General features: G+C 46.0%; 7 protein-coding genes, 1 long non-coding RNA gene and 1 other non-coding gene across 15 annotated transcripts; 3 read left to right on the forward strand and 6 right to left on the reverse strand.

The window, feature by feature from the left end:
- Window positions 1-1,564: 1,564 nt before the first annotated feature.
- On the reverse strand, window positions 1,565-26,347 carry MORF4L1 (mortality factor 4 like 1). Of its 3 annotated transcripts, XM_068410034.1 has the most exons (13): window positions 26,211-26,347; window positions 21,848-21,894; window positions 18,671-18,738; window positions 16,286-16,372; window positions 15,502-15,582; window positions 12,843-12,905; window positions 7,704-7,729; window positions 6,964-7,052; window positions 6,563-6,664; window positions 5,230-5,318; window positions 3,822-3,994; window positions 3,393-3,477; window positions 1,565-1,794 (listed from the first exon to the last, which is right to left on the reverse strand). In XM_068410034.1, the coding sequence occupies exons 1-13, from the start codon at window positions 26,248-26,250 to the stop codon at window positions 1,710-1,712; spliced, it is 1,035 nt and encodes a 344-aa protein (XP_068266135.1). In that variant the 5' UTR covers window positions 26,251-26,347; the 3' UTR covers window positions 1,565-1,709. The 3 variants fall into 3 exon arrangements, with proteins under 3 accessions (XP_068266135.1, XP_068266136.1, XP_068266137.1); XM_068410035.1 differs by lacking the exon at window positions 12,843-12,905; XM_068410036.1 differs by lacking the exons at window positions 21,848-21,894; window positions 26,211-26,347 and adding an exon at window positions 19,095-19,169.
- Window positions 26,348-26,553: 206 nt separating this feature from the next.
- Window positions 26,554-26,626, reverse strand: TRNAK-CUU (transfer RNA lysine (anticodon CUU)). The gene has a single exon. It is a non-coding gene; the product is annotated as a tRNA-Lys (tRNA).
- A 578-nt stretch (window positions 26,627-27,204) lies between these two features.
- Window positions 27,205-64,039, forward strand: ADAMTS7 (ADAM metallopeptidase with thrombospondin type 1 motif 7). The gene is made up of 24 exons (XM_068410039.1): window positions 27,205-27,292; window positions 27,944-28,296; window positions 31,082-31,253; window positions 33,417-33,613; window positions 34,170-34,253; window positions 35,516-35,640; window positions 36,664-36,813; window positions 37,167-37,310; window positions 41,667-41,811; window positions 41,934-42,026; window positions 42,439-42,584; window positions 43,354-43,523; window positions 43,753-43,886; window positions 44,727-44,847; window positions 45,312-45,556; window positions 47,116-47,257; window positions 48,133-48,259; window positions 48,807-49,020; window positions 51,832-53,604; window positions 53,738-53,890; window positions 54,519-54,692; window positions 55,766-55,912; window positions 56,128-56,287; window positions 63,604-64,039. The coding sequence occupies exons 1-24, from the start codon at window positions 27,205-27,207 to the stop codon at window positions 63,768-63,770; spliced, it is 5,424 nt and encodes a 1,807-aa protein (XP_068266140.1). The 3' UTR covers window positions 63,771-64,039.
- Window positions 64,040-74,975: 10,936 nt separating this feature from the next.
- Window positions 74,976-82,241, reverse strand: CIAO2A (cytosolic iron-sulfur assembly component 2A). Of its 2 annotated transcripts, none has more exons than XM_068410529.1 (5): window positions 82,036-82,241; window positions 78,421-78,585; window positions 76,885-76,934; window positions 76,143-76,188; window positions 74,976-75,457 (listed from the first exon to the last, which is right to left on the reverse strand). In XM_068410529.1, exons 1-5 carry the CDS (start codon window positions 82,160-82,162, stop codon window positions 75,360-75,362), a joined length of 486 nt encoding a protein of 161 aa, XP_068266630.1. In that variant the 5' UTR covers window positions 82,163-82,241; the 3' UTR covers window positions 74,976-75,359. The 2 variants fall into 2 exon arrangements, 1 of the variants encoding a protein (XP_068266630.1); XR_011048986.1 differs by lacking the exon at window positions 74,976-75,457 and adding an exon at window positions 77,828-77,885 and having other exon boundaries at window positions 76,169-76,188.
- A 743-nt stretch (window positions 82,242-82,984) lies between these two features.
- SPG11 (SPG11 vesicle trafficking associated, spatacsin) lies at window positions 82,985-118,256 on the forward strand. Its single transcript, XM_068410284.1, has 40 exons — window positions 82,985-83,196; window positions 84,215-84,399; window positions 85,179-85,406; window positions 86,045-86,243; window positions 86,811-86,948; window positions 87,686-88,149; window positions 88,381-88,526; window positions 89,572-89,704; window positions 90,045-90,200; window positions 91,513-91,691; window positions 91,877-92,053; window positions 92,513-92,584; window positions 92,997-93,124; window positions 93,801-93,979; window positions 94,456-94,663; window positions 95,194-95,397; window positions 96,478-96,584; window positions 97,350-97,495; window positions 97,926-98,087; window positions 98,863-98,929; window positions 99,386-99,551; window positions 100,672-100,877; window positions 101,464-101,572; window positions 102,084-102,243; window positions 103,405-103,662; window positions 103,887-104,087; window positions 104,398-104,505; window positions 105,412-105,574; window positions 105,989-106,203; window positions 106,563-107,304; window positions 108,045-108,187; window positions 109,647-109,845; window positions 110,902-111,039; window positions 112,045-112,178; window positions 112,859-112,966; window positions 113,567-113,735; window positions 114,527-114,615; window positions 115,145-115,300; window positions 115,835-115,986; window positions 116,381-118,256. The coding sequence occupies exons 1-40, from the start codon at window positions 82,985-82,987 to the stop codon at window positions 116,559-116,561; spliced, it is 7,287 nt and encodes a 2,428-aa protein (XP_068266385.1). The 3' UTR covers window positions 116,562-118,256.
- On the reverse strand, window positions 118,116-128,714 carry EIF3J (eukaryotic translation initiation factor 3 subunit J). 2 transcript variants are annotated; one of them, XM_068410289.1, is made up of 8 exons: window positions 128,611-128,714; window positions 128,425-128,525; window positions 123,720-123,777; window positions 123,367-123,458; window positions 122,790-122,904; window positions 121,587-121,745; window positions 120,544-120,617; window positions 118,116-119,132 (listed from the first exon to the last, which is right to left on the reverse strand). In XM_068410289.1, exons 1-8 carry the CDS (start codon window positions 128,636-128,638, stop codon window positions 119,004-119,006), a joined length of 756 nt encoding a protein of 251 aa, XP_068266390.1. In that variant the 5' UTR covers window positions 128,639-128,714; the 3' UTR covers window positions 118,116-119,003. The 2 variants fall into 2 exon arrangements, with proteins under 2 accessions (XP_068266390.1, XP_068266389.1); XM_068410288.1 differs by having other exon boundaries at window positions 118,116-119,135.
- Window positions 128,715-128,803: 89 nt separating this feature from the next.
- LOC137668623 (uncharacterized) lies at window positions 128,804-132,638 on the forward strand. Its single transcript, XR_011048964.1, has 3 exons — window positions 128,804-129,066; window positions 131,215-131,348; window positions 132,253-132,638. It is a non-coding gene; the product is annotated as an uncharacterized lncRNA (long non-coding RNA).
- Window positions 132,639-134,225: 1,587 nt separating this feature from the next.
- On the reverse strand, window positions 134,226-177,100 carry CTDSPL2 (CTD small phosphatase like 2). Of its 2 annotated transcripts, none has more exons than XM_068410286.1 (13): window positions 176,959-177,100; window positions 156,712-156,920; window positions 152,152-152,290; window positions 149,902-150,048; window positions 149,230-149,445; window positions 148,274-148,352; window positions 147,894-148,005; window positions 146,962-147,048; window positions 139,885-139,947; window positions 139,712-139,791; window positions 137,302-137,428; window positions 136,877-136,972; window positions 134,226-136,356 (listed from the first exon to the last, which is right to left on the reverse strand). In XM_068410286.1, the coding sequence occupies exons 2-13, from the start codon at window positions 156,901-156,903 to the stop codon at window positions 136,291-136,293; spliced, it is 1,404 nt and encodes a 467-aa protein (XP_068266387.1). In that variant the 5' UTR covers window positions 156,904-156,920; window positions 176,959-177,100; the 3' UTR covers window positions 134,226-136,290. The 2 variants fall into 2 exon arrangements, with proteins under 2 accessions (XP_068266387.1, XP_068266386.1); XM_068410285.1 differs by having other exon boundaries at window positions 149,902-150,051.
- A 10,270-nt stretch (window positions 177,101-187,370) lies between these two features.
- On the reverse strand, window positions 187,371-211,309 carry GOLM2 (golgi membrane protein 2). 2 transcript variants are annotated; one of them, XM_068410271.1, is made up of 10 exons: window positions 210,619-211,309; window positions 204,339-204,393; window positions 203,242-203,344; window positions 202,106-202,196; window positions 201,050-201,194; window positions 200,102-200,179; window positions 199,654-199,752; window positions 198,108-198,272; window positions 192,693-192,860; window positions 187,371-189,087 (listed from the first exon to the last, which is right to left on the reverse strand). In XM_068410271.1, the coding sequence occupies exons 1-10, from the start codon at window positions 210,943-210,945 to the stop codon at window positions 189,023-189,025; spliced, it is 1,296 nt and encodes a 431-aa protein (XP_068266372.1). In that variant the 5' UTR covers window positions 210,946-211,309; the 3' UTR covers window positions 187,371-189,022. The 2 variants fall into 2 exon arrangements, with proteins under 2 accessions (XP_068266372.1, XP_068266373.1); XM_068410272.1 differs by lacking the exon at window positions 192,693-192,860.
- Window positions 211,310-241,764: the final 30,455 nt, after the last annotated feature.

Consider the following 241,764-nt stretch of genomic DNA (forward strand, 5'->3'; position numbering starts at 1 on the left):
AAGCAAACCTGGTGTATGAATTCCATCTCACCGACTTCCCTTTACCGCGTTGGGGAATCAGCTCCTAAGTGGCAGAGTGCGTAGGTAGGCACAGGGTTTACAAGCAGAAAGGAGTTACTATAAAATGAGCCGTTACAGAAGAATTTCTAACAGGCCTAAGGGCAGGAGGAGACAGACAAGAGGCCTGAACAGGAGATGGCTCCCAGATTTTAGCCGCAGGCTGGAACAGTGAGTTCATAACTTCACAATTCCTGAGCGCAGACAAGCTGCCTTGGGAAGCACGCAGGGAAGGAAGGAAAGGAACAAAGGCTAGACAGGACAGACAGACACAACGGTGTAAGCCACGTATTGTGCAACGCAGAGTTAATTCTGTTAGCAATCTCCCCAGAAAAGCACCTAAGCTTGGAGGGAACTTGCAACATTGAGAGAGAAGCTTTACGTGCCTGAGACTGAGAGCTCAAAGCCAAATGCAACACAAATCTGCCCATGAAAATAACATACACAAGGCACCTTGCAGAGTCAGACCCTCTTTCCTGTCAGCCCCAGTCCACATTTCTCTTCCAGTCATTTCTTTACCACCTATTTCAGCGTCTGCCACAGCTCTTTTTGCCATGGTACAGAGACAGGAATCTGGAGCCCGGGGAACTGTACCAGCTTCCAGAAGACATTAAACCCAGCAGCCTGCGCGGTGCAATGCACAGCACACCTCACCTGCCCTCCCAGTTACCATTTAAGATGCTCCTACGCGTATAAATTTGAATTAGAATAGGAAAGTGGGTGACAGAAGCCAGGCAGAGTGTGCTCTCAGGGTGCAGGCCTTTAAGAACAAGCCTTTAGGAATTCTGTAACCAAGGTACTAAACTGCATTATCACCACTTACGGACTATGTCGTGATCCTAGAGAAAATCCACTTCCCCCCTGGAACTGGATGCATGGGCTTTAACTGCTAGTCCTTCGAATCAAAAAGAAACACAACATCTCCAAGTTAATATTGCAGAACTTTATACCACACTTCATACACTTGGATCATACTTGACACTGTCGTAAGGTAGTGACTGATGCAAATACAAGTATTAGAAACATTTGAAATTAAAAAAAGTTTATTTGAAGATTTGTAAAACAGCTCTGTGAAAGACCAACATTTCCAAGACACTATGATGTGATAATGATTTTCTTATTGTTAGGATATAAAAAGTCACAGTCCTTCACTATCTAAATAAAAGCACACATTTATGGACCAAACGTTTTACTTCCAACACCAAGAAGGGAAATGGATTTGCAAGTCAGACTAATCAATAGCACCAACGTGAGGTGATCACAGCCCTGCTGGGTCCAAGTCTGGCTGTGTCACCACCACGCAATAAAGCGGTTAGCGAGGCAAAGCTTAACGGCACACAGACCCACGAGCACTGGAGAGGCCACACAACGACACACCATAACGCATTCCTGTTACATTCCATCGATGCAAACAACAGCAGCAAGCCAGAAACACCAAAGAGCTCCCATTAAACTTCAAGCTTCCATTCTGGGAGGAGAAAAATCTTCAGGACTTACAAATGCCAGCTCCACGTTAAACACACAACTTTATTCACTTTATGTTTACATAATCTGTGCAATAGAGACATGTGCAATAGAAAGGTGAAGAACAAGACGTAGAAGTGGACAGTATCACAAGGACCCCGTTATCACGTCACTGTGAAGCAGCAGCATTATACTGCCTTCCGATGGTACTCAGGAGGGGCTACTTCATAGTCACTGGCGCTAAACAAGGCGGAGGAATTCTTTGCTAAATACCTACAAAAAATAATAAAAGGATTAAATTACCTTCTTGCCTAAAGTCTCCATTGCTTAGCACCACGTAAGTGAGGTGTTAGGTGTTTGCCGAGACCATAAAACCATTTCAAGAGTACAAATCTAACACGTATCTACAAAAAGTCATCTGTGTAAAGAAATTAAAGATTTGACAGCTCATGCCAAAAAAAAAAAATCAATTCCAAACGAGTTGTCAAGCAGCTCTGGCTCCAGGTGAGCACAGGGAGGTGAAGATTAACAGGATGAAACATTTGGGGCTGAGTCAGCCGCTGTTCCAAGAATCAATTTACTACTGGTTGCACTGAAAGTGGTAGGGGCAAGGAGCAGGACACGGTGAAGTTCTGTCTGTGCAAACATGGGCCTTAACTGGCTACGTGAGTGACACCTAGAGCAAAACGAGCCATGGTCAACTAAGTGCACCAGCAGAAGAGAAGCATTATGTGCATTACTCCTCATCCCATGGATTCAGGGATTTCTGGTCAATGCACCAGCTTCCTGTTTCTGTCTTTACAGCTGAAAGCTCTTTAGCACTTGCATTTACTCCAGACCGACCCAAAAGGCTACAATCCACTCAAGACTTGAGGACTATTCCAAGGCAAGTTCACCCTGGAGATCAGGCTGATCCATTTCTAGCTCTACTGCAGAGCTGGCTTGGATTTGCTGAGGGTTTTCTCTCAACTTCCAATAGCTTACCCAGTCACACAGAGGGAAAAGTTGGTATTTACTGGCAAAATATCAGTAGACCACTAAAGCCTTGTATGAAAATACAAAATAAATTACAATAAATTACAATAAATAAATTACAAAAGCATAATACTGAGCTCCTCCAGTACAAGACAGATGCATGGAAGCTGCTGAAGTCATGCTCACACGTACATCTGGGGGAAACACAGCTACGACACCTCAGACACGAAACAAGTTTAGTGCTATTTTAGAGTCTCACATTCAGCCAACATTTACAGGTGAATAAGCAGCAACTGACTCCACCGTTCCTTACAGCAGGAAATCAAAGGGCTGAAATCAAATGTCTGTGTTTTTTTGAACCACATTTTGCATTTAAGTCTTGTATTATCTAGGATGAGGTTTTCATCCTAATTGTAACACGTCTACATTACCACAGTGCAGTGCACTGAAGCTACAATGACAGTTCACCCCAGAAATAACATCAGTAAGGTTCATTTTTTAACATTTGCTCAGTTGTGGTTGAGTAACTGTTGTGTAATTTAATAGTTTGCTGTCATTGTCATCTGCTTTTTATAGCAACTACAAATAAACGCTTCAACATTTATTTTGAAACAAGGAGCAGACTTGGACAGTTTGAAAGTGCAGACTAACAGATACGTGAACACACAATAACCTCAGTGTAATTGGGGAGAAGTTAAACCCAGTCTAACCCAGATTACTGCACAGCAGAGTTTGAGAAAGCTTCACTGCAATCTTTGGTGACCATCCTGGGCTTGTGCATGGTATAATACATATATGTGTTAGGTAAAAACTGTTCACTGAAAATAGGCCACATTACAATAGCCTGCACTTACTGAAGTTTTTCTTTCTTGCTGAAAGACTTACAAAGTACTTACTTTAAGAAGTCATGCAAATAGTTTAACAGCAAAGCCAGACTCTTCTCATCCAGAGGAGTGTAAGCAAGCATAGCTCCAATCCGTACTGTTTCAAAAGAAGGAGCACTTGTCAGTTACAAACAACAGCCTCAACAAGTATTTCAGTACAGTCTAAAACCTTCCAGCAGCATGTAAGAGCAGCCCAGGAATCTGTTCCAATACATACAAGCTCACCTAAAATAACTAGACTGTTGAAAATCCATTTCCATTCCAAACCCCTGAATGGTTCTGAACATTTTAGGTACATGGAGTCAGGAAAGAACGAAACCACACGTTTCATAGTGGCTTGTCCAGTTTCTGCAGTTCACACCCACTGAGACTTGATACAGTCAAAGGAAGCATCTGAATTCTTCTAACTGCTCTTCTTCCATCCCCAGAGGTCATACTCACCAAACAGCCTCAGGAGGTGTGGGGCACCATAGACTTGAGACATTGGAGCATCTGGGTGATCTGCTAAAATTTCAGCATATTGGGGCCTCTCAAACTTGTAGAGTAGTTGAGTTCCCAGCATGACATTGAAGTATTCTTTAATTCCTGCCACGACTTCATTGACTGCGTACTCCCTGGTAAACAGAGAAAACACTGCAACTCTTGTTGTAGTGACTGGATGGACACAAGGTGAGAGCTGGCTTGGGGAGTCCATCAAAATCATACAGATCTTTCACGAGCCTTCACATTTTTCAAGGAAGTTTGTCTGCAGTGATGCATTCCAAGCTCTCCTTTAAAAATGGACTGTTCTGAACTCAGTAAGAATTTAGGCAAACCAAGAGCAGCCTTGCTGTTAGTCACCTACTCGCTTAGAGAAATTAACTCTTAGGGCATTCCTTTTGAAGCAACAGCCAGTATTTACAAGGACACGTACCAGCTCTTCTGTTTCCAACCAAAGTTAATCCCAACTCACATCAGTTTAACAGTACAATACTACTTTAAGTCATCAGACTGAACTGCTGCTTCGCAGAAGGGGACAGCCACCCACTAGGTGAGGGAACTGATCCTTTCTCCCTAGGCCTCTCAACCCCATACCCCTGCAGGCCTCCAACTTCACAGCTAATTGCAGAGTAACCCTATAGGAATTAGCAGTGACACTGCACATCTGAGAAGTACAACCCTCACTCCACCCTGCAAACAAGTTTAGAACAGACATTAGGACAATTACCTAAAAGAATGTTAAAGCACCCTGACAAGTCAGTAATGTGCTTCCTCTTGAACGGAAGAAAATAACTTCACATTTCTAGTTTCTCTCCCTTTAAAACAGGAAAGCTTCATTCAAGGATAAACACACCTTGTTTGCTGTCAGGGCTGGACTGCTGGGGTAATTACAACTAAGCACCTTCAAAGCTATCACCTCAAGGTAATCAGCTCTGCCCGTCTGATTCTTTTAGAAGTCATCACCCACCTCCCCGTCCCCCACCCCTCTGAACACTTTGCTCATCTGCTAGGCAGCTTTTTGACAGTGTGTTCAGCTCGTGCAGAGCAAGTGCCAATGACTGTGTTCACCCAACGTAGGAGCCTGAGCTGGAATGAAGGGGTGGAGAACTGTTCACTTGGCTTCTATCAGTTTCCTTTAGGAAAAGGCTTCGGGAAGGTGGGGGAAGCAGAAATAATATCCAGAAAGCAAAACTGCATTCTTGAATTGCCTCCCCAAAGATTTCTACACTCCTCCATCACCTTGGTCTTGAACTCGAAGCAGAACATAGGGCTGGGACACATTTAACAACCTTACTAAATTTTCCATGAAATACAAGTCCAACAACAACAGCAAAAGTCGTATTTAAGGTTTGAAATGACCATTACTTACTTGTTATCAGTATTTCCCCTTGATTTTTTGTAGTTTGCATAATCCTCTAAAATGGAGTCAACATTCTTCTTGGCAGGAAGATAGAAGAGCTGCAAAAGAAATAAGACTGAACAAATACAAGTTGTGTAATTTATGCAGACATTTATATCTGCACGCTAACTTTAAACCAACATACATAAGGATATTTCTAGAATAAAATTAACAGGTTAAGAGTTATTAAAGGAACACCCAACTGTTTCAGTTGTGCATACAAAAAAAACCCCACCTGTAACAGCAACTATATCCATGTTTCCATTTAACACTTGTGCTGCTCAACAGCAACCTGATGATGAAGTGCTGAGGTCACCTCAAGAGTCAAAGGTGCACAGCGAAGCACACACGTGTCCCCACAAACCTGCCAGCACCAGCCATGCAGCAGTTACAGGAGCAATGGGGACCATTTTGCCTATTCTTCTGTCTGCTCCTCTTCTTGCACCCACAGGTCAGCTGGGAAGCAAACAAGCCTGCCAAGCACCCGCTGGGAGGCTTCACTGCCTGCACAGCCTGAGGTGTACGAGAGCTACATCAGAGCTTACAGAATTGAACACAAATATCCCCAGCCATGATTCACCAAGGACTGGCTTCCATCTTTAACACAGTACACAGATCATCTGTACCCACAGACACTAGTTCAGCTGGATATGGCAAAGCTCAGGAGTACAGTGAATTCATGTACTTCAGTGTTGTTTTTCTCTGCTTCTTGCCAATTTTAGTAAGTGGTTTCACACAGAAACAAGCCATGATCCATTAATGTTTTAAGTTCATAAAATTTTTTTAAACTTTTAAAATGGAAAGCAAAGTTTAATTTACTATATCAGGAAGGTTTACAGGGATCCAGCCTGGCAGAAGTTAAAAATTGCTATTCTAAGCAACAGCTTTCTGTCAGAGCTGTAGAACAACTTAAGAGTGACACATAAACAAGGCAGGAAGGAGGTAAAATATGCATCACATGTGATCTTCCTACAGACCAGTTCTCTACCAATTAAGTAAACTCTTCAAAACATACCAGCAGGCCAAGTATGCAGAGAGTTCACACCACACTGAAAGCTTAAGTAACTTTTTTTTTTTTTAATTATTTGCCTTTCTAGCTTATGCTTGATTAGACCAAGTCTATTCTACAAATTTACATGCAACTCTGCTCAACCACAGTCCTACTCACAGGTGACCTGGGGTTAAAATCCAACCAGAATGAGAACTGCCAGAGATTTCACTACACTGCACTTGAACAGGCTACGAAATTCTAGTTTTAGTGTCCTCACCTATGCATGGCCAGACTGTTCTTTTGTCAAGTTACCTGCTTTTGCCTGGTGATCAAGTCCCAGTCATCTACCAGCCATGGTTTCAGCTCTTCTGGGATTTTCACCTTTACTTCAACTCTGTTCATAAATGTTTCTTCCTAAAAAAAGTGAAGCCAGACCATTTACTTTCAGATAACTGTCCAAGCTAAGAGTCACCCATATTCCTTGTGTTCAAAACTGAAATACACCACTGGTCTGAGGAATTACTACAGTAGTTCCTGGAGGCTCCACAGGGAACAAGGAGATAGCTTAGATTTTTCAAGGCCACTTGGGAACCTTAGTTTTGCAAGTTGTAGCATTTCACACTGCCATACCACAGGACAAAGTATTGCCCTATTCCTGAGCAAAGCAAGAAATTTTCTATCAAAAATCCTGTGAGAGAATCAGAAATACATACACTTTCAACCGTTGGATCTACTCGAGCCCTCTTCTTCCTAGGAGGTTGAGGAGTCTCACTGGTACTGCTCCCCTCTCCAATTCCTGGAGCTGTACAGAAAAAAAAACACATTATGCTGCTTAAGAAATTTGGTAAGCCAGTAAGAAATACCAGTAAAAAAAGGTTTAGAAGAAGGATTTAAAGCTAAGACTCAGATTTCTCTCAGGTCACCCTTTCACTTTTTTTTTGTGTTTTTGTTTTTGTTTTTTTTGTTTGTTTGTTTTAAATATTACTTGTATTCTGGAAGTCACACGTATTTGTGACAGTTTATACTGCTGTATTTATGCTTATCTGAAAATAGAGGTTTCTGCACTAAAACCAAACCAGTATGTCAGTATCTGTACCATTCTTCAGAAGAACTTTTGGAACCAGCCACTCCACTCTGCAGTTATGTCACATGTCCATCTCAATAAGAAAACATAAGTTTGACTTATGAAATTATTTCAACAGCTCCATGGAGATATCACTCTGCTTCTAATTTGCCAGAAGTCAAAATCTTGGCAGTCTGAAACAAGTAGTTTGTGTACAAACCAGAAGAGTATGCATTCCTCCTGACCAAGAGGGAGAGACATCTGAAGTCCAAGAGGAACAATGCAAGGTGACAGTAAGTAAATGTAGTTGAGGCATATTTAAGGTGTTATTCCAGCTAAGAATCCTTCACTAAGGACATCCACTTATATACAACATAAAGACATACTTACTTTTCTGTTTGTTCTTTTTTGTTTTCCTGCAAGAAGAACACAAATTATTGCAAATATAAAGACAGCAATACTTAAAGAATTGAAAAGTAGAAAGCCAGAAAAATTGGCCACCAAGTTCAGAACAATGATCAAATACTCGGTGGCCTATGGAGTATTCAGATAAAAGCACATGAAGGACATGTCAGATATGATTTAGCTTCACAGTTATAATACAAGATTTTTCATGTGACAGGTTAGAAATCAGCATTTTTGGGGGAATCACTAAACTTAAATCTACAAAACCCCAGAGGCATGCCAAGAATATGAGTATTTAAAACTGGTACTGACTGACCCTTACACAAGTAACACCTACAGATGTTTCATACTTTCCAAGTGCTCTTGGAAAACTACACTAGATTTGTAGCTGGTTTATTTCTGTATTTCAGGGATCACTTAGATTATGGGACAAGGAAACAGAAGTGCTGGGTATTATCAGGTAAATCTCAGTCAACTGAATTAACTTCCAGTAAAGTATGGAAAAAACACAGTTTTACCACTACAGCAGTGGAGGGGAGTTTAAGTAGCACTATCAGAATTAGATGTACGAAGCTGCATGGACTGCCTACAATTCCATCATCAACTTTTAGGGGAGAGCGCAATTACACTTGCTACTTATTAGAAACATTTGAAACAGTGCTAATTAGCCTTGTCCCTAATATTTATCCTCTTCCAAATGCTTCTCGCAACACTTCAGTGTTTCTGATCTATACACTTCACATTTTTCTAAAGTCTCTATCGTTAGCTCTTATTTTTATTCCAAATGAAGAGCTGTACTTCCAAAAATTTTAAAGACACCTGAAATACAATGCACACGACATGTAAATATTCAGATAGGTCAGAGTATCACTGACAAAGTTAAACTGTCCTAACAGGTATTTTTGTTATTATCTGAACTTGGTACATTTGCTAACCATTTTCAGAAAGCTTTGATTCAGAGCACTACTAATCATGTTTCAATTTGCTTACTATTAATAGGAGTCGAGTTAAACCTCTCAAAAAACTGCAGATTGTGTGGAGAGAACTCTTTACCAGCACAAGATTATTTCCTTGGAAATTCACCACTATCTCAAGTGACTCTTGTATTCAGGTTTTGAACTGGGTTTATCTGGGTCAGGAAGTAGGCAGAGTTTCTAAGAAGGTCTGAAGATAGGAAGATTAAGGCTTTTTTCAAGCTTCAAGTCACAAACAAGCATTAGGCTTAAACTGTGGGTAGAATAAAGATCATCTCTCTCCAGGAAGAAGAAACAATTGCCAAGTTAAGTCACTGATAATGGACTTGTGTATTGAAGAGAAAGTATTTTCTTCCAAACCTAGAGTAAACAAGGAGGAACAGGGAGTTCTTTCCAGAATTAAAATCACAGGATAAAAATAAAGTTGAGCATTAGTCTAGACGCAGAGTCTTAAAAAACTGGGACAGGCAATATAAAATACTTAAAGAAGTACTACAATTAAGACAGTAAACCACATCGTTACTGAAGCACAAAGTCTAGCATAAACCATTCCTGGCAGTTGCTTGTGCTCTCCCACCTCATTCCTTATATTTCAAGTCATATGCCTCTGCTTCAAGTCAAAGCAGCCATCTGTAAGTCTAAAAGGCAAATCTGAGTTAGGAACAAACAGAAAGAGCTAAGGTTAGAGACAAAACATCAGCAGTTGGCAGGTTTTTGATAGCCTGTACAGCAGACTGGAATAGTATTTTTCATTAGGTGAAGGCAGCTGTGCAAGGGGCAGTGCTGCTGCTGTGTGCAGAAGCACGCAGTGCACCCGGCATCCAGGAGAAAATTGCAGCATCTCTATCACAGAGACAGCCCTACTGATAGGAGCTGTAGTCCAAGGAGTTGAAAGGTATCTAGGATAGGTTAAAACACATCTGTGTGCCACTTCACAACTACATTATGAACAGCGAGCCCTATACTGCTGCATGGAAGCAGCAGCAAAGCTTTCATTGCCTTCTCCTTATACACCAAGCACAGCCCAGCTGCTCTTCTTCATTCACATATTCCTCTATTGACTGGCATTTTTCACTGACAACAACACTAAAAAGCAGCGTGGAAGTTCCAAAGAAGCTCCAGTGAAAGGAGTTTTTTAATTAAAGACTGAACAGAGGTATGAGGTGCTGAAGATCTCGCTGTTCAAACTCAAAGGATGCATCCCACTGTAGTCAGACGTTACCTCCTCAAAGAAGAGGGGTCAGCAATCATTCTGGTTAGAAGCTAACCCAGAGAACCTCACTGCAGGGTTACTTTAGCAGAACAAGAACATTCAGCTATAACAAGAATCTTCAAGTATTTGGCATTAAAACGCAAGATTGAATTAGAAAGCCAAAAGTAAATAAACTACTGACATAACCGTCTGAAATTGTGTAGAAACTAGATAATCAGTAGAAAACAAATCATATTACAGCTTACAGAACAGCTCACAATGAAATGCTGTATGTCAAAGGTGACAGACTCAGAAGGAAGGCAAGCCGTCCATGCCACAAGAGCATAATACTGAACTTCCAACCGCAGTATCCAAACTAGGACTGTGTTCATGACCAAATGGTGAGACTGAAGAGAAGACAATATCCTGAAAGACTGCACTTCATCTTTCCACAGACATTCATCAGAAGAAAGGTAATCAAGCATCCGTCACAGAACCTTGGGTACCACCTCAAGAAGCCAGCAATCTTTGCACAAGAGAGTTGGTGTCAATGCTCAGAGCTCTAAACTGGAGTGTCTTCTGGGACATGTCTAGAGAACAGCCAGTAGAAAATTAAAACAGCTTAGAAAATAAGAATTCAACACAGACAAATGATATCAGGAAAAAAACAAGACTTTGGAAGGTTTACTACCTCCACAACTGTTAGAAGTCCATGACCAGGCAGATAAAGTTGTGGACAATAACAAGTATTTTACTTTCTCAAAATCTACGTGCCTTTTAAAGAGACTTAGAGGTCTGTTAGAACCTCCCTACAATAGTTGGTCAAGATATGAGCAGCAGAGAATGAAGGTAGCTACTACTTGGTCTCAGGCATTTGAGTTCAAAACATCTGTAAATGCCAGAAAAAGGAGATCAGGTGCCAGTTTATTGATAAAACAACAGTTGTAACTAAGCTATATGAAGTCATAAAGTCTCTCCTAATACAAGGTGACTTGTAATAAAAAAGTAAATTAAAATATTCAAGTGTGGAAAAAGTATGTTGGAAAAAAGTATGAGATCAGGCACTATTGCTCAAGCAGCTTGGTCACTAACTCAGCTGTAAGAAGCAGCATTCCTACAAAGATTCAGTTAAACCACTGAACATTGTTAGCAAAAGGATAAAAAACAAAGTCAGGATTATATACACGTGTCTCCTGTGCCTGGTCAGGCAACCTGACCTTAGAAGTCACACAATAAAACTAGAAGAGGTAAAGAAAACAAAGAGTAGTTGGTAGTGTACAACAGCTTCTACACCAGGAGTAACCAGGCAGACAAGGGCTTTCTCAAGCTGATAACTGGGCAAGAGGGGAAGTGTGGTAGAGGTATCACTAGTGATATAAGGTGAAGCTCAAAGAACTAGTCAATCTTTCCTCAAGACAGGTGAAAGACCAAAAAACCAAAGCAGCAGACATTAAAAAGACAGGAGGAGTCATCCTCTTTCCTCCCCTCTTCAATACAGTACTGAATTGAGACGAGAACACGCTGCCACAAGATGGAGATGCCAAAAGTCCAAAGGGTTCAGAAGTCATTAGATAAATATAACAGTCCTACAAAGGGTTATTAAACCCATCACATGGATACAGCCTCCAGCACTGAAGTCCCTTAATTCCAGACTGCTAGAAGCAAAAAGGGTGTTTTGGGGAAAGCATCGTTCTAGACTTGACTCACTGGATTATCCCTAAGCACACGTTACTGGTGACCATTAGAGAGCAGAAGAGGTTGGGACAATCTCCAGCTTGAGCCGGTGTAGCCATTCCAGTGGTGTTCCAGCCCTAGACAACTGGCATGTAGAGGACATGGAGTAGCTTGTGAGAGCTACTAGCTGTGCCAAAGATAGCAGAGGCTGCCACCAGAGCCATGCAGCAGGAGCATATGCTTTTGAGTAATACGTTCAGATTAAGAACAATTCTATTAGAAGAAAAAACAGTAACTCCCATGTTGAAGTTGAGATACTGTTTTGAGAGCATCTCTGATGAGGCTGCTTGCATATATCTCATTTAAAAACAGATACTAGGCTCAGATTTGTTATTCAGTGCCATATCTTCCCTCTAGAACACTCCCAGCTGCCCTTCTTTTCCACTTGTTAACTCTGATTTTTTTGCAAGTTAATCATATTAGGCCCATCAAAGGCAGCATCAACTCTCAGAAGCTGGAGTTCAGCAGAGCTACATATAAAACAGCCTGGAGAAGCCAGTATCTGTGTGTTGTGTTTCATTTTTGGCAACCTGCTATAACCAGACAAATTTTTTGTTTCTATTTTGTTATCCTGAGATTAGTAAGTACTTTAAAAACAAGCGTATACACCCTGCATTTCATGCATATTTCTATTTGATCAAATATTGCTTACAAATAGTCTCAAAAGCTTTTGGAACCGGTTGCTGCAGTTTACAGAAACATTCTGAACGGACTCAAGCCAACAATAAAAATATAGCACATTAAGGAGCAAGTTCAAACCTCATATTTCTACCACCATCGAGTGCAGCAGCCTCGCTCCCAAGACTCGCAGAAGACAGTGCAGTTACCCGTTTCCATGGCAGAACTCCAGGCTACAGGATGCATGCAGACCAACTGTAACCTTCTAGAACTATCCAGTTTCAAAATTCAATTCAAAAAGCAGTTGTCCTCCACTTCTTTTTAAACAGTGGACACACTGAATGCATTTGACCACTCACACTGTACCCTATCCCAACTGAAAAGGTGTACATTTCAGAGCAACTAAAATCTGATAGTCCATATTGGCTTTAAAAAAAAAAAACCACCAAAATGATATACTGCAGTACTTAAAATTAACTGAATTGCTACCAAAGCTTACATTATTACAACTGAGGACTTTAAGAGTCTCTAAAAGAAATCTATGAAAGCAAGGAAATTTGGATTTCAGGATGAAAATCCTGGTTTGACAATCCATCCTTAACTCACCGCGTCGATATTGTAGGGGTCTCCAAACAGCAAACAGTATGCGCTCCATCTCGTCTGAAAAATCTAGGCACAATGGGGGTTGAGTTAAGGAAAGAATGTCAGACCTTAAAGAGAATCTATTTAAGATTCAAAAATTTACCTTTTTAGCAGCATATTATAGTTTTACTGAACATTCCTGGAGGATAAGTTGTGCTTAGATTATTTCCTTTCTGTTATTGTTTGGCTATCTGAAGAATAAGTTTCAAAATCTAAGTTACTTTTCCCTTTGTTCAATCCTCCAAGAATGCTTCAAAAGGTAAATTTTGAGGCCCAAATAGGTCGACAGCGTAACCCTTGTAGAACAGTTGCGTGATCACTTTCTCCCCCTCCCCACCATCAGTACTTTACACATCTGCAATGACCTTATAGATTTACAAGAGAACAATCCAGAAGTTTTCTTTTGGACCTGTATTTTGAGATTTTTCAGAAGCCATCTTGCCTTTAGCTGTAAGCAGGATGTGAGACGCAGTAGTTTGATCAATAATGCATGAGTATCACACCCCTGCATCACTGCTAGGATAAGACAAAGTATTTCCTCTCCCTCAGCCTCCAAACAGGGAAGAAAAATAGGGAGGCTTCGTTGAAAGAAGCACAGGTCTAATTTAGAAGGATGCATTGGATGCTGGTAATGGCTCGAGACTAGGAGCAAGATCAGTGCAACAAGCATATGGGACCCTGTTAAAAATAACTTTCATGATGCAAGACTGCTGTTCTAATGGCAATAGTTTCCTTTCTTCCCCTTTACAACTCTGAAAATTCACCATCAAGGAATGAATTTTTCCAGTCAACATGAAACAGAAATTTTAGAGAATTAGCTTATTGTCTTGTTTTGCTATGCTGGAAACAACTACCCATGCTCACCACAGTGATGACAGCAAAAAGCAAAGCCACTCCCTCTCCCCAACTGGTTTCAACCAGAGAGTAAAGACAGACCTGGCAACATGCTTTCAAGCTTTAGAGTGACACAGAGGCTTAAGATGAAGTCATTTTTGCTGTGTGGGTCTCCCTTGGATGCAACATGATCAGGTGTGGTTCAGAGGATGAAGCCAACTTTGATTTTGAGCACAGGTTAACATTTAGCAGTTACTCAGCCAGAGAGAACAACTTAGCCCCCTGCAATCAGACTGAACTACCATGATGACTAAAGCTGACAGCATGGGGAACCTAATCCTGAGGTTACTACTGGGATGTTCTCTATAATGCAAATTGTGGACATTTACAACTGAGTCATCACTACCTGTGTCAAAGTTACACAGGAAATTAATTCTACTCCCACTGACTAAAATGCAACACAACTCAGGTACAACAACCCCTTAAGCAGCCAAATCAGTAATGGTCATAATTTAGATCTGTTTTAATTAGATTTTAATGACATTCATTAGGAACTGTCCATTTGGTTTGGGGTTTTTTCCACTCCCAAATGAAGACAAACAGGTGAGTAGGTCCCTGTCAGAGGCCCATCCTGAGCTGACAGAGCACACCAAACCCGTGGTGTTAAAGCACCTCAGGATCTACAGCAACAGACCAGAAGGGAGCATGCACGAGGCATCATGGCCAGATCCACAGGGCTCCCCATTCCAGAGACCAAGAGTCAGTTTACAGCCTTGCCTAGGGTTTGACTCATCCCAAAGTGAAATCTGCATTCAGGATCTAGAGCAAAAAAAAAAATAACTGTACCCACTACCGCTGCACTTCTCCAATCAATGATACCTATTTCATAACATAAAGTTGCCCATAAATGAGACATGACATCTGAGGCTGCTGCCAAATGCTCTTCTTAGGAATTGATGTCATTTCAGCAGCTTCCTCATGAAGACTAGAATCATGAATGAAGTTAGGAGTTCAGAACATCACATTAGTAATGGCCACCTTCATAATTAAGCAAATACTACCTCCAACAGAAGAGTTTCATGGCACATGAGCAAAGCAGTAGAGCTGTACTGACTGTATGAGAATCTAAACATACCACCATGCAAGCCTAGTCTGAAAAACAAAAAGGATGGAATGAAAGAAATCTGACAGTTACACCCTGTAATTATTTTTTCTAATAAATGTCTGAGCTTGCTTCTGGTCTCTCAAGATGCAAAACCATTTTTAATAGCATATGGGTTTAGTTTTGTCAAAAACAGCAAAACAAAGACTCCTTAAAGGCAGTTGTTCAGGATTGTACAGTAAGAAGGCAAGGCATTTCAAGGATTTTATTCAAAAGTGCTTGAACAGCTTGGAAGAACTGTAAAATTCTATATAGAAACTGATTTCACCAAGATACACAAGTCTTATGAGGACTCACCACTTTTTGAGTGTCAGTTCACTGACTTAAGAGGAACAGAGTGCAAAAAAAGTAGAGTGTTACTGTCTACCCAGTACCTCGATTCAGTATTAAACACTGCACAATCGAAGAAGGCAGTTTTAATAAAATATTTCAACAATTTTTGGTATCACAAAAGTGAAACACAGCTTTTGTATGGGTTGTGTCAGAAGTAATATAGTTTAGCCTGCAGAACCATCCTAAGAAAAATACTATTTAGAGATCAATAGTAAAACTGACAAGCAAAAGGTTGGGAGGGGGTTTTTTGGGAGGGTGGTGGTGTTTGTTTGTTTTAAATAAAAAGCTTCTTACACTTCAACATTTTTCTGCTGCAGACCAGAAGTCTTCTTGCCCGGAGCAGCACCTCTCATCTTCCCCTCTGCATATTGTTCCCTTTAAAAAAAAGAGTAAATTTGAAAATAAGACTTTAATGGAAAAATAAGCTTGTTTTCCCTCAACAGGTAACACGTTATGCAAAACATTTAGACAATGTCTAGTAAATGGCTTTGCAAATCAGTATGTGTCATGAGCAGGAACAAATTCAACTCAATATCAAGAAGATTTAGGCTTCTTCATACCACGCTTAGCAGTTTGGACACCCATTTCCCCCCCCCCCCACCATCCTTGTTATTCTGAATCACATGGAACTAGCACACTGCTGCTGAAAAATATAAAACTTCTCAATAAAAGCATTTCTATTAAAGAAATACAAGATTAACATTCATAAAAATCAAGGTATTTGTAGGCATCCTGAAGCTGTCATGAGAAGATCCTTACCACTTAACAATATATTTTAAGGATACTGCACAAGGGTTATTTTTAGCCACCAATTTCCACATCACAGGATGTACCTGCAAGTCAGGCTGCCTCACAAGTCACCATTTTAAAACTACATAGCAGCTTGCTCTAAGATGCTAGAGGACAAAGATCAGAACACCTCTGTAGGCCAAACCATCTCAAGCATAAATGAACATATGAACACCTATAAAAGGCTTTTTTTTTTTAAGCTTACTAACTTCCCTTGATATATAGTTGTTGGATCAAAACTCTATAAAAAAATTATTTACTGACAAGGACTTCTAACAAAAATACTTACTGATTGGCCTTTTGAAGTTCTTTTTGTTTCTGCAAATTGGTATCCACGTATTTGAGCACTCTGCTTTCTGGAACCCATTCATCCCAGCTGAAAAAAAATGTTAAAAAAATCAAACGATCATTCAAAAACATTACATAATTGCATTCTACAGACAACAGTCAACCAAAAGCTTCACAGAATTTGAGACTGGACTCTGCTTTTGTGTCGAGTCATGGACTGGCACAACTGAAAGTGTAAATTTCCAAATGCATTCCCCACTGACTGAAGCTGTAATGATTTTTCTAGGGAAGTGTAACCCTCAGTCATTTCCAAAGAGTTTCCCAAACCTGAAGGATGGGCAATTTAGGAGGGAGGGGACTGTCTTTAACTTATTAGCAGCAGCTCAGGAAAAAAAAAAATCTCCACTTACTAAATTATGGGACACCTGTAGCCATAACTATATTATGAAGCAAGTTTCCTTTATCTATTCCAACATTTTATAGGTTAACAAATTCAGCAATAAGATCTTACTGTAAGAAGAAGAGCTCTGATTTCTGTCTGTGAAGGAAACCAAGATGGCATGAATATTTGAAGAATCTGAAGTGAACGATTTAAGAGAACAGGTGTTGGGGAAATTGCCATTAGGAGCAAGAATTCCACTTTGACAGAGAGTGGATAATCTCAGCAATCTGACAATTTATTTCAAATAAAACACATTAAAAGTGGCTGAGTTATTCTAAAGTACACAAGTTAAAGCTCTTTATATACAGTTCTGTGTCATTTTCATTTCATGGCAACAGCTGCCAGTGTTGGAACATCAAGGTGGCAAAACCAATACTACTACAGGAGCACAAGGTCTTCAAGAGTGTTAAGACAAGGCAAGCTCAGCATCCAAAAGCTACAGAGAAACACATGTCCAGCTGTACACATTCCAAGAGTATTTTTTTAGGATAGTGCTTTGGTCAGATATTTCAGCCACTTATCTTAATCCTGCCTGTACAGCTGCAAGAGACCTTCAAAAGACGTGGTATATAACTGTGCAGCACATTATACTGTACAATGAAGAAGCTTTTTTGACATCCTAACTGTTGACAGTTGCAAAAAAAATTAAGAAGTTGAGCAATTAACAAGTAACAAAGGACCATAATTATAGAAACAAGGAGTCATATTGCCCCGGTTGTCTAGATCTTGCAGCAATGCCACTTTTAATGTAGTTAATTGGAAGCTTGAAGGCAAAAAAACTCAAGCAGCACAAGCAAGAAAAGCAGGAGTCATGACAGCACTTAAGGCACCTTTCAGAGATAAACAAGGAGAGGAAATATCAAATTTATGCTGCCTCATTAATATAGAGCAGCCTCCACAAGAACCAATTACACTCCCTGTAACTGTCAGTGTTTACAATAAAACATTTCTCTGTCCATTCGGCAGGGAGGGTGGATGCATTTTAAAAAGTTACATAATAAAACATGATGTTCAGGTTTTAGTCACACCAGTGAAATCAAGATACTAGTAAATAAGTCTTCACTCTAGAGCCTGCAGCATTGAAATTAAACAAAAAACAACAAAAGAGGAGGAAGTGCTCTCTGAAAGACTTCTGGAGTCTGAAGAGCTGAAGCTTTTGATCGCTAAGAAAAAACCTCCAGTTTTCCTAAATTCAAAACTCAGTCGCAGAACAGAATTCACATGAAAGGAAAAAGACAAGTACATAAACACAATAGTCTCATGACAGTATTCACCTTTAATGGGCTGAACATTTATTTCATGGAGATGTCTTTATTCTTCAGAAACGTCTCACCCAGAATCCTACCCTTTTTGCAGAAGGGAAAAGCATCTCTAATTCACCTCAGCATGAGAGGGAAGAACTGAAATACAGGCTAAACCTGCTCCTGTGAAGGACTAAACCAGCCAGCCTGTCCCATTCTGAACACAGCCGTCACCAAGGCATGCTTCTCCCAATCTTTGCTGCCAAAAGTGGTATAAAAGTAAAGCACACTGTGTGTTTGAGCAGAGTTTTGCTCCACCTCAGTAGGGGTTGCCTCTCCTACCAACACATAACAAGGAATTTTTTCTAATAGATATTTCTGCCAGGGAGGAATTACAGTAACTATTTTCAAACTTAAACAAACAGAATGCTATAAAGCATTCCCATTAACCTACTGACACCCTAAGCTAGCCTGTCTATACAGCCAAAGCTCTGAAGGAAATGGTTAGTTAGGCAATGTTTTCTTTGTGTTACTGTAAATCATTGGTTTATGTATAAAAATCACTGAGCTCAATTTCAGAAACAGTCTCCCAATGACACGGACATGGTAGTGCTAGTCCATCAAGCTCGCATTCAAACTGGCAAAGCCTGCATTTTCCCATACAGGAAAATGAAATACTGCTTTCATTTCATGCAATACTTACTTTTTATTCCAACCACTGTAATGGATAAAGTACTTCACTTGCTTGTCCTTTATGGCAACCTTTACGCACTGGAACAGAGAAGAAAGTTCAGTCAGTACCAAAGGAGAACAAAGACCCAAATGAGTTTTGCTTTTTTTAGCTTTCAGAGTTTAAACATGCAGAGATTTCCATGCAAGCGACTGAAATACAGGCAGCTATTTCACAGCAGAAAGGAAGTTCTCTAACACAAGTCACTGCCTATTCACAGATCTGGAAGGGCTGGGCAAACAAGCGACTGTTCAGCTACCCAAAGGGACACCGTCATTCACCAGAAGGACCAGAAACCCCTGCAGATGACCAGAAGAGTAAACAAGCAGTCACCTCACTACCCCCAGGTTAGCCAAAAGCCATTCACTGGAGAGCTTGTTCACATGCAGGTCCCTACCTCGCAGACAGGGAAGCTGGCTGAAGTAGAGGAGTCTTCAAAAGTAAAATAAATAATATGGATCTCTACAGCCACAGAGAGAGCATTATATTCAGCAGAAAGAGTTGCAGTAAGGGCTTTTTCTAGGTTAAGAATGTACACGAGGTAAATAAACACAGTTGTTTCCATCAAAAGACTGGCCTATGAATACAGTAGCTTCCTTATATACAGAGGTTAAGATGAGACTATTAAAAAGGGAACAAATACACATCAAGGTTACTCCAACCATTCCACAGTACCACTCAGATTCAGAAGCGTCCCTCACAAACTTTTCTGCCTTGCAGTTTGGCACAGCCCTATGGTCACCCTGCAAGACCCCGCTCAGCTCATCCAGGGGAGGCATTCAGGTGAGCTGGAACAACCCTGCACACTGCCCGATATAAGACAACATCCCCCCACTCCTGCAGTCTGGTACGTAAGAGCTCAAGCTACCACACCTATATAAAAGAAAAAAATAGCCAGAGACGTGTCTCTTCCTGCAAAAGCATAGCCCAGAACACAAACTGAACAGCCCACCTCATGTCAACTTCACTATACCAAATTAAATCCACCAGCTTCAGCTTAGATAAGGCACTTCATCCAGAAAGGCATCAAGTCTTGTTGTGGATGCACTGAGACACAGATGCCACTGTATCACTTGAACAGTGAAATAATGAGGGTGCTGTAGAACATGAAGAATCACCCTCTTTGGCTCTAGCTTTTAGTCCCTTTTTAAAGATTTTTTTCCACTGAAGTAAAAAATAACTCATAAAAGTCATAACTGCTATTTTCTTTCCACGCTAATTGAGTTACCTCCAAGTATTTGAGAGGGCAGAGCATTCTTCTGTACAGCATTTTCTCAAGACCTTTGTGGTGGTGACTCGTTCCTGCACCCTCTCCAATTAAAAAAGATATAATTGCCAACAGAGAGGAACATCATAACTCAGCACTAATCTCCAAAATGCCACAAATGGAACTTAAACTCAGTCTCACCTAGACTTGCAACGAGAAGTAAGGATATTCTAACCTTGTTTGATACCCTGCTGCGCCAGTGGCTCATTTTGACAGTCCTGGAGTTCCAGCCAGCCAAATACAGACTGTGTGCTTAAGGAGCATCTACTTGTATTGAAAAATGTGAGCATGAAGTAAAACAAGATTCAAATGTATCTCTGTACTAAAATATTTTCTTTCCTGCTGGAGGTTGGAAGAGTCTTAAGTGGATCTCATTTAACTCTGCATGGTACAAAGGTGTAAAACAATTAGCGTTTGCCACAATTTTTCATACTCCTCTAACACCAACAAGTGCTTCTCTCATCATCTTGCTATGGGAAGCCAAGGATATGGTCATCAGGAACAAAATAACTTGTGCACTGAGAATCACAAAAGAAAAATAGATCAGAAGAACAGGAGGAAAGCTAAGATTATTACTCATCACTACCTACAAAGTATCTTTGTAAAGTTAAACCCAGTTCCTTCTCCCATTTCTGGAGCCCAGAAGGATCCAGACCCTCAACACAAACAGCCAGCCAAAAGCTACCTTGCCAACTGGGAAATCCTTTCTAGCACCGAGCTGGCAGAGCCTGTTCCTGCAACACTCATTCCACCCTTGCGTAAAAGGGCACAGAAGCACACTGCTGCAGCAGCTCTGGGCTGTTTAATTGACTGAAGAGTTAAGACTGCTGCTAACAGAAGTTTGTTTTCACAAGAACGGAAGCCTTGATTACTCTCCTCTCTGTACTAGCCCCTGGGCAGGCACTGGCAGAAGACAACACTCTGAACATACACTCACAACGAACTTGTCCTCCAGCTCTACAGCAAGAGAGAGAAGAGAGCAGGATCACTCAAGTGCAAACGTTTCATACAAGCACATCCCCTGTCAATGCTCTGGATGTTATTTTAACACTAGAATGACCATTTCCTGATAGCGTGAAAAGAGACGTCAAGTATGTCTAGCTGCCTCCCTACTACCACCTCTCTGAAGTTGTCCCATCAGGTAACACTTACTGACACTAAAACCTAATGGATTTAAATCTGTTTAAGGTGCCCCAGGAATTTCTGCAAGTCTTCTAAACCACACAGCTACAAGAGTCCTTTGGTTCAACTTCAGAGGAAGGAGAAACCTGCAGTCAGATTAGGAGCTACACCTTCAGTGACATCTGCTTAAGGCCCACAAGCAAAGCCCATCATGGGAAGGGCTGAAGCTGAAGCAGCAGGGATGCTCCTCCAAGTCCCAAGTGTGCAATGCATGGCTTCTGCGGTTAAAAAGTCAGAACTGAGAATGCTACTTCCTTTGTCACTTCAATCCAGCATTATCTTCTGCAGCAGTGTCCCATTTGAAGACCACTGATTGTACCCAGCCACCTACACCTCTGAGGAAGCTCAAACTGCAGCTAACTCACTAGCTCATGCATTAGCACCAGCATCAAGTCCGATGGGCACAAACACCTTCCAGTGTTCTGGGAACAGAGGTGTATCAGATGCTCAACACAAAGACCACCCGGCCTGTATCAGTTTACCAGAATAGCTGCATAGTACCATTGGGTTTTCTGAAATTTTTCTATAATATAGAGCTCCAGGATGTAAAGCTAATTAGTTTCATACATTATCAGGTTTTCCTTCATTTTAGTTTCAGTCCTTAATCCTATCTAGTGAGGCACAGCAGGTAAACTAATACAATTCCTTATTTTCTTGGGGAGCAGTCAGAACCGTCTGCAGCAATAAGCAACAACACGTACCTTTGCTTCATAAAGGAGAGGTCCATGAAAACAAAGCACTCGTTCACCTGAAAGAAAGTTGCAGATAAACATTTTAGAACACCACCAACGTGCCATTTCTGTAAAATATACGTCATCAAGCACAACATAGAATGAATCCAGTGTCAACGCAGAAAGAAATTCAAAGGCAGATACTGATTTGACAAGCAGGCTGGTGGCTGAGAAGCAAATTCACTCTTGTACAAAAGAGGATCAGATTATTTAGGCCATGAAGCAAAGATTCCTGAGGACCTCCCTGAAGAGCACTCGCGCAAGGCCAGCTGCACGCAAACCATGTCCAAGCCTGCCCAGAGTTTTGCAGAACAGCTGGTGACTTGAGCAAACAATTGGCACCAAAACTTACATTCCTGCCCAAACATCCAGACGCTGCCAACTCAACCCTCCCGTCCTGTTGCGAGCCTGGCAGAGAACTCCTTCAAAGCCCTGAACTGCAGATGCAGACACCAGAACACACTGGCTCGATACAAATGGACTATTTCAGCCTAAGTGCTCAAGCAGTAAGCAGGTAAAACTGTCTTCCTGAAAGGGATTCTTTAGTCTCCACAACATGGCATTTTGATTCAGAGCAGGAAACTGGCTCTTGTACGAGACGTCACCTCTGCATCTTAAGCTGCTGACACAAATCAAAGCAAGTGTTTTTAGAGCTCCTTTTCCTGCAGGAAGCACAACACCTGGTATTCCTAGTGAAGGCAGGAAGAGAGAGACCCCAACATTGTTCCCCCATCCGACTTGTGGGACAGAAGAATGCCAGGTTTGTGCAACAGCAAAAAAAAAAATTGTTCGCTTTGTGGTTTTTAAGTAGGAATAGATTGTTCTTCAGTCTGGTTTTCTTTCCTCAATGGCAAGGTCTTATTGTGCGGTTACGTTGTGGGAATTTGAGCGTACTTAACACAGGATATCTGAGCACAGATGTTTCCTTCTTGAAAGCTGCAGTACCTCACATTTTCAGGGAGACAAGCTGCATAATACACTCCAGGGTGTAGCACACATCCAGCTCTTGCCACTATTTCTGGGACATACAGGACAAGAGAGCTGTCACAGTCCCACGTGCATGCTGTGCAGTACACGGCTGCAGGTATGTATTCAGTGCCCAGGCTGGGCTGGGAAGGAGGGGGGCAGAAGCGGGCTGTCTCACCAGTAATACAGCTCTGGTTGCCTTCTGAGCAGCTCAGGAATGACTAGGGTGGGGAAGGAACAGTTCATGGGCCATAGGTTTAAAAGTACCCTCTGCTGCAAATTTTACTCTGCTCTTCAAAACTGCTTTCTGCATATTCAAGTGATAAATGAGTCAGTGGCACATCGTACCATCGACTTTGACTCTCCTGAATCCTGTTCAATTCTGGCTTTATTTTCCTCTTTACCCCACAGATGTAACAGGGCGTTAATGAACCTTTTAACCAGATGGGCTCTGAACAGACACTTGCTCTGCAAACACAAACTGAACGTCCTCACACATTTGTTTTTTTTTTGGTGAGGGGGCAAAGCAGCTCTTGCACTCATTCCCAGAACACACTTCTGGCAGAGTCAGGGCAGTTACACAGTTTGTCAGGAGGCTGATGCCAAACCACCTGATTTTGCCTGAAGCAGATGAGGGAGGATTCCAATACACCATTTCACCCCCAAGACTAGGAGACAAGCAGATACAGCAACAGCCTCTTTCACCAGCATGGCTACTATCACATTTCACCAAACACATCCAGACTCTTAACAAGATGCAATTATAAATTTACTACTTCATTCCTACACAGCTACACGGACCACAGAGATGTTTTAAGATTTCATTATCCAATCTGTAGGATCCCATGCTGAATTAAAACAAGTGTTCATAGTAAAGTCTGAGAACACAAAACTGTCAGAAATGTTTTTCAACTGGTAAAATGCTTCCATGTATCGAAAAAGAAAAAGGTTTAGAAAGAACACGCTCTGTTAAGCCCCCTGAATGCCAAGCTACAGAGTGTTTCTGTCGCACACGCATGGTTCCACACGGGCACCTGGCTGGCACGTGCTGCTCAAACTCCAGCGAGGCTCCAAACCAGCATGTCTTCAGAGGAAAAGCTCAGGGAATTCAGAATTCAACCACCCACTCCTTCAACTGCTTCACATGCAGAGGATTTATAGAAACAAGAGGTTCTCAATCTGTGGATCAAGGACACAACAACCAACAAAGCCTTCCCACTGATGTCAGAGCGGCAGGCTAACAACGAGCGTCTTCAGAACAGACCAGAAAACACAGAAGTCTCGTTGGCAGAAGAAAAATCTGCCTTAAGCAACTGGGAAGTTGAATCTGACATCTGAGAGTCTCTTGTATTTGCTTTAAAAAGTCAGCGTCGAGATGCAGAACACCTGAAGTACCTACAACTCTTAACTCGTATTTGTCCAAATGCTGATCTCATTTCTCATGCCTACATAAAAGACATCAGCCCCTTTGTTTTAAGGGTATATTCATACTTCTGGCTTGACATTTAGGTTTTCCTCGCTCTTACAGGTTTTCCCAATAAATTCAGTCTCCTCCTTACCCTTTGCTTTGTGAAAAAACACCAATATAGATAACTTCTAAGTCTACTTCCCACTATTTGATGTACATTTAGCTTCAAAATCTCCAATTAAAATAGTTTTCTTTGGTCACGCTGTGAAGCGCCACAATAAAGCATTTAAGTTTTATGCCTGCAGGAAGCTTTATTCTCCACACTTTTCTCCCATTTAATGTTACAGTTGAGATCACAAATACATTTACATTTGTGGAAAAAAGCCTAAATTTTAACTTCTCTACTAAATTTAGGTTGCTTATATTCCTACAGTTGTGAACATAACTTCAGCCTGGAATTCCACTTATGTTTTAGTTCCTGCAGTTCACTCGATTTCACATTCATTATTATAATGTGAATCATACATTAAAATCTTGATTATTTCTGCAGGTTAATAATACCATTGGTATTAGCACATGGCATGGAATGCTGGTGTGGGGCTGAACACACTCCAACAAACGTGGCCATGAAGCACACACAATTAGTGTTGCTTAAGCTGCCCAGAGTGGCCACCTTCCAGCCATGCTTCTGCAAAATGCACTTTTAAAGATAAATCACAATTGTGTGGGAAGTCCTGCTGAGGAGCCAAAGTGATGGACAGGTGGAGAGGAAAGGGTGAAGTAAGTTTTCATTTACTATTGTGTAGCATTTTCATTTACCTATATTAGTATCAACCACAATCATTATCAAAAAATCAAAATGTATGCAAAGACTCAGAAGAAGCATAATCCTAATCCTTATTCACCTCAAAAAAATCTGGTGCTTCGTTGTAAATATGGATTCCACCACAACTGCCAGCTGTAGTCCAAATACTGCCCCCATGACTCCTCCTGCATGAGGATCCCTAACGGAGCTCCCTTTCAGGGAAGAGTAAATAATAACCACGTTTCAAACTCAAGAAAATAACAATCCTGACAGAGTTAGGATTTCAGTTCAACAGTTTTACAGCCAATGAATGTCCATGCCTGCAAGAAAATGAAGCATATTTAGAATAACAGCAGACAGGAAAGCCTCACGTCTTGTTGGTAGGAAAGATGAGGAACAGGAAGAGAGACAAAGACTATGGGCATTCATTTTTTCCACATATTCTCACATTGTTAGGGCTGAAAACCAAATCATCCCCTCCGCTGTGGGATCATAAACACTGCAGGCCAAACCTGGCCTAGCTGAAGGCTTTAGTGAAAGCCTGCCTCAGGGCCACAAGCACTGTGAGGTGGAGCACTGGAATTACCCTCTGCTTCATTACAAAGGAGAGACCTGGGCGAAGGTAGAGCCTGTCCCCAGCCAGGGCTGCCCGCTCCGAGCCCCGATGCGGGGGGGCAGCTGTGGCCCTGGCAGGGGGCCCCGCCGCCCCGGGCCCCTTGGCGGTGCGGGGGTCCCACCGCAGGCCCACCTCCTCGCAGCCCCACACACGCCGGGCTACGGCTCTGCACAAACAGCAGCGGGTTTGTTGGTTTTTTTTTTTTTCCCCTCCTTTAAATCGTTTCCTTTGTTTCTTCTTGGCCCACCCACCCCCGCAAAGCCAGGCAAACGAACGGCAGCAGCGGGTTTAAGCCCGGCTTTCCAGCGAGCGCTGGGAGATGCGGCAGCGGGAACCCACCACCCGGGCCCCCCGTGCTGCCTCTACCTCCACCCCCCTCCCCACAGCCCCTCCGCCCGCTCCGACCAGGCCTCTGCCCCCCGCTCCCTCCCCTCAGGCCTCGCCTCCCCACCTCAGCTTTCACCCGCCCGAGGCCCCCCTTCCCCACACCGCCCGGCTCCCCACACCCAACCCAGCCGCCCCCCCCACCCACACTCACCCTCCTGGAATTTGGGCTTGGGGTCCTGCTTGGGCGCCATTTATAAGCGCCTCTGCCTCCTCCCGCCCCCTCCCCGCGGGGGCCTCACCACCTCCGCCGCATTCTGCGCGGCCGGCCCCAGCCCGCTCCGCGCCGCGCAGGCGCGCTGCGCCTCGCCTCAGCCCCCGCGGCATGCCGGGACGTGTAGGCTGCGGGGGGAGCGCCCCGCATCTCGGCTCCCCGCTCCGGGGAGGGGGATAAAGTATCGCTTGGGTTGTCAATTGCTGGCTGCAAGGGCCGTGAGGAGCGCGGGGAAAAAAGGAAGAAAAAAAAAGGAAAAAGACAGGCAGAAGAAAAATCCATGCGCCCAACGTGGGGCTCGAACCCACGACCCTGGGATTAAGAGTCCCATGCTCTACCGACTGAGCTAGCCGGGCGCCACGTTTACCGGGTTCCCTCCGCAATACTCGGCAGCGCCGCGCCCCGCCCGTTCCTCAGCGCGGCCGCCGGGAGTCGCTCATTTGCATATTTAACATTATCACTTAATTTTAAAAATATTCCCCCCGGGGGCCGCAGCAGACGCGGCCATCTGGGAAAGCTGCGAGGCGGGCAGTGTCGTCCAGGCGCAGCCCCCAACGCTGCCGCAGGCACGAGAAAACATTTATTTTTTTAAATTAATGTTTAAACGCTGTTTGGGGCTGTTTAAGCGGCACCAGATGTATTGTGTATTTCCCACTCACCGCGTCCCGCACAGGGAGTTTGCAAAGGCGCAGCCAGGGCAGGCGCAGCCCCGCCGAGGCGCCGGTTTGCGTTTTCACACCGAAATCCGCGCGGCCTCGCGGCGCGGAGGGCGCAGGCGCTCACGGCGGCCGCCAGGGGGCGCCCTGCGGCCGCGCCGGGGGCAGGAGGCGCGCGCTGCCGGCCCGGCCCCGCCCGCGCCCCCCTCAGCGCGGAGCCCCGCCCGCCGCGGCCGCCCCCCGCCGCCGCCCGCACCGAGCCGCCGCTGCCCGCACCCATGCCGGCCCCCGCCGGCCTCCTGCGCCTCGCCGCCGCGCTGGCGCTGGCCGCGGGCGCGCAGGCGGGCGGAGGCACCGCGCGGGCAGGTCCGCGGAGGGGTGCGGGGTGCGGGGATGCCGGCGGGGCGCTCCGCGGGGGAGCGTGGCAGCCGCCGGAGCCGCAGCCGGGCAGCCGGTGCCCCCCGCGCTGGGCTCGCCCCGCGGCACCGGCGGGCGGGGCAGGGCCGGACCCCCGGCTCCCCCCGGCCGCAGGGCTGCGCACCCGGCGGGGGAAGCTCCGGGGCGCGGGGTGCCCGGGGGTGCTTTGCCCGCGGAGGCAGCTCCCAAGCAGCGTTTCAAAACGGGGATTTGGGGTTTGGGGTTTTTTTTTTTCCCGGCAGCTTTAATTAAACAGCGGGAACGTGTGCGTGGAAACCGGGACCGGCCGGGCCACGGCAGAGCCCCGGAGCTGCACGGCCCCCCCTTCCCTACCTCCATCCCTCCCCACCCTACCTCTACCCCTGACCTTAACCCTTTCCCAGGGAAAATCGCAGCCCCTGACCCCGCCGAGGGCAGGAGGGGCAGCGTGGGGCCCCACGGCCGTGGGGTTCCTGCCCGTCCCTGCTGTGCCCGCAGCAGTGGACACCAGTTACCAGATCCAACTGGTATTTGGGTAGCTGACCCCAGCATCCAGCTCAAGGGGTGGGAGAGGAGAGGTGATGGACCCTACAGCTGACCACTGAACCCCTTTCTTCCCAGAGCCTGCTCTGCCGCACTCCAGCAGCGACATCGTTCATCCCGTCAAGGTTGACGAGAGCGGATCATTCCTCTCCTACGATTTGTCCCACCGAGCGCTTCACCGAAGGTCTCCTTCCTCCAGGAGCAAGTTTCTCGCCTTCTATGAACTGCATTACAAAGGACAACCCCTCAAGTTCAACCTGAGCCTCAACAGCAACCTCCTGGCGCCCGGGTTCGTCAGCGAGAGGCGATACGGGGGCATCGCGAACGCCAAGATCCAGCCTCACGCCTACAACTCCTGCCATATGATCGGGGAGGTCCGGAGCCGGGCGCTGGAGGGGGGCCTGGCCGCGCTCAGCACCTGTGATGGCCTGGTAAGTAAGGGGGTCTTTAATCCATAAGGAAATAGCAGCAGCTGTGTGAAGTCTTTTTTTTCTGCTGAAAGCGATAGCAAAACTCCTCCTGACAGCAGCAGAGCCGGGGTCTCATTGTGTAGGTTTGATGTAGCCGTGGATGAGCTGACTGTAAATTTCCCACGGTTTCCAGTGGTTTGGGAACTCTCCGGGACTGTGTTTCCTTGTTTGTGTCCAAATTCCCCATGAGAGCAATTCTCACGTCGCCTCTGCCTTCTAGTACATAAGCCCAGGATTATGAGAAACGCATCTGAAAACAAGGTGTTTGGAACGTGGAGGTATTTGTGATAACAGCCCATGTACAGTGAAACTTCTGTATGTTTTGTGACCGCCCCCACTGCCTTATTCCACTGCAAATATTTCCGAAGGCGATAGCGACCTGTGAGAGTGTAAAATTTTGCTGAAAGACAAAGCCGCTTTCACAAATCAGACTCTTGGCAAGGCAAATTCATGACACGAGCATAAATGTCCATATTGGCATCAGCTGGTGTCCAGAGCAGCTGTGGCTGCCCCCTCCCTGGCAGTGTTCAAGGGCAGGTTGGATGGGGCTGGGAGCAACCTGGTCTGGTGGAAGGTGTCCCTGCCCGTGGCAGGGGGTTGGGACTGGGTGAGCTTTAAGGTCCCTTCCAACCCAAACCAGTCTGTGACTCTATGATTCTTCAAGAAAGATGTTGAGGTGTTGGAGCGAGTGCAGAGGAGGGCGACCAAGCTGGTGAAGGGTCTGGAGGGTCTGACCTCCGAGGAACGGCTGAGGGAGCTGGGGGTGTTTAGCCTGGAGAAGAGGAGGCTCAGAGGTGACCTTAGTGCAGTCTACAACTACCTGAAGGGAGGTTGTAGTGGGGTGGGAGTCGACCTCTTCTCCCAGGCAAGCAGCGCTAGGACAAGAGGACACAGCCTCAAGCTTGGCCAGGGGAGGGTCAGGTTGGACATTAGGAAGCATTTCTTCTCAGCAAGGGTCATTAGCCATTGGAAGGGGCTGCCCAGGGAGGTGGTGGAGTCACCATCTCTGGAGGGGTTTAAGAAAAGCCTGGACATGGCACTTAGTGCCATGGTCTAGTTGACACAGTGGTGTTAGGTCAAAGGTTGGACTCGATGAGCCCAGAGGGCTCTTCCAACCTAGCTGAATCTGTGAACACTCCTGTGAATGTCTGTTGACACAAGGACACCCCCAGTGATGAGTCTGGGACTGTTTGCGTGGCCTCGTCCTGCCGGTGAGCTTAGAAATCCAGCCTTGCAGTGTGAGTCAGGCAAAACTGAGCTGCTGATAGCAAATGGGCTGCAAGACGTTCACCCAGGTCCTTTGAAATATATTCTAGTTAAGAGAATTAAACTTCTGCTTGTGAATTAACCACAGACAGGAGAGGAAAAAAAGAAGTTACTTGCTTAATAATTTGTCATCCACACAACGTGTCACCTGCAAACACCCGTTTCATAGTGGTGTTTGGTGAGCCCCACCATTAAGGTCTGTGAAGTGTGTTGAAAATGAACAGTATCATGCAAATGCTACGATTGGTATTATTTTTTAAGACACAGGGAAGTATTGTTAGCTCACAAAAAACATCAGTGCAACGTTGCAGGAGTGTCTGCAGCCCCTAAACTGTGAGGGGTGAGGAAAACTCAGCTGTAAGTTGCTTCAGATGCATTTTGAACAGAGCAAACTGGACCTTCCCACGGGCAGCAAATACCCCTCAGTGCCACCGCAGAACCAGCTGGTGCTGAACCCTGGTCCCTGGGCAGGGCACCTGGGCGGACTTCAGTCTTGTGGCACGGGGTGGGTTTGCAGACCCTCCTCACCGAGGGCAGAGGGAGTTGTCTTGTGGCACGGGGTGGGTTTGCAGACCCTCATCACCCACAGCAGCACCCAGTCGTCAGCGTGAAGCTGCCGTCCGAAGAGCTTCCTGTGCAGCGAAGGTGTCTGTTTGTTCATGAGGTGCAGCGGGGAGGCTGGGGAGCCCTGGGTGAGCCCCTAATGACGTGTCACAGCTGGGCCAGGGGCGGGGGGGTCATAATTAACTAAAGAAGGTTTTAGGGTGTCATTTCCTGCTAAAGCAGAGACGCCGATCACATCCTCCCGTTGTTGCGTCCTCGTCCCGGGGCTGACGTGCCTTGATTGGAGTTCCTGCCGTGACCAAGTCCTGCTGCAGGCTCCTCTTCCCCGGAGGTTTTCTGGGCTTTGACCGCAGGAAGTCTGTAACCCGATGGTTCACGGTGGTGGTGCTTGGGCAGCACTGGCTGTGTCTGACGAGGATATCCTCGGGAAAACACCTCCGTTTGTGCAACGCTTGGTCAAAACGCTGGTGCTGCGCTATGGTCCGAGCTGTCCTTTGGGCTGCCTGCCTGGGCTGCCCAGAGCATCTCCAGAAAGGTCAGAGAGAGGTGGTGTGAGCACAGTCCGAGGCCATATGTGCACCTATTCCTGGTGTTCTCTGGAGAAGGCGTCTCTGGCTCAGCACCCCTGCAGTCCCTGAGCTCCTCCGGGTCACACACCCGTTGGGCTCACCACCCAGCTGCACTTTGTGGTGGGATCTCTTTAGCTTTTTGCTTCCTTAGTGATCACTCCATGCTGGCTTCTTCTCTTTTGTCTGAGAGTTTAGAGCTCAAAATATCCATAAAAACAGTTTCTTTAGAGAAAACCTGTTTCTTCCCGGAAAATTTTGCAAACCCTCTCCCATTCCCAGGTTCTCCAGTGTGAGCCTGTGCTAGATGCAGACGGCTCCATGGTGACACCTTTGTCTCTCCTTGCCAGAAAGGTGTGTTTCAGCTCATGAACGAGGACTACTTCATCGAACCCGTGTCCACCAGCTTTCAGGAGGACGGAGCGGCGCAGCCCCACCGGATCTACAAGCGCCAGGCGCCCGAGCGTGGGGCAGAGCAAGGCAGGAGGCCACCAGCTCCACGGGAAACCTGTGGTGTGCGAGGTATGGTCCCTTTTCTCTTGCATTAGGTGATGAGCCAGTAGGCTGGCAAGAAACAAAACCCTCGGACCAAGAAACTGAACCAGCAGCATTTGAAGTTTCATTCAAATCACTCGTCAGGAGAGCTGTGCCTGGGTGCCGGGAGGGTTTGTGGCATTAATGACCAAACCCACGAGTCACAGGAATCACTGCAGAGCCCAGGGCTGTTTTTTTTCTGCTGCCAATTTTTCTGTATTTGCTGATGCTCCTCACATGCACGACTCAATGCGTGCCAAACCTCAGGCCTCTCGCTCTCATCTTTCCCTCCCCGCCCTGTTGCAAGCATCCCATGCTGTGGAGACAGGATTTGTTTTCATTTCCTTGCAAACAGGGGTTTCTGACCTGCCAGGGCATTGGACTCTCGGAGCGAAACCCGGTCGCTGCCCCGGGGGTCTCTGTGCTGCGAGGCAGAGAGTGCATGCTGGTTCCTTCTCCTCTGGCTAGAGCAGATGGTTTGGATAAACTTCCAACCCAAGTAATGAGGAATTCAGCACATCCCCGGCAGCTCACGGACACTTTACTCCTCATCTGCATCAGTGAAGCTCCAACTTCCAGGCAGTGCATCTTGGTTTGCCTATAGAGCTCTCTGCTTTTGGAAACTGGTTTGTTTGGGTTTTTTTTTCTACAATCAGGTTTTCTTCAGGCATTTTTCTGTTAATCTAAATTAATTATTTAGTATATAGTAATAATCATAACAGCTCCTTCTAGACTTCGAAGTCTATTCGTTGTAAATGAATTTCCCTGGGTGCGATGTGGCCTGTGTGTAACGTATGTGGATCTCTGCTGCAGCCTGGGCTAGCAGAGGGGATGTGCTGTGTCTGCCCTGGAAAGGAAACCAGACGTCTGTAGGATTTTAATTACTGCAAGCCCTCCCTGTGCTGGTGTATTGCCGGTTTTCTTCGCAAAGCACGCACGGCCAGATGGTGTGAGGCTGCTGGGTGTTATTTAGCTTCTGTCAGTACCTGGTGCAGCCTGTGTGTACAGCTGGGCGAGTGTTTGAGAGGGGTCTCTGAGGGCAAATGCCACGCCAGCCCTCGCTGGGCTCCCGGGAGCCCTCCGCACCCATCCTCTCTGCAGGACCTTCACGTCCCAGCTGGAAGCTTAGCAGCAAAGGACACGATGGAAACGAGCTCCAAGGAAGCTGTTGCGATTAAACTGTCACAGTGGTATTAGCAATTCATCAAATTATCCAGATACTTGGGATTTTTCAGGCCGGGGGATAAAGCACTCTTTCACAGCTCACGTACAGTAGAGTCCATAAAATGTAAAGGTCCATTGTTAGGAAAGTACGGCTGAGCCCTTAGAAACTGGGCATAAAAGCAGTTCCCACTGTGTGGGCTGTGGTTTGTAAAGCCTTCACCCAGCTTGGGGCTGACCCTGACCTTGATCTTGGAGCAGCGTCACAGGAAAAGTCTCTGCGTGAGAATTCCCCGTTGCTGGTGTGCGTGAGGAGCGTCCGAGCTCTCCTCCATCTCTGGTCTCTTCTCAGCCCAGTGAATGTTCCCGTTGTTTCTCCCTGGGAAGGAGCTGAGGTTGGTCTCCACGTGGCCGAGGAGATCTCTGTGCGGTCCTGCAGTGTCTCAGTCTTGCCCAGGACACTGATGGTCTTCAGGATTTGGCTCAAGACATCAGTCCAGCTTTGGGGGCGCAGAGTTTGTCATGTTGGGGAACTGTCTCTCCCTGCAAAATACAGATTTGTGATGATAATCAGAAATGTTGAGCCACGGGGGTTGTTTCTCGGTGGTACATGCTCAAGCATCTCTGCAGGGTTGCCTATAAATCCATATGTCAGTACAAACCCTAAGCCCCCTGCTCTGGGAGGCTCCATGTTCCTAACCCTGTTCCAGGCAAAGGAATTCCTTCAAATGCTTTATTTTTTTTTTTTTCTGTCATGCTAATGCTGCTGTGCAACAAACCAAGGTCAGGCTCTTCACCCCCCAGTGATTTTTTTGGAACATGCAGCACAGCAAAGCACACGTAGGTTATGGGTCTAAGGGTGGAGCCCCCTTCTCAACACCAAAAGGTTATTTCTTTGAATTAAAAAAAAAAAAAGGCCTTGGTGCTATTTTTGAAAGTTGCAGACATTTTACCAAAAAATAAGCCTTTTTTCCCCCTTTAATCCCTCAGAATCTCAGGGAAGCCTGGAGAGGTCTGAGAAGCGGAGGGAGAGGTGGGAACAGAAGCAGCACAGGAAGAGGAGAATAAAGCAGCGCTCCATCAGCAAGGAGAAGTGGGTGGAAACGCTGGTGGTGGCAGACACCAAGATGGTAGAATACCACGGGAGCGAGAACATCGAGAAGTACGTGCTGACTGTGATGAACATGGTGAGTCCTGGTCCCCTCGATGGCAGAGCCGGCAGGTCCCTGGGGACGCGGCTGTGAGGCTTTGCCAGGGCTTGTTGCTGGTGGGATGTTCAGCTCTTCTGCTGCTGTGGTAGCACCTATTTGCATTGCAGAAGAGGGCTTTGGCTGATGGCCAGAAGAGAGGGTGGGGTTGGGCAGAGGACCTCACGGTAGCATCCCTGGGTGTCTGGGGGTTGGTGAAGGCACCCAGAGAGCACAGACTCCCTTTGAGATGTTAAACACATCTACAAGGAGTGAAAGCAGAGGTGTTGCCCCAGGCATTTCTGGTTGGGTTTCAATTTGCTGCACAGATTGTACCAATTTTAGATGGATATCATCACACTGGGAATGCTTCAGTCCAAGTCTGCATCTGGTCTTGTCTTTAATTTTGGGGAATTCCCTGAGATGTTGTCAACAACCTTCAGGATCTTCCCCTCGAGCTCCTCTTCCCCTGCAGCTGCACGTACTGGCAGCAATGTCACAGACCAAGGTCTTTCTTTCTTCGGGGCTTGATTTCTTTGCCTTGTGCGTGTTGCAGGTGGCGGGGCTGTTCCACCACGCCAGCATTGGGAACCCCATCAACATCGCGATAGTGCGGCTCATCCTGCTGGAGAGCGAAGAGGTGAGAAGGAAACTCGGTGCCTCGCCGCCGTGCTGGCAGCCAGGAGGGGATGCATGGAGAGCTGGCCTTGAGAGCCCGTGAGCGCTCTTGCGCTGTTCTCATGGCCTGGACACCAAGTTCCCCATGAGCCAACAATGTGCCCTTGGGGCCAGGAAGGGCAGTGGTGTCCTGGGGTGCGTGAGGAAGAGTGTAGGCAGCAGGTCGAGGGAGGTTCTCCTGCCCCTCTACACGGCCCTGGTGAGGCCACAGCTGGAGTAACTGTGTGCAGTTCTGGGCCCCCCAGTTCAAGACAGACCAGGAGCTACTGGAGAGAGTCCAGCAGAGGGGTACGGAGATGGTCAGAGGGCTGGAGCATCTCTGCTCCGAGGAGAGGCTGAGGGAGCTGGGGCTGTTCAGCTGGAGAAGAGCAGACTGAGGGGGGATCTTATCAATGCCCACAGATACCTCAGGGGCAGGTGTCAAGGGGATGGGGCCAGACTCTTCTCAGTGGTGCCCAGTGACAGGACAAGGGGCAACGGGCACAAGCTGAACCATGGGAAGTTCCATCTGAACATGAGGAGGAACTTCTTTGCTGTGAGGGTGCCAGAGCCCTGGCACAGGCTGCCCAGGGAGGGGGGAGTCTCCTTCTCTGGAGATATTCAAACCCGCCTGGATGCGACCCTGTGCAACGTGCTCTGGGTGACCCTGCTTGGGCAGGGGCTGGGGTGGGTGATCTCCAGAGGTGCCTTCCAGCCCTGAACCATTCTGTGATTCTGTGAATTTGTGTAAGATAAACGCAGACGCCCGCGCCGTGCTGCCTTGTCCTCTGCGGGGGCCGCAGCCCTGGTAAAGCCAGGTGGGCGACAAGGCCAGAGGAGCTGTGTAGTCTGATTCTTGTGCTAATTTATGATAACTCAGCATGGTTGCCAGTTGTTTGTGCTCCCAGCTGCAGCAGTGGCTCTCGGGGAGCCTGACGCCGCTCAGACGGGCTCCCCAGCTGCATCCTTCGCCATCAGCCAGGACGGGATATTTTCCCGCAGTGTTTCTTAACCCCCGGTACCAGATGGTTTAATGTTTTGGTTGAATCACAGACGAAAAGTAAGCAGAAAAGGCCTGTATTCCCACCCAGCCCACAGCCCATAAACACGGAGCAATTCCATCTGGATGGCAGTTACTCCTGCTTTTACTCTGATGTGTCTGAGATCAGACCCCTCCCCACTGCATCCTAAAAACCCAACAGAGCCGTAAGCGATGTGACAGCAGATTTCTAATTATGTTGGCAGGAGGATCTGAAAATCTCCCACCACGCAGACAACACCTTGAAAAGCTTTTGCAAATGGCAGAAGAGCATCAACGTTAAAGGTGATTCCCACCCCCTGCATCACGACGTCGCAGTCCTGCTCACCAGGTATTGTCCCCACGTGCTGATTTTATGCTGTAGGTGCTACGCCGGCAGCTAGAAACTGCTCTGGTGGCTCCAGGCAACTGGAAAAACATCTCCGTGGGAGCTGTTGAAATCATGCTCTCCTTGCCTGAGCCCTGCCTGGACACCTGAACATGAGATATGTCCCATGAAATCTGAAGATAACCTGGTCCTAATGGCTGGAACTGGTCTCCAACCTCAGGTTTAAACCTGGAGACAGCTCCCCTTTGACGAGCAGTTGAGGTTTCCAAGCCAGGTTTTCACCGTGGCCCTATTGCCAAGCCCCAGAGTGGCTGGATCCTCCCGGGAGATGTACCCAGGGCTTAACTCTCCTTTTTCCCTCGGAGGCTAACGCTGGGGTTGGCAGCAGGGCCTCCGAGCAGGCCCCTGCCCTCCCACGGAGCTCGCAGGAATCCCTGCCTCTGGCCAAGTTTGTGTACCTTGCAGTGAAAACGTAGTTTGATGGTTTCAGGCTGCGGCAGCTGGGCTGTTGGCAGCGTCGTGGTGGTTTGTGAGATGATTCACAACCCGCAGCAGTTTTATCTCCTTTAGGAAGTTTGCTTTGCTGCAGAAACAAGGCACTTCAGGCCATGTACTTCAACAGAGTTGTTCTTCCTGGGTGGCTGGAGCTCCTCTGCCCTGGACCACAGCACCCCGGGGATGTGCTTCCCCAAGCAATGCAGTAATTGCTTAATTATTCCCAGCATCAGCTTTATTTATACAGTGGAATAACCGTAGCCAGGCTGGCTAGCAGATCCCATTAATCAGGCTTAATAATAAGCCGGGGATACCGGGAGAGTAAAGGGGAAAGGAAAGGTCGTAAATCTTTCCATTGCGGAAAGACGTTGGATGTCTCCATTCTCGCTTCTGTTTGGCCAGTGTCCGTGTGTCTTCCCCCATGGGCTGGGACGCGTCCCGTGCTCCTTCCCGCGCCTCGCGTTGGGTCCTGCCGCTTCCAACCCTCCTCTCTGCTCTGTGTCTGTGTGTTCTTTGTCTCCATCGCCCAAGGAAGGACATCTGCGCGGCGATGAACAGGCCCTGCGAGACCCTGGGGCTGTCCCACGTGGCAGGGATGTGCCAGCCCCACAGGAGCTGCAACATCAACGAGGACACGGGACTGCCCCTGGCCTTCACCGTGGCCCACGAGCTCGGACACAGGTACCACCACCTTCCTCCTCCTCTCCTCTGTCCTCTGCGCTGCTCAGTCAGGGCTTGAGAAGGCACGGGTGGAAGTTGGGAGAAGGTGGGTGAGCGGTTCCTCGCTGGTGCAAACCTTCCTCTGCACCTGCAAGAACTTACCCTGGGGGTTTCATTTCAGAGTTAGGTTTTTGGTTGCCCCAGGTTTAATGACAATCATGTAATCCAAGGCAACCTGGGCAAATTGCATTTGTGTATTATGCCGTGTTGCCGATGCTGAAGGTTTTGGAGAAGAGGGTTGGAGAGCAGAGGGGCTGCGCGGTGGTGGCGGCGTGCGGCTCACCTCTCCTTTGTGGGACTGTGCTCTTACACAGTTTTGGGATTCAGCATGATGGAAGCAGCAATGACTGTGAGCCAGTTGGGAAAAGACCTTTCATCATGTCTCCACAGCTCCTGTATGACACGTCCCCACTCACCTGGTCCCGCTGCAGCCGGGAGTACATCACACGATTCCTCGAGTAAGTCCTCCCTTCCTCTTCTTCCTCGCTGGCGGGGTGCTGGGGGGCGGCGGGGGGCTTGGGTCTGCAGTGTCAGGGCAATGGTTGGACTCGATGAGCCCAGAGGGCTCTTCCAACCTCAGTGATTCTGGGATTCTGTGTGAAGGGTGGGGGTTTGGACACAACAGTTTGGGCTGTGGCTGGAACAAATAAAGCCGGAGTGGTTTTCTTCAAGGCTCTGTGCAGTTTTCTTCGTTGCTCTGCACAGGCCAGATGATGTAGGCAGGAGGCATCACGTGGGGAAATGAGACCGAGCCAAATTCTTCCGTGCATTTGTTTATTTTTAGCACCCCGTGGCTCATTTTCCAGCCTGTTGTTATTAAGTTCCTAGGAACGCAGCCCAGAGATTTACATCTGTCAGCCAGTGACTTGCGCTGCAGAAACATTTCCCTTCTGTGCTCCGGGAGGGTTAGAAAACAGCGAGAGCATCGGCAAGCAGCGGCGACGGGCAGAGCTGGGCGAGGGGCCGGCGGTTACGTGGTGAGGCCTGGGGCCGAGCTCCCGTTTCCAAAGCCCAGCCTGGACCGTGGGGCCTTGGCCCCCGCGCAGGGGGAGTTATCGTTGATTTATGGCTTTCGGAGGAACGGCGCTTTCTCGTGTCCGCAGCGTTCTTGGCCCTCTGCTTTGAACCTTCGGTTTTTGGATTAAGAATTTCCTGCTTGCAATGACCTTGGGCTGCTACGAGCAGAAACAGGGCAGCTGGATGCTTCTCCAGTTGGGTTTGGGCTCTCTGCTCCCCACAGAAGGGGCAGCTCTGCCCTAAGAGCGGAGCAGAGCCCGGCAGGCGTCTGCCACCGGCCGCGACATCCCCCAGGCGCGGGAGAGGCCCGTGGCCAGCACGGACAGGAGTGTGTTATAACACGGTGTTGGCAGGAGAAGGGGAAGGAGCGAGCCAGAAAATGAGGCCCTGCTGACCTGGGCTTGCTGGATGTGCTTGGAACAGGCCTCGTGTTTGGAAAGAAAAAAAAAGCACTCTCAGATGATGATTATTATTTTACAAAAGATATCGTTTTACAAAAGATTATTATTTTACAAGCGCTGCTGAATGTTTAAGCATGTGAAAATGATTCCTGTCATCGACAGTGGCGCGGCCCCGGTGCTGTGGGTCGGGCCCTGGGTGCAGCTGGGGCTGGGCGACCCTCTTGGCACGGCTGTGGGTCGGGGTCCGCTCAGACCCCCGGGGCGATGGAAGAGGCACCTCCCCGCGGTGGCAGCGGTGTCCCCCGAGGATGGAGCACCCCTCAGAATCAATGAGGTTGGAGGAGCCCTCTGGGATCATCGAGTCCATCCATTGCCCTGACACCACCATGGCAACTAGACCAGGGCACTAAGTGCCATGTCCAGGCTTTTCTTAAACCCCTCCAGAGATGGGGACTCCACCACCTCCCTGGGCAGCCCCTTCCAATGGCTAATGACCCTTGCTGAGAAGAAATGCTTCCTCATGTCCAACCTGACTCTCCCCTGGCCAAGCCTGAGGCTGTGTCCTCTTGTCCTAGCGCTGGTTGCCTGGGAGAAGAGGCCGACTCCCACTGCGCTACAACCTCCCTTCAGGTAGTTGTAGACTGCACTAAGGTCACCTCTGAGCCTCCTCTTCTCCAGGCTAAACACCCCCAGCTCCCTCAGCCATTCCTCAGAGGTCAGACCCTCCAGACCCTTCCCCAGCTTGGTCGCCCTCCTCTGCACTCGCTCCAACACCTCAACATCTTTCTTGAAGTGCGGGTCTCCTTCCATCGTCCTCCCATGGGCTCCCTCCAGCTGATGCCCATCTTCCCGGGGACGCTGGTGTCCCCCAGCCCTGCCTCTGCATCGCTCCTCTGCCGGTCCTGGCAGCTTCCCTGTGTGTGCAGCTGGTTCTTCCCAAGCTCTGATCCTCGCCTTTGTTTTTATTGAATTCAGTCCTGGCTTCTTGGACCCTTCCTCCAGTTCTCTGAGAGCTTTTGGAATTTTAATCCTGCTCTCAAATGGATCTGCAGATCCTCCCAGCCTGCTCACATATGGGGATTTAATCATCATTCCATCTACTCCATCATCCCACTCATTAACGAAGGGACTGCAACAGGCAGGCGCAGCGCAGGCCCCCGTGCCTTTCCACTGCACGGTGTGGTTTATTGCTTATCCCTGCAAAGCCAGGGGGAAACTCACGCCAATTTGTGCTGGCTCAGGAATGTGTTTTGGCCAGTTGAAGAGACCAGTAGGACGATTGTAAAATATTTAATGAAGAAATAGATTTTGAACATAGCGCTGGAAGGCTGACAGTGAATCACCCCCCATCCTGGGACAGGGACCTCTCCCGTCAGCTGGGGCAAGACAGAAAGTGCCTCGAGCAGCCTATTTGCTGATTTTTCCAGTAGGGAAGCTGCTTATAAAAATATACATACGTAGTATCAGGATGTCAAGGATCAGTGCTGGGTCCAGTCCTGTTCAACATCTTCATCAATGACCTTGATGAAGGGGCAGAGTGTCTTCTCAGCAAGTTTGCTGATGATCCGAAGCTGGGAGGTTTGGCTGATCCACCTGAAGGCTGTGTGGCCATTCAGCGTGATTTGGACAGGCTGGAGAGCTGGGCAAAGAGGAACCTCATGAGGTTCAACAAGAATAAGTGCAGAGTCCTGCACCTGGGAAGGAGGAATAAAATGCACCAGTGCAGGTGAGGAGGCGATCTGCTGGAGAGCAGCTCTGGGGAGAAGGACCTTGGAGTCCTGGTGGACAACAAGTTATCCATGGGACAGCAATGTGCCCTTGGGGCCAAGAAGGCCAATGGTGTCCTGGGGTGCATTAAGAAGAGTGTGTCCAGCAGATCGAGGGAGGTCCTCCTCCCCCTCTACTCTACCCTGGTGAGACCTCACCTGGAGTATTGTGGTCAGTTCTGGGCTCCCCAGTTCAAGAGGGACAGACGTCTACTGGAGAGAGTCCAACGGAGGGAGGGTGATGAAGGGACTGGAACACCTGCCTGGTGAGGAAAGGTTGAGAGACCTGGGGCTTTTGAGTGTGGAGAAGAGAAGACTGAGAGGGGATCTGGTTAATGTGTATAAATAGATGAGGGCTGGGTGTCAAGAGGAAAGGGGCAACCTCTTGTCACTTGTGCCCTGCGATAGAACAAGGGGCAATGGATGCGAGCTGGAGCACAGGAAGTTCAACCTCAACATGAGGAAGAACTTCTTTACTGTGAGGGTGACAGAGCCCTGGAACAGGCTCCCCAGAGAGGTTGTGGAGTCTCCTTCTCTGGAGACTTTCAAGCCCCGTCTGGATGCTTTCCTGTGTGACCTGCCCTAGACTGGTCCTGCTCTGGCAGGGGGTTGGACTCGATGATCTCCAGAGGTCCCTTCCAACCCCCAACATTGTATGGTTCTGTGATTTTTAAGGGGCTGTCTCCAGCCAAGCGAGCTGTGTGCAGGTGTCTGGGGTGGGATGGGGAGGGGAGGAGGGGGTGCCAGTTCTGCCGGCATCGCCCCACGGCACTGCCGGCACCCAGAGCAGAGCCCTCCCGTGCTGCTGGCCCTTGTTTCTGTGCTGCTGCTTTGGGTTAAAAAGGAATCGTGTTTCAAGTTAATTTAGACCTGTTCCCAATCACAACAAGCCAGAGTAATCTAATCTGCTGAGAAACCCTCGCCAGAGACTCTGCCTTGCTGGAAACAAGTTTGTTTAAATCAACACTGAAAGCTGAACTAGTGACGATTTCTTGTGTGTTTGTGAAGGATCGTAGCAAAAGCCCTGGGAGCAGAAAGGGGCGGCCGGGAGCGTCCCTCGCGGCTCCGGGGCAGCCTGGCCGCCTGCCACCGCCTGCCTTCGCGGCTCGGTTTTAATATCTCTTTTCTAAAGACATTCCAGTACAGTTTGAGCACTGTTGTAGCAGCAAATACGAGGGCGAGTGCGTTTTGCTGCTGACAATCTACTTTATTTCTGCTAGCAGGGCGTTGACACACGGGTTGTGGCGTCCGCAGGGACGTTTCTGGGGTCAGCGTGATGTACAGACGCGGGGACAGCATCTGTTTGTCAGCAGTGAAATGTTTGTCCTTTGCTGTGAGGGTGGTGAGACCCTGGCCCAGGTTGCCCAGCGCAGCTGTGGCTGCCCCCTCCCTGGCAGTGCTCAAGACCAGGCTGGATGGGGCTGGGAGCAACCTGGTCTGGTGGAAGGTGTCCCTGCCCATGGCAGGGGGTTGGAGCTAGATGGGCTTTAAGGTCCCTCCCAACCCAAACCATCCTGTGATTCTATGGTGGGACATTAATGAGCAGTTGGATTCCTCCGTTAGCAGCTGCCGGAGCGTTGTATGGGTGTGCTGGGCTGGTGGTGATGCCACTCTGACCTCTCTCTTTCAGCCGGGGCTGGGGGCTCTGCCTGGATGACCCCCCTGCCCGGGAGGTGCTGGACTACCCCTTAGTGCCCCCGGGCGTCCTCTACGACGTGGCCCACCAGTGCCGGCTGCAGTACGGCGCCTACTCCACCTTCTGCGACGACATGGACGTAAGCCAGGGTCCCGGGGGCGGGGGACTTCGCGCGGGGCGATCCTCTCCCTGCAAGTTAAACCCGTGCCGATGGGTTGGCTGGCGCAGTAACCGTGTCCTGTGCAACTGTGTTTTCTGCAGAGCGTCTGCAACACGCTGTGGTGCACGGTGGGGAACACGTGCCACTCCAAGCTGGATGCCGCCGTTGACGGGACGGCGTGTGGGGAGAACAAGGTAACGGGGAGCGATCAGCTCCTGTCACCTGTGCCTGGGGGACATCCCAGAACAGGGTTTTCCTGCTCAAGGTAGCACAAAACTAGAGTTATAAAAATATCTGCAGACATCTCACTAGGTTTAGTGTCACCTCTTGAAGCTCTGGCCCTGGAGCACCAGGGGTGACCCTGGGCTTAGCTGCTGCTCCCTGCAAAGCCTCCTGCCATGCCTTTGTCCATGGCTCTGCCCTCTGTGCTGAGCTTGGGCTACAGACCCCCTTGCTGGGGGGTCCCGGGGGAGGTTTGGGTCTGTTGCCTCATGCAGATCCTCAAACAGCCCAACATCTCTGAATTTCCCATCGCTTAAAGGTACGGGCACCAATTCCTGCATCTTTAAACCTTGTTTTCCCTTCTCCCGGCCTGTCCCTCTGCAGTGGTGCTTCAACGGCGAGTGCGTGCCCGTGGGCTACCGTCCCGACGCCATCGACGGCGGCTGGGGCTCCTGGAGCTCGTGGGCCACCTGCTCGCGCAGCTGTGGCGCGGGCGTGCAGAGCGCCGAGAGGCAGTGCAGCAGCCCCACGTAAGCGAGCCCCTGCTCCCCCAGAGCTCACCCAGCCCCTGTGGGACCCAGGGATTCCTTATCACTCCCAGACAAACTGCCTGCCCGGGGCTTGGATGGGTGGACTCTTAAATGGGTTAAAAACTGGCTGGATGGCCAAGCCCAGAGAGTGGTGGTGAATGGGGCAAAGTCCAGCTGGCGGCCGGTCACTAGCGGTGTTCCCCAGGGCTCAGTTCTGGGGCCGCTGCTGTTCAATGTCTTTATAGATGATCCAGACGTAGGGATTGAGTGCACCATCAGCAAATTTGCAGATGACCCCAAGCTGGGTGAGAGTGTCAATCTGCTGGAGGGTAGGAAGGCCCTACAGAGGGATATGGACAGGTTGGATCGATGGGCCGACACCAACGGCGTGAGGTTCAACAAGAACAAGTGCCGGGTCTGACACTTGGGCCACAACAACCCCCTGCAGCACTACAGGCTGGGGGAAGAGTGGTTAGAAAGAGCCCTGGGGGTGCTGATCGACAGGCGGCTGAATGTGAGCCTGAATGTGAGCCAGCAGTGTGCCCAGGTGGCCAAGAAGGCCAGTGGCATCCTGGCCTCTATCAGCAATAGTGTGGCCAGCCGGTCTGGGGAAGTGTTCAAGGCCAGGTTGGATGGGGCTGGGAGCAACCTGGTCTGGTGGAAGGTGTCCCTGCCCGTGGCAGGGGGTTGGAACCAGGTGGTCTCTAAGGTCCCTCCCAACCCAAACCAGTCTGTGATTCCCTGAATTTCCCTTTCCCTCCCATGACAGGCCGAAGTACGGGGGCAGGTACTGCCTGGGGGAGCGGAAGCGGTTCCGGATTTGCAACGTGAAGCCGTGTCCCCCCGACAAGCCCTCCTTCCGCCAGCTCCAGTGCAGCCAGTTCAACCCCATGCTCTACAAAGGGAAGCTCTACAGGTGGACGCCGGTGCCCAACAACAGTGAGTGGAGGGCAAAGCCCGCTGCCAGGTTTCTGCCTGCAGCCCCAGTGAAAAACCCCAAACACGGTCTTGCTCATGGCTTGATTTTGCTGTTTGTGGCTGTAAGATTTGCCTTGTAGTGTGTTTGTGCCGTATTTTAAGTTATGGCCGGGCTTGGAGGGTTAATTTATATATTCGGAGATGGTCCCGTGGCTCTTGGGGTTATGTTTCTGCCTGTTGGGCTCCCCAGTTAACCCCTGCGAGCTGCACTGCCGGCCGGAGCACGAGTACTTCGCCGAAAAGCTGCGGGATGCCGTCATCGACGGGACACCGTGCTACGAGCTGAACGCCAGCCGCGACATGTGCATCAACGGCATCTGCAAGGTGGGAGGGAGCCCGAGGACCCCCCGTGCTCGGGGAAGGGCAGGAGGGAGCCCAAGGACCCCCCGTGCTCGGGGAAGGGCAGGAGGGAGCCCAAGGACCCCCCGTGCTCGGGGAAGGACAGGAGGGAGCCCAAGGACCCCCTGTGCTCAGGGAAGGGCAGGAGGGAGCCCAAGGACCCCCCATGCTCCGGGAAGGGTAGGCAGGCACCGTGACCCATCCCTTAGGTGAACACCGTCCCCTCTCGCAGGCATCGACGGGCTGAGCTTACCCGTTTGCTCCTTCACCACTCCGAAAGCTTTCCTTGTTTCCCTGAGGTGCGTGGTACAGACGTGTTTCAGCCTCTGTGCTGGCTTCAAGGAAACAGAGCACAAACCCAAGGAAATACATGAAGAAAAGCTTCACTTGAAAATAAGGTTGGGGATATGAAGGGGTGTGTAGAGAGGATGCCCAGCCCAGCCCCTACTCCCCGAGGAGCACCAAGCTCTGTTTCAGGCCCTTCCTTCACGAGCGATAGGACAAGAGGACACAGCCTCAAGCTTCACCAGGGGAGGTTCAGGTTGGACATGAGGAAGCATTTCTTCTCAGCAAGGGTCATTAGCCATTGGAAGGGGCTGCCCAGGGAGGTGGTGGAGTCACCATCTCTGGAGGGGTTTAAGAAAAGCCTGGCCATGGCACTTAGTGCCCTGGTCTAGTTGCCATGGTGGTGTCAGGGCAATGGTTGGACTCGATGAGCCCAGAGGGCTCTTCCAACCTCAGTGATTCTGGGATTCTGTGATTCTCGGCTGCTGATGGGGTGCTGCGAGGCCGGGGGTGCGGGCGGCTGACGGTGCTGCCTTGCAGAACGTGGGCTGCGACTACGAGATCGACTCCAACGCGGTGGAGGACCGGTGCGGCGTCTGCCACGGGGACGGCTCCACTTGCCACACCATCCAGAAGACCTTCGAGGACAGCGAGGGGCTGGGTAAGGGCGCGCGGCTCCGTCCCCAAAACACCACGTACCTGTTCCACGCGGAGCTGGGCTCGCTCTGCTCCTTTGCAGGGTGGTTTTTAATCCTGACTTGGCGACTTTGATGGGGTAAGACCCGAGCGGCAGCACGTTCCCCTTCTTGCTCCGTGGAGGAAATATATCCCCTTATGCTTTTTGTGTCTAAAGGCCTGAAAACAAATCTGTGCGCGCTGGAGCCGGTTTGGGGAGCTTTGAGGGGCTTTTGTGGGTTGACAAGGACATGTTGAATGTGTGGTTGATGCCTCACCAGCACCCGGGTGGGAAATGTCTCACTATGCGATGGGCTCTCCCAGCTGGGCTCAGCATGAGGTGCCTCACAGAGGTGTAAGGATCGGCGTGATGCTGACACCCGGGGGGCACCAGATCGTCTCTGCCCCGTTTTTGACTCCCCCAAGGCCAATGCTCGGCTCCGTTCCCAGGTTACGTCGATATTGGGATTATCCCCGTGGGAGCGCGGGAGATCCGCATTGAAGAGGTGGCAGAAGCCGGGAATTTCCTGGCGCTGCGGAGCGAGGACCCGGAGAAGTATTTCCTGAACGGCGGCTGGACCATCCAGTGGAACGGGGACTACAGGGTGGCGGGGACCACCTTCACCTACAAGAGGACAGGGAACTGGGAGAACCTCACGTCCCCGGGGCCCACGGTGGAGCCTGTGTGGATCCAGGTACGTCCGGGCTGTGCTGGTGGGTCAGGGTGCGCGGTGGGGAGGGCGGTGGGGACGGAGCTGACAGATCTCCTGCCTTCCCGAGCGGGGCTGAGCTGCCACGGTCCACCACGGCACTTCACTGCTGTCCGAGGGATGGGGCCACGTTTCTCTGGGAGCCAACGTTGGGAGCAGCCGGCCACGCAAGGAGCCACGGAGATGCTCAGAGGGCTGGAGCACCTTTCCTATGGAGACAGGCTGAGAGAGTTGGGGCTGTTCAGCCTGGAGAAGAGAAGGCTCCAAAAGGAGCATTTGAAATCCTCTGAAACAACTAGAAATTTCCAGTTCTACTCTTTATTTGTGTGTGGGAATTTCTGTAAAGGTACTTCCCTCCCCAGAATAAGTTGGACGAGAGGAAACAGCGTCAAGTTGTGCCAGGGGAGGTTTAGGTTGGAGATCAGGGACAATTTCTTCATGGAAAGGGTTGTCAAGCCCTGGCACAGGCTGCCCAGGGCAGTGGTGGAGTCCCCATCCCTGGGGGGATTTAAAAGCTGTGTAGATGTGGTGCTGAGGGACAGGGGCCTGGCCCTCCTCTGCCACCAAGCGCTGCTGTTAGTGGGACCGCTGGCATGCTCAGCACCCACGAATCCTTTTCTGGGATCCGTAACCTATTTAAAACCTTTCGACAAAAACGTTTCCATATTCATGAAGAGGTTTTGGAAAGGCGCCCTCGCTCCTCGCCAAAAGCTCCAAGAACAACAAAGCTTTGGCAATAATGGGAGCACTTAGGCTAAGAAAAACAAGGTTAAACCCCCAGCCTTTGCCGAGGACTGGGGCGGGAGGTGCTTCGGACAGGGTTTGTGTCAGCCGCAGGAGCCGCTTCGTGCGTGTTGAGAGCGGTGGGAACCTGTGTCAAGTGGGGAGCGAGTCAGGGAGTTCCTTCAGGCGCGTGTCACCATCGGCCATCGCTGGTGTTTGCTGGCAGCTCCCTCCTGTTGGCTGCAGCCTGTTCTTCCTGCTGGGACGTGCCGCGGTGCTTCCCGGGGCAGTTGCTGGAGCGGTTGTAGCTCTCTGGGCCACCCAGAGGCAAGGGGATGTGATTCTGCCTTTGCGGGGTGGGACTCTTGCTGCCATCCCCTTCCCTTTGCCACCATCCCACTGGGACTGATGTTCACTGGAGTGTCCGTCACAGAATCACACAGAATCCCAGAATCACTGAGGTTGGAAGAGCCCTCTGGGCTCATCGAGTCCAACCATTGCCCTGACACCACCATGGCAACTAGACCAGGGCACTAAGTGCCATGTCCAGGCTTTTCTTAAACCCCTCCAGAGATGGTGACTCCACCACCTCCCTGGGCAGCCCCTTCCCATGGCTAATGACCCTTGCTGAGAAGAAATGCTTCCTCATGTCCAACCTGAACCATCCCACATCCAGCTCTGTACCAAGGCTGCATTTGTCCCCTTGGGGACAGTGACGGTTCCAGCTGCTCTACCGTGTTACCTCCCAAAAAGCCCCTGGGGTGCAGTGGTCCACCCCACTGCACTGGCCACCGCCCTGACCACCCACTGTCTGCCCACAGCTGCTGTTTCAGGAGACCAACCCCGGCGTGCGGTACCAATACACCGTCCAGCGCCCCGCAGACAGCGAGAACGAGCTCGAGCAGGCGGAGTTCCTCTGGCGCTTCGGCTCCTGGACCACGTGCACGGCCACGTGTGGGACCGGTGAGTGCGGCTCCCGCGGGACCCTGGGGCTTGGCCACCCGCCGTGGAGGGGCAGAGCGGGCAGAGCATCCCTGTACTGCAGGGATGCCTTAGAAATTCCTGGGTCTTTGGTTTCAGGAGGTCTTGGGGGAAAAGTCCAGAGGAGGCCACGGAGATGCTCAGAGGGCTGGAGCCCCTCTGCTCTGGAGACAGGCTGAGAGAGCTGGGGCTGTTCAGCCTGGAGAAGAGAAGGCTCCGGGGAGACCTTCTAGCACCTTCCAGTGCCTGAAGGGGCTACAGGAAAGCTGGAGAGGGGCTTTTTACAAGGGCATGGAGTGACAGGATGAGGGGGAATGGTTTTAAACTGAAAGAGGGGAGATTGAGATGAGATATTGGGAAGAAATTCTTTGCTGTGAGGGTGGTGAGAGCCTGGCCCAGGTTGCCCAGAGCAGCTGTGGCTGCCCCTTCCCTGGCAGTGTTCAAGGCCAGGTTGGATGGGGCTGGGAGCAGCCTGGTCTGGTGGAAGGTGTCCCTGCCCATGGCAGGGGGTTGGAACGAGATGGTCTTTAAGGTCCCTCCCAACCCAAACCAGTCTGTGATTCTATGATTCTATGAAAAAAAAGCAACATCTGTCGAGGTCAGCCCTCCCCAGTGCCCCCACCACACTTCCCACCGCACCCCGCGCTTTATCAGCGCTTTGCTCCTTGCTTGGTCTCCTGTTGCTGTTCCGGGCATCGGGGTGATGGAGACAAAAGAGCTTTAGAGAAAGCTTCGTGTTATTTCCTTGCCCTGGGTTTGGTAGCTCAGGGTTGCCTTAGGCCCTCCTGTCACCTCTGGCAGAGGAAGCTTGGTGGTTTGGTTGGACGTTCGTCTCGAGCCCTCGCGTGTGTCCGCAGGGGTGCAGCGGCAGATCGTGCACTGCGTGGAGAAGCTGGCCGGCATCGTGGAGGAGCGGTACTGCGACGCGCTCACCCGCCCCGACGACCAGCAGCGGACGTGCAGCGAGGAGCCCTGCCCGGCCAGGTCTGCGGGCTTTCCCCTCGCTCCTCAGCGAAGCTTGCGTCTCCACGCTGCCCTAAGGGGGTGACCAGGGTCGGGGGGACCCCAGGAAGGCCAGTGGTGTCCTGGGATGCGTGAGGAAGAGTGTGGGCAGCAGGTCAAGGGAGGTTCTCCTGCCCCTCTACACAGCTCTGGTGAGGCCACACCTGGAGTAACTGTGGGCAGTTCTGGGCCCCCCAGTTCAAGACAGACCAGGAGCTACTGGAGAGAGTCCAGCGGAGGGTACGGAGAAGGTCAGAGGGCTGGAGCATCTCTGCTGCGAGGAGAGGCTGAGGGAGCTGGGGCTGTTCAGCTGGAGAAGAGCAGACTGAGGGGGATCTTATCAATGCTCACAGATACCTCAGGGGGGTGTCAAGGGGATGGGGCCAGACTCTTCTCAGTGGTGCCCAGCGACAGGACAAGGGGCAATGGGCAATGAGCCCCACAGGGCTCGGCGCGGTGGGCACGGGGCAGAGCCCAGCCCGCCGCCACTCGCGCCAGCTCAGACGTTCTCCCTTGCCCGTCTCCGCAGGTGGTGGGTCGGCGAATGGCAGACGTGCTCGACTACCTGCGGCCCGTCGGGGCTGATGAAGAGGACGGTGCTCTGCATCCAGAGCGTGGGGCTGGACGAGCAGAGGGCCTTGCAGCAAGCGGACTGCCAGCACCTCTCCAAGCCAGATGCCACCGCACCCTGTCACCGGGAGGTCCCCTGTCCCTCCCAGTGGGCCGTGGGGAACTGGTCCGAGGTGAGAAGGAGCGTCGGGGAGGTCCTAGTGTCTCACAAAGCAGGTGGGAGCTGGGGGCAAAGGACCCCCAGGAGGTCGGCAGCCTGCCCGACAGCGATGGGCACGCTCCTGCTCCCAGGGAACAGCGTGGAGGTGTTTCCGTGGGCTCAGCTCACGCGGACGGGGCTTTCAGGGCACAGGGGGGTCTCGGGGTGAGGAAGGGGCGCTGGGCTGTTTGTCCCATCTCCTCTGAACCTTGCTGCATCCTCGGTCAGGGCGATGGCCCCGCTCTGTGCTTGATGCCAGGCGGGCAGAAACAGGAGGTTTCCAACCCTTCAGTGTATTTTCAAGCACCACAAGCCTTCCCCTTTGCTTTGGCAGAAGCCTTAGAGAGATTTCTTGCCTGCTGAGGCAAGGTGGTGGGGGCACGCAGGGATGAGAGACCAAAAAACCACCCTATGTATAAAATGCCGTGGTCTGTGGGCACAGAATCCCAGAATCAATGAGGTTGGAAGAGCCCTCTGGGCTCATCGAGTCCAACCATTGCCCTGACACCACCATGGCAACTAGACCAGGGCACTAAGGGCCATGTCCAGGCTTTTCTTAAACCCCTCCAGAGATGGTGACTCAACCACCTCCCTGGGCAGCCCCTTCCAATGGCTAATGACCCTTGCTGAGAAGAAATGCTTCCTAATGTCCAACCTGAACCTCCCCTGGCCAAGCTTGAGGCTGTGTCCTCTTGTCCTAGCGCTGGTTGCCCGGGAGAAGAGGCCGACTCCCACCCCGCTCCAACCTCCCTTCAGGTAGTTGTAGACTGCACTAAGGTCACCTCTGAGCCTCCTCTTCTCCAGGCTAGACACCCCCAGCTCCCTCAGCCGTTCCTCATGAAGGCACCCTGGGCAGCCTTTATTTATTTTGGTATTTCTGTGGATCAGCTTCACCGCAGGTGGAGGGTTTGAACGAGAAAATTATAGCTCCTCATTTAGGCAGTGGTTTCACAAAGTGTTCAGCCTGAAGACAAGTATCAGGAGAGAAACGAGAGAGCCTGGGAACGGAGCTTGTTGCTAAGAGACAAAGGGAATAAAAAAGCGAACAGAAAATGTGAGGGCTAAATGAGAGCTATTTAGGAATATTTTTCTAGGGGCCCACAAAAGCCACAATTGCAGGGCTGGGCAAGGCGGCTGCTCGAGTTTAAAGGGAAAATGATGGATTGCCCGGGGGTCTGTGCACAGAGCCAGCCCGAGCCATCCCAGTCAGCCTCTGTGGTGTTGGCATCGAAGGATCTGTGAGCCCAGGAAAAACGGGCTTGAGATTTTGCCATGTCTGTAATTTTTCTGTCCTTTCATTTAAAGCGAGAGCCCTCCTTCTTCTCCATTTCCACCACCACCAGTTGAGAAATTCGAGGGTCTTGGAAGCTTCCCAGAACCATGGTCCTTCTGCCCAGCGATAATAATAGGGGGGTGTTGGTTTTTTTGTCCGTGCAGACGCTGGGGCAGGGCAGCCAGGCAGCCCGAAGGGGCTGTTTGCAGTTTGGGTGGCCCGACAAAGGTCTTCAACAGTGGGACTTAGTGCCTTCAGATGGACCCTAGAGCAATGTACATGCAGCTTTATGGACTTTCCGATGACGTACATGCAGTCAGAAGTGTTATTAGTTATTAGAAGTCCATTAGTACAGGGACGGGAGCGTGTGTCTCCTGGCAGGAGCACGTCCCGCCTGCAGCCCGCTGTGATGCCTCCTGCAGCCACGTGCTTGATGCTAAACCCTCCAGCAAGCTCTGGGTGTTCCTCCCCGAGGCTCCTGACAGCCGTCATTCCTTATCCGTGTCCCAGAGGCTTTCCTGATAACCAGGCCTTGGCAAACAAGCCCCCTCCTGCCCCCTGCAAGAGCTGTGGTACCTGGAATTTATCTCCTGGCTGGAGCTGGTGGCTGTGCATCAAACCCTTACCCCAGCCCATCCCTTTCACCCCAATAGCAGGGATTTCAGCAGAAATCCCCTCCCGTGGCTTTGTTTGCCTCGTTGACCATTTGCTCTCCTTGGCTGCCTTGTTTGAGGCGCTTTGATGTACGTGACTAATGCTCTGAGCATCTGCCACCACGGACCGCAGCGGCCCGGGGCTCGTGCAGCCCACATGGGATGTTGGTAGCACTGTGATTTACTGGTCCTTCTTTGCAGCTTGTGGGTGTCTTTTGTACTGAACGATCTCAAAGGGACTGTTATGGTGGAGGAGGGGGTGTCCTCAACAAAGCTCCTCATTGACCCTTGCTTTTTCCCTGCTGGGACAACACCCATGTTATTATCCCCTGCTTCAAAAAAAATTCTCTTCTAGAAGAAGAGATGTGATTCATGGCGATAGGTCACAGAAAAGCCCTATTAGATCATCTTACCCAATGCCCTTCAGTGTCCCTCTCCTGGGAAAATTGTTCCTGGCTGGAGGGCAGGTCAGAGATCACCCTGTGCTGCCAGCCCTGCGCTGGGACCGCCTCCAATGGGGAGGCAGCCCCCGAGGTGGATTTGCCCGGTAATAACATTGCTTACTGGTGTGACCAGTACCCCCTGCTCCTGACTCCTGGGACAGGGGACCCCATGGCACGGGTGGGGCTGGCACAGGAGATGCCTCAGGACCCAGGTGGGTGGTGGGAGTGTGGCAGAGCGACACGGAGCCCCTTCTGTGCCCAAAGCATCGCGGCGTGTGGGATGGTTGAGCACCCGCTTCGGTGTCTCGGAGGGGAGCACCGGCGAGTGGCACAGGCACCGCTGCCGGCCCCGTCCCCGCTGCGCCCCGTGTCACCTGCGCTCCCCTCCCTGACGTTTGCGTCTCTTCCTTCCCCAGTGTTCCACGACGTGTGGAAACGGGACACGGCGGCGCCCGGTTTACTGCAGCAACAGCACCGGAGCCGCCTGTGACCCCGCCGAGCAACCCAGCTCGGAAACTATTTGCTCCTCGCCACAGTGCCAGAAGAAATCAGACAGTGCCAACATGGACTGGTCTGGCAGCGGGTCCTCCAGCAGAGAGATATTTAATGAAATCCATCACATCCCCAGCAACCACATTGCTAAATTTAACCCCTTAATTCCAAATATTCTGGAGCCCCGTGATGTCAATGTCATCCCCGAGGAGGACTTCTCAGCCAGAAAGGGAAATGTCTTTGTTGACGATTTTTACTACGATTATAATTTTATCAACTTCCATGAGGATCTGTCTTACTACCCCTTCATGGAGAAGGAGACCAAAGGCAAGGAGCCTAAGCCACAGCTGAGCACCAGCGACGGGGAGGGGTCCCGTGAGATGCCTGCTGATGTCCTGCACACTGTCAAGCCAGGAGCAGGAGCAAGTGAGGACCATGTGGTGACCAGCGAACCAAACCCTTCTGCTCCTGCGCGTGGTGAAGGAGAGACGGAGCCGGGGGGTTTAGCCATGGACGACCTCCTGAGCGTGGTCCCTGAGGACGCGGGGACAGCCGCTCCCAAACGTGCCATCCCTGACTTCACGGGTGAGGAGGACGCAACGCTTGTGCCCCGCTCCAAGGACCACCCGCCCACCCAGGGCACCACGAGTCACCATTCTGCAGACAGCCCCGACCACCCGCCCCCGGATGGACCCCGGGGAGCCGTGACAACGAGGACCAGTCCTGGGCAGGATGCCCCAGCCCATGGCCTCGCTCCTCAGGCTCCTCACCCGGCCGATCCCTCCCCACCACTGCCCGCTGGCACAGACACGTCCAATGGTCCGGGGAGCAGCGGCGAGGGGCGTGCGAGCACGGAGGGGCCGGGCAATGCTGGCAGTGAGGAGCACGGCATGGCCGGCTCAGCGGGGACAGGCCGTGAAGACTCAAGGGAAATGGGTCTTATCGTCACCAGTAACACCAACGGTGCTGCCCCCAAGGCCACGGAGCAGGAGGGGTGGGCAGAAATGCCCGAGGGGACGGCGGGCACACATGAGGAGCGAGCCCGTGGGACAGAGAGGGCAGATCTTTCCTTCCCCACCCCACAGGGACCGGCGTGGGAGATGGGAAGGAGCGCTGGCAGCACCCATCCCGCTGCGAGTCCTCATCCCATGGGTGCTGACGGGGGCCCTGCGGGGCAGGCAGGGCACCAGCCAGAGCTGCACATCCCCACGTCTCTGACCCCGGCCCCCTTGGTGGGCAGCACAGCCTTCCCAGCAGTAGTGTCCTTGTCCCCCGCCGTGCCCGGGCCACCCACCCAGCTCACCTCCAGCGGCCTCACCCAGCAAGACGCCCTGGTGCCAGCCATGCCCCCGGCTCACAGCCCCGCTGCGCACCCGGCTGGAGCATCGCCCTCCGAGTCCCCCCAAGTGTGGGGGACCGTGGGGGTGTCCCACCACCCGGAGCCAGCGTCACCCCATGCCCAGCCAACCTCCCGCGGGGCCCTACTCAGCAGCACCGTGCCAGGGGAGCGCTTGCTGTGGGCAGCCCCGGGGACATTTGCTTTCAGCGATGGGGAGCACGAGTTGCCCCAGCCCACCCCTGCCCCCCCGCAGCTCCGGGAGAAGGAAGAGAGGGCGAAGGAGGAGGCTTTGCTGCCACCATCCACCACCATGGCAGCCACCGCGACGCCCAGCTGGGAGGTCGGGAACTGGAGCGAGGTATGTGTTGAGTCCCGTTAAAAGTGTGACGTGGGCTCCGTCCTTGGCCAGAGCCAGCCACGGGGCACCGGGGGCACCACAGCACGGCCCCGCGGGAGAGGAGAGGAGCAGGCGCCCGCCTCGTGTCTTGCAGTGCTCGGCCACGTGCGGCGTGGGCGCGATCTGGAGGAGCGTGCGCTGCAGCGCCGGCAGCGACGACGGCTGCGCCGCGGCCCACAGGCCCGTCCCCGCGCGGAGGTGTTCCCTCCGGCCCTGCTCCTCGTGGCGCGTGGGGAACTGGAGTAAGGTAAGCGGGCGTGCAGCAGGGACGGGGGGTCCCCAGAAAGCCATAGACGAAGTGTGGCTGGTGCATTACCTGCTCTCGGGGCGTGCGCTGGCCCCGTGGCTCACGAAGGCAGAGGGAAAAGTTTTGCGCTTGCCACAGAGTTTAAACTGCTTCATCCCACAATAATCTTTACATTTTTCCTGCTCTTGGGCTGGTTAAAAAGCCAGGGATTGAAAAAAGCTGAGCACAGAGTGGTTTGAAAGTCTCTGGGAAATGTTCTGGCCGCTCTGCAGTACCAGGGGGTGTCTGCAATTGGGCTGGGTGAACCCAGGAGGTTCAGTGGTGGGGCACAACCCTCCTTGCTCTGGGTGGGCGCCGTTTCTCGGGGTCATCAGTTGCCTGATGCATAAAGACTTTGTTGCCGTTACAACTGGAAGCCGATGGCTTTCCGAGGGATGGCAGTGACAGATGCAGAGCTGCACGGGCTTTTCTCTAGCTTGGACTAGAGGAAGAGGTGAAAAGAGGTTGAGTATCAACTCAATCCAAGCCAAGGCAGAGCGTGTCTGAGGTCGCATCCCCTTGCTGGAGGGGTTCCCCCTGCACCAGCCCTTGCTGCCGTTCCCCAGTGTGATGCTCGTGTTGTCCCCAGTGCTCCAGGAGTTGTGGCGGGGGGATGAAGGTTCGGGACGTGCATTGCATCGACACCAGGGACCAGAGGCTCCTCCGGCCCTTCCACTGCCAGGCTGTGCTCTACAAGCCGCCGGGACAGCTGCCCTGCCAGAGCGCGCCGTGCCTGGACTGGTACACGTCCTCCTGGAGAGAGGTAGGGCTACCGGAGGGGCTGAGCTTGCCCAGAGCGAATGCTCAGTGGCCAGGGGGGGCTGAGCTGCCTGCAGCGATGTGCTTCACTGGAGCCCCCCGATCGTTGCCGGCAGGGCGGCAGCGGGCTCAGCTCGCCCCTTCACACGCCTGCAGTGTTTAAGCAGACACCTGCACGGGTCTGCTGGATCCTCTGGGAGCCTCCCAGCCCGTTCCCAGCACCAAGAAGGAAAGAGAATCACAGAATGAATCAGGTTGGAAGAGCCCTCTGGGCTCGTCGAGTCCAACCGTTGTCCTGACACCACCATGGCAACTAGACCAGGGCACTAAGGGCCATGTCCAGGCTTTTCTTAAACCCCTCCAGAGATGGTGACTCCCCCACCTCCCTGGGCAGCCCCTTCCAATGGCTAATGACCCTTGCTGAGAAGAAATGCTTCCTAATGGCCAACCTGACCCTCCCCTGGCCAAGCTTGAGGCTGTGTCCTCTTGTCCTAGCGCTGGTTGCCTGGGAGAAGAGGCCGACTCCCACCCCGCTCCAACCTCCCTTCAGGTAGTTGTAGACTGCACTAAGGTCACCTCTGAGCCTCCTCTTCTCCAGGCTAAACACCCCCAGCTCCCTCAGCCGTTCCTCGGAGGTCAGACCCTCCAGACCCTTCCCCAGCTTGGTCGCCCTCCTCTGCACTCGCTCCAACACCTCAACATCTCTCTTGAAGTGCGGGGCCCAGAACTGGACACAGGATTCAAGGTGCGGCCTCACCAGTGCCGAGCACAGAGGGACGATCACTTCCCCAGACCGGCTGGCTACAGTATTCCTGATAGAGGCCAGGATGCCATTGGCCTTCTTGGCCACCTGGGCACACTGCTGGTTCATGTTCAGCCGGCTGTCGATCAGCACCCCCAGGGCTCTTTCCGCCGGGCCGCTCTCTAACCACCCACCGACAGCAGGGGCAGCTGCGAGGCGGGAGGCAGGGTTGGTGTGTTTGCCGGGTGGGTTTGCAGTGTATTTTCTTAAGAAACCCACACACGGAGCGTGTCCGCCTTTCTCTTGTGCCACTTTCACCGGCGCGTGTCTCGCAGTGCTCGGAGTCGTGCGGCGGCGGGGAGCAGGAGCGGCTGGTGACGTGCCCGGAGCTGGGCCGCTGCGAGGAGGCCCTACGGCCCAACGCCACCCGGCCCTGCAACACGCACCCCTGCACCACCTGGGTGGTGGGCTCCTGGGGAGAGGTGAGTGGGCGCGGGCGGCTCCTCTCCACAGCGCTTTTGCACTAAATGCAAGGAATTGGGGAGAAAACCCAACCTGAAACCCAAAGTGGGGGCTACGGCGACAAAAACCTCCTGGGGTCAGTGCTGCCGGCACAGCGCGGCGTGGGGGGTGGCAGGAGGGGTCCCCTGCGTGGGGACAGGTCCCCCTTGGGCTGACAGAGCTCCCCACCCCGCAGTGCACGGCTCCCTGCGGCGGGGGCATCCAGAGGCGCCAGGTCAAGTGCATCAACACCAGGACGGGTCTGGCCGAGGAGGACAGCAGCCTCTGCGACCACGAGCCCTGGCCCGAGAGCACCCAGAAGTGCAACCCGCAGGACTGCGAGAGCTCCGAGGCGGGTAAGCTTGTTTGGGATAAACGCTGCGTTCTGAGGACATGGTGATAATGGTGGAGATGGGTGTGAAAACCACCCAGGCTCCCAGTTAAGCAATATTACCTGCAGAGCGGGCGGCTCCTCCATCATCAGCTTCATGGAGGAGCGATGCATCGTCCTCCATCACCATCCTCTGCCGTGGCTGGAGATGCCTTTCCCCCACGCAGCCCCCCTGCTGCAGCCAGCCCCGGTTAGAAGCTCGGGTGTGTGAGGTTCAGGTGGCACCGTGTCGGTGGGCACGGGGCAGGCGTGCTGGGTGCCAGCCGGCTGGTCTGCTTGGTCTCCTCAAAACTGCGCCATGAAACGAAGCACAGGCCGTGTAAGAACACGACCCAGCTGTTGGTCTGGTGGCTGTAGATGTTTTTTCTAGCCAAGTTTAGACTCATTCTTTATTTTCCTTCTCCCCACCTTTCACTTCTCGGTCCCCCCGGGTAGTCTGGAGGAGGATGACAAGAGGACACAGCCTCAAGCTTCACCAGGGGAGGTTCAGGTTGGACATTAGGAAGCATTTCTTCTCAGCAAGGGTCATTAGCCATTGGAAGGGGCTGCCCAAGGCAGTGGTGGAGTCCCCATCCCTGGGGGGATTTAAAAGCCGTGTAGATGTGGTGCTGAGGGACATGGGTTAGTGGTGGCCTTGGCAGTGCTGGGGTAAGGGCTGGACTCGATGATCTTGAAGGTCTTTTCCAACCTAAATGATTCTGTGGTTCTATTCAAAGGGGAGTGATGGGGGAGGAGGAAACCCCAGTCAGGATTGTGTAAGACTAGCTTGGCTAATCGCTAATTAAGTGGGAATGTTACAACGATCTATCAGTGTCCGGAGTGTTCAGCTCTCAAGGGGCCAAGTGTGGTTTTTACTGGCACGTGTGCGAGCTGGGATGGGCTTGTCGGAGGCAGCGGCGTCACCCAGCACGGGGACCGCAGGCGTCCGCACCGGGGGTGGCACGGGGCGAGGGGACCTGGCTGGGGAGCGACGTGTAGCTCAGAAAAAGGAAGCCAGAAGGAAATGTCAAGAGATTAAGCTCTCTGACCACCAGGAAGCTGGTTAGTGATAAAGTCCCGGAACACAAACCTTTTGAAACAAGCCTGGGCTCACCACGAGAAAGTCAGATAAATGACCAGTCCTCCAGCATCTCTGGGTGTGCCCAGGAAGGTGCTTCAGCCAGTCAGTCCCATTTTAACCTGTCACCAGCTTCATTCACCTGCTCCGCTGCAGCCACGGTACTCGCCCGTGCTGTGGGCACCTGCTTAGCTTCTCTCACCTTCACTGGGAGGGACACGTCCCACGGCACCAGGCAGTCCCCTAAGCCAGAAATCTGTGGGCTGCAAGGGTTAACGGCACTGAAAAGGAAGAGCAATATAACGAGGGGATTAGATGTCATAGATATTAGCATGTTAATCATTAATCAACCTTATCTTTTTAATTTGTCTGGACAAAAAAAAAAGCTTTTTGTCTGCCAGAAAGAAACGTTAGAGCCTCGGGAGGTTTGCTGAACAAAGTGAGGGCTGAGAGCAGGGTGGGCAGAGGGCAGGAGGCAGCCCCGTGGGCTGCTCTGTGAGCTCCCCCCTGCAGCCTGGGACACCCCTTCCCATCCTTTCAGCACTTTGTCTGGTATCCAGCCGTGTTTGTCCTAAAACCTGTTCTGGAGAGGGCAGAAGCGTTGGCTTTGGTTAACTGGGGTTTGGAGGCTGTGAGCACTGGCCCTTGGGATGCTTTTAGCCATCAAACCGCTCCTTTTCGGCAGCGGCGCGACCCTCCTGCGTTTGCAGGTCTGTGGGGCAGCTCAGCACGTAGGAAATAATTAGTCAGGTTTGCTCAAGAAATGATGTGCCGTTCTGGTTATTTTTGTCAAGGGAAAATCTCCGTGCCGGGCTTGGTGACGAGAGCCACGGAGCCGCGTGGCGCAGCCAAGGCTGTACCAGAATAGCCACTTAGATGTGTAGGAAGCACACAAATAAATGTTCAAATCCTGGATTAAAAATGACATAAATGCTCTGGCTGTAGCCCAGGGCAGGAAACGCCTCTTGGAAATACAAACATTTCCTGCCACACCGTGAGGAGGAGCAGAACTTTCACATGGCAGGAAATCAGAGATGTGTAAATCCACAGGCAGAGGCTCCCCGAGAAGGCACGAGGGTAACGTCCAGCCCTTTGCTGTGCTTTAAAGGAGCTTTGCTGCACAAGATTGGTGCGGACTGGAGAGATTGCAGTCTAGATTATTGCAGTCTACACCTACCTGAAGGGAGGTTGGAGCGGGGTGGGAGTCGGCCTCTTCTCCCAGGCAACCAGCGATAGGACAAGAGGACACAGCCTCAAGCTTGGCCAGGGGAGGGTCAGGTTGGCCATTAGGAAGCATTTCTTCTCAGCAAGGGTCATTAGCCATTGGAAGGGGCTGCCCAGGGAGGTGGTGGAGTCACCATCTCTGGAGGGGTTGAAGAAAAGCCTGGACATGGCACTTAGTGCCCTGGTCTAGTTGCCATGGTGGTGTCAGGGCAATGGTTGGACTCGATGAGCCCAGAGGGCTCTTCCAACCTCAGTGATTCTGTGATTCATGTGTTTGTTAGAAGCACAAGGAGCCTCTATCTCCTGTAACACGAAGGGCACCGATACCAGCGAAATCTGTACTTGTCTTTGTGAGCAGTCGTGTTCTCACTGGAGACAAAAATGCGAATAACCCCAGTAGAGTTTAGATGTTAAAAGCATTATCAGATGGATTTTTAACAGAGGTGGAACAGATCAAGCATAAACAAACATCTCACCGGCAATCAGCTCTCTCGAATTAAAGGAGGTCGGAATTAATTAGAACCAGAATCCTGTTCTGTTGCCAGGCTATAAATTAATTGGAGATTACACAGAGGATATTTTTGACCGTGCCTGTCGTTTTATGGCTGCATCCAGCTGTGAGCGGAGGAGGTAAGGTTGGCCGTGTCCTTAGATGGCTCCTGGGGAGTGTCGGAGCCCGTCGGGCACCTAGATGCCTCCATGCGAGGCTTCAGCAAGGCTGGGGACGTTTATCTTCCTCCGTGCTGGGACGAGGAACCCGTGCCCAGCTCCGAGCCGAGCAGTGCTCTCACGCCCACATCAGCCACTCCTGCTACCGCATCATTTCTTGTAACTCAGAAAGCTGGGAAAAAACCCTTCACAGCGTGTTTATCTCTGTGTTTAAGTGTTACACTCGGGTTTGTGTTCACCTTGGCAAGGAGCTGAGCGACAGGTCCTGCGTGAGAGCTCGGAGAAACTGGTGCCAGTTTCCTCCAGCGGTGGGAGATGCTTCTCCTCCGTCGGTGGGAGATCCTTCTCCTCCATCGATGGGAGATGCTTCTTTTCCCTCCTTCTTGACAACTGCTGAGTAGATTTAAGTTTTAGAAAGCATAAATCACAATGCACCTCAGCGGCCAGTGCCAGCCCGTGCAGGGTACGAGAATCTGCTTCTCGTCTGCCCTGGGTGCGGGCGTGCAGGCACAGGGCACCCTGTGCGGGCACCCACGGGACCCGGGGCTGCAGCCTGGGCTCCTCTGCCAGGAGCCTCTTGCCAAGCCTCCAACAACAGCCTGGGGCTGCCTGCGACGCGACGGGCTGCCTTCGCCGGGGCTCATTCCCGGGGAGGGCACCGCGGCCCCGGAGCAGGAGCCTGTGATAATACTTGTTGAATTCGGCCCTGGCTCCGAGAGCATCCCGAGGGCCAGAGGTCAGCAGCTCAGTTCGCTGGTTTTGCTAGCTCAGCTCCGAGCTCAACCTTTCCTTGTTTTCACAAAACCTGTTCCAGGAAGTTTATTTTTCCCGAGCATAAAAGTAAACGCTTAGGTCTGTGTGGCAGAAGCTTAAATGAAATTTAAAGCGACTTCCACGCCGACTTAAAAAAACAACCAAAAAAAAAAAAGTGGGGGTTTTCAGTTTCTAATGTGCTGACTTAGCCTGGCTTTGAAAAGCTCTGCTTTAAGCTATTTCTTTAGACTAAAAATTGGCATAACTTGAACACTGGAGCATATGTTCAAATGAAGTGTTAGGATTATATAAAAAACATTGTTAATAGAAAAAAATAACAGTAAAAGGATTAAATGAAAATTGGGTCAATTCTGTCGGGACCCTTTGTGATGAGCTGACAAATGAAGTGCTTATTACAGCTTCCCTTGCCCAAGACCAAATTCCAGGGAGGAACCACGAGCTCAGCCAAGATGTTCAGCCCTGAGCTCGACCCTGCACACATCCACGCTGGGTCTGGCAGGATGATGGGCTCAGCAGCTCCCGTTGGCTTCACTTCAGTGAAATGCTGTGGAAGCCGTGAGGTCCCGTGTCAGGTCAGCAGAGTGGCTGCAGTGAAGCCTCCAGCCAAGGGTGGTGGCTCTTCCCCACCCTCCCTAAGCCCATCTCAGACATTATTTGCAGCGGGCTCACAGAATCCCAGAATCAATGAGGTTGGAAGAGCCCTCTGGGATCATCAAGTCCAACCATTGCCCTGACACCACCATGGCAACTAGACCAGGGCACTAAGTGCCATGTCCAGTCTTGTCTTAAACCCCTCCAGAGATGGTGACTCCACCACCTCCCTGGGCAGCCCCTTCCAATGGCTAATGACCCTTGCTGAGAAGAAATGCTTCCTAATGTCCAACCTGACCCTCCCCTGGCCAAGCTTGAGGCTGTGTCCTCTTGTCCTAGCGCTGGTTGCCTGGGAGAAGAGGCTGACTCCCACTCCACTACAACCTCCCTTCAGGTAGTTGTAGACTGCACTAAGGTCACCTCTGAGCCTCCTCTTCTCCAGGCTAAACACCCCCAGCTCCCTCAGCCGTTCCTCGCAGGTCAGACCCTCCAGACCCTTCCCCAGCTTGGTCGCCCTCCTCTGCACTCGCTCCAACACCTCAACATCTTTCTTGAAGCGCGGCTCCTCCCTCTGCAGACACCGTGGTGACTCCTGGCAGGTGACCGATGGGCTGGTTGGTGCCCGTGTGCGGCTCTGGGCACTGCAGGTGCAGGAATTTCCGTGCCTGCGCCCAGGCTGTTGACCCGTTGGAAAGGGATCAGAAAAGAGCTAAACCATCACCTCCAGCCCTGGAAAGCTCCTTCCCCACGAGAGGCTCCAGAAGCCTTTGTGGCTCTTTCAAGGGAAGGCAGGAGGCAGCTTGGCTGTGATCCATAAATAGCTTTCTAGGAAGAGCGGTGCGATAAGGAGGGCTAAAAATACCGAGGGGCTCGGTGGGGTCTGCCCCAGCACGGCGTCCCACAGGAGCATCGCAGCAATTCCTCGTCTGCTCTGCCCTGTCCCCCAGCACCCAGGGGGTCGGAGCAGCCCCCAGCCTGGGGGTGTGGTGTGGGGCCGGGATCCGGCGCTCGCTCCTGGTTGGACCCGACGGTGCCACAGGCAGCAGCTCCTCTGTTAAATGGTGTCTTCAGGGCACAGGGACACCATTTCTGGGCAGAAAGTCGCTTGAGAGGAAGAGAGGAAATACCTCTACTGAAATAGATAATTAATTCTAGACCAGTAGAGTGACCTCCTTAGTGATGGGCTGGAGCGGGGCGAGGGCTGTGACTGAAATCCCAAACGGGGGGAAAAGTCTCTGCTCCGCGTCTGCTGCGTCCTCTGCATTGAGGGCTGCGGGTCGGCTCGTCCCGTGGGAACCGGGGCAGCAGCCTTTCCCCGAGCAAAGCCCTTTGTTCGCAGCGGGGCAGTGGTCAGGGAGAGCTCCCCCGGCTCTGTCCTGGTGTTTCCCCAGCAGAAAAGTCTCCTGAGAAAGAGAAAAGTCTGTTTTCTTGCCCCGTTTCTGCATCTGCTCAGCGTGGTCCCAGGTGGAGGGTGCCCAGGAGGGGCAGCACGGGGGGAGCAGGGGGTGCCAGCCCCGGGGAGATCAGCTCTGCCTTTTCAGAGAAGAGCTGTCATTTATTTTAATCAGTTGTACAGGAGGTAAAATTAGCCAGAGCTGATGTAATTTAAGAGTCTTACACAACTGGGTGAGGTGCTGGAGGCTCAGCGAGGCGCACACTTGTTTTGATATAAAGTAGAAAAGGAAGAAATTAACAATTAAAGCAAACCAACTCTATATTCTTATAAACAATGTGTAGTTGGTGATGGGTCTTTGCTGCTGTAACTCAGCTGAGGTGCAGCCTGTTTGAGCCCGGTCTGGTGGTGGCGGAGCTGGGAGCTGCTGGGGCTGATTGCTGCAGCCCCTGCTGAGGGCTGTCCCCTCCTCGCCACGGAATCACACACAGAATCATTTGGGTTGGGAAGGACCTTTAAGATCAGAGTCCAACCGTTACCCCAGCACTGCCAAGGCCACCACTAACCCCTGTCCCTCAGCACCACACCTACACGGCTTTTAAATCCCCCCAGGGATGGGGACTCCACCACTGCCCTGGGCAGCCTGTGCCAGCGCTTGACAACCCTTTGGGGAAGAAATTGCCCCTGATCTCCAACCTAAACCTCCCCTGGGGCAACTTGAGGCTGTTTGCTCTCGTCCCACTGTGGCTCGCTCACGGTGGCAGGCGTGAGGGTGTTTCGGGGCGGTGGGATGTTCCACCCTACCGCACCCCAACACGGGGTCTTGTTGGGGCCGCGCTCGCGTCTCCCCCCGCTGTGAACCCGAGCGCTGGAGCTCCCGGCCCCGCAGAGGGGCTTTGTGATTCCCAGACTGTTTGCAGAGAGGAAACAGTTTCTGCAAACAGTTTGCTCAGCCTGCGAGTGACTCAGCGGGGGCGGCCGGGCTGCGACCCACGGCCCCACGGCCGCCACTGCAGCTGGCCCGGAGCTGCCCCCGCAGCGGGGCCGGGCACTGGCACTGGAGTGGCGGTTCCCAAAACAAAGCCCGACCTCGAAGCAGCTCCGGTGTTGTCTTGAGGTTTGCAAGACACCTGCAGGAAGCGGACCAGATGATGCGGGTTTTTGAAATAATCTAAACACAATGCAAAGACAGATGTATTATCGCCTTTGTGCCGCCTTCTGCTGGCATCGCAGGGAAGATCTGGGGGCTGGGAGGAGACGGCGCTGCGGGGAGGTTTGTCACCTCTCCCAGGCCTCCAGCACGGACCCCCCCTCCCCAGGAGCGAGCCCCGCGCTGTCAACAGCAGCAGAGGTGTTAGTTCTGCTGGCAATGAGAAATAACGAGGATGCTCAGTACCCAGATGAAGGCTGGAACTGGATGATCTTTAAGGTCACTTCCAACCCAAACCACTCTGTGGTTCTATGGTTTGCTGAGGTCTCTGCCAACTCCCTGCCAATTTTTCCATCAAACGCCTGATAACCACGCTGGTGACACCGGCCATAACCCTGTCCTTGCCCTCTCGCCTCCCTCCAGGCTTCGTCTGTGAGCGCGACCGCTTGACGTTCGGCTTCTGCCAGACCCTGCGGGTCCTGGGAAGGTGCCACCTCCCGACCGTCCACCTCCAGTGCTGCCGAACCTGCCGCCAGCACGGGCACGGCGCGGCGCCCAGCCGTGGGGACGAGCGAGTCTCCAGGAGGTGACAGGACCGTCCCCAAGGGCAAGAAGCGCCAGGACCCGTGGCGGCTCCCGGAGCAGCGCGGCGGAGGATGGAGCTGGGTCACAGCAGGACTTGGGCTCTGCCTCGTCCCACGGCCGTGCCGGACGGTGCCACCCGCGAGCCGCCTGGTGCTCTGAGAAACACGGGGAAGGCTTGATTTCTTTTATTTGTGCTACACTATAACGGTGCTCAAACCATCGGTCTGAAAAATAAGGTCTGGCTTGGGCTGGGGGTGCAGGTCCCACTGGTCCCACTGGTGAGGTGCCGGGGCAGCCGGGACCCTCCGTCGGGGTCACGCTGCCACTGGGTGACCAGCGGGGAACTGTTTTGGGGAAGGGAAACAGAAAGCAGCAATAGTTTGGGGGAGACCTCTCAGAAACGCTTATGGTGCTATCATTTGATATTTCCAGCCTCTTGGTTGTGTTGGCAGGCCAGCACGAAACTCTCTCGACTTTTATTATTATTTTTATATCTCTGAAGTGAGCATCTAGCGTTCCACCAGCGCAGCCGACCGTTTGGGTTAGGGGATTTTTTTTTCCTTAAGGGACTTGAAGCTGGCAACCCATTTCTGTAATGTTCATTAAAATGTTTGTGCACTGAAGCTAATTAGCCGTGATTTAAGAAACGGAGACGGGGCAGAGGGTTAAAGGATTGGTTTTAGTTACCCTGATGAGTCCCGGCTCCGTGCCCTCGCCTTCCCACTGCTGCTTTGTGTGCCAAAGCCACTGCCCATGTCACTCGGGAGCAGAGGGGACAGTCAGGGACACCAAGGCACGGTGGGTTTGGGGTCCAGCAGTGCGTTCCCTCGCGTGTATTTGCAAAGGAGAGGGCGGGTGCTCAGGCCCCGGTGCTGAGCCGTGCATCCCCTTCGCTGCATCCTTCCCCAGACACACCTGGATTTCTGTGTGCAGTTACGGCGTAGCAGCTTAATGGTTGGTTAAGGTGTTTTTCTGTGTTCTTACAAGCTAAAAACCTTTTTCCTGCTTATATAGATTCCCCTCTGTTAACGTTAGTTGATTCTTTTAACTAGAATATCAGGTATTGTACGAGGAGCGGCACCCGGCCGGCACAGCCCTTACCGCCCGCTCCGGGGTGTCCTATGTTAATCCCTCCCTGTCTTAGGGAGGATTTGCTGGTAGGTTGGTCCCTGGAGGAGGGTCAGGAGCATTTCAGTACGAATTCCTTTCTGTATTACTCTTCTGGCCATGGAGGATGCCCAAATCCTGCGTGCATGGAGCAGAGAAGGGCTCAAGCCCTGTGCAGTCACACAGCCCACGGTGCGTTTCTTCTCACCTGTGCTGTCGGGAACAACGTTCAGCCCCAGAGCAGGGGAAATTCCTGTGTCTATTTGTATGTAAAACCCATGATTTCACTAGTTGTGTTTTATCCGTTTCCAACATGGTGTAAATTGTTACGTTCCCAGAGCCTGTGTTCAGTCCTGTTTTCCTTCTCACCGCCCCAAGCTCACATCACGCTCCCGGGTTTTGCTAAGGGACGGACGCTAAATGTGTTGGGGTTTAATGGCTGTAGCTCACGAGTGTGTTCAATTAAACAGTTGCTGAAAGAAATGGAAGAGTTTCACATTTTCTCTTCTCTTTGGGAAATTTTGAGGGATTTTTCACTGAAAACGCAGTTAAGAGGGGATGGTGTAGGTGCTGGCAACAGAGGGGCTGTGATTACTCTCTCAGCTGCAGAAAGGGGCAATCAGTTTGCATCTGAAAATCATTTAAGCTGCTGTTCCCAGCCGGGATTTGTGTGATTCCATGAGCTGGGGCAATGGGGTAAGCGCTGGCAGCCCGTGGGTGACGCGCAGATCGAAAGGCTCAGCCCCGGGGTTGTGGTGATGCCTGCTCTGGTTTTACAAATCACCTCATGTCAGTGCTAATGATGTCACGGAATCACAGGATCACTGAGGTTGGAGGAGCCCTCTGGGATCATCGAGTCCAACCATTGCCCTGACACCACCATGGCAACTAGACCAGGGCACTAAGTGCCATGTCCAGGCTTTTCTGAAACCCCTCCAGAGATGGTGACTCCACCACCTCCCTGGGCAGCCCCTTCCAATGGCTAATGACCCTTGTTGAGAAGAAATGCTTCCTAATGTCCAACCTGACCCTCCCCTGGCCAAGCTTGAGGCTAACAGCCCTAACCCACGCTTGTGATACAGGATGCGTGGTGACCGGGGTGCATTCGCGTTGTCATTCTAAGATACTTTTGGTTCATTACTCCAGAAAGCCCCATTGAAGCCCGACGCCGCAGAGCTCGCACGCTTCGTTGGGCACACAGCAAAGGGGGGTCCCGCTCATTGTGAGCCGCGGCGACGCGGGGCAAAGGCTCCCCGACCTTTGGCCGCTCGGGTTTACTTGGTCTCTTTGAAAAACATTTGGTTTCTCTGCTAAGCTGTCGGAGGCTACAGGGAATTCTGTTCTTGCAGCCTGGTTGCCTCCCTGCACTGGGTTAATGGGAGCTCTGGGCTGGTTTTTAAGGCAGGAATGTACATTTACACAAATCTAGGCAAGCTTAATCACGACAGCATCCGACACCGGAGCTGTCTCCTCTTTCAAATCACAGAATCACAGAATCAATGAGGTTGGAAGAGCCCTCTGGGCTCATCGAGTCCAACCATTGCCCTGACACCACCATGGCAACTAGACCAGGGCACTAAGGGCCATGTCCAGGCTTTTCTTAAACCCCTCCAGAGATGGTGACTCCACCACCTCCCTGGGCAGCCCCTTCCAATGGCTAATGACCCTTGCTGAGAAGAAATGAGTTGCTCTTACCGTTTTGTGCCACTGAAGACTTTTTTTGGGTGCATGGCGTAGACTGTGCCTTCCTCGGCAGGCAGCTCAGGCTGAGGGAGACCTGCTGGCCCCTGTCTCTGCACATACATGTACATAGATACATATATATATACACGTGTAGGTATATGGTCTAGTTGCCATGGTGGTGTCAGGGCAATGGTTGGACTCGATGATCCCAGAGGGCTCTTCCAACCTCATTGATTCTGGGATTCTGTGATATAGTCAGCAAGACCCCTCGCTGTCACCGCTGCTAGGAGAGGGAGTTGGGAAAGCACGTGTGATGCTTTACAAGATGAGCTCATGGCTTTAAAAACTGAAAACCAGAGGATTCAGCAGCTCGTGAAGGAGGGAAGAGCTGAGGGGAAGGAGAAGACAAAATTCTGAGTAATGGAAAAAAAAATCTAGAAAGATAAACCCTAACAAAATCCAATATAGAAAGTTAAAACCAGCAATTGGGGCAAATAAAGCTTCCCAATGACCAGAAACTGCCTTTCCAAAAATTTCCTGCGAGGCTGCACTCGTCTTCTTGCTTTTAGATTTATCCACCCCACCTGTTCCCAGAGCAATCCCACGCCCAGGCTTTACTATAGTAGTAAATACCTGCAGCCGTGGTCGGTCCCGGCGTCCTTCCCCGTGCCCGGGGCACCTCGCTGACCCCAGCCCCCCCATGCCCAGCACCACGCTCTCACAGACACCCCTGAGTATTTTTTTCCTATATTTTCCACAGAGGAAATAGAACAAACAATATGTTTTTAAAAGAAGATTTCAGCTGAGTTTCCTGAAAGCTGTTGTAATCTCCAGCGGGTAATTACCGACCGGGGAAGGAATTGCTCACAGGTTGCACCGGCTGTTTTTTGGACTAACAGATGATAAATCCACAGCAGGCGGATTTGGAGCAAGGGAAAACCCTCACGTTGTGCAGGCTTCGTTCCTGAGAAATGGCTGATGCAGTTAATTTAAAAAATAATTCGATTCTGGAGCCACTGAACCCCGAAGCGCCGGGTTTGGGTTGGGGTTTGGCTGAGCAGCTCGGGGTGCGCAGGGGCCGTACGGGCGGCTCGGACCAAACTGGGAGACAATTTAAGCTTGGTGCAAACACAGGGTGAGCTCAGCCCCCGAGCCAGGCCGCTTGCTCCTTCCGAGGGATGTTTAAACCTGGTCAGTGGCAGTTTTCGTTACAGAAATACTGACTTAAACAAAAGACTTTTCCTCCCAAATTTTACTGGGTCCCAGCCCGCAGCTGCGGCTCCTGTTCGGACATCCACAAAACCGAACTGCCAGAGGACTTGGCCTGTTTTTTTTTTTTCCAGGACCAATTGTAAATATAAAAACCTCCCTGAAATGTTTTGTTTCTCCCTAGGCTTTAGGTTTGTGCTTTTATTTATAAACAGCCCATGTTGCTACAGCTCAGCCATGCAAAGCATTGACATGAGGACACGGTGGGGGCTGGCCGTGCCCAGGGTCCCCACCTCTTCTCCCACCTCCATCTAATGTCTCTTTAATAGCCTCTTCTCACCCCCCCCTTACCAGGGTAGGATTAAATCAGCCGTCTCCTCACGGCGTCTGCCGGGGAGCTGGACCCAGCCCCGGTTCTGGAGACAGATGGCAGGGGTGATTTATGAAAAGATTTTGCGAGATGCGAGAGCTCCCTTTTAGCGGGCAACGAACGACGTGGGAAAGAACTGGGCGAGGATCCAGCGGGAAATCTGTGAAGAAGGGTTGTGACTATAAAAGGAGACCGAGGCCGGTGGTGTTAAACCAGGGGAAGGCGAAAGGAGGGTGGTCAGACCCAGCCCCCTGCCCCGCGGCTGCCGTCTGCATCACTACCTGCCCCGGTGTTTTGGGCTGCTCGGGACAGGCTTGTCCCCACGTGGTGATGGTGGGACAGGGGACGGGAGGGATTTGGAAAGGGAAGTGCCAAGCAGAACTATTAGTGTAACTAAAACAAAGAACCGGAGCCCGAGGTCTGTCTGTCAGCACAGCGCAGTCTCAGGAAGCAGCTCGCAGATGTTCAGCGGTGGAAACCTGGGCTGAGCTCGGCCAGCCCCGCCGGGGAGGCTTCCCTGGGCGAGGGAAGACCTGGAAAACCAAATGAGACGTGGACCTGCTGAAACCAAAGCTCTGGGGACGCAGACGAGCCTGGTGGCTTCAGCCTGGGCAGTGGGGAGAGGCTGCGGGGGCACGGCAGGCGCTCGGCGGCATCGGCATTGCCGACGATGAGGTGGGAAACCAGGAGATGGGAGACCGGGAGATGGGTGACTGGTGGCAGCGTCCCAGCAATCAGCAGCAGGATGGTGCTCACAAACACTCCGAGACTCCTCCTGATTGCAGCGTCGCAGGAGACCCTCCTAGGGCAGTCACCTCTAGCTCGTGTTTTGCTGTTGCTTCTATTCCTTTGTCGGGGTCTCCTGAAAGCCTCTCCGAGAGGAGCCAAAGGCTTTTGGCTTCAGCTTGGAAATCAGACCTTGTGCCTCCCCTGGTCACCTGCAGACATTTCCAGAGCTGGAGACAGGAAGGAACCAAGAGCTCGTTAATCGGGAAGCAGGAGGCATTTTATGGAGGAGGTTGTTTGTGTCACTTCTTAACAACAACCCTTAAAACGCTTCCGCATCTCAAGGAGCAGTCGGGTCGCCCTGTCACAGCACCTGTGTTTTCCAGGCTCTCAGATCTTACCCAAGTGCTTCTGTCCGGACCAGATGATCTCAGCTGGAGCATTTTAATCTCCAAAGAGCCAGAGGGGTCATCAGCCCTTTGTCAGCGGCAACGACCGGTGAGGGATGCGGTCCCGCCGGTGACCCGAGCGCACGAGGAGGCAGCAACGTGCCGATGGACCAGGAACAGCTCACAACACCCATCCGTGCCTCTTCAGCCAAGAATAAGAGATGGTTTTACTTTCTCTTATTCTTAAAACCTCTGGCCCTTGTGCTATGCAGAAAGGTTTCATGAGCACAGCCTCGAGGGTCAGAAAAGCAAAGGCAGAACAGCAAGAAAAGGATTTGAAGAATTTAGCTGATTTATCCTTTTTTAGCTTTTATTGAGAAGTTAAAGCAAGCTCTCTCATGTGTGTCGAAGGAGGAATGAGAGGGAGGACCCACACCGCCCCAGTCAGAGCTCACACAGCCGCCGCTCGCCTCCCGGGGACCCTCAGCTCCTGACCTGCAGCTGGGCTTTAAGGAAAGCTCAGCGTGACGGGATGTAAATATTTAGAAATATCTATATGCCAAAAATAGCCCGATCTCTATATGCAACTGCTCTGTTGCCAGCTGTAGTGACTGATAGTTACAGCCCCATGTAAAGGTTTTGCAGACAAGCCCCACGATCCTTTCCCACAGCCCTGCTGCCATCAAGGTGGGGTGAGACCTCCAGGGTGTGAGCAGCAAGGGAGGAAGCAAAGGGTCCCTTTGCCTCACAGCTTACACCTCGCTTGCAAGGGCTTGTAGCCCTGTGAGTTGGGATTGGAAACACGACTTCAAATCTGTTCTGTCCTGCCTGGAAAAACAGAGGCTGCTGTAACTTCAAGAAAGATGTTGAGGTGTTGGAGCAAGTGCAGAGGAGAGCGACCAAGCTGGGGAAGGGTCTGGAGGGTCTGACCTGCGAGGAACGGCTGAGGGAGCTGGGGGTGTTCAGCCTGGAGAAGAGGAGGCTCAGAGGTGACCTTAGTGCAGTCTACAACTACCTGAAGGGAGGTTGTAGTGAAGTGGGAGTCGGCCTCTTCTCTCAGGCAACCAGCACTAGGACAAGAGGACACAGCCTCAAGCTTGGCCAGGGGAGGTTCAGGTTGGATATTAGGAAGCATTTCTTCTCAGCAAGGGTCATTAGCCATTGGAAGGGGCTGCCCAGGGAGGTGGTGGAGTCACCATCTCTGGAGGGGTTTAAGAAAAGCCTGGACATGGCCCTTAGTGCCCTGGTCTAGTTGCCATGGTGGTGTCAGGGCAATGGTTGGACTCGATGAGCCCAGAGGGCTCTGATTGATTCTGTGATTCTGTGAAATTACAGAGTCACAGACTGGTTTGGGTTGGAAGGGACCTTAAAGCTCATCCAGTCCCAACCCCCTGCCATGGGCAGGGACACCTTCCACCAGACCCGGTTGCTCCCAGCCCCATCCAACCTGCCCTTGAACACTGCCAGGGCAGCGGGAACCCAGGGCAGGGGTGCTCCATGCCCAGCAGACAGCAATCACTGGTTGTGATGCCGCTCTGCAGCTTGCTGGTGCCCTCTGCAGTTGTTTCTCCTTATTGTAAATGCAAAATATTAATAATACGAAGGGACAATTTTGTTACTTGATGAGAGCAAGTGAGGACAGGTGACACGTGCCTGCCTTCCCAGGGTTGGAGAAACATCATATGGGCCTCAGGCACCTAAAATCCTGCCCGGGGCGACCCTCCTCGACCTGCTCCTCCACTCGCGTGCCGATGGCATGACCTGCTCGCTGTACGGCTTCACCGACACGGTGACGGTGAAACCCTGTGGCCGTGGTGGGAGCACGTGCCTGAGCAGGAGTTAGTGACTGCAGCTGGGACACAAGCTGGCTCCTGCTTTTATGCAAAACTCTTGGAAACCAAATCCATCTCCAAGGCTTCGCTGGATCACCCGGGGGCAAACGGCCCGCGGGGCCGGCAGCTCCAGGGATGGCCGCAGCAGCTGAAAGCAGCGTTTCTGCTGAGAAATAACGCTTTGAAGTCCCATATTGGCATTTGGAAATATTTCAGCCCCCTCTGGCCCGATACCATGAGCGGCGTCGGAGCTGGGGGCTACAGACGGGTTCCAAGTGCCTGGGTGCAGAGAGACCCAGAGCAGCAAACTGCTGCCCTCAGCCTTTCATCTGCACATCTCACCCGCGCTTACTCCAGTCCAGGAGCTGTTTATTTAATTAAAGGTTATTTGAAATGGCTTGAGACTCTGAGAGCCCGACTTGGAGCATTTTTGTGTTGGATCAGGAAATGGAACAAGAGAACCCTCTTGGGATTACATTTCTAGAGAAATAAAGCGACTCATTGCCATTTCCCTCCCCAGAAAAGCCTTTTCCTTTTCCCAGGGTATTTCGGGTCTTTCTCATGGTGTTTTGAAGGCTACACTTACATCGAAATCGGAGCAGAGCTCGTGTAATCTGAGCAGAAAGCGGAGCCTGCTGAATTCTGGGGGAGGCTTTGCTCGTGGTCCGTAGGCTTTCAGCACACAACGGGCACCAGTGATTCTGCAACGCCCAGCGTGGGCACGGGCAGAGCCCTCCCTCCTGCACACGGACACTCACCCCTTGAGAAGGAGTTTAGCAGAACCTTCCTCTGGGACGTATCACTCAAACGCAAACTGATCTATCCAACAGCTGTGGCAAAAGCGAGCAGGGAACTGGAAAAGCAGTTGCACCTTTCAGGGCTGCCACTAATCCCCTTTGAGAAGTGACAGCCTCCGCCGTCAAGCAACGCCTTCATGGCTGTCCCTGCACCACCGAGACACCCCTTCCCTTGGTGATGTGATTTAGGTGCTCAAGGGACTGGTCAGGGACCTGCTGCTGATTTTGCAGGGAAGTCCTAAGATGGACCTTTATGGACATCAGTGCGATGACTCTGGTGCAAAGCTGGGATGGGATGGGGTGGGATGCCCCAGATTCGTTGCCATTAAAGCCCTGTGTTCATTTCAGCATAAATCCCCTGAAACTGTTGCCCGTTTCCTTCCTTTTATGAATCCTGACAGGCAGCGTCTCTGCTTACACAGCAAAGCCATGAGGACAGACTTGCCCGACACAAGGAACATTTAATCAAAACAAGATTCTCTTGTTTTTCTCTTGGTGCTTTCTATGTGGGAGTAGGTCCATCAGCAAGAAGCTTATGGAAATGTCAGGAAAATGCTGTGATGTGCTACAAAAATACAAATTTTCTTGCTTTTAAAAAAAAATTATCAAGTGGAAAAGAGAATCCATTCAGTTTATAGGCCTACTGCAGCAGGACATGATCTGATTATTCAGTCAGTTTTAATTGACTCATACAATGCTTCAGGAAGTGTTTTCATTAAAATCCACCCAGGACGAGAAATATTCTCATCTAATAAATACCAACCAAAGCAAACAGTTATGTTCACCTTCCTTGTCCTAATAACATTTTAAAATAATGCTTTAAAATATCAGAAAGATAAAAAGAGGCTTGGTTAGAAGAACTACTCAAAATTTGTCTGGTCAATCATCACCAGCACTTTGGTGCAAGTAGCTTTGCCACAGAGATTTCACCAAAGCCACCCAAGGAGCAGTGGTGGGAGGACACCCTCGTGGGAGGACACCCTCGCATCCAGACCACTCCCAACAGCAAAGACATTTCACTTTTAGTCTTAAAACCTACTTCTGGAGTACAATTTACACCTGCAGCACGCTGAACCAGACAGAACACTCTAAAATTTGGGTGATACGAATCCAGATCTTCTTCCAATTCAGTATTCCTGAGTACATCTCTTACTACAACCATACAAGAGGGTTTAGGGTTTTTCTTTGCTCAAGTCTCACACTCGAAAGCTGACCTCTCCCATCTAGTTCCCAGAAGTATCAGCATGAAAGATGAAACCCGGGAGTTTTGGTAGGGCAGGAGACAAAGAGAAAAAAGGCATCTAAGTGCTATTTTGGGATGTCTGGTGGTAACAAGTTAAGTTTTCTCAAGGGATTAAAGCTTTCCGAGAAAGTTTCTGTACAATGTGGAATTAGATGATAATGAGACGCTCTGAGGGACGACTCCCCGGTCTCGAATAGCAGCTTTAAACGAGTGTAACCTGGAACGCTGATAAAGAAAATTATCTTTCCCCCCATATATTTACATCTTGGACCGTTATTAAACAGCCCACAAAAAGCAAAGACAAACAGCAAATAATAAAAGCCTTTGAGCTCTGGTTACCCTCACACTTGCCAGGAGCCTGTGTGCTCTCAGCCATCCTCTGCACCGGCACCGGGCCAGGACCGGGGATACAGCGACAGGACCAGGGGTGAGAGTTTTGAACTAAAAGAGGGTAGATTTAGATTAGTTGTAAAGAAGAAATTCTTTACTACGAGGGTGGTGAGACACAGAAACAGGTTGCCCAGGGGAAGTTGTGGATGCCCCATCCTTGGAAGTGTTCAAGGTCTGGTTGGACGGGGCTTCGAGCAGCCTAATGCAGTGGAAGTTGTCCCTGGCAGGGGTTGGGTCTTCAAAGGTCCATCCAACCTAAACCACTCGGTGGTTCTGTGATCTCCCTACACTCCCCCTCGTGGGAGAACTTCCAGAACATCTCCAGCTCTGCTCGCTTCCTTCTCACCAGAAAGCACTGATAGTTAAAAAATCCTTCGCTTCTGCTCGTCTCCTTTTGAAGAGGCACAAACCATGACAGATCATAGGAAAACATCTCTACCTGCTTCTCATAGAAAAGAAATGATTTTACAGAAGTAGTTACCATTTAATGAGTCCTCCCAGCTGAAAAAAAAAAACAACAAACCAAAAGAAACCAGCAGAAAACCTTGCAAAATGCATCTTTTAGGATACTTTGTGACAGACCATTCCAGCAGGAGTCTGAATACACAGATTTTAGGTTTTGCACAAAGTATGATATAAAAAAAAAATTGGTCCATGGGTTCTTTATTTATTTATTAACAAGTTTTTAGTTTTCTGTGCAAATATCAAGAAGCTTATTCCCTTCACATGCTGCTGGATACCTGAGGCAGTGGACATAGTGTCCCACATTTAAGCTTACGTCTAATCACACTTTACAGAAGCATCTGTAGAAAGTGCTGCTAAAGGACGTACACACTTCCCTCAAGCTAAATCTCTCATGAACCACCGCAGGGGAGAACTGCTGTGCACCGACCAGGTAACACACCCCTGGGATACCCAAAGAGTTTGCCAGGTGCCACGGGGCATGAGATGGGTGGCAGGGACCTCTTCCCCTGCACATCCACTTGCCACTGAGGCCCTCCTGTGGCTGCATGGCAGATGCTGAACGTCACCTCCACTGGCAGGAGGACAGCTGAGCGAGAAATATCTGCCTGATTCTTCAGGGAAAGGAAAATCCATGGTCAAATCCACAGCTGCCAGGGAAACTAACCCTAGGGAACTTCTCCAGTGAGAAAACACACGACAGCAAGATCTTGTACATAGGAAAACTTTACGCTCAGTGTAATAAAGCAAAACCTCCAGACTCAGAAGCATGTACTCACAGGGGGGGAAAAAAGCAAATATTTAGCAGGAATAGTGTCCCAGTAACGATCTACCTTGTTCTAACGCAGTCCCTTGGTTCCAAATTCTTCTTCTGAATTCATTTCAGCTTTAATGTGTTTATCAACGAAGAAGCTGAATGAAATGTTTCCTTCTCTAACAGAAATCTAGACCTAAACTTAAAGCAAAAAAAAAAAAAAAAGACAATTTCTGAACTCAGCAGCATTTCAGTACAAGAATCTGGTTTATTTTTACAGTGCAGTGACTGAAACAATGTAGAAATTTAACTTGCAAAACTGAATTTATATCACAATGTCTATCAATCAGAAGGCAATATGTATGTGTTGGTTTGTTTTTAATCATAAAATATTTCTCTGGACACCAGAAATTACAAATTCTTAACACTATACACTTCGCTTTATTTTAGAGGCTAATTCGTCATAATTTAAATCTATCTTATAAACAATTTCTTTTAAAAAAACATGTGGAAGATAAAAAGAACTCAAGTATTAAACTCAAGGCCTTGATTATTATTATTTTCTTTTTTTTTTTAAACAAAGATATTTTAAGAAATGTATCAAAATGGTAACTCTGTGAGCATTATAGCTACTAGTCAGGCTCCATAACACACTGCTCTACAATTTCACGCAGGTTTGGATTCTCCATCGCAGCTGCCACTCTCTCTTTGTCATTGATTTGCTTGTTGACTGCAAAACATCACAGGAAAAGGCAAGTCAGAAGCAGTTGCCAGTGGTACTTTACACTTACTGCAGCAGTAACATGACAAATGCAAGATACCATCGTGCAGTGAAGATTTCCAAACCTAGTGAACAGCCAGCTCAAAGACTGAGGAAACTTACAGAACAGTACATTGTGTCAACTGCCTTTTCCATTTTCCTTTTCCCCTGGAAAATATTATTTGCATAATATCCAAGATATCGAATGCTGAAGAACATAAGTGCTGGGACACTGCCTGGCCAAAGGCTTTATCAGCTGTTTAAGCCAGTGGTTGGCTATAGCTTTGAAAGAATTTCAATGTCCTGTAAGTTTTATTTTAAACATTGACTGAGAAACATATATTTTTGTTATGATGATGTTAAGATAGCGAAATCAACCAGTCAGGAAGTTCTGTATGTTAATTACTCAGCAGTAGCTTCTTTTGTTATAAACACAACACCTGCAAGAACTGTGGGTTTTTTCATTTAAAACACCAAAACAACAGCAACAAGCATACGTTCTCAGTACCAACACAGATTTTGAAACAGCCTCAACTACATGTTTAATTTTAAAAGCTTTAACAGTGTATTCATTTCTGAGGAGGACAGCGAGGTAGGGGAAGAGAAGGACTTCTCAAAAGAACACAAGCAGCACTCATTCATAAGCTGTACTTACTGTCTTCTTCAGTGGAATGTGTACCTTCAGATATGTAGATTTCCAGCTAGAGGAAAGACCGTTAATGTTAGATGAATACATCAACAGCTGAATATATTTATTACTGGAAGAAAAAAACTGTACAATACACATACTATGCATGTAATTCATACTTTTAAAAATGTTCACAGGCAACGAAAGGGGATCAACGACAAGAGCTGGTCCCAGACTTCACTGCAACACAATCACCAGACAATCTCCTCCCCCACTTCAGAGAGGCCTCAATAATCTTTCTTCAAAATTGTGGAGGCATTCATTCCTCACTCGTATCAACTGCTCTTGTGAAAAAGTAACTGCAGTTGGGCTACTGGGAACAGAGTGGAGAATTGGCACTACTTTTCCAACAAGTTCTCTGCAGGCCACAATTCAGGAACAATTTGTTTAAAAGCCACCAGAAATGCAAGTGTCACTTTCACAAGCTAAGCACTCTTGAAAAGACATCCTTAGGAAGAGATTCCTAATAAGATATTCCCAGTAAGTGGTCTTTTGTAAAGGAAAGGAAGAACCACAGTTATTCACAGATCCCTCCAGGTGCGACTGTGCTGCAGTATTCACTCCCTCCATAGTCAAATGACAAGCTTTAAAAAGACTCCATCCTTAATCACAGCTTGCAAGTTACTTGAGCCTCCAGCACACACTCTTTTAAAGAGAACTTAGCATACATTCATGTAGTTTAAAGCAAGTGCCAGAATAGATACTTTACCTTATGTCTAAAAGGCAAACATCTCTGAAGTTTTATTCTTAAACAAAGGCCTGTTTAAACAAAACAGATATGAGATCTTGTTGTAAAATTCAAGGTTTGAGGAGCATTTTCAGAGAATCCATATTTAACAATCAAAAAACACCAGTACAACTGACAACCTTCTCCTTTTCTATTCTGAGCAGCACAAGGCACAGAGGAGACTAAATAACTTATGGTTTGACCCTTTGGACGTAGCTTCTCAGTTAAGCTCACACCTGCCTTACAAGCTTAGGAGGTCTCTGGTCTCCAAACACCTCCTAGAAACACTAAATACAGACAAATTCCTCCATTTCCAGCTTTCTTTGGTGTTTTTTATAGAGCTTCCCGGCTGTCACTGTGGCTGCATCTGTACTGAGAAGAATGCTTGGTTTGTTTTCCAACATTTGTTAAAAAAATCCAACATGAATTGCTTGAAGAACACGAGCCTGCAATGACTTGGGTGCAACCCAAGCTCGTAACGTCACTATTTAATGTTTAACGTACAGAGTGAGCAGAGGAGTGTTGTGGTTCACCTTTGGGAGCAAGATCCAAGCTTGGGGACACCCCCACCACCAGCCCATTGCAGTTTCCCCACTAGGCCTGGCTTTGCCATGAGTTAGGCATCGCATACCTTGAGTGCTGAGAACACAATTAGCACAAAGTTTAAGATTAGACATGCACATCATTGATTCCCAGGTCTGAGCCTTAACCCACTGATGCTCCTCACAGGCTCAAACTATAAATAAATTATTAGTTTGCCATGCTAATGCTTTACTATCTATACTTTGCTTTCTACATAAAGCTGCAAAGGTTTATTTGGGCATAAATACATGTACTTCATTAAATTAAAGACTTATTTTCCCTTAAATCTTTAAAATAGACTGAGAAATCCTAGTATTGGTATATAATGGTAAGAGTTGCTAACCTTGGTACATTGCAACAAATCATATCAGAGATCTCAGACGTGATTTTTCAGATGTGAGCTCACCACAAATAATAAGGAAGAAAAAAAAAAAACAAAATAAGCCAGTGCAGACTCTCATTCAACGTAATTGCTTTCAAATCCCTAACAGTGTGGAATTTTTTTTGTATTCTTGGACTGCATGTGGGGTTTTTTGTACACGTGTGGGAAGGGAGAACAGTCCATAAGGTGAGGGAAAGATAAGGGAAACAACCATAAAGTTTTAACATTTTTTTTTAATTTAAGAGCTGACAAAATTTTCAATTTAACATTACTAAAATAATTTGGAAAAGATAAAGAAGGAATTCTGTATGGCTTCCCAGTAGATTTTTTGAGAGATTTTCTTTGAAGATGTTCCCTAACTTGACAAAAACAGATGGATGTCCCCACATGTCTTCTGGTTTTTGTTTGCATTGCTAGTACGGTTCTCAAGATGAAATTCCTGGTCAAACTGCTGGCAAAACAATACTGAATTTTAACTAAGACTGATGTTATTCAGACAACCTAAAATTAACTTTACACTCATTGTTACAGATTTAATAACACAGAACTCTTACCAATGAGAGTAGCCAAAGAGCAATGAGGTACTGTTGGTGTAAACCTGATGATAACCAGATACTCATCTTCACCTATCTCATGCACTTCAACACAGCTTTCCGTCACCACTTCCAGTTCTTCTAAAGTATTAGGTTTCTCCGGGTCCCGGATAGTGCGGATTATATCTAGAGCAGAAGACAAATGACCAACAATAAAGTAGCTTTCCTGAATTTAATAAAAGGTACTTTTAGTAGAAACTATCTTCTCAGCATTATTTTGCTCCTCTTCAGAAAAGGCAGAGTTGTAAACATCAGTGATACATTATCTCATGAGTTAATGAAATAACTTCATTAACATTTCCCCAGCTTCAGAACTGGGGAAACTGAGGCATCTGTTGTTCACTGTGCTACATATTTTTCACATTCCCGTTCTAAACTTGCTATTATTTTTACAATCCCATTATAACAAACAGAAATCAAAGCACGCCTATTAAAGGATATGTATTACCTTTGGAACTCCAGGTCATTTAATATTAGCTATCCAAAAGATAGACATAGATGTAGTGTTTCAGAGGGGTTTGCTTGCCTTTCAGGTTTTTCAAAATCTATCTTATTAACAAGGCAAGTCAGATTTCCTTCTCATCTTCTCTCCACTTCCCAGCCTGGGCCTCACAGATAAGATCCTCAAGCCATCTTAAGCCAATACAAAAATAATGCCCTAACCCGTATTTATCTGTATCAGTGGTCACTTCCTTAGCTTGTAAAATGTAGAGATCAACTAGCTTTAATATACCTGTATAGAAAATGATAAGCAGCTTGCCTTTTATAGAAGCAACGTGTTCTGGATTAGCTTAAGGAGGTTTCATCATACAATGAAACAATTACATTTATTGTTGCTTTTTCCATAGAGCAAAAGGTTTTAAAGTAATATTCAAAAGCTACAATATTTGGTTGTAAGGCACCGAAAAATAATGCAGAAGATAGTGTTTGAATTCAGTAAATTTCCTAAGAGCTTGGAAAAATAAGTCCCTGCATTTCAGTGTATTTGCTGAGTAATGTAGCATAGAAGGAAAGGCAATGAGATCTCTAGCCTGTTCACATCTGTGCCGTGTACACAGAATAACTTGAAGAGACACTAATTTTGACAGCGAAGGCCAAACCTAGGAAGTTCCCAGCTGTCACCTCACTCGCTTCTGCCTTGTGTGCAGTTGTTTGCCCCTTAGAAATGCAAATACAAGCATTTCTGGTATAAATAAGGTAACTAAAGGGATACAGGTTAAGATCAGTTTAAAAAAAACAGGTTAAAGAAGAAAGAAAGGGGAGGTATTTTTAGCTAGCTGTAGTGATTTTCTTTTCAGTGTAGCCCTACCAATAGCTCTACTACAATAGCCAACTGTATCACGAAAGCAAATGTGACACCAGCCTCCACTACAGGGAATTACTTCAGTCTATCTCCAGGTACAGACAGACCCACCCAGCCCTTGAGAAGGCAAAGCTGCCCTCGGTGTGCTCCTGCCATTCAGCTGATAGGCCCAGCCTCTGAGCAGGCAGCACAGGCCTAGCACAACATGGCACTAATGTCACCATATTGCTTCCAGTGGGCAGGAACGGTAGTTCATGTCTGTCTGGACTCCATCCGTGCAGCCATACCCTAAAGTCTCTGACCTGTGAGCAAGGAAAAGACTTATATTTGTACAGCTGTATAACCTTTCACTCCTGGTACTCACCTCACCTTCTCAGAACCTCTCCCCTCCTGCAAGGGCCACTCAAATTGCCCTCAAGACCTAGGTAATCCTTTCAGCAGGGCTGGGAAACACTTGCTGTCCAAAGTAAGTTGTCATAAAACAAAACTGGGGCTGAATGAGAGAACTGAGCGCCGCTCCCTGCCTTGCAGGGAAGCAGACAATTGCTTGGATCATTCTGAAGCCCCCAGCCTCTGCTTCTCTGTCTACATCACAAGGATGCGATGCTGCTGAACTACAAACCTAGAAGACACAGCAGATGTCACAAGGCTATTTGTTCTGCGTGCCCAAAGAACTGATAACTGTCCCCTCAATTACATTAAGGATCACGATGGTAACAGGCAAACAAACTGCCTAGCTTTATTAGAATGTTTACCAGCAAATAGATTAATAGTCTCATTTGTCAGACCAATAAAAAGTATTTTCACCTTTTTTCCATTGTTCTGTCTCTAGTATCACTTTTTGCTTAAAGTCTTAGTCAACTCCTGAAGTCTAGCCAAACAAGAAATTACTTCACATATATACTAACAACGCAAGTATCTTCACATACACATTTCCTCATAATTTCTGATACATTTCTTCCTGTATTTTTAAATTTTATCCTCTTCCTCTGTGAAAAGGCCCAAGATGAAAACAGTTACTTCACAAAGCAGTGATAGGAACACAGAGGTTGATTTAGTTCAGCAGTACTTCATGGATGCCTGTGGTCTTTTAAATCTAAATTTTACACAGACAGATGCTTTAGTTCTGCAAAGATCATGCACAAGCATAACCCTATGGATGAACTGAAATCAACAGGACTACTTCCATGCTTAAGGCTCGTAACCACTGATGTTTTAAAGTACCTATATTTAACATCACTCAAGTTTTAAAACTGAGTGAGTTTGACATTGTTTCCTCTTTTATTCTTTTTAGATAGAACTGTGTACAGTGCTGCATAAAATCCTCACATTACTCCTAATTGCCTACAAAGTAACAGTGCCCTGAAGCTTGACAATGTTTTTGGAATCCTCTGAGACCCTACATGCAGCTTTTCCAGAGGTGAAATCTCTCCACGTTTTACAAAGAACCTCAGTCATTCCGTAACAGGAATCTCCACGTGGCCAGACTAACTGGCTGACCTTTCTGGAACGACTTGCCTTTCTAGGTGTGTCCACCTCCTCTCGTGTCTAAGGTGATGAAATACTAAGGTAACCTCCCCACCCCAGCGCAGGGACTGGGCGAGCCCAGCAGCAGCCCAGCCCCTTTCCCAGCAGCAGCATCGCCCACCAGTCAAGCGGTGCATTAAGACAGTTCTCTCAGCTCACTCCTTGCTCAGGATCCCAACAAACAGTGACCACGGCACACGTTCCATCCCAAGGTCACAGCATCCACCCCATCTCCAGACACAGCCTGGGGCTGGTGGTGTGGCTGGGGAAAGGTAGCAGGCACCCAAGCCAGGCCTTCACCCTTCCCTTAACGCTTCCTGGACTCTCCAGCACCCCAAGGGTAACCCCTCCCCACCCCACATCCCTGGCACTAACTCCGATTCTCAAGTAAGCCAAATATACCGCCTTCCTGCCCCGCTTCAAGAGCGGCCACCTTCACTCCAGCCCCCCGGGGACCCCGCAGCAGTGCTCCCACACGCTCAACCCCAGGACACGGCTCTCAGCCCCCAAGGGCTGCCCAGGGCCTGCCTTCCCCCCCTTCACACCCCCCAAGGGCACAGCACCAACAGCCCCCTGGGCCCCTCACAACCCCACGGCCCCTCACAGACCCCCACGACCCCCGCTCCCTCACAACCCCACCCCGCAGCCCCTCGCAGGCCCCTCACGTCCCTCGCCCCACGGCCCCTCAGCCCAGGCCTCCCCGAGGGACGACCCTTGAACCCCCCCGCCAGCCCCATGACAGTCACCGTAAACCTCGAGCGCCTTGTCCTGCTCCATGGCCTGGCTCCGGGGGGCATGGCAGCCCCTACGCAGCCCGGAGTACCACAGCACCCTGCTCAGCGTGTGCGACAGCAGCCCCAACACCAGCGACATCCTCCCGCTCCGCCATGGGAGAGCGCGGACCGGACCCTCGCGGCCACCGTCCGCCGCCAGCGGGAAGTTCCTCGCGGGGCGGGGCCGGGGCTGTGGAGGCCCCGCCCAGAGGCGGGGAGGGGGGAGGGGTCAGTCGTTCCTTCAGCGTTGGCGGGATGTTGCTGCTGCGAGGTGGGAGCCGTTCCCGGGGGTCTCGCTGCGTTGCCCGGGGTTGCTGAGCCCCCGCGGGCTACCGCTGAGCACCGCGGGGACTCAGCAACCCCGGGCAGCGCTGCCGACTGTGCCTGAGCTCTGTGGAGCTGCCACGGCGCCGGCAGCCCCATCCGCACACGCCCAAACGCCGCTGCTCTGCCGGGCATTGCCCCAAGAAACCCCACGCTTTCCCCATAACGGCAGCAACTAAGCTCCTAAAGGGGCACGTGGGAGGGAGCCGTCGTGGTTTACATTTGAAGCGTGAGCGGTAAGGTTTAATAGGAAGAGGCGCGGGTTGGGGAATGGGAATGAGGGGTAGGTTTGCTGGAGCTTTCGAGCTGCTTCACACGGCTCAGCGGTGCGCAGAACCGAACGTAAAGGCCCTCGGAGGCGGTCGCCTCCCTTGGTCTCGCCGGCCGCAGCCCGCCCGCCGCCGGCGCTGACGGAGACTACAGCTCCCAGCATGCATTGCCCGCCCGCCCGCCGGCGCCGAGCCGCGGGGCCTGCTGGGAGTTGTAGTCGCGCCTCGGCGCTGTCAGCTGACCGGAAGGAAGGGCCGTCCCCGTCCAAGATGGCGGCGGGCTGGGGTGGGGGTTGCTGTTAGGCCGGGGGTGGCGGCTCTCCCTGAGGATGGAGGGGGCGAAGCGGGAGCTGCGCGTACTGCTGGCTTCCCTCTCCGGGGAGGCGCAGGGCTCCCTGCGGGACGCGGCCTGGGTCCGGCTGAGCAGGGGCCAGGACGCTCTGGGCAGCCTCCTGGTCCCTGGTGGGATCTACCTGGAGCCCCTGGTGCCGGGTGGAGGCGGGCGGGCCCGGGGCAGCGTCCTCCCGGGAGCCTGGGCTGAGTAAGTGGCAGGGGGTGAGCAGGGGAAGGGGGGGCCGGGAGGGGTCCCCCGGCGCCGCTCTGCTTTGGTGAGAGGCGCCGGGCGCGCCCCCGGGGCTGAGGGCGCTCCCCGAAAGGGAGCAGCCCTGCACAGGCGAGGGCAGGCCCTGAAAGCTGCAGGAGACTTCGGGGGCCTTTCAAACCCTGCCTTGAAATAGCATGCTCTCCACTTAAAATCCTGTTGCTGGAGGGGACGTTGATTTATATCCGCTTAATTGTTTAGTTGTGGGTGTATTCATTACAGTAGATCAAAAAACGTGAAGAAAATTCATCTGGTTTTGTTGAGTTGCTGGCTTAAAATTTCATAGTGCCCTGACTGCTTGACTTCCTTGTCTGCTGGCCAGGGGCAAGCTCTGGTGTGACATTCAGCGATCACGAGATGTTTTTAATCTGCTTTAGCTTTTAATGCTGAGTCAAAACCACAGTCACACTGCATTTGTAGATGTCTGCAGCATCAGGCAATACCAACACTGTTACGGTGCTCTAGTCTCGTGTTTCAATTCTGGCTGTCTCCTCTCTGCCTGCTCACCTCTCCCTACAAGACAGATGTGGAGACAGGTACCTGAAGAGTTTCTCAGCCTGAGCAATGGGGAGACAAAACATATGGAAAAGAGCAATATGCTCTGCCTCTCCCTAGCTTGGCAGTGCTGGTGTTCCTCCTCCTAGAAGTCCTGAAGCAGAGCATCACTCGTGTGGCACGTGTCAGGGATGACCAAAGGAAAGAAACACACAAGGACAGAAAACCCCAGTATTCTTGAGAGGAAGAGAAGCAGGGATTCCACAAGCGCTGTCTTGCATTGCAGTCTCTGCTAGGGATGAAATGTGTTCTAGTATTGGGAGGGGAGCGGGTGGCAGCAGAATCATTACTGCAAAAGATTAAAATTATACTGACCATTGTTAGCACACTTCCAGATCTGTTCAGTGTATGAAATGTGGAAAGAGAATAAGGTCAATAAACATCCTGAATGTTGTATCTTCAGTTTCATGTGGGGGACCACAGAAGATGATGATCTGCAAGCAGACAAGACAAAAATACTGGCTCTTAGTAAAAGTCATGAACTGTTTGTCTATGAATTCACTATAGAAGATGGAAAATACAACCCGATTTCCGTGCACAGTTGTAAGGAAGATACACTTAAAAAGCTCCTTGAAGTTAAAAACATTAGTGAGTAAATTTCAATGTGTGTTCCATATTTGAAATTATTATAGGTCTAATTCTGCTTCGCCTGGTGAAACGAATCAGGGCAGTAGCATAGAACACTAGGGAAGTGTCACTCACTTTCACACGGATTTGAAGTGATCAGTAGCAATATTAATGATGAAAAATAATAGTGACATTATTCAAAGATGACATTGTTAGAGGGAATTGAACTGTTGTAGGGTAAGGTGTTTGGATGATATGAAGTTAAGCTTTAATGAAACATATTAATGCAACCCTCAAACTTTCCCTTTAATGCTGGAACTGATGGGAAGAAAAGAGAGGGCTCCTCACTAATCCTGCAGTGACTAATTATGTGTTTAACCTTATGTTCGATGATCAGCAAACGTAGCATACAGTTAGAATGCACAGTCTTTCCAGGACCTAGATATTTGATGTTTTATATGCTCTTAAACAGTCTCCCTTGCTAAAGTATTTTTATTTCCAGAGATAGCAGCTTTATTTTCAGTGCTGACTGAAATGTTACTTTGTGATGATTTTTTGTGTTCTTCGTAGTATTGTGCACTTAAAAAGCCTGCGCTGTCTTAGGAAACTGTTCTAAAATTAGTGCTTCTGACACAGAAAGTGAAATTTAAAACAAGACAAGCCCCCCCCTACCCCCCTAATCCCAACTTTTGTTAAGATGGCAGCAGAGGCAATGAATTTGAGCTGTAATTTTCTTGAGATATCTTTACAAATCAAAAGTACCCGATTGCTATAATCCTAAAATATCTTTAAATTTACAGGTCTGCCTTCAGTTTTCTCTTTGAGGATACTGTCTTTTGAAAACAACAAATGTATACTTCTGCTCAACAAGTTTATTGTTGTGCATCTTACCTTTCCTGGAAGAGACTCACCCTTAGAGACATGTGACTGCTTTACCCTTGATTTGCCTCCGCAAGCTTTGGAAAGAATAACAGATGCACACTTCTGCAGAGGGATCCTTTTTCTGTTAGATAGTTCTGGCTGGATTTGTATCCTTTGCAGTAGAGACTAGTTATTGTGGTCAAAAATGCCATGTATCTCAACATGCCACTGGAAATCTGTGTCACGCTGGAGTAATAATGGTTTTCAGTGTTTGTGATATGTGGATCTGTGTAAAACAGGCTTGCATCTACTGTCCCTACCCTTTCTTTTCTTAATTAGATCCTTTAGAAATTATCTACAGATATGCAGGGAATCACAGTTTGGAAACTAGATAGCTGTCTTCTGTGTTGTAATGAACAGGAGCTCAGACTTTCCCACAAGGTGCTTAACTTCAGCCTATTTGTCATTTTTTTTTCTGACATGTATGTAAAAAAATGCAATAAAGACAGGTTACTTTTTCCTCCTCATTATAAAAATGCCAATATATATTTGTCCCAGTTCACTTCTAAGTATAAATTAACTCTTTTGAGGTGGCACAAGTGGCGGGTTTGTACAGCACCTAGCACAGTTCACTTCTGATCTTAGCTGAGCTTAGCGTGCTCGTGTAAAACAAACAATCCTGAATGTTTTGTTGTGCAGAGACTGGCTTGGACCACAAAGTTAACAGAAATTCACCATCTTCTTCTCTGTAATCTCTTGTTTGTTGGACAACTGAGCCTGGTGTTTTCTTTGATGCCTTTTAAAGACATATTTGACTCTTTTGGTGGTGCAAATCTAGCAAACATCAATGTAGCGCTCTGCCAGGGAGACGTGCCGGGTGAGGACAGGAGTCCGGCCATCACATCACCACTCACGGCAGTGAAAGTGGCACATGATCTCAGCGTTGCTGTGATCATCAGTTCTTCCAACTGTGCCATCTCTGTGGATCTGAACACGTACTTCAGGTACGTTTGCAGCAGAATTCCTAAATTAAAGTTTTGAGTACAATTAACATTAAAAAGTGCCTAATCTTGGTCCTGTAATAGTTGAGATGCTGTCAGCTTTTTATTTTGAGTTCTGGCTCTGTGGTAGAGCAGAAATTTCATATTTCTTTGAAGATTGCTCGCTGTTATTTGCTCCAATTTATGCTCTGTCACGTTTACACATAGAAAAACTTTACATTGGACTTTACATTTTGTCTAGGAAGTTTAGGATACGTGCTGCCAGTTACTGCCAGTGGCGGTTGGCAGCAGCTTTTAGAAATGCTGTAGGGTATGGGATTGTTGAACTGTTCTGATACAGCTTTACTGATTCTGCTTGTTAAATTAGGACTAGGTTGTAATTTAGAGGTGGTGTTTACCTCGAGGAAATTGCATTGGGTTTTAGTGGCTTACCTGGATACATTTTTGTGAATGCTGTTAATCTGAGAGAAAACTGCTTTGCTGATAACTCCTGGAGGAGTTAAACATGAAGGAAAAAAAAAATCTTAAATCATCTGACGGAGGTGAAGTTTAGTATTTATTTCCTTACAGACAGTTCCCTGGGCATTTGCTCTGTAAGAGGGATCCTGAAAATCTTCCTATAAAGCCTCCTGAAGGACTGGATGAGGATGACCTTGCTAGTTCTGACTACAGCATGGAGCTTTTGTCATCGCCTTTCCGCACAGACAGGTACATAATGAAAATACTTTCTAAGGCTGGGTTTTGCCTCCTTTAGACCATTCATTAATAAACTGCTGAATTGTTCTTAATTGTAGTTGTGGCAAGTAAAATCAGCTCATTCTGCTTTAAATCTTTTGAATGTTAGGATGATGTTAGGAAATGGGCCGGGACAACTTTACATCTGTCATCAAACAGCTTCCAAATAGTAATTACTGTTTAAGGTGTTACCTTTAGTTTGAGCCAGTATCTACAGATGTTTGTGTTCCAAGTACTTTAGAGTTTGTTGCATTTTTAGCACAGATGAGTGCATGTAGACTTCAAAATATTTTGTATTCACGTCAAACATTTTAACCATGTTGTGACCCTTAGTATTAGAGGTATTAATACTGATAAAATATGTTAATTGTAAGTTGGTGTAAATGTAATAAATACTCAATAATGGAATTAATTTCATTCTGCTTTTTTTATTAATTGATGGGGCATTTTCTGTGAGGCAAAGAAAATTTTCTACTAAAAATGCTCATCTTCATGGACATTGTCAGCTAATGGATCTGTGATCATTCAGCTTGGCTGCAAACTATTGAAATAGAAATAAACAGGACATGTTAAGGTTAAAATGCAAGATGCTGGATGGGATCTGTAAGCTTAAAGTGCATATTATTTAACTGAGGAAACTTGAAAAAATTATTTATCTGCATTGTTCTTGGAGTAATACCTATAATAGGTGACTTCTTTCTTCACCGTAGGTCCTGGAAGGCACACTTATCCTCACTGTGTGATAGAGTAAGGAGAAGAAGACCAGGTACTCCACATTTGGTGGATGACTTGAATTTACCTTGGTATCAGTTTTTTACCCATCTTGAAGATCATGACCCTGAAATCTATGAAAATTCTGAGAATATGGTGGCTTTTGTTCCACGGGCTGTTAGGTGGGCCCCTTCCAAACCATTACAGAGCGATGGTACAAACCTCAGCGATGCAAGACAGCAATGGAAACAAATCCCCGTGGAAGCACCACAAGAAGTGGTGAAACTGGAGTGTAAGTTGGTAACTGGAGTTAAAGCCCTGTTTGTAGTGTTAACAAACGACAAAGGATTGACTCTTGCTCTCTGGGATTTCGAGTCACAAGATGTGACGTATTACCACTTCGGAAAAAATAGTGTTTATGTGGATTGCAGTGAAGAGGAGCCATTATGTCTGCTGCTGACAGGTGAGGGGTTTCTTCTATCATTGTTCTGATGTAGACTTCTGATAAAAGCTTTTTTTTGGGGTAGTGCTGTTCTTTCCTGGCTGCTGCTGGCTAATTTCTAATATATTCTTGCCAAGGTGAAATCCCAGTGAAGCCACGGCAGCTTTGCGTCATTATTTTGGAAGAGAGGCAGTAGGTAGAAATGTTGCTGTGTGTATATATTTTTAATTATGGTTTGATTCTTTTATTTAGAGCATGGTCTCTCCTTAGTTCTGTTTGGTTTAACTCAAGAAGAGTTTTTGAATAGATTGATGATCTATGGCAGTGCCGGAGTCGTAGATTCTGTTTGTCATCTCAACGGATGGGAACGATGTTCAATTCCAATACATGCACTAGAGGTAAAGAACTCTGTTTCATGTCATACAGATAACAAAAATACTTCTTTAAAGTAAGGAATGCAGTTTAGCAATGTTAATGGTGTTTTTAGACACAATTAAAAGTATGCTTTAGTAATCTAGGGGCAAAAAGTAGTGGTTTAGTTATTGAAAAAAACAATAAAAACCCCAAGTAACCCAGATGAGTAACATGAAAGAAGAAATACAGCAACAAAGTTAACATACATGAAAAAAAAATGTTTAAAAATAAGCAGTGCTCAAAACTCCCCTCTTAATTGGACCCAAAAGCATTTTTGCCATTTTCTGCAGCACTTTTTGTCCTCTTGCTAAATGTCAGATATTAAAATATATCCTTGGAACCAGATTTTTGTTTTTATCATACCCCTCTTGTAAAGCCAAGAGAACTTCAAGCTACCAACTGTTACTTGGTATCCCTTAACAATAGGTGATAAAATATTTTTACTGTACCAGACCACAAAACAAATCTCCTTGCGTCTCTGCAGTTTTCCAGTGCTCTAGTTCTACTTTAGGTGACAGAGATCCTTGTTTAAAAAAAACTGTTGTTCCACAAGTCTGGGACTCTGCAGCAGTCTGTCCACACCATCACTCAGTACGCTGTCAGTCTGTGTTTCTAGTTGTGTTTGGAGGGAGCTTCGATGAAGACATTTGTAGGGTTCTTTTGGTTTTATTTGAAGGGTGTGATGGAAAGTGAATTGATTTTCAGTTGCTGTAAGCCTATTCAAAGTCCTGATTCTCACAGTATTTACTTTATATTCTAAATCAAACTCTTAATAAATTGCTGTATTAACATTTTGTCTCTGAAGATACGGGGCAGGGTTTCTGCAAAGCCTATTAAAGGAGCATGGCAGGTAGTGAACAGGTCACCTTGTTATTTCAGGCTACAAGTGTTGCACACATAAGTTTAAATTTCTTCTTTTTTTCTGCATGTATACTTTGTCACTGAGTATGAAGTAAAAATACTAGCAGTAAGCATACAATACATATTTTTAGAATCCATGCATAATTGTTCTACTGCATGTTTGTCTAGGCAGGTTTGGAAAATCGTCAACTAGACACAGTAGACTTATTTTTAAAAAGCAAAGAAAGTCTTTTCAATCTGTCAGCACCTTGCTCTGGACCTGAACAGTCTGCTGACAGGGCATCCCAGTCTTACCTGAAAAGTAAGTAAAACACTTCCAGCTACGCAGAGGTTTAAATTTAATTGCCTTTCTATTTATGGCTATGTGTTTGTAAAAACAGATTGAATTGCCTGTGCTCTTGTATGTTTGGATGATGCTGTATTGCAACTTCTCTGCTTCTGGAAAACACAAGAGAAATGGTGCATAACGTGTGGGGTTCTTTGTTCTGATATTGGCATACGTATTAGAAGCATTTTGATGTTACATATATTATTTGACACATTTTGGAAGATTTTTGTAGCATACCTTTATGACTTTTAATTTATGTGGTCAGTCATATGGTAGATTGCAGATGTTTGAACTTTTTCTGTAAATATTGCAGATTTGGAAGAGCTGAGGCCAGCTCTAAACTTGCTTTGCTCAGCAATCAGAGAAAGTGATATGGACCCTCAGAGTAAACACTTTTCCGAGCAGCTGCTAAACCTCACGTTGACTTTCCTTAGCAAGCAACTGGAAGAAATTTTTGTGCACACAGAGGGTAAGATAACTCATTTTGGATCACATGTAGTAATGCAATATGTCATTGTTTAGGTAAGTAAGAAGAACTAATTTTTTTAAATCAAAAGCCTAAATTTGCCTCGAATTAACAGAAAAAATGTGCTGGAGTTAAGTGAATGAAAGATGTTATTTAAGGGGAAACGTGAGAAATTAATCTGCATACAGTATCTGTGTTAGCCCAAACAACTATGATTAGGCTCCCTGATCAGACAGGACACTGTCAACAGGATCATTTTGGGATGTATAAGAATGGCAGAATGGGACTTTCAGGCTGTTGCTGGACACTTGATGGTAGTGCAGTTACATGGCTTGAGTTTAGCCCTCAGCTGCTCGTTCTTTTCTCAATGCCACCACTTGAAATATTCTGGCACAAGTATTTATGTGGCTGTGGAATGGAACAGACTAGGTTAAGAAACTGATACAGCTGAAAATATAGCCTACCAGGTTATTTTTTTATCTGGAGCACTTCCCAGTTTGATTTACTGTGTGGCAACACAGTCACACATCCCAGTATAACCTGAGGGGTGGCACAGAAGCAAGAAGCAGCGTTGGATGGAGGTTGCAGGCTGGATGTGGGAGGGCATGACTGCTTACACTAGCACTGTTGCTGAAATGTTGCTCTTTGAACTACGGCCTAAAAGCTACGAGAACAGAGGAACAGCTGGTGTACTAGTGAAGTATTAAACTGACAGCATTCCAGAGGACAGTTTTGTTTTGCTAGAGAAAGCTAGGGCGAGTAGGGTGACACGTCCCAATGCACAGCGTGCTGTCCTGCTGCTTGGGTCTGAATTGCTGTCTCAGTGGTGCTTTTTAGTCTGTGGACCAACAGGTTATACATGTTAAGCAGAACTGATTTCTTCCACTAGTAAAAGCTGCAGACTATTAACTATTCTTCATCATTTTTTTCTACATGTTTTTTGTAGTCTTTATTTCTTACTAAATGAATGTTACGTTTAGCTGTCCCAGCATATTAAACGGGATTTATTTGACTAATAATTGGTTGGACTAATAAAAAATTTCAGTTCTCATTTACTTATCCCTGAAGGGGAAAACACAGTAATGAGGACAGGGAGACCTCTTGAGAGCGCTGGTAAGACTGGGACTGTATCCTGACAATGTGCTGATAGTGGTGGGTGGTATCAGTCCCTGTACAGGTCAAATTGCAACACAGAGCTGGTGTGCTCTTTCCTCTGAGCGTGTTCTGTTTATTAGTCTGGAGAATACATTCAGCATTGCTGAGCATTAAAACTGCTGTATTGTTCATTTTTGTTTCACTTGGTTGCTCTTGCCAGAACCTGATGAATTCCTGCAGAAAGGTGCAGATATTTTAACTGATTACATCATTAAACTTAGAAAATTTCTGAGAAAATATCCTCGACCACAAATAAATACGGTACACACAGAAAGTGATCTTGATGAAGACTTACCTGCGTTAGAAGAAAGCCAAATGTGGGAAGAACTGACACCAGAGGTAAAAATGAGTAATCACTTTTTTACTATTCTTATTAAATATATTTAAGGAAATTATTAATATGTAAATGTCTCTATTAAATCAATAGTTTAGGGAATAGGGAAAAAATGAATATACGGATCATAAAGACAGTAACACTGAAAATTGATGGGATTAGTTTATTCCAGATTTTTTTCCCCTTTTAGGAAGTCATTGCTGAGGCCATCTTAAGCAACAAAATGCCAGAGGCCCAGACCTTCTTCCGAATGCATCAGCATCCTGCTCAAAGTCTTCAAGAATTTATTCAGATGGGTTTGAATCTGGTCTATGACCGTCTTCTGAAGAACAATACCAGAGAGGCCTCAGAACTTCTAAGAAATATGGTGAGAGGTGTTCAGTGAGCATGCTGATAGTTCTTAACCCTTCTGTATGACTAATGAATGAGTGCTAAGAGTATGGGGAGCATTTAGGTGTCTTATGGATGTATTGATTCTACCACATAGGTGTATAACAATGAAAATTAACTTGTTTTAAAGAACTGCTTTGGTCACTGATGTACCTTCAGGTTGCTGAGGGAGCCTGTTTATGAATGTGTATTGCCTGATGCCGTGATCAGCAAAGTGTAAAGGTGGTTGTGGCAACTCAGGTATTAAAGGGTGCACATTTTATATCCAGACATGCTGGAGGCGTCACGCAGATCACTGGGTTATTGTGACATCTCTGGTAACTGGTGAAGTGAATATCCCAAGCAAGCTTGTAAAAGAAAGTGGGTGCATTTATTCTGTCAATGTACAGCTGCATTTGTACAGTTTGCATACAATGAGCATCTTCTTTTTTGTTAGGGCTTTGATGTGAAGGAGGAATTCCATAAGATCTGTTTCTACACAACTGATAAACATGTACGAGATTTGTTGGTAAGTGTGGATGTCTGGCTGATATTCTCAGGTCTGAGGTCTGATGTGTGTTATGCTGAGAGAGAGGTTTGTATTGAACACACCTTCAGAATTGGAACAAACAAGTTTTGTCCCTGCATCCTTGCAATGTAGTTGCTGAAACATGTCATTGACATACCTGTGCTCTTTTGTATTTGCAGTTAAAGTAAAAATTGATTAAAATGTGATTTCTTTGCTCTGACTCTGATCTAGTTCTCATCTGCTTGCACACAGTCCTGGCCCTTTTGAAATTTAAGTGTATTGACCTCAGTGCTTCCAGCATTTTTTCCTACAGTTGGTTTACTCTTTACACTTGCAGGATCATTTACAACTTTAATATATTATAAGTAGATAAAAATTGTAATTGGAGGTAATACTTTAATTTGAATTGAAGGTGAAAGTTTTAAGAGAAGAAAATTATTTTTCTGAAAAAGAGAAGAAAATGATAGACTTTGTGCATCAAGTTGAAAGCTTGTACTCGGAATCCTTCCAAGAAAATAAAGAGACTCAGTCTCTTTCCAGGTAATGTGGGTTATCAGTTTTAATTATTAATTAATAACTTTAATAGGATTTAAAATATGCTGGCTGCTACGTTCTGTATGATTTACTGCACTAGCAAATACAGTCTTCTGTAATTTCATTAATTTCACACTGGTCTTCATTTGCAGAAGTACGGGTCAGTGTGGGAACTGATTACTTTTCCCATTAAAGTAGTAATTGCTGTTGTGTTCTTTCCAGACTAGGTCATGACATGCTGTCGTCAGTGTAACAGAGGTCTTCTGTTCATGTCATCATCACCATAAATGAAATATTTTAATAACAAAGGGTATTATTAGAATTATTAATCAAACAGAACATGTTCAGAGGGAATGTTTGCTCTATTTTTCATATATGATATCCATAATATAGCAAACTAAAGTAACGTAGAAAAATCATTTTACAGTTAAATAATTGTAAAAATGTTACAAGCCTTATCATTTGCTATGTCAGTTTTGGAAAAATTAGTTAATTCTTTGCCCATTGCTCTCATATGCACTCTCAAACTTTTAGCTGAAGTAAATCCCTCTACCATTTCCAGAACTCTCTTCAAAATGAACTAGCAAAATTTGTTGACCCTTTCATGATCTTCTATTGTTAGATTGTGGACTGTTTTTTAAAAGAGTACTAGAAAACATCCTAATGGAACACTTTGTTACAGCTTCAAGAACTGGAGAAAGGAACAAGACTTCTCCAGGCATACAGCTGTTTTAGACTCGGTGTTGAGTTGTGATAGACACCAGGTTCACAACAGGAGAGTCAGAGTGATGTTTAACTGGGCTCAGTGGTGGGATGAGCTTATTCAGGAGATGATTCTTCTCTCCAGAAAACCACGCCAAGGCAAGTATTCTGCTACTAAGGACTTAAATTGTGAATTAAAACTCTGTCTTTGATGTAGTGTATTGCAATTGTGTAGGAGTGGCGTTCGTATAGCTAGAGTTGTGTGCTGCCACAGTAGGTCACTTATTTTTTGTCAGTGAAAATGGATAAACAGTGTGTTTTCATCCTATTGCGTTCTGGCAGGGATTTGTGTTCTTCTTGTAGAGAAAAATTTGGAGCTAGCTGAAAGGGACTTGCCTAATGCGTGGCTGCTTGGTAATGTCAGACTCTGCTACGTTCTGTAAAGCTTATTACAGTGTAGTATTACATTTAGCTTTTCCAACATAAAAGCTCTAACAAGCTGTAACAGTATACTTAATTTCAGCATTGTGTTTACAAGTGTTCATTAAAAATATGTACATGTATAAAGAAATGTCAGTATTTCCCTAAGTAGTATTTGTTCGTGCTGGTTTCATCAGTTTGCCTTTTTGAAACAGAACTCAAGACATGTAATCCTGAGATTCTTTGGATGCACTTGACAGCCCAGCATGACTGGCTTAATATTTGTTCCTGGATTGAAGAATCTGAGCCTGACCAGCCTTTGTGTGGACAAGCTAACTGGCCTCCTCTGACTCCAGACATTATTGACCGGAACATGTTATGTAGTAGCTACATGAGAAATGATATATTAAACAAGCTGGCTAGGTATGTGCCCTTAATGCATTATGCTAACTTTCTATCTTATGTGAAGCCAAAATCAGATGGTTATTGAAGATTTTATTAACATGTACTTCTATATGTGTTTCATTTTTGTACTGTATGTAATGCCCTTTCCTGAAACAGCACAAATCCATTAATAACTTTTATTTTAGTCTTGTACTTGTACTTTCCATTATCTGAAAACAGTAAGAAACATGAGAGCAATAGAAATCCTCTATCAGCCCTTTGGTCTTCCATAGTGATTATGTTCCTGAGGCCCATTTTAATGCAAAGGAGAAAATTCTGGACACATAGCAGTTCACTCCTCACGCCACCTTCTCTGTGGTGAACTGTAGTAACTACGATATTGTTTGAGCACTATCAAATGTATTTTGGCATGTTGTGTTTGCCTCAGTAGTGAAGTAATCCTCTAGAAGGAAAGGTCTGCTTCATAATTTTGAACTGAAAACACCCTTCAGAACTTTAAAAGAGAGAACTGTCTCATCAGTGTGTATGCTTTTTCTCTTTTCTAATAGAAATGGAATTTTTGTCTCTTCTGAGTTGGAAGATTTTGAACTTCTGCTCCAAAGACTGTCTTACCTCGGGGGAGTGCTGCAAAATCCTCACCCTGTTCCAAAATACAATGCTGCAAGTGGTCTGGACTTCCATGCTCGTTTTGTCCTTCACTGTTTAGAACATAATTTGCAGTATCTGTTGTACACTTACTTAGACTACTACAGGTATGAATGCTTTTCATCCCTCAAATCTCATGCAGATTTAAATAATGAAACACAGTTGTAATAGTTGACTGTGAGAGGTTTTCTCTGCACTTGCTGTTTGACTGCTTGGGTCACAACAGTGTCATTTAATGACAAACTGTGGGGCAGCGTGTTAGGTTTCATGCTGTATTTTGAAGCTTTATTCAGGTTGTTTTGTCAAGATTAATTTGTGTGTCAGTTGTCAAAGGAAACAATTGTAGTTGTAATAGTGTGATGTTATCAGCAATACAATCTTTAATGAGCCAAAGCAACTTGTTCAGCAGAAACTCTCTCACTTGAGCACAAATATGAGCTCACTCTCGATATATTCACAACTAAAGAAATTGCTGGTTTCCATCTAAATTAAGATTAGTTGGGATTTGAAGGAGAAAGCAATATTAGGTATTGGAACTATATGAATACTTTCCACTTAATTGATACTTTGCAATTAAAATTTCTTAGCTGTAACTCCAATCTAACAGTGTAATTATTAAGAACGTAAAAGTGGACCAGAAAAAAGCCAACAAATCTTTTTTTGTTTGTTTGTATAGTCGATTTTAGTTTGCATAAAATATTTAGACTATGCAGAGTGGTATTTGTGAGTCAAGTCCCTTCTTTGGGAAGTGTTTGGGGTTGTCAGGTCTGGAAACTTACTTTGATTTATGGAAGCAAGAAGCACAGAAACATAACCTGAGAGAAGGGAACTGTCAGAGATGCCGTGTCAGCTAAAGCTGTGTGTCTTGTAGAGAAGGGTGATGTGATTTGAGCCTTAAGTCACTGTAACATCAAGTCAGATGCTCATAATTTTTAGTGCAGTGTTATATAGACATTGGAAGGGGCTGCCCAGGGAGGTGGTGGAGTCACCATCTCTGGAGGGGTTTAAGAAAAGCCTGGACATGGCACTTAGTGCCCTGGTCTAGTTGACAGGATGGCGTCAGGGCAATGGTTGGACTCGATGATCCCAGAGGGCTCTTCCAACCTGGTTGATTCTGTGTGATATCAGGGCAGAGGATGGTTACAAATACTGTATTTTCACTGTGCTGCTCCTTGTTTTATTTCCAGTTTATCTCCTTCAAATTGCCCTATTTTGGATAACGAGGAGTTGCATGAAGCGCATCCCTGGTTTGAATTCCTCGTGCGGTGTCGGGGGGTTGCCAGTAATCCACGAGGTAGGAACCTGGCCACGTACATCTGTGCTGCTAGCTGAGTATTTGGCACAGCTGGGTTTAATTCTCTGCTCTGCTGCAAACTTTTTTTTGGCCATGGCAAATCATTTACATGTGGATCAGTTCCTCATCTCTAAAATGCGGATTATAATTCCTACTTAAACTGTACATAAAGATTTGGAGGCTGTCAGAATTGTTTTGTGTATGATCATCGTTGCCTCCAATTTAATTATATTCCTAACAGGTTGAACAGAAGGAGAATTCATAAGAAAATGCATAAAATATTAAAATTAAAGCTTCCTCTAGTTCTTGTGGTGCATTTTGACTTCTCTGCCCCTTGGATTATGTGTTTGCTGGTTTTTTTTTAGTTATTGTCATTGAAAATCAGTAGAATTTGTCCCCTTAAGTCATTTCACTTTTTAAAAAAACATTTCATCTTTTGTGGGGTCACACATTAACAAATGATAAAAATAAGCCCAAGTGAAGCTTTTGCAGAAAGTGTGATCAGTATAGGATAAAGAATTGAACCGATACAATGCTGAACTGTGGGACTCAATCCAAACTGAACTGTGGTTTGATATTGGGGAAAGCTTGGTAAAATTTAGAGCAGCTTATCTGTATTTATAAGTAAATTGATAAAAATCACCATTAACAACAAAAAATAGAAAATTCAGATTTTTTCATAGTCGTAGAACAGTTTTAATACATGACTTAATAATTTAATATTATTTTTGCATGAAATTAAATCTTACTTTTTTGTCTTTTAAGATCCAAAGATGATTTTTCAGGCTAGTCTAGCAAACGCTCAGATCTTGATTCCTAGCAATCAGGCCAGTGTGAGTAGCATGCTACTGGAAGGACGAACGCTATTAGCACTGGCCACTACAATGTGTGCACCTGGAGGTATTGATCAGGTATTGTGTGCAACCAATTATTGATAAGCTTTTGGAGAAGTTCTCACACGGTGTTGAAAACTCAAAGGACTACGTTAATAAAAATAAACGTACTAATGCCATCATATAATGTTTCCTCATATAAAAATCTAGTTTTGGTGTTATAAACAATTATACTTTTAAAAGAAAAATGCTCGGTGAACACATGTTGAAACAGAATTTATTAATGCAGATAGCTTTTTGATACCTAGCACAGTAACCTGAAACATCAGGTATTGTTGAAGGTATGTCTAATATAACTGAAAAGGATTTTCCAGGAAAAAATGATACTTTCTGTGTTGTCATCCTATGTCAAATTCCTATGAGGTAGTTTCATTCAAAGACTGTTTTATTATTGTCTAAATTCAGTTTCTGCTTCCTCATGAAATAATTTTGCTTCCTTGCAACGCAGGTTCTGCAGAATGAAGATATGGAAAAACCTCTAAAGAAAGTTGATCCACAGCTCTTAAAAATGGCATTGACTCCTTACCCCAAACTCAAAGCCGCTCTCTTTCCCCCGTGTACTTCTCATGGAATTTTGCCACCTGACATCTCTCTTTACCATCTTCTTCAGGTACTCAAAATGCTTCTTGGTAGTGCTTTTTGGCAGAACAAAAGTAAGGAGAAGCTTGTTTTCAGCTAAAGCCTGGAGGGTGGGCACCATATGGTGTTTCCTTGGAATCCTTAGTTTGGAGCTAAAGTTTATAGCTTCATTCTGAACAGTTTTTTAAAATGATATCTAAATATTGTGAGTCTGGCTTCCCCCTGCTGCTCTAGACATGTAAAGATGTCTTCAGTGTTTAACTTCAGCAGAGGCTGTGTGTGGCCGTCCTGAAACGTCAGACAAGTGCTACGCTTGCAGTGTTCAGTGGGCAGGTTGTTTAGTATTAGAAAAAGGAAAATGTTTTTAATTTTCTAAGGGAAATTGAAATTTAGAATTAAAGGATAGTGATTCACGGAATGTCATGACACATTTCTGAGCAAATGCCTTTTACTTCAGATCTGTGGTACGAGATCAACTGAAAGTTGGAAGAAATGCTGCGAGTTATTTGTTATTGGGAAAGTGTTAACTTTGAGAAGATCAAAGTTTAGCAAAATACTTAAGCGTGGTCTTTCTCTTATTTCCTTAGACCAAAGTCTAAGCCTTTCCTTGCACTTGTTTGCAATCTGATGCTATGGAGTAGATAAATATGTACCTTTGAGAAAGAACTGCACAAGTTACATCACTGCTTGGTAACAGCACAGGGAATTCCTGATTGTTGCTACTATAGCTCCCTAAAGTATTCTGTAGTCTGGTCTGATGTGAAAATCTTTAGCTGTCTCAGTATATTTTGTTTCTAATCTTTCAGTCATTAGTGCCCTTTGATCCCACTAAATTATTTGGCTGGCAGTCAACAAATACTCTTGCTGTATCAGGTATGTTACTTTCAAGTTTTATATGCTTTTTTAGCCTGAGCATCTAGGCTAAAATACCTTCCAGTGGAATGATTTGGCAGATAAATTTATTCAAAAGGCCATTTATTTTACAAAAAAACCTCCAGTGTAATTTACTAAAATTTTGTTTTGAAATTAAATCCTAGATAGGTTACCTTTCTCTGTTAAGCTCTTCACAGACAGAATTTTTTCTAAATGTATTATGAGATAGAAAAGCAGTATTTTCTTTTAAAAGCAAATTGAGGGCCTAAGAAGTGATCAAGGGTTCTGATTTTACAATGAGAATTGGAATTTCAGTGGGGTTTGCGTATGCTGAGATTTGAATTGGAACAAGAGGAGAGGTATGTGAGTGTCAGCTCATGTCTTGTAGCTGAAAGCCATTTTCTATGTTTAATTCAACTATTTATCAGCTCATAACAATGATTGTATTCTGTCTAGATGCATCAAGTGACTTTCCTCATTTTTCATCCCCTGAACTGGTGAACAAATATGCTATAATGGAACGACTGGATTTTTTGTACTATTTGCACCATGGACGGCCATCGTTTGCTTTTGGTACATTTTTGGTCCAGCAGTTAGTAAAGAGCAAATCCCCCAAACAGTTGTAAGTCTTCTCAGAAATGACATTGGGATAGTTCTTTTGAAGTTATAATCTAGCACATGGAGTAACGTTGATCCTCCCAAACAGCAAACAAGTGGTGTGCATTGCACCACTTGAAATTTTAGGTGTCCTAGGAGTAGAAATAAAATACCACCTAAAAGAAGGGGAGCTCTATTTTGAATGACCTTAATAAAATCTGCACAATGAAAGCAAGGAATGAAAACTCTTCCAGTCATATCAAACACAGGCAGGCTTTTCTTCTAGGGACCTGAGCCTCTGGATCACTTTGTAGAAAAAAGATGCCCCTTTTCTTTGACATTTCCAAAGGATGACACTTCTTTAGTTAAACTAGTAAGACAAATAATGTACTGGAGATTGAAGGAATTAAATTTTCTGGCTGAAGCTTCAAAATCATGTGTTCAAAAGGATACAGTCAAATTACTTGAGTATATTAAATTTACTATTCAATATATTCAAAATTAGTAGGAATGCATCAGAACAAATCACTGTTTGTTTCTAGAATGTCTTGTTCGTGTATTAGTCACTATTTGTTTCTTTTCATCATTTTTATACAGCTCAGTTTCTCTTGTGTCAACAGCTAAGATTTGTGCAAAAAAGAACATACCTTAATGTAGGCTTAAGTACTTAATAGTTTAAAAGCCAGTCAAGCATGCATGATTTTTTCAGTTACTACTCTGGAAAAATTGCAGATAACCAACAAACCAGCTGCTGTAGGAGCCTTTAGGGTTCCTTCCTCGCTTAGCACAATCCCCAGATCAGTTTCAGGTTCTTGATGCTGCAGTGCTTGGATTGTAAACTCTGCAGTGGGACTTATTGCACTAAAACTGCTGACAGTTTTTATTAATTATAATATCAAATGCCTTGGCTTTAGTTTTTGTTACAGTTTATTAAATTGCACACTCTGTGCTTATCATGTGTGAGGCTTTATTCTCATACCTACGTTTTTTTTATCAATATGAAACTTTTGGTTTGTAAATATCTTTCATGCTGATAAAGTCTGTGAGTTTAGTAAACCTTGTAGGTACTTGTTTACATGGGGAATATTCATGTTTGAAAATTTGTTAAAAATCATATGTGTTAAGTGGTGTTCTTTTTGTTTCAGGATTCAGCAAGCTGGAAAGGAAGCCTATATTCTAGCTCTTTCTTCCTTCAGTGTGCCTTCAGTAGGAGCAGCCTGTGTGTGTTTTCTAGAATTGCTCGGTCTCGACAGCCTCAAACTCAGGGTCGATATTAAAGTTGCAAACATAATTTTCAGTTACAGAACTAGAAATGAAGGATCTCAGCACAATCAAATAAGAGAATCTTTGGGTAAGGGTGTCTTTCATTTGTTTTAAAATTGGGTACTATGTATTTATTGGGAAGAGAAGCAGGGATGGATTGAACGATGGTGTCTAACTTCTCAGGAATGCAGTAAAAGCATCGTGTCCTTTGAAGAGCTAAGAATTCTGCTCTTCTTTTATTCCTTCTTCTTACTAATTTTGAAGGTGCATTTTGAACCTGGCATGCCAAATAAGGCAGGAAGACCATGACATGCAGCCAGAATTGCAGGAGTATTGAATAGACACTGTCAAACAGCTGCCCAGGGCTCAGTGTAATATTTAAAGTTCAGCCTAATGTTGTGATAATATAACTGGAGGATTAAAGAGGGACGTTACCAAATCTCTTTTCTCTTTTGCACTTGAAGACTGTCTTACAGCTGCAGTGAAATCAGATGTTGAGAGCTGTAAGGAAATTAAATTTATCCTAGGAATAACTTTAGAAAGTTTGATTTCTAAATATAGGTCAACAGGTGTCTTTTTGTCCCAACTAGGAAAATACTGGTACTTTTGAAAATATTACCCTTATTCTAATCCCAAAGAGCATGTCAGAAATAGTAATATATTCTTTTAAACAGTTGAAAAGTTAACAAAATTGGCTGATGGTGAAAAAGCAGCAGCAGCAGAAGTTCTTGTCTCCTTAGAAGACGCATTTTGGGATGCAGTGGAGCATCAAGGAGTAAAGAAGTGAGTAAAACGTGATTTAAAGGATTATGCTGGCAAATTGAGATTGAGCACTGAATTTTACCATTTGTGTATTCAGAGAACATTGACAAGATCTCTGTGTGTTCTGTTGCAGTAAACTGAACAACAATATTTGAATTTAGAATGTGGGCTTGGTATTTCGAGTAGTAGAGGTCATAGAGGTATATTGGCAAGAATAAGGAAGTGCAGGCAGCGTGTTAGACTCACTGTTCGACAGAGTTCTTGCAGCACACTTAGAGGTGAAGATTGTTGACTTCTTTTCAAACCCTACACTGTCAGGACAGGACAATGTCCCTGCCTTGGTGGGTGGGAACGTCGGCAGGGTGTGGTGTGGGAGCTCCACAGTGGATGTGACCCGATCTGTAGTGAAGGCAGTGGAAGTGCTGGTGTTGCCATTTGTAGGCATCTCAGGCCACACGATGAGTTTGTACATTGTTAACTTCTGGTATAAATACCAGTTTATTACAGCTGGAGCTCTTTAAATTCCATGCAGGACGTCTAGTGACTCTAGAAGGCAGTGGTCTTTGGTAATGCAGTTCTGTAAACTCCATAATATCAGACTGAGTACATCTTATCTAAAGGAATGTGCCAAAGCCAACGACTGGCTGCAGTTCATCATCCAAACCCAGCTGTACAGCTACCAGCCAGACAAGGTAAGCGATCTGTGTATGATTTTAAATGAAAATAAGAGTTTATCAAGAATGTTCTTTGTGATGTTAAAAAAAAAGGAACGAAAAAATAGATTATTTTAACAAGAAAATATCACATTGTGGAGACAACATAAAACTGAAGCCTCATCAGTTTCCAGGGAGTTAGAAGTTGTCTCAGGATGTTTGATATCCTCTGATTATGATAGCCCTTCTCTTACAGCCAGACTTCCCTACTTTTCTTTCCCTCTTGGTATGTGAAAAGCTAAAACAAGACAAAGGAAATTGAGTCCAGAAGGAACTGACTGTTCAGCAGATATAATAATATACTTCTAAGAGCATGAAAGCTGACTGTTAAAAGAGAAGATTAGGAAAAAAAATTCCCTGTTGGAAAAATTGTATGTGATGTTATTAATCAGTAGTGGATAAAAGAGTTTTCAGAGAGGAGTGATTTGAGTGTTTCTTTGAAGTGAATTGGACACAAAAATTTTCACCAAGGAGGGACTTAATTTTCTTTTTAAATTTAGTTAAAATTATGACATGCTGTTTGTAGGTTTAATTTAAAATCATTTAGTTAGTTTTTGTTTTATTGGAGAGTTCAGTGTAAGTTTTAATAAGGCCACTCATCTTTCCTTCAAAACTTACATCGATTTTTGTGTAAAGACACTTGAGCTTTTGAGAATCCAAATCTTCCATTTCTGGTTTTGAACATAATTTTAAAAATAAGAAAATATTACTGATAATGTAAAAATTAAAAGCAATTTGGGAAAAGTAGTGTGAAGAAGCTAACTGGAAAACTCCCCATAAGATGATACTTAGCAGGCCTAGGATTTTAACTTGGATCTCTTTGTTGTCTTGAAAAGAAAAAATTTGTCATTACACAACTGCAACTAAGTGGACAGTTTTCATGATCTGCTGTTAGCAGTATGACAAAAATGAGTGTCTCTAGGAGACATTTTAGCTTCATGTAAGAGGATGAGCTTTAATATTTTATTAGAATAATTCACACTACAGAACACTTTTTCCTCTCTAGGTGTCCAAAAAATGTTCTAAAAAAATCAAATTTGAAGAATGTTTTGTCTTTTCTGTGTGTTTAACACTTCAGTCCTTCCACCTCGTTCTCTTGGATCTCACTCTGTACAGATGCTTTTGGTTCTGTTTTCCTAGGTCATTTCTGTCCTCCAAGATTTCACTCCCATTTTACAAGATCACCTGATGCTGGCATTGGAGAAGTTGCCGTTTTTGTGTCCTGATGCAGGGAGTCCTGCACACGGTGCTGCCGGTGTGTTCAAGAGCAAATATGCAGATAGTCTCTTTCAAATCCTTTTTCAGTGTCAGGGGAACTCCAACCCTTCACGTTACCTGTTGACTGAAGGATTGAGAGAGCACGCTCCCATTCTGAGTGTTCTAGCAGCATGTTTCCAAGTGAGTATTGATGAAGTTATTTATCTTTTAGAGGAATAAGCAATAAAAAAGTGGCAATTGTGCACAATTAGGTTAAATGGTAGATATGTAGGTTGCATTCATCAAGTTTTTCTCTCCATTTTTGTAGTGACTGTGAATAGTACGACACATTTGGCCAGGTGATATATAATGAGGTGATATTGGTCTCTGGTTATTATAAACCCATCGTTTTTGTCATTTGACAGGATGCAAACATTATTCATTGTCTGTGTGTTTGGATAATTACTACTGTGGATGATACTACCAGAGCTGAAGCAACAAACCATATTCAAAGCTCAGCAGAAAATCATGAGTGGGATCTTCATGACCTGTCAGTTATCTGGAAAGTCTTTTTAAGAAAGCAAAAAAGCAAAACGCTTCTAAATGGCTTCCAGCTCTTTTTAAAGGTAAGTTAATATCTTTTTAGTGGTATACTTGAGTGTATCTCAAATCATCTTGGAGAGGAGATGGCCTATATATTCCCCTTCTGTCTGGCTATTTGTGGCCTAGATAACCTGGGTGTAATCCACTGAAAATCCTGGTCAAGTGAGAATATCTTTGAATGGAACTTCTTCCAACTATTACAGATTTGCAGATCATGTACTAGCCTTGCATGCAGTTTTAATAAATGAGAACTTTATTGTTCTGAGGAAGACAATTTCTACTTTTATTGAGGCTTTTTAGGAAAGAATTATAACCTATTTTTGTGTCTTAAAGGATTCCCCTTTACTGTATATACTGGAGGTGTATGAACTATGTATGAATTGTAAAAAATACAGTGAAGCTAAAACCAAACTGGACAAGTTTCAGGAAAGTCTCACAAAAGTAAGGAAATTCATTTTCTCTAAATGTCTTTGCCTAGGTTTTCTCTTATTAGAATGTGATAGGCATCTGAAAGTTTATTGTTTGAAAGTTGACATTGACTCAAGTAGGACCACTGTTGGTAAATTGAATTATTTGTGGTGAGTAAGTGTGGGATATTCTCTATTCTATATTGACCAAGGCAAGACAATACTGAGCTGATAAACCAGGGGCTTCCAGGGAATATCTCTTTAAGAAAGACAACTCTTTTGAATGTTTCAGAGTTTATGAAAGAATCTGTGATATTGCTTTAGTTTTTGTAGTTGCGTAGACTTTGAAAATGACTCAGTGAACTGAATTACACGCTTTGATTAAAACATTGATTTAGTAATTGGTTTTAAGAGGACCAAAGTGGTTTCATGCAGTGTGCCTTGTTTGTCACATAGAGATGTTTTCAGAAATTATTTCAGTTCTTTCCATCACAATTTTCTACCTCCCTGAATATCTTGGTAACTAAGATTCCATATCATTAGTGGGTTTTTGTCCGATTCAAGCTAAGGCTAGATCAGTTTCCTTTGCCTGTGTGCCACTCACAAGTGGATGTGCTTATAAAGTATACAGCAGTATGACAGGAGCTATTAATCTAGCAATTTATTTTATCTGTCCATTTCTGATTCCTCTTGCATCTTTTCTCTCTTCCATGATTATCAGGAGTAATTGGTGGTCACCCTGTCATAAAATTGACTACTTTTAGATCAAAGTCATACATACATCAGTGATGGATAAGTGCCCCCTTGGGACTGGCAGTTAATTGTTTCTTACAGAAGAAGGTAGATCTGGTACACCTTCCATTTCCAGTGCGACTCCCACCAAAATGCAGAATATCTTTGCAAAAAAGACCCCAACACTTAAAAATCTTTATCTACACAGCTTAAAACTGAAGATGAACCAGCAGCTTCAGAATTACCTGTGCAGTGGTTGGAATCACAAGCAGTGTTTCTTCTTGAATTGATGATGCAGCAATGTAGAACGGAATATGAATTAGGAAAGCTCTTACAGCTCTTTGCAGCAGCAGATAATCTTCTACTCGATGGTAAATACACCTTCCTCTGTTAGATGATACTACTGCTTTAATCTAAAGACCACATATAATGTTTTTGGAATGACTGAAAATATTTACATTAAGTGTATTCATACTGTTTTGGTTTTGTATAAGAATTTCTATAACCTGAGTTGATCCTTAGGGTGAATTGCAGTGGTGAAAATGTCACTGTGTGTGTAAGCCTGTTTGGGAGAACGATTCCGTGCAAGTGTTGATGAGGAATGCACAAATTATCTAAAGAAGTATTTTAGACAGGGATTTAGAAGTTATTTTCAGTCCCATTAAAGTTTTGGAGTGTAAAATCTGTGCTCCTTCTCTGGCAGGGTTGCATGCTGAAATAAGCAGCAGAATTTCCTCAGGCTCAAAAACCATCTGCCTTTAATTGTTTATGCTCTTTTAAAACAGGCCCTTACGTGAGGAAGCTCTGTGCACTCAGCGAGACCCTGAAGGATTCCTCCATCTCCATTAATCGCTCCATCCTAACCAGTTACAGTATGGAGACATTTCAGAGTGAGTGCAGATCAATTCTGGAGCAGCTACAAGAGAAAGGCATGTTCTCCCTGGCTCGGGAGGTAGCAGCACTAGCTGAATTGCCTGTGGACAACGTAGTTACCCAAGAGGTACAGTACAGTTAAATAACGATATTCACCTCTTCATGCTCCTATTACTGGCAGTTTTGAGAATGTTACTTCTCAGTCTTCCTGAAACACAAATTTTTCTTCAAAAAAACTTCTTATTTAAAATGCAAGTACACCAAACAAGTTGACTGTAAGTGCTGAGCTGAAAAGGATAGTGTAGTTTTCCTTCCTCTCTTGCTATTTTTACTTGCCATACAATCAGTTTTCTTTGGTGAGAAAAATAGATGGGTTTGTTGCATATTGGGACACGATTTAAATTCAATTTTTGGGTATTCTGGCCACCCGGTGTGATTTTTCTTTTTTGGAAAGAGAGTTGTTTAAAACCTCTGTGAATTTTGCAGGTTCTAAGAGATCTTCATCATTTAAGATACACTGGACAGTGGCAACAAAACCAGACAAGAACTGAATTCTGGAAAAAATGTAATGACAACTTCATGAAAAATGCCATCTCCAGCAAAGCTGCATCTGATTTTTTTTATAATCAGGCAAACACAGTATTTGAATCTTCAGCTCATGAGAAGATAAACAGCATTATGGAGAGACATTTGTTGCTTACCCTAGCTGGCCATTGGCTAGCCAAGAATGACTCGGTGTATCTGCACAAATTAGAAGCCATAGAGAAGCAGATCTGGATTTGTCGTATCGCACAGCAAACGTTATCCACAAGTGAAGGGTCGGGCAAGTCGAGGTTTTCCTCCCATGTTGTGAATAGGGATCTTACCTTTGATAACTTAGCTAAGGAGTTTTCTTTTTCAAAGCTACCTGCTCTGAACACAGCAAAGTACTTAAAACTAGAGGGTCTGGCATTCAGAGAGTCCCAACAGACCTTGACTGATGATGAGGAGGAATCACTCAAGTTTCTGATCGGATGCCTTCTTGATGAAGGAAGCGTGCACGAAGCCAGCCGTGTTTGTCAGTATTTCCATTTCTACGACAGAGATGTGTCACTGGTATTGCATTGCAGAGCTCTGGCTTCAGGGGAGACTGATCCAGGTGAATTGCACACAGTTATTCAGACTCTCCTTGTAGCGAGAGAGAAGACCTCTGAAAGCAGTGTGTCTCAGCAAAGCAGAGTCCCGAGCGGTAAGTGCCATTAACCAATTAATACCATTGTTGGGGTGCTACTGGAGTCTTCCTCTTTTGTTGCAGTCTTAATTTCCCCAAAAATTTCTGCAGGTAATAAGGTCTTCCTGACAGTGGGTTATCTCCTGGGTTCATAAATCCTCTGGTGAAAAGCATTTGAAGCCTTGTGATATACTTCATCCGTGTTCCTGCTTTTGAAGTACACACTCTAGTAAATCTTGAGTGTGTTTCTGGAGCTGAAACGTGGAAATACTTTAATTAATATATTTCTCTGAATTCTTTGTACATTATAAAGGGTTTAGTGTTTCTTATTAGTAGCAAAGCTAAGGCTGGTAGTGTTTATATATATAAAGTAGTCGGTGTGTATTTATGAAGCCTGAACGAGAAAGCTGTCAGCTGGAACGTTACTTTCTAGTAGTGACATGTATAAAGCTTAATAAGAATAGAAGAGAATAAATGAAGCCTAAGCCATAACAAAGACTGCTGAATCCTTATGCTCTCTTATGCTTAGGAATTTTACATCTGAGATAGTGTTGTAGATATTTTGGCTCATTTTTGTTCTGTCACTTTGTTTGTACCCTAAAACTTAAAAAAAAAAATCACAGCTATCAAGAGTTCAGTTTTCAGAGACTGAGAAAACATGTATTTGCTACAGATTTCTGGAGTCTTGCTCCAAGTGTGAGGCTTGTCAATGTTATCTGTCTTTATGAGAAAGGAATTTATAGTACCTTTGTTTCCAGCATCAAGCTTAGAAGACTGGACACACATTGTGGCTCCATCTCCAGATGATCAAGTTGTTACCAGTCTGAAAGCTCTCATAGATGAATGTGTCCATGGAAGGAACTACTGCAGACAGGTTCTCTGTTTATATGAGCTTTCTAAGGTATGTGTCTAGTAACGTTACTGAAGAAACAAGTGGTTTGTATCGAGCTGCACTGCGGAAGTTTGTGGAGGAAAGGCTAAGGAGTGGTATAAGTACTCACCAGGTGCCTGAAACAAGCTTCAGAGGATGAAATTCCCAAGCCTTTGTGTGGAAAAATGGCCAGATGCTTCCTAGGCATGAAGCGTTGAAATGAACTCAACTCCCAGACTCCCCAGGCCCCTACCTCCGACTCCACTGAGCCAGATTTCAGCCTGTGTCTCTTTGATGTGCCTTTTCTATCATCTTTCAAGCATATGTTGTTCATCTAGCACTCTGCTTTGGGCCTTTGTTGTGGGATCCTTCATAATCAACACCGGCCCAGGAGCAGACAAAGGGATAGCAGCTGCCTTAGAAGCTTTAGCACAGAAATGCTCCGCAGGCTGCACACAGTGGCAGCTCTTTACCCAGAGGCTGCTCAGAGGAGTGGCTAGTAACTTCTAAGTGGTTTGACCCAGACAGTGATAGGAGAAGTAGCTGATTGTTGTTTGCTGCCTCTCTGCTCCTTGACCTTCATGATTGCCAGTAGTCCACCTCTGCATCTTCTCCAGAGGGTGCTGCTGAACACTTCTGTCAGGGTACAGAACCCTTTTCCATGGTATTTGGTTCGTGTTTTTGGAAGATAGCGTTAGTTTTTTCTGAATAAAAACAGCAGCATGTGTGCTGAAAATATTGGTACGTCTTTATCACAGAGGTTCTTAGATTTTCCTGCAGCATTTTTCATGCCTCAGATATTTGGAGTGAGTGCTTTAGGTTTGAGCTACTGAGAAGTAGTCGTATGACTGACTTGTTCCCTTTGATACCATCCATATACCTCTTGCCTGAAGCTGCACGTCCATACTTTTGAGTTAAGAGTTGGTCATTGTGTTTCTGAGGTACATTTTTCAATTAGTTTGTAAATTTGTAAGGTTGGAATATGTTACAGCAGAGTATTGACAGAGCCTCACAACTCCTCCAGATGTCACAAATGTAAAAATTGGTACGTCTTTTTCACTGAGAGTTTGTGGTGTGTAGAGAAGAGGAAAAGGAACCTCGTAAGTAAAACTTCTGCAGTAAAACACAATCCTTTGTTTGGGAGGAGATACTCCTGTCGTTCTTCTAGGTGTTTTAAGTATTAAGGTTTATATTTGGTTCAGGAAAGCATCTCTGTCCGTGGCGACAGCTCTGTGAGTATTAAACTTCAAACACAAAGTACTTACGTGCCATCCTGATCTGGAGAACATGAATACTGAAGATACACAGAAGCAGGCACTGATATAAGAACAAATTATGTTTGCATTTTTTGAAACTGAGTTTTATCTGCTTCTCCAGCACTGCCCACTTGCATCAGCTCATCATTAAGATGATGTACTGCAGGTCAATGTATGTTCTGGACTGGGATTTTTGCTGTGCAGAATCTTCTAAGCGTGTGTGTGTTTCTTAGGAATTGAACTGCTCCTACAGTGAAATGTCAGCCCACAACCCTGAAAAAGTGCTCCGAGCAATTCTGTCGTCCCACCAGCCGGACAGGTGCCGGAAGGCTCAGGCGTTCATCACCACGCAGGGTCTCCAGCCTGAAACCGTGGCAGAGCTAGTGGCTGAAGAAATCGTGCAGGAATTATTGGCATCTTCAGAAGGGAAAGGTAGTAAAGAGGCTTGAGCTTGTGTTTTAGCATTTTTGGTTTGTAAGTGTAGTATTTGTGTATCTGAAAACCAGTCCTTGCTCTCGAGATATTTGAGTGCTAATTATGGTCAGTAATGTTTGGGCAGCTCTAGTATAAGGTTTGTAAACCTTGTACACCTTGTGTAAGATTTTATACAAATGTCTATTTTTAGTTACCTTTGTGTCCAGTGTGGTGTTGCCGTAGTTAAGGTTTTATTTTTTGTGGGTGTAAATTTAATGGTTTTTAAAAAAAGGTTTGTTTGGGTTTTTTAATCATGATCTTTGCAGCCCCACACCATCATGACTCGTGTTAATTTCTTTGTGAAAAGCGTGCCCAAAGATTTCCCCCCTTTTTTTCTTTACTTTGTGAAAGGAGGGATGTTCCTCAAAACAGCAGGAATTTATCTGGGGGGCTTTTGTATTTGAGTAACTTCTGCTTTGCCACAACATTAATAACAAAGTTCCATGAGAAACAATGAGCCACTGGATGGAGATCCTTGAGTCCAGACGTGCTCTCCTCTGCTCCTACCGTCCTTCACTCTGCTCCCCCTCACTCCTGCTGCTCCCCTTGTACCAGTCACTTGGTTAGCTCAGGTGATTTGGTGCACCTCCTTCAGGAGAGTCAACTTACTAACCCAGCAGAAAACAAATCCAGAAAAGAGTTTTCTGTTGAGTTCATGAATTGAACTGGTTCATGGAAGACTATGAATCAGAGCCACTGCAAGGGATGGGTTAGGATTGTGTTGTGTAAGGAAGAGGAGCAGCAGCAGCTACGGAATTTGTGAAATTATAGGTGTAATTCCAGTAGCAATATGGTTGTTCAGTAGGATTTCGTTGCATTGCACTGGAAAGAAGTAGTATCTGATTCTTGAATTTAAGCAATAAGATCAAAAGTGTCTTCAGAATTGTAGTTCCCAGTCCTAGGTCAGTCTGGATGAAGTTATATTGGTTTGTTTGGGTTTTTTTCTGTGAACGCAGCTAATTTCTCCTGAACAATTAGCACTTGTGCCATAACTCTCTCTCTGTGTGGACACAGGACAGAAACAGGTTTTGAACCCTGCAGCTGAGAGTCAGGCATTCCTACAGCTTGCCAAGCTGTGCCAGGACCATACCTTGGTTGGCATGAAGCTACTGGATAAAATTTCCTCTGTACCACGTGGGGAACTGTCATGCAGTAAGTAAATGGCAAATAATACTTGATGTAACTAGAGTGTTACTGCACATGGTGTTACTTCGTTTAAAATCACTTCACAACAAATAAAAGCAATGCTGATGGAAGCATCTATTACTGATGACAATGTTCTATGTAATCTTCATGTCCCTAACACGTTTGTCCTGTTGCCAGATCTTAACTTACCCCTTATTTTGTCTGGTTAAGTAATATAAAGGTAGATATTAGTATTTTTCTTGTAATAAGGGAGAGGCTCCGAGGAAACAATGTTGGTAATTACCAAACTGTGCTGGAGGACTCTACCTCTCTCTGCATGGAGTCTCTGCTCGAGTACCTGTTGACAAGTATATCATTGGTTTGTTTCAAAATCTGTGGTATAGGTTTATGACATTAACTGAGTTCTTTTCAAAATCTGTATTTTTAAATACGTTGTGTACCAGTTCCCGTAATACTGCTGCTTTTCTGAGGTGAATTGCGTGGTGCTGAGAGTAAGGTCTGGGACACCACTGTGTCATGATGGCTTTACAGTGTTAGATCAGGCCTTCTGGGGACAATGGAGTACGCTGGGATGTGCTGGTTTAACTCCTTTAGGTGGTGTATGGAATTGATGAATGATAAATGAACTTACAGCCTTCCCTTTTGGAATGCAGAGCTGGTTTGTCGTAGCGGGGTGCCGATGTATGATTATCCATTTGCCAGTCAGCTTTTGGTGGAGGAGGTGGGAAGTTTTGTGTGTGGAATAAAATAACATTATAGAAAATGATCCAAAACCCCCAGACTTTCCCACAGATTGAGAAGCCAGACTGAATGCACACTGTAACAGAAACTGTTACTTCTTCCCATTGCATAGGACAGAACCATGATAGCTCAGCTTTCTGATGCAGCTCTGCTGTTTGTACTGGAAAGGTTGTGTGTCCTCTGCAGAGATGGCATCACTTCTGGAGAGAGGCATAATAATTAACTTCCTCAGCTTATTAATGGAAATACCTGAGTTCTTCTGTTCTTCAGTTACAGAATTGCTGATTTTGGCCCATAATTGCTTTAGTTTGACTTGCCACATGGAAGGAATCACTCGAGTCCTCCAGGCAGCACGGCTCCTCACAGATGAACATCTGGCACCTAATGAAGAGTACGGGCTTGTGGTATGTGTCTGATGCCGTGTGTCTATCCAGATGCTGTGTGAGGGTTTCCATGTACATGTCAGCAAAGAACTTTGCGTGTGAAAGGTGCAGGGGAAGTAGGTGGGTGATGGAGTGGAGTACAGTCTGTCACCTCGTGTTGACCGGTCTTGTCCTGCCTGTCCCTAGAAGCTGGAAGGGGGTGTTTGGTCTGATGTGTGCAGGTGATGATCTTTATGTCACAGAAGCTCTTAGAAAACTTCTCTGGAAAAATAGAGGTGGAGACAGTGGCATGGTGAGGTGGCAACAGTGTGGTCAATCAGAATGGGAATGTCCAAGTAATTACTGGTGAAATGTGATGGTTTGTATTACCGAGCTGTCATGTGTCTTTAAGTCCTGCCTTGAAAGGCCTCCTGGAGTCTGAGACATGCCCAACATAATGGTGTCATTGCTAAAAGCTTCACTGCATATTTTGATTTGGTAAAATTAGGTCCTTTCTCCTCACTGTAAAAAAGATGCAGTGGGTTGGTCTAAAAATGAACCTTCCATGGCTCTAAGGGCACTCCTGCCTGCCTGCAGCTCCCTGGGCCTCACGCAGCACTCCGGCCTCACACAGCCTGCTCCCCACCACTCACTGACAGCTCTGAGAGAGGATTTCTCTGCTTTCCTTTGAGCTTCATACTTTTACACTGTCGTTTCCACAGGTTCGTCTTCTCACTGGAATTGGCAGGTACAACGAGATGACCTACATATTTGAACTGCTGCACGAGAAACACTACTTTGAAGTGCTCATGAGGAAGAAATTAGACCCAGTAGGTGGCGGGGGGTAAAGGGGAGAAAACTTCCAGAGAACTCTCTGGCTACATCAGAAATTGCTATTTACACAAGGTGGAATTATCTGGGGATTTTAATTACTAGAGTGCAGGAAGTGTTATTCACGTTTCATAGTAATAAATTAATTCTGGGTTTTATTCTGGTTTTAGTTTAAGAAGTTTGTTCTAATTAGTTCAGCGCTGCAATGAGAGCAGCATTGAAACGTCAGGCTTGGGAATATCACTTCAGAGTTTTCATGTCCTGCTTTGGTTTTACTTCCAGTTAATGTTTCATGGGTTTTTTACAAATCATAAATATTTATAGCTTTCTTGTAACATAAATAAAGTCATAAATGTCAGGTTTGACATTTGTATGTAAATAAATGAATGCAGAGGTGCTGGATTTTCTTACCTGACGTAATGAAGTGAAGCCCAGGTATAATATTGCCATTATGTTTTAAGATGGTATGGAGGAACCTCAAGGAGTGTAATGATCACTTTAGGGAAAATTGTACCAGAACAGATTTGCTTGTGGGTACTAAAATGTGAATTAAAAACAAGCTCTTCACATCTTAATCTGATATTCCTTCATCTGACCAGAGTGGGACATTGAAGACAGCTCTGCTGGATTACATCAAGCGCTGTCGCCCAGGGGACAGTGAAAAGCACAACATGATCGCCCTGTGCTTCAGCATGTGTCGAGAAATCGGAGAGAACCACGAGGCTGCTGCTTGCACACAGCTTAAACTCATTGAGTCTCAGCCATGGGGTGAGTGGAAGCTGCAAAACCAACACAGACAAGCAAGTTTGTTTAAGGAAGACACGATGGGTAAATGGAGTTTTGATTGCCTGGGTTGTCCTGGTAACAGCCATTAAACTGCCGCTGTCTGGAAGCAGGGTCCTGTTTGCCAGGCTTGGGGTATGTTTGTACTTAACAGTTTATCTGGCTGCTCTGGTATTTTTCAAAGAAAGAGTTGAGATTCTTGGCTCTTACCAGAATGTCATAGTCCTGTGGTACCATCATGGGAGGAGGTAAGGACACGTGCATGTTTTCCTCACTTTAATAGCATGTGACACAGTGGGTTTTTAATATAAAGTGTTGGGGTTATAATATAAATATAAATATAAAACCAGTTTGTGCCAGATAACTGGTTAACATCGAAGCTTAGTGAGTTCTGTGCAGCTGGGAGCGTGCTGTGGAGCACACAGATCTCACTGCGGAGCAGTTAGTCTCTACTGCAACAACAACTAAAGCAGAAGCTGTGCCAAATGGTTTTCTGGATTTATCTGGTAATAGTCAGTGCTTGTGTCTACCACAAATGTGTGATTTGGATTTCTTTTCAGATCTTCCATCACTTGACTAGGTTCTAGCAATAGCTTTGGGCCATTGGCTGAACAGGCATCACTGTTTCTTTGCACTTTTTTAATACAAAAGGGGTTTTTTTTAAGTCTTTTGTTGCTTTCTGAAGCAACACTAGGGACAGGCTTGGTACCAGGAGGTATTTTTGTAACTTAGTCACTTTTATAAATAATTGGTTCATTTTTTGCCCCTCCTTTCAGAGGAGTCTCTTCAGGATGTTGCAAATTTAAAGAAACTGCTGATGAAAGCTCTGACTCTCTTTATTGATGCTGCAGAAAGTTATTCTAAGGTAAGAGGAGCTGGAATTGTGTGACTTCTGTACAGCACTGGGGGCACATAAGGAGTGGGCTGACCTGGGAGAACAAAGCAAGCTGCTGGAGGGAGGGTGTGCACAATCCTGGCCCAGCAGACAAGGAGCAAAGGCATCTCCTGCTCTGCCAGCTCAGAGGTACCCCAGCAGTGTCAGTGCCACTGCTGGATCCAGGAGCAGCAGCTGTTCCCTGGTCAGGCTTTAACATCTGGGGTTGCAGTCAGGTTCCCCAGTTTGAGAGGAGTGATCATGAGCTTAACGAGCAAGAACAGACCAATATAAATTATATATTCATAAATATAAAAACTGGCGTGCTTATGGTGAAAGTTGTACTTGGGGTGAGGGAAGCTTCATCTAAAACTAATGGCACATGATCAATGGTAAAACTGCAGTGATCCAACAGATGAAATACTGGACAACTGAACTCCTCGTTGCTCTGAGGAGTATTTATCCCTTTCCTCTAGCAACACGCTCCAGAACTTGCCTTTGTCTTTGATTTATTCACCAGGATTCCTGCGTGCGCCAGGCCCTGCGCTGCCGTCGGCTCACAAAGCTGATAACCCTCCAGCTGCACTTTCTCAGCACGGGTCAGAGCACCATGCTGATCAACCTGAGCAGGCAGAGCCTGATGGACTCCATCCTGGCCTTGCCTAGGTTCTACCAGGTACGCTTGGCTTCCTCAGCTCTTACTTTTTCTGAAAAATGTTGTTTTAAACAGCAGTTACTGAGGCACTCTGCTCCTGTGAGCATAATGCTCACCTTTTCCACATGGCCACCAAGTCCCGTGACTATTAGCCCGTCATACTGCAGGTCCTGCTGTGGCCTGATGCTTTCAGCAGTCCTTGCTGCCATCGCACAGCCCCGACCTTGGCTCTCATGCTGCTGTGACTCTACACTAGAGCCCTGAAATCTAATCTACGTTGGCATCCATCGTTTTGTGATCTTGGAAATAAGAAAGAAAAGGGGTTTTTTTTCAAGAGAACAACCAACTTCCCCTCTGATGTCTTGTGTAGGGGTTAAGGGAGATTCTTTGCAGTATTTTGTTACCCTTGTATTTGTAACAGAGCTGCTCTGGAGAGCAGCATCAAGAGATGGGACAAACAGAAGACCTGGAATATTTTTAGTGTAAGCACAGGGATGTTTCTGTGCAAGACTGAACTCTTCCTGCTCAGTAACTCCAGCTCTGTTCTCCCTGCAGGCGGCTATTGTGGCCGAGGCCTACGAATTTGTTCCAGATTGGGCTGAAGTTCTGTATCAACAAGTGATCATCAAGGGAGACTTCACTTACTTTGAGGAATTTAAACAACAAAGACCCCTGAAGCCTGGCGTGTTCGAGGAGATTGCAAAGAAGTGAGTAGTTCTGGGGTCAGATTGGAACTTTCTTTTCCACAGGCTCCTTTAGAGGAGCAATTGCATGTTTAATGGCATGCAAGTCTTAGTACTGTTAAAACCTTTTATGTAACAAAGCGTAGAATTTAGGGCCTTGAGATCTCTCCAGTTTCTTAGGCATAGTGTGGAAATAGCATGGGATCTACCATTTTTATTGACCTGGATAAACAGGGTGCCTTAGGGCTGGTCAGATCACATTATTTTTAAAATGAATCAGAGCAAAATAAACAACCAAGAGAATCAAATGCACATGTTGAGCACAGCTTCTGTTTAAGTAGTATAGTTCCTATAGGTCTATAGCAGTCTGGTGTCTGTGAAGCTTTTCTGTTTCAAGGATACATCCAATTATTTGCAGAGTTAAACAACACCCACCTACTGATGCTGCCCTGAAAAATCTGAAGAAATTGCTGGCTTACTGTGAAGACATCTACACCTACTACAGGCTGGCTTACGACAACAAGTTCTACGATGTGGTAAATACGCTCCTCAAGGATGCACAGACTGGCTGCTGCCTTAATGATATGTTATCGAACTAGAATCCAGCCCCATGCAGCAGAGACTGGCTCTGACACAGACCAGTGCCACAGCTTCTTGCATTGGTAGTACTGATTCTTTAACATATTTTTATCCATTACCTGCTTACAGTGATGTGCTGCTACGTGAAGGTTAGTCCAGAAAACTGGTGGTGGTTGTAAATATTTAAAATGCTGTTAACCTAAAATTGTGTTTTGTATAATAAATCCTCCTGTTTACAAAACACTTGACTAACCAGCAGATAGAGCCTGGCACAGCTGGTGATGAACCGCAGAGATCCAGCAGCCCTTGAAATCAGGGGTGTGGGTGATGGATCGCCCTGGGAATTGTATCTAAACCCACAAAAGGCTCAAAGAGAATGTGTAGAATACCCAGCACATCCACAGTGGAATAAGCAGGCGAATTAGTAAGCTAGAATTAGTAATTAGTAAGCTTTGGCAGTGTCAGATATGCGCTAGGATAATCCAGTCTTTGATTCCAGTCTGATCAGCCTGGTTTTGTTTTCCAGTTTAGTGATAGAGAGAAATAATCTTGTCCAACTCTAAACACCACATACTTAATTTGCTGCTCTCTTGGTGTAAAAGAAGTAATCAAGCACAAATATGCAACCCAGTTGATTAGCAAAGAGATGGTAACTTGGGTTTATAGCTTACAATCTCCTTTTCCTTGCTGAACAGATGACAAACAGTTACTTGCATTGTGCTCAGCCCAAATCTGCGAGGGCAGCACTGGAAGTTGTACACAGGTACCCATGTACATGGCACAGGTCACAGCTCCTTGGATAAACACAACATTTCATGAAGGGAGGATGATGCCTAGAACACTATTTAACATTCCAGTTCTAGTCAATCTCCTAAGACCAAATCAGTCTGAGCTGGCTGTGATTAGGCTAAGTTAAATAATGGCTAGCAAGCTTTTAACTTGAACTTTAAAGTTCCTGGCATGAAGGGAGAACCTCGAGCTATCCTGAGAATCACCATCCCTGATCCTTTAAAAATTTGGGACCCTAACAAGAGGAAGGATCTGGAAGAACACCTGCCTCAGGGAGCACACACCATCTCCCATCCATACCGGGAACAAACCCCTGCGTAAAATGCAAGTTGTAAATGCAGAACCTTGTAGTAATGGCAGCTGGCAGCTGGACTGAAGTAACTGCTGGTCCCCATAAGGGCCACCCTAAACTATTCCTAAGGTAAGTACAAGCCCCTGAGCTCAGCAGTTCCAGCAATAGAGAAGATTAAGTTCGTCATGGAAATGCCTGGATTATGGCAGTCCTCACAGTGGTGGTGACCGTCAGCAGCTGTAAGAGTCTTAGCATAAGAAACAGCCATTTTACAAGAGCAAAATCTTGCCCCTCTAACACCACAGAATCACAGAATCAACCAGGTTGGAAGAGACCTCTGGGATCATCGAGTCCAACCGTTGCCAGTTCAGCTGCAAGTCAGAGCAAAGATGAGACCCAGTAACTCACGCCCAGCACGTCTGCTTTGCAACTCTGCTACTTCGAGTATTTTTTCTGTAATATACTAAAAGAACCGGTCCAAAGCAAGCCGTAGTGAAGTCCTCAATAGTGATTTTTATTAAATTAGTTGCTTTATAAAACATTGCAGATGTCATAATTGTTAACATAACAATTTGCCCAACTGTAGGAACTGCTGCAGTTTGCTAAGCAAGTTGTTTTTGTTTTTTTTTTTAAATGAAAGAAAATGGCTGAGTCGTGAAAGATCTACCACAACCCATGAGAGACCAAAGGAAGTCTTGGTTTTTTACACTTAAACCAGGCAATTAACTGTTAAAGAATACCCAACCCATACAGCTGCATTAGTAGAAATTTAGATGAATGGAAACTCAACTTCATACTCAAGACACAAGTCATTTTTTTTTCAAATAAGCAACTCTTTCCTTGTCCTCACCCACCAAGTGTTGTGTTTAGCTGGGGGTGTCTCAAGTGGAGCAGTATCCTCACTCTGAAGTCAGCAGTTCCCCTTCACAATATACTGAAAACCTCAAGCTCTAACTTAAGACAAAGCAATTGTACTACTAAGTGCACACCACGCCCTTGCTGCAAACTGCTTCTGCTCATCACACCAGTCATTCAAGGAGGTACAGTTAAGGCCATGTCACCGAACTGTGCTGGTAATAATACTTTGCTGTGTTGAAATTCATTCCCAATTTAGTGGCTGTTACTACAGAATCAAATAGCAACAGTTACCATTATCAGAATTTGGGTTTTTAACTGCAATTTACCTAGCTTTTCAAGGTCTTCCTTCCAACCACCCACCAGGAAGCCCAGTGCTTTAGCACGGACCCATCGAGTTAAACCACCAGCACAGCGATACTGCAATTTTGATTGTAGCATTTGGCAGAATTTAAAGGAAGAAAAGTTGTGCTACATGTTTAAGGGATTATGGGCAACAGAAAGACAACAGAAGGGGAGATAAATGTCACATGAAGTCTTCAAAGTCTTGTACGTACTCTCCGTCGTATCCTCCGTAATCAGCCAGGTCATCTTTCATAGTAGCCTTCAAACCACCTCCAGGCACAACACCTTTTTTCTTCTTTTTGGCTTTATTCTGCTTAAATAGGAAGAGCAAGTTCACTTTAAAATCCACAGTAATTTGTCATTACTCTAATTAGAGTCATGCCACATGGCAGCAAGGCCTGAGCATTCACGTAGCCACGCGGTGAGTGCTCTGCTGCCGCTTCCTACCCCCTGCCTTTCATCCCACAGTGGAACCTACTCAGGGTAAAGCTGTGCCATCCAGGTGGCCAGCAGCCCCCTGCATCCCCTACTTGCCCAGGTTCTGTCGTTTTACCTAGACTCTAAACAAACAGAGTAACTAAATAAATGCAGAGTCTAGTTTTGTGGAAATACCAATTTAATTAAGGAATTTAACGTGGCTTTTACCACCATAAGGGCTGAATATCTTCCTTGCAAAACATGGGAGTCCTACACAAACTTTACAGAACTTTTCATGGTAAAGCTCTTCCTTACGGGACTGGTGTAGTTACAGCTGCCAGGCGCTGACCAACCTGGTTTACATGAAAAGCCAGGAGGGAAGAGCATAAAACCCAGAAGTATACATACTTTTTAAACTTGTTTGGTTCAGTAAGTCACAGGCTTCTTTCCAAAGCGCAGTTCATGTTAAGGGAACAGTTTATCACTGTTTCCAAACTCCAGCCTTAATGCATTAACACTGGGCATGAAGATTGTTCTGCATTGAAGCACTTCACTCATGCCTGGGGAGTTAGAACTGGCACCACAGAGGAACTCCTCCCACCCAGTTTGTGTCCAAGAGGTTTCCCATTCTACCTGACAAGCTCCTCCTCCCCCTGACAACACTCTGCCATTCGTTTCCTAACAATCCTCCAGTTTGATGTGGAACATATCAAGAGTTGCACTGCTATCTAATGATTAAATCATTCATTGACTTCCAAACCTCCTCGAGTTCTGACCTAGATGTACGCTATAAAACACGATGTTTTACATCACACAAGCATCAGTTAAGTTATTACATCACCTTTTAAAACTTACCCTCATCTTTGTCTATGCCGTTATTGCTCCTTTAATTGCACGAAGCGTAAAAATCCCAGTTACCTGCTATTCAAAATCCCACACTTTGGCAAGGATCTAAGTTACTTCCACAGACTGGTATCACACTGACACTGAACTCTAACTGGGGCTGGCTTCTGGCTATCACCCTAAGCCATTGTAACTCAACACAGCATAAAACAGAACAAGGTTAGCACGTATGTAACATTGATGTGAATTAATCAAGGTTTTGCCTGTGACCTCTAGATTCAATCAACTCCTGATTCCCTCACACAGTGAAGAGGATTTAACACTAAACCAGTATCCAAGGTTATCATTTAATCTCCTGCTACTACCTCTGACAAAATCAGCAGTTCAGGTCAGTGTGAGACCTACCCCGTGTTCCACATTAGCCCCCTCAGCGGGTATCAGTCCTGCTGCAGCAGCCTTACCTTTTCTTGTTTTTGTTTTTCACTGCATAGTACTGTCAAGGTATTTGTGATCTTTTTCAAATCGTCAATTTCCACTACATGGGGGAGAGGAAAAAAAAAAAAAAAAAGAGATTCCTCATCAATATTGTTCTTAGAAAGCAGTTAAATAATCTAACATCAACATTCTTTGAAAACTAGCAATGAGCATTAGCAGTGAGTAGGGGCAATTACTTGATTTACGTCAGCAAAATACAGCCTGGGGAATTGTGGTCCTTACAATCACAATGACTATTTCAGATGGCCCCTAGGAAGCAGCCTGCATGCTGCAGAAGGTAACACAAATTAATAGTGAACACAAAAGTCTTAATGAGGCATTTGAACAGAAAAATATGGATACATTAAAATATAGTAAAACATATCAAAAGGAGCGGTGGATTAACAATAAGTTATTATTAACAATAAATGGTCCAAGAGGTTGTGGGTCCTGCGCTTGGTAAGATCTGGAATCCAAATGGCATCACGTTACCCCTCCACTGAAGGACAACGTGTACAGTACAGGAGTAGATCTCAAGCAGTGAAGTCACCAGAACTTAAGCCACCCAGAGCAGTGGGGAAAAACTCAGTTTAAGTTAGTTTTATCTCTGTATAGTTACATGTTGAATTCCAGAGCAATTTATTTTGCAGTCCCAGAATTACAAGAATTCAATTTTCTAATAGTTTCCTTCCACATGAGCCACTCGAGTTATCTGGCTCAGAGAATTATTATTATTTTAGAAATGGCTTCAAGAAAAACATACAAGATTTAGATCAGCATAAAAATTCACTCTTTTAAAATGACTTTAATTGACATGCAGAGAGAGTAACTCTTGCACAAGCATAAAACTGTAATAAAGTTTGTGGGAATGGAATCAGATAGTAGTGAGTGAAACAGATCAGCACTTCATTGAGTACAAACTACACAGATCAATTTCGATTTAGCATTCACTATGACAGCATGTTTTCAACTCCAGCTCCATTACAATTTTGGTAGCAGTGTGTTCTAGGAAGTCTTTCACTTAACTTACATGAAATACATACGTCTCGAACTAACGCTTCCAAAAAGCTGGCGTAATGTAATGACTTTTCATACTGTGTGATTTTCTCTTTTAGTAGTTTGCCAAATTCCGTAAAGTCATCTTTTGAAGAGGGGTTCATGGCATCTATTCCACAAGTGTTATTTACACCTGCACGGACAGACAGAGGCATTACATAAAACATTAGCTGTGATCCCTAAAAGGTGACACGAGAGGAAACAAGTAACCTCACTGACACTCACTTCTTCACCTCCACTGAAGCTTTACAAAACCAAAGCTGAGGTCTGCTCGCTCACTGCCCCCGGCTCCTGCCACACAAAACCTAACAGCCAGAGTTACTAACCTGTACGGAAAGGTTTTGCTGCAAAGTGTAGTAATTTGAACCAGCTATTCCTGTTCTCTGGAGCAACGTGCACTACATGAAGCCCCCTTCCCCTTACATAAAGGATTCCTGTCTTGAGCTTGTAAGTGCAACATTTAGTTGGTTCTTTCCAACTGTGTCCAACGCCCCCCCCCAAGGCAGTGTACTCTTTCAGAAGACTCACAGAATTTTCACTAATAAGCTGTGTAATTCACTACAATCAAGCAAACAGGCTTTCATGTTTGGAGAACGCTGCTATGAATCAGTATCTTTGCTAGTTCTGTCAAAGCACAAAACCAGAACGATCTGCTTTCAGTCTGCTTCATCACGTCAGGAAACAAGCTCGTCCCTCTCACTTACCTGCCTTGCTCAACATCCAGCTCATGGCGTGGACTGCCTGAAGTAAGGCGTGCGTGAGTTGTGCTGGGCCACACTTGGCCAAAGCCCCATTTAATCCATGTTGTAAAGCACCTCAGAACATTAAGAGACAGCACTTTTTTTTTTTCTTACACACTCATCTTTTTACCAGTACCAATATGTTGGAGAATTACGTCAGCCACCTTTTCCCTATAACCTCCTACCATGACACGTTAAGGAAAAGCACCTTCTATTCTAAGATGGTTTTGTGGTTCGTGCAAATTAGTCTTTAGTACCAGGACGTGCCTCCAGTAGTTTGAATTTAAACCCCTCTTTATGCTCACACGTGCTCCAACAGTCAAATCCTGCTCAGTTCTTTCTGCAGGGTATCCACATGTGCACAGTGTTACAGGATACAGCACTTGTGTGATAGTACACTTACACCAACTCACTGGACTCGGGCACAGCACACTTACCAAATGTTTCTTTTGCTAACTCCAGGTCCGACTCCTCTTGTAACTTCTTTAGTCGTAGTTTGTCTGCTAACTGTTCTTCTGGTGTAAGTTCTTTCTGTTCCTCTGGTGCCTCTAACTGAATTCAAACGTACATAGGGAGAACGTTACTTTTCTTACCCTGGAGCAGAGGTAGCACAAGAAATTGTGTTTTTCCCCGTGCCACTCGATAGCTTCCTTCTGCCTGAAGTCAACACACTCCAGTACATACAAACCTGAAACCATCCCAGTGAAGTGCAACAATGCCACGTTGTTTAATGAGTTGTTTGAGGTACAAGCAGTGGGAAGAAACACCTGAGCTCTGAGTTTCACAACTGCATGTTTTATCACGCAGTGCACACAAGGAACAGCGATAAGCATGATTTCCATAAGCTGGTTAAATTACAGAGAGGTTAAAGCCAACATCCCCCAGATGTCATTAAGTATAAGACTTTAGTTTGTTTTACCAGACTAGTCAAGATCTTTACAGGTCTTGTTCAACCTCAAAGAATCAAACTTGCCCTCTAAATTTTATAAGATCGGGAAGAAAAAAAAGAGTTACCCTTTTTTTAAGCTCCTCTTGCTTTTTCTTCTGTAGCTTTTCTTTTTCTTTTATTTTTTCTGCTATTTTCTTTTTTTCTGAAACTTTTGGTTCTGTAAAACATCGAACACCACAGCACTCAAGAGGCCTACTGGTTTTTCCTTTTGCCAGCAACTACAGAAACACTGATCAAAGAGAACGCCCCAGAGCTCAGTTACTGGAATCTGAGCACACCAGAGGTACAAGACGTGCTTTGTCGAAAACAAAACCAACCCCATTTGGAAAGTGGTTTTGATTCTTCAGATACACTCCAGACAAAACCAGAGTCTGTTCTGATGCTGTGTACAGAGCCGTGGGCTCCTTTTACATCTTACCTTGTTTTACCTCTGTCTCCTTTACTTCCTCCTCTTCCTCCTCATCATCCCAGTTATCCTACAAAATAAGTTTTAATTAAGATTCATTTACAGATACTCTCTACTTGTTTAGATGACAAACAAAGAGCAGCTTACATATAACCTCTTTAAATGCTCAGGCATCCATTAACCTGACGTACTGGAGGGAGGCAGTGGGGAAGCCGTGAGCGCTGCACCACGGGGGCACGGCTTTTGGGGGTCGACCAAGAAGTTTCAGGACCGGTTCTTACGATGACAGAGGCACCTTTTATTCCAAGGTTCAGAACACCAGCTTCTAACAGCACAAGACCATGTTATTGACCAACGACTACTGCTGGTTTTATAAGCAAAGGAGCTATCAAAAGGCTCTTCCCACAAACAAACCACTTAAAAGTTCTCCAACAGCCATCACGTTCTCAAGTGTATTTTCAAACAGTCTCAGCTGTTCACAGTAACTCTCTGCCTCCAGTTTTCACCTTCAGCACGTTGAGGTTCACGGTGGTCCTCACCCACTGCTCCCAGCCCTCCTTCCTCTCCGAGCCACCGTCTCCCACTCCGCACAGCCACGTCCTGCACCCAGGTGGATGATCTTGGCTCAAAACACGACGTGGTTCACAGGAACCCCGAGGAAGCACCGTTTCCTACCGAACTGACCTGCTGATGGCACTGGCAGGCTTTGGCAGCAGTAATTCTGCAGCTCCTTCCTGACAGCTCCCTGCCTACGGGTTATGGGAATAGAGATTCTTGTCCTCATGCCACTGCAAATCCAAGCGGGGAAATCAATGCTCTGAAACTGATCTGAAGTTACTTGCTGAGTGCCACACGCTGTACACACCAGAAGTTAAAGCCAAGAAATCTCACAGGAATCTGATTTCAGTTACCTGTTTCAACTCAACTCGCAAGCTTAAGAGATTACATTTGACAAGACCTAGTTCACACAAAACTCACACATACTGTCAGTACAGCATTATAGGTAAGCTTAAAACCCACAAATCTTTAATTTTGTGATTTCCACCTCACAACAGTAATGCAGGCAGCCAGACAAGCTATTTGTTAACTTCTAAGGGTTGCTACTGGTACAGCAAAATAAAAGACACCGGTGGGAGAACTCGGTATTTCAGCGCAACGTGCTGAGCCAAGCAAGGAAGACGCTCGAGTTCATCTCCCAGCTCACTCAAGTTAATTGGCACTTGTAAGGGAGTCAGCTTCTCTTCCCCATTCCAAGCAGCTGACTGGAATTTGGAGCAGCATTATTTTAGCTCATATCTAATTAAGAGTTTGCTACGCCCACTTCTTAAATAGCTCTCTTCATTACCGCTGTATATAGCTCGCTGCCTTGTCCCTTGTCCTTCACAGGTTTTAAAATCAAGCATTTTATAGTGCAAAACCCCAGAGGAAGGACACCCTGTCCATGGTGGAAAGGTACCCACGGGATTGAAGGAAACTACTGCGTGTCATTAGTACGTTTGGGAAATGTAACAGAGGGCACGTGGGCGAGGACTTCCACGCGATGACAGACACGCTCCTTCACACAGACCGTGCCTGCCCGGGGCCAGCGCGCGACGGCAGGTTCAGCTCACAGAGCTGAGACGATGGAGCGACGCAGGAACAGCAGCCCCTCGCGAGGGCAGCGTGACCGCCGCCGCCTGGCCCAGCCTCCTGAGCTGCTGGGATGCCAGAGCTCCACTGAGGCAGCCCCAGCTCAGCCTCGTCGAGGAATGCTCCTGGAGGGGCAACACCATCGGAGGGTTCACTCTCCAGCCTCCTGTGCTCATACACACCCGTCTCCTGGCTACACCGAATACTATCTTACTCTCCTCCAAGCTTTTTTTTTGTTTTAACCCAGCAATAGGACACGATTCACATATTGAGCAGGCTTTTTGTTTTTTTTCTTCACTGGCGGGTGGGCGGAGCATCCACATACACCTATTTCTGTGGTTTAGAATTCCAGTGAAGAACATTGCTTTAGTGCTGTATCTTTGCACTGACACTATGTTATTCACAGAGGACGTGTTTATTCTAAAGTGTTTCAACAATATTTATGCACGCTTAACTAAAAAACGGCTATTAAAAACATCTGCCATTTCATGTAAATAAGCCCTTGATGACAGCAGCTCTCTTACGATTTCATACGCTCTTCACAGGTACTTTAAACACATGATAATGCACATTATTCCCCCCAAAAACCAGAAGACGTGACTGGAAAGCGACAGGCACCCCAGCAGTTAAGACTCCCAGCTCAACCCGAATGCTCCCCTTCAGGGAAGGGCTGTCCCACGCCAAAGGCTGCTGCCCGGCTGGTGACACACACGGTTCCCAGTTTTGGCTTTGTTAAGCACAGAATTGCCCAAGAGTAAATAGATGAAAATGCCCTGGCAGGAGGCCCGACTGCTGGGAAACCTGTGTTCGGGGCAACACTGGAGAGGAGCTTTGTTACTGGTGAAGATGCTGAATTTTAAACCTGGGGAAGTCGAAGTTTCCTAACTTGACAGTAAGTTCATTACTAAAAAAATTTCCAAATTAAAGTACAGAATCTGAATATATAAAACACATTCCAAACTGTGAAATACCAGCCTTAGGACACACTGATCATCAGAAAACGCTTTGTGCTTCTATTTCAGACTGTGTCACTTTTCTCATGCGGGTACTTCCCCAAGGTGGACCCGTGCAGACAAGGAACCTAGAGCCGAAGCAACCACCTCCCAAGCTCAGCGCTGTCATCTTTAGTGTTTATACAGGAAGAGCAAGTCAAAGTAAAATAAAATAGCTTTGCTGGACCGGTCCTTCTCTCTAGATGCAGCCCCAGTACTAAAAGCACAATCCCTTGGGCACAGTGAAGCGGCTGCATTCGTCCTACACACGGGAAAACTTTGCTCCTTTATTAAAACAGCCACAGAAAGCCCAGGTGTCTTCCAGAGGGTAACACTGCAGAGCCCAGTTCTCTCTATCGCAGCAGAAAAGCTCCTCACTTTCAAAGGAGGGAGGAAAAGCAAGGCTTACAGGGACAACGAGCCTAAGATACACGTGTCTATATACACATATACATATATAAATCATATATATGTGTGCATATAACTACATGCTAACCACACTCTTTACAAATGACCGCAGCTACTGTACACAGAGGCACCTCATTTTGCCTGCTGACACCTATGATAACTATGGGGCGTGGGTGCTATGAAATTTAAGGACAATGGACAGTCTGTAACAAACACAAAAAAAGGTAACAAGTTTTTGTAAGACAAGAGCTACTGCTTTCGTACTGTTTATAAAAAGCACACCCAGCCTGAGCTCCAAGGACAATCACGTTGTGTTTTTCAGAGATTCTGGTACAGTGGCCTCAGTAACAAACACAGCAAGTCCTCACCCGTAAGCAGCAATACCCACCACGCTTGTCACCACAGTGCAGTGACCAAGTCACCTCCTGAGACTCTTACAGTATCTCAGCAGCTTGATTTGAAACAAAAAGGTCTTTTCCAGTCAACCTATTTCCATTCCTTACATTCATCAAGCATGTTCCTTGTATGTTCCCTGGCATCACTTTGCTTACTGCCCATTCGAACGCGGGGCCAGCTGAGGTTTCTGTGGCACCCACCATTCAGTCCCCCTGGCTTGCTAAGGGACAGCTGGAACTAAGTAGGAGAAAACAAGCGTTTAAGGAAGGTCTGCTTTCATACACATGAGAAATGAACATCCCCACATTTTAATATCGATTCCATGCAGACATCGTCCTTTGAAACACAGTAAAAATCCGTTCCAAACAGTGCCTTAAGTAAACGTATTTTAAGTGATCTGGGCTCTACCAAATCCGACACTGCACAGTGATGCTGCCGCACTTTCCAGCTGTGGTGGTGGGGCCTGGGGAGGTGGGGAGTGTGTGAAGAAGGAGGAAAAGGGGGTGGAAAAGCCATGCTGCTACAACGCTGAAGTTTCTGGTCAACAGCAGCAGCACAAATACAGCACTGCTTCCACTAAATCCAATCCTAATGTCTCACCAATGCACCACACTCAAAACTACAAATCTGAAGGGCTACAGAAAGCAAAGGGAAACTAGCCGGCCACAGAAAAGCACCCAGAAGCCTGGCAAGCAGCTGGGAAGCAGCAGGTGGATCCCTCAGAGAACAGGAGACGCCTCCTCAGGCTGGAAAAGCGTCTGTCTTTTTCTCCCCTGGAAGACCCAACACAGCGCGCATGAACCTCGGGCAGAAGCGCCCGCTCCGAGCGGGGATTCGGGGGCACGGGGCAGAGACGGACTCGTTTTCCACTTGGCATTTTGACTCGTCATCTGTCACCGGCCGCTGCCCTTTGCGAGCACCAACACCCCCGAGTCGTTCCCGCACGGGCGGAGCCGCCGCCATCCGCCCGGGCCGCCCCCGAGGAGACCCCCCCGCTCCCCCTCGCCCCGGGCCGGCGCGTCACCACCGCAGACGCGTGGGTCCAGCCGGCCCGACGAGCCCGACCCACCCCCGGGAGGTTCCCTCAGCCCCGCCCGGGCCGGGCCGCGCCGCCGCGGGCCCGCGTCCCCCGCACACGCGGCACCATACGGCAGCGGCCCGCGGCGGGCCCGGCCCGCTCCCCGCCACCCCCGGCCCGCTCCCCGCAGCCCCCGGGCCGCAGCCAGCCGGCGGGGCCGGCCCCGTGGCCACGCCACGCCGCGAGGGCCCGCCGAGGGCCCGCCCGGCCGCACCTTCACGTCGTCCTCCTCATCCTCGCCGGCCCAGCGGTCTCCGGCCACTCCCGGCACCAGCCGCTTCGCCACCGGCTCCACCACCTCGAAGCTGTCGGCGTCTGTGGGGGAGAGGAGAGCGGGTGAGCGCGGGCGGGCGGGCGGGCGGGCGAGGGGCGCCGGCGGGGCGCGGGGGCCGCCACATACCCCACGAGTCCGCCGCCTCCGCCGCCATCTTCCCGCCGAGCCGCCGCCGCTCGCAGCAGGCACGGTGAGGCAGCCGCGCCAGAGCGGCCCCGGCCAGCGCCGCGCGCGGGGCACGCCGGGACGGCGGCGGACAGCCGGGGCCGCGCCCCGCCCGCCGACACGCGCCCCCCTCAGAGCTCCGCCCGCGGCGGGGCGGGGCGGGCCGTGATGGCGGGCGGCGGGTGCCGTGGCGGGCAGGGGCAGTCCGTCACGGGCCGGCTGAGGGGCAGCGGGGCCGCCCTCGTCCTTCACGCTCCCCCCGCCGGCTCGGCTCCCCTCAGGGCCCGTAGGCGCGGTGCTCTCCCGCCGGACGGCCCCTTCCCCGCAGGCTCCGCGGCGCTCCGGTGGCCCGGTAGCCCGGCGGCCCGGTAGCCCGGCCTCGGAGCGCTCCCGCCAGGAGGGACGGCTCTGGTACAGGTTGGTTTCTTTCCTGGGTTTGACTGTGCCCACGGAAGGGGGATAGAGCGGGCAGTGCTTTGAACTACAGCTGCTGTTAGGAGCCGGTGTCCTGGTGCGTCGCCCTCTAAGGAGGAGGGAATAAGCTCTGTTACAGTAAGGATTTTTACGTGACTATAACCACGCCTGTACTTGGCACCTGCTGCTACTCAAATCACCCCCCGCACCGCTACAGGCTGGGGGAAGAGGGGCTGGAAAGTGCCTGGTGGAAAAGGACCTGGGGGTGTTGGTCGATGGCAGCTGAATATGAGCCAGCAGTGTGCCCAGGTGGCCAAGAAGGCCACCAGCATCCTGGCTTGTGTCAGCACTAGTGTGGCCAGCAGGACTAGGGCAGGGATCGTCCCCCTGTGCTCGGCACTGGTGAGGCCGCACCTCGAATCCTGGGGGCAGTTTTGGGCCCCTCACGACAGGAAAGACCTTGAGGTGCTGGAGCGAGTCCAGAGAAGGGCAACGGAGCTGGTGAAGGGTCTGGAGCACAAGGAAAAGGGTCTGGAGAACTTGTGAGGAGCGGCTGAGGGACCTGGAGGTGTTTAGTCTGGAGAAAAAGAGGCTGAGGGGAGACCTTCTCGGTCTCTACAACTGCCTGAAAGGAGGGTGTAGCGAGGGAGGGTCGGTCTCTTCTCCCAGGTAACAAGTGACGGGATGAGAGGAAATGGCCTCAAGTTGTGCCAGAGGAGGTTTAGATTGGAGATCGGGGAAAATTTCTTCCCCAAAAGGGTTGTCAAGCGCTGGCACAGGCTGCCCAGGGCAGTGGTGGAGTCCCCATCCCTGGGGGGATTTAAAAGCCGTGTAGATGTGGTGCTGAGGGACAGGGGCTAGTGGTGGCCTTGGCAGTGCTGGGGTAACGGTTGGACTCTGATCTTAAAGGTCCTTCCCAACCAAACCGATTCTGTGATATATTCTGTCTGAAGATAATAAATTTAGAAGAATATGTGTCTTTCATATGACAAGTGGAACGATCTATGATACTATATGTTAGCTAGAAAAAAATATGACTTCCAGATTTATCATGCTTTTTTTGTTGTTACCAATTTACTAGGCAATATAACTAACAACAGAGATAACTATAGATCAAATAATGTCCTAAGTTATATCCTCACCAAGTCTACACAGAGTTTCATAAGCTCAGTGTGCTGTGAGGATAATTAGGAAACTGCCAAGAACTGTGCAACGATTGGAACGTGTTAATTGTAAAAATACTATGTATTTACATAGCACATGTAATGTAATTTAAACATTTGGACTAAACCAGTTCAGTATTATCCCCATTGTACAGATGAGGAAATTAAGGCACATATTTAAAAGATGTGCTCAGCACAGCTCTGAGTCAGAGGAACTGCTGCCTTCTAGGAAACCAAGAGTTCTCATTTGGGGAAGTCTAAAGGTTCTGCTTCGGAGGAGAAACTAATGAGACAGATCAGGCCTTGTGGTCACTTTACAAATATATCCACTGGAGTTTGTATCACACAGTGACAATCAGACTTAAAGCAAGACCATCGTAAAAGCATCTGCTCTGACAATTGTAGGACATGAACCACATCTATTTTTTTTCTTGTTTGGCCTCCAGTGCCCTTGGCTTGTAAAACACACACACAGCCCTGCTTTTCCTTCCCTTTTAAAGGCTGAAAACTGACAGGAGAAATGTCTTGCTTTACAGAAAACAGAAGCTTCAGTGAAGGCTGATATCAGCTAAAAACCATAAAAACAGTAGCCAGAGCACAACTGTTGAATATAAATGTTTATGATTCTATATGCTAGAAATGATTGCAGAAGAAACACGAATCTGTAGAATATGAGTTCTCTTCCAATTGTATTTTACAAGATTCGGCCTATCAGTACAATGACATTTTTGCAAGTATCAAAAAAATAAAGCAAAACAGTATTACAGTACACAGTCAAGACAACCAAAATAGTGATGAGCTTCACAAAACCTGTACAAGTTAATCCGTAGCAGCCCATCCTTGCTTGCTTCCAAACAAAAACGCTTGCTGCCAATGTTTTGTGTTTTTTTTTTTTAATTATTTATTTTTTTTTACAAAATTATGACTATTAGCTAAGAAAATCATGCACCTATGCTACTTCTCATCAGCCATTTATCACCTTGCTTAGGATTTGATTTAAGTACCAAGAACCTAAGACGCAGATCTGAAATGCCGTGGGTTTGGTGTAATCCAGTCTCTGAGAGCAGTCCTTCAGCGCCTTCAGGAGACACTGACACTGTTCCCCAGCTGAATGAGTTTAATGTGAGTTATTTTTTCCAGACAAATTGTCTTCCCGTGAACCTTTTCTTAGCTTCCACTCCCCAGCAGCTTTGACAGAGCCAAGCCCTGCAGCCCTCGTCGCCACAATCTCTTCCTGCACTCCCTCGTGGTTGGTTTTTGGCCGGATGGGCTCTGGTGCAGGGTTACCACATGGGTGTGAGCACCAGCGCTGGCAGAGGGGAGCAGGTAACAAATGTGACCCAGGGAGGGAGGGCAAAGCAGGAGAGAAACCCTCCCCGCAGCCCATCAGCCCGGGCTGCTGGGGAGCTCGGCTGCAATCCCCTGTCACTCTTCCCACTCCAGCTTTATACCGTTCACCATTCACAGATGGTCAAGTCCCTTTTAACTCCAGTCCTCAAAACAGTCTTTTTGCCTGAAGACACTGTTGGGGATTACTGCTCCCAGAGGGGGCATTTGTCTTCTGAAAACGAAGACATTTCCCTCACTCTCAGGAGGGCCAGGAAGGTGATGCTCACCGCACTGCCTGTGAGTGCGATGGCTTTATTTCTTCTTGGTCTTTGATAATGAGTTTAAAGAAGTTTAACGGCGTGAAACACGGAGTTGGCATGACTGCAGCTCAAAGGTCCCAGCTGTAGTCTTTGCCACACAGATCCACGGAAGCCCTTTCACCAGAAAAACACTGCGTGTTTAACGCTCTACTGACAGTGGAAGACGGTATTTTAATAAAAACTAGTTTCTCTTGGCACCTGCTGGAACAAACTTGTCCAGCTGAGCTGATATCTTACCAGTGGGTATTGTCAATAAATTGACAATAGGTAGTGAATGTTACTTTCTGGCCTTGACTTCTTGAATGCTATGAAGTTCTGATTTAGCTCTCTGTACCCTGCAGGCATTAACTTGACATTGACATTTCATCTTTGCACAGGTGTGCTCTCCCAGTGGAACGTAACGGAGCACCACAGCGAGGGGACGGAAGGCGGCACCGTTAACTTTCCTCACTCCTCACGCTTGGGCGTACTCAGTGCTACTCCAGTCCTCACCCAGAAGCAGGAGGAATGACAGCAAGGGCCACAGGCCTGGTTCAGTGGCCACAGTTCCCTACGGTACAGGCATCTTATCACAGGCAGGGGCTCGTCTTTTTGTATGATTTATGAAGTTATGAATCTCACCATCTACTTTAATACACTCACGATACATGGTCGATTCAAGTTGGTTTGGATAAAGCAGAATAAAGGGTTTGATTTGCAATGTGATGCTGTACGGAAGCCAGAACCAGAAGGAAAAATAAAGGAATATGGTATTTACACAACATTTTTGTGTTTCTGGACAGCTTTCCTTACCCAATAAGCAAGCTGTACTGTTAAAGGCTGTTTCTGACTGTGGGCCCACACTACTGCCCAGCCGGCGGCAGAGGGTTGATGGGGTTTCCACCCACTCCACCTTCTCCTCCTCGCCTGCCTGGTCCCTCTCCCATCGGGGCTCGATGGTTTCTCAGCTGCGCCAATCCCTCAGCACAGCACACACATACCTGGTTATTTCTGATAACGCACTGAAGCGCTTTGTTCAAAGATGTGTCTCCTTAGCACGCCTTTGGTTGGTGCCACTCTTCATTTTGGGAGATTTTTCATCAGGTCTTGAAACATTCAGGCTTTCTGATACATTTCAGAAGTAATGAAAACATGTTTTCCTACACAGATGGAAGGCGAAATGAATCAAAGGTGGCCAGGAAGGCAGTGACACCAAGGTGAATGCTATCCTACCTATAGAGCAACTTAAGGGAAAAAAAGAAAGATTGAACATGTATTGCCAAAATAAGCATGAAAGACGTTATTTTGCTGTCAGAACTGAGAATGCTCAAATCTAGAACAGAATACACATGGACATGTAAAATGAACACACAGTTACCACGATCAAACAAAAGACCACAAATGAAATCATTAAGAACTCTGGAAATAGGATGTTGTGTTTTCTAGAAATACATAAAATTGGAATAAATGATACAGCTACAGGATTAACTGCTGAAGTTGCACAATTCTACATTCAAGACTCGAATAATGCACGCAGCTGAGACTCCCCCTGTTACCAGGGTCAGTTTTGGTGTGCACAAGTTGATCCAGACTCGTGTCAGAGAAACAGTCACGTCTCACCCTCGAGACTAAGACGACGGAAATAAAACCTGATGGATTATAGCTTTGCTTCATGCAAAGACCATTTATGGCAGAAGCGTTTGACATTTTTAGGAACTGACATTGTGAGGAAGGTGGGCTCATTCTGCAAAGGAAGTTCAGAGTGATAAATACCAGACTTGCAGCACATTAAAATATTAATATTTAATGTTTACTAAGCAGCCTCTGTTATTTTTGTTGTGCATCTACGTCGAACTAACTCCCTCAATTTACATTTTGATTTCCCTCACTGCTCTGATCGTCACAACACAGATCCAGCTGTAAAGTGCAACGTCTGCTTTGGTTTCCTTAACTCAAGAAAGCACTTTTAGAATGGTTTTAGCCGAAGACAGGGCCCACGTGTTCAGGGACAGTGTTTGAAGAGGTGATCGTCTCTTCCTACAGTCAGAGAAAAGCGATGAACTACTTAACAAAAATAGTTTTGTTCTGGTAGACTAGTGACTTCTAAAGTGGTTCTATGATGCCAATTAACTTGGAGAAATTTGGGAGAATTCCACATTAAACAAAGATTCGCTGTTAAACTAATTAAAAATCTCAGCTTTAGATTTACATTTTAACAAACAACTAAAAAGAGCTGGCAAACCATGTAGCAATTCAAATACAAGCTGATGGTTTTCAAAATCTCTAAGTGTTTCCAGAACCATCTTATCGACATAAAACCAGGAAGGAAGGGGGATGGTTACAGGGTTCACACTCTGCGCAAAAGCATATATAAAGGTAATGTTATGTACATTTTATTTCAATAAAGACATAAGACAAACAGCGAAAAGATGCCCAGATGCCCTAAAGATAAATACATTTAAAAGATTCTCATTAAAATGAATCTGTAGTATTTCTTTCCTGCAAGCAAAATACCTTTCTTTAAATACAAAAAAAAAAAAAAAAAAAATCAGTATTCTGAATTGCAAATGTTTTCACTTTTTTGCAGAAAATCTGCCATGATGATTTTTTTTTTTTTTTTTAATGAATAAGGATTTTCCACAAAACAGGCTTGCTCTACATGCTAGGTTTTTTAAACAGTTCAGTGACACAATGTGCTAGCTACATACACAACAGATAATATAGTAAGAAAACACTCAACCTGATGAAAAGTTAAAATCTTCATTAATACACTGGAAAAAGTTGACATAACTCATGCCTTTTAAAATCAAAAATACAAAAATTAAATGTTTTCCTAAAAAGATTTTCCTTATTTTAAGGACTCATTTGAAAATGAAGCTGCATGTAATTTGTACAATAAAATTGTACAAGTAAACAGGTAATATACATAAAAAATTAATTGACATACTTCTCAATTATCAGTTGTCCACCTTTAATTTCCAATACTGTACTTTCTTAACAAGCATACAAAATATCAAACTTCTCTTTAGAAAAAGTGCCGTTCTGTGACATCTTTTACACGCAAACAGTCTGAGCCTATGGCGTGTTAATGCAGTCGAGAGGCAAAGCATCCTAACTTTTACAAATTATACCTTCCATAAAAAGCCTCCTGAAAAGGAGATTACACACCATTATAAAAATATCCACCTCTTGTAGGAGCTGCATTAGAGAACCACGGCTGAAAGACCATTTCCCTAGAGCATAGAAACCCCCTCTGACAGCAGGCTGCCTGCCTCGGTGGCGTGGGAGTGTACTGTACCACAGGAGTGGGCACGGCCGCCGCCGGGCACCTGCGCTGTCACACCGAGCCTAGAACTGATTGTGACGACGAGTGCCACGGCGGGACCGCCAGCCCGTGCCAGCATCGTGAAATACTGAGCCACTGTGCAGAATACTTCAGTCTTGGAGGGAACAGAAGGCAGCAGTAATTGAATTGCATCAACCCTAAGAGGTGACCACACTAGTTCTCCTGTCAAGATCTGCGTGCACAGCATAGTCTGAGGTATTCCTTGTCCGTCAGTTGGTTGTGCCACTGCAAGATACCGTCTGTCCAGAGTACACGCCGTCACAATGGTTTAGAATATTCTGAATATTAGTAATTCTTATATTCTTATCTAGCCAGTCTCTTGATTTTTGAAAAGATTTCGACTACAGTAGAATATTACAGAAAGAAAATATAAATGCAGGGGGTTTTCTTTCTAAATGAAACTTACATGGACTAAAACTAGAGAATATTTTTAAACAAATATACAGTATGCAGGCAGACGAAGCAGGAAAACGGCCATCCAACTGTTTAATAAAAAACTAAGAAAATTTGGCTATTTCCAGAAAAACTATGAAGCGCCTCAACTAAAAGGAATGCATAATGAGATTCTAATCTAATACAGGTCAAAAATGTAAAAAGGTTATAAACCTTAACAGGAAAAATAAAACAACTTTTACTGGCCATTCCTGTTGAAATGAGAATCTTAAAAGTAACAGAAAAGTGGCTACAAACCCACTTAGAGCACCGAACAGAGAGAAAATCAGAGTCCATTTTCAATCTCTGTTGTATCATAAAATCCTGTGTTTCGACAGGTCAAACTGCTGGTGGCAGAAACAGAATTCTTTATAAACTGCAGATGTCCTGTACATAAAAAAATTCCATTGGAGTCGCACTAGTTCTAAAGACACTTCTGTTCTAGCCTACCTACTGCGTTGGACTGTGTTGTACTGGATGTATGCGATCTCAGAGATAGAAAGTCTCTTTCTGTAACCCTTGATTATTGTTGGGCACCAAAGATAAGAAAAGCAAGACGGGGTACAAAAATGCAAAATTTCAACAGTAATGGCAATGTTTTGTTTCAGTCCAAAAGGGTCCTGCATTTTCTCCCCCCTCAGTAATTAGACAAAAGGCTTTAATCTGGGGGTAGCAAGTCATGCAAGCGAAATCTGTCTCTGATGTGAGGTCGGACATCTTCGTTCTGTAGGGGGGGAAAAAGAGGTGCTGGTTTTAGGAGAATGAACACATCTATAAATCAGATTTTAACAGGGTCAATTTTCTAACACCGGTATTTTAATATAACAAAATATAAGCCATGAATATATGTAATTACAAGACTTACAGAAATAACTATTCACAACAATTTAGGAGTAATTTATTTGCATTTTAAGAATAAAGGCACACGTCACAGCCAACAACAGGCATTACCTAATCCAAATGCCTACAAATTCTCAATTTCATTAGAATTGAGGTTACAATTCTCCATTTCTTGATTAAAAGCATAGTTTGAAGTAACAACATTCTGTCTTCTGTGTAAATAAGTCCTTATGCATACTCGAATTACTGTCCAGAGTATCCTTTTCAGAGAGACATACATGACTTTTAGCAGTCTACATCTCAGTGACTCAAAAAATCTTAATAGACATGAAAATACTTAAAAGATCTAACTAACATATTGCGGGGGGGAGCAGGGAGGGAAGCCAAGTAAAGGAAACACTTACCAGCTCTACAAGTTTCTCCAGAAATGGAATCAATTTTAGGAGTTCGTTGTCATTTTTATCCATGAACCAGCTTTCTATAGGAATTCCATTTGAAAGCTGAAGTAAAGAAAAATAAATCACCAACGCGTGATTTATACTTAATTTATCTAAAAACATGACTTGTGAAATAGCATTTTTGGGAAAAATGTTTCCAAGCTAGAGTTTATTCATATGTATTTTTCCTCTAAAGTTTGTATTAAAATTCACTTCCAAAATATCTCCTTCCTTCGCATACATCCCTACAAAAATTTCCACGTCAAAGCTGAACTAGGACTAGCTCTGAGAGTTCTGCTGAGCTGCAAAGCGCTGGAATTTTGAGAAAATCTGTCTGCCTTCAGAAAGTTTTTTGCCATATCTAAAGAGTTTGCTGGCAGCAGCACCCTTACCTGGTAAGCAAAGGCTTGCGGTGAATTGTCAATGATGATCGTTTTGGAAAGATCTCTACCAAGAATGTTTAAATCCTTTATGTAGTTTCCTTGTACACAAACACAATGCTCACGGAAAAGTCGATGCCTGTGATTAAAGTAAAATACTAATTAACGAGACAAATTACAACATCTACATTGCACAGGGGAAAAGAAGAGTGAACTTTGCCAAACGTCACCCAGATTTTTTTCTCTCCTGATCTACTTAGCTCCTTTTAAAGAGCTGCTCCTTTTTTTTTCCATTTGCTTTGGAGCTTTTTACTGGTAAAATTACTAGTTAAGGTGATTTTATATTAACCTGGTTCTGCAGGCAGTTGTTTGTACCTAAACAGAAAAGCTCAACTCAGATGTAAGAAGTGTTCATCAACAGGGTCTCGCTTTCTCGCCGTTCCTGCAGGTGGACTGACAAAGGGACCCCGAATACTCAATGACTTTGCGAGGCCCCAAGATCAGAAATTAGTTCTGCACAGGAGCCAATTTATTGGGGTTTATTATTCCTTTACTTTGTTCCAACTGTTACAGCACACAGCCCCCCTGCGCCACAGCATGCTAGAACACAAAGTTATCAGAAGAAATATTTTCCTTTTTGTGTTACCTCTGTTCGCAAGTAACCGATTTCGGTTATTAGAGCTTGAAAAAAGCCTCGAGGCCAAAACATTCCATCAACTTCTTTCCAATTAGTCTACTCCCTTTTAATTTATTACAGAAGAAATATACCGTAAATGGGTGGATAGACTAAAAGGACTCAGATTTTAAAAAATACCAGAATTTTCAAGGAATATCAACATAATTATAATTTAAAAATAAACTGTAAACTAGACAGAGTTTGGGTTTTACCCAGCCGCATTACCATGCTGTTTCTTTAAGGCTGCTTATATTTTTAAATGAAGTTTTTAGAAGCTGTACATAGTGTGCTTAATTTTATAAAGGGGTTGAGTTCCTAATGTTGCCATGGAGGAAAATAAGCAGATGCCTCGGCAGCGAATGAGTTTATATATAGCTCCTGAGTCACACGTGTGGAGTGCCTGACAAGGCTACCTCTAGGCTAATGTCAAAACTAATCATGCCTTGATGTCAGCTTTGCACTGGCACATGAATCACAACTAAATTCATGCATCACATGAATCTTTCTGCACATTCTCAGAGTCCTGTTTGGCTGTGTATTTTATTATCTTTTTCCTGTTCTTAACGCAGCTAAAATATGTATTAGGTTCTTGGAGAAAGATTTTTGACGCTGCGGATGCACACTGAGACTCATTGTCTGTAAGTGCAGACACCCTCCTTGTCCCCACGTCCCCTTTGCCTGGGGGATTCAGCCAGGGTCAGATCTCCCAGTGACTGAAAGTCTTTGGAAGTCTAGTTTTGTTTGCCCGCTCAAAATGCAGCAGCAAGTTGGTTTACCAAAACCAAACTCGGATTCTGTTGGGCGTGCCACATAAAAACAAGCAATAAGAGGAGTGTTTGTGGATGAAAACCAGGGAACTCTTGATCTTTATGCTCTTAAGGAAAAGGAGTTACGATGTGCCTAAACTACCAGGTGAAAACAATGGATGCAACCACTGTCTCAGTGCAAATGGTAATTTTATTATGTGTGTAAAGAAAATAAAGATTTCACTGAAGAACATTACACTAAAATGATGCAGAGAAGTGCTTTGCCAGGGACGTCCCAGGTATGGAATTTATACAGTTCAGACTCTAATCAGGTACGGTTGGTTACATGGGACACCCTGTGCAGGGTGAATCCCTGAGAAGACCCCTCTTTGGTTTCAACCACCTTCCAGAAAAGGATAACAGAATCAATCTCATCCGGCAGAATTTCGTTATGCCTTAAGGAACCGTTCTTGAGAAATGCCAATCACTCCCAAACAAAGCTCAGTATTCAGAAAAGAAACGAAAAACCGAAACAACTCTACTACAAAATCCACAAACAAATTATTTTGTCATTGAATAAGAAATAAAACCATGCTGACTGTAAAGATAACTACACAAGTCATAGTTTACAAATAATAAATCAAGTTTGAATAGCTGAAAAGTAATTTAATACTCAGTTCATTTTCTTTATTCATAATGAGCATTCCAAAGCGGCTCCAACATGTTTTTGATACCGTGAGCAAGGCTGACACGCTACACAGAAGGAACGGGTACGGGTTTTGGCCACAGAGGGCAATATAAAGCTGTCGGGGTTTATCTTATCACCGAGGCAATAATTCAACTACTTCATTTCATTTTCCTCTCACTCTTAGACCAGACAAAACCACAAAGAATCAGTTTAGCGAGACACGCTGCAATAAGAACATGTCATCATCACATCTGTTAGGGAACAGTAGTTAGTTTGCTTACAACAGGTACGTTCACAATTGGCTATTTTTACCTGACCAGTTGCTTTTTAGGGTCTAGTATGTTCAATAACTTGTCTGCATACACCTTCTTAGAAGCAGTAAAGAGAATGATCTATGGATTAAAGGGGAAAAAATAATTATTTTAGGTATAACTATATAAATATAATTTAAAAATGAAATTCAAAGGTAGTGTCTAACTTTTTACCTCATAAATCTGAGACATACGTTCCAGGAATTCTCGGAAGAATGGCCTTAACCGGACATAAACCTGAAGCAGAGAAGGACTTTATTAAAGATTCAGCTCTCACCTGCACTACTAAGCATCAGTTTGTAAATATGAGGTCAGAGTGAGCATTATGAATAAAGCAAACACCAAATATTAACTTCCTCCAGAATAATAACTCAATTAAAACAATACTAAATTAGCTTGCAGCCTAAGCAGCTGTAAGAGAAAGTATAAAATTATAAAATTAGGCTTAACAAGTTTACTGGAAAATTTGATGAAATTAGAGATCATTTCAATTAAAATATAAGAAGTTGGACAATCTCTTAAAGCAAGAATGAAACTGGTCACTTTGACTAAACACTTGAATCAGCTTTCACCAGCTGGGCAGCATCAGTTCAATTACGAGGTAATGTGTGCCAGCACATAAACTAAATAATCTTCTTAATGACCTTCTTCTACTAATTGAATATAGGGGTGTCAGAAGTGATTTAAAAAAAAAAAAAAGGCTTCAGCTGTTTCCAAATTTCCATACATTCAAATTCCCAGCACAGAACTGCACACATACATGAATTTTTCCCTGCAAAAAATTGTAGACTCACAGGAAGAGACACCAAGTTAAGAGCCTTCTGCCCCTCTCTCTGATTTAACTTAAAATACAAGACTTGGGCTCACACGCAGGCATCTGTGTAGGTCTGTAGCTTCAGGGCAACGGCCCAGCACCGCGGCAGACGTGGGGGCACACATCAAGCACTACTCTGTTCCTGTGGTGCAACGTTCAGATTTATACTGGAGTGACGGCCTGGTGTGGTGGCTGGCACAGATCTGGGCTTGGCCTAAACCAACAGCGATGACACACGCTAAGAGGTGGAAATGACAGCCCTGTGCTCTGCCTGCCTGCCTTTTTGGCTCAGAGATTGCCCCCAGATAGAATTACACTGTTTTGAGGAAAGAGTTACAAAAATATTCAGAAAGAGAAGGGAGTGTACTGAGCTGCTTTTAATTTCAACCAAGGTAGTTTCAGCTTTATCAGTTTTTTAACAGCCAGTTAGGAACAGGCTTAAATTTACCTTTAAATCACAGTAAATCTCCACAGAGGATTTGTATTCCTTGAACTGAACTGTACAAATTTATATGTGGTCACACCGAGTGACCAGAGGGGAAGAAAAGGGGAAGAGTTTAAGCGAATACAAAATTCCATATTGTTAGCACATGCTGCAATAGATCTTAGTCCTTTAAAGGAAGCACGTATTTTTAAACCAATGTGGATTTCATTATTTAGCTTAAAATTTGGTACGGCTTTTATTTGTTTCTTTCTTAAAGTGTCTAAAGTTCTGACTTAAGGTTTCTTTTTTTTCCCCCTACACTAGGAGCAATCATCCAAAGCAGACAACCTGCTCACGCCTGGTGACAGGACCTCTACTTCTGGCGTGTGAAGAGACACTCGTTGACTATGCAGACGATGTCCACGTCCCTTCTCACTCTGGCCAGCCCACACGTGGGGGCAGTGGGTCTGCAGAGACCGCAGCCAGCGCTTGACGGGTTTCTGGGCTGCGTTTAGCCAAGGTAACGACTGATAAGCCAGCTTTCTAGACCAGAGCTGACAAGCGTGCCTGCACACGACGTCTCCTGACAGGACTAAAATCTTTGTGACAAATGATGCCTCCTCTGCCATAAGGCAGTGAAGTTTTGGTCAAAGTTTACTTTACCACGAGAACAAATGTAAGGAATTAACTCAGAGTCTCTGGGTGACCAGATGCTAAATAACATTCAAGTTGTCTGACACTAAATTCAGTGTATATCGTCACTCTGAACGTTTGCTCTGTACCTACAAGCATATCATGCAGCCAGCAACCTCCCTAGTTGTAATCCAGAGTTTAGAAGATAAGTTTTTCTTTGCAAATGCCAAAAGGATTACTCTGTCCATGTCATTTTTCCTGAGTAATATTTAGTTTTTAATAACAATATTTAGTTTATTGCAACCTAAATCTTTCTCTTCAAAACTAAAAAGTGAGTCACACAAAGGACATTGTTTTCACTGCACACCAGTTGCTAGTAATGGTAGGTAAAGAGGATGATATTTGGTTCTAAGGTTTCTTCAAGAGCTTTATTTCAAATTAACAATTTCCTATTACAGAATAAACACACATCATTCAGAAACAGCCTCTTCAACGTATCTTCTACACACTCCGCTGGCAACCAAAGCAGCAAGCAAACGTATCTGTTGATATTTCAACTGGTGCTAATATAAATAAAAACATTTCTATCTAATTTATTGTTCCTTTTAAATCTGGATTGAATTACATTGGTCACAATGGCCAGTTAAAAGAATTTAAAAATCACTCAATTAGATCAGAGAACAGTTGTGGCTGCTCGGGTTCCTCATGTGTGCATGCTCTTTCTGGTTTATTTTTTAGTTTGTTTAGCCTGGGGATAATTGCAGCATCTCTGTAACGTGTTCTATTTCAGATTACTGCCACGCAGTTACAAGTGTGTATCTATCTTAGTATCAATCTTTCTCTAAGGTGGTCACATGCGAATGAAAACAAGAAATCCAGGGAAAATAATTTCTTTGCAGAATATGTATTTCTAGTCCCAGCTTATACACACACATACATAATTTAACAATGACGTTGATGGCAGATTCACTGGTGTGTTCTTACTTGTTTGTGACACTCTGGCACAACGTAAGGCAACCACATCACTACACCCAGCTCCGACGAGCTGGCACAGAACTCGGGGTAACCAAAGTAGAAGAATTAAGTAACCAAAGTAGAACAAAACGCACCCATCACTCCTATGAGTAGATCTAATGTGAAAGATAGTTTTTGAAAACATAGATAGAAGTCTAATAATAATTTTCACCATTTTTAATGACTGCAGGTTTGTCAACAGAGGTACATGGTATCATCTACTTCAAAGTGACTTATACTCAAAGGAATAACATATATGGAAAGCTCCCTCAAAGTTTTCTGGTGGGTTTTTTTTGTTTGTTGGTGTCCCCCCACCCCAATGATCATCACATCCCATTATTTCAATGGCAACAAAAGCTAAATGTGCAAAATCAAAACTGTCATTCCATGTCTTCCTTGTTCCAAATACGCAGGACTTTAATTCTTCGAAGGAGGAATTGGAAGGAAACATTATTCCTTTCATGCATTAAAAACCCCCAACAAAAGACATGTATTCCACTTGGTGTTAAACCCTCTGAGATGACAACAGTGAATTTCAGCATACCTGTAACATATCTCCATACCTGACGACTTTACCATCGTTGTACAAGGTGAAAACCAGAGCCAGGTTAGTTAACGTGCCCGTGTGAAGCTGCCCTTCCCCACTGCACTTCCACGACGAGCACTCTGCAGCACAGGGAGCCCCTGCCCGGCCCACGTACCCCACCTGGCCCTGGGGCACGCCAGACCCCAATACCAGGCTAACCTGGCTGCTCTTGTCTTCCCTGAAATAGCCTTGGCCCAGCCAGCTGCAAGGACAGCTGGATGTGCAGCCAGCCCCAGTTCAGACTCCACGAGACACACACGAGGCAGGGAGCTGGGTCTTGCTCCAGGCCTGGCAGCAGGCTGGACCTGCCAGGTAAACAAGCCCGAGTCATTTCTGACTGGACCATGTCTTAAGTGACTCACGAAGACCATCTCATAACCAGAACTGCCTGAAGCGCCGCCGGCCGTGGCTCTTCAAGGGGCAGAAGTGCAATTCTAGAGGTTCTGCTGAACTAAAACTAAGTCTCCCCAACCAAAGACCAGATTACTTTGTGGACACTGCCCAAGACACGCTAAAGCTTCCTGACTTTGGGATCCAAACCTTGATGGCTCTTCTGTTATTTCTGAGAGACAGACAGAGCGGAGTCCATCAGAAGGGAGAGCCAGAATTCACAAGCATTGGGTGCCTCATTCCACTGGAGTGACAAAGGAAAGCATCTAAGTCGTCGCTGGCGACTGTAAGATGGAATACACGTAACACTGTATTCAATAACCTACAACTGACCTATGGAGCTCCAGAACATCTCTCAAGGGTCACGAAGATCAAAGGGAATTATTCTGTGATAGATCCGGAAAGATGCATGTCAACTGAAGAACTGAGTGGAAACATCTGCCTTTGACTGTGGACTATGGCCTGCTAAGGCACGGAAGGCACCCTTTGGGTGGGACAGAGGGTGAGATGATCTCATGTCTGGGACTTGAGGCTGGCAACAGAACAAAACCTCTTTACCAAGAAAAAAAAAAAAAGATAAATTTCTTCGTAAAATAAGCTGCTTATTACGTAAAGTAATACAAAGAGAACAAAGTCTAAAGTCTACAGTTGAAGAGCTGAAGACTTATTTTTGTTTTCTAGTCAGATGCAAGATAGCACTTAACAGATACGGTATTTAAGAAAACGTCAGTTTTGCAAAGACTGTATTTTACTAAGTCCAAAACTCAAACACTGGCATAATCCAGAGATTTTTTTAAACGAAGAAAACACAAACAAATTATCTCCAAAGCCTGATGTAAGTAAGCCAAACTGTACCCAATTCACAGATTATTTTTTGAATTTTTTTTTCAACAGAAATCAGTAAGTGACTAATACAAAGGTTTAAAAAAAATCTGTAGGTCAGTGCTGGAATTGTGTGGCAATTTTTAAGTTGGCAGAACACTGCTCTATCCTCGGACATTAAATAGTTCTTCTGCATAACTCGGGGCAAGTTGTGAGAAACTTATGAGCAAACAAGCCCATATTTTTAGAAACCTTTCTTTAAGAACAGATCATCACTTACAATTCCTGAAACAAGCAACAACAGAGCTGAGTTCCTGGAGGTGAAACCTGTGCTTGACTCGCAGGCCAGCGGAGTTTAGCTGTACTTTATAACCCAGGTCAATCTGATTCTTCCTGTTGTAGTATCCTACAATGGCCAGTTCTGGAGCATCTTTTTGAGAAAGCACCTGGTTTATCATCACACTGTTACTGCAAGAGCACTGGCTTGATGTCTTCAGATGGGTAAGAAAATGGAAATGCTATAAACCCAGGCTCACATCTGCAGGATTAGTCAGAATTAACGTGAGAAAGCAAGCTATGCAGTAGGAAAATGAGCACTGAGCTAGGTCCTGCTCTTTCTTAAAAAATAATTAATAGATAATTGTCTAATATTTCTGGAAAACCTACATAAAGGTGGTACGTATTTTGATCGTAATGGAAAATATCTTCAGAAATGTCTCTTTCACATCTAGCATTGTTTTCTGTGGGTTATATTATGCAGTACTTTATATATAGTAACCTGCTGACTTCTTTGCTCAGGCAGCTTAGTGTCTGCTTCTCTGTTGCCAGCTGAAATGACTTTCAAAATGAAATATGGAGATGTGAAATTAATACAGGACTAAACCAGAGGTGATGGTAAAATTGATAAGCAAAAGGAATACATTTTAAAAGCTGATAAATAGCTCATCATTGACTAAAAATGCTAGGAAGGGTGTGAAGTACCAACAAACTTCAACTTTTATCACAGGAGATTATTTGTCTTGCACATTATACCCTAGTTAAGATGAACTTAATTGTATCCTTAAAATATTTATCTTGCTTATTACCTGTTACCTAGGAAGAGATGCATGTTTTGTCAGTGTTTAGTGTGATGTAAAACCAGCAAAAGAGAATAAAGGGATCAGGAGAGTGTGCTCAGACAGTGGCCAACTTTCTCAAGCCTGCAAGAAGCTCCCGTTCCTTGGCAAATCCAGGCTAGACTCCAGACAGCGAAGAGAAAACTCACCCAGGACCCACACAGTAACTGTACTGTACCGAGTGCGACACAGGCTTGTGTGCAATGCCGTTACATAAAGCTTTAGAAATATTGTAAGTCATTCCTTCCATTGACTTCAATTTCCTAAAGGCAAAATCCCAGTTAGATCTCAGCATAATCATACAACCACTAGAAGGACCAGAGTTATACACAATAGAAAATACTCCAATCATACTGAGATCTCCTAAGAGATGGAAGGAAAAAAATGAAGCTTTAGTCTTCCTGATTCGGTTAGCATGTCAAGTACCTCCAAAGAACTAACTCTAAGGCTCCTTCCAAGTTCACCCTGGAGGAAACTGTGCATGGCCGTCTCCAAATAAGAGATAAGATGATTTTTAAACATGGGGTTATTTCAGCTTTTCTGATTCTAAGGGGTTTTATATGCAACAGCGAAGAAAAACATTTTTAAAATCTGGAAAAATACCTGGACAAGTGTCCTTTTAAGGTGCCTGATGACTGGCTCATTCTCCAAAGATACTACAGTGGGGTCCAATAGCGTGCGAACTACATGGTGGGGAAGCTGTTGCTACTCCCAGGTACATCACACAAAAGGACCTGAGGACAACAGCCTAGGTCAGTGCAGCATCTTTGGTAGTTGCTGGAAGAGAGTTCCTCCTTCCCATGCTTGTTCCTCTACGGTACGTCAATGTAACACACACACAGCTAACACCTCCTACAGCAGGACACAAACCTACAGCTAGCAGTCTCCACAAGACAATCAAAAATCACTAAGTACCCAGCAGACTCTGGGAGAAAAGAGGTAGAACTGGCACTTGCAAAGCCTACAGCAAGAGTAATGACCAAGACAGAAGCTAGTTAATGTCAGGCTCTGAAGATGTCTCCTCTATAGAAAGAAACGACTGAGCAATGTGGGTTGGTTTTCCCTACCAAGGGAAGAAAGTTAACGGTCCGTGAGCAGCTGTACGTGGGAAACGATCGTGGCTAAGCTGGCAGTGCTCCTGCCCCCCCCCGCTGCCAGGGGAAACGCTGCTGCTGCCCAGCTCACCCCCACGCCCTTGGCAAGGAACGTTTACAACCGGAATCAGGGACCGACACCACCACGTTGTGGCGGCAATAAGCAGAGCTCCGCGGTACTTACTGCGGCGTAATCCACCTCGCAACATCTGACACCTGCAGTTTATAACCCAGCCCGCTGTCAAATGCCAGACAGCCACTTATCTCTCTTTAAACAAGATGATAACAAATACACACAGCAAGAATTCATATGTTAAACGAAATAAAAAGGTATGTATTTTTCTATGCACACTAATTACCTGGTAAATGACATCTTGAAAAAGAACTGGAAAAGTCAGTGCAGCATCTTCTAATTCATTTAGACTACAGTGCACTAATGTTTCATCCTAGTAAAAAAAAAATAAAAGATTGTGAAAAGAATGCTGGAAATAGAAGAAGTTTTCTGGATTTTTATGCTTATTTTAAGGTAGGTTTATTTAGTCTGGACAATTTATTTTTGTGCAACTGCTGTCAAGATTGATGGAGAATTCTTAGAATAAATTACACATTTCACTATTTTTGCAGTTTTTGAAAAAATCACTTAGAATTGTGTGCTAGGGGCATAATTATAGGAAGATATTTTAACTTTGTAGGCTATCCTGTTCAAATCTGCGTCTGTCAATTTGAATAATTATCTATTCATACAACCACTACAGGACACGCTGACTAATATTGTTCATGATGAATTAATGTTCCTGACATCATTAACAGGGTCTGAAACAACTTTCAACATAGAGAGACTAAAAGAAATTATTATAAAGACAAATATATTTTCTATGAATATTTAAGAAAGTGGGTTTGTGCCCTCTAAGAATAAGAATGTTCTAAGAATCAGAAGATTCATTCTTAATCAATCTTAATGCAAGACATACGAAGCTGTATTTTCCTATTTATTTCATCTCATTTTTTTCCACGTTGGATTTAGGAAAGCTTTATGGGGACAGGTATCTCTTTGAGAAGATAGAAGTTGTAATGCCTTTTTTTTTTTAAACAGGATGTTAAGTATTCGACAAATAAAGCAAGCATTCTTTTAATTTTTTTAATGCAGACTATAACTAAAAATACTAAAAATTGTGTAACATTCAACAAGGCCTTTTTGGTTAAAGAAACATTACTAATTTCAGCAACAAACAAAATCAAGGAAATGCTACACACCCCCTTGCTTTTGACATGTGCTTATAAAGATATTTACCAAGTCTAGAACTAATGAGAATTCTGGTGTGCTTCTTGTTTTCAGTGGAAGAGCTGGCTTCCTGTTAAGTTGTTCTTCTGTTAGTGGTGGAACATGTTTGATGAAATAATATCTGAAAAGAATAGAGATTTTGCTGTAGAAATGTATGTACATTATTTAACTGGTAATGTTGTAGCCCAACTTAATATTTCAAATATTTAAGGCTGCACAAGAAATACACATTTTAAATTGAAGAAAACCCCCCCATCAATATACACTTATTTTTTCAAGTTAAGAGCTTTGGGAATTCATTGCTACAATATAAAAATGTTCCAACTTAGGTAAAAATGTCTTATCCAATACTCAAATTTAGTATTTTCAGTACAAACATCAGCACTTACGGATCAAAGACTTCCCAGTCTTCTTCATAGGTAGCTTCTGCATGAGCTGATGAGTAGCCACTGTCTGGAGATACTGGTGCTAAAATTCAACGAAAATGACCAAAACAAAAAATAAAACAAAAAACCACAAGAGCTAGTCTTATTAGTGCAGTTTTTAAAAGTGAAAATTTGCACTTGATACATGAGTGCCTCAAGAACAGTGAAACAACTCTCCCTTCAGGCCCACCCTCTCAGCCCCCACGTCTCCTCTGAAATAGCCTGCACAGCTCCTCGGGAAATCCATGTCACGTCACGCCACAGAACTTCACGACCTGACCTAACTTAGAGGTTAAATCTACTTCCTTGAAAGGAGTCCTCAAAAACCTCAGGACTACTTAACTACCAGTGTTTTGAGGGTCTAGGGAGGATTTAGGTAACTTAAGAATTTGATGCTGACCATCCACAAAGAGGAGAAGCTAAATTTTATGGATATAAAATCCTATGGATGGAAATTTTGTCAATAAAGATGTATGAAGAGTCTTTTGAAGAAATCGTGGAAAATTAATGTAGGATCTATGTATTTCTTATTCACCTCACCACATTGTTCTAATGTAAGATACCAAAGTGTTGCGAATTCCTCTTTCATGACCAGCAAGTCTAGGGTGTGCACTTTTAATGTGTGTGTGAGGCAGGGTTCAATAAAATGCCTTTCTTCTGGAATCTTCATTTTCATTTGAAGAAATGTTGTGAAGTCAACTGAGTTATACCGGGAATAGATGAGACTTGCCAAAACTGTGTCTTTGGTGCATAAAACAGATTTGTCTATTAAACATAAAAATCAATATTAATACTGTTTGCATGCCCTAAGCAAATGTGAAATATTAATTTACACAAAATGCGGGTGCTAGGATTTCCCCAAGAGTACAAATTGCTTACAGCTGCAATACTTGAGTCTGAGGCAAGCACACATTTCTTACCTGTAAGTGGTGGCAGGTCACGGTCATTTGTTTCCTCCACTTCTTCTAAACCATTGTTGACAGGAGATCTGACCTGCACTGCTTGGCTAGTATAAGCTGCTCCGTTGGTTGATGTTGCAGTACTTGTAGTAATCTCATCTACCTGGTCCATATCAAGCTGTTTGACTATTTCTTCAGCTTCGACAGCTTGTCCTGGAGAATCTGATCCTGATGTTCCTGAATTAAGATTTCAGTACACTCACAGTCATTATCTTTAAGCTGAGTTACCTCTCAGAATACTGACTGTCATTATTAACCACACAAAGTTGCAGAAGAATTGAAGATGGCTCCATTTGATTCACGTTACAAAAACAACAACCAAAATGAAGACCGTGACAAATATCTTTATGTTTGCAAAAAGGAATTTAATACCAATGTTTTTTATTTTTTTTTTTAATAAAAGGTACACTGCTAAATATTTACACCTATAAAAGAAATGTTCTACTGCATATAAACTTATTGCTTCTTTTATTAATGATCAACCTTCCTAAGAATTAAGGAGTCCTTTAACTGGTAGTGGTAACTCTTGGTCTGTAAACCAGAATGAATGCTGCTCAGAACAGCTTTTTCTTAAAAAAAAAAAATTCCATCTTTCTTAGCTTTAACACTATTGGCTTTTTAACTAGTACTCACCATTTTTATTTGCTGGTGAAAAAAAATTGAAAACAGGAGAAAATATGGTTCCCAGTAATGTAGTTCGTGGGGGACTGCCAGTGGTAGGATTATCTTCTAATTTTCCATTTTGCTTTACGTGTTGGTTTGTCATTTCGTAACTTCCAGCTTCTGTAAAAGAAAAGTTATGAAGAAAAACACCATGCTTCTGCTTTCCACAGTTACATCCTCTCTTTTATTGTTATTATTTTCACTATAGGAAAGATCCCTCTTGCTCATGGGTTCAACTTGTTTGACAAAAAATTAGCCTAAGTATTTAATTAAAAAAATAAAAAGAACTAGCAATTTAGTATCAACATAAAAAGAAAATGCCAATTTTGATACCATCTTAAGTTTAACACTTCAGTTAGGAAGCACTCATTGTTTATACAAAGTGTGCTATAGATTAACAAATAATAGAAGTTTAAATCCTTTAAATGGGCTTGATGATGGAAGACAGACTAAGATGCTGTGCACCTTTCACAACAAACAGATGTCAGTATCAGTGGGACTCCACTAGGTGGAAAGAACAGTGTCAGGGGAACTGCAACGGCTGAACCTCCAAACTTCACGACAGCAAGTCCATAGTTTATTATTCTCCACAAATACACACACATATGCATAAATACAATTATGAAGTAAAATAATTTTTGGTTGTTATCACAGATAACAAAAGACACAAATAAATCTTCACGTTATGAAACATAACACGTAACAATTATGGTTTTCTATAAATGTGCATGTAGAGTAAAGTACATCCTAGAACCAAAATCTGCCATCTCATGGCGGAGATCCAAGACACAGCTCTGAGACTGAAATGAAAGAGAAGTTATTTACTCCACAGTAACAAGTCTGCCCATATGGAAGTAAGCAAATGTATTTCGTGCACATGAGCTGAGAACCTTTTTGCCAGCTGAGCCTGATGGAGCTGCACCACAAGCCCTTCACACTTCCTATCATTTCTGTACCAGACGTAGGGGTGCCAGCTGCAGCTCAGTGCTTCACTAACATGGAACAGCTTCACCAAGAACCTCGTATCGCTCGGTGTGCTCTATGTGCATGTCTCAGAACACTTGATTAAGGCAATAGTTTCTCTCACCTTTGAGCATTGTCTGCATGCATCACACCATAAGTGGGTGCGTATCCATTATCCCTCCAGGAGGCAAAACCTCTTAATTAACAGTAGCAAATCCTGGAAAAAGGGATTTCTCCTAAAGCCACGTTACACAGACACCTGACGACCACACAGGAAATCCTCTCGCATTGTAACCTTTAGATCACTTGAAGTCACTCATTTGGAGCTCCATCCTCTACTTAGCTACCAATTTGGCAAACCTTGTTGGACTCTGAAATCTTTGAGACCTCTGCCTCGCTGACACACTTGGCAGAAACCAGACAATGGATTCCCAAGTTATTGGGGGAATGGAGAATGAAGGAACGCTGACAGGCAGCACAATCACATTAAGCCTGATTTCATTAGAACTCTAAAAAAATTTTTTTAAGTCAGATTTGGAACCACAGCTGATACTTTAAATGTCATTGACCATTTTATCGTGTCATTATTAGAGATATTCAAAAAGAAACAATTTTCAGAGGGAACCAGGTTGTGGAATCTCCATCCTTAGAGATAGTCAAAACTTGACTGGACAAGGCTCTGAGCAGCTGATCTAACTCCAAAGCCAGATCTCACTCCAAACTCGAACAACATTGCTGTGAGGGGAGCAGGGGGACTGGCCCAGGTGACCTTTAGAGGTCCCTTCCAATCTAACGTTTCCTACGGTTCTATGACAGAAACCCATCTATGTGCTTGACAAGTGCTTTCAATATCTAAGGACACCTGGTTACTTCCACAAAGCTCATGAGTTGGGAGGTCATGTTTCACTTCTCTTGTGAGAAAATGGGAAAAGAGCTAAATCAAATAATTATCATTGGCTTTTTAGAATAATAATTTAAAAAAAAAGTTAAATAAGTTCCAAAATAGCTGGTCATGATCACATATCCAAATTGTTCTTACAAAGATACAATGGATGTGTGTGAGAAGTAATGTTGTACCTGTTGCTTACAGTCTCAGAAATCTTATTTTGCTACTATTAGCTCAGTCTTGCTCTCACTGAAGTCAATTACAAACCCCCCAACCTCCACCTCTGAAGAAATACCCTCTATTAGATAACAGCTGTCAGGCTACTAATCACCACTCAACTGCAACAACACATGATTAGAGTATGTACAAACCTCCATTCATTTGACTTTTCCGTCGTACTCGAGAGATCTGTTTATTAGGCTTTTCTCCTGTCTGAGGTGTGGATGTAATCAAGTTGTTATCTATATCCCGTTCAATTCTACTTCTTTTTGCAGGATTTTCTCTTTCTTCCTTAAAATAGAAAGAGGGAACAAAGAAACATACTGAATAGTGCCTCTTTTCTCCACTGAATACTACCAGAAAACGTTAGCTGTTAGAGAAAGTTCCACAAAGATCCATTTATTGTTCCACTTCCAGATGCAGAATACGCAACATGTAGCTGGACAGCTGGAATTTTAAACTCATTTAAACTGACACAACTCAAGGTAAATAGCAAAGCACCAGGAAAGAAAACTGTACGTGGAACTTCTGTAGTAGAAAAACTGCCTCCAAGCACTATTTCACGGGATAGCCAATTTATAAATATTTAAGTGCTACAGGGTTTGGGAAATGTAGAGACAAGGCAACTAAAATTATCTGAAACTTGATTTCTCTGCCTTTTCAATATATAGGAAGTAAACTGCACAAAAATATCCAACAGGAATTTCTCCACCACGCTCCCCACATGAAGTGCCTTGCTAAATTGCACACAAGTATATAACTTGCTGCTGTTCAATCCGTGTCAGGTAGCACATGGCACAACTTAGCTGTTAAAAATGTTGTAAGCAAGGATTGTGACCCAGTGGTTCTTCGTACCTTTAAGTAAATGACTGTTCTCCCCTGTGGCACTTACATGAATGATACAGAACCAAACATTTTTGCATATTTTCTGTGCATGTGTGTAGACACACATGTTTAAGACAGGTTTTTTCCCCTTTTTCCCCAAAGCACCTACTACAACTTAATAAAATGGCAATCTGAAATCTAAAGCATGACCATATAGAGTAGACTGAAATGTAAGGTGTGAGACAATGCAAAATAAATTGAATTAAATATCAAAATAAATAACAAGGTCACAGACCATATCAAAGTTAATTAAAGTTTCTATTTTAGAATTACAGTATTACCTTTCTGGAGCAGCAGTTTCACATCTTTAAAAAGAAAAGAGAAAAATGGTTTGCGTGCTCCAAAAAAAAAAAGTAAATAGATCTTTCAGAAAAATTAATCCAAAGCCCATGCTAACAGCACAGCAGCTAAAAGAAATACTAACAAACACGGAAATGTTTGACATCCATAGCAGAAGACAAGGGAACACCACTGATCCCAAAAGCTTCCTACGGGCAATATCCTTGACCAACAACCTTGGTGAGAACAATCTAATTATTACCACTTAGAATTAATAATATTGTATATACTATAAATCCATATAATGAGAGAAAATGGATGGCTCGCTGAAGTGATAAGAGAACAGGAAGGCATCTCATCTTCTGGGTCATTTGTTCAAATGTTCAACAGCAGGGAAAAAAAATTGAGAGGAATTAATTAACTTCTAAAAGTTATCCATTGGCCTTCATAAAATGAGTTGTGCTCTCATTCTGCTTTATGGAAAACAAGTGTAGAAACAGAACCGAAGTTACAATGGAAACAGGAAATCTGGCTAATGGGTGAAGCTGGTGAAGGGTCTGGAGGGTCTGACCTCTGAGGAACGGCTGAGGGAGCTGGGGGTGCTTAGCCTGGAGAAGAGGAGGCTCAGAGGTGACCTTAGTGCAGTCTACAACTACCTGAAGGGAGGTTGTAGCGGAGTGGGAGTCGGCCTCTTCTCCCAGGCAACCAGCGCTAGGACAAGAGGACACAGCCTCAAGCTTGGCCAGGGGAGGGTCAGGTTGGACATTAGGAAGCATTTCTTCTCAGCAAGGGTCATTAGCCATTGGAAGGGGCTGCCCAGGGAGGTGGGGGAGTCACCATCTCTGGAGGGGTTTAAGAAAAGACTGGACATGGCCCTTAGTGCCCTGGTCTAGTTGCCATGGTGGTGTCAGGGCAACGGTTGGACTCGATGAGCCCAGAGGGCTCTTCCAACCTCAGTGATTCTGTGTTCTGTGATTCTGTATCAGCAGAGGCATAAAGAATTCACTAAACCTGGAGATCCCTGTCATCCTCCAGAAGAGGAGCTATCGTGATGGGGTGGGAAGCTCACACTGCTGTGCCCATATTGAACTAGTTAATAGAATTCAAAGGTGAAATTAGATATAAAGTTATTGTACTACTTGGTTTATCCACTGGAAATTTTATTGCACAGATATAGAATTAAATATATCTATTAGATGTATTTATATAATGATCTATTTGATTGCTATGATCTATTTGATTGCTATGATCTATTTGATTGCTATGATCTATTTGATTGCTATGATCTATTCAGTTCAATATAACCCATTATTATCAATAACTGTGCTGTAAGGAACACGGCAATGCCACACTGACATAGACATTTTGTTTGCTTTTGGGTTGTTTTCAGAAACCATGTATGTATCAAGGAATGACCTAAACTGAGACTAGAAGTAATGACAACACATTGGAATCAAACATGACTTCCAACACTGCTGGAACCCCCAAAATCAAACCAGTTTAGAGGAATTTGCAACAGCAAGTTCTACAATACTTCCAATTCTAACATTTTAAAATTTTAATAGTACTTCCTGTACGCAGACATGTACCAGTTTTCCTGGTCTATCAGATTTGTTATTTTGTAAATGACAAATACTACTGCACACTCTGGGGGCCGTGAGTTGGCAAAAGACCTCAAGATCAGACCTACCACCATCCACATTCAAAGAGCCACATTTTAGTCTCTGGTTTCTCTAACTAAAGAGCTATAAGGATTTTTCAGGTTTTGTTTGTTTAAGGAGTATTTCTAATGAGATATCTTTACAATATTAGATAAATGACCTATGGCTATGATCAAAATGTCAAGATACACTTGTAATGAAGACATTTATTGCTGTAAATTCATATAACCTCAGTGGTGATTTAGATTTTAGCATACCCATAAACAAACTGCTGTGCAATTTGTACCCATACACCATCCCAAAGAGTTATAACGTTGCCATGGCAGCCACAAGACTACTTTGTTAAGTCATTAGCGCTCTGGAAGATAGCCCGGCAGTATCAGTATCGTGCCATGCTAATGCCACTGGAACCCCTCCAAGTCCTGCTACAGGCGCAGGAGAGGACATGGAAGGAAACAGGAGAAAAACGTGGACATTTTATATTAAAAAAACTGCCAAGAAAAAAAAGAATGAAATGTAATCCAAAGATCTGGGAGAGGAAGAGAAGAGGGGAAGAGAGAAAGTTAAAACCTTAACGAGACAAAGGAAAGGAAAACCAGATATATTTCCCTTATCTTAAAAATCCAATGTAAATGTTTTGCTTCGATTTCAGCGTTTTGTTGCAGTGGTTTTGCAGCCAAAATGTTGCACTACTGAGCTACGACACAGATGCCGAAGGTGAAACAGATTAATTGTCCTGGTTTAATGAAAAACAAAATGTAAGTGGATTTAACCATTTATTTTTACTGAAATATGTCTTTGTTGGTACCTCAGTGTTTCTGATAGGTAATTAACACATGAAATATTAAATTTCACTATACTTTTTTGACAATTTAAGAATATACTGCTACTTTAATTAAAATAATTTCAACTTCAGCTTGTTACAAAATCATCATTTCAACACTTAGTTCAAAATCCAGAAAATACTTCTGAATGTATATAATATTTTTATTTATCATATAGTTAATCTGGGATACACTTTAATTTAGTCATGAGTTCTTGGCTAGTCTTCTTTAAAATTTACAGCTACGTAATGTCAGTATCTGCACTGCTGGGACTGACTGATTTTTGTTTTTTTTTAACTGGCCTCCCTTTACAGAAAAAAAAAACACAGGTTTTTGAAGAAATTGCAAGGTTACAGTCAGCCTATCAAAGTTTATATATATATATATATATAAAAATATATAATTCACCCTAAAAATGTACATGCAACAGGTTTTAACGTGTGAAGACAGTAAAATTCAGATTTCTGTGTGGATCAAGGCAGACGAGATTTAGTGGTTTAGCTCTGACAATGTTTGAATTTGCTCCACTACGTGGGGGCAGTGTTCACTGCAATAATACACCGAGTAACCGTATCAGTTTCACGACAGTTGAATTTGTGAGGTTTGACCTTTACTGATTGATGGGCTCCTAAACAATTTTGAATAAAAATGCTAAAGATATTCAGCCTCTATTTATGCTTACAGACTTGCTCCTCTTAGTTGCCAGTACTGATAATTCCCAAATACAAGGAATCCTTAAAACAGAAATTAAAAATATACTGAATTTATTAGTCAACATTTTCACACAGAAAGACCTAGGTAATAAATCCTGTGATTTACTGGATTGTCTTAAATACGCCCACAATTGACTCTGGTAGGGTTTGACAGTCTGATTTTTAAAATAAAAATCTCTTACGTGACACAACTATCACAGGTACTTCTTGCCTTCCAATTCTTTACAAGAATGTTTTGCTTCCACCACATCACACATGTTTACTTATTCTTAATAGAATTGGTTTTAAATCAAATTTAACCGAATATGACCCAATTAAATAACAAAAGGAGAAACCCACTGCTGGTGTACCTTGGGTGTGCTTCCTTTAATAAACTTTTTGATTGAAGACAACAAGCCGGTCTCATTTTTCTGTGGTTTTCCTCCGCCAACAGGTAAGCTTTCTTCCACCTCTGAGTGTTTCCTCTTTGCCCTCAAAGCACGTTGTGTGTGGATTTGATTTGACTGCTGAGAAGCTTTCCGCGTTCTCAGCCTCATTTTCATGTGTACCACATGTAAAGCTGTAGAAGGAAAAAACGAGAATACTCAGTCATTGAAGAAACGTATTAAGCTTCAGATCATGAATTCAAAAAATTATGTAACACTGACAGTGTTCGGACGCACTGAGCTTTTACATTCATATATACGGCTTAACTTAAATCAAAGAGAAGAGCTATTTAAGTTTAAGCATAACACCAGCAGAAGAACAAATGAATATAACCTGGCCATGGATATATCTGACCATTAGATCAATGACGTTTTTGCATAACCCTCCAATCGAGTAGCAGGAACAAAAAAATCAACCTGCGTTTAAGATGAAAAGGATCATATGGTACCTGGTGTCTTCGGCATCAAACGACTAGACTCAATTGCCTAGGCAGCCCTTCCCAGCTCTGTGTTCCTCACAACCCTTCATTTTAAGTCTCTACGTTAAATCTGAGATGAGACATAAATCTCAATTTGTGTCAAGTGTTAACAGAAGAAGAAACCATAAATGAGACTGAGCGTTCAATATGAGTGAGGATATAGCAGCTCACCAAAGGAGCCTGAGATCGATCTTCAACACAACTGTATTTGGGAACAAGATTAGACCACAGGAAGACTCCTGCAAGGGCAGCATCTATTAAAGCCGAGTAAAAGGCCGTTCCAGGGAATGTGTCCTGTTTATCTCCAGCCTTCACCTGGACTGCTGGTCCAGTCAAATCTGTGCATAAACAGAACTGCTTTTCTGGACTAAGGGACAGGCCTTCTTCACTTGGCTGAAGCTCATACCTGAGTTGATTTGACTAGGACTACTCGTGTGCTTAAAACTGTGTGTACACTGGAGCAGGAGCAGAGAAAAGAAGTAGCAAGAAATCCATGTGAGTTGTAATGCACTTTCTGTTACAAAAGTAATATGCACTTCCTAGCTGAAGTCATGACAAAGAGCGCTTATTTTAAAGAAAAGTATATGCTTATCACGATAGGAATCAGTATCTGCTTTTCTGAAGTTCACTTAGCGTGTATCTTATTGCTAAATAGACAGAATAAATAGTCTATAACATTAAATAATGTCACAACAGCTACCTTGTTGAGGAAAAGGCCACGGTGGCACGTGTGTGATTCACAGACATAGAAATGCTGTGATAATATTTTTCAAAAATAGTCCAAAAACTGTACACGGTTGCATTTGTTCAGAGTTAGATAAATCTCAATCTCAAACAAAACGTGTTCCAGCTAATGAAGAATAACGTAACCACTGACACTATTTTTAGAAGACTTAGCAAAATGTACTCAATTGGTATTGTCAAGAGTGAAATATTTCAGTTACATGGAATAGTTGTTTTAACTGCCAGTAAACATGGGATTTCATTTTCCATACGTACACGTCCCGCATTTTCCATCAGTAGTTAATACAACAACTGTTTACAGACAGGAAAAGGACAAGTCAAGATTCTTAAATGACTGAAGTAACTACAGCAAAAGGGGACCGATACACGAGGTGTAAGGAAAGACAACAAAAACCGTAGCCTAAATTTATAAAAACTCATTCCTTATAATCTTGCGCCCTCTAGTAACAGAAGCATTAAAACTCCGAGTCCATGAGAGTATCCTTTCATTACTAATATTTGCAATCAAATTTGCATTTCATTTAAAAGAATCTACTGTATGTGGAAAAAAAATAATGCAGAGAATTAAGTCTAAAAATCCCCAAAGATTTTAATCCAATTTTCTGTTCCTACTCCTTGCCACTAGAAAAATAAAAAGATAAAAATAACATTCTTATACAAAGATGTAAAATAAATACGCCTGTTATCAGAACTTGCATCTGAACTTTTCTTTCTTACAAACTGCTGCCAGATTAATTTTTGGGGTGTGACTTACAGTGGGAAAGATCCACAACAATAGACATATGCCTCTATTGTACTTCTGTACAAATGAGGAGGATCTAATTATAACACTGAAGAAATTATCAAACTTCAATGGACAGGGTGGTCCAAAGATACCTTAAAACATGTGATGTATGTTCACTTCATAAATATTGAGGAAAGCATTATTTTTATTAACATTGTGTGGATCAAATCATGTATTTGTAGTATGACTTATCAAAATCATATTACCCTAGGCAGCTGAAAAAAGAACAATTACATTTAAGGTTTCTCAGTGTATGTGGGAGATGAACTAATTCACAACCCTAGCAGGATATACAGCCTGAGACAGAAAATGGCCATTAAACTTTTAAACCAAATAGTTTAAATATATCAAGGTTTTAAGTTAAGTAGTTAGCAATTTGTTGGAAGGAAGTCAGAGGAAAACAACACTGTTTTGCCATATTGAAGATCTTCTTAAAACTCTCCAAGGAGCTCTAGTCCTTCCATGCTTTGAAAAGGGAATTTTTTTAGCAGTATTATCAACCTGTTCAGGAATTAATTTGGTTGAATTATAATTCTGAAATTCTTCAATCTGCATATTGCAAGGAGACTCCACACAGCCTCCTGAGCTGGGGTATTCTGGAGAGCTGAATAGGGCAGAGGTCCAAAGATGGATGGAGGGAAGCCGGGAGTCACCAGTGGCTCCGTTCCCAGAGTACTCACTGGGACAGAGCACAGGGTTCAAAGTGGCCCTGATGTCTTGGAGCAACAGAAAAAAAGCAATACAGAGCGCAGTCAGTCCCACCAACTGCAGTCCAAGAACTCCCTGATCTCTGTGACACCTGCCAATGCCATCACAGAATCATTTAGGTTGGAAAAGACCCTTAAGATAAACTCCACCACTGACCCATGTCCCTCAGCACCACATCTACACGGCTTTTAAACCCCTCCAGGGATGGGGACTCCACCACTGCCCTGGGCAGCCTGTGCCAGCGCTTGACAACCCTTTTGGGGAAGAAATTTTCCCCGATATCCAATCTAAACCTCCCCTGGCACAACTTGAGGCCGGTTCCTCTCGTCCTATCGCTTGTTACCTGGGAGAAGAGACAAACCCCACCTCGCTACACCCTCCTTTCAGGCAGCTGTAGAGAGCGAGAAGGTCTCCCCTCAGCCTCCTTTTCTCCAGACTAAACCCCCCCAGGTCCCTCAGCCGCTCCCCATCACACTTGTGCTCCAGACCCTTCCCCAGCCCCGTTGCCCTTCTCTGGACTCGCTCCAGCACCTCAAGGTCTTTCTTGTCGTGAGGGGCCCAAAACTGCACCCAGGATTCGAGGTGCGGCCTCACCAGTGCCGAGCACAGGGGGACGATCCCTGCCCTGGTCCTGCTGGCCACACTAGTGCTGACACAAGCCAGGATGCTGGTGGCCTTCTTGGCCACCTGGCCACACTGCTGGCTCATATTCAGCCACCATTGACCAACACCCCCAGGTCCTTTTCCACCAGGCAGCTTTCCAGCCCCTCTTCCCCCAGCCTGTAGCGGTGCGTGGGGTTGTTGTGCCCCAAGTGCAGCACCCGACACTGAGCCTTGTTGAACCTCACACAGCGGCCTTGGCCCATGGATCCAGCCTGTCCAGACCCTCTGCAGAGCACAAGAAGAGGAAACCCTAACCTAAACACCAAAGCTGGGGCCTGAGCATCGCTGTTCTGAAGCCTTTTCTATACTGTTAATATGTTTGTGCCACTCGAAACTGTGGTCTCAAGTTAACTCAATTACAGAAATTAATTTTCAATCACCTGTGCTACGAAAGGGTGTGTTACACAGAACTGAAATAGCCAGGACTCCCTGAAATATATGCTGAGTATATAAACATATACACAAGTGAGATTCTTAATTCTCATTTACCTAGTTCAAAAAACCCTGAAAGGTAAGAAGAGAGTTACACTGAACTAATTCAAGTTCTTGATTGACAATAGGTAACCATTTACCATGGGGAATTAGGAACTAAGTAAATGAACACTAAAATATAACAGGATTTAGTATATTCAAAGATGTAAATGACATTCATTAAAATGTTACTTATACATTTTGAAAAACTGGAAAACATCCTGCAATGTGACTTTATAAAATAGCAGTCCTTTAAAATACTCTGGTGAGAAATCGAAGATGACTGCCACTTCCTGGGTAGGAATTAAACAAGACTACACTAAAAACAAACGTGTGTAAAAAGGAACTGGACAAAATTGTAAAACATTGAAAGAAGATTGACACTAGTGAAATTCCATTTTGAGAATCAAAATATTACTTAAAATTCGCTACATACCAAGTTGCCTGATTTTTCCAGAACTGAAACAAATATGAGGCAGACAAAAGATGAACCAATTTAACGTTTATAAGAGGTGAGTATGTATTTATCCAGCAAGGAACCATTCAACTCATCTGTACACTATTGCCAGAGAGTTCTTTGGCTCATTTCACATCCTGGGTATCAAGCCTGGGGCTATAAATATCTCTAATGGACTTAGCAAGAGTTACCTACAATCCTCTCAACGACAGAAGTTTGCTTTCCTAATGCCCCACACATTTGGCAGCGGGCAGTTTTTACCTGAATTATATTTGCGTTTCTTTTCTGAAACAAGCATAAACCAGACTACAACACTTAACACATTCTCTCAGTCAAAATAATCGAGTCTAAACATGTACGTGAACTTCCTTCCTCCAACACGTAGGATCTGGGTTTCACCACGGCGTCTGACTAACGCCTGTGTAACCAAGGATCCCGCTTGGCCGCGCTCAGCCGAGCCCTCGGCCGTGCCAGGGAGGTGGGCTACCACCAAACCTGGACAGCTGGAGGGTCGGCTGCACGCGGGGTTACACCGAACACCACCACGCAATTTGTGTACTTCAGTTCTTCTTTCAGCACGTTCTCTTTCAGGGGCTCGCAGCTCAAAATCCTCTCTGTGCAATAGTGGAATTCCTTCACGCTGTGAGAAGTTGGTACCAAAGTATTACTGCAACATCACGAACCCAAAGGCAGCTAAATACATCAACAGCAAATACACTGAACGTTTACAGACTCAAGCCATATTTCTGCACTGTATACACGTCGTATTTTAAACTCCCAAACCCCCTTCTTTAATTCCTTCTGCGTCTATAATAAACCCAAAAAGTGGAAAAGGAAAAAAAGAAAAACCTCATTCTTCAAAAGAGAAATAAATGGCAAAGAGGGACTAAATGGAATCCTCACTAAACAATCTGTGAGACAGGAAAATAAGAAATGAAGGAGCTATTAAACAGCAGCAGCTGAACGAGCTACAGCTGCAGTAAACTCCCCATTTTCCCCAGTCCCCCCACACTAAGTTGTCAGGCTCACTGCCCCGTAAACACCGTTGTTATTCCATGGCATAAGCACAGAGTACCTACAGGAAAGAAATTCCTGTGAATGACTCATATTTCTAAATAAGAGCATACCTCCTCGAAATTTTCAGTTAGGGATGAATTATTTTCTCACCACATATGGTACCAGTTTTATTTATTTTTCCCAAAACTATTAAAAGAAAAATTAGGTGAGGCACATATAATTACAGGGTTTAAGGTTTTTTGATATAGGAAAAAGTTTAAGATGGTAAAAGAACAATAGTGATGAACAATAGGAAGAGATAACTGGCAAGAAAATTTAAAATTATAGCGTTGAACGATTTCTACAGTTAATTTGGCACTCAGCAATAACACTGAACTGCCACCACTGAAAACTGTATATTCCAAGGCTGAACAGCAGAAGAGCTCCAGAGGATTAAGACAACTGAACACACTTCAGGAGTGTACCTTGGTGAGCGACAGGAACACATTAGGTAAATTTGTTGTTGTTGTTCTTTTTCTTTCTCATCAATTTCTCTTGCATGCAATATAACACCCAGGTCTTTCCCAGGCAGATCGGACAGATGCTACAAATCCTCACCAGACCTCACAGAACACTGTGCTCTCCCCAGCGCTGCAGAAGGGGGATGTACAGAGCTGGAGAGAGCTTGGGCGCCTACCTGGCCACCCTCCATGGCCCTGGGAGGGAGACCATGAGCTCCTCCTAAGAGGTGAGATGGTAAGAGGAGAAAAAAGGATGAAACTTGTGTCAGCCATGTGGGCATCCTCAACATTTTTTACACAATAGAGCTTCTGCTGCTATAGATTTATATTAACCACCTATTGTGGACACAGCCTGTGTCGATAGAATATGTTTTTTCTGCTGCCACAGTACATCTCCCTCCCAAATGACAGAAGGCAGCCAAAAAATGCTCCCTTCTCTCAGAGTAACAGTGCCCATACATTAGTTTTTGCCACCATGGAGCTGATGACCAGTGAGTATGAAAAATTCACACCGCAAAACAAAGCGTACTGGAAAATTTTGTGGCATATATCTGATTTTTACAACCACAATATTCTTCCCACATCACTTCCACAGAATTTCTTGAAACATTTCTTAGACAAAGCCAAGAAGGCTGTAATTTTTTTTACTTTTTTTTTTTTTTTTTTAGATTTTGAGCACGAGTGTCAAGGCATGCTGTTCATGTTGTAGATACAGATGGATACGTGACCAACACGCACAAAGCTATGAACTGCCACCAAATTTAACAGCTGTGGCAACTGATTCCTGGGTTTGAACTTGTGAGCTACCAGTGGCAGGCTCAGTGTCCCACCGCCAACGAGCTCAGACCATGCAGACCTCACTGCTGAGCAAATGTGCTCATTTCGTTCAAATATTTCTGACCATACAAGCTGGATCACAGTGGGCAGATCCACAGAAAGGGGAACCAAGAACAAATGTTTTCTTCAATTTCCTTTTAAACAAATCATACCAGTCATACTTCGTCAGCACATTTCATTACTGCGATGCGACCCAGATTTCGAGGATGAAGAAACATCCCAACGAGAAGACGTTTTCATTGAGCTGGCTGAAGTCCACTCACATGGTACTAGTGATGCTTTCAAGAAACCTAAGACCTTCTGCTAGTGCACAAAGAAGTCCAAGTCACCATGGGAAACGGACAAAAAGTTGATAAGCCTGTGCCTGGTGGGGAGAGAGAAACATGGGACAAATGGTAACCTGGTGTATTGATAGACCTGTCTGGACTCACAGCAGAGTCAAGGAAAATGACTTATCAACTCTTTCATCCAGACAGGCCCCAAAGCACTTCACAAACTTCAAGGAAATACTTTTTGTTAGTTCAGAGATGTTGAGACTTTTGCCCCTCAAAGACTCTTGGCCTTTCTTTAACCAACTTACTCTCCTTCCCTAGAAAATTACTGCAATTTCATGTTATTCCAGCTGATGTATTTAATAGTTTACAACATACTGTATTACTTGTCACTCTTCTCAAATCTTCAAGTGTAGCTTCTGCAACTGCCTCCTAGAGAGACAACGGTTAACTGGGAAACCATGATTCGAAGAAGTCTGGAAGCAGTGCTAGTATAGCGTAGGTAAAAGCAAAATAAAAAGACAATGATTCACAAAACCAGCAAAACACACAATATGTACTATTCAAATGTTGGTGCTTGCTTATGAAATCTGGGTAAATGTATAAAGAAACCACAAGTTCCACCAAAACAATAGCTAGCAAAGATAACTATCAAAGATGCAATGCAAATGGCACCTCTAAATTTTCCTTGTTTCTGAAAGCACCTTTTCCTCTCTATCTTTCAGGTTACTAAATCATTTCAATCTGAAATAAAACCATGCTCGAAAACCCTGGGCTTCAGTCCCCGTGTTTTAGCGGCGAATCCTCAGTACGTCTGCCTTGGGCTCACACACAGTCCTACGCTCCCAAAGCTTCAGCATCTCCCCTAAAAGAAACATTTTCTTAGAAAGATTTTGCCAAACAATGAAGGCAGCTTTTTATAATTGGCCTTAACAGAAAATAGATTTTCTGTTACTTTATTTTTCTGCTCTGGTAATCATATTTCTAGGCACCATTGTTTTGCCATTGCTTTGCTAGCGAGGCTTTGTTTTGATTATACTATATGCATTTGGAACTGAAAGTTTATTCCTTCCTGGCCAAGATATTTTTCTCTTTGCGACTGAGGGTACACGCTTCTAATTAATCCCATCTTTTCAGTTTGGGTCAGAATAATAACCAACAAAGAAAAATGGAGAGCTGCGTTAATCGTAGCAGAGGTAATCTCAGAGCAGAACCCCAAAATCTGCTGCTGAAGACACACAGTATTTACAGTGTCTGATGCTGCCAAGACAAGAATTCTCCATTAGTCATCTCCAGATACTGCGGAGCTCCCCAATAGCTGAGACGTTTTGAAATAAAAGTTTGCAGTGCTGGAGTTTTAGACGAGCGGACAACAAATTCCAGTAGAACCAGCACTGTTCCTGTTGGGGTTCTGGAAGGGACCAGCTGTCCTTAGACACATTAGGCTCTCCGGACATTTAATCCACGCTGCTAGGCACACAGGGAGCCTATTTTTGGAAGTCATCTCCCTCTTGTTACAGCCCATGGCATAGACAGGTTGCTAAACACTTCCTGAACGGAGCTTCCAGGATGTAGTTTGACCACAAAAAAAAGCGTAATGAGTTCCTTTTTTTAATCATTCGTCTCATCCATATTAGTTATCTTTTTAATTAAAAAAAAAATAAATAAGATTAATAAGCCCAAGTAAGTCTGTGCTGGACTATGGAAGCCACGGAGTAACTCCTGGGTTTGTTATGAGAAGCCAATAATTCTTGCAAGGCCTCCACAGACAAGAGAGCTGCATTTTGCTTAACTTCACCAGAAAACCTAACCTTGCTCTGCTTCACCTTAATCCTCCTGTGAGATCAGAACCACAATCACATATATTCCACAGGACTTTGTCAAGTTGCTATCTTTTAAAAGGCTAGATAAGGTTTTTGGCTGCTCCTTTGGCCTTAAAAATAGCAGAGTATTTTTACTGTAGGATAAAAACTCTTTAAATGATACTATGATTCTTATTGCCCTGGGAAACATTTTTCCTTGGGGCACTATATGGCTTCAAAACCTTGAAAAATAGTTTAAACTGTCCTCTCTACCTTGTAAGGGGCTGCTTTATGTTCTTCTTGCACCTGGCTTTCCTGATTTACAAATAAAAAAATCAACCAACTCTGTTATTAAAAATGGGGAAAATGCCATCACAGTCAGGATTTTTATCAGTCACTGTCCATACAAATTTTAAACTAAACATTTTCCATTACATATACACGCTGATTTAAACCCGACTCTTTCATAGCCCATTCTGGCCTGTTTCTTGCATGGAAAACTTCATTCTAATAAACTGCAGTCTCTGAAATTAATTTGCTGATTTGTACATGTACGTGAGTTAAAACTGATATGAAAATAAATGGTTGTACATGTACTTAAGTTAAAACCGATATGAAAATAAGTTTTAATGTAACCCACAAATTAGTAAAGCTGCTAGGTTTTTACATATAACCCTAAAAACATAATATTGAGACATTATGAACTTCAATCTCATTCAGTTTCAAAAACTTAACTGAAATGAGTTTCAGGGACCTGTCTGATCCCATCACAATGAGGCTACTTTACACATTTTGTTTTCTTTCAGTAACTTATTTTTTCATATTTTATTTTGAATGAAAAGTCCACAAGAAAAAACAAATCTCACTGGCTATTCAGTGGAAAGCTATAGGAAGTTTCTGGTCAATATTCCAATAATATAAAGTATAATAAGTACAAGTTACCAACAGCAACAAAAGTCCTCTAAGCCAAAACTGATCTGCATACACACTATAATGTTTCCATTCTTCTTTGATTCTACGTTGAATTTCACTTATTTATTTCACAAGCTAATTGCCTCCAATTTGGTCTAACATATCTCTGCCACTTTAAAATCACAGAATCATAGAGATGTAATTAAATAATAACTTTATGGCTGTAAAGTAGCAGATACGGCTCTGTAAACAAGCAGGGAATTGCTCTGTTAGGTGAGGAGATGGCGTGTGTCTAGGGCCCGCCTTGGGAACGCGTGAGAAGGCAGGAGCTATACAACTATCAGTGCCACCGTTACTGATGCCGTGTGCTCTGGGTTTACGTTCTTAAGAAAAACCACGCAAAGCCAGCTAGCATCTTAGTATGCCTGAAACCTGAGAGACTCCGAGCCCGAGCAAAGGGAGCTGTGCATCTGTATCACGGGGCATGGACTCATGTGCTACACGAGTAAATGTGAATGGACTAGAGGCGGCTGAAGCCCACTCCTCTCCACACTCGGCCCATAGATCTGCAGCTGTATGTTTTAAAATAGAGAAATCTGCAAGCACAAGAAGTGCTAATATCACCTGTGAGCTTACACGGCTGTTGGACTTTTTTCCCAATGACACCCAGTACAAGGAGCAAACCTAGCCCTCTCCATCAGGAACCCCCCAGAGCAAGCACTGGCCACACCATGTTCCACAGCAACGCAAGTCTTCCTCACAGTGGTTAAGTTATTACATCACAAAGCAGTCACAGAGAATCTTCCAGATACTGAGGAGACCTAATTTAACTTAAATACCAAACAAATACTTGGAAGCAAGCTAACTGTCACCTTTGTGCCTTCAATATACATGACAGAGCACACAATGCTGCTCACTAGAAGTGCCGAAGAAACAATTTAGCGAAATCATGGAAGAGTATTCTTGATATTTATAAACGTTTTAATGCAATTAGAAGGAAAGCTTTCTGATTTCTGTACCTTCTCCCTCTACACCCCTTCCAGCTCAGCAGGTACTTTTCCATTGTGCATTATGACCAAGGTGGGGGTGCAGGAGGAGAGGGAAAAGCATGCTACAGTTCAGTGATGTTTTCTCCGACAGTACAGTCAATTTAAGGAGCTATTCATTCCTCCCCTCGCTGTGCCGTTCGCTGCCTTTCAGCATGTAGTTGCAAGACATCAGTTTTTGTGGAGCAGCTGCCACGGGGAGCTCCAGCCTCCCCTTCTCCGGCACAGCTCCCTCTCACCCGCACGACAGAGTTTGCTGCTCTGACAGGCTGTGGCTCCGTGACAGCCTAAAGCCAACCTAAGCGCCGTCATACCCTCCCTGAGGCAGCGCTGGCTCTCAGCTAACCCTCCGTTTGGCCATATTGTTAGGCCAGCTTAGTAAACTGAAATGTTTCAACACAGAATCACAGGACCAAGGGGTGGAATAAAAACATACAACTGCTGGCAGGGGAAAGGACAGCTCCAGCAGTAAACCAGCAAGCCCAGGGCACGGGGTTAAAGCACTGTACCATGATCACCCATGTGTAACTACATATAACACACCCGTTTAGCTGTCAGTGTGCTCGCTGGCACAGTCACGCGTGGTATCGATGGCACAGCGCTGTCCTGGATGGTGCTCAGGAACAGCCTGAAGCAACACAGGGGAGAGGGCCCTTCCCTGCAGGCAGGGCAGAGGAGGTCACCCTGGTTTGGAGGAAGACAGTTTAGCTGGGAGGATGCAACCTGTGTCACATTGCTTGCTCTCGAGGGCAAGGAGCACACGCTGGCCCATTTCACTGACTGCTCAGTGGGACTGTAGCAGCCAAGAGACTCTTCTAAGCTGCTGTGGAACCACAGCCCCAGCTGCTCCAGTGTCAACCGTCAGGCTGGGGTTTTTTGTTGATGTGATCACTGAAACTATTCATGTTTAAAATTTTCCTTTTATTTTAACGAAGACTATCTCATCAAAAATTTTTAAAGCAATAGTATTTTGTTATGGGTTTCATTTGCTTATTGTACTCTTTGAAGGGCTGTAACATTGATAAGCCTTTTCTATTACAGTTGATTTTTTTACAGTCTGGTTTCCAGAGGAAAATAAGGCTTATACAATTGCACTGTCCATAACTGTCTGCGTGTCTGTCTGTCCTTCCCTGGCAAACGCAGAACCCACTGACCAACATCAACCCAATTTCACAGCGGGAGAGAAATTTCACACAAATTAACTTCCTACAAGTTTTCTGAAAATCAAAAGCTACATAGGTAAGACGTCTGTCTTACCCTTTAGCAGGCCCAATAAGCAAAAGACAGCCACAGCCCAGCCCTGACCCCACATCCACTCCAGCTACATGCAGACACACTCCACCTTCTCTCCTTTCCTAGCCCACCTCCAAAAAAAAATGTTCAGCTCCCCAGCAGAGACAGGGCAGTGAATGAACAACCATGTGTTCTGCTTCCAGCTCAGCCAGCAAGCAAAGCCAGCGATGCCAGGAGGGAGAGCAAACAGGAGGTCCTCTGACTGGTGGGGTTACTCAAAATACTGCAGAGAGTCTGGAGGTATTACAGGAGATGAGAGGGCTGGAAGGCACAAAGAGTATGAGCCTGTGGGAAAACAGACCTTACCAATTCTGCTGTTGAAGAAACAAACATGTAACATGGATTAGTTTAGCTTGTGCTCATAATTAACTCATTAAGAAGAATCCTCATTTATGACACAATACGACAATAAAATAACTCAGAAATAGAGTTTGGAGAAAACACTAGGCACATCATTCACGTAAATGGTTAACACATTTTGTCCCTGAGCACTACAGTGGATCAAAACTCCTACAGAGTAATATTTAAAAACCTGCACATTAAAGCAGGGAAAAAAAAAAAATCATTCTCTCTTCATCCTTTCAGTATCATATATGTTATAAAACAGAACTTAGTTTTTTAAACTCTCTTTGAACACGGAGGATAAACAAAGTCTAGCCAGATTAGTTTCAACAATCATCTATTGCAAACTGAGTTAATTCAGCAGACGTCGTGCAGAAGCAGATGAGGAGCATCCACGCAGCTACAGGGGAAAGAGCAGAGCTAAGCTATGAACTCAAGTAACAGGTGAAAAAGCATCCGCTTATTCAGAAAACTCTGTACAGATTTTATGTGATTTGCTTCTATCCTCTGATGGCTGACTGAAGCTCTTAACCTTCTTTTACAGCCTTTTCACATCAGATTGGTCCCTTCTGTCAGCTGCTGTGTGCTTCTCGCTCCTTTCACAAGGAGCTTAACACAAGGCTCCATGTTGTTTAACATAAACCTGCACCAGTTTTTTTCGCTTGGATCTAGTGTGAGCTTTTGAAACAAATCTTCTCATCACCCCATTTATAACGCCTCGGTTCACAGCACAAAGCAGTCTCAGAGCACACCAACCAGAGTCCTCTGACTGAAACGAAACTGGAAGATACACTTCAGCCACTAAAGGACACAGGACCAGACCGAGCTAAACCCCCCAGAAACGCAACCACCACAGGCATCAAGTCCTCAGCACCGACATTCTACAGGTCTGCTCCTAGTGCATGCGATTTGACAACACCAGTGAAGACCGACAACACTCTGAGTTAGCTGATATAACAGTAGTGGGTTTATCAGCACAGTTACTTTAGTTTAAAAATAAAACTAAACCATCAAACAAACAAGCAAACAAAAGCCCCTTACCCAAGGAATTCTGACAAAATATCATCTATCTGCAAACGCAGGCACAGAGCCTTTCCCATTCCCAGCAACAAAGTCAATGGCACGCTAACAGCTACGCATACTCCTCCGACCTTACAGCACCTAAATTAAAGGGAACAGAAAATACATAAAGAAGAGAAAGAGCAAAGAGCAATCTTCTTGAAATCACTTCTTAATTTGGAAAGCATGGACCACTGATGACAAATGTTTATTTTCTCATCTTAAACTATTCTATGGTTTGGAACCCTATTATCTTAATTGACTCAGGACATTTTTATACTAACTACTAATCTTGGAGACTGAACATTATCAAAGATTTTCCAGGTATATAATGAACCAAGCTACTATCAAAAGAGAATTATCTTCAAATAAGTCCAGCAGGGCAATTAAGCATGACACCTCTTCACCTGAAACTATCCATACAGCCCCTTTTTCCAACTGAGCTCTCAAAGACTTTCTCTTCAGAGTGCTAGTAAGCTTTCTAGTCCCTAAGCAACACAAAACTAAGGAAATCTAAATCCAGTAATTACAGTTGTTTAAGAATATTACTTTAGCTACCTTCAAGTCTTTGGAAGTTTCTTCCAAATCTACATTTTTACAAACATAAATTAGAAATATCAAGATTACACTAACTTACTTGTTTTCTTCTTCAATATTCATTGGTTCTGTCTTGATAAGCAAAATAAACAAGCTTTTCCAAGCATATTTAAATTCATTTAATTACAACTGCTTGGTCTTGACAAGAGTTTAAGGTGTCAAATAAATTGAGCTAGGTAATTCAATCAAATAGGCTATATTTAAGTCTAGTATACACAAAGCCCACAAGTACCTTTAATGTTCTTGTAGATATTTCTGCTATTTATAAATTACCTCCTTTACTTCTTGTATACTTTTTCCTCTCCCTGAAAACAAACCTTAGAACCTCAGTTCATACTCTGCTTTTCTTTGGCAAACACAGAAACAACATAACTGTTTCCCATGTAACTACTAATAACTAGCTTTATCTTATCCTCTTTATTTCCTAACTTCTGACAGACATTCTTCTTCATCGTTTCTCACCCGGGCACACAGATACACGCCCCAGACACAGGACTGCAGCACAAGCAGTGTGTCAGGGTTAGACACATTTTCAAAAGAGAATGAACTCAGCCCTCACCTATAGGATTTATCTCCCTCCCAGGTGATGGATTTGAATCAGGTGACCAGGCATCCCAGGACAGCCCAAAGGCATTATTTCATATAAAACGAAGCCTGCTGCAGCTAAACGAGCTCCCCTAGGATAGGAAAATGAGAGAAGGTCCTGGGAAAAGGAGAAAAGAGAAGTAACTCAGGGAGTGTTATCTCATACGAAAAGGGTATTGGAAAATGAAGCAAGGACAAAGGAGACTATAGAACCTAGGTGTTACCTCGTCAGCCCACTCCTTCCTGAAAGGGTGAGTACTTCAAAAACACTAGCTATGAGGTGTAAACTCCAGAAGAGCAAGCCTAGAGGAAGCCACAATGGATGAAGCACGATTCTACCACAGAAGGTAAGAAATAAATATACCTGTATTAGACTCTCTGCTCCAGCACCTTCAGCCCCTGTGTACTGAGCATAAGATAGTGAGTACCCTTGAAACTCTAAAGGAAATCTGTGTTAGACTGTGTCTAAACCAGAAACTTTCCCAGTATGATACTACCTGTTAAAAAAGTGAAAAGAAGGGGAAAATACTATTTTTCCCTAGTCAAACACAGCCAGGGTAACAAGTCTCCTAGCAAGCACAAATGCAACTTGGGCTGGCAAGAGCAACCCCTTTATACAGGGGTTTTACACTAACTAGGCTGGTGTTGCTGGGCCAGCGAAGTCCTTGTGGTACAGCCTAATCCTCAGATTGAATTACCTACCTGCCTCTAATTAGCACCTCCTAAAATACAAGGTGAACCAAAGCAATCATGTTTTAGAATGGGCTAAAGTAAATTGAGTCATGATTTAGACTGAATCAGTGCAGCTAAAGCTGAACTGCTTAGAACAACTGCTCTGATTTGATCTGAGTTCCTGTGAATTTGTTAACTTAAACTAGCTATTCCTAAACACGGCCTAAGTAAGGACAGGTTCCTTTTCTTTCCTATAGGCTTCAAGGATGCTACCATGCCCTACAGTATCACCTTCCTAGCCTTGCTCTGCTGGTAATGACGCTCCTGCTGTGTTGCCACTGTGTGTGTTTATACATATAAAATAATTTATTTATAGGTAAATTCTAATCTAAATGTTTCAGTCTTACATTTTTTCACTCCTACTTACACTTGGTACATTGGCAATGAATAGTAGGATCGATTTTTGAGCATTGTGCTACTTTAAGTAAGTATGCACAGCTTATTTTCCAGATGCTGTGGAGTTAACAGCTTCTTTTAGTTAAACTTATTTTCATGATAACGTTATATGTAATATCTGTTGTATCAGTGTAACTATGAATTCAAAACTGCTTTATGCCTTCTAACTAGACTCCTTGCCCAACAAAAAAAGTTCTGAATTCAGACAGGAGTTAGGACTGTTAGGGGTAACTTCAGTTTCTATCACTTCTTTCACAGGCAACTCCAGCATCCCCATCACTCAGGGGACAGAGCATCATCGTTAGATCTAACACAACAGACAGGTGGCTTCCTAAATGCTGGCTTTAGGGTTATTTTCAGCTAGATGCACAGAAATCTGATTGATGGGGCTGGACTCGTAAAACTTTCCCTACAGGGAGCTGTATTTTTTGTGTCACAATACAGCAGAGATCAATGTGGCCGCTGAGTTAATCCCGTCCACCAGCAGCTGCACGTTTCCTTCCCCTTGGCTTGTCCACAGATCCCAGCATTACCATAAATACTAACCCATCAGATGGGGAAACTGAGGCAACAAAGGACGCCTGTCAGATCACACATGTGACAGTGCTGGCAAAGGTCAAAATACACTGCAGGCTGACACTCATTTTCTTAGACCAGACTGTCCTGACAAGTGTTTTCCTTGGCTCATGAAGTACAACGGAAGAACTTATTTTCTGTAGTTAAGAGGACCTTAATCAAAGTAATTACTGCAAGTGATCTGATTGAGAAGTGATCTATTTAGAAAAAGTTAAGACTGACAGCTGGGAAGCTACTATCCAACCCCTGATCGCTTTACACGTGGATGATTTCACACTTAATTTTTCAAGTGCTGTTGAAAATGTCTTCACCTGTGAGTGTAATATTTATTTTTCTAAAATACTAAACGATGGCCATCCAGGCAACTCGACATGTAACCAGCATGTTGTACTGGCTTTCAAGCACCTCGGTGTACGTGAGTTTATTCTCCGAGCAATCAGAAGAGAGACACTGCACTGCAACGAGCACTGCACTTCAGCAAATTAACCTGTGTTTAAAGTACTCCAGAGGGCCTGACGCTGTCAAAATCCCTGCCGGAGATAGCTACTCTTTTTAAACAAGCTTGTAAAGAGCTTACTGTTCCCTTACAGGATCAGAGCAGCATGATTCAATTTAAATAGTCTGCCCCCTAAAAACTGTAATCCATTATGAATTTGATTAATCAACTATGCACTTATGGTGCATATTTGCATTTTCTGAAGACTTAACTGGGATGTATAAACATCAAATGAACTTTTTCATATACAATAGATGAAAAACCATCTTCCATTTAAAATTTACAAGAGATTGGTGCCAACACTTCAGTGGTAATGTAAGCTGCCAGCAAATGAAAGAATTTCATTCAGACTTAGTCCTTTACTTTCTGGGCTAATAAGAGTAAGAACCATCATATCTGATCTACTCACAGTAATGAATCAGAAAGGCACTTGTCGGAGAGGAATGCTCCGGAGAAAGTACAGAGTAAGGATGCACTCCCAGGGGGGCAGGGGGGGAACACGACAACAGCGTTTAAATCTGGGATAATCCTAATAGTCCTACGCTGAATTATCAAAGTCCAAAAACCATGATACATGGGAATTAGCTCCCCTAGGGAGCCCAGGCTGAAAACACAGGGATGGGGAAGAACTTGTACAGGGTTTGACTAGAGAAAAGCTGCAAACCCATAAACTGGAAGAGGCAATTTCAGAGTTAGACAACTACACTGGCTTCAGCTGTGATCTTGAAATTATCATGATGATGTTCTGGAGCTTCCAGTTATTCCTTGAAAAGGGCAAGAAGTCTCAAGCCTCTGTCAGAGTACACATATGTCTACAAATGTACATTAATTTTAAATTTCTGCCAAACTCCGGTCCTACTCGATACATCCTGCTTTTACAGACTCACAGAGTGGGTGAGCTTGGAAGGGAACTCTGGAGGTCATCTTGTCCAACCCCCTGCTCAAGCTTTTCTTGCAGTTCAGTCTGACTTTCAGTATTGGTTCTTAAAAAATGTGCAAGTACTCCAAGTTATTACCCCACTTACACCTATGAAAAAGTTTACTCCATGGGAATTAAATATTTGCACAGCAAACCATCAGAAGAGAAAACGTGACGCTTAAAGTCTTCTGCAAACGTTATTTTTGTTGGTGTCAACCTCAGCAGCATTACAAGTGATTGAAGAAAATAAAAGCCAATACAGTATGGAAAAACTTTGTAAGATGAACACTAAGTTTCCTTTTGAAGGCAGTAGACTTTTTTTTTTAACTGTTTAATCCTATTCAGCCTGCAATAGTGTCACGTCAGTGTGCTGGGGAATCGACACAGTGGAAGGAAGTTATCAACACTTGTGGTGGAAGCCTGAAGATGGAAAATTACCTTTAAATTATGAAAATGTACATATAGCTCCAGCATATGTGGAATGTTTACATCTTTACAAAAATGGTCTAACCGTACCATTAAATCTCTGGGACAGATTGACAAGAGAATTTTTTCTTTAGTGAAAGAACTTTCTCAGATGAAACAGGAATGTCAGCTTCAGTGCATACTCCACTGACTGGAATGGGATCAAGTCTTAACTAAGTTCCACACAATGTTTTCAGGGGAAAAGTGGAGAATGTTTTATGGAATTTAAGTCGAGATTTGGCTTGCATCCTAGAACATATATCTTGTTATGAAAACTGCTGAAACACTTTTAAGTGGGCAAACCACAAGTGTCCTTGGAGCTATCCAGTCGACTGGAAGTCACACAGGCAAAACCTCCTAAAGCAGAAAAGCTTGAAATGGGAAGGGGGGGTGAGGGAGGGGCCAATAATCTTGGAAGCATATCTGTTACACAGAACTGTTCGCTTGTGCCTACAGCGTGAAGTAGTTACAACTTGTTTTCTGCTATTGTCACAGATCCAATACGTTACTCTAGCTAAATCATCATCTCTTCCTGCCTCAGTTCATCCATGTGTAAACCTGGTTCACTAACTCTTACCTTAATGTGTCATGGGGCTTAATTAATAACACTTAGGTCTTTTAAGCCCTCTACAAACATTAACTACTTCTTGTAACAACTCTCCGAGGTATTATTATCCCCATTTTACTGATGGAGAAATGGCAAAAGAGGTTGTGACTTGCCCAAAGGCAACAGAGTAATAGTTATACTTAGAGATCCTCTTCATGGACTACTGTATTGTAACAGTGGAAACTTATCATGAAAGGCAAAGTCAATAATTACCATCTCAAAATTAGTTTAAAAGCACACCACAAGCAACTGGAAAACTAAAACCCCGACCAGAAATAATAGGCTTGGGATCAGAACAAGTGCTACCATCATCATCCCAGGCACATCTAGGCTAGAGCTCACCAAAACAGTCACAAAGAAATAATAAAACCTGACCTCTCAGGTGCTCCTAAGTAGCATAAAACTGAGCAACAGGCTTGTACAGTACTCTTCAGTAACACAGAAGTGAGCAGATAATCGATGCGGTATGCAGCACGCTCATATCTCATGCTGCCTTCCCGGTATTGACAGGGAATGCCAATAACGGCTTTAGACAGCGGTTGTCCTGCCCGTTACCGGCCGGTACAGCACGGCCGCCTTCCCCCCCCTCCTGCCGCCACCAGTGACAGCACACAAAGTTGGTGTTCTCCCCTCTGCCCAGCCGCGCTGACATCCTTCGCGGCAGCCCTCCGCCGCCCGGGACCCCTGCCCGGGCAGCCCGCGGCGTCGCGCCGGTGCCCGGCACCCGCCGGGGAGGCAGCGGGGCGGCAGCCTCCCGCCGTCCCCCCTCCCGGGGCCGGTGACAGGCACGTCCAGCGCTGCCGCCCCGGCGCGGCGACAAGAGCCAGCAACAGGCGCGTCCTGCGCGGCACTCCGCGGGAGCCAGCGCCGGGCACGGCCCGCCCGTGTGTAGCCGGGGCTGGGACGCAGCCCGCAGAGCTACGCCCCCTGAGCCGGCCCGGGACGCGCCCCCGCCGCCCGCCACCGCCCCCCGGCGCGCACAGCGCAGCCCCCGCGGCGCCCACCGCCCCCCGGGGCGCGGGACGGGACGGGGCGGGCGGAGGAGACTCACCGCAGGCCTCGGCCTAGAGGGGGAGGCGGGGGGTGTCAACGCGGGGGTGACAGCCGCGCCGCCCGCTCCTCCGGGGGCAGGGGGCTGGCCCGGGAGGGCTGCGCCCCCGCTCCGGCGCGGCCGGGGCTGGCTGGCCTCCGCGGCCGGCGAGGGGAGGTGAGCGGGGACGGACGGGGTGTCTCCGCACGCAGCGGGGCGCGGAGCCCGGCGGGCGGGCGGCCGGGTACGCGAGGCGCAGGGGCCCGCTGCGGGGCAGGCCCTGAGGGGAGGCTCCCGCCGGTCACTCCCGAACGGCCACCCCTTGCCTTCCCACCTGATCCCGGGCTGGGACCCCGCGCTGGCTGAGCCGCCGCGTCGGTTACCTGCGGGTGCGGGGGTGCCGGGGAGGCGGGCCCCCGGTGTCCGGGTCCCCGGCGGCCGGCCGGGCCGGGCCAGGCCGGGCGCGCGCCGCTGTGTTTACACCGCCACCGGGGCTCCGCGCTCCGCAGCCGCTCAGCAGCCAGTCGCCATTTCCCGCCTACCGACCTGCTACACCGCACGGAGGGACCCGGATGGGGAGAGGGGCCGCCGCGCAGGCGCAGCCCGGCCGGGGGAGGGGGGCCAGGGGACGGCGGCGCCGGGGCAGGCCGGGAAGGAGGGAAGCCGGGGCCTGGCGCGGGGAGCGGCGCCCCGAGGCGGCGGGCGGAGAGCGACGGGCCGCGGCGCAGCGGGGGGTGCGGGAGAGGGCCCGGCCGCCGCTTCCCCGGGCCGCGAGCCGCCGCCGAGGGCGGGAGGCTGCGCCTCGGGCGCCGGGGCCGAGGGTGCCTCGCGCGGAGGAGGCAGCGGCCGCCTCGCGCGCTTGGCGCCGGGCCGAGCCGACCGCCGGCCCGCCGCGCCCTGAGGTGAGGGGAGGCGAGGGGCGAGCGGTGAGGGGGGCGCGGGCGGTGCGGGGTCCCGCCGCGCCCTGAGGGGAGGGCAGCTGTGAGGTGAGGTGAGGCGGGGGGCGGCCGAGGTCCCGCCGCGCCCTGAGGGGGGGTGAGGGGGGAACCCGCCGCTGGCGGCCCTGATCGAGGGGTGCGGGGCTGCAGGAGCGCTCGCTCCCGGGCCGGGTGGCGGCGGCCCCCGGGAGCGCCGGGACGGGCCGGCAGCGAGCCGCAGGGCGGGGGGGATGTGAGGGCGCCCGGGCTGGCCGGCCGCGGTCCGGCTCGGTTCTCCCCCCGCGGAGGAGGCGGGCGCGCCGGGGAAGCCGCTGCGGCCGGGAGTGCTTCCCGGCGGAGCGGGGGGCGGTTGCGGGCGGGAGTAGCGTTTTCCTGCGCTCCCCGGGGGAGGAAGCTGCGCGGCGGGGGTGGCCGGTCCCTGCCGCGGGGGAGCCGCCGCTCCGGCCGCCCCCTCCCCGGCCCGGCTTCCCTTGTGGCAGCCGTCAGCCGTGCCCCTCGGCTGGTCAGTCTGGCCCTTTGCCGGAGGCCGCTGGCTCCGTGCCGGTGTGCCTCTTGCTTCACCTGCCGTGTTTTGGGTTGCTGGGCTTATGGAGCTTTACCTTTTTTTTCCAAAGCATCGGGCAGTGCTACTTTTGTGGTTTGAGTTGCTGTTTTAAGACGCCTGTGGAGTCTGGTGTGAAGTTTTATTTTCACTTTCTCTCTTTTTTTTTAGGCAGCCTCTTTCGGTGTGAAATGTTGATGCTGCGTGCTTTAGTATCTGAACGATTTAATGAAGCAGCTTGGCCGTCTCATGCAGTAAAGTATAAGAGGACATAGCGAGGTTAGATTTGTAATTTGCATCCTACTGAACTTGTATATCTAATTTTTCTTTCCATTGGCGGTTACTTTTATCCACAAGCTTTTTAAACAGGAGTCTTCAGTTTGCAGGTTAATCTGTGTTATATTAGGATAGCTTCTCAAGGTATTGCTGAAAATTGAATGTTTTTACAAAAGTAGCTTGTATCCATGTTCTCAAATTTAGCAGCAGGCAGAAACCCACACAGGTATTGTGTTTTTTCTTTTTCTAGTACCTGTTGACTCCCTTCTTAGCTTTTAAACCTGGATCATATTATAAAAGTCCCAGCTCTCTGGTCACTTAAAATATTTATTGGCTTGTTAAACTGAACCACATCTGCTGCTGTGAAGCCAAGATTTGTTTTAGAATTCTATCACAGGACTCTAGTATTCTTTAGCAGAAGACATTATAAAGCTAATTTTACCATAGTTTCTTAAGAGGTCATAAAAAGGCAGTGGAAACTGTAGTCCTCATTCAGAACAGGTAGCCTTATTCCTTTAGAGCATTAAAGCATTTCTGAACACACTCATTAACCGTAGCACTTGAATATTTTTTGTGTGATCAGCTGTGAAAAAGGTTAGCTTGGACATGTTAAAACTTAATTAAGATTGTTTGTCAGTCCATTAGGAGGAACTAGTATGGCAAGATAACTTTGTGATGTCTCACACTACAAGCCCCAAAAGACATTCATTGATACTTAGAAAGTGGGAGCTTTGAAAAATGGTAGGTGGAAATACTTTTTCAAACCATGTAATCAGAATGAAACTGTCTGCCAGAGGAAATCATTCAGCAAGGTTCAAAGTGAGCAGATATTTGTGTGAATACCAAAACTGTCAGTGCCTTTCTAATGAAAGCCAAAAAAACATTTAGAAGAGAGATTAAAGCGTATGACTCAGGGTTCAAACTAATCTTTATGGGAGTGAGAACTGTAGTTTTCTGTGTTATGGAGTATTAAAATGTGTCTTCCACGGTGGTCTTGTGCCCTCCTGGTTCTGAGTCGTGTCAGGGAGAGGGTGTTGGACCAGCAGGACTGTGAGCTTTGCCACATGTCAGGTGGGAATATGTAAAATCATATTGCTAATTGGCATTGCCGTGAAGGCAGAGTTCAAAGGTCCACCTGGTGTAACCTGTTCCCCACATTGTAACATGTACCATGAAAAGAGCATTAGCTCTGCCTGTGTGTAAAAACACTAAAATAATGCCGTGTCTGCCTGTGTACACGTGAAGCATTAGAAGCTTTGAATGTGTATTTGGTTCAAAGAAAAGGCTCCTGTATTGGCAGCAGCAGGTTTAACTGCCAGCTATTGCATCTAACTTCTTCTCAGCAAGATTCAAAAGTCGTGCACTGCTGGAGCTCCTCTGTCATGTGTCAGGACCCACGTGTAGGGATCAGGTCATCTCTCAGAATTCTGTTTCATAAGCTAAAATCCTAAATCTTGCCTTGTGGGCTTTGCTTTTTCAGGGGGAAAGGGTTTAATCTGTGGGGAGAGAGGGGTCTTCCTTTAAATTCTCTCTAGTATTTCAGCATCCTCCTTGCAGGTACCACTTGGTACGCTGAGCACAGTGGTTCAATCTAGTTTATTTTGCCAAAGTGAAAACAACTGTGACATGATTGATAGTTGTATAAACAAGACAATTATTGTCTGGGTTTTTATTTTTAAAATTACCTATTTCCAGTAATTGTTGTTTCTTTTGGTTATATGGAGGGAATAAATTTTGTTTAATAGGTAAACAGAACCATGCACTTGACTTAAATGAGAAACAGCGAGCAGGCTGTGCTTGCTCCTCCTGCCTAGACGTCTGTGATCCAATCTGTCTGTCCAGGAACAGCTATAGACGTGCTGTTCTCACTGCTGACACCTCGGCTGACAGGAGTCAGAATTCATGTGGTGCTGTATCCCCCTGCAGAAACAAAGGCAAGCACAGATTTCAATGAACCTTCCTGTATGTTTGGTCTAGCACAGTGCAGCACTGACGATTGTCATAAACCAGTCCTCTGGGGATTGAAATACACATCCACAAGTGGTCAAGTCCAGGTTTAGGAAGTTAAACCGCAGAGTATCCAAACTAGCAATCCCATTGTGGCTACGTGGGGAGAGTTTGATATGGGTTGAGGAATTAGAGCATTATGGTTTCTGTATTGGCATGAAGTTCTTGCATAAATATCATTACCGTTTCTGGCTGGCTTGAAAACTCCACTGCATTCCTGTAAACAGGTATATATGCCCCCAATTATTTGGTTGGGGTTTTTTCTGTTATTTAAACCAGTGCCCTACTAGAGAAATATCGTCTCCTTAGTCATGGAGTCAGCTAGAAAACTCTAGCTAGTGCAGAACACTGTGCTGTTTCTCCACAGTGATGTAACGTGCCCAGTCTCACGTTTTGTAGTTTATTGCAGCAAGATTTTTGATCCTGTTAAATATTCTGGGCTTTGTCATCAAAGAAGGGTCCCAGATTAATTCAAGTTTAACTTAAAGTTAACGTATGTGGGTCCCAGGTTACTCAAAGTTCTGTATGTAACTTGGAATAAGGATTGCAATTGACAACAAGATTCATGGCGTGCTGAAGTTCTCCATAATAGGGATAAAGCAGAAAGCTGTTGGGTGCAGAACTTCTTCAGAGGCTGATGTCCAACAGTGGAATGGCTTCTGCTAAGAACTCAGGACCTCAAAAACCTTGCTGCAAGTAAAATAGCATTTTTCCATCCAGCTGTTCTCCAATATGCAAACAAAACAGTGGTATTAAGTGTATTTATATAGAAGAAAACATTTTATGCGCTCTGTTACTTATATTTCTTTTCCTTGGGAACATGTGAGAACATTTTGACACCTGTTAATCAGTGTTGTTGATACACTGTTTTGAGGATATGCAACCAGTGTTGATAATGCACGCTGTGTTTTGAGCAAGCTTAATAATGGGCTGTTTGTACTGACAGTTTCATTGTTGCTACCCAAGAAGCACAGTTTTAGGGTAATAAAATGTTGTGACTTCAAATAAAATTTGGGCTTTTCTTGTGGCACGTGGAAGTTGAAGAAATGACTTTTTCCAGGCTTTGTTGGGGTATGTGCAGGTGTGTAAATTCTTTAGTTGCTGTAACATATTTGTGAAAGAGGTGAACCTGTGGAGTGGGGGTGAGCTCTCCACACGCCACCAGTACCCACCACACGTGTATTTGTTCAGGCAAATCCCACGAGTTTGAAGCGAGCAGTACGTGGTTGTGTGTGCAGAGAAGTGCCCCGTTAGTGGATGTGCCATAAAGTGACAGATAACGACCTGGCTCCTCTTGTAGTATTGATTTGGCCTCTGGCAGGTCATATATTGAATTGGGGAGGGGGGGGACAGGATTTAATGTAGCATTTTATAACTGAGTCCTCAAAATTGTTCATGCAGAGGGTCTACTGCGTGTATTAATGTTAAACTGAAGAAGTGCACGACAAGTGTGTAAAGTCTAGTCAGCCTTGTGTGTTTTCCAGGCACATCATGCTGTGATTCACTGACAACATTTAATGTTCTATTGCTTATGAGAGATCTGTTGTTCTGCAGGCTTTGGGTTTGTCACTGTTTATGATTTTGTCTGTATGAAAATGTAAAATGATAAAATTTAATAAAATACATACACCATTAGTTATTTAGTGTCTGTTTTCATCTTGTCACTTTAGTCTTCAAAGTATTTTAAGCAGAACACTCTCTGTGGCTGTAAAAATTCTGAAAAATGTGGTTATTTGTAATTTGTTTCATATAGTGCCATTCTTTACCTTTCGGTGAGATACTACCCAGCAGTTTGCTTGGTTTTCCTAATGTTTAAACTAAAATAGGTTCATCAGTGAGTCTTAGCTTCTGTGGGGTCTGTGTAACTGAGAAAGCTTTGGCAAAGCCTGTTTACTGAAAACCTACAAAATCGGACAGTGGGGACTAACTAGAATAGATTGAGTTATTTCTTTGACTGTCCATGGAGGTGCCTGCATTTCTCACACTTGTTGAAATCATCCTTCAGTCTTGGCAGCAGTCTTCAGCTTGCTGTTAATTGTTTTCCTTCTGTTTGTTACAGAGGTACTTGGAATTTATGTGGTCATGGCTATGCTGAGGTTTTTCCTACTAGGCAGGATAAACACCCTCTAATTTCACACTTACTAGGCTTGAAGACTGAATGAGATAATCTTAAAATGAAAATTTAGTCTCCTCTCTGCCCCATTTTTGGGGGGGAGAGAGGGAAAGGAACATTGAAGCAAGGAGGAGTGGAAGGAGGAAAATAACAGTGGCAGAGAGAACATGAAGTGAATTCTGGCTGGCTTTTTTTTCCCCTCCTCAACAAGCTGAATTTTTACCAGCCTCAAATTTCATGTGTGTGTCTCTGAGGTATAAGGGAGTACTCATATTTTAAACTGAAACAAAGATTTATTCTCTGATTTTTAACAACCTAATTTTGAGCTGTCTGTAATGGAGTAACAGTTGCATAAGCTTTGAAAGTTCATATCCCATTTGTATGCTAATGTCTCTTCAAGTCAGATTTCTCTTCAGGGCTAGGCATAAAAACAAAGCACTGCAATCACTCGCTGATCAAAAACGACTCAAGAATATGTATTTTCTCGGTTTAACCTTGGGCAAAATATTTTTGGCATCACAGCATTCATTTACGTGGACTTGTGAGTGCTTTACAGTATAGCTTTTTGTAATTAGGGTTTTTAAAGTTTGGTTATTTATGCAAAGCGTCTAGGTGTTTTGTTCTCTTGTAATCTTGCATTTGAAATCTTTAGGAAATGGGACAATTGCAAGAGTTTTCTTGCTCTTTGATATGGTATCAGCTCTCAGTATTTGAGGAATTCGGTATTTTCCTAAACTTCCTCACGCAGTTGTTACATGTTAATTAGTTTACATCTGTAATGTGCTTTGAAGCTGCAAAGTGTTGCTATTCGTTAATTAAAAAATTGGTAGGGATCACCGTGTTTAAATGGATGCAGGTAATTCACGACATATTCAAAGCAATTCTTCCAATAACCCTGCTGCCACAGTCTGGATTGTATTTTTAATTACCCCATTATTCTACTGGGTGCCAAAATCTGGGGTTTGCCTCTTGTCCCTAAGGAATGAAGACATCCAGATGCCTGCGCTTGCCTGCTGTCATCATACTTTGCACCAAGGACCGTGGGTGACACTTGTTCGCTTTATTTACCCGTGCAGCTTCCACAGTTCTGGTCAGCTTTGGAGCCAGTGGAGTTTCTGCAGGTGTTTCTGAACACTGGGCTCACCCACCCTAGAACTTCTTGGTTGGCATCAGACCAACTTCAGCCAGCACGGAGGGGCAGTGGGCGCTCACGCTGCTCGCTGGGACCTGCCAGTCACAGCGGTAGTTGCTGTAGGGGGCTTTTGAGATGGCAGGAGAGGGAAGGAGAAGAGGGTTGAATTACATGGAAAACTTCCAACTATTTCAGAGTTCAGAACATACATACTTCTCGTGCCTGTCTTTTTGAAGGGTGTGTACATACATTTCTTTGATGGAAATTGGTTTGCTGGATGCCCTGACTAAGGATATCGTAAGCTGGGCCCAACAAAATGATCTCGCCAAAGCAAGATCTGAATGGGTTAATCCTTCACCGCTCATCCCTGCTTCAGGCACATAGCCTGGATGTCTGAGTCAGGAGCCCCTCACTCACGTATTCCATGGAAAACAGAGAATCTCCAGTGGAGGAGCCTCTTCCTTTCCATGGACTGTAATAAGAAACCCGGAACAATTAGACACTTCACAAATTATCCTTGCTAAGCGCCCAAAGTCGGGCAGCATGAATGAAAGCCTTTGTACCAGAACTTCGCTGAGTGTTCCTAACAGTCACTGCGTGTGTCTCTCTGCTGTTCTCCACATAACTGGGTTCCAGTTTATTAGAGCTTTCAGTATGATTTTGATTAGTAGATTGAAAAATTAAGTCCAGGGAATGAAATGGAGAATAAAGTCTTTGGGTTACCCCCTAATAAAACTTTTGCGATGTTATGATGTTTTGCAAAATGATCTGGATAATTTGAAGTGTGTGTGTAGTCACTGCTAGCCCTGACAGTGACTCGGGTGTCCTGGCAGTTTCTTACAAAAGTATAAATACAGAAGGAAAATTTATCATGTTTGGTTGTTCCTTATATTTTAAGTGTTTTTTTTTATATATACTCAACAAGTGAGACTCTTGATGCAAGTGTCCTTCCCATGTACTTAAATGCAAGTCTAACAGGGAGGGTATTTACCACTTGAGAAAATCTGTTAGACACAGCCCAAGGTAATTTGTTCTCTCTTGTCCAATTTCCTAACTTTTCTGGGAAGATTATCAGCAGATGAAATTCTGCGTGCTCGGGAATAATCCCTCTCTTATCCTGGCACACAGAGCTGTGTATCTAGACTAACGGGCCAGAAAGGAGGAGGGAATTGCAAAGCAAGAAGTATATGACCTTCCTGTTATAATAATTAACGTCAAAACCATTTCTTCTCAGCAAGGGTCATTAGACACTGGAAGGGGCTGCCCAGGGAGGTGGGGGAGTCACCATCTCTGGAGGGGTTTAAGAAAAGCCTGGACATGGCCCTTAGTGCCCTGGTCTAGTTGCCATGGTGGTGTCAGGGCAATGGTTGGACTCGATGAGCCCAGAGGGCTCTTCCAACCTCATTGATTCTGTGAATTGAAAGGTGAAGCTCTTAAAAGTGTGTATGAAAATTGGATGAAAAAAGATGAAAAGGTTTGTTGGTCCTATTAGCTGCTTTGTTCAAGAGACTGCTCAAATGCGTTGCCATGTAGATTATTTATAACATGAGCCTTAAAACAAGGATCCAAGGCGCTGCGAGCTGCTTTAGCCGTCGGGTTATATTGTTTAAAAAGATCTGGGCTGGGCTGTCATTTAAAGATGCTTTGTTTGATTTTTCTTGTAAACCAGTTCCACCAAATGTGAGAGCCAGCTTTATTTTAAAGTCTAGCTGGTGGTTTCAGGGAAGCAGATGTTTAAGTAGCTCGCTCTGAGATTTGTCAACGTTTTGTATGCTGCTATTTCCATGGAAACAGGTATTGGCTCAGCAGAAATGGCAGAGGGCTTTCAAAATCACATTTTAAAAAACAAACTCAAGATAGGTTAGTCATTATTGTTACTCATAAACGCTGATAGTGGCGCTGAACAGAGCCTGTCTTTGGGATGCATGGGGTATAGTCATGCGAATCGGCAGAGCAGTGATTAATATTTTAAATGAATGTTTTTAAAAAGTCAGCTCGTGTTTGATAGAGCTGTCTTAGAAAAACACGCCTTTATTGCATGGTGTTCAGCACGTGCTCTCCTACGTACTTGAAGGCAATCACAGTCTTATCACTTCTTTAGGCCTCCACCTTCCTCAAGAGGTGAAATGTGTAGTGGGTGAGAACTATGGATTTCAGCTAATTGGCAAACTACCCTTTTTTTTAAAAAAAAAATACAAATTGGCTTCTGAAACACAGAACTGATAATTAGTGAGTTTGTCATCTTTAGCACCATGTGAAAATGAAGGCAGCCCCATTTTTTGGGCCACTTTGTTTGCCTTTGGGGACATCTGCTTTAGGAATAGCCTACTTACAGCCGAAGTAGTTACCCCAGTTCAACATTGCTACAGCATTAAAAAACAGGATTAAACTAGGGGCACTTGTTGCTGCCCAGGATATTGTACAAAGAACAAATCTCACATGAACTTGAGGAGGAGCTCCAGGAATTCCTGAAAAATCACAGAATCAATCACTGAGGTTGGAAGAGCCCTCTGGGCTCATCGAGTCCAACCAGTGCCCTGACACCACCATGGCAACTAGACCAGGGCACTAAGGGCCATGTCCAGGCTTTTCTTAAACCCCTCCAGAGATGGTGACTCCACCACCTCTACCAAATGAAGGTGCCTCTAATGGTTTTCTTGCATCTTGACCTTGATAATTCAGACATCTACTTTCTAGCTCAAGCAGCAGTTAGATGCCAGAGTGAATCAAACACGCGGGTCCTCCAGAGCAGCAGTTCCCAGCTGGTGAAGAGCTGTGGGGTGAGGCACAGAGCTGGAGTAGGTGCTGCAGGGCTGCAGCGATGGAGGGGCTGGGTCAGGGGGAGGTAGGAGAAGGCACCCCCAGAGCCTGGCGTTCTGCGGCAGGGCAGGGCTGCTGCGAACGCAGCCAGGAGAGAGTGCTGGCACTGGGTGAGGAGGAGGAGGGCAGGGAGGCAAAACACCGGGGTGAAATGGGAACAAGAAGGTGGCACGGGACTGACTGGTGGTGTGGAGGAAGCAGCAGGAGACACATATATATGAGGGGAGATGGCTCAGGAAACAGCTGTACCAAAGCCACCTACAAACACAAAAAAGCAAGGAACAGTGCTCTAACAACATTGGCAGTTCCCCAAAAGAACACAGACATTTTTTTTTTCACTAAAGTGGAATTTGTTTGACAGAACAATTCCCCTTAGAAATAAAATTCTTTAAACGTTGGATCACTGAATAATGAAGGGTAAAGTGCTTAGTGACCTAAATTAGCTTCCTTAAAAGGATACCCACGAGGATCAAACCGTGTTCTGTATGGCCTATACTTAAGCCAAGTATTTTCCTAAAATACAGAGGCAAAACAAGCCCTCAGCTCATGCGTACACTTCACTGTCCGAGGCTCCCAGCACTGTTCAAATACCCAAAGGGAAGTGGTAGCGTTTGCCTGTTGTCAAACCGTTGCTGAGTGCTGTGGGTGCAGCTCACTCGTGTCTCTCCTTCGTAACTGTATTTCCACCTTCCTTGGCTGACCATGAACTAAGCCATAAAGTTGTGACTATCAATTTCTCAAGGAGTAGAACAGATAAACACAAGAAGTAACTGTACTGGGTCAGACCCCGTGGCTGTCTGGACTGGTATCTTGCCCTTTTACCATCTTCAAATAGTATGAAACACGTTCCTCTTTCTCATCCTGCCTGACCAGTTTTAACCTGTAGGTAAGGTGGGTGCGAAGGCTTCTGCGAAGCCCTGAGTTAATCCAATTTTTAAAAGTCAAAAGAAAAAGCCAGAAGCCTCCCGTACTTTAAACAACTTAATTTATTAGAACCCATAAATGTTGCTTTCATTAGAAGAATCAAGTTAACACCTAATTCAGGGTGAAATTACATTTTAAGACAAACAAAAACCTGCACTGTTTAAATACAGTATTTTCTGAAGGCTGCTATTCTTAGAACCCTGGTACAAGTTTATACTCACGGTGTGGTATTAGTATGGTATCTAACTCTGAGCAGGTTCAGCATTTTATTTCCAACTGGAAGTACATTACACCATGCAAAGGGCTACTCCTCCCATCTGCCTTCCAGAAGTACGGAATGAAGAGCTCAAGCCCTAAACAAGAAAACCCTTGAGATGCATCACCAGAATCTGAAATTTGTATTTCTTGTATACTTAAGACTGATTGGTGGAAGATCCCTGTAGCAAAAAAAAATTGTATGAAGAAAATATGTTGAAGTTTAAAATGTTCACAGAACTGGCATTGAGGAAACCTTGACTGTTACTAACTGGAACCTGAGTACAGAGATAAAGTACAATCACCCATGTCAAAGGCCCTATAATTTCTTTTCACAGTAGCCCTTTGGAGAAGCAGGGTGGGTTAATAACCTTCATTTCCACTACTGCAGATCAACAGAATCACTTCCCTAAAATTCAGAAAGTGCTTAAACACAGAATACAAAAAGTACCTTAACTTACAAACCTTCCGCTATAGAAAATCAAAATGTGGAGCATGGCAGATGTCGAGAGATCTGTATCAAAGTATTAAATTGTAAATTAACTTGAGTGACTGCGACACGGGATGGGTGCTCTTGGGACAGTACAACAGGGTGTACAACATCTTTCCCAAGCAAGGGTTGTTCCTTCCGTTAGGGTTCCTACAAAGTGGATGGAGACTTGTCTTTCTCACTACCCCACTTGCTCTCTTTAACACATACACAAAGATTTCCTACAAGCTGTGCTGAATTATTTATATCACCCTTTAACATAAGCTGTTAGTTACACCACTTTTTCAGGATGTATCAAATTATTAAAATTCTATTATCACCCATTTCCAGCTCTAGCTACAAGATTTGGTCACTGGAGATAAGAATTAAAATGGTACTTTGCTTCCGAAGCCTGTCCGAGCCTGTCCTGGGCTACATTAAGGAAGGAGCAATTTTTTAAACATTCAGTTTTCATTCGCAACCGACAGCTCACCTGCAAAATACAAAAGCACAGCACTGGTGAGAAAAGCAGGAGGATTTTTGCTCATACAGGTATTACTGTAGAAAAGGAGTCCTTTGGCTGTACATTGTTTCCACTGTGTATTTGTTACATGAGATACAAACTGTACAAGTTCTCCAGTTTACAAAGTTTTCTGATTGCAGAAACAATTCAGCCCGTATTTATAATATCAGTTTTAAATGTAAAGATTATTACAGATAAGGTACAGTCTAATTGGCTCAATGTAACAACAAAAATGTAGTTTAATACAATTTGCAATCGTACAATTATGTACACATGTACAGAACTGTTTCCTCCTGTTACTTTGTTGACTTTGAGTGTAACTCATCACTTTTAGTGATCAGCTTCCTTTGAAGTAAGGAATGCTGAAGCAGAAATGGTTCAGTTTTGCAGCACGTCAAGTTCCTCCGTGGAGCTCTCTTCTCATCCCCATTCCCTGCTCAATCCCGGCCTTAACCATCACTGAAGCGTGGCTTGCCATAATCGAGGTCGTTTTGTAGATCTCTTTCTTCATCATCTGCAATTAAAATATTCAGATCAAATCTGATGTGATACTACTGAAAAAATATTTAAATGTACTTTCCCAGAACATGCTGCTGATGCCTACATCCACACCGACCGGCCTCCTCAGCTTACGGGAGTGAAGTCATGGGGAAAATACAGAGAGCGCCCACGGGCCTGCGATTACAAGTCCAGCTGTCAGCACGCTGGGAGGTGTCCCTTGTGAGGAACTGGGACTTCACACTATTTAATATCTTTGCCTTTACTGCAGCCGTGTTTCAGGGGTTTATTGACTTAAGAGATTGCAGAACTAGTTAAACTCTCTACTGTAATTTGAGAATGTTCCTTCACAGGTTTCAAATTCTCCCACTAAAACCCAACTACAAAGTCACCTACTGTGGTGAGCTGCATTGCCATGTTTTAACCCGTTCCAGAGGTAACTCACTGTAAGAGCTTACACAGGCCGGGTACCTCGGGTCGAGGGCAGGGAATCAGCACGACCCCCTCCAGACTAAGGCAGACCTTGTCTTTCAGATCCAGCACAACTGTCTCTCTCCACCACTCTACTCTGTCCTACTCCTTGACTTCTGCTCCTTGGGTTTTGGTTTTTGAGCCTCATGAAAAATCATAAAATTAAAAAGCCTCGTGCATTCTCAGTAGAACCATCTACCGTAGCGCACACATAAAAATCCATCAAGACAATGCACATTGAGTATTTTTTTTAAGTGATGTTTTAAAATATAATATTCTGCATTCTACCTGCCACAATTCAGATCCCTCCTGCGTGGGTCCCCAGCCTTCTGCCCTCAAAGGAGCTGTGCTCCTTGGAACAGGAGGGATGCCTGCTCACAGGAACAGAAAGCACAGTTCAGCTTTACTAAGTCTTTCCCTCTCTGATAAGCTGCCTGAGGCTCTTCAACACTTCACAACAGTTCCTGCACACGAGGGGGGTACCCGACGGCAACCTCCCCCCAGCAGCAAAAGGCTGAGCTTTATCCACATGACACGTGCTTTTGTTCGGTAAGAGACTACTCACACAGCATGTGGATACCACTTGGTTTATATAATCCTCCACCAACCAGCCACCACAAAACATACTGACTCTAGTAGGAGCCAACAACTTTTGAACATCACCTTGCATTTCAGTCGGGTGGACTGAGAGGAGGAGTGCAGGTTGGACACTGACATTCGCATGAGCCCGTCTCCCAAATCTGTGTATTTTCCTCGGATAATTCCAATCTAAGGCCCACACATTTCTAGTGGCAACAGCAAAACATGTTTAATTAAATTGCTTTGTTTGCACATGCCACATGCTTTGTTCCAGCCTAATGCAAAACCATGTGATGTTTTTCTAATAGTTTTTAGACAGAAATTCAGGGTTTTTTCCCTTCCCTAAACAACTATCACCACCCTGCCTCCCAAAGCCCCACAACTCTACCCTCTCCTGCCCTGCAAACAAATTAGTGTGGACTAAGGCACTTTTCCTAAAATGCTGCTTTGGGAAGTACCACTTGCCACGCTGTTGGACTTACATCAAATCAAGGCACCAAGTTCGTAGGAAACAAGATGACAAAGGGCTTGGAAATCAGGTCTGAGGTAGTAACATACACTGCTCAGCCTATTCTTCATGAAAAGGCTTCCAGGAGTCACTCTTTAATCTTCACTACCAGACATTAACTCCACTAGTCTACACAGACATCCAGAGGGGCTGATCTTTTGCCAGCTCCAGATTTAAAGCACCAGAGCAGCGAACTGACAGGTACCACCGCTAAATGGGAAACAGTCTGATGAGGCCACTTGCAGTCAGAGCTCTTATTTCTTCAAACACCCCTTGCATGGCAAGCTACACAAGCACAATCTCTACGGTTTTTAACAATTTCCCACCGCTTGCTACTCTACCATACCCACCCTCTCGTCAGTGGCACACAGGAATGCTGTTCACGTTACTGGTAATAGTTCACAGCACACATGATGTTAACTCCTGCTACCTACAGCCATTCGTTGCCCTGTGAAGGCCACCGTAGCGATGGCTTTGTGCTGATGAGCAAACCAGCACGGAGCTCTGAGGCACGGCAGGAGCTGCAGCCCTGCACGGCGGGGGCAGCCCACCTCCTCCCACCTCCCGCTCGGCAGCGGGGAAGGATGAGCCCAAAGGCTGAGGCCCATGGCAGAAGTCAGCACAGGTTCAGTAACGGTTACGTGGCTTTGGTGAAACCTTGGAGAATTGTGTTCTGAAGGCCACTAAGGCACTCGCGCCCTGAGGAGCCCAGCATCACCCACTGCTTACTCAGGGGAACTGAACCAAACATGAAAAGCCCAACCCACACAACCTGGATGTGCAGAGCAGAGCTCAGACACACGAACACGCACAACGTACCACGCTTTCCTTTTCACTCAAGGATCACAATCCTTAGAAGCGAGTTTCCCCCCTCCACAGCACAGCAGCGACAGCAGCAGCTGTACGTCCTTCTGCGCCTTCGTTTGGAAGCCAGCTTGGACAAGCAAATTTCAACCCAACAATAACCCATCCAGAGGGACAGACCGTAGCAATCCAGGGTGACTAAAATCCACTGCTACCATTTTGAGCAGAAGTGTAACAAACCAGGCCACGTCTTCTGGAGCACCAGCAGCAGTTTTCATTTTTATCAGTAAGTTCATTAATTGCCCAGGGGTGTGATCCATACCTTTCTTTTGCTTATTCATGAGTTCCAAACTACCAGCCCAGCCAAAAAATGCTTACCCTGCACAGTTACCTGCATGCCCACAGAAATCAGTTGCTTTTTATCAGCGTTTCCCATTAACGATGCTTGCAAACCAATTAAGTACATCTGAAAAACTACCAGCTAAAAAACCTTGCACTATAAGGATCAGAATCAGGGTGCCTGTAGAACTTAAACTGGGGTTTCCCCCCGCTTTAATTTGCACTTTCCTTAATTGGAAATACTACATATGCTTATGTAAACAGTTCTGCCCTACAGACATGCAAGCCTTGCACAAACTGTCACCAAATGGATGGAGAGCTGTAGCCCACGTGGCAGATGGATGGCAGACAAGCGATGGCGAGGCGACGCACGAGACGCATGCAGAGCAAGAGGTGGTGAACATGCACACACGGGTATTAGGCGAGCACCAGACTCGTGAGTTTGGAAGGTTGGTTAGTGAGGAAAACCAGACGCCTGTTGAATCTGTGTACTGTGCACAAAAACGACCCTGAGAACTGCTCAGTGACACCTCACTGCAGGTGTGACAAAAGCAGCAGGCAAAAAAAATGATGCTTCTGTATTTGAGAATTGCTTTGGCAATGGCAAAGGCTACACCCCAGCTCGCCAGGTACCAGATCTGGGGGTTTAGGCAAAACATCTCTGAAATTTGAAGTCGTGACTTTCCTAGCAGGAACTGTAGACACGACTGAAATAAAGTATCAAAACCCTCTCACTGGAAACTGCTGTCACGTTGCTTCCAAACGGAGAGCAAGGCCAGGTTTTACAGATTGCCTAAAGCTTATTAATTCTGTATTAGAAATTTCTGAGCAGCTAAAAATAGCGAGGCTTTACACAAATTCAACAAGTAAACTCAGCATGGATTTTGTTACAATGGGATGGAGATAAGGCCCAAGCTCACCTTGGACGTCTTCTTCTCCACCATCACCATCCTCTTCCTCATTGTAAGCCAGCTCAGCCTGCTTGTCTGCCTCGTACTCACCCACGTTACCATCATCCCCATTATAATCTGCCAGTTTAGAACCCTGCTGCGGATCAACAGGGGATTCATTCTCATCAAAGAATCGGCCTGTGAAGTAGGCAAAGGATTAAGTCAGAAGCAGAGAGGAAAGAAACAGGAAGACTCTAAACGACAGCAGACCGCAGGTTAAGAGAGTCGGGGTTCGGCAGTACTTCCAGCTGGAGGAGGAAGGGGGTAGCAGGGGGAGAACCACAGGGCTTATGGCACACCTCTGGGCAAAAAGGACGTACTCGGTCATTCAGCGTCTGCATCTTGTGAAATCTCAGTGTTAGAAGCTTCACCCGCACACCAAGCTCCGTCTGAGTACCTACAAACACTAATGAAAGTCTTCTGGAGATGCTGACGAGCACACCCTGGAGGTTTCTGGACCTAGACTTCTGAGCAGCACTGGCATTTTTGTACACACAATGGAGCAACGCATCGCTGACTTCGTACGTGGCGATGACCGCAGAGTCTGTACCACACTATCAGGGGTAAAAGTCCAGCAAAGATCTGCCTCGCATCTCGGAACTGATGTTTTTAAACTACCTAATTAACGTGGCTTTACACTCTGGTTTCCTATTAAGCTTTAAGTTTTCAAAATATTCTGAATCCAGTATTTTTGTCTCCTAGCAAAGAATTAAGAATAGTTCCAGATACTGAAACAACGCACAGGAAAAAAGGAGAATTAGCTGGAACTCTGAAATGACTCGACAGTCAACCACGCACACAGTGAGAGATTACTGGTGTGGTGTCAGGCTCAGAGCTGGTGCTCACTGGGATACAAGGAGATCTGTTCAAGTCCAGCGCAGATCAGCCTGCTTGCCCATTGCTTAAACAATGAGCCTGCAGAGGATACAAGTCTGGAGGGATTATGGATAAAGGAAAAAAATAGGATTAAAGTGCGATACAATCGCTACAGACTGGAAAGGGACTGAGGAAAGTCTGCCAAGGCAGATGCGAAGTGATTCACAGTGGAAGCAATTAAAGAGAGAAGTAAAATTGGTAAATATGATTTCAGTATCAGGATTAAAAAGGAGGTTGGGGTTACAATGGACAGACGTAAAAATGAAATTATTTCTTAAAACAATGAAAATCATACGTGGCAGTACATAAAAACCAGGACAGAAACAATAACATTCTGCTTATCTGGGTGGGGGAGAAAAGCAGATGAATCACATCTAGTGATCACACACAGCTCAAAGGTACAGAGACAGAAGTTTCAGTTATTTTCATAAGCAAGAAGAAACTAGGACCTGATTAGAAACCATAAGTTTAATACATTATTCATTCTCTATTTAGCTCTAACTGAGTAATCCTTGCTATTACTGTTTGTATTTCTGGATGCTGCATTATATATAAAAACCAGACAGAACTGTACAATTTGCACACGTTAAATATACAAGTTATGGAAAGACAACTGAATGCACTTCACTTACAGCAAACGCACGCCTGTCGATACGCCAGCAATACTGTGGCAAAAAAGTACTGAATAAATTCACATTGACAGAAGGAAAGGTTGATCTGGGCAGTAGATGACTCCTGGCACAACACCAGGAGAACATCAATACTCAACACAAGGCACAGATAATGGTGTTGGGATACCAAGACTTCAGGCAGACACCAGAAGAGGAGTGGCTGGGAGCTGGAGCCAGCGATGCACCAGCTGCCTTCTGAAGCAGACAGACAAGATCTGGAATCTCGACGGCGTTGTGGATCTCGAATCGCTCCAAACACGAGCCAGTGTCCCTAACGCAGGCATGACATGGACTGCCTGGTTGAGGGACAGTGGAACATGCTGTCATGAAGTACAAGAGGTTAGTGACAGCAGGGGATGCCCCAGAAGGACGTGGCTGATGCTAACATCTGCTGAACTGAATTCTGACTCACCTCATGGGGTGCTACTCACAGCTGGACCCTTACAAACACACTACTCGGAGCAGCTGTCCACATGCTCATCACTGCAGACCTGCTTATGGGACAACTTCAAACAGCAGCATGGGCTGGAGGTTTGCTGCACCCAGCTGTTCTCCAGGGTGCCAGGTACGGGCACAAACAGCGACGGTGCCGCCGTCACTGCCAGGCTCTGCTGCTTCTGAAACCGAACGGCCACAATGTGCCCGTCTCCATATCTAGTACCAAAGCTGCTTTCTAAGTCTATGCTAACGAAATAGAAAAGGAAAATATCTTTTGGGAAGAAGTTCCCCAATTCTGAAGCCGGACAGATATGACAGACACCCTGACCAATCCTCGTCTCGCCCCACGAGCTGATGCACAGCAAGTGTTGAATTGCTCAGTAACCACAACGCCAGCCACGGAACTGTCCGCAGTGAAAGCCGGGCGCCCGCGCTGGGCTCCTCCACACCAGAGGGAGGAATTTGTCACCAACGGACCTTCCAGAACACCCCCTGCTCATCAATCAGGAAATAAACCTAGAAACCTGGATTAGCTACTTCAGTACATGATGAAGTCTCTCCCTCACTGCAGCGTTACGATGTGCAATGCAAGTTATTACAAACATGAAGGAGCAAAGCGAAAAGGAAAAGACTCATCAGTGACGACGTTTGACTCTTAGGTGTCTGTTCACAGCCTACACCAGAGACCTTTCACTCCCTGCTCCTGCCTGCAGAGCCAGCCCCCCACAGCACCCGATTCTCAGGAAGCTCCTTCAATAAACTAAATAGTCTGGCAAATCTCAGGGGACACAGAGTGGAAGAAAAGCTGGCACAGGTTGCACACCGCTTCTGAATCCACCTATCCCCACGCCACCAGAAAGATCCACGAGTGATATTAAAATAACTGAAGCCTTCCCTAAAGATCTCTTTCTCACAACAAACCAGTAAATTCATGTCCATTCCCCACCTCTTCAAGGCCGGTCTTTTTAGAGCTTTATTTCCCCCTCATACTAAACCCTCTTTATTTTTTTTCTCTCTCCTGAATTCCCTCCAGCTCCCCACCATCTTTCTTTGGTATTTAAAGCAGAGGACAGCCTCACAAGCATTAGCTAAAACACTTAGTTACTTCCTCCATCTTATTATTGACATTCCTGTTAACACATCCCAGGAGAAAAACCTCACTTCAAACACTTGTCAGTGACCAACACCCACTGCTGACCACACCGGTTTTGACCGAGCTGCTCCCTTGCTGTTTGTCACTTCCTCTGTGCATGTAATTCTCCATTCTTCACTGCAGACTGCTTTATGTTTACAGACTTCACTGCTGCTGAAACCACATCTCCTACACTGTTTATCACCCAGCACTCAAAATCCCAGACAGTGCCGAGCAAAGGGTGCATCTTTGTAAATCTCACAGAAGCTTTTCAAATAAAAAGTTCTGCACCCACCTAATAGCGATTTATTCCTGCCCAGGTCTCCACTAATTTGCCTACCACAAAGTCACGTTCCTGTTTTCACGGCTCTCGTTCCTCTGAACACATATTCAGGTCATATCACTTTGACACAATCTGTTCTTGAAAAATCCGTGCTGGCCTCTTGTCGTGTTGTGCTCAAACTGGTGGAGGATTTGCTCAGTTACCTTTCCAGGTGCCAAGCGAGGCTGCTGGGTCTCTACAACGCCTCAAATCCTCTTTCATTCACTTTTTAAAGACGTGTCCTGTACCTCTCCAAAGTTGTTAATGGCTCAGAAACAACTTCAGGCAGCTGCTTAAACCTCTCGGGTGGAGTTTGGTGCTAACTACGGGCTTCAGCCTCCGACCCTTTGAGGGGCTACAAGGTGGGGGGGGAGAAGGAGAGAGCACCCTGGGCTCCCACATCCCTGTGCACGCCTTCACCCCAACACACCCCCTACTGCCATCTGCTAGCAAACCAGACTAGACACTCACAGGCCCTCTTTTAATTTAACCCCTGCTTAGAACAGCAACTAAAACATTTTAAATGTCCAATAAATGGAGCATTAAAATTATTTCTCTGCTATTCAAGGAATATTTAAGAGATTGCTAGAAGTTAACATTTTTTTCCTGCAATTTCTCCAAGCTACATACTGGCCAGTCAAGTTCTAGACCATGAAAAGGAACCACAACAACTTAACTCTAACAAAGGGAACTTCCCAAACTAAACCTTCTATGCCAAAACTGAATTCATAGTTCCATGTTCCTGAGAGTGACCCTAGCTTTCAGAATTCCTCTCATTGATCACTGAAACCCAATTCATGATTCTATTTCACTGAAATTGCCATTTCTGCACCACTGTGTGTCCGATCCACAGAATTAACACAGGTCTCTGGCAGGACGCTATAGAATCCTTTTTTCCTCCCCATTTTTGTGACTCTGAAGCTGGCTCTTCCAATGTTATAACTGTCATCTTGGAGTACCGACAGACTTCAATCACAGAAACCAAAGTCTAAGTGCTACTTAGCTGTGAGTACAAAGAAATTTAGAGTTGAACTTGTAATGGCTATACAATAAAGCAAAACCTTATTTGGGTAAAAAACAAGAGGAGATGTTTCAGCACTATGTTCTTTCTTCCAGATGCCCCTTCCCCACCCAAATGCTGAACAACTGGAATTAGTTCTTTAAAAATAACTCGTTAAGGTAGACCTAGTCAGTATACACTGTACTATACTTAGGAGTGTAGTATCTCCACTGATACATAAGAAGCTTGTTTCAATGTAACGTTCCTACAGGAAGATGCTAAATCAAATGCTGCCAGCACAACGCGCTCCCAGTGTCACGGGATCAGCTGCAACGCAGACACATCTCAAAAGCAGCGGTTCCAGCCAGCTGTACCTGCACCTGCAAGTCTGACCTGCTCCCTGCCCACTGAGCCTCAGCAGTTACCACCACCACACACAACAAACAAACACAGAATTTGCTCCTGTCTGGAGGCTTCTTCCTCGAGCAGACATCGAAGAGAAGGGTTCTGGGAAACCTCCTCTCATGGAAAAACAAACTGCTGGCCAATACACACATACCACCACCAAGACCCCCTATGTCAGGTCTGAATTCTTATGGTATTGTCCAAAACATATTTAAGCCAAGTCATACAGTGTGAATATAAGTAACTCAGCATCATGCATGTATCAAAAGTCTTCACTTAATCTATTTAGATGTGTAGTAATTTCTAAAAATATTTTAGATTCCTATAAGCAAATATTTTTTTTAAAATGACTGAATAGATAGATGAAAGATGACACATTAGGCCTATCTTTTACACAGTAACATATTACATTTCTTTTCAGGCTTACTCTCCAGAAGGCCACCCGCTGTGATGGCTCCTAATTTCCAGACAGGCAGCGTTACAGACAGAAAATGAAGTGATCTTCTTAATATATTGAAGTATGTGATATTGGCCAACTTACTTTGCTTCATCTTCTGCAAATCACTAACTCTGCTCTTTGGAATCTTTATATGGTCTGTCTCAACGTTGTGTTCTTTCTGATTTTCCATATTTTCTTCAAAATTTAAGTGCTGGAGAGAATTTGGAGGTATCTGCTTCGCAATGTCAGCATTTCCCTCATTGTCACCTACAGAATGAGGAAGCATGTTCAGCTTTCACATGGTACTAAAAGAAGGTTATAATGTTACTGCACAAGACAATTCATCCCGTTTTAATACGCAGTCAATCCTAAGTTGTTACCTTCTCAGCTGATTTTCTGTATGTACTTAAGTGCTTGATGAAGCCCAGAACAATAATACATTTATGTATTTTTTTATCTTCCTGCTGAGTCTGCTTTTCAAATCTACTAAGCATCATTTATTGTTTCAAGAGCTGTGATCTGAGGAGAAGGTTGCAGTAGGTCACAGAAGTTATGCTAAAAATAATAAGCAGAGTCACAGGACTACATAACCAAGGAATCCAGAAAACCCTGGTCCCCTTGAAATTCACAGCAACCTTCTGTTGATCTAAATTCACAGAAGCTTTTCACTTGCTTTTATGTCTTCTCATTAATAAAAGTCGAAACGAAGGACTATCTCAGAACAACAAAAACATGAACTATTTAAGAGATCTGACATTTGGAAATAATAAACTTTAAATGTGTATACAGACTTTGAGCTCACTAATTCTGGTTTTCTAATCTGCTTACACATCCCCTGCGAAAGGAAAGACATTAAGAAATAATTCTGTTGCCCTTTTTCAAAAGAACCAATAATGGGCATAACAAAAAACTTGAAGCTGTTTGGTCACATCACAAATCTATAATGAGTACGTTGTATTTAATGGTTTTTTTAGCAGGACAGTATCTGAACATGCCACCTGCAGTGCAGACATAACCTAACGTTCTCTTTGACATGAAGCAAAGTGACTTGATCCACAAGCACTGAAGTATATTTCCTATGGATTTGTGTCCTTTCTAACTGCAATTCTTCTAAAGCCTTTCACTGCAGCACTCTTAGTTCTCTCATGTCCTATACCTGCCCCAGATCACCCTCAGCGAGCTGTTCACAGACACAGGAGGACACTGAGCAAGTGGTAGTATCACTGTTTAACCTCTAACTGGCTACCAACACATCAACAGTCAGCTCTTGATGATATGTTGCAGCCCTGTCTAATTAGTACCCCGACGGAGGAGCACTCCTTTCAATTCCTCTCCTCTGCCCAGTGGAAGAGATCTTGAAGCAGGTATCTTTGAAATTTCTAACTCTCAAATTTGGCTGAAGTGGGTCAAAAGGCTCAAAAATTAGCGTGTGTGACAAAGAGATTGTACAACCAGCAACCTCAGTGCCTCAGGAGGCCGGGCTACGGATGCATTCATCGTGTATCCTGCAGAAATGGACTGTTGGTTTTCTTTTTGTAACCACATCAAACACGAAGAAAGGGCTGGCCACACACGTCTGACATTCACCATACACATTAATGGGTATCCTACAAAATGGTGACTTGTCACCTGCTAATAACAATCTTACCTGGTGCCAGATTCGGAGCATGAGGCTGTTCGGTTGGAAGATTTATGACAGGTTGATGACCATGACTTTTAGGAGCTGAAATAAGTGGCTTCTTTAAAGCTAAAATAAAATACACAGACAAAAGCATTAACATGAAACAAACAGACACTATAGGTCAGGTCTTCCTCTAACAATCCTGTAAACTTTGTTGTTGTTTTCTTGTTTTTAAACCGTAGATGAAAATATATTTTTTTTTCCAGAAATCTTGTATTTTATCAGAAGCATTCAGTTTTGAGAATTCAAACCTCTAAAGCACGGTAAGAACTACCAGATTTTACACCCCACTTAAATTTTATTACCATAGACAGCTTTTAAAACGTTGCATTCACTATGAAACACATGGTATTAAAACAGAATATATATGCCACCAAGAACCCAAATGTGAAAGTATTTGAATACTTCTCCTAACCAGTGGGAGTATCTTCAGCTTTAGCAGGGCCATTATCTTCTATCTCAGGCATGCCTGCATCTCCTGGTTTGATTTTCTCTGTAAGACAAGAATAGGATATTCTGCCTTACTAACCTTCAAGTTTGAACAGTGAATTTCCCTGCTGTGGAAGGCTCTCAGCCCAGAAGAAAAGCCCTTTATCCACAGAACACGTCCCATATTGATACTGCAAGTACACCACTCCTTACACCCCACTGTCGAAGTCACTGGACACTGCTTTGGAGCAGTGCAATCCCCAGTGAAGCGTGGGAACCAGATGCAATGCTCTTGGGAGCAGAGTACCAAAAGCCTGCTGCAAGAAGCTAGCCAGAACAGACACTGACCTGATACAAAAAGGTGCTGACTCAGCGGCACAAGAAGTAGAAACAAAGGGAACCCATCTGCCTTCTGGAGAGGCTTACAGGGAGGAAATAACAGCAGGAGTTACTCACCAAGAGCCTCCCACAGAGCTCCTGGTAACCAAAGGTCCCGTCTGTTCCTGCTGACTTACCCAGCTAGAGACTTCGCACAGCGGTTTCAGTGCTCCTCACCTCCAGCCACCTTCTCTGGGCAGGTTCCAGCTCCCCAACAACGTGCCCTTTCCCTAGCCCACCCCAAGGCACATCTCCCAGGGAGTGGAGAGGCAATCCCCAGGTCACAGCCGGCCACACCAGGAAGGAGATGCCAAACGAACCAACAAAGTGAACACAAAACTGTGCAAGAAACTACTTTCATGAAAGGCCACACCAATCTCTGGACACCTACAAACTCTAACTTAGTACAGACACACGCAGCTAATCAAGTTATCTGAGCCAAATCATTCATTGTTCTACTCCAGAGAAATGCACGATTCTGTATGAGAGCAGAGGATACAACACAACCAGCCCATTATCTATCAGAAATTACACAAAAAGCCACCCCAGGAAATACCTTTGCCATTTACGATGTGATCTGAAGGCTGCTCATTCTTTACTGTGTCTTTATCTTCTGCCTCTGGAACAGTCTTAGGTATTGCCTGGTCATCATTATTGGGACCGACTTCAGTGTCTTTACTGGACTGAATTTTTTGTGTGGCCTGTTAGAAGAAATTCATAAAGAACCAATATTAAACACATCCCTGAAACTTACAAAACAACCCCCCTTACATTCAAGATTACTTTGGGTAAGCAAAATCACATTTATGAACAAGGCGATCACCAAAGCAAACAACAGCAGAAGGCCTCTACGTATGAACCTGAATCCTGAGGGTAGGAGGTGGGAGTATGGACACATAACTGAACAGAACATGTACAATACAGCGTGGCTGTATGACATTTATATTGGCATATGCAGCTCGAGGATAACACAAACAGGTTAAGGCATTATTGGCCTTAAGGGTCAGGTCAAAGGCTTTGAAACACTCCTAGACTTTAAGAAAAGACCTGAATGAAATCTGCTTCGAGTCTGCCTTCTTATTGGAAATGTTTGTAAACAGAGACGAAGCGAGGAACTGAAATTCTAAGCAGAGCAGGTTATTTCACCTGTTTGTAGGAAAGAGGCCCGTGTTCTGCTGGCAGCTTGCACCACATAATTACACCCTCAATACCATTCAATTACCATTGTTATTGGCATCACATTAGCACCTCGAGGCCTCAGTAGAGATCACGTTCCCCTTAGCACTAACCTCTACAAGGCTGTAAGAACACAGATCCTACCCTGGAGAGCTATGAAGGAATATCCATTTTACAGAGAAGAAACAAATCCTTCGCGCTGATGTCATGCAGGAAGGCTGTAGCAAAGAATTAAGCCTGATCTTCAAGGCTCAGTTCACTGACTGAGCAAGAGGCAGACGTTCTTACGCTAATACCCATTTAGGGCTGCTCAGGACAACACATAAAACGTTAGGGGAGAAATGTCCAAGGCCTCCATATGTCTGCAATGCTGAGTCCAACAAACAGCCGCCGTCGGGCTCTTCTAATTCAACAAAGAAACTGAGCTGTGCGTTACCTTCTGCTCCCGCACAACTTGCTCCATTAGTTTCTTTATGTTTTCTTCATGCTGCAGTCTCATCTCCTTGATCTGCTGCCCGCACTGCAGACTTGATTAGAAACACATCATTAGTTATATTTCAATTGTTGTATCTGCTCTCCCGTAAATAAAATAGGGGGAAAAATATGAAGTGGCACAAAAAGCCAAACCTGAGATATAACTAGAATAGTCTGTCCAAAAAGCCTTGTCCTGGAATGTGTATGGAGTGGAAATGGACTGAATACAGAAAGAAAGCAGAACTGGAAAAAATAGGGACAGAGCAGAAAAACAGTAAAATAAACAGAATGGCCTTGAACATATTTCCTCCAAAACCTGGAAAGCGACTGAAAATTCAAGCTGCACAGTTAATCTGTCATCAGCATATATTAATTCTACTAGGAAAGCAATACACCTCCCATGGCTGTCAACACAGAAGATGTACAACTACTACTATCAGTTACTGCCACCAACTCAAATAACAACATCCGAATGACACAGCAGTGTCCCAGCTTCTCTAACAAGCCGCACAGAGATTAACCCAACTCAAGAAAACTCCTGGCTCCCACAAACCCACAAACACTCAGAGCACATACAGAGAAGAATATTTTTTTGTGTGTGAAAGTTCAATGCTTGAGAAAATGTTTGAATCTCCTCCATTCCCCAGAGCTTCAGAAGCAGTTGTTCTCCCTGCTTCTCCATCGTAAACGTAAAAGGCTGAGGAGAACTTAAAATTTCAATATAACTTCAGTTGAAAAAAATAAAATTACACTTTCAGAAAGACAGAATTAACAACCCCGGTGGCTTACAGAGCTGTGTTGATTAAAGTCTTCCAAGTATTTGTTAACCAAGATCTCCATGTTATAAAAAATGTATTGACTTAAAATTGTCCAGTGCTGAACAATTCCAGTAAGTCAGATTTTTCTTAAATCATATCTCACTTTGGGGGAGGAGTAAAACAACACAAAAAATGGAACTTTAAAATCAAACAACTAAGTCAAAGTTACATCACTCAAGTTGGAGGATTAGCAGAAACAGGATTAATTTGTGCTTTTTAATAAACACAGACTTCCATTGCACACGCAAACCTACAGTTACTAACATTGCTGAAGACATACCTGTCATATTCCAGTCTCCTTGTAAGGTAAGTGTTGTTCTTCTTGTACTCGTGAAGCTGATCTTCCTGGCGAATGAATTCCTGGCGTAATTCTGCTAGTTGCTCTAGACCAAAAAGCAAAAACCAACATGAATATAGAAATATAAGAAAAAATGCCCCATGGCAGATACAACTTTCTAATGCTATAGAAGTTAAAAATTTGCTCCAGTTTTATATTATTTCTTCTAGATATACTTTAAAGATTCCCAAACTAACTTGAAAAAGATGCCAGTTTACTCATGCATACCAATGTCACTATGAATTTTAGAACAACACTTCTGATACTATGCCAACACCCCTAAATTTTTCTTTACCTTTTCATTCAGAAGACGTACACAATCCTATTTCACCTGTCTGTTGGAAATCTCCTTAATTTCCTGAAAGATTCTGTTATTCTGAGTAACACAAAAGTACTACTAGGTTACTTTAGGCACGATGGTGAAATGTTCTTTTTCTGCAACGTACAAAAGAAGGTACCTTCCCACTACCCATAAAACCAATACATATTTCCTGTCTTCACAAGTGATTGTTCTAGAAGTTCTTCTCCCTGCTCCTCAGGCTACAAATAATTGTTAAGCTTCTTACTGTTTTAAGTTGCAACTACATAGAGGCAGAAATGCCAAGTGTGTTGTCTGCTGGTATGTTCAAATTTTGGCATTAGCTGTTCCAGGCTGCTCAAACCCGTGCAGTAAGACTACAGGCATTGTAATCATGTCTGTGTATAACAGCCTTAAAAGATGTTTTCTGGACCTTTTCTAACCCAGCACAAGTATCACAATCTTGCTGAGCCAAACTACACTAAACTGGGGTTTTGGTCATGAAAATGATTCTAATGCCTTGGAAGTAAGCAGTGCCAGAAGACACGTTCTGTCTGCAGACAGCAGAGCAAAGTCTCTGAGAACCAGCCCCACACTTACCCAGACCAGGTAATAAACAAATATAACAATATAGCACGGGATGGGATGTCGCAGCACCACCTGAGCGTTCATTTTAAGTGTAACCTGCAGTTCCCAGGCAGTTAAAAACCACACTTTCACAGTCTGGCCAGAAATTCCTCACCCTTTAAACGATGTATGTCTGCCATTTGGTACGATACGTTGTTCTGCAGCTTCATCTGAAAGGACAAATGATGACATAAATACACTCAATGAGCAGGTTAGAGAGGGTTTACACTGCAAAGACTCAGGGCACGTTTTCATTGTAAAGACAACGGATGTCCAGGATTATCAGAATGACACGCACAAAGTTCCTGTAAACATCAGTAATGTATATTTAGTTACCTGTAGTGATATCACCAACCTAAACACTATATTTAGGCTTTGCTAACAAGGACTTAAATTTATTTCCAGAACACATTTCTATGAAAAAAAACAGATTCTGTCAGGACTAAAATAAACACACTGCATTCTGATACTGCAGGAGAGACGGCGAATTTCCAACGTCAAAGCGTAAGTGTATAAAAATAAACACACAGCATCAGTAGCAAAAACAATTTTTACCTAATGTATATTTAAAGTAAATTTTTAATATGATGCTGCCTAATATTCATTACACACATTTTGTTTATAAGAGAGACTCCGACACCAGTAGACATCCACAACAGCTTTTAATTTGGTATTTTTAGTCAGGAAAAAATAGCAGTTCCAATAAATAAGAAATGAATGTACACAAACTCATTAAGTAAAAATGTTTGGTCTTGTTCTTGCATAAAGACACATGTAAAGACAAAACCCAGCAGAAATTAAGAGAAAGATGCACATGTAGAACACACTGAGAAAGGCTGAAAAAATCTACAACCGTCACCAGACAACCCTGATGCTGGAATTATTTTTCTTGCAGTTTCCCCATGGGTACAGCTGGTAACTCTAGACGGGGTGCCGAGAGAGGGCTGTCGTCCTTGGGTGACAGGGTCAGAGTTACCTCTCGGAACACCCCGATGAAGCCCAGCACACCTACGCCGCGCGGGGCAGGGGACAGGCACCCAGGCTGCTCCAATTCCCACGCAGGCTCTGAAGCTCAGCCTCCGAGTCACTTACCTGCATTTCCTGCCAAAGCAAACCCCGCAGACAGACGCCCTTGCTTTGAGACTTCCTCCACCCACCTCCACCATCCTTTTTATCCACTTATTCATTTCTTTAAAAATGTTTCATGCAATGTTTTTGTTTTTAGCAGAGGCGCTCAGACTCCGTGCTGTCTGATTTGTCCCCCACGGGTCGAGGCAGGGGCATTTCTAACTTCAGGAACTACGGCCACAGCAGAACTGCCGAAATCGTGATTTTCTGCAGAACAGAGTGTACAGGGAGGCACGCAGCCAACAGCTCTGCTCGCATAATAGAGGCTCCTCATGAAGCAGAGTGCTCCGTGGAGAGTTCAGTTGGTGCCAGCCTGCGGGATGCTGGCACAGCAGCAGCCAGGAGGGCTTCTGGAGCGTGGAGAGGAGCCGCCACGGCTCCCGTGTGGAGGGAACGCCCGGCCACTGCACAAGGCTTCTCCCAAAACCAGGAAGACCGGCAGATGATGCAATCTTTTGGTAAGCTGAGAACCCTGACCACATCGCTCTGAAATACGATTCAAAACCCAAACACCCACCAGGGACACTTACAGAGCCTTCTCGGTGTGTTACAGCCACGCGTTGAGAACCCAACACGTGTGCTCTGCTCACCGAGGCACTCACGGCACTGCAGTCACAGGGTGCACAAAGAACAGCTCTCGATCCACTGAACGCCTGTGTTGGGCTGCCTGGGCTGTGTTTCAAAAGCACAAGTAACCCCTGCGGCGGGGACTTCATGCAGAAGGACACGACAAAGGAAACCACCAAACCTTTCTACTCCACCAGGCGCCCAGCCTGCCAGCCTCCACCCAACAGACACCGGGACAGGAGGACAGACACAAAAGGAGCGACTTGTTGAGCATTAATGAAAAATTATCTTCCTCTGTTTTGCAAAGCCACTGGCAATAACGAACAAATTTCTCCTGTCTTCCACTCTAATGCTGTTCTTTTCCCAGAACCTGATGAATCTACAAAGGAGATCCCGGGAAGTAGTGGGTTGTTTTCAAACCTTCATCTATCAGAATTCATAATACAGCAAGCCTTCCCACTGCCTTCCTTCTGCTCACCCTATAAAACTTGCAGTGGGCTGGGGGAGGGCTGCCTGTCTGCTAACCAGAGTTTGATTTGAAGATAGCATCAGTTTAATCACAATCTTTCATTTTGGCAATTCTGAGTTTCAGAGAAAAGTGACAGAATTTATATCCAAAACAGCTCAGCTGACAGCAAATGTCCCCCATCTGAAGGGTAGAAAGGGAAGATTTTTTTATGATTCATGGGATCTGTTCCACCTACACACTCCACAAACCATGGCACAAGTCCAGTTCTTTCTGAGCTGTGTCCTCCTGGACTCTAGACCTATTTGTACTGTTCGTATTTCTCTGCTTCTCCAATCCTTTCCAAAGCAGTTGGGATGTATAAAAGAAATTCTCTGTAGCCCAAGGAACTCTGCACAGGAAAAAAACATCAAAAATCCTGTGCGTGCTGGAGCTACGTACGTGCAAGGCAACCTCCCAGTGCCGTCTGAGTTGTTAATAGCCTTGTCCTGCAACGAAAGGCACTGTAAGGAGAAAGTCATGAAGACGCTGGAGCTTATCTCTGTGTGGCAGGACAGAGCACAGGGGGTATCGCTGCCGATGCAGCAGGGGTGGGTGTTTACAGTTCACCACTTGTTTCCCTGGGAGTCGTTTCTTTACCTAGGCAGGACACCCTCCGAAGTGCCTGTCGAAGCAGCACGAGCAGGCGTCCGTACTCCTCCGTGCAGCTCCACGAGCCTGGGCATCCCCACCACATTGCCAGGACACGTGCTGCAACAGCGCAGGAAAGAGGTCTGAAGTCTGTTTGCCCGAGGGTCTACATGCCACAGCTCCATGGTCCTTCTGCTATTGTCAGCTGCCTTTTTCAGCTCCTACAGCTTTGCACACTGAGGAGCTATCAAGGAGTTTTGGCAACAAAGAACATAACCAGCTGCTCCCAAGGATTCAGTTTCATCCTGTGAAGCACCATTTCTAAGGGCAAGGCTGTATTACACACCTGGCACTGCCAGCAGCAGCTTTGGAAGGAGAAAGGCACGCTCCCGAGAGCTGCAACAGCAAAAACAGAGCTACCAGCCCCTACACACTGGATGGTTGCCATTTGGAAGCTCTCCACCACAGATTTCCTGCCATTCAATTAGTTTATTGAGCTTATTGCAAAGGGATATGTAAAGCTATTTAAAAAAAAAAAATATCCTCACAGTATGCTGCAAAAAAAGCATGAAATACTGAGGAGACCAGTGCTGCCTCTACATGCATCACCTCCCCAGCACCAGGGCAACCACTATCCCTGCTCGCCTCCCAAGAGAACTCCTCTGGTTTGTCCCAAGGTCCAGCAGACCATCACGAGCTCATCAAGACAAGCACAGGGTAAGAGGAGAGAATTCCCAAGCACTCATGCTTTTTCCTCTTTTTTTAAACACAAGACACTAGGTCACACTACTACATCTGCTCACAAGAGCAAACAGTATCTGGTGCAGTGTGACCGGCTAGTTATGGGTGCAGGGGGAGGGAGGAGAGAGCCAAGGCTTCGGGCTAGCGTGGAGCTGGGAGGAAGCTGCCTGCAGCAATCCAAGCTGCCTCGACAGGGGGAAATGCACGCTTGGTTTGCACAACCACAAGGCAAAGAATCACTTATGAGGACAAAGCAGCATAAAGCAGATCGACACTGTGATAACCACCTAGATCTGTGGTGATCACTTGATACCCTGGTAATTATCAGTGTTGGTGTTTTATTATAGCTCCTGCATTTCACAAATGGACGAAGATCATTGGTAAAACACAGTTTGTTCAAAGAACATCCTTGCCAAATTCCATTTTGAGAGGAAAAAAATTATCAGCCAAGCCTTTTTTGGTCACTTTATGCCTACTACTCACTACTTTTTAACCGATCTTATTCTCTAAAATAGAGCTTTATTCTCTACTCTCTAAAGTACAGTCACTTAAAGGGGTTTTTTAGAAAAAAATTAGGATTGTTGCCACTGAGAACATGACAGTAGTTCACATGGGAGGAAACGACGAGCTCACATGACCTCAAATGGCAGCTTCTGGAACAAAGACCGAAGACACCAGGCATATCCTGCAGCATGCATACAATCAACAATAAAATTAATTTGTGAGGTTTACCGGCCACATTTCTCTTGCTCCCGCCTCCTGCTCTCCCCTGTGAGATGCCAGACGCTGAGAGCGTTCAAACACCAGACAGATTTAGGGAGCACAACACAGTGCTCAGCAGGCAGGTGCAGCTCGACAGCCCCTCAGGTTGTATCGGGCGCATCAAGGCAGGCTCTGCCTTCCAGCACCCCTTGCTGGGCACCCTGACTCAGCACCTGCATTTTCTCTCCTGGTGTCCTACAGTAAGACACCACAGACTGCCAAAAAATACAAATTTCTTGTTTTAAAAGCAAGCCTTGCCACGCAGCCCAACAGTTGATAGCTTTCTTGAACGCCACCAGTGGAGTGTTCCACCCGTCAGCCAGTTACAACACACGAAATGAGCTGATGGCCCTGGGAGCACAGAACCAACCTCCCCCACACAAAGCACAGCCACACTCCAAACACCCACCTGCATTACTTCCCTTGCTCACCCCAGCTGCTTCTCCAGCAGCCTGCAGGCAGTTCCAACGCAGTTACCAGCCTCCAGCAGACCTGCTCCCTTCGTTTGCCCAGCCCAGCCACCAACTCATGTCATTTTACTACCCTCAACAGCCCGAGCAAGGGAGTTCCAACTGGGTGCCACGACTGGCCACCTCCTATGCTCCCAAGCCACTACTATCTTTGGATACTTGCTTTTATCGAGGAGGGCAACGAACAACTAAACCTATCTGCCTGCTATTTGCATGTAAAAGTTCAATTTTAAAAAAAAAAACAAAACACAAAACAAAAAAACCTCAACAGTTTAGAAAACTACTTGTTTTCTGTCTTTTACAAGGGGAAGTATCTTCCTTAAAACCTAACTGCTTTAAGTTCAGCTCCTCTTACTCATCAGACTTAACTATTTTGATATCTGCATAGAATACTCATAAATTAAACTAGATTTTCCAGTATCACAGTATTTTTAATCACGATGGCGTTAGTTGCATTTATTCCCAATGCAGAGCAGCAGTACCCACCATTACGTATCTGATCAGGCATTATGCCAATCTCAGAAAAAATTAAGGAATTCAAAAATCATGTTTGCTGAACACACAAATGGCTTAATTTTTAAGGTTCAGTAGGAAATAAAAAATAACTTTAATACAAACTAAATCAATTTAAAAGAGTCTGTAATTCTGTAATGAGACATGCAGGTAGTCAGTTTTTCTGGGACAATTAAATGCATGTTCTTATACTGCTCATCAAACGTGGGATATGAAAGGGCCAGAAAAAGAAACTCAGCCAGGAATAAGCCCGAGCATATTTCCATAAATCCTACTGTGACCAAGTGTTCAATTAGCAGAATTACAAACTGCATGCAAATAGAGTACAGGCTACCATACACGGCTGAGTAAAAGAACTTGTCTGCTTAACTCCTCTGTGAAGAGCTGCCTGTGATAATCATGAAAGTGGAACAGTGAAAGTTGATGCTTTCACTCATTTTCCCTTCCACAACAAAAGAAATCCCCAGGCCACCGCCACATGAAAGGGCAAGCTGAACTCTGTATTAGCTTGTCTCTTCGCAGCTAATGAAAACGACACGTTCTGTCAGCAGCAAGGGGTTTTTTTCCCAGTGTATGCTGGCTGCATAAGAAGCAGCCCCTGATGTGCAAGGCATTTTGAGAAAGACAGGGCGAACAAGCTCAGGGGTGCGACGCCTGATCATACTCGTTTCATTTTCCTTGAGGCCAAGTAGTTGTAAGGCTACGTGTAGCTTTTTGACTGATCACAAAAGATCAAATAATCTTAGCGGAGGAGGAAAGCTCATAAAAAAATTTTAAAGTAGTGGTGTGGAAAACAGTGAGCTCTGAGCGTTTCCATTGCTAGCGCACACGCTGCCTTTGCTGGACACTTTCAGCTCTTTGCCGGGACACATCCAGAAACCCGAGTGTGCTGCAAACATCCCGACAGGCACCAACGCCAACGCACCAGCTCCAGGAACCAGCACCAGCTCCAGGAACAAGCGCCTGCGGGGGCTCCTTTCCTCCCGAGGCTGCAGCCGCTGCAGGGACACCGGCCATCGCCGGGGGGGGAAGGCACGGTGCCCCCCGGCAGAGCCACCCCGCAGGGCGCCGGGGGACCCTCCCGCCGGCCCCGGGCCCGGCTGCACCCTCCGCTTTACCTTGCTGTCCTCGCACTTCTTCACCTGGCCGTCCCTGGCCTGCAGCTGGCTGCTCAGGTGGCTGTAGTCGGCCTCCTTCTGCTCCAGCTGCTTCTTGTGGGAGTCCACCTTGCCCATGAGGTCCGAGTTCCTCTTCTCCAGGCGCCCCCGGGCCACCTCGGTGCGCTTGGCCTGGCTCTGCAGCTCCGCCACCTCCTCCTGCAGCAGGGCCTGGCGCGACGAGGCGTTCCAGCAGTTGAAGGCCAGGATGGCGATCACCACCAGCAGCGCCACGAAGACGAGGGAAGGCAGGCGGCCGCCCCTCCGGTTGGCCCCGAAGCCCACCATGGGGGAGGCCGCCGGGCGGGGGCTTCACCCGCTCACCGCCTCCGCCCGCACCTGAGAGGGGAGAAGCAGGGCCGGGGGGCAGGAAGGCCGCTCAGGGGGGTCGGGAAAGGCCGCTCAGGGGGCCGGGGGGTCACGAAAGCCGCTCAGGGCGGCGGGCGGAGGCGCTGCCCCGGGGGGCCGGGCGCATCCCCGGCGGCGAAGGGCCCGGAGAGCGGCGGGGGTAGAGGCGGCGAGAGGAGAGCGGGCTGCGCGGGGCTGCCAAGGGGAGTGGAGCGGGGCGAGGGGCTGCCACGCCGCGGCAGGGCTGTGCCCGCGCTGCCGTGGCCGGCCCAGGCGCCGCTCCCGCCCCGCGGGGAGGGGAGGGACAGGCCGCAGCGCTGCGCTGGGGCCGCCACCGCGGCGCACCGCCCCTCGCCGGCCGGCAACGCGCCCTTCCGCCCGCCGCCCCGCCCCTTCCGCTCCCGCCTCTCGCGAGAACGGCCCGCCGCGCTCTCGCGAGAGCGCAGCTTCCCGCCGCTGGGGGGGCGCCATGTTCGGCGGGGCCCGGGAGCGCGGGCGGGCGGCGGTGTCGGCGGCACCGGGACCCCAGAGGGGCGGGCTGGGCCGCTGCGGCGAAACAACGGGCGGTTGCGGGGGGGGAGAGGGGGAGTAGGGCGCTCAGCGCTTCTCTGAAAGGGGTTTCCTGAGGAAACAGCGTGTCTTCGGACTTAGGTGAAGAAACTCGTTCTTTGTTGTATAAGAAACACTCAAAAAGCGTTTATTCTTAGTCAGATTGCCTCACAAACCCATTAATCTCGTGTATGGCTGCGGCACGTAATGTCTGACGGGGGAAAGAGTGACAGAACTGGTGTGAAACGCGGAGCTGTGTCGGTTTACAGCAGCAGGCCGCAGCCGCTCCCTCGTGTGAGGGGAGGCAGAGCACGACTACGGCAGTCCTGCAAGTTTTTACTGCCTCAGAGACTGGTTTTTTTTTCCTTTCCTGTGATAGGATTTAAGTAATAATTCTGCTGCACTCCTGTGGCCAAGCACCTCAGGCAGAAGGGGTTTGGAGCGAGCTCCTCTGGTACAGCACATGCATAGTACAATCACCGTACCTCGAAGCTGCAAATTGGTGCTGAGAGGATGTGGGAGAAACAGAAGGGGATCAGTTTCCCTCCTAAAAGAAGGAAAATGAACGACAATGAAGTAATATAAAATGCATTCCTTTCCTGAGACACAGCATACGTCGTGCAGCGTGTCAGCTGTGATAATGGTGTCATGGCATGTACGTCCCTTTCTCTTTTCCACCTGATTCTGTGCCGTTCATGCGTACCAGTATTGGCATTTTGACACTTCTAATTGCTGCTATACCGGCAGCCAATTAATTTGCCAGTCTGCTTTCTGCAGGTGGCGGTGTAGATTCACGTTCTAAATCTAGTGCTGCAAATCTTACTTCATTGTGAAGCTAGATAGTTACAGGTTTTTAAGTCTGCTCTGTTAAGCTTGTTCTTTCTGGATACACTTACTCTGCAAACCTGAAGACTGAGAAAGGAAAAGATGTTTCCCCTTCTGCCCTTTAAGCCGTTTCTGTTAGGCTTTGTGCGAGCTCCCAGCTTTGGAGAAGGCAGCAAACAACCTCCCCAGAAACACGGAGCTGTGTCAGCCGAGGTGAGACCTGGTCCCTGCATGTTTTTTGTGGTTGCCTTTGCATATCTGGGAGGTGAGGCAGTACCAGACAGTTTTCTGATTAATTTCCCATTTAATTTCAGCCATGTTCCAGACCCTGTGATCCAGTCTATTCCTGGTTGGAAAGGCTGCATTCCTGCTCCCTCGTCCTGAGCATCTGACTGTGATCTTACATCGTGAGTTCCAAAACGTATCTCTTGGCATCTTCAGCTCAACCTCTGACCAGGATTTTGGCTAGTCCTTCAGAATGGTTTGCCCTGGCTTCTTTGGCTCTTGACTTCATCAGTGTGAGCCATCGTCTGGTGCGCACTGCATAGTTGTCAGCGTGAAACACAATGCAAGCACAAGAACTAAGTTTTAAACACTGTACCTATCTTGGAGAAACTGAAGGACACAAAGAAGAAAATTTGCTCAGGATTGTATCAAAACCTTATGTGATTCCAAAAATGTTCACATGCATTTGAATTAAAATCTGATCACCTGCCATCTTACCAGCTTGGGCAAACGTGTAAAAAGAAGTGCTGAAGGAGAAATAAGGCTGTAAGAGAAAAGATGCTGTGTTTGTGTTCACTGCAGAAGATTCTCCTCAGAGCAGAGCCTTTTGGAGTGGGTGTGTGTCAGAGGACTTGGAGGTGGTGTTGGAGTTGGAGTGACTGACGAGATATTTGGGACCAGAAAGCAGGATTTTAAAGGAACTTGGCCATGACATTGCTTAGGTACAAGCAGTAGTTCCAGCTAGATGGCCAGGACGCTGGTTTAGCTGATCTCTGCAGTGACCTGAAGAACTACAAAAGAGAATCCTGACCATGAGGGTTGATCCAAGCTACGGGTGCTACAAAGAGCCCATCAGCAGATGCAGGTGGTGCAGTTGGACGGAGGAAGAAGGAAGGTCAGTTCTCTAGCTCTTATGAGCAATTTCTGAAGGAGTCAAAAAGCAAATGCTCACTGTTGATTTGTTCATCATAATGCACTTGAATTTTTAAGGCAGGCCCTTGCCAAAGGTTCTTAAACTATTAAGCTATAAAATAAGAGGAAAAGTTTGCTTATGGATTAGCAATTAGGTAAAAGCTAGGAAGAATGGGGAAAGTAGCTTCTTTATTAGTGACATGACAGTTTGTGACCTGTCTTTTTCCACATATTCATAAACCATCTGAGGAAAAAAATGAATAACGAGGTGATGTAATTTGTAGAAGTTATGTATCATTTTTCATGATAATCAAAAGTGAAGCTGACTAGAAAGAGTTACTGAATTCCTGACACGGGGTAACTGAGTAAATAGAACAGCAGAGGAATTCCATGTTGATAAATGTCAAGTAATGTGTACAGGAGAAGGAAACCAGCCATAATGCCACACACCCAGCGGGCTCCTGCCTCGCTCTGATAGCGTCTCCTTTATCCTCATGGGTGTTAAAAAAAGGAGGTGGGGAAAGTGAAGTGAATGCTGGGAATTGGCAAGATATAAATTAAGAATAAACGGAAGATACTGTCAGTGTGTGAGTTTTCACTGCTCTTCTGCATCTTGAACACGGTGGTTCTGATCAGAAGGTTATAAAAATGGTTACAGACTGAGGGATGATCGAAGGTGTGGGCTGGCTTTTGTTGGAGGAGATAGCAAGGGAGTTTGGAAAGGAGGATGGGGAGAAGGACTGATGATTATATTTAAAATTATGAATGGTTTGGAGAAGATGAAGAGGAAAGATCATTTAGTGTTTCCTTTGCCAGTACAACTAACAGGCACTGGGTGAGACTACTAGGCAGCAGGATTAAAGAGAGGGACGTACTTTTTCCACACGCTGCACAATTGAATGGTGCATCACCAGTGCTGTGTTGTGGAGGTCGAAAATACAAATTAATTTAGAAAGGTGTTAGGAAAATCAGCAGAGGAGCGGTTCTTCAAGGACTGCTGAACACATGGGTGAGATTTAAACTGAGATTCAAACACGAGGCGCAGGGTCACTGTGTGCTTCTGCTCCTAAGCGTTTGCTCCTCACTGCTCAGAGAGTGGGTGCACCTTCCACGTGACATTGTGTGGCCTTTCCTACGGGAACGTGTTTCTGGGGACTGAGAGCCAAAGCATAAAGCTATGCAAACCCACCCCTGGGACATGGTCCTCTTGGGGACGAGTGAGGTGTTCAGGGAGCGTAGTCTGGAAGAGCAATGAAGCGTAAAGAACATTGGTGATGACTGGCAAATTGTGTAACCAGGTGCTGAAACCCAGTGTCCTTCATGGTGCCGCAGCAGTGCCCAGCGTGCCTCTTGGTAAATGCTGCAGCACCGAGAGGTACCAGCCTGGAACAGCTTTGCCTTGCCAGGCTGTGAAGTGTGGAGGGGAGAGGGGAGCTGCAGAGGGAAGGTGTGTTTGCTTAAGATCCACAGCTTACCCAGGAGGCTCTCTTCAGGCAAGGGCTGCCATTTGCTGACCTTCTGCTGCTGATAATATTTATATAGAGGTGTTATTTAACAAAAGAATGGTGATAAAATAGCAAACTCTTACAGCATACTCATTAAGATAATCAAGAAAAAGTACTGCAGACAGTGTTTATGGATTTTTTTGTAAGTCACGGAGAAGAAAAATGAATTGATTTAATTGACTTAATTTTCTGTTAGCATTACTAGGATGTCATAAAAACGTGGAGAGATTTGATAATATAAAGATATAGTTATTCTGGAAAGTGTTAACATTTTCAAAGGAAGAATGCTTAGAACTGAGTGGTGTCTGCAGAGGAGTATAAGCTGCAGCATATGAGCCCTTACAAATGCAGAAAACATTCAAAGGAACCTCATAAGCTGAGAAACTGCTGTTTCGATCTGTGTACTGTTACTGCCTAGAACAATGTTCTCTTCTTGCGTGCCCCGCATTTCATAATCAAGGCCTGAATGCTAATAACCTGCCAATACACACTGTGGTGAGCAGAAAACATTTAAAAACATTTTGGATGTAGAAGTCCCTGTCAGCTGAGGGCATCCTGTGCTAGGGAATGATCGTGCCCGGGAAAAACACGTTCGGTGGCAAAAAGGTGACTGGGAAATCAAACGCTTCTGGGTGCTCTAAGAGAGGTTGAGAGGCAGAACACGTCAGTTCCTTGCATGGATCTCGGGTGGGTGTAGTGATGGAGAGATCTGCAGTGAAGTTCCTAAAAGGCTTCTCCTGGCTTTCAAGAATGTGCACCCTGACTTGCAAGTACCTGCTCAGCTCCTCTGCGTGCAGAGCTGCTCCGGAGCTGCTCAGGCTCACGTTCTCCCGCAGCATTTACAGGCGAGTCACAGCCATTCGCCTGGGTTGGTTTCTCTAAGTGGGATGGTTTTGCTGATGAAATGCATAATATGCGTTTGATTTTCTTTTTCCCTTCAGACATTTTACTTTGCAAAGGCATTGCTGATTATTTATTTCCTTTTTTTTTCTTCTGCTGGAAATTTTAAGAGCCCCACATGTGGTATTTTTAGAACTAATGTTCTGTATTGTTATTGCCATGACACTTTTGTAATTTAAACCACCAAAAAGTCTGAGTTGTTGTTCTAGTCAAGTATTTTGACCCCTTCAGAATGTGAAGCAAGTTTTTAAATGAAAGATTAGATACGTTTGTTTATTTTTTTGTGCATAATTTAACTCAAAGCTAAGAGAAAAGGCACTCTATAAAAGGTAAGAGTTGGACATTCAGGAAGAACTGTCAGAAAAATAGGCTGAGATTTGAGTTCAAGCAGAAGAAAACAGCTGCTGATAGAAAAAAATACATCTGTACGTTACCAGAATCCAAAAAAAAATTGTATCAGGGAATGAGGTGGGCTGTCAGGGAGCAGCAGGGGAGGATGAGTCCAGAGTAACCCTCACCAGCAAGGTGCAGTCCCGCAGTGCCTGAGCAGGGTGGTGACAGCGACGGGCTCCTCTGGCAGTCCCGGACAAGGCGAGGTGGCGCAGGAGACCCAGAGGGCTGTTTCTGAGCACTCTGGTGACAGAGCTAGAGACAAGGGCTGAGGTGTGCCTGTGGCATAGACCAGGCAGTACCCAGCTGTTAACTCCCAGCCCCTGGGGGAGGATGGGGAAGGGGTTTCAGGGGACACTGAACAGGGCAATTAAGGCCAATTTAGAGAATACAGGTAGCTGGTTTGGCCATGAAGATCACAAGGATTTTGATGAAGGTAATTTCAGTGAAGTACACAGGAGAATGAGATTTGGGCTCCTGAGCCTGGGGAAGAGATGCTCACTCACCCACCCACCCACCAGCCAACACGAGCAGCGGGGCTTCCAGGGGTTGGGACTAGATGATCTTTAAGGTCCCTCCCAACCCAAACCGTTCTGTGGTAAGATGGGGCAGCAGGATGCCGGGGTGGTGTTAGAGCCTCCCCTCAGAGCCGCCTCGCTGAGCCTGGCATTTATTTCCCTCAGCTCTGCCTGCAGCGTGTCAGGTCCAGCCATGGCCACAGATCTACAGCTGTGTTCATTTGCTTGAATTATTCTTCTGGTAATAAGATGAGCCATAAGAAAATATTCCTGGGTGGAATTGCCTTCTGGGACTTCACTTTGTGTTTCTTGGCTGGGGTGTTGCTCTGGCTCACTCCAGACTTTTTTCCTCTTTAAATAGTGGAAAGACAACTGTGAAGTTAAAATGTTTATATATAATTAGATATAGAATAGTGAATACTGCATAAGAGAACACGATTTAATAATTATTCAGCATTACAGAAAATCAGTGATTTTAAAAGTATGTAATTAAATATTCTAAGATACTGTTTCCTTCCAACTGCAGCAGAACGAAGCTTTTTTTTGGCATGTATTACAAGTTTGTGTTTTTTTGCAAACATTCTGAATACAGAACTTAAATGAGCGCAGACTTTTAATATATACTTTAAAAACTGATTAACATACTCCATCTGTTGGTAAGCTGAGCAACTGTCCAAATGAGCAGCAGAGCCTACTAACGCTTCCACGTAGATTTGTAAGACTACAGTTGGAGTAGCGAGCGATTACTACCGGAGTAGCCCTCTAGCAGGGGAATGGTGTGGGGTTTTTTTTCCAATATGATTTTTTCAGCTGGTGGATGAGATAGATGGTTAAAGTACAGTTGTCTTGCAGAGTAGCTGCTGCCTCCTTACCTTAGAGCTGTGTCTGTTAAGCATTTTGGTTGCTCATTTGCAAGAATAGTAGTTAGTAAAAATAGTTCATTTCAATTTCAGCACATTTTATAAGCACCTGTGAGCATACTTTTGAGATGTTTTTTGGGGTGGGTTGCCCTAACGTGCAGTCCCAGGCTGGATGTCTGTCAGCTTGAGAAAGACACATACCACAGAAATGTGACTCTTTGAAACCCGTTGGTTGCTGTTCTGGGTTGAGCAGCAGACCGTTGGCCGATTGGTTTGTCTTCAGGTCTGAAAGCAACAACTTTTATGGTTTATTCACATAAAACTTTGTTAAGTTGGGGCACAGGTAAACTACATATTTTAATTAAACTCAGCAGCGCTCTATCTCAAAATCAACACTGTAAATATATATTCAAATGAGTGTATCTAGCACTGTACACTTATACAGCACACAGCAAAAGAGCAGGACCTTTCCTCCTCTTAAAGCAAACCAGCAAAGCATAAATATGAAGAAATAGTGACATAAAATGCTATATCATGGCATGCTTCTGTTGGCATCAGTTTGCTTGTATGCCTTACCATCTCATGCTGTGTTAGAGTAATTGCGTACTTCCCTGACAACTCTTTCTTCATTTGAGATTTTATCAAAACTCATTACAACAAGAAGACAGATTAAACAATGTTTTGAGGTTTATTAACGACATCTGTCTTGGAGGAGACTTCATGTCTTTTAGGGTAAAATGATCTGCCTTGTCAAAATCACAAACGGCTCCCATTCTCCCATGACTTTCAGAAAGCCTGGCTGCTACTTCCCTTGTGTTGTGCCAGAGAAAGCGTGGAGGAGTGGCCTGTTGCTGTTAGAGAGCGCATGAAAAGAAGAGAAAAAAGCTACAGAAGCTCACGTCTTCGCATCCATGCTCACACATGTACTTGCACATACATGTGCACATTACAAGTGTACATTGTAAGAAAACAATGCATATTACCTAGGCAAATTCTGTGCTGCTGCTCTTTCTGCCTTATTTCTACTTTGCTGTATTTGAACAACTGTATAGACACTCCTGTCGTGCATCAAAAGCGTCTTTCATCCTTGGAGTAACAACAGGAAGGGGGACCACCAAGTGTGAGGTCAGACAGGCAGCCCTGCAGTTCAAGCTTCTCTTTTTAGCACATCCTTGGGTAGATTTACTCAGTGAGGTGTCATTTTATAGGGATGGAGGGCAACATGCAGTAGGAATCAAAGCTGTGCAAACCCAATCAAATAGTTACAGGGAAAAAAAGAAAAGAAATGGGAGGAAAAGCTGGAAAGAAAACAGAATGATGGGGGAAGAAAGAGTAAATGGATTGTGATACCTGGGTCAAGGTAAGGAATATTGGCAGAGGGGGACCAGGAGGCACAGAACCACTTTCTTGGTTCTGATTTTGATTCATAAGCATCTCAGCTACATCTTTCCCATCTCTGAAATAAAATGTAACTTTGGCTGCAGAAGACGTTTAAGGCATGTTGACTTCTAAGGAAAATGTTTGCTTTTGTCTCTTAAGGATAAAGATGGCACTTGGAACAACTCGAAAAGAAGGTGCAATAGGATCAGTACCTTTTTTATAGCTGGAATGGTATTAATTTATGGACATCTGAGGTTTGGAAATCTTTCTGAGAATAAGTAATTTGGGGTGAGGGATCAGAATCAATCTCTTATGACATTTTGCATTATGAAAACAAGCCGAGGAACGTCTGGGCTTGACTCATCAAATGGCAGCACTTTCTGAAGAAGAGTTTTTCGGTACTCTACAGAGTGCACCTGTACCCAGGGAACAGCGTTTGCCTTGCAGCTCCTGTCTGGGTCGGGAGCAGGAGGCACATCTGTTCGTGAGAAGCAGCTGGGGAGATCCAGTGCAGAGTTTGGCATTTTGAAAAAAGGTGTTTTCTCTAAACAGCATTTCTGCATAAGTAAGTTTGTTTTCTTTTCCAGCAGAAGCAGTCACAGCCATGTGTGCGCCTCTGAGGGGCCTGTGAAATTCCTTTAATAACAAATGACATTTGCAGCAAGGCTAAAAACCACAAATGTTGGCAGGAACTCTTATAGGAGGGAATAATTAGCGGAAAGGCAAAGCATTGATGTAGGCTCCCTGTTTGCAATGTAATACCCAAGAACTGTTGGTGTGGGGAATGAAGAGTGAACGTTGCACTGGAAATGGCTTTATACCTGAGCTCAGGGGGAGGCTGACTCTGGCAGCAGAGGATGGCTGCTCTGGTCAGCTCCTCCCAGGGGAACTCCTGGGAGATGCCAGCCGAGCTGGGCAGGCACAGGTCCGTGTGGCTGCTGCTGAAGAAAGTGGTCAGGGGTGCAGTGCCCAGGTGGGGCAGGCACCGAGGGGGGTTCGGATGTGCCTGTCGGAGCAGGTGACAGGCTGCACCTCAGAGCAGCCCTGGTAGGTGCTCCCTTGGATGCTCGGGGAGCTTGCAGCAGAGGATGCTGCTCAGTGCCCTGCGCAGGAGGAGGAGAGCTGCTTGTAAACCCTGCAGAGAGCCCAGAGGGGAAAAAAACCCCACATGCTTAGAGATGAGTGTAGCTGTGGCCCCTGAGGAGGTGCAGAAAGCTTTTGGGGATTCCCTGCTTCGAGAGGGAAAAGGTGACAGGCACTGTGGAGAGCAGCTGTGGCTCAGCAAGAGCCAAGACAAGTATTTAATGTAGTGGTGGTGTGGTTCTGTCTTACGGTGTGGTTGTGGTTTTGCAAAACATTCACATTCAATTACTCTTTTGTTTTGTTGCTGGGGAACACAAGCAGAGAAGGAAAATAATAATTTAAATTTAACTTTGCTAAATATAAATGAGATTTCACGGGACGAAGAAAAGACTTCTCTAGCTCGAGGGGGTATTGCTGTGCCAGATTTCAAAGGCCCTACTATAGCCAATAAAATTCTTGGAGCATCTTAAAAAAAATTGTAAGCATTTTAATAAAAACTTTCTAGGCAATGCAAATACAGCCATTGCCTCCAGGAGTGTGTATGATTGTTCTGGGACAAGTATATCCCTGTGTGGCTAATTGTTACTGGATTTATTTGGGGGAATTAGACAGAGTCCAGGATGATGCAAGTCTCAGACCATGCCCTTAAAGTTTCAAGAAAATGGATGTATTACCTCCCTTTCCCCAGATGATTATGGTCACAGTATATACATTTATATATTCCAAGGGCAGGTGTTCTGTATTTTTACTCTCCAGCACCATGAAGCCCTTTCTCAACTATGGGTGCTGGAATTGCCTTCTAATAAAGACCCCATCTGCAAAATTATGCTAGTTACAGTAGACTTAATTTAACTATTTCATAGGAGGTTCAAAAAGATCGTAGGCAATTCTCCATTATGTCAGCATGTCTTATTCCAGAAAAACCTTCTGTCTGGTACATTGTGTTGTACTGAGATACTTTCTGATAAATGGGTGTTGGTTTCAGACAGACTGTCATGAAACATTTTTTTTAAAGGATTAATTTGATAATATGAGTGCTGCTAAAATAATTGATTTATGAAGTGGTTGGGATGGTGGCAGGTTTATGGTTGTTGCTGCCTGTACTAAATTTAATAACAGCTTGAGGCCAAGATCTTAAGGCATTTTAAGCCTCATCAGGGAATCTTCTGCTCTATACATCAAAAAACCCAGCAGTTTTGCCATAATATGTAAAGGTTCAGGTAACAAAATCTCTGTTGTCTCTGGAGCCAGTCCTATAAGGAGCACTGCTGAGTCCCTGGGAAGCCTTCAGGAGTTGAGTGTGTTCTGCATTTGACAGACTAACCCACTCGTGTGTCGAGCTCGAGTTGACTCTGTGCAGCCCCCTCCCCGAAGGCCGGGTTCACAGCGGGCTCGGCACGGTACCCAGGGCAGTTTGGCCATGAGGTCTGAGAAGATTGGTTTACTCCAGGTGATGAGAGCTGGTCTAACGAGGAGCAGCTACACCGTAGAGAGGTGATAGGACATCGTGGGCTGCAGCACTGGCTCGGTGGTGCCCAGCCTGGCAGCGCGGCACTAGATGGTGCCAGGCACCGCCGTGCTGTGCGTGCTGGCCGGAGGATCCCGTCGCACAGGCACTGAGGCGAGGCTTTCCCTCTGTATCGAAGAGCTATAAAACTCTGCCGTGAACAATGTTCATCAATTACGGCATAAGTACTAGGGGAAGATAAAATCAGCAATTAAGGCCAAATGCTTATTAAGGATTAAGAGGTTCAGTGCGAGCTCACTGGGCCGTAAGGAGTAGTACTGGAGCCTGGCTAATTCTTTTGCTTTTCCCAACTTACACACAAATGACTGCTACTATTTACTCCTCCTGCTCTGGAAGACAATTGGAAATGGCAATTCCAGGGGAAGAGCTCTAAAACGCAGAGTAATTTGCTGCAAGCAGGTGATTACAAGTCATGTACCCGAGTGCAGGGATACCGCTGTCTCACTAGACCAATTCCTTCTGCTGTTTGTGCCCCTCGTTTAGGTTACAGTTATGATTCGTAGTTTAGGTGGGTTTGTTTTTTCTTGCAGACTAAGAAAGCCACAAATTGAGCATCACAGATTGTTGCTCTGTGTGTCAAACCATCACCTGAACTTGAAACATACTTTTGTGTTCCCAAGTGTATTTTAAGATCACCTTCCTTTGTCCTAAACAAAAAAGAAAACAAATGACTATTACAACACATGGATTGGAAAGCACTTTTTATCATACTTGAAAATCTCGTGTATTTATTTCTTCCTTCACAGTAGAAAAAGCAGGATGTGAATGATAAACTACTGACCAGTATTTTGGCAGATTTTCTTTATTGCTCTGAGAGGAATTGGCATTTCAGTGTAGGAAAAGCAACAGTTTATTGAGCTGAGCACTAGAAGAGCTGTCCATGGCCATTGTGCATTAACATATTTTCAATTATATGAAAAGTGTGCATTTGTAATTTAATTTAGGTGCCAATAAAATAGCAGCCGTTGCAACAGTTGGTATTTACTGCTTCTCCAGCACACTTTGCTTTGAAGTGCACTCGGTGACTTCCCAAGTCTCTTTAGGTCTGTTAAAAGCACTGTAGTAAAAGCCTGGTCTCTAACCTTAGAGGCAGTGGAAGCAGACGTCGTGTAGCTGCTCCCTCAAAGGCAAAAGGAATATCGAGCCAGGTTATGGAAAAGCTGACGTAGGTCAGTGAGGTGATACGTTTTCAAGAGCAAATGGTTCCAGTAAGTCCAGGGAAGTGCTTACGTCCTTGGAAGTTAGAGCTGGCCTGAAGTACCGTGTCCGTCCAGGGCACTGAAAGACAGAACAGTCTTTGATGTGCTAAATTAGGTTACAGATTATTTAAATAATGCTTCCAGAGAAAATTCATCTTTCCTTACCACGGTGAATAGGATTCTTCCTATTCTTGCCTTTGCTCCTTGTCCTCTGCCACATACTCGCTTCAAATTTTTTCTTGCTCTTTAAGTGCCCAATAGCTCCCCTCTTGTCACTCAATTTTATTTTTTTTAAATGTTCCATCTAATTAAGCCCTCTGAGCCAAGAGATGCAGAGCAAGAGGGTCACTTGTGCTCCCACATCCATGGTGTGAGCCCGGAGTGACTCCCCTGAACACACTGCAGTAAATTTCCATTAGCTTCAGCAGAGTTGCTCTGGACTGGCAGGTCAGGGCGAGCTGACTCAAACCACTCAGGGCATCAGAAGGGCACTGAAGACAAGCCATTACCGTGAGGAGCTTCTCACGGGAAGCTGTCGTAGGAGTGAGAAAAGGAGAATGCCACGGGAGACAGGCGGGCTGCCTCATTACCGGGGTGTCCTTGGGCAGGCTGCTGTGAAGGAGGCACGTAGGGCCAGGCTCCGGGTGGGAGAGGAAGGGGAGGACGGGTGGATGGAGGGAAATACCTGAATGGCCATAGCTGCTTTCCCTCTCCGGGGGATCCTTCGCCTGTGTCCTCCTGCCTCCCTTTACAGTACCTGTCGCCCACACACGAGTTTCCCAAGGAGCAGAGCAGCCCACCGCAGCGGTTGCTGACTGGGAGAGACAGGAGTGGGCTCTTCAAGACTCAGCTTCTCCCTCCCTGAGAGCAGAGCGGGGCTGGTGCCTTCTAACCTCACTCCCTCCTTGGAGGGCACGTTGGAAGTTCAGTTCTTGTTTCTCTGATGAGGAAAAGTGATGGAGCTTTTCCCAGCAACTGGTTTACTTTTCTATCTTCTAAATCCTTTTTCCAGTGGACTGCGGTTGGCGTCAAGAGCATTCCTGGGGGGAACAGAGAGATCAGGAAGAAAAATGACTGTCAGGGCTGCTTCAGCAATGGGCCTAATTTAATGGGATGGCTGCAACCCAGTTTGGAGGTTGAGTAGTAAAGTGATGCACGTCAGAGAAGAGAAGATAGGTCATGTAAATAGCATCATCCAGTGTGTTTGCTGTGAGCAAGCAGAATGTGAGTCGGGGAGAAATCTGTCTTTGTCAGGGACTCCTGCTGATCCATTTCTCCATGGATCAGCCGCATGTAAAGTTAATCTGCTTATGCAGCAGCTGAGAAACTAAGATGCCCTCAATGCCCTCATCTCATCCCTGCATCTAGCTAGAGTCTCACAGTACCAGAGGTGCCCGTGTGGGGTGCCCGTGTGGGTTACAGAGACTGCCCCGGGCAGCACCCTTGCGTGAGGCTGCATTTGCCCATTTCCTATTTAAAGGCACAGATGGACTAGATAGGGATGTCCAGTGTCAGGGCTGACGGAGATGTCCTGGGCAGGCTGGGGCAGATGGGGGCAGTGCCACCAGGACTCCTCCGACCTTATCCCAGCCTGACATGCATATTGCCTCAGCCGCTGCGGGCTGATGTGCTCCTGGGCCAGCTGGATTAACCAGCGTCTGTGTGTGCCCCAGGGCGTAACCACAGGACCTCAAATGCCATGATAAGAAAAAGAAGAAAACCTCTATTTTTGTCCTAATTTAAAATCAGCTAAAGTGTGTAGGCTGTGAGATTAGTAACAAATGTGTAATTTAATCTACTTCCCTTTTTTATTTCTTTCATTTAGAGTATCATTGAGAGCATCTCATCCTTTATTTTATAGCAACGTTGCAAGGGCCAATCAGAATTAATCCGTGATGCTTCCCTCTGATTCACTGTTGATTTCTGGACAGAAACACTGGGAGATAATTTACATTAAATATAGCTTTTATTTACCACACACCCCACTTTGACCTGTGTTCCTTATCACCTTGCCTGTATGGGCCAGTACAATTACTTCCCTTTGTAATCTAGTGCTACCTCCAGGTCCACACAGAGACGATACAACGGCTGTTTAATTCACAGTGAGCTAATCAAGCTCTGTACTCCTGTAATTTCCTGTAACAGACGCTCACAAGGTCATTGCTATGGGGATGATTCACATCAGACTCCGGGGACTCTGCTACCTGCTCTTGCAGAGCTCTGCAGCACCAAGGTCCACGTTGGGCACGTTCCAATTTCCGTGTGAAATACCTGTCTGTGCAAACCCACTGGTGGCCAGGCCACTCCTTTCGTGATGCATCACCACTGAACGGGGAAACCTCGGAAGGGGCCGTGTAGCAGGTTGAGGGAACACTATGTCCATGCTGAAGCATTTGGGATCGGGGGGTGCTGGGGCCAGTCTGTGCCCATGGACGCACACCCTTGCCTGCCCTGCTGTAGCTGGTTTTCTGTGGTCTCAAAGCTTTTATTTAGCTTTACTCTCTGGAGGAGGACCATAGCCAGTGCATTCTGAAAATGCTTCTCCCTGATTGCTTTATCTTTCCAGTCATATTTTGGAAGAACAGCAGGTCAGCCAGCAAGACGTCCCTGACTTTAAACTAGTGTATCCTGAGAAGCACATTGGTTTTCTAAGCCCTCTCATCCTCACAGCCCTAGAGGTTTTCCTCCTTGGTTAGCACCACATACAGCAACATTCGGTTCCCACCACCTGAGCTCCTTCAACAGACACTCAGTCTCAGAAAGCTAATTAGATTAAAGTGTCTAAAAAATCACTTTCACCGTGAGACACGAGCAGAAAGCAAGATGCTTCTCTTCATTTAAGAAAGCAAGAGTCGGGTATTATATCAGTTAATTGGTTCAACTAAAACTTGGATAATTCAGTTACTTCAGAGTGATGGGGATTTAATAACAAACCCCTTCAGTTTAATAGCATCACGGTGCTCAGGATGCATGAGGGTGTGCAGCAGGCTGTGCGCAGGCAAAGCTGTGTGCACAGGGCTGCTACGATCAGCCGCGTCCTCTGCTCCTGGGCAGTGCTGAAGGTGTCTTCAGCCAAAGAGCAGACACCAAAGGCACGATCCTGCTGTGGATAAAGGGAGAATGAACAGCAGGCGGCCAGAGAGGAGTAATTATTCCTAAGGACCTCTTCCAGAAAGGTCATCTTCAAATGGTTTTAGTACAGCTTCTTGAGCCTGGTCCTCGAGACTGTTTCTGTTACAGTGATCTACATTTTTAGCCCAGTTTTTCCAAGAAATGAAGCTTTACGGTCACACCATCTGTCTGTCTGCACGTCCCCTTCTGAGAGCTTTTGTGCCTCTTGTCTGCCTGTGGCAGAGGTGTGCGGGTCTGCAAAACCTCGTGCTCCTCAGCGTGCCGGGAAAATCGGTAACTGTCGTCAGACAGACACACAGTCATTTTCCCGTTGAGTTGAAGGGTGAGGGAGGGACTGAAGACCCACCAGGAGGTGTATGTAGGGGCAGAACACAGATGCTTTGGAAATCAGGTGTCTTTAATTCTGCTGTTCACTGAATTGCTGTTTTTTCTGCCCAAAGAATAGGTAAGGGCCTAGACACTCTCAGCTGCTTGCTTAGAGATATTTTTGTCTCTAAGTAGGGCTGTACCTGCGATGTACCTCTCATTCAGTCCTGTCTGAGCCTGAATCCTTCCTCTCAGTTTCTCCACAGCCCACTGTGCTGGGACCTGCCGTGCTCTGAGCCAGGATCAGGCCGTGGGCACTTTCCACGCTGTCCTGGCTGTGCCCTGCATGCCCACAGCCACGCTGCAGCCGGGCTCTGCCGTGGGGTGGCCCCTACGGGTGCCCGCTCAGTGGTACTTTACCCTGCCAAGTGAGAAATCCCTTTATCTTCACAAGCAGGTTCTTTAATGAATTTCTTTTTAAGGCTGGATTAAATGGCAGAGAGCCCTTGAGTACAGATTCCGGTGGCTCCAACCTTGCCACGTGTGCTGAAAACGAGCTTCCAGGGTGTCACAGCACCCTGCGCTTGCAGAGGAGCGTTTTTATCTGCTGGGTGAAACACTGCCAACGGTTTTACTTTCCTCACCCCTGCAAGGTTTTTATTCTGGCCATTCTACTGTGTTGACTTTAAATTTCTTTGTGCCAAGTCTGATCTTGGGGCCTTTCTTTAATTTGGGCGAGAGGTTCAAATTATTGGTAGAAGTTCTGAGACCGATTAATCTTCCTGTATACTTTAGATTGATGCATGATGTCAAAGCAAAGGTCAGTTGTTCCACAGTGTTTGGTAGGGCTGTTTGTTCAGATGTACAAAAAGATTAATTTTTAGCATTAAGACAATCAACTTCTTGTTCATCAGTTTTCTATGGAGAAGAAAGAAGACACTTTCCCCCCCACCCCCAAGTCCTATCATAGAATCATAGAACCATAGAATGGTTTGGGTTGGAAGGGACCTTAAAGATCATCTAGTTCCAACAATCCTGTTGCATTAACACAAGATCCAGCATCTGCAAGATTGAAAAATGCTTTGAAATGTAGTATCTTCTTTTTTTACAAGTCTACTTGCTTTTGTCATACTTTAATATTTTTCAGAAGTTAACAGTAGCGAAGTTTACGTTTAAAAATATTTACCTCAAAGACAATGGGGGAATAGAACAGCACAGGAATAGGCTCCTGAGATACCCACGAGGTGGTATCAAGCGTATGAGATTATACTGGGAAATGTCAGGATTTCTTAGTGGGGACTTGTACGTACATTCTGTTACAGGCACCATGTAGTTGTATTCATCTAACAAGCTAATTGTCACCTTCGGTTTCCACCCATGGGACAGCTAAAACTTGATAATTACTAAGCGCAGAGTTTTGTGAGGGTACCCGACCATGGCAGGGATCGGTGGGACTGGCGTTTTTGCTTCCTTGGCCCTTTTGTCGTGGTTCAGACGAAGGTGCAGGGAGGCACTTTGAGAGGGCTCTGTCCATCCACCACGTTGCCACTGAAGGGGGTCAGTACGCAGAGACACTGAACGTGTTCCTTGGCTCAGGGCTCTGCTGCGAGCCTGGATTGCCGGGCAGTAAGAACAGCAAATGCTGTCTAAGCCCTGGCTCCGAGCCACGGCCCGCGTTCCCTTCCAGCGGTATTGAAATGCCTCCCTCTGTCTAGACTATTCCATGTCCTGTTCAGTGCCTTTTTTATGCCCGGAATTTTGTGGCAGCAGCCTGGGAGCACAATACCCTTGCCCTGGAGAAACAGCCGTTGAGACAAAGAGAAGCGTTAAGGTTGTTTACACTTGCATGCAGTGTTGTACCCATAAAGAACAACTCCTGCCTTTCTTCAGGGCCGTACTGTCTCGTACATAGTTCATGTAAATATTCTGAGAGCAGTTTTATACCTAGCTGCTAGTGAATCTGCTGGAAGTAGATCCACTCATTTTCCTTCTACATCTCATTGTGCGCAGAATCAGAAGAGTTAAGCTCTTTGTCTGGTAGAGGACATGCTAGAAACTGCTGGTTCAAAAAGATTAGGCACAGTAATTAAAGCACAATCGCTATTAATAGTTGTCTTCCTAATCAGACTTATCTCTCGATTGCTTCTTACCTCAGAGGATTTTTTGTTCTTTGTGTTTTTCTGGAAATGTATTTGTTATGGATGAAACCGAAGCCCAGCCATGGTCATAAACATGTTTGGTAAATATTTTTAATTAAGTGAGTCCGGCCCACCCCCTGGCTTGGGTCCCCCAGCAGAGCTGTATGGGAATGGAGCTGTTTTCCTCTCCCAGCACAGTTGGGCAGCAACTTCTAGTAACAGCAGGTATGAGGGTGCACTGAAAGCACCACAGACCGTACGGTCACCCCTAGACCATAGTTTTTTATAAATGAAGATGCAAGCTGCTTCTGACCATGAGTGTGCTCTCCTCCCTGTGAGCACCAGCTCTCCTCTTGCCCTGCTATCTCCAGCCCCAAACACGAACCGCCTGTGATGCAGGAAGGCTGACGGATGTCTTATGGCTGCCCTTCAGGTTTCAGGGTGTACACCAAAACCCCTCCGTTTCCCTGCTGGTTCAGGGGAGCTTTTCCGTTGTGTACTGGCCTTGCCTTTCACGTTGAGCTGCCTGAGGCACGGGCAGTGCCGTACCCACGAGCAGATGCCTGTGCTCTGCCTGCCACGGTGCTGCACCTCGTGCAAGCCACTGAAGCACAGTCCCAAATCACACAGTGAGATGCTGCAAACCGTCATCCCGCAGCTCTTCGGGTTTTGCTCCCTTCTGTCTCCTCCCAAGCAGTGCCACTGGCTGCGTGTTTTTTTGTGGCTTCCTCCTAAGCTTGCAATTTGTATATCCTGACAATAATATTTATACTGCCCATATTTGTGTTACATACATGAGGTATCGTACTGCATCTGGAGATGCCTGGGATTTCTGGTGTCTCCCATTAAATGGGCAGGGTTCGTGTGGTCAGGGACCATCACCAGATCAAACTGGGGCTCTCCTTGACTGGGGGCAGTGTCAGGTGTGCTCTGTTCATTCCTGACTTTCTCTGTGTTACTTTGTGCAAAGAGAACAGATTTTCCTTCTGTCTTGGTTTTATCTTGCCTGCACACTCTCTCCATCACACTCCTCTGTTCTTCCTCACTTGCTGTTGTTCCTCTGTTCCTGCTGTCTTCTTTTTTTCCCTTTTCCAATATTCACGTTCCCCCCAAGTGCAGCTGTGCAGCTACAGGAGAAATCCCCAAACAATCTGCCAGCCCTTTGCAGAATGGTTGTATTCTTCCATGTCAGCTTAATTACTGCGTCCCGTGGAGGACGCGAAGGCCTTCTGGGAGGGAAGAGGCAGCTCCGCATGTGGCACCGCGTCTGGGGACTGCGCCCGGGGGCCGCAGCTCTCCGGTGGGACGCTGCCTGCCATCTGCCCTCTCGACACTGCCCCATATGTGCCTCCAGCATCTTATTGTGGTGTATTTATTGAAGGTTGGGTTCTTACAGACCTGTCCTTCAAGTGCTGAGCTCTTCAGCTGCGGTCTGGGAAAGTGCTGAACAGTGTGCTCAGGATTAAGCACCCGATTTAGTAAGTGGCTGAATTGGGTCAGAATTCGCCATGCCTTGCAGGAGCAAGCCTGCACTGCACCAAATGTGCACGGGTGAATCAAATCGAACAGAGGAACTAGGAACGACTCCGACCTGGTTTAGCTCCTGTGTGATTGACCTGTTGGCTTCTCTAATTGCATATGTAGATTCTTGTTTTCCCACACCCTGGGTCCTGGGTCTGTCTCGCTTACCTGGCCATTGCCGATATTGATGAATTGAACTTCTCAGTGCATGGACATTGCAGGAAAATCCATGTTGCTTTCCATGTCTGAACACCTTTGTTGTCTAAACACCGTTATTTCCTGGAAAGAGCAAGTTGTTGTTATCAATGGGCCCGATGCTGTGAGCAGCTGAGCTCACTTCATTCCTGATAACTTCCTTGGAAGATGAATATATTCCACAGCCTACTGCCACATCTCTGCTACTGTTATGAGGACTTGCTTTAGTGATGCACAAGCCAGTGAGTGAACACAGCCTTCTGGAGAGAGGCGATGGATGTCATATAGAGGGGTTGGGCCAGATTTACCATATGCCACATCCTGATGAGGCTAAACCAGAGTATAACACTGCCTCACCTGCCCCGTCTATAACCACAGCCAGAACCTAAATAGGAAACCTACAGCTATGATGACATTTAACTTGAAATCTTGGTTGCTTTGTAAGGACTGTATTTCAGGATGGACTGTGGAATGCTGTATCACAGAATCCCAGCCTGGTTGGGGTTGGAAGGCACCTCTGGAGATCACCCAGTCCCACCCCTGCCCAAGCAGGGTCACCCAGAGCACGTTGCACAGGGTCGTGTCCAGGCGGGTTTGAATATCTCCAGAGAAGGAGACTCCCCCGCTCCCTGGGCAGCCTGTGCCAGGGCTCTGGCACCCTCACAGCAGAGTTTTTCTTCACATTCAGATGGAACTTCCCATGGTTCAGTTTGTGCCCGTTGCCCCTTGTCCTGTCACTGGGCACCACTGAGAAGAGTCTGGCCCCATCCTCTTGACACCCCCCTGAGGTATCTGTGAGCATTGATAAGATCCCCCCTCAGTCTGCTCTTCTCCAGCTGAACAGCCCCAGCTCCCTCAGCCTCTCCTCGTAGCAGAGATGCTCCAGCCCTCTGATCATCTCCATACCCCTCTGCTGGACTCTCGCCAGTAGCTCCTTGTCTTTCTTGAACTGGGGGGCCCAGAACTGCCCACAGTTACTCCAGCTGTGGCCTCACCAGGGCCGTATAGAGGGGCAGGAGAACCTCCCTTGACCTGTTTGTCACACTCTTCCTGGTGCATCCCAGGACACCACTGGCCTTCCTGGCCCCAAGGGCACATTGTTGGCTCATGGGGAACTTGTTGTCCACCAGAACTTCCAGGTCCTTCTCTGCAGAGTTGCTTTCCAGCAGGTCAGCCCCCAGCCTGTACTGGTGTGTGGGGTTATTGCCCCCCAGGTACAGGACCCTACATCCCTTTCATCCTGTTTGGATGAATGTTTCCATCTCTGTTGTACACTACAGACATCACACCCAGCAGGTCAGTTGGGTGGTCATTCACTGCAACTGTCATCTTCTCTGATATTTCACTTTGTGAATATAAGATAATGCTAGAGAATGAAAACAGTTGAACTCTGAAAATTAAAAATAATAGAAGTAGGCAAAAATCTAACTCTGTGCTTTGTGATGGGTTGCTCAACGTCAGATGATCTTGAAAACATACAAAAGTGAGAAGCCCAGGCTGGAAGTCTCTGTGGACCCCGTTGTGAGTCCTTCCAGCCTCTGGGTCTGGGTGCTCGCATTCGTGCCTTGCAGGTTCTGTTAAAGAACAAAGATGAGGCTTCGCTCAAAACCCCAGGAGATGTGGGCCTCCACGTCTTGTCTTGCTTTTGAAGTAGCAGATGTAACCTATTTGTTGGCTGCCTGAAGGGCATTAGGAAAAGGTCAGTGGTTGGAATACAGATGACATACTTTAAAAGTGATTAAAATAGCACAAGTCATTAGATTTAAACTATGAGGAGCAGAATGTTTGGAGTTAAGGGTGGGATTGCTTTTGTAACCCCCTTTGAGCCTCGTGGCCCATTTCGTGTGGAGGCATTTGACACACAGGTAGTTTTGTGTGCCTTTTTTTGCCTTTTTATAAAATATTCATCCTGTAGTTCCAGGGAACTGAAGTCAGGACTTCTGAGTCTGCTTCTGCGACTGACACGACGCGTGCCCGTGCACTGTCTATATTCCTGTTTTTTCCAGCCCACAGGCTAAGGGCCAGGCCCCGTTTGTGATCCCTGCGTGACCCTCCCACTCGAGTTTGGCCACCAGCCAGCAGGGTAACCTTATGCCACTGCTGGGTCTCTGAGCATCTGCCACTGGCGTGTGTGTGCAGCCTCGCCGCGCTCTGGCAGCCAGCTCACAGGTGGGGTGACGCAGTTTAACAAAGAGTGGTACTGCCTACCCTAGGAGAGCATGTTGATGCTGAAAATGCTTTTGTGGTCTACCACAGAATTACACAAATGGCTACGTCATAGAAATAATCATAAAACATATCAATCAATCAGTCAATCAGGTTGGAAGAGCCCTCTGGGATCGTCGAGTCCAACCATTGCCCTGACACCACCATGGCAACTGGACCATGGCACTAAGTGTCCAGTGCCCATGTCCAGTCTTTTCTTAACAAACTTATTTTTTAAGCTACCAAAAGCAGTTAGGCTGCACTGGAACATAAACTCTTTCCTTTTTTCAGTCATTTTGAATTCTGCAAGTTCCAAAAAAATTCATCTTGAGGTGACAGACCCATTCTCCTGGGGTCTTTTTTTAAAATTAGTATTTTAACAGGGTTGCTCTCAGCCCCCTGCATGTTTTCACGGACTTGTGGAGAGCCCTTTCAGGAGTCCTTATGAGGAGAGGCTGAGGGAGCTGGGGCTGTTCAGCTGGAGAAGAGCAGACTGAGGGGGATCTTATCAATGCTCACAGATACCTCAGGGGGGTGTCAAGGGGATGGGGCCAGACTCTTCTCAGTGGTGCCCAGCGACAGGACAAGGGGCAACGGGCACAAGCTGAACCATGGGAAGTTCCATCTGAACATGAGGAGGAACTTCTTTGCTGTGAGGGTGCCAGAGCCCTGGCACAGGCTGCCCAGGGAGGGAGGAGTCTCCTTCTCTGGAGATATTCAAGCCCTCCTGGACACGGCCCTGTGCGATGTGCTCTGGGTGACCCTGCTTGGGCAGGGGCTGGGGTGGGTGATCTCCAGAGGTCCCTTCCCACCCTTAACCATTCTGTGATTCTGTGGTCATTAGGCAGAAGGAACTGCTTGATGAGGTGCGTCTCCGCAGAATGCCACGCTCTCAGCAGGCTCCATTGCTCCCTTCAGTGCTTGTTGGTGCTGTCTGGTACGAGTGGGAAGCTGAGCTGTTACAGGTGGGACTTACTCTAACAGCTCCCTTTTATGTTCAAAAAAGTCTGGCCAAGAGCAAAACCCTCGTGTTACAAACGAGCCATGAGAAGTTGGGTTTTGTTCTCAGACCCCGCTCAGTGCACCAGCGGCCGGCAGCGCGCTCTCCTGCGGGAGGAGTGGCTGCCCCTCGGATGAGGACAGACGTGGGGGCTGAGGGGCTGCCCAAGCAGCCTCCTCTTTGCGGTCAGAGACTTTCGCTGAGTGTTGCCAGGCTTGACAGTTCAAGGACAGGCTGTACGGAGATTTTTGTAACCCTTTTTTTGTGTTTATTTTTGCTTATTCCCTTTTGACAAGGTTTCTGTCACTTCCTACCCTGTGCAGAGACAACACAAAGTCTTTAAATCTTTTTGAGCAGCTACTGAGGTGGAAACAGAGAGGCTGAGACAGGTACCTTGAGACAAAAGGTGGTTCCCAGGGAAAGGAATCAGTCTGGTGGTGGCTTGAGTTTGGAAGGACAGGAGAGGTGGAAGAGACCTCCACTAAGGTAGAATTGTTCTCTGCACCATATGCTGCAGTGTGCTGCTGAGCTGCTCTGTGTTGCTCTGTCCCATACCTAATTCCCGTGCAGAGACTGCTCTGGTCCTGAGCCTGGGTCCTCATTGTCTCGGTCCTGTTTGTCTCTATCTGCTGCAGCAAACTGACCTCTCGGCTGAAAGGACTCCTCTCATTTTCCCCGTGTTCCTGTCATTGCAGCAGTGTATGATGGGTGTGAGACCATAGCACTTTTCCAAGGGCTGGCACTGCCATTTTAAGCTTAATGCAGCTGCTGAGGTAGCCTCATGAATACAGATGAGGTGCCTCCTTCCTTCACCACCCCCCTGGGGAGGTGACACTGAGGGGTGCGCTCTCACTGTCTGCAAAAGCGATTTGAAATGGGACAAATCAAGATTCCAGGCCGAGTTCACACCCACGTTAGGATGGAGTAACCCCGAGCTATCCTCACACACTCCTGTGAGGCTCCACTGGGGTTGTCCCAGGACAGCCCAGATCACAATTCGGCTCGAAACAAAAAGCTGTTACAACACGACTGTCCCCTACTACAGATCCCTGTGTCTGCAGTCCCCGAACAAGCAATTGTGGAGCAAACACCACCAGTGACAAGCAGAGTCTGTCAGCACATCTTCGTAGCCCTGTCGTTGGGAGCCGTCCTTAGTAAGAACAGATTGTGTTCCTTCAACACATCCACGTCCCGAAGGAGCAGTGGGTTTGCTTCTAGCTCCAGGTTGGAAACTGCCCCTGAGCCATGAAAGCAACGGCAGAAAACAGCTCCCTGCATTCTTCTGGAAATAGAAGAGGATTATAGCCTAAGCCAATCAAACAAATCAGACCAGTTTGGGGTTTAACGAGAGCAGCCCAGTGAAGCAGCCACGGGACCTCCCTCCAGGAACGCTATCTGCAGGGCATCCATCGCTCACGGCCACGCGCGGGCAGGAGCTCCTGCTCCGCAGCAGCACAGACCAGGATCCATGTTGGCATCCAAAGGATGAAGACAAAATAACTCATGCAGTCTCCACCAGCACAAGCAAAATAGACGGCAAGTCCATGACAACCATTTCCTTTGGCCACCCAGGAGCTCAACCCAAAGCAAGCTCTGAGCAGCACCGTGGCCAGGCAGAGAGGCCCTGCAGGAGCTGCAGGATGGCTCAACTCCTCCTTGTCTCTGAAACACGTAGGAGTGGGATGGAACCTACCTCGCCTGACAGTATCTTGATGTCACGACTGTCATTAATTCTTCCTGAAGGCAGCAACAAATTGCTTTGCTGTGGGTGGGGTGGTGAGTGGTTGCTGGGAGGATCCGAGGAGGCAGGGATGCTGCTCGGTGCCTCTGCCGGTGCAAACGCCCGGTGGTTCTGCGCGGAGCCTCTTGGTCGTGGCCAGCTGAGAGAATATTATCTCCAAATGTGCAGGGCAGTTCTGGAGCTCCTTGCTCTGGGATTGCTACAAGCCGTGGACTTGCAATGGGCAGGAGGGGCTTTACCCTTACCCTTCTTTATTACGCTGCAAACCCTGAAATACTGGGAGTGCAACAGGTCCTCTCCTGCTTGCTCCCTTCGTGAGGGAGAGACAGGTCAGCTGGCTCTTGGGGAGGGACAGGGACGCACGGTGCTCCGTGGTGGGTCAGTGTGTCCAGCTGAGGGACAGTGCCCAGTCCGTGACCCACCGTGCCTCACTCGGTGCTGCAGAGAACCCGGGTGTCCGGCTGGGTGCTCCTCAGCTGGGAAGGCTTTCCCGGTTGGTCCCTCCTGCGGCAGAGGTGGCCACGCTGAAGGTGCTTTTTTAGGGTGGTCGTAAGGATCTTGGTCTGCAGAGCCCCCGGGCTGGTCACGGGGTTCGTCACTGCCATCGGGAGCAGGGCTGGCTGCTCCTGCCTCGCGGGGAGCCTGGGCACGGGAGGCACGGGGTGCCCACGGCCGTCTCCGGTGCTTATTTTAGGAGTAGCTTTGCACGGCACTGACAAACCTGCTGCCGTCATGTAGCAGTCACGAAGTGAGAGAGCCTGGGGAAAGCAGGCTCTGGGAGGAGGGTGGGAGCAAGGCACGAGCCGAGGTAGAAAATAGGCTGTGCAGCGTTTGGGAGCGTGCGTGCACGGAGCTGCCTGTCTCTCCTTTGGGCTGAATAACGCGCAGCTCTTGTAAGTGGCCCTGTTGTAATTAGAGGTGTGCTGACCTGCGTGACAGCAGCACGTTGTCAAGTGCCACCCACAGGCTAGTGAGTGGGATGAGTAATTTGCACCCCCGCTGTCTCTCTGGTGCTGGCGGCTGGAGAGGGTACCGGTACCGGCTGCCCGGCCTGCGCCCGGAGCCCCACCGCTGAGGAGGAGGAGGAGGACGAAGGGCTCTGCTCTCACCTGGTCACTGTTGCTTGGGAAACCCTCTGTCCGCACCCACTCCTTCAGCGCAGTGGTTCTGCCTTCCAAAAAGGCAATGTCGTGATGGGGCACCTTAAAACCCAGCACAGGTGCAAGAAAAAGCGCAGAAGAGGGATGGAAATATTCCTGAACGTTTTGTGAGAACAAGTACCTAAAAATATTTTGTGTTTTCACGTGCAGCATCAGAGAAACAGACTTGCAGCTGTGTGGCTGTGTGCTCCAGGCTGTAGGCTGCTGGGCTCTGGAGATGGCGTTTTGGCCCCACTGCACCCGCAGCCCTTGTGCTCTGAGGGCAGTAGCTCCAGTTTGCTTGTAGGGTTTGGGGGTTTATTTTCCAGCAAACCCATGATTTTATCCGTTCTTTTATCCATAGGAGCTTGAGGATGCTCTTGGCTTTCTCTCTCCAGAGAGGAGGCAGTGTCTTTGCTTTAACTGTCCTGTGAGTCCTAAAGAAAAAAATTAAATCAGTTTAGTCGATTTTTCTTTACCTTTCACTGGGAGATGCCCCTCTGGTCACCGGGGAGTTGGATGCGGCATTTTTCAGTGTTCAGATTCTCGAATGGGGAACGTGGCTGTTCATTGTGGGAGCCTGTGAGTCCTGCAGGTCACCCTTCCAGCTGGCAGCAGCACAACCTGCCCTCTGAAACTGGTCCCTGAGCACAAGGACTGGCACTTTTTGATATTCCTAAATGATGACATTAATAATTTGCTATTTTTATTCACTCTGTCAGAAACATTTGGTAATTCCTTTTTCGTTTCTCTTCCCTTCCTCAGGCTGCTTCCCAGGCACTCGCAGCCCCCTCTTTTCCTTGGCTGGATGCATCCTCTCTGCCCTCCTAAACTCCTCGCTGTGGTTATGGATTAGAGTGGGCAGAAGCTAACAACCAGCTTCTCCATCGACTGCTCTGCTTCACTTTGCAAAAACGTTATTGGTTTTTAAGTGGTGCAGCTGTGTGTGCTGTACAGAGGAGCCGGATTGCAGCACCTCTCCCAGTCCGTTAGGGACCAGCTGCACTGGGGCAGCACTGGGCCTGTGTGGGAGCAATGGGTGTCCCACGTCAGCATCCTGCTTGAGTCACCATCTGCTCCTAATGTCACTTTGATCTAACACAAAGAGAAATATCTCTCTGAGCTAAAGATCTTCCCATCTGAAACTCTAGAACACTTGATTACCCGGCAGCAAGTACATTTTATATTGCCATTACAAATAATTTAGCTACCACAATACGGCAGTTTAATTTGCCTTATTTATCTCCATCATTTTGCATGAGAGAGATGAATGCCTCGGCATGATTTCGTGTGGACGCTTCGTCTCCTTTAATGTGGTTACAGGTAAAGGCTGCACAAGACAGCCCTGCATAAAAATTAATCTTGCAGGCAATTGGCCTGAATTAAAACACCCAGACCAGCTGAAGGGAAACTTGTGTCGTGGCTCTGAGCTGTGCCAGTGTCCTAACGTGCATTAAAGTATCTTACCTTAGACACAGGAGAGGGAAAGAGGCACTATAGCCCCACGTCCCTGTCCGCGCCGTCCTGCTGAGCACACACTTCGCTGCTTCTTTCCTTTTTTAGTTTAGAAATGTCAGCACTCCCCGTTCCCATGGGAACCTTGTCTGTTCCTTTGGCACTCGCTGCATTTAGAGATGCCGGGACTGGAGGGGCTGAGGTCTGTCCAGGAGCGTGTGCCGGCCGCTCCTGGCTCCCGGCTCGGCAGGGAGGGCTGGATGGGGCAGCCTGGTCCTTGCCCGGGCGTCCTGCTCCTCCGGCTGCCCCGAGCGGGGCTGAGCCCAGCGGCTCTGGGCGTGCAGGGGCAGCCTCAGCAAAGGGCCTAACTGGGAGAAGGGGGCAGAAGCTGATTGAAAACTATTATGGGCCTGATCGTAAGCTCTCTTCAAAGTTCCCAGTGACCTCATGGGAGAGTACAGGATCTTCCCAGTACGGAGGGAAACGTGGTGGATACATAAGCACCGCAGTGAAATGCCTTTCTGATGATGAAACTCACGTCCTTCGAGTAAAAACCTGATTTTACTCTTGTTACAAATCTCCCCAGCTTGCCTGGAACCAAGTTAGGAGGATCCATTTGCTACTGAAGTCATCTGTAACGTGATAAAATATCAGTAACAGACTTTGTGAGGTTCAGCCAGTCAGTACTTCTTGGGTTTATATTGTGGAGTATGTTGAGTTAATATAATTCACCAAACATGCTGAGGCCACTGGGTTTATGGGTGCCAAGGTGGGGCTGCAAGATACTTCCCTTCATTGCTCAGTTTTAAAATGCTGCTTCTTAAAAAAGATCCTTTCAGCACAGTAGGACGTGTGAAACAATGCTGCGAGCTGCTGACAGGTACCATGGCAATGGGCTCTGGGAGGAGCTGCGCTGCGCTTCGGAGCTGCTGCTCCTGTTCCCTGAACTGTTTTTCACTCCATATTTATGAGTATTCCCACTCCTGAAGGATGCTGACAGCTCTTCCAGACAGCACTGATGTCTCGGGCCGGGGGCATGCTGCCTGGACCCCTGTTTGTGCTGGGCAGAGGGAATCTGCCTGCAGGGCTGTCTGCGCCCAGCACGCAGGTCATGGATGGTGGGAGCCGGGGGCACACGCAGGGCTGAGGTGCCAGCCTGAGGAGTGACGCCGGGATCGGCGTCCCACCAGCGATGCACCGAGACAGCACTTGTGTCCCGCTGTTCCCAGCCGACGTCGTGCCCCAGCCTGCTGCCCGCCTCCCCAGCCCCTTCTCTGCAAGCTGCCCTTGCTCATAACCCGTGCTGGGGAGTCTGAACCTTTTTCTGTTTGTCCCACTTGGTCTCTCAGCTCCCTTTGTGAGACCGTCTCAGTCACTGCCCCGGTGCCCAAGGGAAGGGCTCCGCGAGGCTGTGTGCCCCGGCCCTCGTGGCCGTGCCTGCCCCGTGCCAGGCTGGCTGTGCTGAGCCCCCGCTGTCACCGTCCTGCGCCCCGGCTCCTTCTGACCTTATGGCCACAGGTCTTGGCTCCCAGATCCTGCCGGTACTTGTGGGTGCAGCCACTGATTTCTGCTCTGCCGCGGTATTCCCTGCTGAGGTACATCTGATGCTCCATGTTGTGTAGGGTTTCGTGCCTGCGCCGCCCTCTCCTTTCTGCCAGCCCAGACCTGGGCAGAGCCCATCCAGCACCCCATGCCCACTGTCCTCCTGACACATCGTCCCCTGCAGCACCCACACGCTCAGGCTGGTGGGAGCTCCATCCGGGTTATGCAGGCACGCGGTGCTCCCCCTCCCTGGTGCTGAGCTCTGGGAAGCCAGGTTTTCGGGACAGGAAGGTTAATTGCTGTTTGCTTTCAGAGCCTTTGTCTCACTTTTTAACTCCTCTCTCTTTCATCTTCCCCGTCTGCTTTTTGAAGACCAGCATTCATCAAATCTCTGTTTTCCAGGGTCTAAACCAGTCGCAGGTTCAAGACCAGTGAGAATGAACGGAGGAGCCCCATCTCGGGGCTGCGGTGGTCCCACGTGCAGGAACCCGCGCTCCAGTAAGACAGATTTTGCAGAAACAGGTTTTAAGGGTGTGGGAAGTCATTGAGCCCAGCTCCCGGGGGTGGCCCAGCCCCGCTGTGAACCCCGTGTGCTTCATCTCTCGTCTCAGCTTCTCCACAACACCCAGCCATCGGCACCACCTCTGCCTTTCGGTGTTAAATAAAAGAACTTTTAACCATCAGGTGTTTTCCTTACCATAGAGATATTTATATATCTTAATCAAGTCAACTCTCTGTATATAAGTTAAACAGCTGGAGCTCGGGGTATTCTTGCCGGCCTCTTGGTGATTTTACCCATTCCCTTCTGTGCTCTCTGCCCATCTCTGTTAAGAACTCAAACGCCAAATCTGATTGTGGATTTCCAGTGTTGGTCTAAACGCTGGATAATTGAATTTTCCATGGGCAAATTCACCGCCCTGCTCTTCTCGCTGGTGGCTTTGCTTGCCAGGGAGCTCCCTGGACACTCCCGGTGTGTTGCTTTGCCCCCCGTGCTCTCCCAGGGCTCTCCAGGAGCGATCTCCAGCATCCCCACCGTGCCCTGCTGCCTGAGCACGGCCGGTGGATCCCGCACACGTGTCCCATTTCATTCTCAGCTGCACTAAACCACTCTCCATTTGGATGAGCGGAGCGTCGCAGAGCGCTGTGGGCCTCAGCTGCTCTTCCTCGTTAGTGGCTGTCCTGCCAGGCTGTTAATCATCCATATGTTTTATCAGCAGTGATCTTGCATTTGCTAACAATTTGCTGATTAAAAGAAATGCCTACCAGTCCCTGGCGAGCCCCTCCGAAGCAGCGCCGGGCCGTGCCGCGGTCACAGACCTGCCAGCTGGCCAGCGCCTCCTCGGCCTGACCCCTGGGTGATGCTCATCTTATCAAACCCCGTATTAGAGCACATCTGAACATCTTCACTGCATTGTGATCTTATCGAGGAATTAATTTATTTGACAGAATCTACTGTCTATGAAACTCTATTGGCAGTAATTATATTTTTGTCCCTCAATTCTGTCTCAATTTTCCCATTAGCTTTCCTGTCTAGAAACCTGCCACCCTGCTTGAATAGCAGACCAGCATCAGCACTTCGCTTGCTTTTGGGTTTTCCCCCGTATTCAAGTGTTTTCAAAAGCAAATTGGATCAACTGACTGATTTCTTCTCAGCAAGGGTCATTAGCCATTGGAAGGGGCTGCCCAGGGAGGTGGTGGAGTCACCATCTCTGGAGGGGTTTAAGAAAAGCCTGGACATGGCACTTAGTGCCATGGTCTAGTTGCCATGGTGGTGTCAGGGCAATGGTTGGACTCGATGAGCCCAGAGGGCTCTGCCAACCTCAGTGATTCTGGGATTCTGTGACTCTTTTTGGATCCAGGCGTTCCTCACTGTGGCTGTTTTACACCCTCCCTGCTGATAGACTGGGAATGTGTTTGTCACTCCTGTGTGGCCCAGGCCCTGCCCTGTGCTCCCGGCCAGGCTGTTCCGGAGGAGCTGTGGGCTCCGATTGCTCCCGACAAACACGCAGGTTGTGTCTGACCCTTCCCATCCAAAGACCTTTCTTCTCTTCATCAGTTTTGTACATTTAATGACTGTTGATTGGCCAGCTCATGTCTGCCTCCCCATCGCTCGGTTGCCAGGTACTGGTTTTTAAGCGCCAAGCACAGGCTCAGAACAAGGACACGTTTTTCCTCAGCAATACTCTGCTCCTGACTGCAGGGTGGTGGTTATCGACTGCCCAGCGAGCTCCTCTTGAACAGCACGAGCTTTCAGTCATGTTTTTCTCTCTCTGTTTTCTTCTCAGTCTCTTTGCTCCTTTCAACTCATTAGAAGCATCAAGTATATAAAAATATTCCTACAGTTAATGAATGTGCTCATTTAATAACTGTGTTTAGTGGGTGTGTTTAATACCATATTAAATACAACTGTGTAAATGTAGTGCACTTTCATTGTTGTGAAGGTTTGGTTTAGTACAGATTATATTCTTATTGCAATTATATATAACTACCTTCTGCAGAGCATTGGGTGTA

Source organism: Nyctibius grandis, chromosome 11 (genome assembly GCF_013368605.1).
Source record: "Nyctibius grandis isolate bNycGra1 chromosome 11, bNycGra1.pri, whole genome shotgun sequence".
NCBI lineage: Eukaryota > Metazoa > Chordata > Aves > Nyctibiiformes > Nyctibiidae > Nyctibius > Nyctibius grandis.

Bases quoted from the DNA above. Each gene is read 5' to 3' on its own strand.
- MORF4L1 (XM_068410034.1), bottom strand. From the start codon at position 26,250: ATGGCGCCCAAGCAGGACCCCAAGCCCAAATTCCAGGAGG. The intron at 15,583-16,285 runs GTAAGTATTTTT...TTTTTTTTAAAG, and splicing joins GAACTTCAAAAGGCCAATCA to GGAACAATATGCAGAGGGGA. The intron at 3,995-5,229 runs GTAAGTAATGGT...TCTGTTTACCAG, and splicing joins AGGGGAAATACTGATAACAA to GGAGTACGCAGTCAATGAAG.
- ADAMTS7 (XM_068410039.1), top strand. From the start codon at position 27,205: ATGCCGGCCCCCGCCGGCCTCCTGCGCCTCGCCGCCGCGCTGGCGCTG. The intron at 37,311-41,666 runs GTAAGTCCTCCC...TCTCTCTTTCAG, and splicing joins TACATCACACGATTCCTCGA to CCGGGGCTGGGGGCTCTGCC. The intron at 53,605-53,737 runs GTATGTGTTGAG...CGTGTCTTGCAG, and splicing joins AGGTCGGGAACTGGAGCGAG to TGCTCGGCCACGTGCGGCGT.
- CIAO2A (XM_068410529.1), bottom strand. From the start codon at position 82,162: ATGTCGCTGGTGTTGGGGCTGCTGTCGCACACGCTGAGCAGGGTGCTG. The intron at 78,586-82,035 runs GTGACTGTCATG...CTTCTGCTCTAG, and splicing joins CAAGGCGCTCGAGGTTTACG to ATATAATCCGCACTATCCGG. The intron at 76,935-78,420 runs GTAAGAGTTCTG...TTGTTTAAACAG, and splicing joins CTCTTTGGCTACTCTCATTG to GCCTTTGTTTAAGAATAAAA.
- SPG11 (XM_068410284.1), top strand. From the start codon at position 82,985: ATGGAGGGGGCGAAGCGGGAGCTGCGCGTACTGCTGGCTTCCCTCTCC. The intron at 88,527-89,571 runs GTAAAGAACTCT...ATGTTTGTCTAG, and splicing joins TTCCAATACATGCACTAGAG to GCAGGTTTGGAAAATCGTCA. The intron at 98,088-98,862 runs GTACTCAAAATG...CTAATCTTTCAG, and splicing joins CTCTTTACCATCTTCTTCAG to TCATTAGTGCCCTTTGATCC.
- EIF3J (XM_068410288.1), bottom strand. From the start codon at position 128,638: ATGGCGGCGGAGGCGGCGGACTCGTGGG. The intron at 128,526-128,610 runs GTATGTGGCGGC...TCTCCCCCACAG, and splicing joins GGAGGCGGCGGACTCGTGGG to ACGCCGACAGCTTCGAGGTG. The intron at 122,905-123,366 runs GTAACTCTTTTT...GTTTGAATTCAG, and splicing joins AAGAGGAGCTTAAAAAAAGG to TTAGAGGCACCAGAGGAACA.
- CTDSPL2 (XM_068410285.1), bottom strand. From the start codon at position 156,903: ATGAAAATGAGGCTGAGAACGCGGAAAGCTTCTCAGCAGTCAAATCAA. The intron at 139,792-139,884 runs GTAAAAAGTTAG...TTTAATCCATAG, and splicing joins GTATGTCTCAGATTTATGAG to ATCATTCTCTTTACTGCTTC. The intron at 136,357-136,876 runs GTAAGTGTTTCC...CCCCCCCTACAG, and splicing joins TGGAGAAACTTGTAGAGCTG to AACGAAGATGTCCGACCTCA.
- GOLM2 (XM_068410271.1), bottom strand. From the start codon at position 210,945: ATGGTGGGCTTCGGGGCCAACCGGAGGGGCGGCCGCCTGCCTTCCCTC. The intron at 201,195-202,105 runs GTAACGCACAGC...TTCTTCTAACAG, and splicing joins AAGTTGTGCGGGAGCAGAAG to GCCACACAAAAAATTCAGTC. The intron at 189,088-192,692 runs GTGAGCTTGGGC...TTTTAATTGCAG, and splicing joins TGGAGAAGAAGACGTCCAAG to ATGATGAAGAAAGAGATCTA.